The following is a 280,103-nucleotide window of genomic DNA, read 5'->3' on the forward strand; positions in this document are numbered from 1 at the left end:
TCGGACACGATCAATCCGCTCTCACAGGTTTCCAGATATCGCTACTTCCCTGTTACGTGACAAAGCCATTTATAGGTTCAGGGATCAATGCCCTCGGTTGATTGTAGTGAGGTCTTATCACCTACACCAGGTAAACGGGAATTGTGGAGTATGGACTATGTATGACAAAACCGTGTGTAACAACGTGAAATGATTCATGTTATCTATGGTTTTGTGTTAGGCCGATATTGCCAAGAACCAACATCCATGACGTGTTCTATTATATCGGCAAGATCACCGTTCAGCGTTAATGCACTACTGTTTCCAGAAATACGTGCCACCTGAATTACGTTTGAGCCGATGTACGCCAACTCAAGGCAGGTATACCCAAAGTAGGTATACCCATTACACAATACGTATGGGTAAAACTGGTCATTCAAAACGGTCTGTCCGGTCTATAACATATACGGTTGGAACGGTTGCGTACGATACTACGTAGTGCGTACCCAAATGAAACTTGTAACAGTTTCAATTTATCTGAAAGTTATAAACAGAATTGGGACCAGCGGTAGTCCGTATGAATCTGGTCCGGCTCAGACAAACATTATGGTGGCCGTGACCGAATGAAGTGACGTGACGCGACCGTGGTGTGACCGTCTGTGACGCAGGGCGCGCGGTGCGCCGCACGGTGGTGTGATCGGCGGCAGACCAATCGCAGAGCAGAACACACCCCTCCCGGGACCCGGCTCTCGCGACTCCTGTCCGGGTTATGTCACACGCCGTCCGTGTGTCAGTGAACCGATAAGGGGCGTAACCGATGCGTGGTGTATAGTCTGCGCTCTTAGTGTTACGATAGCGTAAACACTGGCGAAAATGACGCGATGGGGCGACTTGAATCAGGCTTCATTCACTTCAGCGCACCTATTCAAGGTATTAGTCACTAATCACGTTATCAACGATAAGTGGAATTTGTGCAAACGTGCGCATTTGCCGCAACAGCCGAGCGTCATTGTTTTAGGATGAAACCAGACGAGCTGACGCCATCGCGTGTGGCGCGCTGCACGGTGGACGAACACGAGCACGGAACATACCCAACTCAGAGCCGCCCACCCGGCGAATCGCACTGGGCATCTGCGCGGCCCAAGACGCCGCGTTCGTTGGCCTATCCGGTCAGACGTGTTCCGCAGAACGTCGGCCCGTTCCCTGACGGACGGAGAGCACAGTTCTCCACCCGCCGGCCGCTGATGTTACAACACACTGATGACGTCAAAACACGATCAAGAGGAGCCAAACGATGGTATGCAAAAGGAGGATGGGCCTAAACCGGTCCCAGCCACGGAGGGAAATACGCCGTTAATAACAAACGGCCGACACTGACACATGGTGACCAGAAATGACGGGTTGTGCTTCGGTTCCCAGTGTCGCCCGTGTGTCCGAGTTTCGCCGACTGTGGCGACTGGCCGGGTGCTGCGGCGGCACCAGTAGCCGGGCTGTTGGTGCGGAACGCCGCGGCCGTGGGACCGGCGCAGCGGCGGTGGGCTCTGATTCAGACCGCGCCCGTCGACCCAGTGTCCCGCCGAGCCAGTGTCCCGCCACCGCTCTGCTCGGGTCCGGTCGGTCCGGTATACGGCGGCGGCCCGAGCCGGGACGGAGCCGGACCGGTTCCGCCAGCCGTGACCTGCAGGTGACCCGGTCACACAGCGGAACGGTCTGATCACAGAGGAGCACTCACTCCGGGAACTGTCTGACTCACGGGAGACGCCGGATACAGCAATCAGGAGCGGGTCACGTGCCGACCCCACCACTCAGCATCGGCGCCCAGTCGTTCCGTTTCCGCCTGTCGTTAATACCACGCGTGTGCACGGCACAGCACTAGCTGGGACCGTGCGCAGGGGCCGGTTCAGCAGAGGCGGCACGTGAAAAGCCAGTTTTTCGCCGGCGCCGAGCGACTCCGATAACAGTATGGATTGTTTCTGCGATACGGATGCCACGGATGAGCGGACGGAATGTCCGGATGGAGCAGAAAAACACACTGCGATGACACAGTTTCCGAGGTTTGCAGGAATGGTGCCACTGCAATGCAGTCCCTGTCATACTGACGATACCTGAAATCAAACACTGTAGTCTCCAATATACCCCCGCATCATTGATGACTTGCAGTTGCACTAGCTGCACATACTCTCTATTCCGTGCATGTTTATCCTACTGGCGTACCCTGTCACCTGATGTCTCACTGCCCACCAATATCAGACGAATTCAATCTGCACCGACGCCTTCCGAGCGGGGAGGGAGGCGCCTGGCCTCGCCTCTGCTCGCCACATTATGCAGCAAGTTCACCGCCCTGTCCCTCGCCTCACAACTGCTTAGTGCACGCTATCCGTTTGCACAGCAGCAGTGGCCTACTGCGTGGCGGCAGGAGAGGACTAAGTGACCCTTTTCCTCCGCGCGTGGCCCGCAGACATTTGCACCGGCACCGGCCCGGGGATATTTGAGTGGGCCAGCCTGCAAGGTGGCGGATTCGTCAAGCTTGTGAGCGGTCGGTGACAGCCGAGGACAGGACAGTGTTGACAGATGTCACCACGTCTTCCCAACACGAGTCGAGCGACATCTACTGCCAGCCAGAACCACAGGACGGAGATACATGAGCCATGCAATTGCAGTGTTAGTGTTTGCAAGGACCCATTGCATTGCAACGACCGTTTCCCTTCCTGTCCGCTGCAGATACAGAGACAGACGTCAGCGGCGAGGGATTTCACCGCGCAGGAAGGTCAGGAAAGGTTCCCGATGGCAAAACGTCTCCGGAAAGCGATAAAGGAAACCGCCGACCAGACACAATTCGCTCGTTTTCTCCACCAACCGATCCAGTTCTCACCAGATCACGCCACCGCTACTGCCACGTCGGAGCATCCCCACCAGCGACAGCCGGCCGGTAGAGCCCTTCCATTCCGGGAGAGCCCGCCCTAAAACGGACCATCACTCATTGGAGCCGTCTGGTGTGGGCCGCCGGCCGCCGCCGCACGGAGCGGAGACCGCACCAGGCGAGCTCACAGTCGGTCTGTCTGGCAGCCAGGCCCACAGCCTTCTGTGGAGCCGCCGCGAAAGGTGGAGGCGTGCCGTCGCTGCAGTAAGATCGCCGCGATTGGGTATGTAAAAGACGCCGCTAATCGCTGCGACTCTTGCATAAGCGCGTCAGGTCAGCGGTCCCTCGTTGTCCGGGGACGGTCGATGTGCCTCCGTGACCTATCAGACGAACGGCACCAGCAAGCACTCCTTGTCGGTAGCCCACTCCTTTCCTTCCAGACTGGGGTCCATAGCAGACAGGATGGCGGTCTAGCCGCCAGCGACCGCCAGCCAACACCGCGTAACCAGAGAGTTATGGCGCTGTTTTTGCTCCATCAACGAGTGGAGGTCAAAGTGATTACGGGATTCGCTCAGGCGTATCGGAATAATATGAGACCGCGGCACCGAATCACACAACTCTCTGACGGTAGCAGGTAGTGCCAGGACCACCTGAACTCACCTCAAAGGTCTCCGTTCCGTGTACGGGGGTCAGCCGCGGGGCGCTGCTGGTTCGGCGGCGCTCCGTCGCTCCGCGCTCCACGTCAACACGCGCGCACAGCTGCCGGCTCACTGACCTAGAGCGGGTGGCGGCGGCCCGGCTCGGCGACGGTGGCGCCGCCGCGGCCCGCCGGCTGCAGCGGTGCGGCGGGCGGGGCCCGGCACACACACCGGCTATTTTTGGCCGCCGGGTGCTGTAGGTACTGTTGACGGGAACAACAGGAAAGGGTGAGGACATGGTATAGATTGGAGCTGAGATTAACATCGCTGAATAAGTGTTGGCAAACGGACTATTTTGACACCGGATTGCCTCTGAGGTCTTTGAACGTAGGCTATTGATAGAGCATTTCACGAACTCAGTACGATAAAATTCGTTCTTACATATGAAAGGTCACTTTCGTCGGGTGTAATGGTAGGCACTTTACAACATAACGGGCATTGTTACTTTCTAATGAACACGTCGATGAAACGATATCGCTTACGCTCGCAATGACTTTGTAAACGCACTTCCATGGAAGTGCGTTTGGGCCCATGCATGGGCCCATACATACAGCTCGAGATTCAGGGACATGGAATGAACTCACGCTAGGGGAATGTGCAACAAATATTCCCGGCTACGCCTTCCACCCCGGTCAATACCGTTACATCTGTTACCTTCTTGCAGATTCTCGAGTCGCGGCTCCTCATCTAGTCATCACTGACCGAGAGGGTACTCCTCAGGCGTCAAGGCACCGCTGACCACAGGGTGACGGGTCAGGTCGGGTGCGTCACCTCACCGTCCACCGGACAGAGAAAGCGCCCGGAGAGGCAGGAGGCGGACCGACCTGCCCGACACCCCGGCTCAGGAGATATCGCGCGCCATCTCCGACACAGGACACCGGCGTCGGGTCGGATTTCCCGGCTAGTTGCACCGCCGGCCGGGTGGGCCACCTCTCCGGCGCCGCTGGCGGGCACGAGGAATATCACTTGTCAAAGGAGCGCCGCGGGGATCGGATATCGCATCAGTCGGGAAGTCCATACGTTCGGGTCAATAGACAATAGTGTCCGAGTCACTCGCGCGGCTCCTAATTGGCCGGTCATTACACTAACAGTCAAGAGGTCCGTCCAAAGCTCTAGTAGCTATTTTACAGTCACGACTCTCCGGTCTAGGCCGGGCGACGGTCGAGATTCAATGGCGACTCAGTCAAGGTTACACCTGTGACCCACATAGGAAAGGTGAGAGTGGCCCAGGAGAAATACGCAGCCCCGGGCACAGTTTTCTCGTCAGAGGAAGTCGGCGTAATTGGTCTCGTCCATCGACAGCCATTCAAAGAACCGAGAGGAACGGGGAAGTAGGTCGACAGGGTTCACCGAAAGGGCAGCAGGGCAGCAAACAGTTAAACCATGGCTGAAACAGTTTCTTACCGCTCCCGTTGTCTTTTCAGTCTACTTCTGCTGTAATTGTGGCGGCACGCCGAGCTAAAACCGTCACCATTAGGAGCAAAGCTAACAAAAACGCCAGCGACATACTGCCCACGCGTCCACGGTTCGGCAAGCCGACCCAGAGACAGAACACACCAGCCCCGTGGCCCTAGTAACACGTCTTTCCCCTCCCCTAACACGTTCCCCTCCCCTAACTACCGACACCTACAATGCACCCAACTCACGTAACAGGAACAGCGAGCTTCTGTCTCCACTAACCATAGATCCTCCTTTCGGCTAGCAATTCAGCAGTTCACAAATGAATGACAGCCTCAATCAACACACTAGCATGAGTCGGACACCCCGGCCCGATTCACCCAGAATTGCATCTATTAACAACAATTGTGCAACAGAAACGATAAAAAGAAATCTTCGCAGCACTACAATTAATAGTTTCTGATACCAATCGTCTGTATTGTAATATATGAGCCCCATTGTTACGATCACATTCACATCTGACTACACAGTAGCTGTTTATCCCCACAGCGGCTGAATTAGAGAACACCACCGCGGGGCGGCAGTCGGCACAACCATCTCACGTCTCGGAAATCACTGAAATCCCTCATTTGATCACCAAATCGTCGGCAGATGACTAAAACAACACACCACCTGCAACACGACAAAGCAACGGTGCAAAAACATTAAACATTATCGGTGGCGACACTAACACCACGAGAACCACGAACAAGCGTCACATATTCTGAGCGCCGCCGGCGCCTCCATTCTCGCTACATTCCAAGCCAATTCCGCGCACCAAACGTCGCACATTTCACTCTGTCCACACCCTGCGCCCGATCAGCCGACTACTTCACACCCGGGCGCCAAACGCCGTCCCGACGAGCCATCGGTGGTCCACTATCCGCCGGCGCCTCGCAGTCGTCCAAAGCTCAGTTCACGCGCTACAGAGGAATGCAGGCCGCGCGAGGAGCGTCTGTGTGGTCCGCTTTCGATGGACTGTGTCAGCTATCTACGAGTGGCCTCGATGGACCCTCCCGGGTCGGGTGACCCTCGGTCGTGACCCTCCGTCAGGTCACCTGCCGACGGCTCGGTCCCGTCCGATGACCCGGCGCGGTGACCTGTGGCCGTGACCCGGTCTCCGGTCACCGGACCGGCGGCGCGCCCCGCCGCTCCCGCTTCTGCTGCAGCTGCTGGTGGCGCAGTGCCCTCTGGTGGTTCTCCAGGGCGTCAGGGTTGATGTCGTCCGCCTCCCAGGCGCTGGGCTCCTCCAGGTCAGTCAGCTCCGCCCCCTGGCGGACGGAGAGGGAAGCGTCAGTACCACGGACAGCCGACAGGGCAGACCAGCACTCACAGGCGTCGGCCCAACTAAACCAGAGCGTGTGACAGTAAATAGAGGCAACCATTTAAGCCGCCAAGTAAGGTAGGCACAGCACTCCAATGTCCGCACCCCGAGTTACCTGCGGCTCCAGTGCGGTGTCCGTGTAGGCCAGACGCGAGGAGAAGCCACCGGGAGCCGTCTGAGGCTCATCCTGGGGCGCCACCAGCACCTTCTGAGAGCGGCGGATCGTCGGGGCCATGTCCTGGAAAACAGTCACCGGCACACCGGTCACACGGAGGAATATGAGAGAGTAAAGAAAACGTTTGCTCAAATGCCAGGTAATTAAGCATCGAAAGCGAGTGAAAATGTCTCCTCAAAAATCGCTCCGAGTCCGGGCTAAATGCCAAATAATTATCACTAGGGTGGAGTTGCTGAAAATCCGGGTTCCGACGACTGAAACACCGAGAAAGGGGCGGCTAGGTCAAACTGGACTTACCGAGAAGAAGTCCGGCTCCGGTGCCGGCTCCGACTCGGAGACGCGCGCCCTCGAGTCGCGGTAGGCGCGGATCTTGTCCTGAACAGTGACTACGGATGTGGGCTGATCCTCCCAGCTCCAGGTGACAGCCGTGTCCTCCTGTTAGTTAGGTAGACACAGGAGGATGTCAAAACCGACGGAACTGTTAAAATAGTGAGATACACAATTCGTCTAATGGATAAAGCTACTTGTTCCATATTACAGCAGAATAGCTTAAGGAGAAGCCGGTTGAAGTTGAACAGTACGTTTTCCTTAGTTAGCAAACAGCTGTTTCGCCGGAAGTAAAGGATATTCCAAGTGAAAAACGAGTTACACAGATTTTCTTTATTTCGGAAGAACTACATAAGAAAGACATACCTACGTTGTCACTATAACTCGCAAGCAGGCATCGGAAAAATCCTTTTTGAAAGGATTGCATTCCCAATCCACATTCCTAGTGCCGAAGTGGATTGCATTCCTACCCGCAATCCCCTTTTTTCACTTGGATTGTGATCAAATCAGCAATCCTTTTTTGCAATCCTGTTGTATTATTATGTGCACTAGTGGATCTGAGGGAGGGAGGGGGGCATAGGGCCGAATCCTCCATCCCCATATCACCCATTTCTAGTACCTAGTCTTGCGAGTAATTCCTATCTAAGGCACAGGTATTTTATGGGGAATATTTTTTGCCTCAAACACTCCCACATTTAAACCTCTACCCAACCAGTTTTATATTTTTAAAACTCGCCCTCAAATAAGTAATTTTGCCCTTCCTATGTAGTTCATCAGCGTATATTATTTTGAGCGTTTAAATTATTTCAAGTTTCGATGTAAAGCCCTTGATAGCAAAGTACATTAAGCCGATGAAGCCGATCTCATAATTTTCAATCGCAACAAACCATTTCAAAGCACTAATCAAACACAATCCGGAGGGACTGCAAAAATTGGAAGTATGATGCAATCCAATCCGCAATCAAATCCTGTTTTTTTGGAATGGATTTCAAATCCAGGTGCAATCCACCAAAAAGGAATGCAATCAGGATTTTGCAATCCTGCAATCACAATCCTACCGATGCCTGCTCGCAAGTAAAAGACCGCTATGAATGGCAATTAAACACAAAACCACCGATCACGACTAAAACCAGGGGACCAATGGACGTAACGGTGTAAACCCGTTCAGAGACTGGATCCCGTTCATCGATCTATAAGTCCAAGAAACTCAGCGGCCGGAAACCACGAAATTCCGGAACAAGCAAGCCATCAGCCGGTTAAAACCTGTCCAATATATCATCAGTGTTGACATGTGCCATGTACTATCCAATTACAGCATGCCATTACTTCAATCTGTCTTTATTGTCGCTCGCATCTCCTTCCGGTCATCTACCGGGGCGTGTCGTCCGCCCCCTCGGGTCCCAGGTGTCGGCGGCAGAACTCGGCTATCTGCCGGCGGGTGTGACTGGCCGGCTCGGGGACCGTGTCGGCCAGCTCTCCGGGCTCCAGCAGACGGCGCTGCACGGCCGGCAGCGGCGGCGGACGGTACACCAGCACCGGCGGGCTCCAGGCGGGCGCGCCGCGCGCCGGCCGCTGGCCGCAGCGCCGCTGCAGCTCGCGTACGGCAGCTTGTCGCCGCGCGAACCGCTCCCGAATCACCCGGCGTCGGTCGAGCACGTGCAGCGCCGCGGCGCACAGTGGCTCCTCGTCATGCTCGTGCTGCAGCTCGTCCCCGAGCGGCGCCATATCAGTGGCCTCCTCCACCCACGGCTCGGCGGAGACGGCAGCGCCCCTGCCGCCGCCTCCCTCCTGCTCCCCGTCTGAGCCGGTGCTGCCGTCTGAGGCCGGGGACTCGGCGCCGGGCCGGTGGGCGTAGAGCGGCCGGCGCTCGTCCACCGGCTCCGACGGAAACAGCTCGTCGTGCAGCAGGTCGGCCACCGCAGAGTCCGCCTCTGAGCTGTGGTCGAACACGAGCCGACCCTCCAGCAGCGGCGGCGGGGCCTGCGGCTCGGCAGACATCTGGCGCCGCCGGACACAGCACCGGTGCGACCGCCACAAATTCGACACCAGCGCGACGCAGCAGAGCTTTCTGGACGGAAACTTCTTGCGCAATGCAGCTTTTTGACGACGCGCTCCAAAACTCGCGGCGGAATAAAACGAAAAAGCTTTTAGTTTAAAAAATACAATTCAATTTGCAAAATATCTGAATATCTATCCAGCAAAAGAAAGGTCAAATATCTGTAATTATTTCAATGGAACAATGTCACAGACAACCTCGACAAAACGGCTTAGATGAAGACTTACTCGTGACCTCCGTTTTTATGGTCTTCGATTTACACGATTTATTCTAGACGTTGACCGGCATTTATTGAAGAAAAAAAAATCCTGGCGATTTACCAGACCAGAGATGATTTCTTTAAACGACAATGCCACCGAAACGTGTGTTGAAGCTTATGACACCTCCAGACGGTCAGCGTACTATGTGTACCACTCCGTAGGCAATAATAAAGTTGGGGACCTTTAACAGAGAAAAAAGCTTGTGAAGCTAACTATCATCTCCGCTCATCGCAACAACAAAAATTGAGATCAAATGAAAAGATGAACTCATGATTCACCCCATCAATGGTGTGCTCCAGCATGTAACGAACTAGTGACTGAGTCTGCTTCCGGCTATGTGTCCGGTTTTCCTCCGATTATGTGACGGCGGCGGTCGAGGGGCAGTAATCGCCACGCCATGTGTGGATCGCCCACGATCGTAAATACATACAATACATACATACATACGAGGTCCGGGGACATACGGGGCTGAGCCACGACCGGACCTACCTCCGACTGGGTCCCGGGCACCGGCTGGACCATATACACTGGACCGGACCTACCACTGGCTGGGTACACAGGGGCACCGACCGGACCTACCTCCTGTTGAGCCACGGGCACCGACTGGACGTCCACGGAGATGGGCAGACCCACGTTGGAGAGCTTCCTGCGCCGCTTGAAGCAGCAGAAGGCGCGGCCGACCAGCGCCCACAGGCAGGCCAGCGCCGCCTTCACGCGGATCCACACCAGGCGCGGCAGGCCCATCTCTGGAACGGGACGCTCGTGTTACCCACGGCCGCACTGGCAGCGGTCGGGCTACACTCCTTAGTCACTCGCCCAACATTGCAGTACTAAAACATTGCTTTGATGAGGGTATTGTGGAGTACCAAGGAGCTCCGGTATTATACCAAACATAGGCGACAGTAGTGCGTTTTTCCGCCTTGCATGCATAATTGGAAGTGTAGAGCCACTTTTTACGGCCGACGGTGTAAAATTCTCGTCCGACAGGAAAATATCTTCACGACGCTTTGCTCTTTGGGGGCCTCGTCGCTTCTTCAAACTTCAAATGAGGAAATTATCACCATGCAATGAAAAACGAAGCATGAATACAATGCAGGTAGGTAGGTACCCATTGAAAGTAAGGATGTGTGCCAACTGAGTCCCAGGTAAACCATGAAAAGAAAAATGGAGACTCGCCATTTATCAGCAAAGCCAACGCTGTTAGCCTGCGCGGACCAGATGTTTACATACCCAATTGACTTTCCCCGTCACAAAGTATAGCATTTGACATGGCTGCTCTACTCACCCAGCTACCAATTTGGTTTGGCTCAAGTCCGTTTTGCCCCGGCAACTCAGATATAACGCCAGATTTGGGCCGGTGTAAACGGAACGCCATCGGAACAGGGTCGATATGGCTCTATTCCGGTTGGCCAGTCTTTGCCGTAACGCTCCGGGTTGGTATGGTTTCGGACCGCCAACTCCGGCACAGGTCCGGCTCCCTGCCACGGCGTGCTAAGGCCAGGTTCGGCTGCCTCGTAGCTGTTCTGGCTTACTGTGGCTAGAGTACGGTTGCGGTGCGGCGCGGCTGATGCGGGCGACTCCAAGATAAAGTGTCACCTCCAGTTAGAGCTCTAGACCTTGCCCGTACTTTGGCCGGAGTATGTGCCAGAGCTAGCCAGGGTAAAACCAGATATGGCCCAGACCAATTTTGCAAGTTAGTGCCAAGAAAAAAAAAACAAACTTTCAGTTCTTCAACTAAATTTGGAGGTCATTGGTAGACCTGACACCTAAAATTGGGTACCTACCAATTACCATACACTGTGTAGTGTGTAGTGTGTCCCATGACTTCCAGGAGGTGCAGGCAAGACTCCGGGACATTGGTTACAGGTAAATCCAATGCCCCCACTATGTACTTTGTACACTGTGTCTTACATACACTATGTACTAATGCCCCCATTCATTTTTATGTTTTCTTTTACCTTCTCTCTTATTTACAATGATGTGCTGGAGATTAAACAATTACCAATGAAGGTTTTTTTAATTTTTTAATTTGCTTGCATAATAGAAAATACCAACAGTCCCACTCAGCTGTTAGCAGGTGAGGCAGGTTAAGGTAAGAGGGACTTGACTGTGACGGCACTTCACCCTCATATATACAATAGGTATACAGTGCAGAATTTGGGTGGGGGGTCAGCTAGTTTATTCTTCTCTTGAGTGGACAAAGTTAGGTCAATGATTAAACACTGCATGCTGATTAATTTAATTAATGTTATATAAAGCTAAAGTTAAACAGCCTAGACTGAGACAAGAATTAGACGATCAAAATATCTGAACTCAGCTATTTATAACTGCGTCAGGCTCACCAACTAGGCGACAAATACTACTGTCATGAAATTGTCCAAATAGTGAACTTCATTTTTAGCGCACCCTAACTCTTCAACAACGAACTGCATTTTAATATTACCTACTCTACTGACTCTGCCGAGATCCATAGCTATGATAGTGATAGGTACAAACTTGAAAAAGGCAACCAGCTTTCAAAGATATAGTCATAGAATGTATACCATTAACCCTATTCCTGGCGGGCTCCGCCGGGACAAGAAACTGGCGGGGGGGCCGATTCGGCCCCCCCCTTCAGATCTCAAAAACTACACATCGCAGCGACAAACGGTAAACGGCATCGGATACGCACGGTCAAGATCTACAATTTTTACTAAGGTCATTTTCAGGTCAGGTCAAAGATGACATCACAGGGGTCGAAAAAGTCAAAATGGCGGCGCTAGATAGGGAGAGTTTTTCTCGAATAACTTTCGAATTAGTCAAGATAGGAACAAACTAAGGGCATCATCGTGATCCTCTCGTCAATCCGCATCGAATGATATATATGTTGACCTCGAAAGGTCAAGGTCAAAGGTTGACCTCAGGTCACGTGACCTCGAGGTCATCATGTATATCATTCGATGCGTCTTGACGAGCTGAACACAATGAGACCATCCACGCGTCTGTATCTTGTTCCTGTACGGAGGTATTGGCCAAAAACCTTTGGTGACCTTTGATGACATCACATGACCTCACAGCTGCCCAACAGCAAAACAGACCTCAAGGTAGTGAAGGTTGATCGTATATGAAGTCATGTATGGTATATGGGGCCATTCCGACCCGTTTTAGTGGTAAAAACAGGAAGTTGATTTTTCCCCCATTGACTTATAATGGGGAGGTCGCGAAACTGACCTGACCTTAGGTCACCGATATCAAAATTCCGAGATATACAAAGTGCACATACTGGTACCCTAACTAAAGCCTGAAGAGAAGAAATTGATCGGTCAAAAACTCTAGCTCTGGCGTGATTGCAAACTTTTCTGAGGTAGGGTCACCAAACCGCCTCTGGTGACCTGACCTGAGGTCAGATCAACTCAAAATTTTCAGACATGTTGCGTAGAAGCCTTTTAGGAAAAGTCAGAAAATTTGAGCTTCCTAGCTCAACGCGTTTGGGAGAAATAACCAAAAAACCTCAGGGGGGGGCTCCTGAGGCCCCCCCCCGCCAGGAATAGGGTTAATGAATGCTTACCTTATGCCCAGTCAAACTTGTTAGTTAATTACTGCAACTTTGCAACAGTGTCCCAGTGAGCTTCTCCAATGCAAAGAAAAATGGCCTTGAAAATGGAAAAAAGAAAAACAGAAGCAGTCTCCGTCGGAGTGCGCATTAGTTGTCCAAGAAGCGTCATTACTGGAAATATTTGTTTCTGTGTTTTCTTATCAAAGTGACGCTTGCGTAAGCGGAAAATAGCAAATCACCTTGCGCATATTTTCAAATTACCAATTGAAATGCACAAATGTAGCTGGGCATCTAATTTTCAAACAGGAATTGTTGTTTTTCCGGTTTTTCCCTTGGTGACCCACGTCAACACTTTTTCCCATCCTTTTTCCCACATCGTGCTTTGCCTTTTTCCATTAGGATTTTGGTGCCAATAGTACATCCAAGGCCATCTATAGAGTACATCAACGTACACTTGGATGCGACAGAAGAGAAGTTATCTCAATCTGAAAAATTTAAAGCAGCAGGTCAAGCAGGTGGGTTTAATTTATAGCTCGCTTCCTTACTCTATGACATTTTGAATTTCCTAATAGTGGCTAACTTAAGCTAACTTAGGGAAGTAGGTAGGTTGGTAGGTACGTATATGTATGTAGATAGGTCCTACGTTGACTTAAGAATTACATGAAGTTCCACAGTATTTCAAGATTATGTTTGTCCATAGTGCAAATATGAAGGCATTACCTACTTGCTTACTCTGATAACTATTGCACCTCAATAGTTGATAACTATTTCACCTGCCGTGGGTACGTGTGTCACCTTTCACTAATGTTTGCAGTTTGGGCCTCCCCTGCTATGCTCTTATTCCAAACATGTCAATGTGTAACACTGAAGAAAGCTGCCCCACACTGTAAAAAGTCCAAGTGTTCCAGTTAGCACCCGACATTGATATGATTGCATCTTACGTACCTAGGCACCTACCATATTTTGTATTCTGGTCTCAGGAGGTCTAGGGGCTGAAAGTTGCAGTGGGCTTCACTAGTTAAGGACATGTCAATGTGTGTGACATGTACCTACTGCTGTCTGCTGGTGTCTCTACTTTTCCCTTTTCATTATTTGAAGTATCTTATATTGACTGCTGTATTGATTTATTTCAGGATGTCCAACCCTCTCTCCAATGTGCCCCCACCAGCTGTGCTGCCATCATTTGTGGCAGCTCCTTTGCCGCCACCAGCTTCTGAAGCAGTGGCGCCACCAGCTGGCGCAGCTGCAGCTGTCACCTCTGCTGCCCCGCCCACTGCTAGCTCCGCACTGCCTGCTGCGGGCTCCTTGCGGCCACCACCGGCAGCCTCTGCCATGCCGCCACCGCCAGTGGGCGTGGCCCCACCCGCAGGCAGTGCCCACCCGCCGCCGCTGCGCACCATCCCGACGGGCATGATGGCTCTGAACGAGTCGGTGCCGCCGCTGCCATCGCTGCAGCCAGCCGGTACGGTGCCCGTGCCGCCGGTGGGAGGTCCGCCGCCGACCACTGGCCCGCCGCCACCACCGCCCACCGGCACCGGCCACCACGTGCCGCTCTCGTACGCCGGTCATATTTCCCGGCCGCGCTACGTGGCGCCGCCAGGTATGTTCACTGACCTGTAAGAAGACTCGAGCTTTTGCTTCAAGATTATGCCACAATCGGTCTATGACAGGTACCATTATGCTTTTAAATAGCTGAAGCATCTTGATGCTGCCTCTTAATACTACGTTCAGTGTTCATTCATCCATATCAAATTTCAGCTGGTCATTTTCCTAAGCGGAAGTATGTTCGTTTCAGAGCTGCCAACGACGGGCGGCGCGGGCCCCGCCCCGCTCTACCAGACGGGAGCAGTGACCGGGGCGCCTCCGATGCCCGACTCTCAGCTGGGCGGCGTCAGGTCAGTGGTGACCGATGTGTGGTACACGCAAGCCAGCCACTGGGCTGCATTGGAGTGACTCATGGCTAAGATCAAAGTGTGGGGATGTGATGATTGAACAGGTTGTGGTTCTGGATATTGAAATATTTTGAAATCCGTGATTTTGATATGTCTAAGGATTTGCTATCATGAGTTGAATTGGCATTGATAAAGTGATAAAAATTGACGTGACAAAGTTATGTCACGGATTAAATGCACTTCATGCGGATCATATGCATAATGACGCATTCATTTCTTCGTATAAATGACGGCTCAAACTGACTGTGAATAATCAAACTTAAGATGTGATTATGATTCAGGGTAGCCTAACTATCCACCCGAAGGCCTAGCTTGATAACTGCACCAGACCAACCATGCTATATCTCATACTTTGACCTCCGCCGTCAGTGTGATGCCGATGTCGTCCGCTGGCGGCGCCACCGTCGACTACGCCCAGACGCCGTACTCGTACGCGGGGGCTGCAGACCCCGCTGGCGGAGGCGGGGCGCACGGCGAGGGGTGGCTTGGCTGGATCAAAGACACGGTCCAGAAGAGCGACGTGCTGAGCAAGGTGGCCGAGCGCGCGCGCACCTCCATGGACTCTATGATCACCACGCTGGACCCGCAGATGCGCGACATCATATGTAAGTTCTGAACGAAGTGAAGGATGATATAGGAATGTTCATCCGCTTTTTAATGCGTTACGACTTATTTGATGTTCAACCGTTCTTGATTTACCGGTCGACACTAGCCTGGATTATAATAAATGTTCAGCGTCTGACCCTTTTAATCACCGCCGACTGCGCTGTTCGATGACCACGTAGTAATTGCAGTGGCGGATCTACGTTGGGGCAAAATGGGCAATTGCCCCCCCCCTAAACGGAAAACCTCTGGGCAAACATATCTTTTTGCCCCCCCTAAAAAACTACAACTTGAATACTAAAAATATGGTGTTTGAAAAGAAAATCTGAAATAAATGGAGGACTAGAAGGTTGTCATATTCATGATATTAAGTTGTGAGCTGATAAAAAGTCCTCCGCCCCATGAAAGTCGCTGTGTCACTCAGTGATGGCCAGAAAGAACGGTGTACTGCGTGCCTTTGAGAACAAGTGCGAGATAGGTTTCTGAGAGGAATAACGTAAAGAAGATTACCACGGTGCGAGCGACTTTAGCGAATGTCATTTGAGCGAACGTCATTTGAGCGAACCATTTTCAGCGAATGGCAATTCAGCGATCATCAAGTTCATCGATTGTCAAATATAGCGATTATCAATTTCAGCGAAAGCTATGTTTCAGCGACATCTATTTCGTCGACTACACTTTGAGCGACTGTCAGTTCAGCGAAACATTTCATCGTCCTGTAACGGTGGATTTTTTTCTTTGCGAGCGTATCCGTACGAATGTTTCCGGAATTTCTCATGGTTATCCGGAACTGGATGGCGGATGTCGCGCGTTCAAAGGTCAGACATTGAGCTCCAAATTTAATGCTACATTTGTCAAAAATTCCAACGGTTCAATTTCCCCCACCCCCTGCTCTTTGTCAATAATGGTGACCAAACGTTTGTTCAGAGATCAATATTGCTTTTGCTTTTTTCGCGAAATTGCCCCGCTTGAATTTGGATCAGTTCCCCATGTTGTAAAATTTGTTCTTGCCCCAAGCACCGTACGAATGTCCAGATATTTGGGCGAGGTCCCTGAAACATAGACTGGATTCCCCTGTGCCATCTCTCTAGTTTATTATTGGTCTTTGGCATTCCTTCCGTCGCCCTACCTCTCACGTTCCGCATTTTCAATTCAAATTTTGCCCGCCTCCTTTCCCTCCCATGCACCCCTTGTTGGTCGTCCGATGTACATATGTGTCCTCAAAATTCAAATGATGCGTAAAGTGGTGCAATAATTTCCGAAAAGTAGCAAATGATTGACTTTCGTCGCGTTCGGTCATTCGCTGTAACTGCATCGCCCAATTGGTCTCCCACTGACCATATATTCGCTCAATCTGGTTTCGCTGATTCTGGTCCTCGCTTAAGTTGATAATCGCTGTGACTGAATTCGCCGACTTGACAATCGCTGAAAAAGCCAATCGCTTAAATTGATAATCGCTGAAAATGTTTCGCTCAAATGTCGTTCGCTGAAATGACATTCGCTCAGGTGTCGCAGAACCAACTTTACCAGATTACCAATCGCGGCTTTTTCATGAGCCATACCGTTATCTAACGGGGACAAACACAGAAAGGCTCAGTCAGAGCTTTTGGTTTGCGAGGTGTTGGAGAAGCTCAGTATGTTGTGGGAACTTAACACTGTTCAGTGTGATTCCGTTGGCTGTTGCGCTGTGGTCCTATGCAGTCTGTAGAAGCATCGTTTATCTCCTCTCGAAAGTAACACTTATCATAGACCCGGGAACAGGGGGGGGCAGCGGGGGCGCTTGCCCCCCCAACTTGAGAGCCGAGGGGGCGACGCCCCCTCAACATTGAGGCAGCGTGAAAGGATCATTCCTCCCTTTTTCGGACTTATTTCCTTCTTGTTTCCTTTAGGTATACATTTAAACATCAACACACGGCCTTTTTCTTGCCATCTGAATGGTTTCGGCTGATACAGTATCGATTTGACAACATCTGCTATTGTCATCCCGCTTTGGTTTGGGCCTGGCCTTGGCCATAAGTTTAGCATGCCAAATTTTATACTGGACCATTTTGAGTCAACTTTGAGAAATACATAACGTACAACGGTGGTAAAATCGTTGCTATACCTAGGTATAACACAGTTTACTCGCTCCGGGTGTGAGGGAGGGATGTGGGACAATGAGTGCACTGACGTAGCGCCCTCGGAAGGCCGGTATGGGATTAAAGCTCAGCGACACATAAGGGCTTGTGTGGTGCCTTCGGTTATCGATAACACCCTCAGAATCACCGACGTAGGGCCCTCAGAGCCAGGTCCTGGTGTGGGGCCGCCATGCAGGTGCCGGTGTGGGCGCTCAGAGGTGCTAGTGTGATTCTCTCAGAGGCGCCGGTGAGTGTCCTTACAGGCGTTGCTGTGGGCCCTCGACGCTGGTGTGGAGCCGTTACAGACGGGTGTGGGGGTCTTTTGAGCTGCTGACGCGAACCCTCTACAAGCCGGCAGGGGGTTCTCAGTGATCGGCAAGGGGCCCTTAGGCCGGCAGAAGAAGTCTTGTGGGGTCCTTAGAGACCGGCATGGTATTGTCAGACGCCTGTGGGGCACGCTCAGAGACACTGGTGTGGGCCCTCATAGGCGCCGATGAGGGCCCCCACAGTTGCCGTTATGGGGCCCTCAGAAAAATAAGTATGTGACCATCACAGGCGGAAAATGCCCCTAGAACTGGCCCCTCATAGGCCGGTAAGAACTCTCAGAGGCCAGTAACGGGCCTTTGGAGACCACCGAGGGGCCCGAGTCTGCAAAGGGCCCTCAGAAGCCGGCGTGGGCCCTTATGGAGATCTTAGTGTGGTTATTTAGGGCCCATGGGGTGCTCTAACAAGCCCCATGGGGCCCTTCTGAGTCGAAATATGGCCATCGTTAACCCTCAGCAGTCAAATGGCGCCGCAGGGCCTCTCGGACCCGAGGGTCCCTTTGAACCCGATGGGGGGGGGGGGGGTTACGTGTCCCCCTTATACCCCTAGCTACGCCACTGCTTCATATTATGCATCATGTCAGGTATTTTAGGCTCGCCCCCCCCCCCCCCCCCAACTTCAAAATCGTTCCCGGGCCCCTGACACTTATTGTATAATTTTGCTAGCTCGCGAAGTTTAGTCCCAAAGTTAAGGAATGTTCATTGTAATTGTATCAATAAATGCAGGACCGAAAACAAATGCGCTGTTCTTCGTCTATTTCTTGTTGGGATTCTTAATCGACTGATCTCATTTTCTATTACCGGAAACAACTGTTAATACGTTTAACTACGTGGCAACCCTGACTGCGTATAGTATCGCAGGTACGCTGATGTGGCCTTTGGTCGTGGGCATTTACACATGAACCTGCTGCTGCGACCCTTATCGGTCTCCGGATACAGAAGCCCTTGAGAACCGGCGCGGGCGGACCTTTCGGACGAGGTCTTGCCGAGGTGATGCGGGAGGTAGAGGACGGACCGTCCATAGCGCCGGTGAGCTATTCTCTAACTATCTCCCGGAGTCAGGGTGGCTGCAAATTTTTTTTTGCGCTGCCCTGGCTTGGCCGGATTGACAAAAATGTAAAAAATAAAAAAAAATCCCGAAATCCGAGGAGAAAAATAGGGGTAGCTCGTTTTTTTTTTTTTTTTTTTGTTCCTAAGACTTGACGTTTGAAATTCTCGCCGACTTGCCTGGCGGCGCAATGTTTGCCCCCCCTAAACTCAAATCCTAGATCCGCCACTGAGTAATTGTGACTTGCACCAATTTCCTCTCGCTCTGAACGGACCTGGCTGACTTTGATCGTCCCTGTGCATTCAATTGTAATTGTCCTCTGTTTGTACTGTAATTATCCTCGGTTATTTCTCAGACGGTGGTGAGCAGAGATCCTCTCGGGGCAGTGCTGTCTGTATTTGGTAGGACCGGGCCGCCTGCCGCGCCTGCGGACTGTGCAGCTTGTGTGTTCATGTGGCTGTGCTGTTGAGGCCGGTGGGGATGGTAGCAGGGGCGCTGGGTCTTTCATCGCTATCCTTTGTTCGTTGCGCATCTTCGCCTGGGCTGGGCAGTGTGTGTCGGGCTATAACAGTGTGGTGGTGGTGGTGTCTGTGGTGGTGGGTCTGTGTCTTTGTTACGTCCGGGCGACCCTTTCCATTTACGTCTCTATGCTTTGGAGAAGAGTCAGCTGCTAGGGTAACCATGTTGATTTTTCTTCTAATTAGAAGAGGGCTTATGTCAATGGCCTGTGCCAAGATCAACGCAAAACGCAGCACGCACCGATACATTTAATGACGGACGACAGATTTGTTGCCCTCCAATCAACGTACAAGTAAACCAGCACTAGCAGTCATTCAAAGTTCTGTCTTGATGTTTTGTTCATTGCTCCTATTTTGCAATCAGTTTGCGAACGGTTGAGTATCGTTTGCTCAAAAACCCGATCATCCAGTTATGACAGGTAACGTCATATCTCTTCCCGAGCAGCTGATTCACCGCCATAAAGCTGACGCTGGCTCACTCTGGGGCACACGGGTATCCAGTCGGTCCACGTTTGCTCTGCTATGTCTCTATGACAATGTTTCAACCCAATACGTAGCCTGAAAACCGGATAACCCTTTCTTGTGCTTCGATCAACTGACACTATATAAATGTTTACAAACATTAGTTTTGCTTATGGTTTTGGCAGCATTAACTAACATGACATTTTACTGTATCGTATGGTCCTTTAGAGAATATCTATATAACTCCTAATCTCGTTTTCAGTGAGTACTCAGTGCTTTTCACCCTAAACATCCGTGGTATTCTAATGTGTGAAATGTCGGTGCTCTGAGCATGCCACATGGCCTTGCTGTATTAACCCTCGCCCATGTAGGGGGGGGGGGTTGGTGCAACCCCCCCCCCCTGAGGTTTTTCGGAAATAGTGCAAAAACGGCGGCGCGCAGCGCCGCCAAATTTTTGGGTACCTTATGGGGCAAACCTTGCGCATCTTTTGATAAAAAGAAATTTGACCGGGTCATGTCAGGTCACGGAGTTATGACGTCACAAAGGGAACAGCCTCCGGCCGGATTTTCACAAACTGAGTGCCAACGCCCGAGGTTTCCTGCCGATGGTACGAACATCGGTTGATGGATCGTGATGAAACTTCCCATGCATGTTGGGGCAAGTATTGGCTATCATATGGTATTAGAAACTTGACCGGGTCAGGTCAGGTCACGGAGCTATGACGTCACAAGAGGAACAGCGTCCGGTACTATTTTTGAAAAGCGCCCGAACCACTATTTTGCTAATTCTTGTCACCTCAATGGGAATATGCAGCAATATTAGCTTCTATAGGGAGCAAATGGACCTTCCAAATCCAAAAATACAATCAGATTTCAAAAATTTAAATTTTGATTTTTCGAATTTCTGCCGCCGACTGTGACCTTGCCGACTTCCGGCGCTCCCAACGCGCCATTTTTAGAGCTAGGGAAACGAAATACATACCAAACGATAGAGAATTGATCAAGGAACACGATAGTGAAGGTTTCAAGTCGATATCTCTCACCGTTTTGCCGCAATCGCCGCGGAAAGTTGAAAAAGTCTATTTTTCCGAAAATTTGACCTTTGACCGGTCAAAAGTAGGTCAAATGTTGACCTAGGACCAAAAAATATACCACCAATCGCGAGATCTCGGCGAGAGCAATCCGTTGGTCTTTTCCGCTAAGCTCTACGACGCTCCGTTTTCAAACGCCAAGGGGGGGGTCGCACCAACCCCCCCCCCCCCCTGCATGGGCGAAGGTGGCAGATCGCCGTTTACGGGCGAGGGTTAACTGCCTTCCACGGCGCAATGCGATTATTTGTATGGCTTAGTAGTTAGTGTCCGTGTGATCTCTAATCGTCATGTATGTGTCCTGCAGACTCGGGCGGTGACCTGGACATCGTGGTGGCCTCCGACAAAGAGGTCAAGGTGTCCGCCGTCAGAGAGGCCTTCCAGCTCGTCTTCGGGAAGGCCACCGTCCAGTGAGTCGGAGGCGAAACACACGGGGGACGGGTACTGGTGGGAGGGGTCGGTGGGAGATCTATTGATTTTACGCAGTTAGCACCTGACGGTATTAATTTACGATTACAGTATTTTGCTTTAATCTGTTGGATTATAATATGAGGACTAGATTGCAAATTATCTTGTGATTATGCGACGCATTACGGAACTGGTAGTTGTTACACCGACCACCGGTGAGTAACAGCTGCTCACTAACCTCTTTCCTTCCCACAGGGGTGTGCCTGCTCCGGGCCCCTGTCTGGTGCCTCAGCCGGTGGGCTGGCAGGGGGCACGCGCAGCCGCTGAGGCTCGCGTGCAGTCCCTGCGCAGTTCAGGCCTGGTGCCGGCCCAGCAGGCCATCGTGGCTGCCGAGGGCTTCATCGTCCAGCTGCAGCCGGAGAGGTGACGATTGAGGGAAAGGATCGGAGGGACTGAGGGAGGGAGACGAATCAGATGAAGACGATTGGGAGTATTGTGAGGGCACTTTGCCATTGGTGTCTGAAGCGACAGGTCATATTTTGTAAGGGATATGAGACCGAACAAACAAAATGAGACGGACTTTTTTAACAATGATGCTTGTGCCGATACTGTGCGGCGGATTTAGCGTGTCAAGTTCAGTGGACCTAACATGTATCCGTCTGCCTTTGTTGGAAGTGTCTGTCCGTCCGTCATTGACGCGCTGTCCTTGGCTCCGCTGACGTGCTGTGCGTTACGCTGACGTCCCGCCGCCCTGCTACTCACCCAGGTGGTTCGACATGACGCTGCTGCTGCTGGACGAGCCGGCCGGCAGCGCGCTGAGCGTCTTCACCCAGCCCACCGAGGTGCCGGAGGCGTGGGTGCAGCGCATGGAGGGCTCGACGCCGCCCGACCACCCGCAGCGCTGGGCGGGCCTGCAGCTCACCGTGGGACAGGTGGCCTCCGAGACACTGCAGGTCAGTAACCATGAAATACTGCGGGTCAGTAACCCTGAGATACTGCAGGTCAGTAACCCTGAGATACTGCAGGTCAGTAACCATGAGATACTGCAGGTCAGTAGCCCCTGAGATACTGCAGGTCAGTAGCCCCTGAGATACTGCAGGTCAGTAGCCCCTGAGATACTGCAGGTCAGTAGCCCCTGAGACACTGCAGGTCAGTAACCATGATATACTGCAGGTCAGTAATCCTGAGATACTGCAGGTCAATAACCCTGAGATACTACAGGTCAGTAACCATGAGATACTGCGGGTCAGTTACCCTGAGATACTGCAGGTCAGTCAGACCTCAGGGACTTCGGTTTAAGCATCAGCGCGGTAAGCAGCTTACATGTTGCGGGGGGATCCAGCAGGGAGCGGCTTCAGAGTGTCTGGCCACCACCGTGCACTGAGCGACACCTACGTTCAGCTCAATTATTATATCATTTCCGGTCGGCCACAAGTGTTAGCCTGAGTATCACGAGTGTCCTACGTATATTTATGTAAGAAAATGGATGTGGGGATGCGAAGCCCCTACCGAGCGACTGACTGTGCTCTCTGACCGACAGGTGGCGCCGTCTGCCTGGCACGAGGTGACCTGCGGCCTGACGCGGCGCGAGCTGCTGCTGCCGGCGGCTCGCAGTTTGGCGCACCAGTTCCGGACGCGGCGCGGCTCCTGAGGTGTCACTACGTCCCTCCCTGACCGGCGAACGGACCGGGACTGATCACTGATCACACATGAGACATGATGGGGAGAGAGTCCGGTGAAGGTGTGGGCTCACAAACCACACATGCGGCGGCCGGCGAAGTGGGCCCTGCGGTCTCTGCGGAGGTCACAGGCAAGAACGGTGTGATGGCTTCCCCGGCGACCGAGGTAGGTCCGAACAGGGCCTGTCCGGCCCGGGCGTGCCGTCAGCGATAAGTTCTATCGATGCTGTTTTGTTTTTTTTTTTTTTTTTTTTTTTTTGATGGTGTCAAAATTAAACGAAATTAAAACGTTTTTTATCTAATATTGCGGCATCGCTGCGTATGCTCAGTTGCACCTGTTCATAAAAGACACGTCCGGCTATCGATACGAAAATCCCGTGCCAGTGTATTTATGTAATAATTCCATATTTTATAAACGGATGCGCCGTTACGTTTTGTTCACTAACAGTTTATTGTGCCTGGGAGTATCGTATTTGATAAACGTGTGGCGTTTATGCTTATAGTGAAACATCGAAAAAGTGTTGTTCTGGGCTAGCATTATCTGCTTACAGTTGGTTTAGGTGCTCGGTAGCTCTAAGGTAAGCACAGAACTAAGTTCAAGTGTCCAAGCAAAAGTCTTGTGAGCCATGCCATGCACTTGGTGCTTGAAGGTAGGCACTAGGCAGTGTGTGGTTTTCCGCGTGGGGTGGTTGCACTGTTGGTAGATAAGACAGCGTGTGGATGCGCGTGCCTAGCCAGCGCCATGAAATTGACTCTGCTTTTCGAATCAGCCAGTCATCTCAATGATAGGTGGGAGACCGGATCTCCCGAGCGCTCTCTAATTGATACGAAGATAGGCGAGTGGTCGGTCGACTGGCAAAATATTGCGTTGTAAGAAATATGCGTATTCGTAAAGAAAGATTGCGTTGCTTCCCAGTTATATTTTTGAGATCCCTGGCATTTTTGATTGAGTAAATGATAATGTATGGAAGTTATATGGAAATGTGATCGAGCCCCCAGTTCTTAAATACGCTATCAAGGTATTTTGTTTCTGTCTATGGCAAATATGTCACGAATTCCCTAGTTTATATCGAGAAACCCACTAGGGCTTGCTGTCGTGTGTCCATGCCGATTGTGTCCAATGTCCATACAGGCTCCCGGAATGCTGTGTTTGAAGCATTTTCCAGCAGAGCACGCAGAGGTTGGGTCTGAGGCACCAAGGAAATGTGCCGTTCATATGCATCGGGGAGCTTTGGCGCGGCTGTACGCTGTTGTTGAGAACTATTGAAGGATGTATATTATGAATAAATAGACAAAAGATTGACATCGATTGTGATTTGGTTTATTACACAGCGTGCACCATACATGAATGACATCGGCAGTATTTTTGTCATGTATCCGCGTCAATGCCCGGTTCTGAATGAAAACTACACAGGAACCTCCGCTATCCTAAGTAACATCTATAACAAGTAACAATAGCACGCACGATATCAGTCAGTACCCACAGAAGTACGATTCAGGGTAACTATCCCGTGCCGATTTCCCTATTGTCTCTTGTGAGAGCGTAATTGTGTATGTTCACAGCGCGAACTGGTTATATCGGCACAAATCACGGTGCTTTGGTCGCCCCTCACAAATAGCTGGATGTCTTTGTAGACGAGCAACAATCACGTTATCTGCGATCTTGAGTCCATCTTATCGATGAAAGTTAGCCTCAAGCTTCGTTCCTGCATGACAATCGCCTTCTATAGGAGCGGTAAGAACGAGGTCATATCTACATTGACTGGTCCGTGCAGGGTTTCACGTTCATCTTCAATCGCAGGCAGCGCTCCCCTGATTCTCCGATATCTCCGGATAACCCTACCCCCAGGGTACGGCAGTTGGGGGCTGGTTCATGGCTATCGGAGACTAACCCCGGCAGCAGCCCTCGTGGCTAAGTACGAAGCTATCAGTCGTAGGAGATTCTGTGGCCACTGCACCAATGGAGTCCTTCACCTCCCTGGCAGAACCATACACCACTCTCATCGGTTGAATTTGTCATCACATTGCCGAGATCCAACTGCTTGGCCACTTACGGACCCTTCAGACATCTTACAGACCCTCCAGGTCCTTTGATTGGCTCATTTTACGTGTCAGCTCTTGCACCGGTATCCGCACTGGCTCTTTGTAGTCCGGCGGTGACGCGGCTGATCCCTGGAACTCTGCCGGGTCGTAGAAGGACAGCGCCTCGAAGTCGGCCCGGTAGAGCCGCTGCAGCTGCCGCAGCTGGTCAGCCGACAGCTGGCCGAGCAGCTGGGAGACTGTGGAGGGGCTGGGACCGGCCGCCGCCGCCCGGGCCGCCGGGCTGCGCGGGTTCGGCGCCGGCCGCCGCAGGTAGTCAGAGATACCCCACTGACGGCCCTGCGGAGAAAGGGAATCACAAAAGTCAACAAATGACGCCAGTATTGAAAGATGAACTCCCCCTCGGGGCCGGGAAGGGGACAGAGTGGTCGGGTCTCCAATGCATGGAGTGATAACGGCCGCTGTTGGATGTTCTTTGTGTACTCCGAGTTGCAGTATCATTGTTCTGCGAGCATAAGCGGCTTTTGCCAAGTCCTGTGTTACCGCCCGACTGCAATGTAGCAGTTTCCGGAGCTTGGTGTTGTCTTTGTAGAGCGTGTTGCAGTCTCTGATAATTGGTGTTAGCGGTGCATGGGGAGCTGCAGTCTCCTGTTCATACATGGTGCTACTATTTGTGTGAGGCATTGCAGTCTCCTGTGATGAGAGTTACATTTGTGTGCGATGTTGCAGTCTCCAGTTTTTTGACATTTTTGCTGGTGTTTTGTAATGGTGTTGCAATTTTTATTGTTTCAAGTGATTGTTAATGCATGCTTCCAGTTTCCAGTCGTGGGGTTACTGCTTTGCCCGTCATTGCAGTTTCCCGACGGCTGTTGACCCAGCGCATGGTTAGTAGTTTGTGCCCACGCTGCCTTCACGGCTGCATTATTGAATCTCATGACTGCCACTCATCTTCCGTAACCTGGCATCGTGAGATCGTGCCATTCAGAAGTACACGACCTCTGAGTATACCCCTGTCCCTCCCCAGCCTCCGGTCAACCCCCACGTCCCTTCCTCTCCCCGACAGTTCCTCACCAGTTCCTGCAGCTCCTCGTCCTCCGTCTCGGCCTGTATGACTAGCCGCCGGCCGGTGACCCCGCAGAGGTCACAGGTCACCGTCAGCGGTCCGAGGCCCTCCGGCAGACCGGCGTCGCCAGAGGTCAGCGCGTGCACCGCCTCGGGAAATGACGAGGTCGCCTTGGGGAACCTGAGTGGGGAGACGGTAGGTAAGAAAAACACGTCATTCAAACGGTTGGTGAATTCAGATACGAAGCCGTAGCTGAAATGGAAAACTGTATTCGTTCTTACTTCTTATCTTTAGTGATAGGTGGTAGGTAGGGAGCATACTGGTGATGCTTTGATTCACTTTTGGCGGTCCTGAAGCTTGCACCGCGTGTGACTATAATGCACACGCCAGTCCACCTTAGAATAGGTATGTGGCCGCTCGCAGGTCAGAATATGACAGATTAAGAGCACTCATGTGACTATCGTGCTCTGAATCTGGGAACGGAGAGCGCTCACTCACGGTTTCCTGAGGTAGGCTGCTGCTAGCCTCGAGTAAGGATGGCTCACGGTCACCACATGGGTCCAGTCGGCAGAGTCCAACGGGCTGCCGGAGCTGCCGTCCTTCAGTGCCTGCAGGCGGCGGGCGTCCTCCCGGCAGCGGGTTAGGTCGTCTGTAGGGGAGAGACGTAAGTCAGAGAAGAGCTCCCCTGTGGTGTGGCGGGGCGGCCCGTGTCTGCAGTGGGGGGGGGGGGGGTAGAGAAAGCATTCGCCGTCCTGTATTCAATGCAGTGGGTCAGGGCTCAGGTTTATAGGGGAAAAGTGGGTTGGGTCAGAGCTAGAGAAAGGGTCGGTGGGTCCAGTCTATAGGGAAGCGAGAGGGGCGGGGACCAGAGAACGAACGGTGTCTAGCGTCCACCTGCAGCGGGTAAGGTCTGTCGGGGAGCGGCTGAGCCACGTTGGACAATTGACCCCGGCGCCGAAACGAGTCCCTGAACGGGACATGACACGCGGGCTGATAACACAGTTGACATCTAAGTCGAAACGGTCCAGGAGGTTACATTTGAGATTAGTGATAAAACAGGTCAGCGTTTGTCGTATCACCCGCTCCATCGGCAGCACACGGCCACAACAGCACGGCCGGTCTTATAACGCGGCACGACTCGGTCATCAACTCGCTACAATAAAAACACACGTCCCGACTACACCACCTGACGCTGACCCCGCTCCATGTCCAATTTTCCCTCTCGCGTACCGTTGGGTCGCTCTCCGCAGCGGTGGCTGGGGTCGGCACGAGCCAGTCTCGTGAATGTCCTAAGCCAGAAGTGGTCACCGGTGTCCCCGTCGGCGCACGAGGCTAGTTTGTGGTGACTGGAGATCAGCAAGCCGCGGATGTTGGGGCCGGGCCGGCTGAGATGAGTGACATGAAGTGGGAACGGTCAAATAGGGTCATACGGGAACAAAAACAGGTTTATATGACAAAAAGGTGTTGACACAGACACGAAAGTCAGCAACAGTAATGATGTGAGAATTAGCCCATGGGAAACGAGAACCTAAAATCAACACAATAAAAAAGTAAACATTGTGGGCTGCACGTATTACGTAATCCACTGGTACCTAAGTATCGTCCAAGTCTTTCAAATTAACTGATCGGCGATGAGCGTAATTTCAGTGTCACTGAAATAAATCACCAGCACAGTTGCCGGACCCACCTGTGCGCCCTGGCGACACCGGCCTCCTGGCAGTAGCGCTCCACCAGCCGGCCGCGTAGGGCCCACCGGTCTGTAACGTTCCTCCGCCGGAGTTCAGCCGTGGTGACCTCCGAGAGCGGCACCTCGGCCACCGGCAGCAGCGGCGGGCCCTCCTCCTCCTCCGACAGCATGGCCAGCGGCCCGGACACCAACAGGAAACACATGGTGTAGTAGGCAGTCATGGTGAGGACGTACAGCCCCTTGTGGCGGCCGTCGCTGAAGAACATGCGGTAGATGATGATGGAGATCATGGTGAAGGAGATCTGGCGAGGTAGCGGTAGAGTGGAGAGGACAGGCGGTACGTTCGATCGGTACGCCCGATGTGGAGGATGTAAGGCTACTGGTGACCACAGTGCACAGTTAGGACTGTGGTGAACGGCTATGGGTGCCCGAGGGCCCAGTCGGCGGAGAGACGTCGGACGGCAGTCAGTGACGAAATCTTCAGTCTGCGGTCACTTCTACAACACCGTTCAGTGTTCAGGACGGCTCGTCCCAATGAGCCCGATGGATCTGGCTCCGGAGGGCTGAGCTAGTTTATCGGCATTCTTTTTCAGAGAGCTTTTATTACACCCGTAAGCTAAGAGGTCGATTCTGAGGTCAGTAAACGGTATATGAAAAGCATGCACTTTTGCAGGTCGACGCCCGACCACTCGGAGGCACGCTGCTCAGTCGGTCCGTGTATCACCAGGCACTGCCGAGTATTGACTAAATCACTGTTCACCGTCTGTCAACCAGCCGTGCACCGTCCACCTTTCACCGTGCACCGACCCCGACCGACCGACCGACCGACCGACCGCCGCTCTCCGCACCGGAGTCGCTCGGTCCACGCGCCAGGCCCGACTGACGCCGCGGACCGACCGACCGACTGACCGGCCGGCTGACCGGCTGACCGACGGTGGGCCGGTGTCGGCGCGGCGTGCACCGTCACCATCGACATCTAGTGGCCGCCGCCGACTCTTCTGCGGCTGGTGATGCTGTTCCAACCATGTTCCACCTCCCGCTCACGCTTCCGCCGTCGCGTGTTCCGCAGAGATGCACACGCCATGTGTTTTTGTTTGGGAACATGGAGGTCAAGCGGGTAGATTGGTCCGCTGCTGAGCGTAGCGACACAAGACCATCACACGTCCAACGTAAGCCATATCAGAGGACCCTTACCCTAAAGCTGGAACTTCTGGACTGAGCGTCATTCGTCCCTATCGTCATGTCTGCCGAGCGCATTGAGTCGTGCATGGTTTGAGCAATTCGTCGATCACTGAAATGCCGCTACATGATTTTATTCCCACGTTTTCTAGCCATTTCGCAGTCTGGCGGGGTCAATAAAGTTGACGTCACGAAGACACTGTGAACGTTACAACCATTCACCATGCCATTCGTGACAGTTATGATCACGAAACGCCTTCACCTCGTCGATTAGAAAGTGACGGGAAGCGGCCCACTATGGGAAGTTATCCCCCACCCACGCCGTCTATCCGGTGTATTCGCAGCGGCGGCTGCTTGGAGCTCTATCTCTCCCCCCCCCCCCCGGTCACCCTCTCCCCAGTGACCTGGATCCAGTCTCAAGGCCCGCCGCGCCGGTCGCCGATCCGGTCAGACCCGGCCGGTCGCGCAGCACGGGCGGTCACTCTGCCGTCCCCGTCCAGCCGGGCTGGTATCCCGGTCCGTGTCCCGTCCCGGTCCCAGCTCGAGGTAACGGGTCGGGTCAGTGTCGCTCCCACTGCCGGTCCCTGTCCCAGACCCGTCTAACCAGTTCGAACGGCCGCCCCGCCCACAGCAGAGCGACAGATGATTACATCAATCGGCGGCCGAAAAATAACTGCCCAGGGTCGGGGTTTCATATTATCAGTTTTCGTCACTTACCAGGATTATCGAAAAATAAATCAGCCTCAGCATTGATCTCCCTGGATGACCTTGGTAACCTTGGCGTGCGGAACCAGTAAACAAGTATAGATCAAATCCTCACTCATGTATTTAGAAAACGGTAGTCATACAGGAATGGCGATGGGTGCAGCCTGTCTGTAAGAATCTTGGGTGCAGCCAATGTTGAGTTCCTTTTTGTAAAGAGAAACAGCAGAAAAGCATGAAATGTTTGGCGCTGGTCGCATGCACAATTGGATAACACATTGGTGATAAATGGGTGAATGGTGCAGCTCACAAATCAATTAACATCTCGCATTACTAAAAGTTTGATAAAGTTTGCAAACACACTCACACACGGGTGAATGTCACTATATGCAGGTGCACGCCCCCAATCCCAGGAAGAGCATGCTGCGAAAGGCAATCCACGGCTTTAGACTAATCAATAACTGAACAGGGCCAAACGGGTGTCGAGACAAATTCCGACATCCATTAAAGGGACCCTCCCACCTTCAAAAAAGTTAATGAATTGGCACGAAAGTGATGTCGCTCGGTTCAGAAAGAGCGAAAACGAATATCTACCAAATTTCATCGAAAAATATTCACCGGTTTTCAAGATATTAGACTTTTACTTTTGTTTACTTTTTGGGATCTCCGCTGTTCCTAGCGACTTTATTTGAAAGTGCGGCATTTGTTGCGCGCAAAGCAGCATATACCACCGCGTGCTACCAAACGTTTTAGTAAAAGATTTAAAAATCGTTAGATCTCCGCTGACGTCACAAATTCTAAGGGGGCATACCAATGCACTAGCCCCTTAGAATCCGAAAACTGCAAGTTTGAAATTACATATCTCCGAATTAAAGCATTTGTCGATGTTGTGAGTGCCCAAACCGGTATTTGCAGGCCATGGCCACCAATTTGGCTATCTCAACTCAAAACTAATGTTAAGGTGGGAGTGTCCCTTTAAGGTGGTCATTCACATCGCCATTACAGCATAAAATTTACCATGTTTTGTCGCTTCTATGGCTGATATTGTGTTCACGTATGACGTAAGCGTCCCCTGTCAGCCCATCCATAACGGGCAATATAATAAATACTGTCCAGAAAGCCCAGCACCAAATGCCAACGGAGAAGTAACAACTGCGGTCACTTCACGTCAGTGCGACAAACACACAGCAATACAAAAGGGACACTTCATAACTCTGGAATTCTAAGGCAGTAGTTCATCAGTGCGTACATTTTATCAAACAGCATCATCGAATACCACAATTTCTAATGTCCGTTCCACTGAGATACATGCCATGACCACGACACACCCTCCAACGTTCACGTGTTGGAGCAGCTGTAATGATCATGTGGTATTTAAATAATAAACACTTCACACAAAACCCACCTCTTCCCGTCACACTGCAGCACACGGACGGTAACACAACGAATAGACACAACCCAAACAAACGACCATCGTAAAATCATCACACTTAAGCCGGACCTCATCAGCTGAGGATAAAATACACCGCTCGGATGCATCCAAAAGAAATATACCTACGTGCGCTTTTCGGGACATAGGGATTGGGGAATTATTCTCCAATATCGTCTAGTTAACCAGTAAATATGCAAAACTCCTAAAATACGCGTTTCAGTGAGGAATAAGAGTTTAGGCTGATTATTTTTATCATGGTGAAGTACCGTTTAGGCGTTTACCGTACTCATCCAGATATATGTATACGTGAAGTAACCACAATCGTAAGTAATCTAAAGCTAATAACGGAAAAAAATATCAAAACGCTAAGCGGGTATCCACAATAAATAAGAAGTAGCTGGTAAAGCATGACAAACATGGCTTTTGATGCCCATTTCAAAGCTGCTCTTTTGAACGAATCGCAGAACAATTGGACCTCGTCCTTACTACACCATATTTGTCACACACTGGCTTCCTCTGATAATCCTACGATGGCATTTGACGGTGCTTGCCACCATACGTCACCAAACGTCCTTCGGTTCTGTCTGAGCGCCTTCAGTCATCCCTCAGTACCCACAGGCCCGGGACATCACAGAATTCGGGACCGGGGGCTGTGTATGTCCTCTAACGGTGTACCCTAGTCCGCACTCCCACCGACCCGCTGCGATCGATGTCATCAGCGGGGCACGCCGGGTCAATCCAGCACTCCCTGGCGACCCGGCCGACCGGTCCTAGTGCCCCAAAAACCTGATCAGCAGCAGGCCCACCCACTGTACGGTGACCTGTGTACTGCAGTCAGGTTCCGGTGGTACGGTAGCGTAGACAGCTTTTTCCGTCAACACTTGTGCGTTGGATGCACGCGGAGCGGGGCGACCGCCGCGGCATAGCGACCTATTTTCACTCGGTGTCCGGTCAGTCCCGTTCCACCAGCACAGTACACTGCCAGTGTCGGGCAACCTGAATCGCTCAGTTCTATTTTCACATCAGTATTTTCACTAACTGAGCGTTGCACTTTCGCACTTAGCTTGCGCAAAAGAGTGGTCTATTCCTCTGCATTTAGCGACTAGTGACGGCTCGGTCAGCGTTGCTTGCCTAGTTCTATTTTCTTTTGTATGGCACGCACTGAGTGGAAGATGGCGGCGTCTAGCAGGCTAGCCACGGTGAACACGCCGCCCACGATGGCGCACAGGTTGGTGGCGAAGTGGCCCACCGACCTGCCGGCAGCACACACCGCGCTCAGCTCACTACGCTCAGACCATACAACGCTCAGATCACACACCGCTCAGATCTAACCGCTCAGCAAGGCACGTTTCGCTCAAACCACATGCACTCGGCACTGCCCAGACTGGGCGGCTCTCACAGGGCGTGAAAAACATGAGGTACGCAGATTCAATCCAGGTGATCTGTTTAGCTGAACACACACAGCAAAAAGTCTTGCTAGTCCAGCGGACCATTCAAACTGACTTACTTGACTCTTTCGGTGTATTTCACCATGAGCGGTGCGAACTCGTACGAGAAGAACACGCCGGGGGCGGAGCTGCCGTCCGAAAACTCGTTCAGAGCCTGCAATAAACCACACATGATACGTCAGTGAGATAGCACCTGAGCTACCTACTCACTACTCAGCCTCCTGTGTGGAAAGGACATCGCACGGAACTGAAATGAACTATCGCTTCGTTTCTCCCTTTCATGTTCGCTATAACTTTACCCGTAATCCTACGCATCACTCATATTCAAACCCCAGCTGACTTTGAAGCTCACAGTCCCCCAGCTATTTCTATCCTACATTTTGCCCTCACACTAATGCCGCCCCTCTCCTCCCTCCAGCCGCCCCTCCGCACGCGTCCCACCGCGGCAGTTCCAAGGCCCTGGTCCGTACTCACCTGGTGGTAGCGGGTGACGGAGAACTGGTTGGTGAACAGCGTGAACTCGTCTCGCCTCTGCCACATGGTCGGCACAATCTTCACAAAGTACTTGTACATGGTGCCGCCTGGCCGGGAGAGAGGAACGAAATCAGATAGGTAACTAGTGACCACCGCTATGTTTATTATTTACACATCTTAGCTAATGTGCAATAAAGTAAAATAGGAGCGAGATAACCTGTTTCCAGTAACCAGTCCCTGTTGCCCCCACCCCACCGCGGGGTCGCCATCCATAGCACGGCATAGACAGCTGTGGTGTCCACTAGCCACATACGCAGGCGTGGTCAATGACGTAGTCTTTGAATGGAAATATGGATGCCACAGCCTAGGCCCTAGTGCCTACTTCGGGCTCGCTCAGGGAACCGCGGTGGAAGTGTGGAACCACCTCCTGCAAAATCGTTGGGCTCGTCCGGGATTTGAACCCGGGACCTCTCGCACCCGAAGCGAGAATCATACCCCTAGACCAACGAGCCGGTGCAGGGAACGTCCAAATAGCGCTTCTAACCATACATGAGCAGCTGACATTAACCACAAAAATAAAAATGTGATGCAGAGGGGTAATATTTATCATGACTGTTCAAAAATAAAAACGAAGTATAAAATTTGGCTTGCTATATATCACCACCTTTTAAAGAAGACATCGAAATTCGAAAAGCAGAAACAGGCGGCGCCTACGCAACATGGCGGCGCCCATACCAATACGGCGCAGTTTTCGCCGCACGCGCACGAGCTGACACCGGTGATAAGTGATAAGCGCTGGGAAATCGCCTAAGTTGAAGTACAAAACACTTTTAGAACTGCTAGATTGTTGCAAACGTAAGAATTAAATTTACGGTCAAATAGTAGTGGGCAGTGGGCTCATAGCAATGTGGATGTGCCACCTCACTACATCAACATGGAAGGCGGACCTCTGATAGTCACTTTGTTGGCAGGAAAACACAAATTACTTTCTGGCTAAGAGGGTTTAGTAACCATCTAGCCTTATTGCAATTATCTGTCATGTCACTGTGTCAGATAAAAGCCATGCACTGAAATCAAAGTGTTACTTGTATTAGATCTCTGTTTAGCTGAATTAGATAGGTATGCATGCATCATTTTTTTTTCATATTTGTCAAGACAGCCAAAGGGATCATGTTCTTCATTCACATATTCATATGACATGTTTCAGGCCACAATGCCGATCCCTGCTGGATATGGGGCCCAGGGGCCAAGCTGTTTTGACAAGATGAAGATGGGATTTGGCATTGGATTTTGTGTCGGAATGGCAAGTGGTGCGCTATTTGGAGGATTCTCTGCCCTGAGGTTAGTGACAGACAAGCAGGATAAATAGTGGGAGCATTGTTTGATATTATGAAAAACAAATAATTAGGATTAACACCTTATAAATCTTAAAATTGTGAATGAAACAAATGTCAACCAATAAATGCATCTCTTATCAAACAATAGGAAGAATAACATTGTTTACAGCCCAGATGGAGTCTAGTAGAAAAAACCCACACAAATCAGAGAGACTTATCTGCTCAGCTGGCCAATGATAAGATTCCAAACCAAGGATCTTTGATTTCTCTTACATCTAATGGTGATTGCCTGCTTTATGTTATGTGGCAGTGGTTGCATCACAAGCCAGATAGGCTTGAAAATGGGGCAGTCTATCTCTGATTGTGTCAACCGCTTATAGTCCACACAACTCTGAACGATGCCTTCCATTCTAGAGTTTGCACACGAGGGGTAAACAGTCGGGACCCGCATAACATGATTCACTTTGCATGGGCCAAGGAATCAGTTCATTAAAAAAATTGAATATTTCATAAAAATGCACAATACTCATCATACTGCCATGACATGATTTGGGAAGGCGTGACCCCACCAAGCTAGATAAACGTTATACCAAAAACCAGATTGATTAACCCATTGTATCTGCTTCAGGTACGGGCTGCGAGGCCGGGAGCTTATCAACAACGTGGGCAAGGTGATGTTGCAGGGAGGCGGCACGTTCGGCACCTTCATGGCGATAGGCACGGGCATTCGGTGTTGACCATGTCGCCCCTTCTTCGCCATGCTGTCTCGCGAGTGTTTAGTGTGATACCGGGAATTCAAATGGCCACTTGAAATCCCGTACTGAATCATATGTATGGTATCCTCAGCCACCTCATATGGTTATTGCAATGGGTTGAGCAGGAAACGCTGTTTTGTAGTGTGCATTGTGTAATAAAATAACCACAGTATATCAACAGTCTTGTTTGTCTCTCGCCTGTCAACATAGCATAACGCAACTGTACGCCCGTCTCTATTTTCACGCTTCCACCTTCGCTTAATACCAATCAGCTTTTAATACCTGCTCTATGTAACAACTAACAAAATCAAGACTACACGCCACATCGACAGCTTCTGGCTGAAAGGACGGTAACCGTCTGCCCGTAGCGCGTGCGGCGCGCCGCTCACTGACATCTCACCTTTCTCGGCGACCGATTGCAGTCCGTCCAGCGGGTTGGTCCTGCCCGGCACGTTCTGGCCAAACGACAGGTGACGGATCGTGTGCGTCAGGTTGAACTCGCGCGCCGAGAACGGCTGCATGTCGTGCACTGAAACGGGCGATCGTAGAACGTAGTCGTTGGGTTAATGCATGCGGTACTGCCGCTGGTTGAAAGCACGATGATCGTTTAGCACAATTAACGATCGTAAACAAGCATGAAATAATGTTTTTGAAACCGACATCGGCGAGCATTTAGTTTTGGCTGATACAAAAGTAAAATAGGCCCGACATTCCCTGATAAATGGTACACCTTTTTGATAAAATCGTTCAGAAGTAGTAAAATTTAGGTCCATGACCAATTGAGGCAATTCATTAATCGAACTCGATCAACGATGCGCTAAAAGGGAAGGTCCCGTACCGTGAATGTGTCCGTGCTGGTAGCTGCGTCCGGGTGAAATGTGAAAGTTGCCCCCAACCTGCGGCACACATACACAGGGCAAGTATGTTATCTGAGTCCATCCAAATGCCACCGACACGTTTGGGAAACAGTGTGCTGTCTCAGCAGTCAGCAGTGTTTACAAGCGATGAAGCATTGATGAAATCTTGCACAATTTGTAGCAATTACAATAGGATAATCACGAACAACGTTATGTCCACAAGAGCAGATTCAGCCAAGCCACAATGCAGCTCAAGCTCAGCTGACCACTCCCACTCAGATATCCATGCTGGGTCGGGTCACTCACCCTGTTGACCTCTAGGTAGCCGTAGATCTGACAGCCCTCCTGCAGGGCCTTCAGGTCGGCGTCGTTCAGCTTCAGCCCCTTACACTGGTCGATGCTGTTCGGGCTGGGCATCGCCCAGCCCTTCTTCATGTAGGCGTCGCGCACCTCCATACACGTGTTACAGCACCTGACAGGGACGGTCGATACAGCCGTGAAATTATCGCTCTACCAAAGTGGCTGACTACACTCGAAATTGGTTCTACCGACTCTACAACTAGTACCAAGTTCATTCACGTCAAACATTGCGAGATTCAGAAGAGCTATGTCTTCCCACCGCTTGTGGTAATCACTGGCAGTATCTACGGAAAACGTAAGGTGAACAAATGAATACGGCTTATGAGTCAAAACACTTACTAAATTGCCGACATCATCTCATAAATTGTACATGCAAGACGACGATTCAGCATCTGACGAGGGTATTTTTCATGGATAAGCTAGATGAAATTCATGGATTGTCATGGATCGATGAAAGAGATACCGCGGAAGGGTAAGGGAAGGGAAGAAAAGGACAAGACAAAATCCCCCAACCCAGCTATCAGTCTCTTACTTGCGCTCGTCGGTCTCCGCGCCGTAGCAGCTGAGACACTCGTCCTTCTTGGCGACGGCCACGTCAGTGGTGGTGTTGGCCTTCTGAGTAGCCGCCGAGCCCAGCTCTGTGGACCACGAGGAAAATCACGCGGTTATACTAGCTCATGAATCCATTGCTAGTTATCGAAAATCAGCTGACTGGGGCGCCATCTACGGAAACGAAAGTGTAGACTATCGTCACAATGCATGGCTACATGGAGACTTACTGTGTTCTTTCTCTGGATCTTCGATAGGTTTTCCTTCGAGGTCCAGTTTACGCTTGAATATGTTATGCTCGACATTAACTTGTGATTCTCCTGAAGAATCCATTGCATCGATGGAAACATCTGGAACATCAAGAATAGGTAGATCAGCAACAAACTCATGATAACCTGGAAATGCACACAGAGCAAAAGCTTGACACCAAGAATTTCTGACACTTGTATACATTTATACAAGCCTGACAACCGACTTTGGTTTACAACACAACTGAAACTCACAGTTGCAGCCTATGTTGTGAAAGATGACGTCCACGTTGATTTTCAGTTTCTCGCCGCGCGTGGTGTCCACCAGAAGCTCCTCGTCCTGCTCCACGGCCATGAAGTCGCGGACCTCCGAGATGAACAGCAGCAGGATGATGATGCCGCTGATCAGAGTCACTGCGAATATGGACACGCTCTGTTAGCCTGGGTTTGTCCTGACTATGACACAGGCGAGAGAATATAGCGAGAGCGAGAATTCATAAGGGCTGCAGAGTCAACTAATCTACAGTGACCTTGAAACCCTTCACAGCGTTTTCTTTTCGACGTACGAGTTCACCAACACTTTCACAGGACTACGCCGACCTTTGAGTGCCTGATGCTGAGGTGTGAGAGGGCCCACATTGGCCTGAGAGCACTGGAGGCTTTGATTATCAGTTTGACGCACAGGCGGTCTGACCCCTACAATATCCACAGCCCACAGGATCTCGAACAAGACTGACCATGACAAGCTGCTTTGAGTTTCTAAGTAATATTGTTATAAACTTAAACCATGTAACATGGCTGTTAAAAACGAACCTAAAATATCAATAAGCAAGCTAAGAGCATGACTTTAAGCCAATAAATATAAACTACAACCTAGAGTCGGTATGCTTTGGCTGACTCTGATTCCAGCCAAAACAGTCAGCTCTGACCATTCAGGAACAAAATAGTGCACAAGTAGCTGACAGAAGTTTACAAAAACAACTTACCTGAGGCACCACCACATGTTTTGATTCTGAAATCCTCAAGTGGCTTTGGATAAGCATCAAAGTTTCTTAGTTTATCTAAAAATGATTTCACACTCATTTTGTGCTTGCAAGCCAATTCCTGTTGCAACTCTGAAATAGTGTCAGCAATTATGTTTGTCAGTTCTGACGTGTCGGCCGGCCGGCTGCTGTGGCGAAGGGGAGGCAGACACGCCGGAACACATTCTGCTCCGCTGCCCAGCATTGATACAACTATGCCTACGGCACCTAGGCAACATATACCCGAGGGAGGAGGAAGCCCGGAGCAGCGGCGTGGTGGCGGCCCTGGAGCCGCCGCGAGGTACCTCCAGAGCCGTGAGGCTACGTAGCGGCCCTGCTACGTGGGGTCTCAACAACAACAATAACAACAACAGCATGTGTGACAGGGTACAGGCGAGGCCGGGATTCGGGATGCCGTGCATCTCATTGGCCCAGTGTCGGCCCAGTTGCGCCTTGAACTGAGCAACCGATGTGGCTGACACTACTGTGGACGGCAGGGCGTCCCAGTCGTTGACGATTCTTGTGCTGAATGCATTTCTCAATGTCATGTTTCTCATGTATCCCATTATCGCAAAAGAATTCAGAATTCTGAACTTTCTTGCGATAACGTGATATCGCAATATCGAAAAATCGCACTGGAAAACCGCGTAGTGGAGCCTAGGCTTAACAGCTGTCGGCGTACCGTAATATTCTATAGGTAATTATTAGGTAGATGGCATTGAGTAATAAAACCTGCAGGCCCTGAACAGGAGCAGCTGAGGGCTTCAGTCAGCAGTCCATACATTCTAAAAAAAATTACAGCAGTTCCCTGTAAGGAAGGATGCTAGGACAATTGACCGAGGACTGCATTACAGTAGTAGCTGCGGTTCCCTGTACCCATCTCATGAGATTAAAAGATCTAATACTTCATTATCTTGTCCCTGTATGCTGTTTTCTTTTGTTTTGTTGGGCTAGTCCCTTTCGGTCTGACAAGACCATTTCGGAGTTGGAAGGATGATAGGAATTAGGGAGGGACATTGGCTTGGGCAGGCAACCTAGTGAGTCCCTGGGGCTGAGCCCACCCCAAAGGACAGGCCAACCAGCCGCCTACAGTACTCACTATGGAGACTGCTGGCCGCGCTCACCGAGGGGGGCCAGCCAGTGACCATGCAGTGGGTCCCCGCACACTGCGGGCTCCCCGGCAATGAGCGAGCGGACGCTCTCGCCCGCGAGGCCAGCGCCCTACCCCAACATGACACTCCGATCGACGTTGGCACGATATGCAAGGCCGTCGCACCAGACGCTGCGCGCGCCTGGCAGCGGAGCTGGCCGGACGGCTGGTATCGTTCGATATGGGCCGACCGCCGTCCCGGCTCCGTCCTCGAGGCCGACCGTGCCGTCGCGGTTGACATTCACCAGCTCTGAGCAGGACACTTGAGTGGCTCGACGCAGTACCTGCACCGCATCGGCCGCCGTCCCGAGGCCGACTGCCCGCAGTGTAATGACGTGGATGCCCTGCCGCCCGATGCCGCGTCTGCCGTGAAGAGGCGGACACTCCACGACACGTCCTGCTCCGATGCCCGGCGCTGGCAGGCCGCCGCCTGCGGCGCCTGGGTAATATACACCTGGAAGCGTCTATGGCGAGGGACGATGGCGCGGTGGCGGCCTTGGCTGCCGGCTACCGCGCTCAATTGAGCCTCATCGGCTACGCCCCCTTGAGGGCTGGAGAGAGAAACGACGACGATGAAGTACTCACTACACACAGCTACGGGTGTGCTCCCCAAGGGAGCGGCCCGCATGAGATAAAGTTGCCTGTCTAGCCCGGACTGAGGGTTGCGGAGTGAAGGAGAAGGAGTTGAATTGAACCAAGGCCATCTATAGAAGGTAGTCACTTCCCCACCAACCATGTCTCATGTCTCTGTACCTTCCCGACTGCGCTAATCATGACAGGTGTCTGGTACAGTATGCGGACGACACACAGTTGGCGGTGATGGGAAGCCCTCGTGATGCAGCAGCGATAGTTCAGAGTCTAGAACAGGATTTAGCGGCTCTTTCAGTCTGGTTCCAGAAAAACGGTTTAAAAGTGAACGCTAACAAAACGCAACTAATAACATTGGGTACCAAGCAAAATCTCCGTCAGTTACCGCCAATAGAAGTTGAATTTATGGGTGCTAAGGTTACGGGATCCCTCACTGTTCGAAACTTGGGGGTCACGTTTGATCAGAGTCTGTCTTTCTCAGATCACGTGACCGATGTCGTACGGCGTGGCACTGGTATCCTGAGCGGTTTAAGCCACAGTAGACACTCGCTGCCCAGGGACACACTGACAATACTGGTGCAGGCTCTGGCGGTGTCTATTGTCCGGTATTGTATCAGTGTCTATGGCTGCTGCGGTGTGACCCAGCTGTCCAGAGTTCAGAAGCTACTGAACTTCGGTGCTCGGGTGGTGTCTGGCCGACGTAGGTATGACCATGTCAGCGATGTCATGAAGACCCTGAAGTGGCTCTCTGCTGAGAACTTGTGGCGGTTTCATTCGGTGACTCTGCTCAAGAGAATGCTAGCTACGGGACAGCCTGAGTCGCTGCGTGAAGGCATTGTTACCCGCCGCAGTGTTCATGGTAGGGAGACCCGCCAAGCTGACTTTTTCGAGACCCCAGCGATCCGCACAGAGTCAGGCCGCCGACGGTTTCTTTATTCAGCCGTGACAACATACAACTCACTGCCACCAGCCGTGCGAGGCCTGGGGCCGCGGCAGTTCAAAGCCCAGTACCGAGCACTGCTACTCCGAGAGCAGTATGGCGATGAGGACCCGTGAGTGTGTTTTGTATGCGTGTGCTAAGAGCGAATGTTTTATCCATCACATCTTCCAAATGACATGACGCCCGGAATAGCCGTTCTCGAATGGATGGGTTTGTCGCGACGTGAAATAAATAAATAAATAATAAATAAAACCAATCAGGGTATCGGTAACCCTGGCGTCACCGGTAATGTTTTTGTTCAAGGTTAAGGTTTCCTGTATTACGCCGCCGTGCCAGGCCGAAGCATGCTTTGACGTCACTGGAAGAGAAGATAACGTACCACGCTATCAGTATCAACTGAGAAACAGACTCAGACCGACTCAGGCAGACTCAAACTGACTCGACCGACTCAAACCGATTCAGATCGACTCAGACCGACTCAAACTAACTCAGACCGACTCAACCGACTCAAATCGATTCCGATCGACTCAAATCGATTCCGATCGACTCAGACAGACTCAGAACGACTTAGAGAGACTAAGGCAGACTCAAACCGACTCAGGCAGACTCAGACCGATTCAGAAAGACTCAGACTGACTCAGACCGACTCAAATCGATTCCGATACTCAGACAGACTCAGAACGACTCAAACCGACTCAGGCAGACTCAAACTGACTCGACCGACTCAAACCGATTCAGATCGACTCAGACCGACACAGATAGACTCAGAACGACTCAGACTGACTCAGATCGACTTACCGACTCAAATCGATTCCAATCGACTCAGACAGACTCGGAACGACTCAAACAGACTCAGGCAGACTCAAACTGACTCGACCGACTCAAACCGATTCAGATCGACTCAGATTGATTCAGCTAGACGACTCAGAACAACTCAAACTGACTCACATCGAATCAACCGACTCAAATCGATTCCGATCGACTCATACAGACTCATGAAGACTCAAACCGACTCAACCGACTCAAACCGATTTAGACCGACTCAGACAGACCCATCAGTTTGACCTGAATCATCAGGCCCGAATCGGTTTGAGTCGGTCGAGTCAGTTTGAGTGTGCCTGAGTCGGTTTGAGTTGTCTGAGGCTGTCTGAGTCGTTCTGAGTTTGTCTGAGTCGACCAGAATCGATTTGAGTTGGTTGAGTCGGTCTGAGTCAGTTTGAGTCGTTCTGAGTCTATCTGAGTCGATCTGAATCAGTCTGAGTCTACCTGAGTCAGTTTGAGTCTGCCTGAGCTGGTTTGAGTCTGCCTGAGTCTGTCTGAGTCGATCAGAATCAATTTGAGTTGGTTGAGTCGGTCTGAGTCATTTTGATTCGTTCTGAGTCAATCTGAGTCAGTCTGAGTCTGCCCGAATCAGTTTGAGTCTGCCTGAGTCTGTTTGAGTCGATTGGAATCGATTTGAGTTGATCGATTTGAGTCGGTTGAGCCGGTCTGGGTTTGTTTGAATCAGTCTGCGTCGATCTGAATCGGTTTGAGTCGGTCGAGTCAGTTTGAGTCTGCCTGAGTTTATGTAGGGGATGCAGCTACAATGCCACTTAACAGTAACCTGACACACAAACTCATGCTATGTTTAAATCATTGTTCAATATATTTTTGGATATTGATATCGCATCATTTTAATCAATAAAAATATTACAATATTTTTTTTACGTTAAGCCTCATTCCAGAAATGTTTTATAAAAATGGCAGCCAGAGTCAAGAAATGAAGCAGTTGTGAGACACTATTGTCCCGAGGCCACTTAAGTATAAAATCAAAAGTAGAGTGACATGGGGCAGGCCCGATTTGAAGGACGCCGGTGAAAACAGGGCGCCGGAAGGCATATTAGTCACGTGACATTTGGAACTTCTCCCGCTCAATGTGCCTTCCATATGCCAAATGTCACGTGTAAATTTAACGAACCTTGATCAAATCGCCCCAGGCGCCCTGTTTTCACCGTCGTCCGATTTGAACCCTCAAATCAATATCAATTGATATACGGCCTTGATTTGAACGTCCTGAGGAATGGGAGGATGAAAACGACGGACGGGCGTGCCTTGTATGCTCAATGCCCAGCGCCTTTATGCAAAAAGTACACAGATTTAGGAGGCTGAAAAAATAACAGGATTATTTACACCATAAAGTAGATCAAACTAACAACAAACAATGCAAATAAAATGGTAGACTTGCGAAACTCGTTCGAGCGTATTTACCAGCCCGTGATTTACTGTCGTCTTTTCTTGACCACAGTCTTTTATTGGTCAATGAAGCAGTTGCTTTGGCCGTTACTATGGAAATTTGAAGCCAACATCAGCAGAACGAAGGCTGCTAAACAGATGTGCAAAGCTAATTCGACCTTTAAATGTCACAAATGCGCAGTAAATGTAGGAAACAAGAGAATATTTGTTATTAAAAATCGGTATTTTACACAGGGGAGCAATGCCGCTTGAACCCTATTGGCCGTAGTGTCTAACGGTGGCGGCCATATTGCGCAGACCAAGAAACGGCTGCCGCCTGTGTTGAGGAATAGGGAATTCGGGACCTCGATTTACGCTTGCGGCCGCCGCATCCGTTACGTTCAAGTTACGTAGATACGGAACCCGGCATCTTACGCAGAATTGAGTGGGGAACACGATCGTATCTTCAGAATTCCTCAAATTCACTCGCCGGACCTACATTTGCCCCGGCCGAGGGGGTTGATTGAACCCACCTCGCTAATGCGCCGCTAATTAAACTAGAATTAAGCGTTAAATTGGTCGTTTGCGACAAAGGATAATGCAGAGTGACTGGTAGGAACCCACTGTAAAGGTCCCGGGTCAACCAGTGACCTCTGAGGTCAGGTCAAGTGATCTAAGGCACGGGTTCGGTTTTTGGTAAATAACTTCGCCAAAATTGGCCGTAGAACCGCGATTTTGGCATCATCGTGTTCAGCTAGCTCAGGCGCATCGAGTGATATACTTTTTGTTCCGGTCAGGTCAACTTAGGGTGTTGACCTCAGGTCAAGGTCAGGTCAGCACCCCCAGGTCACGAAGTTGGTCGAAAGAGGTCATGTCGCATGTCATTCGATTCGGCAGGTCTTCCTGAGTCCATTGGTGGCTTTCCCGACTCGCTAGCTCAATTTGATCGGGAGTTATTGAAGAAAAACTGTGACCCTTGTGACGTCACAAATGACGTCACGCAAGGGCAACAATGCAAATATGAAGCATAGAACCTTGCAAGGAGTGCATGAAATCATGATTTTATATGCTTGAGATAGTTTCAGATCATTCTCGGCGCCAAAATAGCAATTTTCATATTTCCCCATTGACTTATAAGGGCTTAACGTATTAGTTCCTTGTATCTGAGAAGTTTTTAGGATTTCATCTTATTCTCCACTCAATTCTGCGTAAGATGCCGGGTTCCGTGTCCACATAGCTTGAACGTAACGGATGCAGCGACCGCAAACGTAAATCGAGGTCCCGAATTCCCTATTCCCCAACACAGGCGGCGGCCGCTTCCTGGGCCCAGTTTCACCAAGCTCTGTTTGGGGTAGTTTCGGCGAAACTACCCCAAACCAGTTTCACCAAATGGGGTAGGTTCTGATTGGCCACTTCCAAACTACCCCATGGGGCAGTTCTTATTTTACCCCAAATTTGCCATGCAAACAGATGCTCACGGTCCGTGAGCATCTGAACAAGCCAATCAATCAGCTGTTTGCCGGCAATTCTACCCCAAATATCCGACCAAAATTACGGCTGACATTCGTGGGGTAATCTGTGAATATGATACGAATTGTGAGCAAGAATTGACAGTAAAATAGTAATAAGAACATATTTTATTGAAGTCCAATCACCTGTCATGTTTGAGTATGCATTATTCATAGCATAGGTACTTCAAGTTTCATCCAAATATTTTACTGCATGTAGCCTTCACCACCTATGCTTGTGATCTGCATTGCAACACCCAAAAGAAGCATTATAGATGTCGCCCATAGCTGAATGCCAGTATTTTTACTTTTTTAACTATTAAAGGAAGACTGCCACCTTCAAAAAGTTTTCTCAGATCGGCCTATGATTTATTCCCTGGACAAAACAAAATTTTAGAATTCACCTGACAAAGTATCATCACGTGAATCGCGAAAAAAATTGTCGATTTTCATACAATTATCAATCGGTTAATGTCTAGCGACAATATTTACACATCACTAGACTTCAAGGTCATAAGATTATTACATTTTATTTGAAAAAGTAAGGTATTTTATGATTTACTAATATATGATTTCATGAGAAATTGGCCATGTTTAATTTATTTTGCATTTAAGTTCGTAAAACATAAAAAAAATCATGGCTCATTTGGAATGGGTCTGGCCCATGTTAAACCCCATTTCCCACACTTTTTTGGAAAAAATGAACTACTGAATATATAAGTTTAACTTTTATTTTGACACTCCAAAATTCTTCTCTGATCTCGAAACAATCAAAGTTTTGACATATATTTACCAAAAGATAAGAAAATTCATGTTTCAAAGTTATCGATAAACAGTAGAGATGTCGGTTTTCTTGGACTAAAAAAATGGCATCAAACTGAACTTTGGTCTCCGATTTCTCGCAAACGGGTTCGAATTTCGGAAAACCGACTTCAGTCTGGGACTAGGTGGCTCAGCTCTAGTGAAAACCGTTTTGTGGAAAAAAGGTGGCAGTCTACCTTTAAAGGTTTTCCTTCAACAGTGACCTTGAATACCGGAAGAGGAAGCCTTGAAATATAAACATTAAAAATGCACATTCTTCACGGTGGTTACATGCTGACGATGTGTCTTGTTGAAATGATCATAGTACTTCAACTTGTGTGATCTATTCAAATTATCATTCGAGGCATCTATATGCCTTACGGTCAATGTGCAAATATTCCGCAAATGTCAAGACGCTAACAACTGAAATCAAAATCAAAATGCCGTACCTAAATCAGTAAGAGAATGTCGTGCATACCTAGGTAATTCTCATTAGAAATAAAAAGCATATGGTGCAAGTAATTCGTAATAAGCAGTTGATAAAAATACCAGGCCAAGTGGATTCGATACTTTCCATATCTATTTTTTTTTTTGTCGTTGTTGTGCATATCTCAATAAAGTTGCGTTAAAGGGACCCTCCCACCTTCAAAAAAGTTAATGAATTGGCATGAAAGTGATGTCGCTCGGTTCAGAAAGAGCAAAAACGAATATCTACCAAATTCCATCGAAAAATATTCACCGGTTTTCAAGATATTAGACTTTTACTTTTGTTTACTTTTTGGGATCTCCGCTGTTCCTAGCGACTTTATTTGAAAGTGCGGCATTTGTTGCGCGCAAAGCAGCATATACCACCGCGTGCTACAAAACGTTTTAGTCAAACATTAAACGGACGTTCGAAAGCCTGATGACGTCATCAGATTCCCGTAATGGTTAAGAGATAGGGACCAAGCTGGTCCCACCCTGCAAGTAAAGGGAAGAAATTTCTTGAACACCATAAAGCTGCGGGGGTTGCGACCAGGATAAATGGTGGTTTCTGAGCCTGGCCGCAAACTTGGCTATCTCAACTCAAAACTAATGTTAAGGTGGGAGGGTCCCTTTAAATGTGCCGTGCACGGTGCATCTGTAGGTACTGTATGTATTTTGTAATGCTTAGAAATAAAAGCATCTAGTGCAAAAGATTCGTAGTTAAAAGTCGTCAAAAATACCAAGCAAGGTGTATTCGGTACTAGTAAAACATGCACTAATTTACTAAAACATTCTAATTATAAAACACTAAACATCTAATCTAATCTAAAACATCTAATTTAAACATCTAATATAAACATCAAATTTACTAAAACACTAATTAATTTTAAAACATTCGATACTATTCGATAATAAAACATGCCATTGTTCTGTAACCTATCGATCAAGATTCGCGGTTGTGCATTGCATTCCTTTCTCAATAAAGTTGTGAATCTTGGAAACTGAGGTGCCATTGTGCCATCGTTACCAAGGTGATTGGTAGACAAATACAAGAAGCCAAATCAAATGTGTTCTTCATTTCACGCCGTCGTGAAATGAAATTCTCGACCAATCAAAACATTCCGTTGTTTTGCTGATGCTGCTTGCTTAGCAAACATTCACAAGAGACGCCGAAACTACCCCATGGGGGTAGTTTGAGCTGGTGAAACTGGATTTTACCCCATGGGGCAGAATGGAAATCTACCCCATGCCGAAATTACCCCACTTGGTGAAACTGGGCCCTGGTCTGCGCAACATGGCGGCACCGTTGGACACCATCTGGCGGCCGATGCGCATTCCACATTATAGAGTTCAGTGGTATTTTATAAGCATTATAAAACAATCGCTTTCGTTTCGTTTCACAATTATTTTATCTTTATATACTCTTTTTTTATTCTCATACTTGTTCAAAAATCCAAAGGAAAGATAAATGAGTTACCTGTCTCTAGCTTGCAAAATAGCCAAAATAAATACATTTTTGTGTTTTGAAAAAGATGGATTTTGAATTTATTTAATAAAATGGATTTTAAAAAGATTTCTTTCATTTTTATTGTGAAATAGAGAGAAAATTAGTAAGCACGTTTGATAAATTTGTTCTCCGGAAATTCGACGGCCGCCATCTTTGTTCCTCGTTTGCGTTGTGCGCGTCGTCCATTGTGTGATTTTCGAACGTTTGTGTGGTGAGGGGAGCTGTAACTGGACGCTGATATTTCTTTAAGTGGCATCCGGGTGGAATCTCTATATTGCAGGAAGAGACATTGGGTCTTTCACCTGTGGTTCGAGAGGCTCGCATTTAGCAGGCTCCGCCGGGTCCTCAACCAGTGAACGTTTTTTTTTTGTCACTAGGTCCTGTTTGGTGTGGAACGCTTGAGATGGCGTGTGTCACGTTGAAAAGGAGCTTGGATTTTGATCCATTTGGAAGTCCTGGGAGATCTCCGAAGAGAAGGCGGTGTATCCCCTTGTCTGTGACTCCAACTGCTGCTTCGGAACAGAAAGTCAAGCCCACACCCTTCCAGGCGGTTACGCCCAAAGTTTCTGCAGGTGGGTCACAATTCAATTGTTTTCATGTTAGAAGAGATGTTTATATCTAGTTAGTTATTTTCTATGCCTTTTGTGTTTATATGCAATGTGTCTGAAACAACTGTCATACATTACCTATATCGTTGGCATTTATGTAAGCATGAAATGTCTGCAGGCTCTTCATCTGATGCATGCTTGAGGTGTTGTTGAGCAGTTTTTTCCACTGTAATAACATTTCTGCATTTTCTGTCATTTGGAAGTCTGTCAGCTGCAGTATCCTATGTACCTTTCAAGGTCAGATATGCAGATAGATTGCCCAGTTTTTTTCTAATCATGTGTAACATCATGTGTGCTGATCAAATGGCAAGAAAGTACAGTACCTATTGAAGGATTAATACATTTAATTAACATTGTAGATCATTGCCCACGTGTTGATTCTAAGTTTCAAAGTTAGTCAGGCCTGCAGTCTTATCAACCTGATGTTGCCTGCTAACTGCCTATGTTCATGTTCAATTTGTGATCATGCTTATGTTTTGATGTGCTTGTGAATTGAAAGAAGTGTTAGGTGATGCTTTTGTTAAATCATTCTGAAGTATGATGCTGTTGGGATACCCTAATTTACTGACATTATTGCTAAATTATTTTTGTTTCATTCCCAACTTTTATTTAGGTAGATCACTCTTGCCCCCAGCAATATTTTTTATGCTTTAAACACTGGTAATAAGTATGTTTAGGGTAATAATTGTGGGCATTATTCTAAATGTACAAAGAAGAATAGATCTATTTTTTAAAGATAAACTACATGTAGTAAGTAACTACATGTACATGTATGTAGTAACAACACACCAGTACCATTTCATAGAACATGAATATGAAAACAGCAAGTTATGACACTGGTGCATTCTTAATATATTTCACTCATGTACCAAGTTGTACAACTTTTCATGGACTTTTTTTTCCAAACCAGGGTTTGCCCTTGCAAAAACAACCCTTATCTCAGGCCTCATGACATGAATCAACTGTCAATCAATTGAATGGAGAGGCATTTAGATTCTTAAATGCGAGCTTTTAATGGTTTACCATTTGACTGTTTTGTGGCCCGACTGATTGTTTAGTGTTCATTCATCATGATTATTAGTAATTGAACTAATGAGTGTGATTATATTCCTTTTTACCAGATATCGGCGTCCCATTGACCCGTCACCGTTCCGCCGGCAGACATGATCGCGGCGAGCGTGCGAGACGAGATCCGCCGGCTGCACCGGCGCCGCCAGCTGCAGTATCACGGCGTTGACTCCGACAGCAGCAGCGACTCGGACACGCCCAGTCCGGCGTCGGCCGTCGCGCCCGCCGCCTCCGCCGCCGCCGGCTGCTCGGCCACCGCGGCGGCCACCACATCTAAGGCGGACAAGCCGCTATTCACCTTCAAACAGGTAGGAGAGGGGAGGGTTAGCAAACGGCAGGGGTCAGTTGGATGGCCTGAGTAGCGAGTAGTGTTGTGTAGGATGGAGGTGTACTGTAGCAGCTGTCTTGCCAATTTTGTTGTTTCTTTCCAGTTATCGACGCCCAACAAGGCAGTATAACTGGACAAATGTCATGTTTTGTTGGCATTGTGGCTTTAAAAAGTGTCTGTCCTTCCTGAGTTCGGTAACATCGTGTAGCGGCGCTGACGTCCCTCCTTCTCCCCGTCAGGTCGGCATGATCTGTGAGCGGATGCTGCGCGAGCGCGAGAACCACATACGGGAGGAGTACGACAACGTGTTGTCGACCAAGCTGCAGGAGCAGTACGACATGTTTGTGAAGTTCACACAGGACCAAATCGTCCGGAACTTCGAGAGCAGCGCGGCGCCCAGCTGTGAGTACCGTGTCCTGTTACCCCATCAGCGGCGTTCCCAGCTGTCCGGCGCGGTAGCTAGTCCATTCCATTTAGTGCATGGCTCACTCCCGGGATCAATATCAGGGAGGGACGGAGCTGGTGGCGGCTGTGGTCTGCCGCAGTCTGATCCAGCTATTCCGGGTATCGGCGCCATCCGATGAAATTACGGTGCGAAAGTCGAGCGTGCTCGACATTTCGGGACGCGGCCCAGCCCGCCCGGACTGACGTCAATATATAGCTCCGACGTCCCCCCATACCGCCGCTCTCGGGTGATCCGGTACCGAGCGCGGCGCTTATGTAATCCGCCGGCTGTCGCTGGGTCATCGCATGTGCCTGGGGCGGCACGTGGTCAACGGAGCTCAGCAGAAATCGGCAAATTGGTTTAAGAGGGTAATGTCGCATGCTTTAATGCGGGTCGGTGGGCGAAGCCCAACCGACCCGACTTAAATGACGGGAGTAATAATATTCGACGAGTCTTCCTTTGGATTCTGTTCACGTTCAATGTTCAATACCATGTTCCGTGTTCAATGTTCCGTGCTCCGTCAGGTTAGATCGGACAGTCGCGGTGCGCGAGCTTTGCGATCGGAGGGTGGTGCTTTTGACCGCACCGGGGGCCTGTGCGCGGGCCTCCGGAATTGGAAACCGGGGAGGGGAGAGCAGATCCCGTTATTACGCTGGAGGGCGCCCGATAACCTGAAGTGTGGGACGTTATCAGCCAAACGGCCGTCTCTGACCTTTTTCGTCGTCCAGAGGACAAAGTTCGCGGCTATTTTTGCGCTGAATGTGCCTTCGCGAGGCGTTTTCACTCGTGTCCCCTAAACTTTTTCGCAGTCCATGTAATTTGAATGGATTTGTTGGTAATTAATTTGGAACATATTATTTTTAACCAGGACTCTCGGTCCACTCAGAACTCTTACAGCAAAAATCAGAACGCTGATCTTTATTGCCTATGGTCATAGCATGTCAAGGCGTTAGTGAGTGTGAAATTGGCATCGTTGAAAAATTAATAATTGATTTTTCTTTTCAGATCTATCTTAATGTGGCTTCTTGGAAGATCAGAACCAGGATTAAATAGATCTGCATCGTCGGAACTGTCTCTACCGTGTTACTGTGAAATTCCGGTGACTTGACTAGTGCCTATATCAGTTGACTTTACACTGGCAAGTGCGTGGGTGCCAAGAGCGGGCGGCTGGGCACCGCCGCCGACGAACTCCGAGTGGCTCCCGTGGGTGCGGAGGTGAGAGAGTGCGGTGATCTGCGCGCGGCGCGCACCTGCGCGTGCGGAGTGCAAGAGTGAGACCGTGTGCCAGTGCGAGTTTGGTTAACTCGTCTGGAAATCGCCAGAGGGCAACGTGATGACGCATTTTGTTTGGTTAGTTTTGTACACGGCCGACCGCTCTGTGATTTCATGTGTAAATCGCGTAGCTGTTGTTAGTCAGATACCCTACATAGCTGTTTAATCTGCTGCGTATACCTGTACATAGTGTGTAGCTTCTCTGGAAGTGTCAGGCGCTGAGTTGGTGGTAAAATTTGTGTGCTGTAGGACTTTGAGATAAGGATGGCAAATTAACGTTTTATTGCAGAATAAATCGCTTGGCATTACCGAAATCTTCTTCCGCGTAATTCGTGAATAACGTAGAAAAGTAACAAAAAGCGCACAGTGCAAAAAAATGGTCCCTAGTAACTCCGTACACGATTATTTGAACTCTAAAAAATGTCGTTTAAGCGCCATTGAAACTCTGATAACACCGCTTGCACACGATTAAATCTGAAGAACATTGTTCTCGCACTGTTCAAACTGAAATATTAACTGGAACTGTCCTGAGCGGCTGTCCGAGAGTGCTGCTTGGCTGGGCAGCTGTTGGGACCGCGGTCAGCCACCGTCTACTTTGCCGACGGCCGGGCCGGCGACGGGGACCGACTCGACTGCCTCCGCGGCAGCTTCAGCCGCGTCTCGTGGTGCTCCGGCTTGGGCCAGCTGGCGTACGGCTTCCAGACGCTGGCGTCTTTTGTGCGCAGGTCGGCCCAGTACTCTAGCGTCCGCCTGCGACCGAGGGGGGGGGCGTTCAGACAAGCGCCTGCGGCCGTTCCGGAGAAGGGAGGGGGGTGGGATAGAACACAGCACCGACATGACATGGCGACAGGGTGGCGTGGGAGCGGCACAGCTGCCGACAGACTGTGTACGGAACCACCGGGCGGCGGTGGATGAGGCGAGAGATAGTCCGTCAGAGCCGCCACCGTGCCGAATACGTGACACATCCGGTCGTGGGACGACTGGTGGTGAATACGGGATGAGGTGCTGCCACCTATGTGGTGGGGAGGGCGGCGAGACAGCCAGGAATGTCAATGATCGGACGGGGGCGCTGGGTACTGGCGGTCCCAGGGAACCACGGATCGACGCTGATCGGCGAGCTGCATGTTTTATATCTGACAGATAATTTATCCTGTATCTACGAAAGCACAACCAAAACTTAAGCAAAATACGAGTATGTCACAAATCGATAAACCAAGGCATGAACTGCAGCGATTCCACGCTTACTTGACGTTGACGAGCATCTCGTTGGTGTTAGGCAGGCCTTTGGAGATCAGCTCGTACGCCGGCATACAGATGTACTTGATGAAGTTGATCTGGTCGTTGGGTAGGTTGAGCGCCTTCGTACGGTCCATCATGGGATCGGGCGTGGTGCCCCGCTTCTTCTCGTTGTCGCCCTGGATGGTGGAAAGGGTCAGTGTCGGGAAAAAGCTTACGGAGGACAGGAAACGAGTTCCGACGATACTGCCACTAGTTCTTACCTACTACATCGTGCTGGAATTACATCCCACAATCACTTGAAACGCACGCAGCTGGTATGCGGCGCCGGTTCTTACACCCGTAAACCTTTGCAGCCGATCAGGACGGTGGCGGTGGTGGGCACGGCTAGGCTTGGCGGCGGCGGGTCGCCGGTCGGTTCCATCAGTATGCCGTCCGGAAGCAGACGGTCGATGAATAACAAACGAATCTCTGGTGTGGGGCGCTATAGCCTATACTTATCCTGATATCGCTGAAAGGCCGAGCTGCCGTTTACGTGAGAGCATTAAAATGACTGCCAACGGGGAATGTGAATACATAAAACGCCGACGCGTTTCGAGAAATATTCAAAGTCACAATGCATCCACAAAAGGGTACGTGCTACATTGACTGGAAATTTACGTAAGTCCGATAAACATGAAATTACCCACTCAACCTACCATACCGACCGTTCAGTTCATATCTGTCAGCCGCTTCACATAAGTACAAAAGCCTGAGTGAGGCAGCACGAGCAGGGCCCAGAACGAGAAGGCATCACAGCAACGACTAAACGAAACCACACTGCCTTTCTGTCGCCGAGGTGATTACTGGTCACCCGTACCGCTCAGGCACTACCGTATTAACCCCACAGCCGGCATCAATTACCGTCGTCCCATACCCATGACTGTCTGTGTTTAGCACTGAGCCGGCCTACACAGGTGCCCTCTGTCAGAGCTCCGCCCCACACGTGTGTGCCTCCTCACCTGCTCGTGGAACTCGACGTACAGCTCGAGAGTGTGTTCGAGCACCACCTCTGGGGCCTTACAGACGGCCGACAGGTCACAGGCGGTCATCATCACACTGCAGAACCACCGCCTGGAGAGAGTACAGGGAGGGGGGGGGGGGGAGACACACAGGCGGTCATCATCACACTGCAGAACCACCGTCTGGAGAAAGTACGGGGAGGCAAGGACGGTATCAGCCGATGGTTCAAGCGGCGGTGAGCGAGGGAAAGAAATAGACAAAAAGTGTTTCGTCCCTGACCTGTGTTCCGTGTCTAACGTATGTTCTGTCTCTGTCCTGTGTTCCGTGTCTGACATGTGCTCCATTTCTGCCCTGTGTTCCGTGTCTGACATGTGCTCCATTTCTGACCTGTGTTCCGTGTCTGACGTGTGCTCCATTTCAGCTGACCTGTGTTCCGTCTGGTGCATGTTGAACTGGCCGGTCATGGCCGACTCCAGTTTCGGCCGAACTTGGAAGTACACGGCGAGGTCAGTGGCGATGATCGCTTCGTACATCAGGTCCAGCACCTGAGGGGATGAGTCAGAGGTCTGATCAGGTCAGAGGACAACTGTGTATGTACGAGTACTACGGAGTACATCCTCATACTCGTACATACATCTGGTCCGGCATCTGAGGGATGCCGGATGTCGGTCAAGTAGTTCGGCTGGTACACTATTGCATGGGAAATACTTGAGCTCAGACATCGTTCTCAAAGATGGACATTGCAGCTGAGGGAGCTGAGCTCAAGTGACTGGACGTCTTCTCTGACTGAGAGAGATACGACCATCCAGCGCTCGTGGAACAGAAGCGCCACCTAGTGGCGAACGACGGACCAGTCGCAAAACTGCTCTATCATCAGACGAACACAAATATATCGCTGAAAAATGAATACACAGAAAACGATACCGTAACGATCGATAAGCTGGACGGTGTAACGGCGACAGTGCCGGATTTTCTGCAAACCGCTCGGGGTCACGTCAGCTTTATATTGCAATTCAAAGGGACAGCAACGATAATTGCGCCGTTGCCCATGAAGTAAAGAGTCGTTCCATATCATCTACCGTTCCTTATGAAGAAATAGTATGAATCGCTCTAGCGAGGAACATCTTGATATATGTAGTTAGACTTTCAAATGACCTTTTCCTCGATAATTAATTGAGAATGCAATAAAAAAACAAATATTATATTGTTTGGCAAATTTTCGAACAACAGTTCATTCTCAAGCCACATGAAACAATTGACAACAATTGTCAATAATTGACAATTGTTGTCAATTGTTTCATTATTGTCAACAATTGTCAATTGTTTCATGTGGCTTGAGAATGAACAATGACTTAATTCATTGACTTAACAATGACTTAATGTCGATTCATTGACAATTGTTGTCAATGAATTGACAACAATTGTCAATTGTCAACAATTGTCAATTGTTTCATGTGGCTTGAGAATGAACTGTTGTTCGAAAATTTGCCAAACAATATAATATTTGCTTTTTATTGCATTTTTAATTAATTATCGAGGAAAAGGTCATTTGAAAGTCTAACTACATATACCGTTCCTTATGTTCACCGTTCCGTCCATCCGTCTATCGATATAACCGTCCACAATTATAACGCGCCGATCCGTCTGTACGCAGTACGCACCTCCTTCCTGTCGGCTGCCGTCAGCCCGGCCAGGATGTCGTGCCCGGGCCGCTGCAGCACCGCCGCCGCCGTGGCAAAGTGGTGGTTCTCCATCACCGACGCCTTGTAGAGGCCGCCCAGCGGCGTGGCCGCCTTGGCGTACGTGTTGCTGTAGCCGCGGTGGTCGATGTCGTGGCAGATGCAGGCCACCAGTAGTGACAGCAGCTGGATGGGGAGAAGGGATAGGTCAGGATCTGGGAGGATGGGGTGACTCGGAACAACGGGGATTGAGGGCACGGGAGGGTGTCAGGTTTCACACGGGCAATGAAACGGGGCTAGAGACCTGTCGCAAAGAAGAAAATGAGAGTAAACGTTGGCAAGTTCGGGATCGCATGATTGCAATGGCAATTAGTGTGTTTGCCAAGAGACGTGTGCGACACGATAGCGTGGCCGACGGATGAGACCAAAATCTAAAGATTTCTCAGCCAGTGTATTAAACAATCCTGCCTTATAAACGCCGTCCTCCCCTCCCCCCTCCCCCCTCTGCCGACCTCCAGCCGGCTGAAGACGTTGGTGTTCCTCTTCAGGATATTGTACATGGTGTGCGCCACCATGAAGGCGTGCGTGGCGTTGTGGTAGGCCACGCGGCGGTACGACTTGATGACCGTGGTCGTGAAGGTAACCACCCGCTCCGGGGCGCCGCCGCACGCGCCCTCGCCCAGCAGGTCGAAATACATGTGCAGGTAGAGCCGACTCAGGTCGTGACTGGGCTCGGGCGCCCAGCGGAACCTGGTCGGAGTGGGACGGGACAAGGGACAGGAGGCATGTCAGGAAACTGGATAAAAACAGTTCAGGTAACACATGATCAGGAACCGGGTAGTATTGATGCCTGTTGGGAAAGGGAAGCGAAGCAAGAAAAACAGTGAGCCCAGACATGACGGATATTGGGAAGGGGCGGCAGTGGCGAGCTGGAAATCTGAATGAAGAAGTTGCGCGAGTTTCAACTAGTCACGAGTATTAACCAGCCCCGCCGCCGCACCGCCGACGACTTGCCGTTAACATCCCGCTGATCCCGAGCGGCGTCAGTGCCGCGTCAGAGCAGCGCACCAACTCACGTGTCGAACGAGTCGGGGATGGAGGCCGGCAGCGGCTGCTCCATGTACTTCTTCAGCTCCGCCGGCGAGGCGGTCGTGTGGTACTCCAGGGCGTCCAGGGCCACGCTCAGCTGATTGTCCTGAGGTCAGGTCAGGCCACGTGACTTTCGGTCGGGCAGAAATCTTCGCAACCCCCATTTATTTAGGATTTTAGAAATAATTGCCGGTAAAATGACATGGATTAAAATTATTCATAGGAAGTCTAACAAGCAACCCATCAATTGAAGTCACTGATCCCATTTCCGTTATATCGGTTTCCTGTTTACGAGCCACTGTAAAAACCGGTCCCGCCGCTCTATAGTAGCCGACCGGTCTGGCCTGGTCTGGTTTGGTAGCGCTGTGACACCTGCGTGCATACCTTCTTTTGACCTCGCTCGTGCAGTGCGCCAAACGAGAGCGCCAGCGAGCAGTAGATGCCGAACATCTTCAGGGAGGCCTCGTCCGTCTCCGAGAAACAGTCGGCGTCTGGCGCACAGTAAAGACACACAGTGAGTCAATCTTACGACGACGCAAATTAATTGCGAAGTAAGCAGTGTGGCCCAAACGCCCGTCTAGGAACTCGCCATACGTATTAGGCCCGGGCAGCGCTTTTCGAGTAGCGTTGCGGATCCGAAGGTTGGAACTTAGAACTATAAAAATACGCCCGCCCGCCGCCAAACGCAAACGGCGCAAATAACTCGTCATACGCATTACTCAGCGTCGAATATAAACAACGCGTGTGTTTGTGTCCTGTCCACCCCGCGTGCCATTTTCTCATCCTCATGTCGAGCTTACCGAGTTTGTTGACCACCTGCAGGACGCCAAGCAGACGGTGCTGCGCCTTCACGGGCACGGCCAGCAGGCTGCGCGACCGGTAGCCCGTGCTGCGGTCCACCTCGGCGTTGAAGCGCGGGTCCGAGTAGGCGTCCTGCACGTTCACCACCTGGCCCAGCCGGGCGCAGTGGCCGGCGATGCCGCGCTCGGCCGGGAAGCGGATCTCGTGCCGCTTACTGAGCACCGGCGAGCCGTTGATGGTCTGTCGGAGGACGGAGAGTGGAGATGGTTTAGCGGTGGACGATAAAGGATGAGAGGGAGGGAGGGGGCGAGGGCGACGGAGAGAGAGAGAGAGAGAGAGAGAGAGAGAGAGAGAGAGAGAGAGAGAGAGAGAGAGAGAGAGAGAGAGAGAGAGAGAGTGAGTGAGTGAGTGAGTGAGTGAGTGAGTGAGTGAGTGAGTGAGTGAGTGAGTGAGTGAGTGAGTGAGTGAGTGAGTGAGTGAGTGAGTGAGTGAGTGAGTGAGAGAGAGAGAGAGAGAGAGAGAGGGGGGAGCTAAAAAAGAAGGGTGGACTGGGTCACGCATTATGGTTCCACACCGCATGCTGGCACCTTCGGAGCCGGAAGGAGACCATATTTTCTCTATCATCTGTCTGAAGAGCACTGACAGCGTAAGTCATGCCACCACCTCCCCCACCACAGACATCACGTTACACCCACCTGTCCGTCATCGAACAGTGAGGCGTACAGCTCGTGTTTCTCCTCGTCCATGGCGAAGAAGGTGACGCGCTCGGCGGCCACCAGCGCCTTGGCCTGCAGCATCACCTTGGAGATGAGCGCCTCCTGGCCGAATGGCTCGTCGGAGAGCGCGCTGGCCACCTCCAGCAGGAACGAGTTGAGCTCCTGCTGGTGCTGCAGCACCTCGCTCAGCTGACGACGGAGACGGAAAGGGGGACGGGGTGTAAAGCGACGAAAGATAGAGGTCAAAGTGGCAACTGGGGCGCGGGTACTGATTGTGACAGATAAAAATCGGCGTAGCTTTAAACACCTTAAGAGTTAACAAAGTTCACGGTTAGACACAAGGTAACTGGATACGCGACCGGCTGGTGCTGACTACGACCCCCGGTTCTTCCGTGCATCCTACGGCCGGCACCTGCCCACCTGTAGCCGGTTGATGGCGATGTTGAACCACACCAGGATGGCGTTCACGGCCTCCAGGTGGCCGGGCTCGAACGGCTCGTGGTGCACGCCGCGGCGCAGCTCCAGTACCGCCAGACCGGGCAGGGGCACCACCAGCGCCGATCGGTCCTGGGGATATGAACAGCACAACACTATATGGTACCACTACTACCACCATCGCCGACTGGTCCTGGGGAGGCTACAGCGCACAGGCCTACAGGGTACAGCACTGCATCACAGACCCTCTGTACCACCCTCTGACGTATCATAGGTAGCACTCAGAGCCGATCGGCCCCGGGCAGGGTACGGGGTAGAGAACCGCAAGGCAACATATGGTGCCACCAGCGTCGCCACCGACCCTTGTGACTGGGAGAGTAAAATACACCGTATGTATAGTACTTATACCGTATCACACGGTACCCCAAGGAAGCACTAGGGCCTATCGGTCCTGAGGGCGGGGAGGGTACATGGTGGTGGTCCCGCCCTCGAAAATTGATCCTTCTTATCAATTATCAGGACACGTCACGGCTTATTTCTCAAAACCCGTCCCCTTGTCCCGGGATGGAATGTCACTGCTTTGATGGACGATCATGATGTACAATCGCTGTTATTCGACGTGAGTAGATTCTCTCAGACCATACTCCGTTGCGGAGCCGGTGACCGTTAGCGCAGCTGAGTGGCCTATCCCTCGGGCCGAACACCGCCGCGGCAGCGCACTATGGTGGCCGCCCGTACCAATTACGCTCCCCTTCTATCCCCCCCCCCCCCCTCCTCTCCCAGATCCTGATATCCGATCCCGAGGCCCTGAAATGCAGATATCATTAGACTCAAAGAGCGTATCCCAGCAAAACCAAATAATTGATGGTCTCACTACACTAAAAGAATCGGATCGTACAAAAACAAATAAGCAGGCGACAGCAGACAAAGAAACAGACAGACAGACAGACAGACAGACAGACAGACAGACAGACAAAAAAAAAACAAGCAAAGTCCCGACTTTACCTTGAAGTCGTAGTTCACCATGCACCCTGACAGGCCCACCACTCGGCGCACAGCTACCAGCCAACACCTACCTTTTCGGAGACGCCCGGCCCGAATCCGTGCGGGAAGCGTTTGTCGCAGGTGATGGACTCGACGGTGAGCGATTCGCCGGTGGCGGCGGCCAGCGCCGACGGCGTCTCCCGGTCGACTGGAGGCGCCGGGAGGGGGGGGGGGGGGAGGTCACCAGAGGAGGGGAGAGGTGGGGATGGGAGGGAGGACTGACGGGGTGGCGACGAGCGACCGACCGACACCGGAGACCGGCCGGCTGTGTAGACCGGCTATTGAAATGAGAGTGGAGTGAGAGGACAACATACGAGGATAATTCGTAGGTGCAGCTAAATACTAAATACACATCATCATCCTCCCAAGGCATCTACTATTCAGTCGCGAGTTTGAACTAGCCCACCTATTTTGATGGATGCCTTTGTTTGGACGAAGTCGTCCCGGCCCGGTGTGTACTCGATGAGGTCGTTCAGCTTGGAGTCGATCAGGAACAGGGTGAACCCTGCGGGACAGGTCAGGTCACGGTTTCTTCTATTTACGCCGCAGTAGATAAATATACGGACGTTTATACTCACGGCAGTACGAAATCTTTATTTACGCGCGGTTAGACAGTAATAAAGCCGTATTTACGACCAAGAAAACTTAGCTACAAGTACGCCGGCCGGGGGCAATGTGTACGAACTGCTGCTCACCCATTTCACTGACACTGGCAATGATAACAACTGCCCATCCCGCAAAAAAAAAAACACCAAGATTATTCCAAATCGAGCAAGCCATATGTTCAGAATAAGCCCAGCCGAGTGGATTGAGCATACGTTTCGCTTCCGTCCGATACTGCTAATTTAATTGCTAAGAAAAATTATCAATGAGCGGCGAAAAGTAAACGTCTGCGTCGGCTCGTATTTAAAATAAAATAGAAATCCTCCAGCGCATCGGCGACGATAGATATAGCCTACCCTGCCCCTCCCCCCCCCCCTGTCTCAACATGAGCACACATGGATAGCGAATTGCCCGACTAGGCGCCCCCTCCCCACATACGAGAGGGGGGCACACAACTCCCCCCCCCCTTCCCGACGTACCATCGGCGCCGACAGCGACGGCGGCCACCCTGGCAAGCTCGTGCAGCAGCCGGGGCGTGTGGTCCGGGTGCGAGGCCTCGTCGAGCAGGTGGCGGCGCAGCGTCTCGGCGGCCGCCTCACCGTAGGTGCTGTGGTGGCCGGCCGGAGCGACCAGCGTGCGAACCGCCCCCGACGACTTGGCCGACAGCCAGCCCTGCGGCGCCGCCGGAGAGGAGGTGGGTCAGGACGGCGGGGCGGAATGGATTGTCTGGATGGGTGGGAATGGCAGGTGGGGTTTTGTGAGAGTAAGATGGCGTAATAAATTTTATGAGCGGGTGTATGATTTATCAGCCATCAGGATTAGCATAAGGGTAGCAATTTATGTATATTTCTATAGCGACAGAAATTCATCACCGTCCGTCACATGTCACTTCGGATAAATATTGAGCTCGAAACGTGTTACGAATTTCACCTAAACAATCTAGAGGGATGTAAAGGCCTTAGATAGGCGGATAAAGGCATAGTGATCGGAAATAAATTAGCACAAACCTTGATAGTTGGAACGTCGACATACTCCTTGACATAGTGAGAGATCGTCTCTGGGTTAGCGTTGAGAAACTGCACGACATCGTCTTCATTTATGGCGTTGAACCGTACTGAAAACGGGAAACAATCACGCACGATACGTCGCTGCAATGGCTGCAGAAACTAAAGACATTTAAGAATAATTTAGCCAGCAATATCGTGAATTGACGTCAATCCTTTCTGCCGGTGAATGGCGGGTCGATCGACAGCATTGCCACTTTGATAATCGAGAAGCCCACCTGTTCTTTTTTTCTTCTTATCTTACATATCATATTTGACTTCTAAGGAATGGAATACGTTTGTCATGCAATGCGCTTATAAGTTGTTCACTGAAGTAATCACGTCAGCGTATAATCCAGTACATGTTAAATAGGCCTACGAAACGAGTTATTTGGATGGATTTTCGCGACCCCTCCCACTAGCAACGAACACACCAGCAACCTGGAACGGGCCCTCCTTCGGCCAGCAGCTCGGCGACGCAGGAGGCGTCCAGGCACGTGGGCGCGCAGAGCGCACCTGCCGAGGCCAGCGGGCCCATGCTGGCGCTGGGCAGCAGGCCTGACTGCGACTCGGGCAGACCGCTCGACTTGCGGCGCACCGGGTCCGAGAGGCGGCGCACGGTGTCCGCCACCGAGCCACGCTGGGTCACCGGGCCGCCCTCCTGGGCCCCGCCGGCGGCCGGCGCCGCAGCTGCGGACGGGCCCCCGGTCGTCCGCGCCGCCGCACCAGTCCTGGTCGCTTCCGTCGCCCGCGACGAAGAGAAGACAGCTTGCAACTGGCTGCGGGAGGCCAGCTCGTTCTGCCAGGCGGTGTCGCGGCGCGAGCGCAGCAGCGACCGCTCAGACTCCTGAAGGAAGTTGCTGCCGCGTTTGGAGCGGGAGTACATGGCGCTCGGGAGACGGAGATGCGACCCGATGTCCCGTCCGCACAGCACTGACGTCAGACGATGACGGGGCGTTATGCCGTCCGAGGTAGGTTCGTCTGCCGCCCCTCAGAGGGTCTGCGACCTCATCGCCTGGGTGCATCAGGTGTCAGGTGATTCAGTCAAACTACTGCTGCAAGAGGTTCGAAATGGACACCTACTGATGACGTGCCGCATAGAAATGGATGCCGAGGAAGAGATGAATCAGAATGGAGCTTGGGAAGATTTCGATATGATCTCAATCTGGATAAACTGGTAAACAGGTACCTAAGTACCTAGTACCTTCATGACCGGTGATTCGTTCCAAAGTTTGTTTTGGTGTCGGCAATTACCTACCTATCCAATGTGAAAGGCTGTGAATGCCATGGATTTTATCCAAGTCGGCAAACATCTGGCAAACATCGCTTGTTCTGAAAGGCTTACTTTCAATTTATAAGCCCCGTGAGTATAATAGAAGTAACCAGAAGTAACTACGCGACTATTATAGAAGTAAATATAAGCAACCGCTGGAAAATGAAGCAAAATGCAATGCATGATAAACTTGCTTACCGTTCAATGTTGCTCGGACGAATTACAATTATTATTCAGTGCTCGTCTGGTGGATTTCAATTTGCTTTCTGACGCTGACAAGTCCACGCTTTATCATCAAATAGGGATGTGAAACATGTGTAATGCTCAAGGAAAGATCAGTAGAAACACATTAAGCACATTAAATAGACATGAAACAGAATGATTTTACAGGAAAATACAAAAGTTTTTGGTTTACTTGCTCAATTCCGTTCCGCCGTGACAAAAAAAAGACGCACACGGCACACGAATCTGCACGAATCGAAATAACAAATTCAAGGTTATCGAATTCTTTGTTTACGTTTGAATTACCCGCCAATCTGCGCTAGAGTATGACGTCATGTGTTGTTGGTTTGCATAGATCACTGAACTCTATAATGTGGAATGCGCATCGGCCGCCAAATGGTGTCCAACGGTGCCGCCATGTTGCGCAGACCAGAAAGCGGCCGCCGCCTGTGCTGGGGAATAGGGAATTCGGGACCTCGATTTACGTTTGCGGTCGCTGCATCCGTTACGCTCAAGCTATGTGGACACGGAACCCGGCATCTTACGCAGAATTGAGTGGAGAACAAGATGAAATCCTAAAAAATCATCAGCTATAAGGAACTAATACGTTAAACCCTTATAAGTCAATGGGGAAATATGAAAATTGTTATTCTGGCGCCGAGGATGATCTGAAACTATCTCAAGCATATAAAATCATGATTTCATGCACTCTTTGCAAGGTTCTATGCTTCATATTTGCATTGTTGCCCTTGCGTGACGTCATTTGTGACGTCACAAGGGTCACCATTTTTCTTCAATAACTCCCGATCAAATTGAGCTAGCGAGTCGGGAAAGCCACCAATGGACACAGCAAGACCTGCCGAATCGAATGATATGCGACATGACCTCTTTCGACCAACTTCGTGACCTAGGGGTGCTGACCTGACCTTGACCTGAGGTCAACACCCTAAGTTGACCTGACCCGAACAAAAAGTATATCACTCGATGCGCCTGAGCTAGCTGAACACGATGATGCCAAAATCGCGGCTCTACAGCCATTTTTGGCGAAGTTATTTACCAAAAACCGAACCCGTGCCTTAGATCACTTGAACTGACCTCAGAGGTCACCGGTTGACCTGAGACCCTTACAGCGGGTTCCTACCAGTCACTCTGCATTATACTTTGCCGCACACGACCACTTTACCGCTTAATTCTAGTTTAATTAGCGGTGCATTAGCGAGGTGGGTTCAATCAACCCCCTCGGCCGGGGCAAATGTAGGTCAGGCGAGTAAATTTGAGGAATTCTGAAGATACGATCGTGTTCCCCACTCAATTCTGCGTAAGATGCCGGGTTCTGTATCTACGTAACTTGAACGTAACGGATACGGCGGCCGCAAACGTAAATCGAGGTCCCGAATTCCCTATTCCTCAACACAGGCGGCAGCCGGTTTCTGGTCTGCGCAATATGGCCGCCACCGTTAGACACTACGGCCAATAGGGTTGAAGCGGCATTGCTCCGCCCTGTGGCATAGATATACAGACTATGTTGGTTTGTCTATCTTGAATAATCTCTCGGTTTATGTCTTCAATTTTGCTTATCGCAACGTCTTTTCATCCCAAGCTTTATGGGGATGATAACCGGCTCGCGGCGGCTCACGTAAAATATTGAACTACAATACAGCATAGTGTTTCACCAGTGCAAAGTGTACTGAAGTCTGAACTGTGGGTGAAGTTCAAAAATGCAGCCTAAAATTCCAGGCAATCTTCGATTAGCCATAATTCAGGACAGATGGCGATTGGCATGTCTTTGACTGGCATCGTGCTTCGAAGAGTTTATTTTATTGAACGTCCAATCCATGTGCTCGGTTGATTTCCTTGACAACTACCGCGAAAACACGTCACATTTATCATCGTTTATTTCATCATGTCATGTGAGTGTATACCGAGGGAAATGGTATCGTTGTCGCGTGAATGGATTGATGCAGTATATGCAGCTGGACGCAGTCTCAAGTGAGAGGTATCAGGTATACATTCAAATACGCGAATAATGGATCCCTGACACGGAACTTGCACATACCGTGAGAATTAGAAGGTATTGTTATGCAATGAACCATACCTCAGATCACTTGAACTGCCAACTGAACAAGATAAATATACTTTGAGAGAAGCGAACAAGAATGAAAAAAAAAAAAACAGGATAAACACGTCATCACCAATTCGAATCAATATGGACCCGAATTCACAAAGGTCCGCTGAAGCCGACCGACGAAACACCGACGATAACCGTGCCACGGTCCCGACCCGCTCCACAACCGCACTCATTGTTCCGGCGCGAGCACCACCCAACCGCCCCGGCGGACCGGGTGTGCGCAGCGCCTGTTGCACACCCAGTCACCAGAGCGCCGCGGGCTAAACGTCCTTCAGCGCCTCCGGCAGCGGGTTCTTGGGGTGCTTGCTCTCAAAATGCTGCTTGTAGGTCTTCGGGTCCGGCATTTGCGACTGAAACAGAAGCAAGTTTTGTCAGGGACTTATCGTACTCCGTCCAATGTTCGTAGATGCAGACCACAAGAAACGAGGTTGCGGTAAAGACCTCAATGGGGCAGGCATGCCGATGCGTTGGCCGGCAAGTGCAATATGCCAGGAAAGAAGACATATTTTTGATGACGCCCCGTCGCTGTAAATATTTCCCTTTCTTATGGTTCTATTTTTCCCGAAATATGCAGTGTGCACCCCTTTCTCCATAACATGATTTGTCAACTCCACTTTCCACTATAGGTACCATAATATAAGCTTCATATTATAAGAGCACCAGGACTCCAGCGTCCATAGCCTTTCGGTGACTGCGACTCTGGCTCTATCTCCCACTCCGGACATCGCCATGGTAGTAAAGTTCAAGACGGAGACGCTTTTTTAGCCTGTCTAAAATAATCCTTTGCGCGTTCCGAGGCCTCATATTGCAAACACAAGTATAAATAATCATTGAACTACAGGCAGGTTGTGAGGCAACCACAGTCTTCTGCTTTTTACGCTTAAAAAGCCTGTCAAAAACACGAGTAAGGGTCTAGCTTCGACAAGATCTGTCTTGGAAAGGCAAATGAATCTAAGATTTGACATCTAACGGGTATTGAGCATGACTTTGAGTCATGAAATGTCGACTCCGACTCATGAGTCAGAGCAGGTAAGATTTTGGCGACTCCGACTCCAACTCCGACTCCGCGCAGAACTGTCCATTCCGACTGACTCCGACTCCGATTTCGACTCCGACTCCGTAGCCCTGAAGAGCACAACCTGTGCGTAAGTATACAATATACCTACAAATATTTACTTCAGATGGCTTCAAAAGGCTTGTCCAATGCTAAAATGGCACCTGCTTCAAAGGATAATCCTCTCTAAGCAAACCGAAATTAAAAGCTTGAGCTAGCATTTAGTAATAAGTCACTCATAGTATATCTAAGTTGGTACAGCATTGTACTCCCGTCAGCTGAGCGAAATGGATCATGCCCAGGCCCCAGCTGTGAAGACTGATGAGCACCCTTAACTTAACCATCTTAGTTCTCCAAATGTCCAGAATTGCCCGATAAACCCGTCTGAAGGTGTTAGGGTCTGTGATACAAACTCTGCTGAGCTTAGGTTTGACTTATGACTGTCAATCCACTCATTGAACAACTTAGGTCAACTTATTTTGAAAAATATTGAACAAATATCCTCCAACAAAAACAAAAAACACTATTACATCTCTATGTGAAAAACACAACAAACTGAAATTGACACACGACTTTTTTCCTTATGCCAAAATCCAAACATTGTGTCTAATTTTTTTATTTTACTTAATTAGTGATTGAAGGACACATACAGGGGTGGATAATTGTGCCGAGTTGGCGTAGCACGAGCTTTCCCAATTCCACGCCGGCTTGGCTTTGGAGCCGCAACAGACGGCGGAGGTAAAGGTCACCGCTAATGCGGCGACGATATGCTGCGCCCGTGCTACCCCATCTCGGTACATTTGTCCACCCCTGGACACTTAATGAAACATATGCTCTGATAGAAAAGTTTGACAATGATCTATTCATGAACCAACAAGGTCTCATATAAGTCCTTCACCCCGCGTTCGATGTCTCTGGGACGACGAAGATTCTACGTCGTCCCGCCAATCACGTTCCATGGCCGCAGCCGAGCCCCCGCTGAACTTGAACGGGATTGGCTGGACGACGTAGAATCTTCGTCGTACGAGAGACATCAAACGTGGGGTCAATCTCCACTTGCAGCAACTAGTCTACATTGTAGGGAATTAGGGATTGGGGATATGTAGGGATTAGGGATATTAGTGGGTTTCCTAGCACAAGAGAAGTCTCACATTTTTACAATGCAATTTTGAGGCAGAGATGAGAGGAAAATCCTTGAAATCATCAGAATCCCAACAGCACAATAGCAGGTTTCAATTGCTGGCTAGCTAACATAAGTTACTAACCTTGCAAATGTCACAGTTGTAGGAGAGGCCAGCAGCCGCAGCCTTCTTCTGCTCCTTTAGGTTGTGGCCAGCCTGTTTCTTGGCAGCTGCCTGCTTAGCTTGAGCCTTCTGTTGTGACTGAATTTTCTGCTGGCCTCGCGCCATGGCTGAAAACAGACAATATTGACAATTGACACCTCAACAATTACTTGTTTATTCGAAACCAAACGAGATCGACAGAATGGGATGCATTTAAGGATATTTCACTGATATTTTTTGCTGCTAAACCTATGCAGCATACTGAAGCAATGATATACAGCAATTGTGGTCAAAAAGTCACTTTCAAATACACCTCAAGATGAAATGCATGCCTCATCTCTTATTTGTTTGAATTTGACAGTTTAATATTGAGACATATCCCATGTCCTAAAATTTTACTTTTCTTCAACAATAAGCATCATATTAAATGTTAACTTATAAAGCAAGTGTTTCAATTACTTGAAGCATTAATAACAGTAGACACGTGTCTGCCAAACAATACGAAAATAAAACTTGTATTCAATGCATTCTTCAGTTGTGAGCCACCTATCAAAAGATTCTATGTGGTATTTGAGGCAGAAACAGTGGCATATAATATGAGTAAAATAACAATGCCGTTTGATGAAATTAGCAGACAGATAAATAAATATTATGAACTTACCTACACTCCAACAACAACCACGAGAGGAGAATAGAACCAGCTGGATGCGCCGTTTTGTGTCGCGCGAGAGTTTTTCGCCACGTTTGCAAGATGTGCGCAGTTATTGGTTGGGAGGGCTGTTGAACTCCGCTGCTAAATTAATTTCATGTAAAGTTAAGCGCTGGGCAGCTTTGAATGTTTCCAACATCAGTATTGTTTTTGATTTAGGAATTCAAACATTTGTAGCACCCTTAGAAACGTAATTTTTGCAAAAGATTAAAAAGCTAATTGTCAATGCCATCGCGATTTTCTCTTGATTTCGCTCACCTACGCCAGCAACACCATCCCGTCCAACACAAGTGTTTGGACGGGACCAGACCGACCGGAAGAAGTAATGGGAATAGATAAGTGATAACGATGGTGAGGAGGGCACCAGCCGCTACCTGATTCAGCCCTTGTTGGCGATTTAGCTGAATGGAGGCAGATCAGTGATAGGTACTCTATCGCTAGATGGCCGGAGCCAACTGGTTGCACCCCTCGGACAAAAGGAGCCCCGCACCGGCACCCGCGTCTCGAGGGCGAGAGCCGTGAAGCAAGTTTGGTTTGAACCAAGTGTTTCAATGGCGATACCCTCAGCCGCCGCCCCCAATCAACCCAAGAAATGAGGGAATGAAAAAGATTACCTAATTGCAAGGGATGAACAGGCGGGATGTTCCACTCCACCACTCGCTGCTTGCAAGCTGCACGTTTCTTATAGGTATCTTGAGCTGCACATCGATTCTGAAACCGCTGCTTTCGAGCCCTCGCCATTCACCAACACTCTCGGCCGCACTTGATGTAGTGCGTCACGTCACCTCACCACTGACACAACCTCTTGCCACTGAAATTCCCGGCAGACTAACCGGCACACCGCACGCCGAGCGGAGGTGGTCACCTCGAATCGATAGTGCCCCAGGGCAAGGCGATATAAGTTCGGCCGGTCGTGGTCTTCAGTCGCCAGTGGTCAGCCCCACGGTGACTATAAATAGTCAGTCCCAGGGCACAGGCAACACCGTTCCCGGTGCTTCTAGCCTTCTACTATCCTCAGGATACTGAAGTCCTTCTCCCCAACGCCGCAACGGCCCCTCCGGGCTGGACAGGCAACTTTATCTCATGCGGGCTGCTCCCTTGGAGCGGCACCGGCCACCGCTGCTCCCGAGGGAGCGCACCCCGTAGCCGGGTGCAGAGAGTGCTTGGGGGGGGGGGGGGGCTGGTCGGCCTGTCCATTTGGACGGGCTCAGCCCCGGCGACTCTCTAGGGTGCCTGCCCAGACCAGACCAATGTCTCCCCCTAATTCCTATCATCCTTCCGGCTCTGAAATGGTCTAATTGGACCGAAAGGGCCTAACCCAACAAAACAAAACAAAAAAACTTGGTGTTAGTGTCGCGCAAGGTGTCGCGTAAACTCCAGCGGCATGTCAGTCTCCACATTCCGTGGTGTAGTGCGTCGTGTGTTCTGCTATCCTGTATGAACGTCCCGTTTAGCTAGTGTTGTGCCCCTGGATGTTGTGCCTAGTATATGGCCTTGGTGCTGTGACTGTGTACCACTGCAGTCTAAATGTTCCGTGGTATTAGTGCTGTGTGCTATGTTAAAGTCTACTTTAAGTTGTGATAGTGTTGTTTTGTGTTACGTTGCTGTCTCCGTGTCCATGCTCCGTGGTGCTAGTGTCGTGTGAAGTGTTGCAGTCTCCTTCCTATGGTGCTAGTGTCCTGTGCAGACAGTGTACTCTTGCAGTCTCCATGTCCCGTATTGCCAGTTTCATGTGTATTGCACTTGGTCTCCATCGTGCTTCTGTTGTGTAGGTACTGCTGTGGATTCCATGTCCCGTGGTGTATGTGTCGTGTGCACTGTTGCAATCTTCATGTCCCGTGATGCTACAGTCCTGTGTGTTGCTGCAGTCTCCGTATCCCGTGGTGTTAGCATCGTATCTTATGTTGAAGTCTCTTGCAAGTTATGCTAGTGTTGTGTGTTACGTTGCAGTCTCCATGTCCCGTAGTGTTAGTGTCGCGTGTACTGCTACAGTCTCCATATCTCGTGATATATAGCAACAGGATGTGGAGACTTTTAAGTGCCGACACTTATAAGCTTCCATCGTCGACAAGACGGCTTATACGTAAGTTTCGTGTGTTCTGTTACAATCACCATACCCGCGGTGTTAGTATCGAGTGTATTGTTGAAATCTCCTTCAAATAGTGTTTGCTGCTGTTTGCTCTTTGCTGCAAATGCCGCTTGTTCGTCAGTTGGCCAGCGAATGCAGCAAAGCGGACACAATCCAGTGTATGGGACTAACAGGAGGTGTTCAGTGAATTCTGGACAACGTAGTTCGTCCAGAATCCGTAGTTAAACGTGTTCCAAAGTATAACACGTTTAAATTTGTTATCCTTTGGAAGATCAATTCATGTGCATATTTTAATTCGATGCTATTTATGAGGAAACTGATGGTTGGAAAGTTGATGAATTTGGCTAAGCATAAAATATTGAGGCTTCTTACGGTGACAGCTGGTGGACGCAAACATGTTGGCATCGTTGGCATGAGGCAAAGTTTGCGAACTGAAGGTGTACCTAACTGAGGAAGGTATAAATAAAAATGGAATGTTTCCGCGCAAAGATACCCTCTGAGCTTCACACGCCCGATGAACGACGTTGACATCTAGATTGGCGTTGGGTTGACATCATTCTTCACAGACAAATAGTTATTTCGTTTATTTCGCTAGGACGGAATATATTTATTACATTTTATTGACATTGTACACGTTACACAACTGACCGTTTATTGAATACTGGCGAACAGAGAGATGCCACCGGGATAGTGCGCGTGTGCTGCCGCCGGTAACCGGTCTCAGAGGATCCCCTCTGGTCACCGTCACAGCTCGGCAGCACGCGGCGGCTGCGCGTGTGTGAGACAGAACACCGGTGAATATGAGTATTGCCGACCGCCCCGCGGCTGCTGCTGCGTCTGTGACGCGCCTCCCCAGACCGGGACCTACTCGAACGACTCCTTCTCGCCGATGATGGCCGTCGTGATGATGGTGTAGAAGCTCTCGTCCTCGTCGACCGGCAGGTTCTCCTCCACCAGCATGGGCAGGTAGTCCTCGCGGAACGACTTCTTCATGCACGCCTCCAGCTTGGACTCCTGAGTAAACAGACGCACGGTGAAGGTGTGAGTGGAGATTCACATGGAAATAGAATATCCAAATAGCGACACAACAAGGCATTACATCTTCACACATCGTCGCCACAACGCGTCTGTGGCGCCATACAGACAGCAAAGTACATTTTCCTCCCGGCCGCGATTCTTTTAGTGAGCAGCAGCAGCCCTGCTCGAATCTTACCTTGAAACACTTGAAGAAGGTCATCTGGCGGCCGAAGCCCATCAGCACTCCCGGCTTATCCAGCACGTGGTCAGGGATGCAGGAGGCGAACTGGTGACAGTCGGTCATGAACTGGCCCAGCTCGGTCTTCATGGTCTCGTCAATGTCCATGTTGGAGAGCCGCTCCCGCATGGAGTCGATGTCCACGTTGTTCTCCTTGTCAAGCTGAAGAAGAAAAAGCGGAGTTATTTTTACTAAAATGTGCCACGATTCCACTCTCAGGTCACCAAAGGACTGATGTCCATTATTCGTTTCGAAAATGAAACTTCAAATGCACTTTAATGCTTCATCATACCATAGACGTTTGCTATGAAATGCCGCTTTTACGTCATATATGTAATGGCTCACGCCAGGCCACCTGATGGTCATAACATGTGGGGAAAGACATGACCACATAACGGTACCCGGGTTTGAAGTTCCTTACCATCTTCAGCTCCCTGAGCACGCAGGTGGCGTTGCCGAAGAAGGCGGTGATTTTGGTGCGCATCTTCTCCAGCTTGTCGGGGCTGAAGTGGCGCGCTTGCCTACGGCGGCGAACCAGCTGCAACGCGAGAGAGAGAGAGAGAGAGAGAGAGAGAGAGAGAGAGAGAGAGAGAGAGAGAGAGAGAGAGAGAGAGAGAGAGAAAGAGAGAGAGAGAGAGAGAGAGAGAGAGAGAGAGAGAGAGAGAGAGAGAGAGAGAGAGAGAGAGAGAGAGAGAGAGAGAGAGAGAGAGAGAGAGAGAGAGAGAGAGAGAGAGAGAGAGAGAGGAGAGAGAGAGAGAGAGAGAGAGAGAGAGAGAGAGAGAGAGAGAGAGAGAGAGAGAGAGAGAGAGAGAGAGAGAGAGAGAGAGAGAGAAGCCATATAATGTTTAGAGTGCGATGGACGGGACAGGGCATAGCGGCCGATGTCCTTGTGACTTCAGCACCAAGCCGATGGTGAGTTGAAAATGTGTTTTGGTATATTTACATGTAACTGGTAACTGCTATGCAGTAATGCTATCGAGGTCAGTTGAGGTGAAGGTTTCTTCCAACCTTTATATAACCTTTATGTACCTTTACCTTAATATTAATTACCTTCATAACCTTAACCTTTATATTTTCCAACCTTTATACGGTTGAGTTTTTAGCTTTATAATATAAACTTTGCATCAAACGACATTCACTAGGACTCTTTTTCAGCGAATGTCACTCTAGCATCATTCATGTCATAACGGTTCTCTGAAGTAAGAACGGAGTCATTGTGTTACTGTTAGTGTTGTGACGTCATTAGCCTTACCGACAGCTCGTCGTCGCCGGTGACGATGGCGTCGGCGGCGGGCAGCGCCTCCGGGTGGTGTCCGCTGCACTTGACGTGCGCTGCGTACATCTCCTCACGCAGGGAGGACATCACCTCCTTTCCGAAACAGTCCGCGTAAATCTGCCGGCCGGGGGAACATTTCATGTAAAAAAAAGATGAAGCTGAAAATAACTATAAAGCGATATTGGTGTTTTCATCGAGCGCTCTCTTCAATGACGTATTTATCCAGGGCACCTTGGCGTTGCCGACTGAAGCACATTTGAACGGGAGTAGCGTTATGATCATAGCTAAATGCTGTCGACCTTTATCATTGCCCAATAGTTTTTATGCGCAAAAACTATGTAGAGCGCGATATTCCCTAAAGATCGGTGAGCGAGACTGGTAACTTATTTTGACTCACATAGCGCCGTTTCCGATGGCATTCTGTGCTACAATTCCCAGACACCGAGCTCACCTTTTTCATGGCGAACTTTTTGACCATTTTCTCTGGTAGCCAGCCGGCAGAGACGGCGCAAAGGCAGGCCGCCAGAACGGCGAGCTGGACGGACTTCATAACGGCTGAAACGGGAGCAAACAACACTGAAACAACGGAGAAACCGCGACGGCACAACGAGCTTTTAAAACTAACGACGGTTTGTAAGTATTAATTGCTACAAATAAAACGGTGGTTAAATAATGTAATTTGTGCTTAAGCTAATAATGATGAAATAAACTCATAATTTTTGACTATTCGAAATTCGAGAGCTGCAACAAAACAAGCTACCATTTCTTGTTGCAGTTACGATTAGAAATTTAATCAGTGAGCCAAGTATCAATCTGCAGAAAGGCTCTACCAGCTCACCATAGCTCACCAAGTCTCTGCCCAGCGCCGGTCGGGCAGGGCTCACCTGTTTCGGGGAGGTGTGTGGCCGGGACGGGGTCGGCGGTGTCTGCGGGCCGCTGCTCGCCTCCCGCCGCCTTTATACACGGCCCGCTGCGGTCATGGGCGGCCTGCTGCAGCGGTTGCAGCCGGCGGCAGCTGGCAACAGCGGTGGCGCCGCAGCGGCACACAGTGACTCGTGAAGAGCGGCCGTGCCTTCCGCTAACTGCCGCGCCGGCCGAACCAACTGCGTCTCCCGACGTCGGCATTGAACTTTGCATATTGTATCTCATGTTATCATTGTCCTTCAAACACGGGCTTCTATTACGACGCTAGCACCAAGGGACGGTCTACGGATACGGCAACAGCCAAAAATACACAAGACAAAAATCTACCGACAAAAACACCACGCAGTGGAGACTGCAATAATATACAGAACAGTAACAGCATAGGACGGAGGCGGGATGCTGTGATACACACATGACACAATTGATCCCACTACGCGGCAAAGACTACAACAGTGCTTATAAAACTATACAGCGATACACATAAAAGCAACACCAAAGCGGTTACTACAACAAAGACACAAACCAACAATGTAGACAGTGACTGCAACGATACATACGACTCTAACGCCAGAGTCAGAGACTACATCAATACACATCACAGGCGGAGACTGCAACAGTAAAACACAACACTAACATCACAGTCGGAGGCTTCAACAGCACACAGAACACTAGCAACAATAGCATGGCAGTAACACCACACCAACACTAGAATTGGAGACTGCAACAGTAGGTACACACGACAGTAACACTGAGCGGATACTGCAGTCTGCAACATGACACAGTCTAACACCATTAGACGGTGACTACAATGCACATGTAAAAATAACACCGGGTGCAGCAAATGGAGCATTACACAAGACCACAACAACGAGTGAGGAAACTGTAACAAGATTCATGTAGCATCAGCGTTGTGCGTATTCTTGCTTGCAATGTAGGTACATTTAGTTATGTAGGAAATTAGAGGCGGTGGGCGCCGGTAAAGTATCGGGAGTCTCTGTAAAATGGGCTCGAAGTTAGAGCTATTACGGCTCTCAGGCTCAGTACAATAAATTGCCGACGAGGACGGTATTCAGCCCGTTCACTTGGTTTACAAAAATAATAAAACGTCACTTTGTAAGTAATACGACACTGTCATGCGACACATGCGTTTTTTTCATTATGCTTGGGGCCACCATGACCAATCGTTTACATTTTACAGCGGTTGTGAATGACGTTGGGAATGGAATGCCTATAATTGACATCGAATTGTGTGTCGAGATTCTTAACCCGCGCCCTGCTGGGGGGGGGGGGGTGTTTGAACACCCCCCCTTGTGGTTTTTCGCGAATATCTCAAAAACGGCGGCGCGGAGCGCCGCCGTTTTTGGTACACCTTATCATACATCAATTCTACACATGTTGTGAAAATTTCAGACCAAGGTCATTCAAGGTCAGGTCACCAGGTCACTTGAAGTGACCTCACCTCATAAAAACTTTCAATGTCTGTCATAGCTACACCGAGTGACCGATCGCTTTGAAACTTTCAGCGATTGCTGAGAGCAATAGCATGTACAAAATGTATATCTCAGAATTTTGATATCGATGACCTAAGGTCATGTCAATTTTGCGACCTCCCCATTATAAGTCAATGGGAGAAAATTGAAATGCGCCTCTTTTGGATGAAAGACATTATAAACACTCCCAAACACCGAATTACAAGTGGTTTAGACACACTGAACTTGAAAATGGTGTCCGTGACCCTTGTTTATGCCCTGAGGTCATCTTAGGTCACGAATGGTATCTAACAGTTTTTCGCAAATAACTTTTGATAGAGGCGTGCTAGAGCGATGAAAACGCCTTAGATGTGTTCAGCTCGACGATACGGATCGACTGATATGCAACATGACCCTTTCCGGTCAGGTCATGACCTTGACCTGAGGTCAAATTTTCAAGTTGACCTTTCAAGGTCAAGTCATAGTTCATTCGATGCGTCTTGACGAGAGAAACACGATGCCGGTAAAAGTAAGCTCGTACAAGGCTTGGGTCATAAGTTATTGCAGAAAAACTGTTTTCGAAAAAATCGGCTATTTTTGCAGTTTTTGCCCCCTGCAGGCAAAACCGTTGACGTTAGGTCAAATCTGAGAGAATTACTCAGAAAGGGCGTTAATAGGGCTATCGAATGCGCTTTTCCGCGGCGCTGTAGCTCTATTGGTTCCCGAGTTATGCGTTGGCTTCTTGGAAATTTTCGACATTCGACCTGGAAATCGGCGAAATTTTGCCTTCAATGACCTCTGGTGACCTGACCTTTGACCTGACCAAAAAATTGACCGAAGTGATTTCGTCATTATTTTTGACGCTCTTTCGAACGCCGCCTTCCGCGTATCGCTACGTGGCCCAGGAGCCGAGTTACAAGGGGGGGTGTTCAAACACCCCCCCCCCCAGCAGGGCGTGGAAATCCAGGACCCCCAGCAGGGCGCGGGTTAAAGTGGCAATGCTGTTTGACATAATTTTAGCAGGTGATGGAAGACGAACTCAACCCTACCCCCTTCATGCACAGCGCAAGTTCCCACTGCCGCCCGGCTGATGGTGACCGGACCTGTCCGGTTCGCAGCCGCCGAGCTGGGCCGGAGCGAGCCCACCGCGGGTATGCCCGTGCTGCCCGTCCGGCCCGGGAGCGGCGCCGGTGATCTTCTCACGCCGCCGGGCACCGGACGCCGCTCGTGCCGCCCCGCGCCGGCGGGCGTTGCCATGCCCTTTATTGAGCTGACCTTGGCGCGTCCGGCACTGCCAGGAGTCGGTGTTGTGATTGGCCAGGCCGGCGGGGATGGCTGTCCGTCAGTGTCGGCGGCCGGCCGGCCCGTCCCATGTGCGTCCCGTGCCGGTGCAGGTGGAGGATGGCCGTCTCCGGTCAGTAACAGAGATGGAGGACGCGGTCCGCCCGCAGCGCACCGCGACCAGCGCCGGGTGGCTGTGCGGCTAAAATGGTGGTGACTTAATCGTGCTCTCGTCATTGCACATCTTCAACTTATTCACATCCGTCTCTCCGCAGTGCACACTGAAAATACTACCAATATAGCATCCAGGCTGCGCCAAGGCCTATGTCCGGATTCACTTGAGGATAAACCTCCGCCCCGAGCTCCGTATTTCATACTGACAAGCTTTTCATCGAGAATGGATCGACTAGAAGCTTATTAAGCTCATGTACAAATTAAAATGCACTCGCCTAAAACATCAACATATCACCATTTTGCTGCATTTATTATAGGTAACAAAAGATGCATCCATTGAAAGTTGCAGTACAAAAGGAATGGTCGTATAACAAATTGTATCTAGCATAGTTACGCATTTTCATCTGCCTCAGACACATCACAAAGGTGGCCAGCCTATTATTCATTGTCGACACCACCGACAGTCGTCGACATGCGAAATGGGCGTAAACCGTATAGACGCACTTGTGCCGATAAAATGTCGAAGTCTGATGGCGGTTTACTTATTTGTCGCTTTGCTTTGCCTACGTCTGAGCTACACAACAAAAATATATACACATCATAACTAGCTAAATCAATGCTAGGCAACTGACGCATGTGCAGTAGCTTTTGTATCGAACACACCATCTCATCGGCTCCATAAAGTGCGACTCACATTCTACGAGAAAAAATGTAGGCGGTCTTACCTTACGTACTACAAGGATCTTCATCATTGCTTCAAAAGGCAAGAATGAGTTGTTATTATATCGTCTTATGCACACGTTATCAACTCTGGTGCCACGTCACAGCACTGTTGGACTCAAGGCTGACTTGTAACTGATGAGATTTTTACACGATATACAACCATCAAAACAACCAGTAGACCTAACGTGATACTGAGCAATAATAACAGTTTAAACCGGACAAGTTCGGTTCAATGTGCCTGACCTTGAGCTTCCATCGCCCCTGGCCACACCTAAACTAGCAGCTCAGCAGGAAATAGAACATGAAGCGCAAATTCTCAAGTGAAAAGCCTCACAACAACTGAGCACCGGCGATGCGATGATTGGCGTCACACACGGATGAACGATCAAGCAGAGGTCATTTCTCTTGAAATATCAGAAGTGGATACCTACATTCCTATATCCTGAGTGGTAAAATGGAGGACAACTATATCCGTACAATGCGATGAAGTAAAAATACCAAACAGCCGAGCTTTAACTGCCTGCCTTCGGCCTTCAACCAGAGCGGAGTCTACAGCGAAGACTACAGAGTGCATGCGACGTCCGGAGCCCGATACCAGAATCCGGTCACACAGCCACCGCTCCAGTGATATCCACACTCGTCAATGGGCTCCTTCGCTACCTTATTTTCCACACTCATCATTGAGGTGTCACCGCTCCTGCCATGGTGCTCTCACTTATCAGTGACGTCTTCCCAGCCGGTGTCTGGCCCGCTGTCGGCGCCGGCGATCGGCAGCAGTCACTGGCGGCGGACCCAGCTCTCGCCACTGTTTCTGAAACGGAACGGGCGGGCAGTGAATACAAACAAAAAGTTAGCCCCGTCGCTGGAGGGGACATTAGCACGGAGCAGCGTACCTGTTTACAAGAGTGATAAGCATTAATGAAATCGGAACAACAGCATCAACTCAGTAATCTCAATGTGGGCATGTCATTGTCCGAACTCCGAACCATGCACTGCTCAAACTGTGCTCCGCAATATTCGGCATGTGGCCCAGGTCTGGTACGGCTCAGGGTTCCACTCTGACTCGGCACTTCATAAACTGCTTTGCGCTCCGCGCATTCCAAAGTAGCCCTCTCTGTCCACAGCATTACTCTGTGAAACGGATATCCTGTACATACACTGCACTGGTCCGTAGTCGATACCCCGTATCCACTCACTATCCAGTACCGCGCACCACACGCTCAGTTTCGTCACGTCTCTGTGCTATCTCTCGGTCCCCACATCGCGCACTCCGCAACGCTCACCTCTCTCTCCGTCCTCTCACATTGCGAACTACCCCTGCGCCTCATCCCTTTCCTGCATCTATCCCCTGTGCCGCGTACCACTCGCCCCGCTCCGTCCCGTCCCTGCCCTTCACGGCTCCGAGAACGATAAACAACCAACCCGTCCGAACATTCAACCCGTCCGTCCGAGCGCGAACCTCACGAACTGCCGAGAGCGGCCGTGCTCTCTCCCCGTGAGGCGGAGCCGGTACGGACACTGATAGGTAGCACACGATGAGTCAGCACTCCCCGGTGCCAGGCACGCCGCAGAGCTGCCGCCGGAGCGTGACGGCGCGGCTTCTGCAGCTCACGGTGACTCGAGTCTGCCGAGCTGCGCTCATGGCTGTGGGAACCGCGCCGCTCCGGGGCGGAGGCCGTCCCGAGCTGCGGCACGATCTGTTGACATGATGCACGTCCGCCGCTGCAGACGCGGAAATAAGCCGAACACTAATGAGGTGACTGCGCAGATGCCGCGACTGGAAATGGGATTCTGGAAGGCTACATGTTGTGCTTGTAAACATGTTGGGGTGGAGTAGACACCGGTGAATGTTTATGCATTTGGTATTGAATTAGCGGAGATTGACGGTGCAGCTAATATGCAAATTAACCTTCTGATTCCCGACTTTGATAAGTTTGGAATGTTGGCTAGTTCGTGTCTCTTCCAAGATCCAAAAAGGTCACACAACGATTACCTATTCCTCTGTCCAGCGGAGATCGGCGATTATCCAGAATTTGAATGACAATATCTGACTTCTAAATGGGACCAGGAAGTTGAACATTCGACAACTCACCACAGCTTTGCGCCTTTATTACACGTAATGCAATGAGCTTTTAGTTAAAACCGAACCATGCATTCTACCTGCATCTTCCCTTAATACTCTGCCAAAGCTCCGTTAGCGGCAGCCGGGTGTTTCGCTGACAGTGCATAACCGAGGGCAGCCTTTCCGTCGTTTCCATCCTCAGGACATTCAAATCCTTCTCCCTAACTCCCTGTTCCGGACTAAAAAGGGCAACTTTATCCCATGCGGAAAGCTCCCCTACGAGCACGCCCGTAGCCGGGTGCCGTGAGTGTCAGGGGGCTGGGTGGCCTGTCCACTAGATGGGCTCAGCCCCGACGACTCACTAAGGTGTCCGCTCAGACCAGTGTCCCCCGCCCCGTATCCCATCATCCTTCCGGCTCTAAAATGGTCTCGCTAGACCGAAATAGCCTAACCCAACAAAACAAAAAAATAACCGAGGAGACATCCCACACAAGATCGAACTTCGAGCGTTTGCATCCTATATGGATGCGAACGCTTGCGGAAACGTAAGAACGGTTCCGAGGTCGATGAATATCTGGGAGGACGCTGCCGCTTTAAATAATCTTCAGGTTACGCGTTACAAAATCACCCACGCACTTTTTCAGTCATATCAAATGAATAGATAATGACTGCTAGCATTCTGGATACACACGAGTTTCAGAGCTTAGGCCATGCTCGTACCGCCGCGTATCTGATCAGCCAGCAGTAGGGTGAAGTCGTATAAGAGTACGCACTTAGTGGATTTCTTGCTCTCATTTGTTTAATATTTGAAAGAAAGAAATCGCAAATAGGAAATATTAAAGTTCATTGAATTAGCCATCAACCCATGGGGCAACGATCCTTCAGCGTAAATGGAAGTGGTCTAAAACTGACTTTTTCTGAACCGCTGCAGTTGCGTACTCTTACCATATGGGGTGTGTAAGAGTACGCACGCCAGGCGGGTGGAGTACGCAAGCATATGAACACACACCTATGCAGCTTGTATTGTCCAAATGCTTAACTTCAAACTCAAAAGGCATTTAAGTTAATTCTAGTATCCAAAAAGAAAAACATAAAATACATCTTTCAAGTCTATAAATCAGGAAATAATCATGTCGTGTGTTTCTTTAAAAAAATGCACAATCAAAAGGAAGAATAACTCGTATTTGGAAGAATTTCGGGTACGCATCTGCATCACAGTGCTCCATTGATGATATACCTACAAAACAAACGTCATTGAGCGATAGATTAATAGTTTTATATTTCTGTATATTCGATTTAATGTATAATTCTGCGTACTCTTACCCTCCTGAACAGTGCGTCCTCTTACCGTACATGCAATTCGCGCACAAAACAATCCCGAAACGTTGTGCAAAACTTCGCAAACAGAATATTGCACTGCACAGTATTTCCCCAGATAACCTCACAAGTTTCCCACAACAATCACGGAAATGTACCTTATCTCAACTGCCAAGTATCAAAATTATTGTACCATACCATAATAATATCATAACGCTCGAAAATAATATTCATCGCCTTAAACTCAACAGCGTCGCCGCTCAACGCCCACGTTCCGTTGGTGACAAGCACGCACTGGCGGCTTCATGTCACTTCATGAACTCGACAAACCCGCGTTGCTAAGCAACCGAAACAGCTGATGCGTACTCTTATCGCCCGCGTACTCTTACCCGCCCTTACCCTACCTCAGTGCCTTCTCAATCCCGCCGCCCCGCCGACTTACCAGCTGTTCCGAGTCGGGCACGCAGGCCAGGAAGTTGATGAGTTCGTGCGTAGACACCGTGCCCGGGAAGAGAAGGCCTTTGGTGAACTTGTAGCTGCCCATCAGCATCACGATGTATCGCACCGGGAGGAGGTAGCAGAGCGCCGTGGTGCCCAGCAGGAGCAGCACAGCCAGCCACGACACGAAGGGCACCACAAAGTCCGCCGTGCTGCGGGGCAACCGTGGATATGGGTCAGTCGGAAGGACACTGTTCCGTGCTTCTATCCTCAGGATACTGAAATCCATCTCCTCCACGCCGCAACCCCCCTCCGGGCTGGACAGGCAACTTTATCTCATGCGGGCTGCTCCCTTGGAGCGGCACCGCTGCTCCCGAGGGAGCGCACCCCGCAGCCGGGTGCAGTGAGTGCCTTGGGGCTGGGTGGCCTGTCCTCTGGACGGGCTCAGCCCCGGCGACTCACTAGGGTGCCTGCCCAGACCAATGTCTCCCCCTATATCCTATCATCCTCCCGGCTCTGAAATGGTCTTGTCAGACCGAAAGGGCCTAACCCAACAAAACAAACAAAAACAAACAAACAAACAAGTCGGAGGGAGACACGACGATACTAGTTTTTTTTTACCGTGTAATCTGTTTGAAGGAGTTAAAGAAAGTCTTTGAAACTCGAAAAATTTCATAATGCATTCAACAATATGTAAAGGCCGGTTAAAACCGGTAGCCATGACAAACAAAAACGCCGGTAACATTCCAGTAACACCTGGAGGACGACAAAGTTGAATCTCTATGGCAATGCACACGATGAACTGTTTCATTCAATTTCATAAGCAGTGATGAAATATTCATTATTCATATCACGTACTTGAGTATTCGTTCGGTGAGGGAGGCCAGGTAGCCGAGCGAGGTTTGTACTAGTGACGTCACTTCCTGCACCGAGAGAACCTTCTCCTTCAGAGTCTTCTTCTCGTCCTGGGAAGAGCGAACCAGAAACATCATGTAATCTCACACGGCATAACAACAGTCATGACCAATTACGGACTAATCTAATGTAATATGATTATTTTACCAAGCATTGTCAGCACGAATGCATCCCTCCACTCCATCATCGTTCGACCTCATTATTTTGCCTACCTATAATTAAATATGAGACATAGATGTTACATAATTCCTATCATCACTCGCCAGGCTACTTGCGAATAATTTGCATTAAATGGATACAAGGGTGCAGGATCTAATCGTAGCTCACCGGCAGGTACCGCCAGTAGCGGAGGTCGACCTCCAGAGATTCACGGGAGCTGCTCAGATCCTGAAACAGGCGCAGCACAGTCACAACAGCGGATATATCACTACGCAAAAATAAAATCCGCAGCTGATTGGTAACAGGATTTTATTATTTTATTTCCATCAACACAGCCCGCGCACGTGAGGGCTCGATTTGAGATTTATCGCATGCAGATGGCGACACACCCGTCCTGGACCTCGCGAGATTCTTTCACGCGACAGAAGATGGCTTATGACCATACAAGGTGAAAAGCCGCAGTAAGCATCATGCGCTAAATATACACCCTATACCGGAGCTGCGCAGATCACACTACCCCTCCCGCATGTCCTCTACCGGAGGATAACGGCCTCCCAGCCCGGGGACCACACGGGGTAAACAGCCACAGTAAACACCACACTATAAACACCACACCACACCACACTTATGTAAACACCACACCACACTTATAGTTATATACCGGAGATCAGAGCACGCTACCTCGTCCTCCAGCGCGTCATCCTCCTCCTCCAACGGAGGGTCGCCGCCCTCCAGCTCGGCCTGACTCTGACCGCGGAACGACGACGCCATCCGCATCTGAAAACAGGTACTCCGTGAATAGGAGAGTACAAAACGCTCAAACATGTTGAAGAGAATATACACCAGCTACTGTCTTGGTCAATAAAGAGAATACCAGTGAGTTCAAGCTTTCTAGCCAGCTCTTGAAGATATCATAATAAAGACATTAACCAGACCCCTGACCATTTTAAAAGCAACTTTCTTTTTTGTCTATAACCGTTTCACCTAGCCGATGGACAAGCATTTCAAACTCGGAAGCTCCTCATGCAAGCTCGTTACAAAAAGAAGAACCCTCAACTCAAACCTCATCCCAGACCGATAACATCAGGTCTGGTGCCCCCACCCTCACCCCCATCGAGGGACACCTACCACGGGCCGCCCGGGTGTATTCTGAAACTGACCATCCAGCGTCCGAAGACGGCGAGCAGCAGGAGCGCCGGCACCATGTACAGCTGGAAGCAGTAGGTGACGCACAGGAAGCCGATCCACACGGAGACGGAACGGGGCGCCGACTCCCAGGCCAGTACCCTGCTGTCAGAGGAGGGGTAATGTTAGGGAGCGCGGCGCCGACTCCCAGGCCAGCACCCTGCTGTGAGGGAGGAGGGATAGAAAAGGTGTTAGATTCTCAGATCAATGCGGTGCTGTATTGAGAGGAAGAAGTGGTGCCAGGGTGTATAGTCGACTACAGAATGATGTTCCACTTTTCACAGGCAATTATTTGCCTGGAGTGGTAGGCTGTGCCGCATCACACGGGCTGAGTTCACAAATTATAGCTTTGTCCCAATGCTCACAATCGACACGCTTAATTGCGTGATAAACGGCACAACTTAGCGCTCCGGTCAGCTGATAGCTTCTGAGGAGTGGAACATCATTCTGTAGTCGACTATACTTATACGGCATTTCTTATTACCGGATCACACAAGCGAGAACATCACGACTGCACCATTACAAAAGTTTTTTTTTAACCAATGGTCTTGTTGCGAACAACCACTTTTAACTTTAACGCGAATCACCAGCATAAGCCAGGAATGCCAATTAAGCAAACAAGCGTGGTGTAGTTATTCACTGATTCTGCCCGTTACCTGATGAAGGCGTGCAGCTCCAGAGCACCCACACTCAGCGCGTTCAGCCGGTTCAGAATCCGCACGAACGCAGACATCCTGAAGCGGACAGGCGGCCGGACGAGCGGCTGCTCGCGCGGTGTGAACGTTCGGAGGGCGGCGCGTACCTGAGGACCGCGCCGGGTCAGTCGGAGGGCACGGCCGGGGTCAGTCAGAGGGCACGGCCGGGGTCAGTCAGAGGGCACTACCGGGTCAGTCGGGGCCCGGGACGCCGACCTGACCGGCCGATGGAGAGGGTCGGCCGGTAGTCACGATCGGTCGAGCTAAACGGGAACGACCGGTCATGGCACCGGTACAGGGCGGAGCGGAGTGGCCGGCGCCGGTCTGCAGAACGTGCAAGTCAGCACATCGTGCCCGTGCACGGCAGTATATCAGACCAGATCCCATGAGCGGACTGCGGCCCCGCCCCGGCGGCACGACGGGGCGATGACCGTCAGACCACGGCGCACCACAGCGATACAGATTGCAGACGAGCTGCTGAAAGCGCCGTCAATGCAAATCGAAAATCTTATCACAAGTCATAGTCACGACTCTGACAATAAAAATTCATATAAATATAAAAATAATGGACAAGCTATTAGCTACTCCAAACACATCATCTTCGCAGGCAGCGTTTACATAGCCTTGGTTCGCCAGACATGATCGTATAAACGTGATAAACGGCGAAATTATACGACGGTACGCATAAAATTTAATTATGAAACATGTTACGAGGCATTTCATTACCTGATTCCAAATGAGATCAAATTCCAGGAGAATTTGGGGATTTTTGCCCTTCGCTCTGTGTCGAAGTCTTTCGTCTTTGAGAAGATACCATCGTCGCTTCCCTGACTGTATCTGTAAAATTGTCAAAACGAACTCAATATGGTTCATGAACATTTCACGTTGAAATGCCTTTTCCCATGAGGACACATTCGGCATAAGTCCAATTAAACACGACATTCGCAGGTGTCGATGACATTCAATATACACTTGAAATAGTTCAAACAGATTGCAATGCGACTTGAAATAGTTAAAACAGATGATAATGCGAACTTTGAAGATTGTTTGCTGTTAGCACAGCGACAGGAAGTTGTCGACAAGTCCGGAATGTATTCGTACACAGACCGATGCCTATCGGAGCCAGTTGACTATGCAATCAAGCATACCTGCAGCAGTGGGATGGCCAGCTTTCCAAGGAAGTCCACGGCGTGATCCTTGTCCTGATCATAGACAGTCACCTCCAGCACGCTGTGAATGTCGTTCACCTCACTGCAAGACAAAACAGCACCGTTACCGTCAACTTGAGGGTGAAATAACTCCCGCGCCCCGTAGGGCTATCGGCTGACCCTACCACCCGTAGGGGGGGGGGGGGGCTAAGATCTCGGAAATTTACCAGCGGATTTTCAAAACTCAAACGGCGTTCGATAGCCCCACCGGGGAACTACCTTGTGACCGAATTTCATTGACCTAGGTCAAACCGATGACGTCACAGGTCAGGTCAAAGGTCGGATTTTCACCGTTCACAGGCATTTCAAGAAATGTGTTGTGAAATCGAGTACATTGGTAAGTTATTGAAAACCATCGATGGTACATTGTTCGTCAAACACATACTTTGCTATCTGAGGTCACTGATATCAGGTCAGGTCACAGAGGTCATGTCACTGGGGGGTCACAATATGAAAGTGCCGTGTGATAAATGTTTTATGGTCCATTTTACATGACTTGTGTGGGTCAGGCAGCCTTTGGGGCCAGCTTAGGTCACGTTCTGGTAAAGATCAGGTCAAGGTCAGGTCAAATTACGTCAAATTTCAAATATGATATTTTTGCATAAAATGGGTATCGATTCGATGCAGCTCGTCACGGGGAGTCTAATGATGGTCTTTGTTTTGCTCTACGTGGTCTAGAATTGCCAAACATTGAGTTTGAAAATTTGACGTCATCATTTTTTAACAGTTTTTTTTTTCGCTATAACTTGGCCAAAAAACGAGATATCGATCTGAAATTTGGTATGTAGATAAAAGACGGTAGGTACTATCACATATATTCCGTTTTTTTCGAAACTCAAAAACTTTTTGGATTTTTTGGCTAATATTAAAAAATGTTTTTTTTTTATTTTTGGGGGTCAAAACTCAAAAATTTCAAAAATCCGAGATAGCAATTTTGTAGCCCTCTCAATCCTGCACCTTTTATGTCTTGATCATTTTTCTGTATCTTCAAAGCTGTAGGCCTGACAACTCTTCTCGCGAAGGTCTTTTTTCGGTCGAAAATGCCGCAGAACATGGCGTAATTCTGACGTCTTTTGTGGCCAACCTATCAGAGCCTCTGCAAAATTTTTGGCCACAATGTGTAAAATTGATGCCCGGAGGGGTCCTAAAAGTTTGGTGGCGATATCTCCAGCCGTTTAGGAGATATCGACGGAAAAGGACAGTGGGCCGTTTCGGCCCCCTCCCCCCCCCTTACGGGGCGCGGGTTAAGTGATCGACTGGATGGTCATTGTACAGTTACGGTCATAAAAACGTACAAGACGTAAATAGTGAAGTGTAACAAAGTGCCGATAGGGCCCACTCAAGGGTTCCCTTTCGCCACACGTGTTGGCGTTAAAGTAACACAAACTGAGCATGCGGGGGCCGGGGACACTCACAGACTGAACACCTTGTTCCAGTAGGGCTCCAGCGTCTTGTAGACGGTCTGCGTCTGGCGGCGCCTGTTTACCAGCTGCAGCACGCAGAACGGGTCCGAGCGGCCGTTCAGATCGGCCGCGGCCAGACCGCGCGCGCGCAGCACCTTCACCGAGAGGTGGCCCACGGGCGTCAGGCGCTCCAGCGTCCTCGGAAAGCTCTGCGAGAGTGGGGACTCGTTAGTTACACGGGAGGATAAGGGGCGACACTGTCATACGGGATACAGGGCGAGACAAATGGCGCCTATGTGGCTCACTGTTTATTGTCGTTTTGACCACGGATGACAGTCTTATGTTTCATCCCTAACATGGGTCTTTTTCTCTCCTACACATGACCGTGGTTTTGACCGAAACAGCACTGACGTATGATACACTGATGCTCTCTGATTCTCTGTTTCATTCTTAGTGGCGCCCTCTGGCTGATCACACATCTGACTTATCTGGCCGGCAGTGTGTCAGTAAGACAGCATCATAGCTTGTTAGTTACAGAGATCACGTTGGACACAATAAGGGCTATACCTGTTGGTCGCACCAGACGTTGCACCAGCACTGGTATGTAACAAGCAGTTCGTGTGTTTGCCCTAACCAGCTGCCGTATCTGGTTGGTCCTTGTGTTTGCCCTAACCAGCTGCCGTATTTGCTGGTCGATGTGTCTGTGTCTGCCCTCACCAGCTGCCGTATCCGTGTGTCTATGTTTGCGCTCACCAGCTGCCGTATTTGCTGGTCCGTATGTTTATTGTATCTGGTAATCCGTGTGATTGGCCCTCACCAGCTGCGTATCTGCTGGTCCGTGTGTCTGCTGTCTGCCCTCACCAGCTCTATTTGCAGTGGTTCTTGTCTACTATGTCTGCCGGGCAGACTGCCCTGACCAGCTGCCGGATCTGCTGCTCGGTGTGCGGTGGGTCGTGCTGGTCCGTGTGGGCTATGTCTGTCCTCACCACCCGCCGTATCTGTTGGTCCGTGTGTCTGTACGTCTATTCTCACCAGCCTGCCGTACTCGTATCTGCTGTTCCGTGCCTGTCCTCACCAGCTGCCGAATCTGCTGCTCGGTGTGCGGCGGGTCGTGTTGGTCTGCTATCCGTATATGCCCTCACCAATTGCCGGATCTGCTGCTCGGTGTGCGGCGGGTCGTGCTGGTGACAGAGCAGGTCCGAGGCCGTCTCCACATGGGTGGTGCCGGATATGGTGATCACCAGTCGGACGGCGCCGGCGCCCTCCTCCAGCGGCACCCACACGCTGTGCGACCGCTCCGGGGACAGAAGGGACAGGTCCAGACTGCCGCTGTGGTATACAGGATTACAGAGTCAATACAGTACAGACGGGACAGGTCCAGGACGCCGCTGTGGGATAGGAACATCACACCACCTCAGTGACCGCTACTGACTGTTACAGATCCTGTCGATAGTGTGCTGGACGCTGGTGGCGTACGCCCTGATATGTACATCTCAACCTCGGGATGGACTGCGACTGTTAATTTTGAGAAATGTAATACGGTAACAGGGCGCCCAGGCTGCCGCGGTTGTGACAGCGTTGATGCATCAACACACCACCTTAGTGTGTTCACTGTTCAGTGTGCAGACAACTTAGCAGTACAGTAAAAACCCAAACTTTTGAAGAAGGAAAAACACAATCAAAACAGAGCACAGCACAGCTGAGGGGGCGCTCTCTCACCTTCCCATGAAGTCGTCGACGGTCATCTGGTCCCTGTCGAACACCTCCACCTCTAACCGCTGGCACCCGTCCGGATAGAGGTGGAAGCAGCACTCCTCGCCCCAGTACGGACTCAGCGAGTGGCCCACCGTGTGGCTCTTGAACTTCTCCTTACCAAGTCTGGAAACGAGATAGGTAATGAGACTACAAGTCGTGGTGGTGCGGGTATAGAGAAGCTGGAGGGTTGGATTGTGTTCTTGTAGATGTCGCTGGGTGGCCCAGGCCTCAGATCTGTCGGCTCTCAAGATTAGAACGCATTCGGTATGCACATTGGTGTGATACCAAAAAATTGTTCATCAAAATTTAATTAGCGCCAATTCAAAAAAGTTGCTGATGTATAGTCACTGGGCTCATCGCAACTAACCTCAGTTTGATCATAGGATCGTCGTAACCGGCCCGCAGTGCCACTGACCTGAGTTTGACGTAGGGGTCGCTGGTGTGGCCCACATCCATTGAGAGCAGGTCACGCCCCTCCACCAGCACAACGTGAACCACATGACTCCAGGCCTGCTGCCGCTGCCTGCCCTCATCCCGACACCGAGAGCTGCCTTCCAGCTGAGAAAGGCGATCCGGAGAGGACAGGTTAGACACAATAAAACGGTGTCCTGCAGCCGCTGCCTGCCATCATCCCGACACCGAGAGCTTCCTCCAGCTGACACAAATCGAACAACAGAACCACACCTTCTCTGGTCCACGGCCGATATCGCCCCGGCGGCAAGCCGAGTCTACAAAGATCGGATCGGATCTACTTTCTCTGTCAGGCTGAGGACATTCGCGTCACTTTCTCTCACGCCCTTCCCGACCTGGCTGACAACCAGTCATCATCAGGTACTTCTGAGCCTTCAATCACTCGGGGTCCAAGCAACTGCCCCCATATATTGGAAGCAGGGAATCACAGAGGTTCGACAGTCACCAGGATGTTGGCTAGGTCACGCCTGTCTCCCTCCCATGTGTATATGATTACTGTCCAAAATACAACAGCCAAGCGAGCAGCGAGCTTTAAAGGTAGTGTGCCAGCTTTCCTGGACCGTATGGAGTTAATGGCCCAGATAAGGAGAACCGGATTTATAGAACTTATCCATACCTTCAAAACTCATGGAAACGTCTTAAATTCTTCAAATTTTGAGTACCCCCGTGCGAAATTCGCCCCGACGGGTTGTCGGTCGTACCCCAACCACATTTCACACCACTATGAACAATAAATGCACACACTGAAATCGCTATTACCGATAGGCTCATCCAATCAAGTTTCGATAAACCCGTTCATCATCATCTCCTGCGGTTTCGAACACGCCTGTTAGGTGGTGCGGTAGACCGCGCCCAAAGCCAGGGCCCCGGTAACGTGAGGTAGCCGAGTCGGGGCAGCGTGCGCTGACCCAAGCCGGGGCCGCGCGTCCTCCCGGTGTCATGTGATAGCCCGGGGCTGCCCGCGGGGATGCGGTAGACCGCGCCCAAAGCTGCGGCCCCGGCTTGGGTCAGCGCACGCTGCCCCGACTCCGCTACCTCACGTTACCGGGGCCCTGGCTTTGGGCGCGGCTTCTGCTCATACTTTGTGGTGCGGTGGTGGTGCGTCGGGCCGCGCGCTCTGACTTCGGCCAAGAAAAATGCGTCAGCTGATCATTGTCATTTCTGCCACTTGCGTGTGGTGAAATGGGGTCATAACTTAACCCTCGCCCATGTAGGGGGGGGGGGGTTGGTGCAACCCCCCCCTGAGGTTTTTCGGAAATAGTGCAAAAACGGCGGCGCGCAGCGCCGCCAAATTTTAGGTACCTTATGGGGCAAACCTTGCGCATCTTTTGATAAAAAAAATTTGACCGGGTCATGTCAGGTCACGGAGTTATGACGTCACAAAGGGAACAGCCTCCGGCCGGATTTTCACAAACTGAGTGCCAACGCCCGAGGTTTCCTGCCGGTGGTACGGACATCGGTTGATGGATCGTGATGAAACTTCCCATGCATGTTGGGGCAAGTATTGGCTATCATATAGTATAAGAAACTTGACCGGGTCAGGTCAGGTCACGGAGCTATGACGTCACAAGAGGAACAACGTCCGGTACTATTTTTGAAAAGCGCCCGAACCACTATTTTGCTAATTCTTGTCACCTCAATGGGAATATGCAGCAATATTAGCTTCTATAGGGAGCAAATGGACATCCCAAATCCAAAAATACAATCAGATTTCAAAAATTTAAATTTTGATTTTTCGAATTTCTGCCGCCGACTGTGACCTTGCCGACTTCCGGCGCTCCCAACGCGTCATTTTTAGAGCTAGGGAAACGAAAAACATACCAAACGATAGAGAATTGATCAAGGAACACGATAGTGAAGGTTTCAAGTCGATATCTCCCACCGTTTTGCCGCAATCGCCGCGGAAAATTTGAAAAAGTCTATTTTTCCGAAAATTTGACCTTTGACCGGTCAAAAGTAGGTCAAATGTTGACCTAGGACCAAAAAATATACCACCAATCGCGAGATCTCGGCGAGAGCAATCCGTTGGTCTTTTCCGCTAAGCTCTACGACGCTCCGTTTTCAAACGCCAAGGGGGGGGTCGCACCAACCCCCCCCCCTGCATGGGCGAAGGTGGCAGATCGCCGTTTACGGGCGAGGGTTAAGAGACGGCTTTTTCATATCAATTATTTTACATAAAATCATATTTCAAACCATAAATAATGTTCGACAGCCAAATAAAAGAAACAATACCAATACAGGCTTACAGTTTAAGGCTCGACATTGTGTTGTCTACGATTAGACAGCTGATAACTCATTCCCGTACATACGTCGTAACTCTATAATGACCTTTGCTTATTGTCACATGTGCGCCGCATTCGCGATTGTTGCCGACGCCTGTTTGCAGATCAGCCCACTACAGTTGTTATACATATCGAAAAACCGATAAACTTTTAGGCGAAAAAGGCACTATTCCAGGCCCATTTTTGATTTTTTTTTGCGATATTAGGTAAAAACAGAAGCTTCTTATCCTAGGAAAAATAAAATGGGAAATCTTTCAAAGGTGGCACACTACCTTTAATTGAAATGTCGTATTTTAGGCAAAGCATTCAGGAGTGACTTGGGACACGTATTCCACACATCAAGGGCGTTGTGTGAAAGTTTCGAGTGGATCCGAGGCGTCCCGAATATGGGCTGACTTTGAGTTGAAGCCGGGTTGCATAGGGCTGCCTATGTACGGGCTGTCTTGGCGGCATTCCAGACACTGGCAGCCGACTGACCTGTTCCACCTCGTCGTCACTGAGAGGCACAAGACGAAGCGCCAGGCTGACTGTGCCCAGCGGTCCGGTGACGTCCCTCGCATCCAGTGACGTCACCACACCCTGTCCCGGTGACGTCACAGCGACCTGGTGGCGGCTGGTGAACGTGACGGTGGCCTCGTCCGGGTCGGCCAGGGCGACCGTCAGCTCCTGCTCCCTGGGGAGAAAACAAGCTCCAGGTCAGATCGGTAGGTGTACGAACAGGGCACGAGAGCACAGCACGGCGATATTCGGAAACCTTTGTCTCAAAACACCGTCTTTCAAGTTGACTTATTCATCTGATCTTGGCCCCACTGGGGTCAAATGTAAAATCTTAGGGATAAGAAACTCGTAAAAACACTGTTAATTCACAAAAGTTAGCGCAAGCAGCGGATTCACAGTTTTCAGCCCGGAAAACGTACAAGGGGCAACTGCCCTCTTTCGCAACCTTTGGTTCTTCAGCACATTGCATATTCCGGAACCTACAGTGAAATGGGTGGAACTGAATAAGCATTCGAGGTCATGTGACGCAATTCATGGCTCATTTGCGTATTTCCATTACGGATGATTCAATTATCATTGCTCTACATGCGGCGACGTATTTGATAGCGAACTTGATAGCTAGTTTACATAACGAGACATTGACAGTGCAAATGCAAACACGCAGTACCAGAGCAATGCCTTTCCCGATAGCGACACTCGAAGCCTTACGAAACGAATGCAACACAACGCACTAGTCAAATTCAAGGCCAGTGGGCAAACATATGCGACAGCGTGGGCCTATGAGTCAGTGCCTACAAAGCTGTAAGTTCGAGTGGGTTATGGCCGGGGGTGCAGCTGCAAATGGGGACGGTATGGCGCACTCACTGGTCCAGCGGCAGAGAGGAGAGGTCGATCTTCGCCTGGCCCAGAAAGTCGTCGTTCAGACCCCAGTCGTGGTCATAAACCTGGAAACGGTCAGAGATCAGTAAAAAGTGCTATTACTGCAAAATATCGTATTGAAAATTGCGTTACAAGATGTACAAAGCAAGTGCACAAGTTCGACGTTTAGAATTGCAGACATAGCTCACCTTGAGGTTGAGATTCTTGAACTGCCTCTGAAGGACCACCTGAAACGTCTCATTCCAGACGGGATTCAGAGTTTTGTACGAGATCGAGGATTTGTACACGGTTTTCGAGCCCAGCTTGAACTTCACATACGGGTCACTGGTGCCTGAAAGGTTGTAAAAAGTAGTTAGGAACAGTCAAGTTGGCAATATACAAGTATGTATAACGGAAGGCGAGCCATCCTAGACACAAAGAACGACGACACAGCAGGTTCGTAAGCTATCTATAAACAATGTAAGCCAGGAAAGCATTACAGATGCACAGCTAAGACACTCACGGGTTTACTGACGGGTAGGCCGCGATAAAAGCCTTACTGCCTTGCCTTTATGCACGACGCGTTCAAAGTGCCGCATATGGCAAAGTGAAATTGAAAACTGCACCTGCACCATTTGACAGAAAACACAAATCCCAAAACGCTGAAATTTCCATATTTGACGATCCCAGGACGACAGGGATTGAACCTCGTCATTAAAGTATAGCAAAAACTTCTACACATGCGAACTACCCCGTCGACACATGCCGTGAGCAAATGCCACCCAAACGAAGGTACATGCTTGTGTCAAAAACATTATCCGCAATGAAGCTCGCACGGAGATCCTGACCATCCAGGCGTAATGCTTTTAGTGTCAGGCCATCAGGGGCCCTAATGTGACGGGCGAGACCGATGTAACCGGTATTGTACGCAGTAGCAGTGGCGTATACGTGTCAGATCGAAAAAGGACAGCGTGTACCGTAATCGTAATATCCATCAAGGCCAACAAATGAGGTTGGCGTACCGCATGCAGTGGGCATTGACGAGCCATGGTGAAGGACGGTGGAAGGCGTAATGCAGCTCTCTATAACCAAACTGGCCGAGGCACCGCACTCAACATAAGTACCCCGAGCTGTCAACAGCCAGTGTCCGATTTTAATCCCACGGTCGGAGAACGCCCGCACGTACCGCAGCTGTCCATGGCGACCAGGTGGCGGCCATGCAGCAGACGCACGTGCAGCACCAGGGTCGGGATGGCAGCCGGCTCCGCAGCGGCAGCGGCCGAGTCCGCCTCCCCCTGCTGAAACACGGTGCAATCACAGCTCGTTAATGGTTTGGCCATTGGACTGGCATCCATGGAACAATACACGACATGAATCGGGTATTGGCTCGTGAACGAACGATCTATAATTCATCGGCATCACAGTAGAGCTCAGCTAGACACAGGTTATGTTTTTTAATCCGAGTTCCGGCAGTCCGTGCATCGGCGCAACCGAGAGACATGAGGTATTCAGCAGGACAATAATAGCCCGCTTCCTTTCAGCGCTGCCAGTAAATGACTCATGGTTGGCTGCCAACCAGTCGCATGGATCGGTATCTTTGTAATCCAAATGTCAAGGATCTTTTAGCTTCTCCCGGGTTTAGCTGCAAGGTTCGGCGGGTACATTTCCTCCCGCTTGCCCTGAGCGCTCAGCACTTTTTCTCCGCACTTGCGTATCTAATCCCCATCAGTTTTTCCAGTCCATACATATCCTCAAGAGCTCACTTTCGCGCCACAGCCGACCCCAGAAGCCCTGCTCTGTATCTTTTCTATTCCCAGAACCCTTTCTACATATTCCCGGCAGTCCTCACCTGACCTCCATCCTCGTCCTCCGGCTCCTCATGGCTATGCCTCAGACCGCGGCGGCTCGGTGACACACGGTGTGCCAGGGCCGGCACCCTGCGCTCCAGCTCGGCAGCCAGCCGCGGCGCCTGCCGCTCCAGACCCGCCGCCAGCCGAGGCACGTGCTTCTCCAGGCCGGCCGCCACGCGAGAGCGCAACCGACCGCCCAGCTCCGCCGCATGCGAGTGCATCTGACCTTGAGCGGGGAGGCCCGGCGGCGAGCCAGCCCACTGTTGCACGGTGCGCTGGTTCGGATAGGCGGTGTTTTGAGCACAGCACACACTACTCACACTGCGACCAGCCGCGACACACGTTAACCCAGTGCCTTCAGAGGACCTGGACGTGGCGTCACACTATATCGTCACCCGGACGCGCCCCCCGCGGCGTCACTGTCCGCCGTGCAGCGACGCCGTCGACTGCCGACGGTGGCTCCACCGGGCGGCAGGACGACCAGGGCGACGGTGGGGGGGGGGGGGGGGGGGGAAGGTTGTGTAGCCGGTGGGGGCGGGGCAGGGCTGGTCGGTCGGTATGCGGCTCCCGGGCCCCGATACGGAAGGATTGAGGGCGGCGCTGCATGTACCGTTGGGTTCGTGCAGCACCCCGAAACGACGACAGAGCCCGGCAAAAACGACTCAGCAGGGCACTTGCACTTGCTGGGAGGCGTGGTCTGAAGCTACAACAACCACAGTCCGTTCTACTACACTGGTCACACCACAGTAGTCCCGTAATACCGGGTCAGACCACGCCGATACCGGACCGGACACACCGCCCGACTGAGGGCTACGGGTGTGAAAAGCTCAGCTTTCGCTACGTGGTGGGAAAGCGAGTAGCACCTGGCGGTAGACCCGTCTAACCACCGAACCAGGAAACATTCGTCAACGCCATACGCTATAGGTCACTTTTCGCTGCCTCAGCCGACCAGCACACACGAGACAGGCAGCTTCGATCTGCGTACCCTAGAAAATAAACAGGCGGGCGAGGGCAGGGCGGGGGCCGGGGGCGTCGCGATGAGTGGCAGGTGCGGGTCGTAAACTCGGCCGACTGTTCTGCTCCGAAGGTCGGCGGTGGCTGCGGGGCACGACCGACGACGGTAGAGAAACAGGACTGCGGAGCGAAGGCAGACGAGAGATTGGGGTTTATTGGCTTCAGTGGTGGCAATGAGGCATCAGTTGTTCGACGAACACGAGGAAATGTCATAAAGTCAATCAACTCATGCTGGGCATCGTTTCTGAGCATTTCGTCACGTATGAAATAAATATTCTATCTATGCTTATTTTACCGACATCGCTTATATTGGAAGACATTGATATTCTTATCGAGCAACTCCAATTTATGTTCTTTAACGAGCGGTCTTAAAGATATGCATTGCCAACCTTTTCCGATTGATGGGCGGAGTTTCGCCATATCGACCTTCAGATTGAAGTGCAATTTCGTTTTATGTAACGAATTATGTTTAATGTTTGTATGTAGGTAAAGAGCGAGGGTATGTGCACATTGGCAGCGCACTCCAATGCCACCGTGGTAAGCTGCACTAACGGGAGGAGAACGTTTGCACAATGATAAAACCTTGGATAAAGCTGCCGTACCGCTGCCACGCACTCGTAACTCGGCGAGCGAAACCGTGCATTTCGGTGACGGTTAAATACAATATATGAAGCGAACCCGACTTAAACGTTGCAGACGTTGTATTGTTAACCGTACAAATTGTCCATGATACATTTCTATTGAAGGTGGTTTGCTCGATGAAGTGCCGATTCCCTACCATGGCAATCGTCCGAATATATTTGAGCACCGTGTCCTTGTTAACCAGTCACTACTTTTGTGCTTAAAAGCGACAGTGGGACAGTGTCGGACCTCCCATCACCGCAATGTGCACCCGAACAGAGCACTGGCCAGTCTTTGTTCGCTCAGTAACGAACCCCAACCACTCCAGCCGAGTGTTTCAGCCTCTTCCGCTCACTGAGCGATCATCACACGCCGGTCGCGAACGGCAGTCTTGCAGACCATGTCTTCCATGCAGCTATCTCTGCAGCATTTGTCGCGCAGAGCACAGTCGCCGTCGTCCTCGCAGAGCCGGGGCTGGCCGTTCCCCTTCACCCCCGATAGGCAGGGGAACAGGCGCGGGCAGCGGCCGGGGTGGACGATCGGCACCGGTGACCTGCCGCGTCAGAGCAGTCCCGCGGTCGGCAGGTGCACAGACAGCCACCCAACAAACCGAGGGCATGGGGAGAGAACAGCAACATGGAAGGGGACAGTCGAGGGAGACCCGTTCGTTTCGAATGTGCTTCACAGTAGGAGAGATATGACGAGAGGCACTACAGAGGACGGATAACTTTCATTGCAAAATACGTTTATTTAAATAGCGACACCTCACCCAAACCACTGACAGTTTCAAAAACATTAGTGATCCCAAAACAAAATACCTGTTGCCTTGTGCACCAGACAAAACGAAGAGAATCTGTGCCTCGCCCACTCACACCTGTTTCAATCTGCGTTTGTTCGTGTCTGAACGTGTGAGCAACGGCCAACGAAGCATACCACTGGTGACAGCGGAGCCCCGTGAACTGCCCGGCCGCGCACACTAAGGTACCCACCAGTACCTAAATACCCACCGTCACCTCCGACCCCATCAGCTCCAGCCCCTCGGCGACGAGCCTGTCCGCCGCGCGAGCTTACCCTTGCATAGCCGTCTTGCAGACGCGCATGTTCAGACAGCCGTCCATGCAGCATTTGTCCTGTTCCGCGCAGTCCGAGTCGGTCTCGCACGGCCGCGGGGCGCTCTTGGCGGCCTCGCCCGGTTGGCAGCCGTCCACGACCGGCGGGCAGAAGCCGGCGTGTTCAGAGCTCTGGCAGCAGTAGGTGTCCCACGTCGTCTCCAGACGGGAGCGCCGGCAGTACCTCATGCAGTTGGACGGCGGCGGTTCCTGGGCCGAGACGACGGCAGCAGCGGCGGCGAACAGCAGAACGGCGACGGAGAACTTCATGGTGACCTGGAGAGGGTCGCTACGATGGCAGGCTGATGGGGCAGAGAGCGAGTCGGATCGGAGCGAGGTGATGTGGCTCGGACGGCGGCTGAGTCTGGTGACTGCTGACTGCGGCAGAGGCTGGAGCTGCGACCGTCCTGTATACCAGACAGCACTATGACCTGGGCCGAGGCCCGAGCAGCCCCGACTTTTATACCTCATCTGACCCCTGCCCAGGCCCCATTGCGCTGCGCCCCCTGTGACCACCACCAGTCTGCAGTGCACTGTGCATCGTGCAGAGCCTCCCGGACATCAGTGCAGGGGTTGCAGATGGGGATGCCAGCAGGGGTGCACATGATGACAGAGGACTGCGTACCTGGGCCAAACCCAGGTACCAAAGGTACAGAGTGCACCTGTACCGCGGTCCCGGGAGACCAGCCGCTACCGGCACCTTTTGGCACGCATCCCCTGACCGGGACGCGGCCTCACCAAACTGACCGGAGCACGTGGACAAGGCGATGGACTCGATGTCAAGGACGATAAATGTCGAATACAACTGCTCCGATAGCCTCAGCCGATAAGATTCAAGTGAGCTCTCAGCTAAGCATTGACAGCAGCAGGGGACACATCACATACTCAACATCATCAACGATGCACGCCGAACGGTTGTAATGCATTCAAAATGATCGTCCTGAATGGAAAGCGGAGCTACACGTATATCCTACACGGTGCTAATCGACTGTCTGATGGGTTTCTTTATGTGCTGTGAAAACTCCCTAAGAATCGGTTGTGTTGCAAGCTTCAATGCGAAAATGTCATCTCGAATACACGAGGCATGCTCACAGCGATCTAGCACCATAAGTGCAGGGGAGTTCGGTTTTGTTTATGTAGACAGGTTGTCGAACGACTTTGGTTGCCTGAAGTTGAAGTTGAAGTGCTTCCAGCCCTTGGATGGGAAGCCATACGGGGGGGGGGGGGGCCTTACAGGCGGCCCAGCCGCCTCAGGAGCTCCACCATCTTCGTCGGGCAGGGTTGGCATTTTTGCCGGCAAAAACTAGTTTATGCCATTTGCCGGTTTAAACCGGTTTTAACCGGCAAAAAGTGGCAAAAACTGGCAAAAACCCAGAAATGTCACAATGCTATGCCTAGACATGATTTTGAACAGGAAACATTTTAAGGAGAATTCGGTGAAAGCTTAATGCTTTCAAACAGAAGTGACATTGACCATTGAAATGTTTCATACCTAACTCAGAAACATTTTCATGGGCTATCCATAAGGAGCTAGTAAGATGACTTTTGGGGGTGACAAATGAGCCAGTGCAAGGGTGACTGGGTGAGTTCTGCACAATCAGAAGTGCGAAGAGGTATCGGCCACTGATATGCGCACGGCACCGCATGACACCCTACTTACCGTGGCCGCCTTGCCCCACTCTCCCCTACATGGAAATACATTCCGTTGTGGATATCTACCAACATGCATAGACATTTTAAGCAGGGATAAGTAATGAGGCAGCTTCAGAATGTTTAGTGCATCTATATAACTACCAGAAATGCATTTGTACAGTCCACAGCAGAAGTAACGTGTGGTTTCAGTCATGGGTATGTTCTGCTTCTGAAACTTAGGAACGATTAGCCGGACTACAATGAAACTTTGAATGTAGCTTATATGTATCCTCAGCATTAAACAATTGCCAGTCAAAGCCAACCGTTGAGATTGGTAAAACCCTTCATTACTTTAGCGGTGGGCTGTACATTTCAAATCCATTCCTAACTACATATAAAAGTTGTAGGTTTGGCCATCTGAGTTTTAGCCAGTTTTTGCCAGTTCTTGCCACCAGGGTTTCTGCCAGCCGGTTTAAACCGGTTAAAACCACTGGCAAAAACCAGTTTTTGCCACCCCCTGCCAACCCTGTCGTCGGGTCTCCCAGCGCTTCCCTCACCTCCGGTTCGTCATCTCCGAATATCCTTAGTCTCACCACTGCCCGGGCGGGACAGTCGGTCAGGAGGTGAGTTAGCGTCTCATTCTCCTGCCCGCACTCAGGGCAAGTGGGATCGTTCTCCAGTACGATTCGGTGCCGGTACTCCCGCAGCATCAGTGAGTGGCCGGTACGGAGTCTCGCGGCTTCCACGCATTCCCAGCGGGAGAGTCCCAGGCGCTCAGCCGGGGGGATCCGGCGCACTCTGTTCTGCTGGGCGTCGAACGTTGATATGAGACAAGCATGGTGACCCAGTGTCCTTCACCTGATAGGCTGACTGACAGAACGTGCAGTTGGGCGAGAAGCCCTGCTCAGAATTGGCTCAGATTCGGCAAGGCCAATGACTCCAGACTGTGCTCCAGGGCCCAGACAATACAGCTTTCACGAAGCCGCCCTGGCAAATATGACCCACAGCCTACCGAGTACCGACCTACGCAGTATTTCTGCACGTGAACGGTCGAATGCACAGTGCTCCGGGACGGGAGAGGGCCGGATCTACCAGTGGTGTCACCTGCGATCAGACATGCTGCAGTAACCGGAATACGCCGCCCGGTCCCACCATTGTGATAGCCCGATGAGCAATGGGCACGTCCACATGAGCCATGCAGTGAGTCATGGGAAGGGGCAGAGCTGAGGCCACCCAAAAACGCCCCTCGAAATAACCGGGCATGCTCCAAGTGGACTGTTGTCTCATTCGGCCATTTTCAACATGTCATCATTCCACACGTTTTGGTCATTTTAACGCAAATTGATAAGCATTGTGTAATGGACAGTTTTCAAATGGACAGGCAAGTGAGTGACGCATATGAAACATTGGTCAAGTGTCAATTGAAGTTGAGGTCGTGACTTGGCCGAAAAAAAACTAGACAGTATCATTGACCATTGTCAACATAATCGAATGACTTGGAAACTTCTAAAAATTGGACCGATTCAAATCGAAGCTGGTTAGAAAGTATTTTGTGCAGCGGGATTATATTTTATTAAATATAATATAAATAGAGTAAATATAATATAATTAGAGTCATTGAATCAAAGGCCGCGGACTAAGAGACTCCCCCCAACTCTGCTCATATAGCACATATTGCATGAAACGGACACTAGCGGCAAAGTATTATATACAGCGAGGGGCAAGGCTACCCAAATCACAACAAAATCGGCCTCGGTCGAGTAACAATCAATTGACGCGCAGTGGTAGAGATAACAATTTGGTTTGATTGCTTTACAATGTATTTTTGTGACACATATTGCATAACAAAATAAGCATTCATTTTAGAATGTTAGTAACTAGCATAGTTGTTGATCATTCTACAACACGCACATAAACACTGAGAAAATGCTAAAATACCTACATAGAAAGTCGCGGCTAATTTATTTCTAACTCTCCACGTCCTTTCCCGAAGGCGACTGGTGGTAAGGCTGCGTAGACCACGCATTTCTACATCGTACCTGCTTCATTCATCATCTATTACATTTGTCCGCTCATATAGTTGCCCACAAGTATCACAATCACAATCACTATCACAACGACCGAAATAGAGGCTGAATTTCGGTCTTTGTGAGTCACCCGTTGGGGGTGGCATTACTTGGTAAAATACGTAATGGCACATACCTTATCGTAAAAGCAAAACTACATTTCGATACGGAATCTACGAGCAAAGCTATAACGGATAAAATCACTTAACTTCATTGCAATTCTAAACCAGTAAACCTTAACTAGAGGCACCCATCAACTCAAAAAGAAGCGAGCTTATGTCCGGAAACTGGACTGAGTTGAAGGCAAGGCATCTTATCAGTTAGACTGGAAAGTGAATCATTTCCAAAACGATTTACGGGCAAGGCCACAAATGATCACACCACACCGGAGACACAGTAGCCCAGTGCCCGAAAATGCCCATTCGAACACTGGTCGAACCTCGGGGGGGGGGGGGCTGCCAAATTTATGTGCTTATCATAGTATATCCTACCATCAAACCACTGGTTTTCATTAATTAACTCAGTGACAATTAGAGTCATTGAATCAAAGGCCGCGGACTAAGAGACTCCCCCCAACTCTGCTCATATAGCACATATTGCATGAAACGGACACTAGCGGCAACTACAAGCGGTCGTTTAAGTAGCAAAATCTCGGAACACTCACGTTCGGTCGCATCCCACGGCAGCCGGCGCCCTCTGTGGGGAGGCCAGCACCTCTGGCCGGTCGTCAGGTGGCGCGGTAAGGCATCCGACGCCCGAGCTGTGCCGCCGGAGCAACAGGCATCGGCCCACTGCCCGGGCTCCCAGTCAGCACCGGACCAGACTCGGCTCTAGTCGCCGTCCAGACAGCGGTTCCCGGCCCACTGTCCGCGCTCCAGGACAGCACCGGACCAGACTCGGCTCTAGTCGCCGTCCAGACAGCGGTTGGCGTGGTTCTGCAGCGGCTCCAAGTCCTGGAACGCCATGTCGCATTTGGGACACGAGTAGACGGTGGACTGGACGTCGGGATCCGGTCCGGCGGCCGGAGGCGGCGGCGGCCGCGAAGGCTCCACGCTGTCCGCGGTCGTCGTCAGAGTCGCCGACTGCTGACGCGCCAGGAGGTGGCGCAGACGCGTCTGTTGCGTCGCCAGCTCGTTGCGCAGGTGGTCGCGCTCCAGGGCTATCTGCTCGCGCTGCCGGCGCTCCTGATTAAAGTCCTGCTGGTAGACGTCCACCTGCGCCTTGAGGATGTCGATCGCCTGCAGATCGCGGCGCAGCTGCAGCACCTGCCGCTGGAGACGCTCGCACTCGGTGCCGCGCGCCCCCAGCAGCTCCTCCATGGAGAGGATGCGCGCCTGCAGTCCGTCGGTGTGCACCTGCTGGCTGGTACCGGCCGGGTCCGGGCCGGCCACGTCGGCCTCCCAGCGAGAGGCCACGCTGTTGAACAGGTCCCTCAGCCGGCGCCAGGCCGACACCGCCTCGCCGCCGTCGGCGGTGTCCTCGACAGCGGCGGCCGACAACTGCTGCAGCTCGGCCCGCAGCGCCGCCAGCTCGGCCGCCACCCGGTCCGGCGACTCCTCGGAGACGGCCAGGCCGGGGAGCCGCTCGGAGAGTGAGTCCAGCGCGCGGCCGGCGTCGGCCAGCCGGGCGGCGTGCGCGTCCAGCGCCGCCTGGCCGCTGCTCAGCCGCTCCGAGGCCTGGCGCAGCGTCTCCAGCACGGGCGTGTACTGCTGGTCGCCGGCCAGCCAGGCGGCCAGCTCCTGCCGCTGGCGGCGCTCGCTCTCCAGACTGTGCCGCAGCTGGGCCGCCTCGTCCTTGAGCCGCTGCAGCTCCGGCGACGGCGGCGCTGATTGAGGGCCCGCCGCCGGCGCCACCTGGCGGTAGGAGCTCAGCTCGGCCTCCTGGCGCGCCAGTTTCGACTGCAGGCGCGCCACCTCGCGCTGACTGTTTCGCAGCTCGGCCGCCTGCTGGGAGAGCTGCGAACGCAGTGCCACCTCGGCGCCGGCCGGGCCGGGCGACTCGCCGCGCCGGCACAGGTCCTGCGGCGGCTCAGCCTGCTGCGGCTCGCGGCCGGGCGCGTCCGGCGGCTGCTGCGCCAGCTGCTGGCGCAGGTCGGCGTTCTCCTCGCGCAGCTGGGTGATGACGTCCCGCGCGCGCTGGCAGTGCACGGCCACCTGGCGGCGCTCCTCGCGCAGCCGCTGGCACTCGTCACGCCAGGCGAGCAGCGCCTCGCACTGGCGGCGCAGCGAGGCCGAGCTGTCGCGGATCGAGTCGCGCAGCCGGGTGTTCTCCAGGAGCACGCCGCGGATTTTGGTCTGCAGCTGGTCCACGTCCAGATCGAGCACGGCCGAGTTACCCGACAGGAACGAGGAGAGCATCAGCGCGCTGGGGTCGGAGCGCGAGCGCGGCCGATCCGGCGACCCCGGGCCGGAGCCTCTGCCGGCCGAGTCGCGAGCCGCCGGCTGTGGGCCCACCAGACCTTCAAACTGCAGTTCTTCCCAGCTGTCGATGTCCGGACCATTGCTAGAGGTGTGGGAGAGCGGCTGGTAGTTCATGTCCATGTCATCAGCTGTGCTGGTGTCGTCTGTCAGTGCTGGCTCATTCTGCAGAAGTAGATGAAGTTTAGTTAGCATTTGTGGGCTGCAAGTTCAGTGTTCACTATTCCCTCCTCCCAGCTGGGACAATGGGCAACTTTGTAGGAAACACTGAAAGCATTTCACTTTTTGTGTGAGGAGATGGTTAAGAATGATGAGGAAAATGCTACTTTTGTATAAGCAATAGGGACATTTCAGAGGTGCTACTATTATATCATATGAACTGAGCCTTATCTTCATCATGCTTACTTTGGTTGTGAATGATAAACAATGCTTATGCAAGCAAGGGTACCACAGGTCAGCACCACACCATAATAAATATACAAATAATGGCATGTCAGCTTGTTTAAAACATGCAAAACAGGCAAACATCAGCAATCATTATCCAAAAGTGTGACTTTGATCGGTGCATATTGACTAGGTATTGTGCCTGTCAAACCTCAACAGTCAACTGTCTTGCTTATTGTCGTATTGAAACACACTATTTAATCATAATTGCAAAATTATATTTGCTCATTAAATTTCTGAATTATTTAGAAACTCTGAATTTGTTTGGGTACTTATATAGTATCTTTTTAACAATATTATGGGCTTAACGACTGAGTCAGGACACTGAGTCAGTAAGGAGCTCGATAGGACCGGATCCTTGAGGCCAAGTGGCCTTTCAAAATTCCAAACTTTATAAGTAAGTATAAGTATAAGTAAGTATTATAACCAAATGAAAACAAAATAGGGACAATGGAATAAACATAAATTAAACATTCAAATGCGCTTAAAAACACAAAAATAGATTCCAATACTTTAAGTTTTATTCCAATACTTTAACTTTAAGTTCCAATACTTTAAGTTATACTTTAATACGAATTCGGTGTCGGGAGTTCGTGGGGATCGGACGTGTCGCATCGAGCTCCTGCCCTGTTCCTTCGTCAGCTGTTGCTGTGACTCAGCTGTTGACGAGAACTCCAACGGTCGCTTTTCAAATTTTCCGAAGCAAATTTTCTTCATCGGTCTACACAGTAAATGGTCTCTGGTGAATTTAAATGAGAATTTGAAATGCCTCTCGAACATTCACCGGTGTTACCGCGTCGACCTTCTGCATCTCTTCGAGACGACAAATCGGAGCAGAATCGCGCGCCAGATTCGTCACGAAACCTGATCCCCGACGCGGGGAACGACGCCACGGACTTCGCAAGTGGTGGAGACGGGCGAGACGGGGATGGTACCAAGGCTATATAAACCAGGTAGAACGCTCCGGGAAAAAAGTTGGAAACAATAAATTAGTTGCGGCATTCCCTGATGACGCGAATGTGGGTCAGCGGCCGGCGGCCGGCCGCCGCTAACACTGTATGAGGAGGGATGCGCGGAACTTTTGCTTGTTGGTGATTGCGCTAGGCAGTTAAATGGTAATGTTAGGATATGTTTCGAAAGTAAATTGAACGACGCTTCGAACGCCGTCAATGAATTTGCGATACGACGACTATTTGTTTAGTTAGAGCCGGCGAACTTTTACCTTCCGACCGCGCGCGGAGGCGATATGGTGCCACACTGGCGGTTTTTACGATAGCTCAAAATTCTTTTGAGATAAAGAGATGAAATTTGACATGTCCTATCTTTTGATCAAGCTGGATCTTATGGTACAAGTCGCATATTTAAGGTAGGTCAGGTTGTTGACCTATGTTGTCGCTCGTGAGCCTCTGCACAGTCCAAAAACAACGCAATTTCTGAACACTCAGTGCCAAGAAATCCTTCACAGAAAGATGACACTTGACAGAAAGAAGAGTTGTCGGTTTCTTACCGTTCGTATGTGTCGTGTTTTCACAAGAGTTTAGTAAGGTCAGGTCCGTCACGTGACCTCCCCTCATAGCTCAATAGGTTTACTATCATAGAAGCGTTTATCAATCGCCGGAAATCTTAGCCAATCCCACTGGACACTGGATCCATACCCACATGGGGCCCTCCTGACTGGCCACTCCCTCTGAAATCCACAATAACATTGGGCTGCGGCCACGGTTATGTATTAATGCTTTTCACTAACAGAAATACAACTTCAACCAGCACAGTGCACGCCGCCACAACAGTCCGACCCACGTCCCTGATATCGACTAGCTCCCGGCCGGATGCACATACGCGGAGCCAATCAGTCCGAATGTGACCTGCAGCTTACAATTGCTGTGTCGCATGGCGCATGGCACAGGACGATTCCTAGCAGCTGTCGGCTGGAGTGGAGAAACAGCACGTTGCGACACACCGCGCCGGCGACAGAGCTCAGCAGGGCTGGTTGGAGGCTGGAGCCGGAGGTAAGGGCGGCGGACACAGGCACAGACATTGCAGGACACAGGGCTGCGGAGTCGGAGTCGCAGTCGGAGTCGGTCGGAGTCGACAGTTGTGACCGGAGTCGGAGTCGATTTTAGAAACCCGAGCCGGAGTCGGAGTCGGAGTCACCGAAAATCTGTCGACTCCGCAGCCCTGCTAGGTCTGCGGAGTCGGAGCCGGGAGTTGGAGTCGGTCGGAGTCGACAATTCTGCCCGGAGTCGGAGTCGGAGTCGGAGCTGGTTTTTGAAAGCCGGAGTCGGAGTCGGAGTCGGAGTCGCCGAAAATCCATCGACTCCGCAGCCCTGGAGGACAAATAACAGGATGTCAGTTAGGGATATAATTCAAGACGAATGATTCAAGACGGACTGAAATAATACACATTTTGCTCACTTGGATACCAACTTCAAACTTGACGTTTATGTATAGCACCATGGAAACAATGGGCACACAGGAAAGAAACAAAAGATGAGGGTTTTCTCAAGGAAGTAAAACAGCCCGAAGTGCAGACAAACACATACTTTTGGTAATAGCTATCAGCCGTCCTACTCCTCTTCTCCCTTCATCAACTACTGGACACATTTGAAGCATCATATATAGCACCAATGTCCATAACCAAAGCTTGCAAGTAGTTTTAACTTCTATGAAGCCAAGGGAAATGTGCCTACATCATGCATGTTAACACAAAATTACACATGCATGACAGGAAGCTTATGTAAAGAGAATAGTTGACAAAAGCATCTCATGGTTAAAATTATTCAAAACTGCACACAGGGCAAACATAAAAAGCAGCAAGTGTACTGTTCTGTTATGCTAAGAAATAATCCAAAACAAAATACAATCTTTTCATGTTTGAACTGGTTGTTCTTCTATGCCCCTTCATCCATAACTTGATTACAGATGGGCTGTTACTGTAGGCTGATGAAGTGACACTTGATTGCCTTTGTGCGAGTTTCAGTTGCAGCCTCCTTGGTACTGCACTGGAAAGCAGATTGAATTGAATGCCTCTGAATTCTGAAAGATAGGAATACAGGCAGGGTTAGCTGTAGTAGTGTCAATGATAATAGACATGACATTTTTGTCCTTTGACATACATTTGTTGAAGTACAAAAAGGTACAAAATAAATTGGTTTGTTTCAAGACACGCACACTGCACAAAGCCGCACAGACATTACACAGGCATATGAAATTGGTACACATAAAATTTGATGATTAAAAAGGTCAAAACTTGCAATAATAATTGAAGTAAAAGTTACAATCACAATAATTTGATGACTCGACATAAGTCACAAGACGCAACGCTCCTATTCTTTTATGCTTTCATTATCCTCCACATATCAACCAGCTTGATACCAGGCTGTGCAATAGTGTGCACATAACCACATGTTGCCATTTTATTAGAGCAAGTGGGGTTAAAACAACAATGCTTATGTCAAACCCACATCTGCAACCCGTACTGCAGTTTCAATCACCTTACAAGCACACCTTCTGGCAGTTTGATAGGCAGAATGGTCATTACTACTTTCCCCTCATATTCAACACATATTCCCTTTATACAAATACAGTTTAGACCTGGTTATGGCAAGCACTTTCGAGAAAAGATATGATTAAAGTCCAAGACAAAGGTCGAGAGAAACAACACCAACATAAAACACCGACTATGTAGCACTAATACTGTCAAATTCATAAAAATATATACATGAGTCGATCAGAAATTCACTGTAGATTTCGAAAATGGTGTCAAATGCCACTCAAATACCCCCATTCGCATGTACGAAGCAATAAAACACTGACCTTCAATTCCGCGTGCCATTCTCCACAGGCCACTGTGTATTAAATAACGCGTTCACTGATAGCAAAAAATGAGACCCACATATGACGCGTTTGCTACCAGCCAATCAGCGCTCGAGCTACCGAGCGCTGATTGGTGGAGAGGGCCGTCGTCAGCAGCTAATTACACGTTGTTTTCCTTGAACATGTGCGTGAGCGCTGATGCTGCTCACGGGCTGTTGCCATTTTTCGTAATGCTGAAGGCACGGGAGCGAACGGGAGTGTCTAAAAAGCAGACGAGATTAGCAGACGAGCCCATGCTCAGTAACTACTGGACCGATTTTGATAATTCTTTCACCATTCAATAGCAGGGAACTTATATAGGTGCCGTTTTTCGTTTTTTGGCGATTGGTTCACTCTGACTGGACCAATCGGACCAAAATGGTCCAGAACCATACACCCCCTTAAAAGCAGACGAGCCCATGCTCCGAAACTATTGGACCGATTTCGATGAAACCTTCACCATTAGACGCGCCGTGGTCTGAAACGGTGCCGTTTTTGATAATTTTTTGATTGGTTCACCCTAAGTGGTCCAAATCGGTCCAAAACCCCTAAAATCTGTTGCAGACGAGCCCATGCTCCGAAACTACTGGACCGATTTCGATGAAATCTTCACGATTAGACGCGCCGTGGTCTAGAACGGTGCCGTTTTTGATAATTTTTTGATTGGTTCACCCTAAGTGGTCCAAATCGGTCCAAAACCCCTAAAATCTGTTGCAGACGAGCCCATGCTCCGAAACTACTGGACCGATTTCGATGAAAGCTTTACCATTAGACGCGCCGTGGTCTGAAACGGTGCCGTATTTGATAATTTTTTGATTGGTTCACCCTAAGTGGTCCAAATCGGTCCAAAACCCCTAAAATCTGTTGCAGACGAGCCCATGCTCCGAAACTACTGGACCGATTTCGATGAAACCTTCACCATTAGACGCGCCGTGGTCTGGAACGGTGCCGTTTTTGATAATTTTTTGATTGGTCCACCCTAAGTGGTTCAAATCGGTCCAAAACCCCCAAAATCTGTTGCAGACGAGCCCATGCTCCGAAACTACTGGACCGATTTCGATGAAACCTTCACCATTAGACGCGCCGTGGTCTAGAACGGTGCCGTTTTTGATAATTTTTTGATTGGTTCACCCTAAGTGGTCCAAATCGGTCCAAAACCCCTAAAATCTGTTGCAGACGAGCCCATGCTCCGAAACTACTGGACCGATTTCGATGAAAGCTTTACCATTAGACGCGCCGTGGTCTGAAACGGTGCCGTTTTTGATAATTTTTTGATTGGTTCACCCTAAGTGTTCCAAATCGGTCCAAAACCCCTAAAATCTGTTGCAGACGAGCCCATGCTCCGAAACTACTGGACCGATTTCGATGAAACCTTCACCATTAGACGCGCCGTGGTCTGGAACGGTGCCGTTTTTGATAATTTTTTGATTGGTCCACCCTAAGTGGTTCAAATCGGTCCAAAACCCCTGAAATCTGTTGCAGACGAGCCCATGCTCCGAAACTACTGGACCGATTCCGATGAAACTTTCACCATTAGACGCGCCGTGGTCTGAAACGGTGCCGTTTTTGATAATTTTTTGATTGGTCGACCCTAAGTGGTCCAAATCGGTCCAAAACCCCTAAAATCTGTTGCAGACGAGCCCATGCTCCGAAACTACTGGACCGATTTCGATGAAATCTTGACCATTAGACGCGCCGTGGTCTGAAACGGTGCCGTTTTTGATAATTCTTTGATTGGTCCACCCTAAGTGGTCCAAATCGGTCCAAAACCCCTAAAATCTGTTGCAGACGAGCCCATGCTCCGAAACTACTGGACCGATTTCGATGAAACCTTCACCATTAGACGCGCCGTGGTCTGAAACGGTGCCGTTTTTGATAATTTTTTGATTGGTTCACCCTAAGTGGTCCAAATCGGTCCAAAACCCCTAAAATCTGTTGCAGACGAGCCCATGCTCCGAAACTACTGGACCGATTTCGATGAAACCTTTACCATTAGACGCGCCGTGGTCTGAAACGGTGCCGTTTTTGATAATTTTTTGATTGGTTCACCCTAAGTGGTCCAAATCGGTTCAAAACCCCTAAAATCTGTTGCAGACGAGCCCATGCTCCGAAACTACTGGACCGATTTCGATGAAACCTTCACCATTAGACGCGCCGTGGTCTAAAACGGTGCTGTTTTTGATAATTGTTTGATTGGTTCACCCTAAGTGGTCCAAATCGGTCCAAAACCCCTAAAATCTGTTGCAGACGAGCCCATGCTCCGAAACTACTGGACCGATTTGGATGAAACATTCACCATTCGACGCGCTGTGGTCTGTAACGGTGCCGCTTTTGGATATTTTTTTATTGGGCCACCCTAAGTGGTCCAAATCGGTTCAAGTACAGCCCAAAAATACGTTTTCACGTAGTCAACCGATGAGCTGGTTTCCGCAGCGCGGAGGTGCCCCAGGCCCAATTAGCATGCATTTTTGCTCTAGTTTGGAAAGCAAAATGCATGACAATGGGTTTGGGGCACCTCTGTGCTGCAGAAATCTATCCGGACTCTGACAAAGTACAAACGGGTTTTAGGCATTTTGGACCGATTTGGACCACTTAGGGTGGACCAATAAAAAAATTATCATGTACGGCACCGTTTCAGACCACGGCGCGTATAATGGTGAAGGTTTCATCGAAATTGGTCCAGTAGTTTCGGAGCATGGGCTCGTCTGCAACAGATTTTAGCGGTTTTGGACCGATTTGGACCACTTAGGGTGGAGCAATCAAAAAATTATCAAAAACGGCACCGTTTCAGACCACGGTGCATCTAATGGTGAAGGTTTCATCGAAATCGGTCCAGTAGTTTCGGAGCATGGGCTCGTCTGCAACAGATTTTAGCGGTTTTGGGCCGATTTGGACCACTTGGGGTGAACCAACCAAAAAATTATCAAAAACGGCACCGTTTCAGACCACGGCGCGTCTAATGGTGAAGGTTTCATCGAAATCGATCCAGTAGTTTCGGAGCATGGGCTCGTCTGCAACAGATTTTAGAGGTTTTGGACCGATTTGGACCACTTAGGGTGGACCAATCAAAAAATTATCAAAAACGGCACCGTTCCAGACCACGGCGCGTCTAATGGTGAAGGTTTCATCGAAATCGGTCCAGTAGTTCCGGAGCATGGGCTCGTCTGCAACAGATTTTAGGGGTTTTGGACCGATTTGGACCACTTAGGGTGGACCAATCAACAAATTATCAAAAACGGCACCGTTTCAGACTACGGCGCGTCTAATGGTGAAGGTTTCATCGAAATCAGTCCAGTAGTTTCGGAGCATGGGCTCGTCTGCAACATATTTTAGCGGTTTTGGACCGATTTGGACCACTTAGGGTGTACCAATCAAAAAATTATCAAAAACGGCACCGTTTCAGACCACGGCGCGTCTAATGGTGAAGGTTTTATCGAAATCGGTCCAGTAGTTTCGGAGCATGGGCTCGTCTGCAACAGATTTTAGTGGTTTTGGACCGATTTGGACCACTTAGGGTGGACCAATCAAACAATTATCAAAAACGGCACCGTTTCAGACCACGGCGCGTCTAATGGTGAAGGTTTCATCGAAATCGGTCCGGTAGTTTCGGAGCATGGGCTCGTCTGCAACAGATTTTAGCGGTTTTGGACCGATTTGGACCATTTAGGGTGGACCAATCAAAAAATTATCAAAAACGGCACCGTTTCAGACTACGGCGCGTCTAATGGTGAAGGTTTCATCGAAATCGGTCCAGTAGTTTCGGAGCATGGGCTCGTCTGCAACAGATTTTAGGGGTTTTGGACCGATTTGGACCACTTAGGGTGGACCAATCAGAAAATTATCAAAAACGGCACCGTTTCAGACCACGGCGCGTCTAATGGTGAAGGTTTCATCGAAATCGGTTCAGTAGTTTCGGAGCATGGGCTCGTCTGCTTTTAAGGGGGTGTATGGTTCTGGACCATTTTGGTCCGATTGGTCCAGTCAGAGTGAACCAATCGCCAAAAAACGAAAAACGGCACCTATATAAGTTCCCTGCTATTGAATGATGAAAGAATTATCAAAATCGGTCCAGTAGTTACTGAGCATGGGCTCGTCTGCTAATCTCGTCTGCTTTTTAGACACTCCCGAGCGAACCCCCCTGGATGGTACAGAAAAACGTGCAGGGATGGATCAGGCCACCAGCAAACCAGTCGGTAAGCTTGATGAAAGCATTTACAAGTTATTTGGCCAGGAATCAGTTAGTTCCCTCTCTCGCTCATCCAGCGATACTGGCAGCGAGGGGGCAGTGTGCAAAGGGGGCCCTAACAAAGTTTGTGGTAACCCAGTCAAGGACGGTGAAACAGGAGTCCAATGCGACAGGTGCCATGATTGGTTTCACGGTGCCTGCCAGGGAATACAGAAGGCAGCACTTAGGGCCCTTGAGAGATTTGACACTCTTGCATGGCTGTGCTCAAAGTGTAAGTCGGACCTGAAAAGTAGGAAGGATCGTCCCCCAATGTTGGCTGCCCTTGAAAGTAAGATCGGACAGCTTGAAAAGATGATTATCAGGCACATGGAAGCGGTCGACAGCTCAGTCCAGGTTCAGGAGCAAACCATGAAGGAACATGCTCACCAGGTGGAAAAGTCCCTGCAGGAGTATGCAAAAAAGGCCAAAGAACAAGTCAAAGTTGTCGAACAGTCAGTCATGCAACACCAAGCTTCGTACGCTGACACTGTTAAGGGCACATGTAGCGAGATTGCGAATGTGGTGAAATCTCAGCTAGCCATGCTCCCCAAAGCAAATGAGGCTAGTGACAGGAAAAATGTGCAGGAGCTGTCAAAGGTGCTGGATGACCACTTGGACAAGGAGCGACGCAAAGCAAATGTTGTAATACACAATCTCCCTGAACAGGACGGCAGCACAGTGGGCGAAAGGTCGGCTAAGGACATGGCCCTCTTCACCACCATTCTGAAAGATGTCATGAAGATCCATGCTCCAGTATCAAAGTCATTCAGAGTTGGTAAGAAGTATGAGGGCAAGCCAAGGCTACTGATAGTTACTCTTGAAAATGCTGCTTGCAAACATGACATCCTGAAAGGGGCCCCCCAACTCCGACATTCCGAACAGTATGGGAACATATATATCACCCCAGACCTCACCCAGAAAGAAAGGGAGACTGGCAAAAAGTTGAGAGCAGAAATGGCAGCTCGCAGAAAGGCTGGTGAAGCCAACTTGACAATCAGAGGGGGGAAAATTGTACAGGTACCACCCACTGTCGTGGTGGAGGGAGGCAGTAGGGCTCCTGCTGTCCTCTCTAGTGGCAGTGGGGCACAAGCACAGGCAACATCTAATGGAGAGGCTCAAAGTAGAGAATCTACACGCGCCCCAGCTGTCCCCGGTGGTGACGGCGGGGCACAGGCTGTGCAACGACCACTCACCACCCCAACGCAGGCCAGTTCTGCCCCTGCTGCGCAGAAGTGACTAGGTCAGCCTCCAGCTAGCCACAAGCCCAGGAGTCTGTGTGTGTTATACACAAATGCTGACCAGTTCGTGAGTAAGCGGGATGACATGTGCATGCTCATCTGTAATGACGAGCCTGATCTGATTATGGTAACAGAGACAATTCCCAAGGCCCAAAAAGTTCCCATAGCCCCCGCTCTCCTCAACATACCTGGGTACACACTCTACACCAATGTCTCGCTATCATCTCCTAATCTTGGATGCAGCGGCATAAGAGGAGTATGCATCTACGCAGCTGATTATCTCAGGGTGTCAGAAGTCTCTCTCAGCTCATCGTCAGTGGAACATGTGTGGCTTAGACTGTCACTGATTGGGAGTGACTGTCTGCTGCTGGGATGTGTTTACCGCAGTCCGTCAAGATCTGATGAAGAGCATGCCACTCACCTGGGTCAGCTCATTCGACAGGCAAGTTCGATGTCCTACTCGCATCTGGTGATTGTAGGAGATTTCAACTTTCCCCAGATCAATTGGGAAACTGAAGCATCCAACGCACCTGACACCCATCTTTCTCAAACTTTTCTCGACACGATACATGACTGCTTCCTTTTCCAGCACGTCCGCTCTCCTACTAGATTTCGATTGGGTGAAACTCCAAATGTACTGGACCTGGTGTTTACCAACGAAGAAGGCATGATTCGTAATCTCGAGCACCTTCCTGGACTCGCCAGAAGCGATCATGTTGTCCTGAAATTTACTGTTGTTTGCTATGCGGATGTGTGTACCTCACACCGCCCACCGATTCTACACATCAACTACGAGCGCCTTGCAGGTGTCCTGAGGTCACGAAACTGGGATGATATCAGAAACTTGGACCTGGAAGAAGCATACGAATCGTTCAAGTCGCAAATAACCGGAGACGTTGAAGACTGTTCGGTCAAGAGAAGCGCCCACTCCAGGAAGAACCTCTACATGAATCGGGCGGCGATGCAGCTGAGAAAGAGGAAGCAGGTGCTGTGGGGCGTCTACCGTCAAACTCTCGACAACGTGGATCATGCCCGGTTTGTGAGGTGCAGAAATCAGCTTAGGGGCCTGACGAGAAAACTTCGAAGGGACCACGAGTCAAAGCTGGCATCGAACCTCAGACAGAACCCCAAAGCATTTTGGAGGTACGCCAACTCTAGGCTGCGTACTAAGTGCCGTGTTGAAGACCTGATGGATGACAACGGTGAGCTTGTGTCCAGCAACCGAGCAAAAGCTGAAGTACTAAGCAGGTTCTTCTCCAGCGTCTACACCTCAGAGGGAGCTGAGCCTCCCCCAGCTCTGCCATGCAACTTCCAGGGACCCCCACTGGTTGACGTGGATGTATCGCCACAGAAAGTTGAGGCTAAGCTGGCGGTCTTGAAGCCAACTAGCTCGCCAGGGCCGGATGCTATTCATCCCCGAGTGCTCCGCGAGTCTGCAGGCCCCCTGTCCGTACCCTTGAGTTTGCTATTTGCAAAATCACTGGAAGCAGGAAGTCTCCCCTCTGATTGGAAGATTGGCGAAGTAAGTAGTCCCCATATACAAGAAAGGCGACCGCAGAAACCCGGCGAGCTACCGACCAGTGAGCCTTACGTCCATTCCGTCAAAGGTGCTCGAGTCCATCATTCGCGACCATCTTCTTCAACACTTCACGGACAGTGGCCTGCTGCATGCGGCTCAGCACGGATTTCTCCCGAGGAGATCATGTTCCAGTCAGCTACTGGAGGTGATGGAAGATTGGAGTGCTGCATTGGAAGATGGTGACCCAGTTGATGTCGTATACCTCGACTTCGCCAAAGCCTTCGACTCGGTGCCGCATCAGCGACTCCTCAGTAAGCTGCGCGCCTATGGAGTCGGGGGGAAGCTGCTGAGTTGGATTGAGGCTTTCCTTGTTGGTCGTACTCAGAGGGTTGTGCTGCAGGGATCGAGGTCTGGCTGGGTCCCCGTCACCAGCGGTATCCCCCAGGGATCTGTCCTTGGTCCCGCCCTCTTCACGATTTTCGTCAATGACATGCCCCAGCAAGTGTCGAGCTGTGTCAAGCTGTTTGCAGACGACACAAAACTCTACCGTCGTGTGACAGGTGACCCTGCCGGCCTTCAAGCTGACATCAACGCTCTGGTCAACTGGTCGAAGAAGTGGCTGTTGCCCTTCAATGTGTCGAAGTGCAAAGTGATGCATGTCGGAGGTCTGAATCCTGAGCACACATACTTACTGGATAACGCCGCGATTGAGAGCGTGAGCGAAGAGAGGGATCTGGGCATCATTATCGACGAGAACCTGAAGTTCCACCAACAAACTGCTGCTGCCATTGCAAAAGCGACCCAGATGTTGGCTGTTGTGAGGCGCTCATTTGCTACCCTCGACGTGATCACGCTGCCTCTCCTGTACAAGTCTGTGGTGAGACCGTTCCTCGAGTATGGCAACATTGTATGGGGGCCATTTGGCAGAGTCAACCAGAAACGGTTGGAGCGGGTACAACGTCGAGCGACTCGCATGGTTGACACCATCAGACATCTCCCATACACCGAGCGTCTGCGCCGACTTGACATACCGTCGCTGTACTATCGTCGTCGCCGAGGGGACATGGTGACAGTGTTTCAGCTGTTCCATGGTGGCATGTCAGTGGCTCCTGAAGCGCTTCCGACCAGACACAGCTCCGACCGCACAAGGGGACATCAGTGGAAGCTGCAGAAACCGAACGCAAGAACGCTCACGAGGAGGAACACCTTCAGCACAAGAGTCGTGAATGACTGGAACTCTCTGCCAGCTTCTGTAGTGTCTGCCACCAGCGTCAATCAGTTCAAGGCCAGGCTGGACGAACACTGGAAAAGCCTGAAGTATGACATTCCATACCCATAAGAGCCCAGACTGTCCTAGTCCTAGAGCTCGATGAGAACGGGATCTCCAGGCCAAGTGGCCTTTTCCCTCCCGATCACTGTGAAGGTAAGGTAAGGTAAGGTAAGTTTATTTTTCTAAATAAAAATCTTCAAAGCCCCAATGCCTGCACCTGCGATAAATTGAAATAGTGACCTTGTGGTGTAGTCACTGTAAGCGTCAATACTTACGATGCTTGCAAAAGTTCGGAAGCATTCCATTCAACTATTACTAAAGAACCAGGATTTTACTCGGCAGGCTGTTGTTGTTGTTGTTGTTGTTCTGGGTTAGGGCGGGGCAGGCTGTTCCCAATCTCAAAATTGTGGAAAATGCCAAGATTCCTATATGCCTTCAAATATAAACATGCATAAAAAATATCACAATATTTATGTTGCATAGTTCGATGCTTGAGTTCAATGCTGCATCCAACAATATACTTTTTATGGCGTCATCATGTTCGAAGTATATTCTGTTCTCTGTGTTCAGGTTGATTCTATTTTATTATAATTTTAGTGGTATTAAATATGATTTTAAAATAAAGAGGCTTCCTGATAGAATTTACAATAGATATTTCATTTTGAAACCCTTACTAGCGGGCTAATTGTTTTCTGGTGACGTAATTTTTACTGTAAAAAATGACGTATTAAGCAGGAACAACATCTTTTTATAGACAACCTTGAAATGACGCATCTGTGACAAAATATTTTCTTTATGCGATGTGATTCGACGTCAGTTTGTCGTCATAAGACCTCTCGTAAGTTATGGTGGCATAATAATTTCCATTGAGGAATCACTCAGATCACTCTAGATGGAGCACCTAATAGGCGCGATGACGTCGTAATATAAGGGTTGTCCGTGAAGTAGGTACTGTTGGTCTTGAAGTTCACGGAGGCGGCATCTCACTCTGACTCCACTCCGAGGCTGCTGCGAATTGCTGAACGTTGCTGTCGAGGGTGAATAGGTGAGTGGGCGTCGCTGGGATTTTTTAGATTTCTATGCTATCAATCAATTTGTAAGTCGGCAAGATATTGAGTAACTCATTGTATACTGAGTACTGACATGCCTTTTAATAGTGGCAGTCAGGACAGAGGCCTCTTGCACCAAAATCCTCTTGCACCAATGCTTGGATTATTTTGCATCGTATACCCAGTCCAAGTCTCAAATGTAACAGTTTGCGTGCAAAATTTAGCAAGCACATGTAGGATTATGTATTGGGCTATTGCAAACAAATTGACCACCGTTAAATTAGCTTATTCTGAAACCGGTTTTTCGATTTTACCTAGCTAGGTAGTTTGGTGCAAGAGGCCTCAGAGGTCATCATAGCTTTGGATTCATACATTGTTATGATAACAAACGAAGATAGGCACGAGCTTTGCTTTCATGCTGCTGTTTAGTCTAGCATGCAACTGACAAGACAGCTATGCTAGACCCAGAGCCAATATCACTGTGCCGCAATGTGCCTACCTGCAATACCTTGTATTAGGCTAAAATCTTGACACCATAGTGACGTAAATTGGAAGCAGGTGATGCTGTCAGCTTGTGGATCTTTGTAGTTTGGTGTTAGCCGTTAGGTGGGTGGGTGGGTGGTTACCTAATCAAGCTCTTGGGCATTTAGCAGGTGCTGGCTCTTAATTCACCCATTGTACCATGCAGACTAAATGTCTTTAAAAAAGAACAGTGCTTAACTTCTCTCATCCATTTTTATTTGATTTGATGCAGCCCAAATTGTTATCATGGCTCAGACTTGATGACTTGTGCTGTCTGTTACCTACCTCAACCTTGAACTTAAATAATTTAGACAGCCATGCCTCCCATCTGTAAATTCATAGACCATGTTTCTAAAATATAGAAAACATAACACTGATGCATGTATTTAAGAAAGCTTGTTGAGCTTTTGGATACAGGCCTTTGTCAAGTCATAAAATGTGTAGTGGTACAGTAGGTATAAGCTTACATGTTTGTGTTCTTTTAGGTAAAGTGACTTGACTGAGTGAGTTGACTGTTCAAAGAGTGTTAAGAATATTATGTCCAAAACAAAAGTGTAAAGGTACATTGTTTCAGTTGATATTTTATGGTTTGTTAAAGGTCCTTTGATTAAAGAAATGTTGGTTTTGATTAAGAAAAGATGGGTTGTTCTTCATCTAAACTATTGCTGAGATCTGAATAAATTATGGCCTCCTGATGGACATCAGCATTCTTATGGATGCACTAGGGTAACATGATGGAATTGAAGGCTTCAATAACCTTTTTACTTCAGTATCTGCATTCACCTTGCAGAGCTAGAAGCAGTAAACTGTACTGACAGCCACAATTGCTCAGCTTGCCACAAAGCCACTGCAGCTCCTTTAAATGTTAAATGTTGCAATGTAGAGTAAAGCCTTACATGCCCTGAACAGTGCCCTGAATCTCTTGTCTGAAGCATCAGATCTTGGAGACAGGAACTATGTTCATGAGTTTCCTTTAGGGCACAGCCGCTTCCAAGTCCACCAGAGGCCTGGCTGTCCCTGTTCACAGTTGAGCGGATGGGGCAGTGTTCTGTGTGACCCAGTCCTGATCACCTGGGCAGTGTCTGTGCTGGCAGATGACCCGGCCGCTGCCGGCCGGCTGCCGCGCAGTGCATGGACGGCTGTGTAGGCGGGGCGGCGCCCCGGCCGCTCAGCGCCACACCCATGGCCCGACAGGTGGGCGTCTACCTGCCGGCTCTGGACGAGCTCGGAGGACAGCTGCAGCAGCTCGAGCCGACACTCAACAGGTGAGTTGGCGGAGATCAGGTGTCCCCGGCGATCCGGAGAGGTCAGAGGACTTCGGGGTGAGTTTGGGAGGTCAGCAGAGGACCCCGGGAAGTCGAGGAGGTCAGAGGATAACCTCGGTGAATCTGGAAGGTCATACAAGGACCTCTGGGATATCTGGGATCACGGCGAGCCGGAGTGGGTCGAGGAGGACCGTGAGGCCGTCGACAGACGTCAGTAGAATACGATCGACAAAGTTGGCCAATGGCACCAGACCGGTTTGTTCTCTCACTCGACTTGGCACTTAGCGAGTGAGTGCGAGGAGGCATCCACAGGATGGGCACCGGCTTCTTAACCCTATTCCTGGCGGGGGGGGGCCTCAGGAGCCCCCCCCCTGAGGTTTTTTGGTTATTTCTCCCAAACGCGTTGAGCTAGGAAGCTCAAATTTTCTGACTTTTCCTAAAAGGCTTCTACGCAACATGTCTGAAAATTTTGAGTTGATCTGACCTCAGGTCAGGTCACCAGAGGCGGTTTGGTGACCCTACCTCAGAAAAGTTTGCAATCACGCCAGAGCTAGAGTTTTTGACCGATCAATTTCTTCTCTTCAGGCTTTAGTAAGGGTACCAGTATGTGCAATTTGTATATCTCGGAATTTTGATATCGGTGACCTAAGGTCAGGTCAGTTTCGTGACCTCCCCATTATAAGTCAATGGGGGAAAAATCAACTCCCTGTTTTTACCACTAAAACGGGTCGGAATGGCCCCATATACCATACATGACTTAATATACGATCAACCTTCACTACCTTGAGGTCTGTTTTGCTGTTGGGCAGCTGTGAGGTCATGTGACGTCATCAAAGGTCACCAAAGGTTTTTGGCCAATAACTCCGTACAGGAACAAGATACAGACGCGTGGATGGTCTCATTGTGTTCAGCTCGTCAAGACGCATCGAATGATATACATGATGACCTCGAGGTCACGTGACCTGAGGTCAACCTTTGACCTTGACCTTTCGAGGTCAACATATATATCATTCGATGCGGATTGACGAGAGGATCACGATGATGCCCTTAGTTTGTTCCTATCTTGACTAATTCGAAAGTTATTCGAGAAAAACTCTCTCCATATCTAGCGCCGCCATTTTGACTTTTTCGACCCCTGTGACGTCATCTTTGACCTGACCTGAAAATGACCTTCGTAAAAATTGTAGATCTTGGCCGTGCGTATCCGATGCCGTTTACCGCTTGTCGCTATCTTGCTTCGTTCTCGAGATCTCAGGGGGGGGGGGGCCGAATCGCCCCCCCCCCCCGCCAGTTTCTTGTCCCGGCGGAGCCCGCCAAGAATAGGGTTAAGTCCACAACGCGTTTTATTATTTTGATCTTTGGACGCATGATACGAAGATAGTACCGATCTCGCATTCATGGTCGATGAAATAAGTTGTGTAACGTGTTATTGCGCTACTCAGTGAAGCAGCCTCGCGAAATCCGCGTGAATCTGCGGAAATGGTCTCGTAAAGGGTCTTTGAAATGTCTCCTCGATTCCTGAAGGGCTAGATGGCGGCGAGAACTCGGCTTGGGCCATTGACGCATTTTTTTTTGCCCTTGACGGGGATGACTTGCGTGTTACGGTCATTGGCAGTGCTTTTGGTTCAGGTCAGATGAATCGTGGTTCACGAATGGAGTTGGATACTTCCGGCAATGTGGACACGTTAAACGCTTAGTTCCATATAATGATTTGTACACCGATTTTCCTAATGAGGTGACGCAGAGCGCTAAGCAAGCGCTAAACAAGTCCTGTTGTCTTTGGGTCTGACTCTGAAATTGGCCATGTTAGTTAGATTTGCAAGTTTTTAACGCCAAAATTTGTTAGTGTTGTTAACTTTGTAGATCGTATGTACGCATTCAATTACCCGGCCCAAGGCCACCCGGCCCGGCCCCATATCGGGAATTGGGCAAATTGTGTCGCTGCATCGTACTTTCGCATTATCATTAACGCCAAATACAACACATCTGCACAGTTAACCTCGAGAAACATAACCGTATATAAGCTCGGTCATAAACCTCGGCTACTTTTAAGATGCCGCCTTATCAAGTATAATTTTTTTTATATACTAGCCCCCGACTGGCGGTGCGTTTCTGATAGAGGGCCAAATGCCTTGGGATAGAGCGTTACACCCATTTCGAACTGTAGTGCTTTGGCACCCGGCCGATCCTCCGGGCGCCAGCTGCCATGTGCCGCGGACGACACCGCTGTCACAGTTTGTAGACCACGCCATCGGGCCCACGCGCCGGCCGCCGCCCTCATTGCCAGGTCACCGACAAGGTCGGGTCGGAGCGCTCCCCGGGGGCTCCCTGGCCGGGGGCAGTGGCGCAGCGGCCGGCCGCCGGAGCCGCTCGTCTTGGTGTGCTCCGCGGAGCGGGCTCACCCGTCCAGCGAGGCTGCTGAGTGGGGCGGGCTGCACCTGAAAAACACGCCGGCGCGTCCCGGCAAAAACACGTGTGCCGTGCCGGCCGGCCGTGCAGGAGCAGATAGCGAGCTGACGTGGGCCGCCGCCGCCCGCTCCCGTTCCGGGCCGGCGCCAGAGGCCGCGCCGCCCCGATTTAATAGGTTTCTATATTTTGAGCGCTGCATGTGCTGTGTAAATATTTTGCAGTTTGCACGGCGCTGTCTGTGCGGGGCGCTGACAGGGTTGACCGTTTCGGGTTCTATTATCAGGAGATGGATTTTACCTTGGAATAGAAGTCGATTGGATGGTTACCTACCCACGAGCTGTCAAAAGTGTTGCGTAATATACCTAACAGCTTTCTTTATTAGGGACGGCGGTAAATGCCACTACTGTCGGTATGTGGCAGCAATGCTGAAGAATGAATATTTATCTAACTAGGTTCTAAATATGACTTGCGTTCTCGTGGGGACAGGAATGAATTTGGATAACACATGTCATGTATTGCCGCCCCAGGATCTTCCAAGGTCGAGCTAAAAACTAGTTTCGGATGAGGTTCAAAACATATTCACGCTGTGGATGAGAGGTGCATTTTTCACCCGTGTTCAATTTAAGATACGTAGTCGAAATAATTGGAGATTATCCTCGAAGGAAGCGAGTCCTTGCGCGCCGCCGTTTGGGAGCGCTGAACTGTGTGTGGGTCGCCGTGGGCGCAGAACTGTAGCGACCGTTCCCCGAACTGCGGGGTTCCCGCGGCTAGCGGGATCGGACGGCGCGATCGGGCGTGCTCTGCCTCCGGCCATATTATGGGCTAATGGCCGGCGTCTGGAGCCAGATCTGGTGCCACGAGATATTCCAGCCAGACTCGGTCCCAGGACAGAGCGCCGGCTAAATACACAACATCAGGACAGCGTCATGTTTCGCCGGCCACCGTTCATGACATGACGCCGGTCCTATATTGGAGGCATCACACACAGGGGCGGTGTTTCACGGCCGCTGCTAGCACGCTGCTACCACACTGCCTGCTACCAGCGCATTACGTCACAGGTTGTGGTCAAGTCACTCAATGTTGGAGCGTCCGAGTTTGTTGTTGTCTCCATGGGAATCCAATTTGCCACGTGTACTGGCAGCGTGCTAGCAGCGGCCGTGAAATGGCCAGGATTGCCTTTGCCTGCTGAATCTCACAGGGGCGGCCGGTTTTCGCCGTCATTGACTTGCAAGTGCCGGGCCCGTGCGTCCGGCCCAGGAGCGGCAAACTGCCGACTCAGATGCCGACACCTGATTGGAGCGGTAGGTACCGGTCGCTGACGCAATGTTGCCGGCGATGTCTCTCGCCCCGATGGTCTGTCAGCCGTCTCGGCGGCAGCACGGCGTCGCTGTAACCTTGGACATGACGGCGTTGCTGGCCGGACCGGGCTGTGGCAGAAGGGCCGGTCGGGCGCTTCAGAGACGCACCCCGCCGAGGTGGAGATACATCACCCTTCTCGCACGCCCCGCGGCGCTCGGCGATCGTTCGTCAGCGCTCTACGCTCAGCGGCGGCCGATGCTGGTCAGCGGTCAGGAGCCATGTTTGTCAGCGCTCAGCGGCCGGTGTTTGTCAGCACTCAGCGGCCGGTGTTTGTCAGCGCTCAGCGGCGACTAATGTTTGTCAGCGTTCGGTGGCCGGTGTTCGCCAGCGCTCGGCACGCGGCGGTCGATTTTTGTCAGCGCTAGGCGCGTGCGACCCAGGCTGCGACGAAACATGCCAGGCGATCTTGGTTATGGCTTATATAACGGCATGATCAATCGCTAAGCCGCGCCCTGAACACTGGATGTGTGACAATGACTTGGTAAACGATGCTCGGCAGTGATTTGGTGAATGGTTTGTTGTTGGTCCGTTGACTGTTTTACGTGACTATTTTGAATGTCCGGGTCTGTGTTTACAATTGACGCTAAATTGTATTGAGTGGCAGGATCTGCTTGTGTTCCTCTTATGACTCATTAATATCGTTTTGCCGTGTTTGTTTCAGCTATGTTTCGCGTGAGTTTCCTCTGCTGCACAGCCAGGAGTCGGTGGTGTACAGTCTTCCCAGCGTCTACATACCATCGGAGAAACACCAGGTGAGGCGGACATACTCGCCCCTGGGCCCCGTCAGCCGGGCTGGCCGCCGATGAATGCGATCCCTGTAGCGCGCTAAAAGCCCACGGAGGTAGATGGAGAGATCAAGGTCCACATTCTGAATTACTTTTGTCATTATTATTTTTTTGCCACGCTAACAGAAATACCTACCATTCTTTCCCATTTAGGCAGCGGAGGATCTATTTTCTTGGTGATGATAGCGCTAATGTGTGTTGAACGTCAAATGGCAACAGCACGCTCGCTTGCTCTATGCTTGAATGGAATAGCCGGAGACGATAAGATAAAACGCGCAAGAAAAGTGCTGCGAGCATGTTTAGATCAAACTAGACTCGCTACCCGTTGTTCAGTGACAATGCATGCCATCGAATCTTGCTCATATTTAGACAGCGAAGCGTACCGATTCCATTGCTATTAGCGCACCTTCAAGTTATTACATGCAACATTATCCGTTATAGGACTCTAGCTCAAACTGCTCTGTCGTTGTTCTACCCGAGCGATTCCTGGGCCCAATCTTACCAATGCCGTAAATAGGATTTGGCAGCACTGGCCGGAGTTTACGGCACTGATATCAAAGATATCCCTTTTATTTACATCCAGCTAATCTTGTCCAATGATTTTAATAGCGTGAATGATGATGAATGTTGTCTGAACGAATGAATAAGTGAATGTGGAATAGTTCTGAATGTTACCAAATGCCGTGAATGCGCATTCACGGCATTTGGTAAGATTGGGCCCTGGTGCAGTGCTGGTGCAGTGGTCCTAAATAGTGCGTCATTGGCGCGTATACTCAACCACCCATGCTGTGCTACCATGCGGTTTTGAACGTTATAGCGGTCTGGCATATGGCACCGACGCGATAATTTGCCGACCTAAAGCCTTTGCATGAATGCATGTTGCTCTGAAAATCCATGCGTTGATGCTCACTGCTCATGTCGAAGGCACTCCGTAACTCCAAGCACCATAGCAACCCGATAATTACCCATCCGAGAACTCGTCGAGCTGCGGTTGTCGCTGTCATAAGCGACCACTTTGAGCAGGCAGGCGGAAAACAGCGTGAGTATTCGGCTTGCACACATCAGTGCTTGAGTTGAAGCGTTTCGGTGCAACGGGAACATATCTGGTCGAACACCTGGCTGAACGGACGTTGGAAATAATGGGCAAAGTTTCTGTGTTTCTCCCCGGGCATTGTTCCATGTCTTATTCTGCAACTGTGCAATGTTCAATCGCTGGGATTTTCCGCGGCGGAAGGTAATTAATCCATCTGTCGCCTATCCCACCACTGACATCGCCTCTCTTACCTCTCTGCCGTCGGACGTCAGCTAAATGATCTGTGCTGACCTGACGTAATCCGACCCTACCCGACCTAACCTGACCTGACCTAACCCAATTCGATTCACCCTGGTCTAACCTGGACTGTCATGTGCTGTGATCTGACCCAATCCGATCCAATTTGACCTTACTTGACCCTCCCTGATCAGATCCACGTTGACCCGCCTGACCTAATCCGACCTGACCTGACCCTGTGTCGTCTTCTAGGCGTCGGAGGCGGAGCGGATCGTGTTCGAACTGCTGCGGGGCCTGCACGCGCCCGGTCTGGGCGTGCTGTTCTTCCATGGTCGCCATTACGCGGGTCGTACGGCCAAGCACACCTCGGGCAGCAACCTCATCACCCGAGAGCACGACTACGTAGTGCTGGTGCGCTACCACGGTGAGTGCGGGACACGGGTACTACTGCGTACTTGAGTGGTACCGTGGTGAGTACGCACCACCCGGTAATGGGTACTGGGGTGGTACCGGGATGAGTACGCGGTACGGGGACCGGGCGATACGGCATTGGGTGGGGGTATAGAAGTATTCAGCGGCTACGAGTGACTCATTCTCAAATCTCAATGCCTTAAATGTTGGGACGGGTTGGGTACTCTAAATACCTTACAAGTTTATGTCTTTGTATGATCTTTCACCATGTTAAAGATAAAGAATAAAAATACAAACAAAGGGTGAACAGCGTAGTCAGTGCTAACGTATTGAAAGCTGTCGATTTGTTTCGCTGATGACTGCTCTGTAGTCTGTGCGCCATAAAATACAAATGTGTCGGCTTTGTCCGCCGCTCTGTATGCTAATGCATGTAAATCTGGGACGATGCAGATGCTCAGGTACCTTTGGTATTTAATGTACCGTGGTTAATACGTACAGCGGCTAGGTTGTGGGTTCTGAGTCCGACGACCTGGCTTCGCTGCAGTCCAACTCCAGCAAACAAACTGTTACCAAATATAAATTATTTCACGGTGATATAGGCTCGCAGGCTTGGCCGTCAGGGTCTTTGTGTTATTGCTACTATTTATTTATTGCTTCTTTATTTCTTGAACATTACGTTCTTTATATATTCTGCTCTGAGCTTTTTAAAGTATTGTTATTTATTTCTCTCTCATGGCGCGTGGTGCTGCAAGTTTAATTGAAATATGTATTTATTTATTCCTCACGGCGTACGGTGCGGAAGGCTCTGCAGGCATTCTTCGACCCCATTGTCTCTCTGTAATTGCCACTGCCTATTTATACATTTCTTTTTTATTTAATGATTAATCACCGCTTTTTATTGCTTTTTCATTCGAGATAGTTTCGTTATTTATTTCCTCTGTCGCTGGTCTAGTTTTTTATTAGTGAGTTTCATTATTTGTCGGCCATGCGGCGCGCCTGCCGTGTACGCTGCGCTGTAACGCGACCGGGCCGACCGGGCTGGGAACCGTGTGGCTGGCACCCTCCCGTCGGGCAGCGCCCCCAGAATAGAGCCGACCCAACCGCGCACCCTTCACTGGGACACTGTGTACGCCAGAGTAAATGTCTACCGGGCCTCGGCTATTATTTCTAAATATAATAAATAAAAGCTGGTAAATGATGGCATCAGTTAGTCTACGCCGGCCAGCACTAAAAACCAGTTTGTGCCGGTTTTATCGCCATAAGTTGACATGAGCTGGAGGCAAAGCTAACTTGGTAGTTGGATATCAGTGTGGAATCTTAGAAGCGCCCAGAACGGTGGCGTGTGTAAATTGGTGTAATGCCATATCTTTCAGTGCACTGCATATGCTATAGCTTAAAATTTAAAGCAATTATCACATAACTACCTGTAAACGACATCGCGTTAGTACCAAGTACATGACTGGTCAGGCCATGCAACAACAATGTCCTTTGATGAGATCGGAAAACCCTTCCCTCACGAAGTTCGACACAGGTCCAACTCAGCTCTGACATGATATCACGGCTGGATTTCGCCACTAAGCGCTGATAAGGAAATAAATAAAGAAATGAATATGTTGATAGATAAATGTATAGATAAATGAATAACTTGATAATTATTGGATATAGAAATAAATAAATAAAGGTTGGCTGTTTTGGGCCTACTAGTTAGCAACGTGCCATCATTTCCCTCGGTTCGCTCCCCACCATCAGCCGTCGGGTTACCTAGGCTTATCTGACCCCCCCCCCCCCGCCCGCCCCAGCAGACCGGCACTTATCTGACCCCCCCGCCCCTGCAGACCGGCACTTTATCCTGCTGGCCGAGGTGAAGTCCACGTCGGACTCGCAGTCGGAGATGCTGAAGACGTCCAACGCGCGTGAGGTCAAGGACCAGAAGCGGTCGGCGCTGAACCAGCTGCGCCGGCACCGTGAGGTGCTCGCCCAGCAGCTCAATATCGGTGAGACGCCACGCGCCGCGGCGGCACGCGGCCGCCGGCACCACCGCTCACCCGGGGATCAACGTGTAGTGGGATTATGTCGCGGTTAGTTGGACCGTAGGCGTATTTTCAAAATCGCGGCTCCGATCGATGTAGTCACGGATTGTTGCTCCGTATCTGATTTCTGAGACGCGGAACGTGACGGCGATTCGCCAAAGAGCAAAATCCGCTTGTGACGAGGTCATATTACATATGGGACAATGTGACATATGACGGAAAGGCGGGGTAAAGCCCAACGCTGCAAATAGGACGGGCGGTGATGACTGTGAAGGTGTATGTAGCTTCAGCAATCCTATGTTTGTGTATGGTTTGGGGGACATTAAAACGTGCGCGTGCGTCCAATACCCATCACATTTTTCCGTTTTGTGACGTCAACCACTGTTCTAGTTCACTGTTCAGATTTGCTCAACTGACGTTACCCCTACCGCGGTAACTCAGACTGTGCCCTGACTGTGACCCTGCCGTCTCGCTGCAGGCGAGGAGTGCATCCCCGGCTTCATCTTGTGGCCGTTCCTGTGCGGTCGCTCGGTGGACGTGCGCACCAACCAGACCAACGCGCGCTGGCAGGCCGAGGACTTCCACCTGTTCTGCGACACACTGGCCTCTAGCGAGCTGTTCAACTGCTGGTTCGTGCAGCGACTCGCCTGCACTCCCGACCTGCCGCTGGCCGACTGGAACAAACTACTCCACAGGTGAGACGGTGGAAACAGAGGGAAATGCTGCACAGGTGACACGAACGATATGGTTGTAATCTACCCCCCCCCCCCCACATGTTAAGCGGACAAAGTGGAGCAAGCTGCTCTACAGGTGATACAGAATCTGGAGATAAAACTATCCCACAGGCGAGATAGGTCTACAGCAGCAAACTGCTTCATAGTCTAGTAGAAATAACTGTAACAATCTGGCTCCACAGGTGGAAGTGACCGGCGGACTGTGTGCCTCGACTGTATGTCTCGACTGTATGTCTCGACTGTATGTCTCGCTATGTTTGGCACCGCCGTATGTCTCGATGTCGGACGTGTTCAAGTGTTCTTTATATTGCCGTATTTATTTGTGTTAACTGAGCGCGGGGTGACTAGATCGGGCCGCTGACCTATGCCGCCCGCCGGCAGGTTCCTGCTGCTGTCCTGCGGCGCCTCTGTCCGGGAGCTGGGCGGCGAGCTCGACTTTGCCATGAGCCAGGACATGGACCGCACCGTGGCTCTGCTCTCTGTGGTAAGGGGCGCGCCGCCGTCACCGTGGCTCTGCTCTCTGTGGTAAGGGGCGCGCCGCCGTCACCCAGGCCGGGCCTTTGGCTGAATTTCATGGGCTCCGGTTTTCCCAGAACGTTTCCAAACTCGGCGGGTGACAAGTTGTGTACTTTTATGAGTTATGGCGCTCGTGGTTATTTAACGTTGGAAATTAAACCTGAGCGAAGCGTGTTACGCCCACCGGTTTATTTAGGGCAAACCGGTTTTCCCTCAGCGCAAGTGGTTTGGCCGTTGCCCTCATCGCGTGGCCGGAGACGTTTAAGTCACTATAAAAAAGTCGTTTACCAAGTACCTGTTCTATTTTTAATGCACGGTCTCCTCTGCAAAATATCCGACCTTCGCTCAGCCTCAGCGTGAACGTATGCTGTGTTATATAAGCTACCGGTCTAGGGAAGTATCCATCAACTTGGACAATCACCACGTCCCAGACCGGCCGCCCGGCGGTTCCGCGTTGAACATTTTTTTTTCCAAAGCATAATAACGTATCGCTTTTATTGTACAGCCCTCTGCAAACTGCGTGGTAGGTATTTTTTTTTTCGACAAAACCGAGAATATTGTGGCGGTCGCACTTCGGCCTCCCCTCACTGTGCGCGCGCGACCGCCCCTGCGCGTGACCGGACGATCATCCGACCGCCAGCTGACCGTGCCCCGGGGCACTGGAGGTCACAACCCCGTCCCGCTCCGCGCGGGCCAGCGCCGCACGGACGCGGCAGTTATCGACGAGTGCTCGGTGAGTGAACGCAACACGTGGTGGCAGCGGAAAACTGCAACGGAGCCATGGCTATGGCGAAGAATTACCGTTTACCGGAATTTGACGGCAGTGGTAATGTAAAAACGTGGATCAGCAAGATAGAAGTGATTGCCCGTGCTTGCAACTGGGACAGTTCAAAACCGGAACAGAAGACCTCCAGCGATTTCAGTGACGAAACTACGGCGGTGATGGCGCTCCCGGCGATCACCGGTCGGGCATTCGACTTCGCGATGCGCCTCTCCGACGGCGACAGGAACAGCTGGAAGAAACTGTGCGAGAAGTTGAATGCCGAGTTCGACTCTCCCGGACTCGCTGTTCAGTACGCGCTGGAGTTTCATCAGCGTATTCGCAGGCCCGGCGAATCACTGGCGACGTTCCTGTACGATCTGGAAACGTTGTGTGCTCGCGCCTACGCCGAGTGGGAGGACGCCACATACCGCCAGCGGCTGGTGAAGGATCGGTTTCTGATGGGCATCGGAGAAAAGTCGAGGAAACACATACTTTCGTTCTACCAACCAACGTGGTCGACAGAGACGGTTCTCCTGGAGGCGAGAAAGCTGGAGCAGATCGAGACGTCAACGGGAGGCGGCGCATCTGTGGGGGCCGTCCATGGTGCCCCGAGAGGAGAACAGTCGGACGCGTGGAGTACCGGCTCTCAACCTCAGCCCAGCGAGACTTCCGTGCTGTCGGCGCTGTCCGACAAGATCCAGATGCTGGAGGAGCAGATGCAGGCATGTCGCGTATTCCGTCCCAGCCGCGACTACAACCGCTCGTCCCGTTCGTCCAACAGGCGCCGAACACCGAGCCGTCGGAGGGAGGAGGGCTGCTTCAACTGCGGTGAACTCTCCCACTGGCGCTCTGACTGTCCGTACCAACGCCCAGCAGACCGGCGGTCGGGAAACGGGAACGGACCGAGGAGGATGTGAGCCGCCGCTCCTCGGTCCCCGCTGTAGTAGCCTCTTCTAGGGTGGCTCGGACGACTCCGCTGATCCGGGGCACCATCGACGGCGTCCGCGTCACGTGGCTTGCTGACACTGGCAGTGACGTCACGTTCGTCACCAGCAGCTGCCCGGCGGTAGGGTGCAAAGCGTTCCGACCCCTCGTGCACCCTGCATCGGCACCGGTGACTATTGATGGCACGCCGTTGAAGGTGAGGGGGACTGTTGATGCAACCGTCGAGTGTGGTCACCTGCCGCCGCGGCGTCACACGGTACTGATTGTTGACAGTGTGAACACCGAATGCGTCCTCGGCAATGACTTCTTGTCCCTGTATGGCGAGGTGGCGCTCGACTTCGTGCACATGACTATGCGACTGACGGAGAACTCTACGGCCGACGGGCGTGTGACCGGCGGACGCAGCCTCGGCGAGAGGGCGGTGGTACCCGGCGGCCCAGCTGCAGTTGCGGTTATGGAGAGCCGCGACGCTGGCGGCCCAGCCGCGGCCGGTGCACCGGCTACCGACGGACACCCAGTCGAGCTCACCGCGGACGTCACCATCCCCGCGGCGTCTGAGGTTCTGCTGGCGGGCAGAGTGCGGGCCGACACTGCATGTGCACCCGGGCAGCACATCACCTTGGTCGAGGACAGCAAGTTCACACGACGCTACGGGAACAGCCTCTGCGTCTCGAGCTCTGTGGACGTCATCAGGACAGACAGCGCTGTTCAGTTGCGGCTGTGTAACCCGGGTCGAAGTGCAGTGAAGTTGTACAAGTCGTGCACTGTCGCCCGATGTGTCGGCTACGCGGATCCGCCGACAGTGCGTGCCTCGCCGCTGAGCGATCTCAGCCGGGAGGAAAGGGAGGCAAGAGAGCGACAGCTGGAAGACATGGTCAGCAGCAAGGTCGCCGAGTCGGATGTGACGGACGAGCAGCGCCGTGCCCTGGCGGCGGTCCTGCTGCGACGCAACGGCGCGTTCTCCGTACGGGGAGAGGTCGGTATGTGCGACCTGGTGAAGCACCGCATACGTCTGAAGGAACAGCATCAGCTGCCCATTCGGATACCCCCGCGCAGAACCGACTGGGAGACCCGACGGAAGACCGAAGAGTTCTGTGAGGACCTAATGCGGAAAGGACTCATCCGCAGAAGCCACAGCCCGTGGAGCGCGCCCGTCGTCATGTGCAAGAAGAAGGACGGTAGCAGTCGGCTCACCATCGACTACCGAGGCCTCAACAAAGTGACCGAGTTCGACGCACACCCGCTGGTCCGGATCGACGACGCCCTGGACTGTCTGCAGAACAACAGCTTCTTCACCACACTGGACCTGGCCAGCGGATACTGGCAGTTCAAGATGGACGAGCGTGACATCGAGAAGACAGCGTTCTCGACCCACAGCGGCCATTACGAGTGGCTGAGGATGCCCATGGGGCAGAAGAACTCAGGCGCAACGCTGCAGATGGCGCTCCAGATGCTTCTGGCGGACTCGAACTGGCTATACACCCTGTCGTACGTGGACGATGTCATCCTATGGTCGAAGGACTTCGACACGCACCTGAAACGACTGGACGACATCCTGGGGAGATTCGCGGACGCCAATCTGCTCTTGAAACTGGGGAAGTGTAGTTTCGCCAAGAAGGAGGTACGCTACCTGGGGTACCTCGTGACCCAGGACGGCATCCGCCCTGATCCAGACAAGCTCAAGGCCGTAAGCGACTACCCGACGCCAGCATCGCACGAGGAGCTTCAGAGGTTCATCGGTCTGACATCCTACTATCGGCGCTTCTGTCCCAAGTACGCCGACATGGCCAAGCCGCTGCTGAGACTGTTGGAGAGGAAGGCAGACCGTACTTTCAAGAACGGCTTCAGATGGACTACAGAGTGTGACAGTGCTTTCCAACAACTGAGAGGCGTTCTGGTGACTGCGCCAGTCCTGGCGTATCCCAAGATGGACAGCGACTTCGAGCTGACGACTGATGCCTCCGATGTTGGGATCTCCGCGATCCTGTCTCAGAATGGCCGGCCCGTCGCGTTTGCCAGCCGAGTGTTGGCAAAGGCCGAACGTAACTACTCGACCACGGAGAAGGAGTGTCTTGGACTGGTCTGGGCCGTGGAACACTTCAGGGTCTACATCTACGGGAGGCGTTGCGTGCTCAGAACGGATCACAACCCACTGCTGGCTCTCTCCACCTCCAACAAGCTGAAGGGACGTCTCGCCAGGTGGGCTCTGAAGCTGTCTGAGTTCGAGCTCGACATCCAACACGTCGCCGGGAAGTCCATTCCCCATGCTGACGCGCTGTCCCGTGCGCCGGTCAGCGCCGTGCGTCTGACAGACACGGCTCTGGTGACACCGGAGGAGCAGGAGCGGGACGAGGCTCTGCGCTGTGTCAAGGACGGCATCGCGATCGGCAGGCTCGGCCAGACCGCTCCGGAAGGAGCACGACGGCTTTGGAGGAGAAGAGACGCGTTGAAGATCGAAGCCGGACTACTGATCAACAGATACAGGTGCCGCGGCCGAGAGCGCGAGCAAGTTGTCGTGCCGGCACACCTGGTGCCGGCTGTGCTGAGGCTGGCGCATGATGACCCCATGTCTGGCCATCAGGGAGGGAGGCGCACTCTGGATAGGGTAAGAGACCGGTTCTTCTGGGTCACGATGACTGCGGATGTCTCCGACTGGTGCCGTTCCTGTCAGGTGTGTCTCCAGGTGAAGCAGCCAGACCAGCGCGACAAGGCCCCACATCAGCCGTTGCCTGTTCCGCTGCGGCCGTGGGACTTCGTGTCAGTTGACATCTGCGGACCATTCTCGCCCAGTCGGAGGGGTAACAAGTACATACTCGTTGTCACAGATCAGGCAACGAAGTGGACGGAAGCGTTCCCGATGGAGCGTCAGGACGCCGAGAGCGTGTGCAAGGTCCTCATGGATGAGATCATCTGTCGCTTCGGCGCCATGCGTCAGATCCACTCAGACCAAGGGAAGCAGTTTGAGTCTGAGCTCTTCCGCATGCTGTGTGCAAGGTTCGGCATCCAGAAAAGTCGGACAACTCCCCATCATCCACAAGGAAACCCGCAAGCGGAACGGTTCATGAGAACACTCGGCAACATGCTCCGGTCCTACGTGTCGACAAATCACGCTGACTGGGATGCACGGCTCCCGGAGGTCATGGCGGCTTACCGGACAAGCGTACATGAAACAACGGGACAGACTCCACATATGCTGCTGCTCGGCTATGAGGCCACGACTCCAACAGATCTCGCGGCAGGTCGCGCCCGAGATGACAGCCAGATAGCATCACGCCTCCAAGAACTGGACGAGCTGCGCCATGAGGTGAAGGAGAAGGTGGAGTCCAGTAGGCGCGCCTACAGACAGAAACAGACCGTCAGGTTCAGTCAGCACGCTCCGGGGGACCTCGTCATGGTGTCAAACCTGAACAGGAAGGTAGGCGTCAGTCCGAAGCTGTCCAACAAGTGGATAGGACCGTTCGAGGTTCTCCAGTTGAAGAGCGAAGTGACTTACCGAGTGAGGGAAGTAGACGGCAGGAGGCGGTCTATGATCGTGCACCACGACCGCCTGCGTGCCTGTCCAGTGAGGCCTGACCGACTGCTCTCTGAGGACTGCAGCTCGGACGCCGGCACCCTGGCCCCCGTCCTGCCGGCGCCGGCGCCTGCACGTCGGGCTGACGAGACCCGCCTGGACTCGTTCGTGGACCTGGCCGTGGAAGACCTGCGTCATGGCGCGGCACCGGACGGTTCTCACGGACCGAGGGCTGCTGAGGATGAGCCCACCGAGGAGCCTGCTGAATCTGAGACCTGCTCCCCGCCGCAGCTGAACCGCTACCCGCTGCGAAACCGCAACGAGCCTGATCGGCTCACCTACACGAAGATGTAGCTGGAAGTGGGGAGGGAGGTGTGTGGCGGTCACACTTCGGCCTCCCCTCACTGTGCGCGCGCGACCGCCCCTGCGCGTGACCGGACGATCATCCGACCGCCAGCTGACCGTGCCCCGGGGCACTGGAGGTCACAACCCCGTCCCGCTCCGCGCGGGCCAGCGCCGCACGGACGCGGCAGTTATCGACGAGTGCTCGGTGAGTGAACGCAACAATATCGTGGATACTATGCTATCGGTCACTCGGAAATCGTAACAGCAAGACGCGCGAGACTCCGCACCTTAGATGGGCATTACCATCGTATTCATTTTCCATCCAGTTTGGCAACAAAACCCAAAAGTTTATATTTGCCCTCAAAACAAACTGTTGCATTTTGTTGCCACACAAAGCATATACTTTGCTTAGTGATAGACCCAATCGAAGGAGTGGAGCATGGTGCCTCTATTTGCAATGAATTCCGACCGACAGATCACATAGTCTTTGAGTTATTACCGGTTTTGTCGAAAAAAGAATACCTACCACGCAGTCCGCTGAGGGCTGTACCGGTGAATATCTACCCAAAGTACAAAAATGGGGCACCAAAATGATTGATTATTGAGACAGAACGATAATTTATTCTAATACATTGTTCTTTTGGTTTGCAGACGTGCACAACTTCAAAATTTTGAGCACAATATGTTAAAAGTAACGATGCAAAAGCGTTTGATTTGAGGCCATCAATGTGGTTCGCCGTAGTCTCGCTCATTTGTACGATCATAAGCGAATAGCGATCATACACGTAACAATATCCATCCATTATCCAACTATAACTATCCAACTATAAGCAACTGCTTATAATTGGATCCGCTATAGTTGGAACCGCCATCCAACTATAACCATCCATTATCCAACTATAAGCAACCGCTCACCACCCAGCTCGACAATGGACACGTCTTACACGAAGGAATTTAAAGCACGCGCTGTTGGCTGATGGTCACCCGGTGTTTAACCTTGGACTGCCGCTGTCTGGTGAGCGGGTGGTGGGTGGACCGTTACGTTTGGCGGTATTCAGGCCCGCGGCAGTAACCAGCTAGTTACGACACTAACGAGCGAGAATTAACGGGGAATGCCGGTGTAAGGTGAGTCGGGGTGTCCCGCTCATTTAGAACTGCGATGGCGAATCGGAGAACGCCGCAAACGTGCCGCAGAAATATTAGCGATGGCTAGTATTTGGATGCATTGAGATAACGTCGCCTTTAGGCCATTCGGACTGTTTGTACATTTTCCCCCTGGGAAGTACCGAATTCTATCTCGGGTGTATTCATCTCCATTGTCATCCGACCGGCCCTTACTCACCTGAGCTGAGCTGCCACCCTCCCCTGCTCTCCACAGACGCAGCACCGGCTGCTCCACTCGGGCCCCCAGCCGCTGGAGCCGGGCACCGTACACCCGCTGGTCATACAGGGCGCCGCCGGCACCGGTAAAACACTCATCATGATGAAGAAGATCGAGATGCTGCACAGCATGGTGAGTCAGCTGGAGAGAGTGAGGGGCAGAGGCGGCAGAGTGGTTGGGTGTTTGGAATGTTGGTTCGCCAGACTCGAACTATCTCTGAAGGACTTATTTATGTAGACTGTCCCTTGTTTGTGTGGCTGTAACTGTCAAAATAGTATAGCCTTTGGCATGCCGTGGAAGAGCGTAGGCACGGTTACAGCTATTGGGTGCTGGGCATATTGTGGACATGTAAGGTGGACGGAGCTCACAAATGCCACGGCTGAAGCGTTGATAGTTCGTGTTTATACACTAGGACGAGTTTTATTTCCTGCCGTACTTTGTAACCCCACGTTCTCAGCTAATCTCTTATCTGAATATGGCACTCACCCCACGTATTTGTATGGTATCTGATCTGACTTCCTTGTTTCAATCCATGTTACCGTTATATGGCAGGAATTAAGTGTGGCTCTCATACATCCTTTCACGCTCCTTGCGAAGGACCCTCTGACCCTCCCCTCTCTTCTGTGTCCGTCAGGGCCAGCTGGGCCCGGACAGCCAGGCGCTGTTCTTATGCTACTGGCCCGGTATTCGAATGGAGGTGGTGCAGCGACTTCAGCGTCTGGGCATCGAGCACGTCGTCACCCAGAGGATCAGCATCAGCAACGACTGGTTCGTGCGCTGGTGCCGTCAGCAGAGCGCCGGATTTCGGCACGTGTTTGTGGACGAGCTGGAGAGCGTGCTCATCTCACCGCTCTGCGCGCAGATAGTGGACGAGATCGCCGCACTATATGTGCGGGGAAACGCGGCGGTGCGGCGCGCCAGCACTGGCAGCGAGCCGGGCCGAGTGAACGGGATGGGACACCCGCTGAACGGCGGCGGCGAGGGTAGTGGGGACAGCGGCGACGACGGCCGGGTGCGGGGCGGGCGGGACGCGGCGCCGGAGCCCCGGCCGGCCGACACGCCGGAGCCGATGGAGCTGGACGCCGGCTGCTGCGGCACGTGCCACACAATCCGACAGCGCACGGACGCGGCGACTGCGGCGGCGGGCGCTGTCCTGGCGCCCGGTCCTGGTGGACCTGGCGCTGGGCCACTTCTGGGTGTCGGTGGACGAGAACCAGCGCACGGTGCCGGCCGTGTTCCGTTCGGTGTGCATCCCTCCCGAGCCGCACCTGCGCCTCACCAGTGTCTACCGCAGCACGCGCAACGTGTTCAACCTGTTCAGGAGCCTGTGCGACTGCGCCGCCGACCTGAGCGTGGCGCACGCGGTGGACGGTCCGCCCGTGTTCTGGGTGGACCTGGCCCAGTTCACCGACAACACGGCCGCCGTCGCCGCGCTCGTGGTCGACCTCACCGGCGCCAAGGGTTTTCAGCCGTGCGACATCTGCGTGATGCCGTTCTTCGACGACAACAGCGTGGACGTGGAGGCGCTGAACTGCCGACTGCGCGCCGGCTACCAGCCCGGCAGTCTGGTGCCGCAGGCGGTGCGCGGTGTGGAGGCGCTGCTCGAGGCGCGCGACCGCTCCCTCTTCTGCGTCACCTGGCTGCTGCGCATGAAGGGCCTCGAGTGTCCGGTGGTGGTGCTCGTGCTACCCGCCGAGGACGTGGACGTGACGGACGTGCTGGACCAGCGCAAGCTGTACACGATGATGTCGCGCTGCACGTGCCTGCTGCTGCTGCTGAGCCACCGCGAGGTGGTGTCCCAGCTGGACCCCAGCGGCCGCGTGCGCCAGTACTGTTTCAGCGAGGTGACACTGTGCGGGGCGGCCGACGCGCCCAGCTGATAGTCGGCTGCGCGCCGTGACGGTGCTACGTTCGTGACGCGCCCGCGTGACCGCCGTGACGCGCCCGTGTGACCGCCGTGATGTTTCGTCGGGAACGCAGTGGCCAGGGCCGGCCGGTAACCGATCTATGCCTTTCCTGTCGCGGTGTATGAACAGGGACGATGTCTTGCCTTGAGAACCCTGCAGGCTTACGAAGTAGCCATTTTATGCGAAAACTGGACGGATAGTGTTGACCCGTTTTCAGATTTTGTGATATTAGCGCCGTTGTTTTTATTATGCATGCCGGTGTCTGATGCAGCCTTGTGTTACGCCGTAGCGAGCCATGTTTGTGTTTTACGCGCGCGCGTGCGTTGGACGCGCCTTATTGGGCGTCTGTATGTGATGAACCACGGCTGGGAGCAGGGGCATGACTGCGGGGAAGGGGGTGGGGGTGGGGGGTGGGGTGCTCGGGGAGTTCCTACAACGTTTTACCTGTGGACGACTGTTTTCGGCGCGGCCTGGGAGCGGCCGCGTCTCCCGTGTACACCCGCCCTGCACGCGGGAGTGCTGGTAATTTGTCAGCTGTGCCTCGACGCGGCCCTCCGGCCCGCCCGGTCTGTTTTTAGACATGTCGACTCTATTGTGCGGCCAAATCTCCGGAACGAGGCGGGTGCGACGGTGGGCGGCCGTCGCCGACCGCGTGTCCGCTGCAATACAGGCTGTTTGGAAGTGGAGCGGACAGCAAGTCGATGCAGCTCAACCACCGGGAGCGCTATACCTGGTGGTAGGTATAAAGAGCACACTGTCAGTTCCCGGTGGTTGAAATCAACTCTGGCGGCCACCGCCTGCAGGGGAGTCTGCAGCGGCACCTGGCGAGCAGGTACGCGGTGGTGAACCGCCAGAAGCACACCTCCATGGGCAATGGTAGGGGTGTCCAGGTCTCTTCTAAAAACAGAGTAGCCCTTGATGGCAAAGGTAACGTTTGGCGCTAGCTTGGTCTCCTGGAGACCTAAAACAAGGGGTGTGCGCCAACGGATAAGAGACTGTAGGTCCTGGTAGTTGGCCCGGAGGCCTCTACAGTTCCACTGTAGAATAAAAGGCGTGGTTAAAAAGGCGCAAAAAGGGCGCGTATAACATGAGGCAAAGGCGCACACAGATACCTGACTGACCACAAAAAAGGTGAAAAGCACCGAGAGAAATGCACCTGGTAAAAAAGCGCAATAGCGCGAAAAAGATAAAAGGATAAAAGAGGAAATGACTAGACTGAAAGACTAGACTAGGTCCTCTAACTCCGAGGAGGCGCTCCCCCCGTAACGGATGCGGGGATGCCCCGAGCCCTCTCGGTGTAGCCTCCCTTCAGCAGAGGCAGATCGGGCGTGGCTCGAGCCCTGCTGGGGCTTTTTCGCCCGGGGGGCGTCACCCTCCGAGGGTGACCAGCTCGGGGGCGTCTGCCGCTTGGCGAGGCGCCCTGGAGCCGCGGAGGTCTGTTGCCGCCCCGACGGGGATGTCGAGGCGGCGGCCTGTGTCCTCGACACAGGCGTCTCTGGCAGCGGCGGTGGTGGCCGCCGCTGCGGAGGTGGAGGAGGCGGCGGGGGACCCATGATGGGCCGAGTCCCCGCCTCAGGTGTCTCCGGGGTGTCAGCGGCAACAGCCGCTTTGGCACTCCCGGAGGCGGAGTCGGCAGACGAGGCTTCCTTAGCCTCGAGGGCCTTCTGGACGAGGCGAGCCCTCCTCGCCTCTCGTGCCCTCCTCTCCTCCTCCCCCGCCGCAGCGCCTCCTGCACCGCCGTGGGCGGTCGGGGGCGGGGCGGGGTGGGTGGCGCCTTACCCTGCGCCGGGGGGCGCCGACCACCCTGTCGGCGCTGGACGACGGCCCAGCCGTCTCCATCACCGTTCGCGGCTGGAGCGGGACTGGGTGGACCCCACACTGACTCTTGAGCAGCCTGCTCTGTGTTGCTCGGCGGCGCATGAGGCGCCGTGGTGTCCGCTGAGTCACCAGTGGCTACGACGGTGAGGCCGAATCGTTTGAGAAGCTGCACGAGCTGTGCCACACTCATCTGGGAGGCATCGGTAGAGTTTGTGACTCTCACCTTCTGGGCATACGAGGTCTTCGGGTGACTCTGGTTGTACACCTCCCGGGCCTCTTTGAAAGACAAATTTCTGGTAGCCTTGATGGTCATGATCTCTTTCTCCTTGACGTATGCAGGGCAAGACCTATCATACGCGGAGTGCGGCGTCTGCCCCTCTCCGCAGTTGACGCATCGGGGGGTCTCCGAGTCACAGGTTTCGTCAGTGTGGTCCTGCGAAGCACACTTGGAGCACGTGGGTCTTCCTCGGCAGTTATCCTTTGTGTGGCCGAAACGTTGGCAGCGGAAGCAGCGCATGGGCGCTGGGACGAAAGGCCGCACGCGAACCTTCACGTAGCCCACGCGAATCTCACTCGGCAAGTCAGTGGAGTCAAACGTCAGAATTATGTTGTTGGTCGAGACCGTGCCTCTCTTCGTCATGATGCGGCGAGCCGCTGTCACGCCGAAATCAGCGAGCCCGTCCGCAATGTCCTCGTCGCTCACTCCCCTCAGATCGAAACAGTTAATGACCCCTCGTGAGGAGTTCTTAGATCGGTGAGGTTCCACTGTAAGCGGGATGGAGACGAGCCTCCGGCCGGATGCCCGTCCCTCGGAGAACACGAAGCGAGTAGCGTCCAACGCTTTCGCCGCCTCCTCGCTTTTCCTGAACTCGACCTCCAGCGCGCCATCACGCATCCGGTCACAACGAACGATCGAACCAAACCGGTCACAGCCATCCTTCCGGTGGAAGGGCGACAGAGAGCTCAGCTCCCTGTCTGCGCTCCGGAAGATAAGGATCTTAGGAGATCGTGGACCTTTGTCGAGCACCGTTCGCCTGTCGGCCGAGGCCAACGGGCGAGGATCGGCCGAGGCCGAAGGATTGGTAAGAGTGGGGGAAGGGGGGTTGGTCGAGTTATCCATGCGAGTATGCTTGGTCTCCGCCAGCTCGGCCGCCGACGCTCCGCAACGGCGCCGCTACAAGGCCTGGGACGGCCGAGCTGACTGTACGGGACTGTGGGGTGTGAGGTGAACGGGGAGGGCGCGGTTGTAAGCCGGTTACTCATATCCGGCTTATGTTGTTCCAGAGGTTTCCTAAACTCTCCTCCTTAGATTGGGACACGGATCACAAAGCACGTGTTGGCAAGAATTGACGCCCCGCTCAACACATGTTGGTAATGGCCGTTATCGGCCGATTACCTGTAGCATCTTCCATCATTACTTTTGACGCAACACGCGTACCAAACCGGACCTTTGTTTGACTCCTCGGGCACCCTCATGGAACGGAGTCTGTCTGTTGCTGGAAAGCATTATCAATGCCGGATCTGGTGTGAATGAGCGCAACCGATTGTGAATTCAGAGTGCGATTGGGTTCAGGATTCGTCGAATGACATGCGAGCGGTAAACGATAGTAAACGCTAAACGGTAAACGATAGGCAGCAATAGCCGTCCGAAGAACTGTCAGTTACAAGGATTTACCTACTTCCCTTTGTCCGGCATATCGCAGACTCAACCACCATATTCTTGGTTACAAAAACGGGATGACTACTTACCCGACCGAAAGCTGAAATAATTTACAGATTGGAAAGTTCCTTAGGAAACCATGCGAGTGTTGGCCAACGCTGAGAGCTGCGACTAGCAGGTGTCTGGGACGGTAAGCCAGGTTCTGTAGGTCAACTCGGGCGGGCTTACTATTACTACACATCACCTGAGCGGATGCACATAACAAAACAGCTTTCCGATCACCACTGTATTCAACGTGTCACTGGGCTATAATACTCAACTGTGGGCTCGCAAGGACCGACGCACTGGCGGGTGTGATAAACTGTCGCTCATGGCGTGACAAAATCACACAGGCTTTGCTGGTATGTCAGTGTCGCAACACGGATGACATGGACAACACACAGCTGTGACCTCCGGCGAAGCGGCTGTGGAAATTGCTGGGGTATCACAGATCCCGCCATCCGCCATTCGGTCCAATGCATAGTTGATGACTTTTTACAAAATCATACGATAAGAAGAGACAATCATATAAAGCTTCTGGTCAACGAACAGTGAGGCATTGTGCACTCTGGCCTTACTGTGATACCCTATCACGTTGGGGAAACAGCACTGACCTCTCGACCTGTCAGTCTTCTCCGCACGGGTCACATGAAACCACGCGCAGTATAAACACCAGTGAACTCGCCACACCGAGCCAGAAGCACACACAATACAAAACCACCTGCGACCGTCGCAGCACTCGTAACAAGGAAAGCCCTGCCGTCTGGACTGCCGGAGCCCCGGTGGCCCCCACGTGTCACTACCGGCGACTCCGTGCCATCGCACGCACAGAAACATCGTAACAGGTACTGACCCACCCGGGACGGTTAACGAAACGCACGTTTGAAGATGTGTCAATTCCATCTTCTGTCGTGGACCCAATAACAGCCAGTGCTAGTTCCTTCATCTGTATCAGTCCCTTCGCTTCGAACTGAGACAGCGTAACGCTCCTGAACATAACAATTTCTTGGTTATTCGCAGCTCATATGACACATTTGTCTGCCTCAAGAACGCGTTCTAGCACTTCGAATCCACCGATTGTTTTTCCGATCTCGCTTGTCCTGCGGCTCCCCTCTGTGCTCCAAATCCTCTCGTCAACCAGTCCATCTCCTGGCCCGTAAACACAGCACCCCTGCCCCCTCTCCCGGCCGACCCTACTCCAGGTCTCCGAGCTCGCCGTTGACCTGTGCCGACACCGACGGCTCGACCACGTTCAGCCAGAGGTCGTACTGCTGGTCCAGGCCCAGGTAGCTGTCTGACAGTAGGTACAGCGTGTAGATATGCCGGCCCGGCTCGGCCGGCGTCCGGAACGCCAGCGGCGCGGCGCACCGTCCGCGGCCGGCGCCCACTCGCTTCAGCGCCAGCAGCTCGCCCGAGTCTGCCTCGCCGAGCACCAGCACCCAGCCCTCGTCCTTGGGCTTGGGGAAGCAGGGCGCGTGAGCCAGCGCCCGGCCCTCCTGGAACAACGCACACGGACCGGTGAGAGGGGAGGAGGTGAAAAACGGGACACCGAGTGGTATTGATCGACTCACCTCACCGACAAGACCGCATATGATCAGGGAACTACAATCACTATTATTATCTGAAGCCCACTAACAGGGAATCATATTCTGCTATGGCTTGCCAGCAAGCCTTATAAAAAAAAAAACAGATACCGTGTATCAACAAGACTAGAATAGTATAGTTGCGTCACAGTTATATTAAACCAATTAATTTATGCCACAGGCAGCGACCAAAGAACGCTAACAGAGCGCGCTCAATATCAAAATCAGGAGAGGTGTGACGCACTATTAGCTCACGTTCCTTACAACGTGCTGCCGGCCCCATCCCAGCCGCCGCTGTCTGCGGGCGTCACTGACCTTTGGTGGCGGGTTGAGTCTGCGCAGCTCCACCTGGAGCGTGTACTCCTGGTCAGCGTGCAGGTCCAGCCAGGTGGGCTGTGCCGGCTGCTGGCGGCACGCGATCGGCCGCCGCTCGGCCGAGGCAGACGCCTCCCACCAGCCCTCGACGGCCACCGACAGACGCATCCGGGGCAGCCGGCGGAGAGCGTCGTTCAGCTGTGAACAGACCGATTGACCGTCAGACGGTCCGCAGACTACACTCCAGACAGGCACACTTTCACATGCACTCGATTAATCTTACATGTTTTGGTAGCGATCGTTTCATTAGTACATTTTCTGTAAATTGCCCGACGGAATTCGTAATATAATTGTTCCATGCGGATCAATTATAATAAACGACTATGACTATGGCGCAGACCAACTCTCTCTCCAGTACCCCAGACAGTCATCAGACAGCCATCCATGGCTTGTCACTGTCGTCAGACCAGGCACCCACCTCCTGTAGCTGCCAGCCGTCCATGTGCTGCGCCAGTCTCTCCTGGACGGCGCTGAACGCCTTCCGGTCGCCGCCGCCGCCGGCCGCCTCCACCAAGCGCGGCAGGCAGTCGAGCCGACCCAGCAGGCGCAGCTGGCCGCTCTCCAGGTGCGGCAGCGTTAGCAGGGGTGAGTCCGTCACCCAACGCGCCTGGATCAGCTGTAAAACACATACACAGACCAGCAATGTTAGAAGGGGCGAGTCGGTCACCCAACGCGCCTAGATCAGCTGCAGAGAACAGACGCCGGTGCGGTCAGCTGACATGCATGTAGTCCGGGGGGGGGGGGGGGGGGGGGGGAATCAAACCACTGCAGCAGTCCGAGGCACATTTCCGTATCACTGCATCATGAAAAGTATGTACAACAATAACATTTTTGCGATATTCTGCTAAGTTTGACGACTGTCTGTCTTTCGCATTATTCACATTGGTGTGAGCATCTGGTGGCAGTCACATCATCACGCTATACGCCAATCGGTCAGTCATTCGGCCCGCCCATTCGATACGCTGTCGACTCGCCCATTCCTTCCCTCCTGGCCCGCCTGCCCACCCATCTCGCACCTGTTGCTGCAGCTGAACGGCCCTGACGGTGGTGGCCAGCCAGCCCGACTCGGCCACCAGATCCAGCAGCGCCTGGCACACGCGGATCGCCTGGTCCAGCACCGACTTCTGGTCGGTCACATAGTCGGCGATGGGCAGTCGGAGGCGCGAGAAGTGCGCCTGGAACAGCAGGTGCGTCTTGACGTGCGGAGAGTCGTAGCTGTACTTGTCCACCGGCACCGGGCACTGGGCCGCCAGCTCACTGCAGACAGACGGGGAAGGGGATGTTACCACCGGACACTGGGTCACCAGCAGACACTGGGCTGTCAGGCCTCTGGGGGACAGGCACGGAGGGGGATGTGTCAAACGAATAAAGTGCCGAGATGCTGTCCAGACTCAAGAACCCCGTCTGTTCAAGAAACTCGGTGACTTTCTTGCTGTTTAAGACACCGCAACACTAAGGCAAACCAATCCGCTGAGTCTGCCACGGCCTGTGAGTCTCACCTTTATTTCCTGCCACCCGCCGCCTCCAGACGCAGCGCAACCCGACAACACACATTACCAGTACCAACACCCCACCCCTCTCCGACAACTCCACCGACTCACCCATTGGTGATGTCCTCGTTGTGTCGGACCGGAATCTCGTCATACTCGTAGGCGTCCGAGACCAGTTTGAGCAGGTCGTGGTCGGAGGTGTCGGCGCCCAGCCGCTCACTGAACAGCTCCATGGTGCGGTGGTTCAGGTAGTAGAACGAGCCGATACGGCCCAGCACGGTGGCGTACAGACCCCGGTTGTCCTGACGGGAGGGTAGAAGGCGAGCTAAGTCAGTTGGAAGTCTCATGTGGCGCTGAGTGAATGCTTGTAGCATCTTAGCAAAAATGACGAAGAGTAGATAAATTATCAATCTTGTAACGATATAAAATTGCAAGAGTCAGGGATTAAATAATGGAGATAGGTAGTTAAGTGATCAGAAAAATGAATAGGATACACCGTCACTATAACTAAATTAATTTCCCTGATAAGACGTGAACACTTTGCAGTCTGTGGAAAGTGAAGTACACTTACGGCGTCCACCTCGACACAGCCGCTCTGCTCCAGGGTGTTGACGGCTCCGTCCACCACCTCAGACAGGTACCTGAGAAGCAAAACAAGAAACAGGTCAGATTTAGAGGAAAGAGTGTCTTACAGGCATGAATGTCGGGTATCCTCAACAAGACTTCGGGCATAGCTTTCAATACCATACAATTCCACGCTAATCAGGTTATTTCATTTGACATGATGTGCGCCTCTGTTGGCATGATGGCATGATATTGCTCGAGCAGGGCACATCGGAGTCATATTATCGCCACCATCAACACCACGTTCATCTGACCCTGATGACTCCGTTACCTGTTGACCGAATCTCCGTCGGTGGACTCGAGGTCGTAGTAGGTGGGGTTCTGCAGCACGCGCCGGAAGAAGAACGTCCACGTGAGGTAGTCGATGGCGTCCTGCTTGCTCTGCAGCGTGCCGGCCACGATCTCGGCGTTCAGGTGGTCGGGCAGCACGTTCATCAGACTGAGAGCGATGAGAGAGCAGGTTATGCGTTATCAGAGCGTTAGACGCGGTCAGCTGCTGATGGCAGCTGGGTTACGGGTAAGAATGAGAGGTGGTCGGGCAGCACGTTCATCAGGATAAGAACGGCGAAGTGTGAGCTACACGGTCAGGTGGTCAGACATCGTCAGCTGGGGGTGACGGTCAGTACGGCAAAATTAGAGGCGAATCGACGTACTCCCAGTGATCTTTAAGGAAGGAGCGACAAGAGGTAAAAAAAAAGGAAGACAGACAGAAGGGTAGGTAGTTGACAAGATAAAACCCTAATAACGGCGGAATGGAGCCTGCGTGTTGTCTCACCTGCTCTCCACGGGGAACGGCTCGTACAGGAAGCTCTTGTAGAAGTGCTTCTTCTGGTCGTGCACGAGCACGACGGCCACGCCGTTGTCGTCGTACTGCGGCCGACCGGCGCGGCCCATCATCTGCAGCACGTCTGCCCGAGCACAGAGCACCGTACGGTGAGTGGAGCACGGGGATGACAGCAGCGCCCACATTTGGGTCAGCGCGGCAGGAGCTGGTAACGTCATATGTCTCGTTGAAATGCATACGAAATTGTCGCCATCATAATTCGTATGCTAAAAAAACTTCGCATGGAAATACAGTTTAAATCATTATCCAGCATACGCTGCACATGATCGAACATACGTGCCACTGCACTGCCAGTCTACTATAAGAATCCCCGATTACTCAGCAGCGACATACAGTCTGCGAGGCAGTATCTCGTACACCCCAGACAGATATCGTGGGTATTTAGTCAATAATTAGTGTGACCACTCCACCCGACCCAATCCCACTCCACCCGAACCGGCCAGTCCGAAGCATCACTCACCCGTGATCGGGAAGTCGACGTAGCGTTTCTGTTTGCCGTCAAAGTACTCAGTGCCCTTCACCACGACCAGATGGGCCGGGAAGTTGACGCCCCAGGCCAGCGTAGCAGTGGCGATGAGCACCTGGGGAAAAAGAGAAATTGTCAGAAATGCAGCAGCAAACTAGCTGTGGCTGACGTGACATCAAGTGGTCTGCATGCACTTATATTGACCTACTAATGACGAGCAAAAATAGCTTTACCTCAAGTTATTACGATAATGGCCAAGTCTAGACCAATATCCATAAAGACCATTCAACAGCCAGCATATAACGTGGTCGTGACTATAAATTACAAATACAACACGATCCAGCCTACACGCCGGAGAACACGGTCCAACTACCACCAGCGGCCACCGACCTGGATCTTCTGTTCGACGAACAGCTTCTCGACCAGCTTCCTGTCGTACTCGACCAGACCGGCGTGGTGGATGCCGATGCCGAACGCCAACGTCAGACGCAGGTTCGGGTCACGCACCTCTGCAAGGTGAGGCAGGGCAACAACGGCACAGGTCAGAGCGGGGTCATCGACAGGTCAGAGCGAAGGCCATCGGCGCAGGTCAGGACAGGTCATCGGTAGATCAAAAACACAGGTCAGGGAAGCATGCAGCGCTAGCTGACCAAGTGGCGCAGAGAAGATCAAACTTCAACAATCCCTTTTACCTCTAAAGTGAGTCATGGCAGTGAAAACAGATGAGAACAACGATGCACAACTACCCTGCAGGCATAAGCATACCATCCAGTTTTGGCTACATTTCTGACCCATCCACGTACAGCTACTGTTTGGGGCTGTCCCTCCCCCCTCCCCCTCCCCCACACTGTATGGGGTTGTCCCTCCCCTCTCCTCCCACTCTTTGGGGTTGTCCTCCCCTCCCTCTTCCCTCCCACGGTTTGGGGTTGTCCTCTCTCCCTTCCCTCCCCTCCCTTACCATCCAGTTTGGGCTGTAATTCTGCCTCGTCCATGTGCAGCCACTGCTTGGGGTTGTCCTCGGCAGCCAGGTAGGCGATCAGGTCCAGGGCAGTCAGCCGCGTCTGACGCCGGGACGAGACGAACACCAGACTCGGCTTCTCCGGCGAGTGCGTCTGGATCGCTGCCGAGGGGTGAGCCGTTCCGTCAGAGAGTCGCTCCGCTCAACAGCCGTCCCGCTCAACAATAGTGTTTGATCCACCCGGCGAGTCTACATATCGCATAGATGGCCCGCTGTCGGCTGTAACGCCCGTATCAGACTGCTTACCTTTGAAGGTGGGCCGGTTCATGGTGGCCATCCGCGGGCAGTAGTGTTTGCCCGGGAATCCATGGATGTGGATCTCGAGCGGTACCGGCCGTACCGTCGGCCGGAAGTTGTACAGGCCGACGCCCTTGATGTCTGAGGGGTCACAGGTCAAAGGTCAGCTCACGGCAGCATCATCGGCCGAAAGCTACACAGTACGACGCCCTTCGGATGTCTGCGGGGTCAGACTGAGAACAAAGCTAAATACGGCCTTCCCTCGGGGCGCCGATCACGAGCAAGTGTGCCTTCCATTTTTCACAATACACATTCGAATGAAAACGAATAAACAATTTAAAGTGTTAAAGCTTCCTAAACAGATAGGATGATACCAATAAACAGGACTACCGTTCAGCCAAAATCCACACTGGGACGCCCTACCCAAAGCGTAGAAGTACAGAACCTACAGTTTCCCTAGTCCCTACCATCCATTTATTACGTACTGAGCCAGGAGGCGAGGTCTGCGGCGTTGGCCATGGCCGTGCTCAGTCCGATGATCCTCAGCTGGCGCTGGGTGTGGGACGAGATGAAGTTGGTCCGAGAGACAATCACCTCCAGCACCGGGCCGCGGTCCTCGCCTGAAAAGCAGAAAAAGGATAGACATTAAGATGGATCGTCACGCAACTATCAGAGAGGGCGTATGAGTTTACGTCACAAGCACTTTCACAACATGCTACTAATTCATCAGACCATTACATTTCTTGGAACACTGAAGTACCAGTCTGGATAGCAATAACAAATCACTTATCGTACCTCTCAAGCCTCCTATAAGTTCTTACCTTTCCACCTTCAGAAATCCCTGTCCGTTCCCTCATCACATCTGTCAACCTCCACCCAGCCTTACCGAGCATATGAATCTCGTCGATGATGATGAGCGCCACGTCCTGAACGTAGTTGCGCGTCTGCCAGCTGCGGCTGACACCGTCCCACTTCTCGGGCGTCGTGACGATCACGTCCGCCGACTGGATGGCCCGCACGTCGGGCGTTACGTCGCCGGTCAGCTCCACGAGACGAAGGCCGAGCTTCCTCTGCAGCCGCTCGCGCCAGTCGTTCATCCGCTCCCGAACGAGTGCCTTCATCGGCGCGATGTACACCACCTGCGGACGGGCGGGGCAGGACAGCCGTCAGACACGGGGACGGGCAGACTGCAACTGCAAGGGCCGAAAAGAGTTGACGAGCTTAAGGTCGCGTAAAAAAGAATTCGACGGACATTGACCACGAGTTGATGTTTTAAAGCAAAGTTCATAAGCAAAACATTTAAACATTATCATAAGGAATATCAAATAATATTCACATCATCTATCTCAAAACAGAGCAACAGCAGTCTTACTTACAATCGTCGCGCTGTTGTCCGCAATCTCACCCACCTTTCGTTTGGGCATCTGAGTGAACACCCTGAACATGGCGATCTCTGCGACAATGGTCTTGCCGGATCCGGTGGGCGCCCCCAGCAGCAGGTTGCAGTCCGAGTGGTACAGCGCGTGGAACAGCTGCGTCTGGATCGGGTTGAAGTGGGTGAAGCCGTAGAGACTCTCGTAGTGGATGTTCTGCAGAGCCGAGACCGGCAGCGGCCGCAGGTTCAGCAGGTCTGAAAGGTACGGTTTGGTAGGCCGGAAAGTCAGGTGGGAGCGCCGCTGTGAGGGACAGATATCAGGTCTGATCAATCCACCCACCTAGCGCCAAGGTGGGCTAGGCACTGTTGTAAATAATAATTCTGCGAATATATCATATCGCACATATGAGATAACGCAAAATAACTACACTCGTGCCACAATGATTTAGACAATGAAGTACCTATTTCAAAATGAGAATCAGACACGGTAGGCAGCCAAACAGCGTCCTCCACCCACCACCATTAACCTGCTCCTTACCTGTGTGCGGCGGGTGACGGTCGGGCAGGATCAGGTGCTTGAACGACAGCGGGTGCACCGCCTCAGAGCCCAGCCAGCGCTCGCTCAGCACGCGGATGTAGTACTGCGCCGGCAGCGGCTCGAAGATCGGGATCGTGAACACGAGTGACTGTGGCTCCTCGCGGAGCACCTGGGGACGACGGGGAGCGTCAGAGGGGCGAGAGGCTGTGGGGCGGCGGTTGTGGTCTATGGTATAATATGTCATGTGGAAACCCTGGAGACGTCAATATGTCAGTGGGGCGGTTGTGACTAACCGTTGTGTCATGTGTGACTAACGGCGTGGTTAGTTTGGATGCAGCTGCAACAGTACCACACACGAGTGAAAAATTACCATCGGCTATAACTTGTGTTAGGATAGCGCTTCATAAGAGAACTCTACGTTTGTCCCTTGGCCGGCCATGATTGTCTATGTACTTTGCTAACTAGTCATTTGACAGTAACGATGCGGCAGTCGACTGACCTGTTTCTTCTGCAGGATGAAGTACTCGTGGTGGTACATGTAATTGCTGTCGGGGTCCTCCACCCACACGATGAACGTCTCGGACGTCTTGCCGTGCACTCGGTCACTCCATCTGTCGAACAAAGCTTTTACGTCATCACCTCACATCAACGTCATCAGCTCCGGCCCAATCTAATAGTTTCACCTGAATTCCAGTGTAATGGTCTGTCAGACTCGTGGTAGTGTCACGTAATCTGAAGTGATCTGAAGTCCGGTGTGAATATGGTCAGTTGGACCGGCCGTGTGCTGATGTGAAGTCACCTCTACTCACCTAAAGTCCGGTGTGATGGTCGGCGGGTGATGTGAAGTCACCTCCACTCATTTAAGATCCGGTGTGACGGTCAGTCGGACCCGGTGTGATGAGGTGAAATTCCTTCTATCCACTCACCTGAAGTCCGGTGTGATGGTCAGCCTCACTCGCAGCACCCGCCGGGTGATGGGCTGCACGCTGGCGTCCAGGGTCACGGCAGGGATCTCCGAGGCCGCGCGGCGGATGGCAGGCGCCTTCTTCTGGTCCCGGATCAGAAAACCTGAACACAGTCAGGTCAGTGATCAATGGTTAGTGAACAGCTGGTCAGTGCTCAGTGGTCGGTGGTCACTGGTCAGCGGTCGGTCAGCAGTCAGTCATTGATCAGTGGTCAGCAGTAAGATGTGGCAATTGTCACTAGACTATGCTGAGAAGTCAGTGTTCACTACACCGTGCTCAGAAGCCAGTGGTCACCAGTCAGGCAGTCTGTGGTCTTTACCAAAGTGTCTTTCAATGACTTTTTCTACTCAAGTATCTCCCTCTAAATCATAACACACCACATCCTGCCCAGCCACCCGCCTGTCGCTTCCCTCCGTCCCCGACCATCCCCATCACTTACCCAGCTCCTTGACGTCCATCTCGCGCACGTCGTCTGGCCGCAGGTTGCGCTGGTCCAGCTTCTCCAGTATGAGGGCGTTCAGCTCGCCGCCGCACTGGCGCAGCGGCGTCTCCGAGGCCCACTGCTGGCGCTCCAGCTGCAGGCTGAGCTGCAGCACGTGCGCAGACACCAGCGGCCAGTGCTTGTGCAGACAGATCTCGAACACGGCGCGCACAATGCGCTTGGCGTTCTGCGGTGGAGAGAGAACAGGGCGATACGTGGGTCAGCCGCGGTTGGTAGCAAGTAACGAGTGGAGTTACGAACGAAATAACCGAGTCAGAATAACTGCAAAATGTTAAATACGTGTTAGCCATCTCACATTCTCTCTTTACTTCACCCTGTATTAGACCGCCAACCATAGTCATCAGCTACTAGCTACAGGGTGGCGCCGGTAAATAACCACAAATTTCAAACCTGTGTTACGAGGAAACTGTTTTGTGCAGAGCAATAATTTTTTGCATTCATGTTCCATGCTTTATGTAAATTGTTGTCCATAGCAAAAGGGAACGTTGCAGCTGAAAATTATAACGGAAGAAATGAAAAGGCACGCAGTCATTGTGGCGCTTCACGCCGGCAGCGAGGCACCCGAGGTCGCCAACTTCCTCAAGGTCGACAGAAGCCATGATTATAAAGTCGAGCGGAGCTTGGATGAGTCTGTGGGCGACGTCCCGCTGTGGCAAAGCGGAAGAAACATCCCCGACGATCTGATGCCGTCAGAGACGACGATTTCATTGCAAAGTCGAGAACGTCGTCAACGATGACCCGACGTCGACGTCACCGTCGATGACGGTGACGTCGCAAAGCCCTGGATCGACCGAGTGGCTGAGGAAGGCCCTATGTGTTCCAACAAGACTCTGTAACCGCCCACAAGGCCAGGATGACGCAGGAGAGGATGACCGGCAACGTGCACAGCCACATCACGCCCGAGTTCTGGCCGCCAAACTCCCCGGACCTGAACCCGCTCGACTAAAACGTCTGGGGCGTAGTCGAGAGGGACACTAACAAACACCCACACAACAATATTGACTCTCTGAAGTCAGCCATCAAGCAGATGATGGTCAAGATGGACAAGACCATGCTGACCAAGGCCTGCGCCCGGTTCAAGCCGCGCATCGAGGCCGTCATCGACGCGGAGGGGGATTCATCGAGTGAAGTGTGCTCGACAGGTCGCCATCAGTCACCCCAGTTCCAAGCTTTCATCCAAAGTACTGACTTTTGCCAAAAAATGTATATTTTGTGTGGAGCATATATTGTCTTCATTTATAGGCGCCACCCTGTATAATCAGCAAAGTATAATGTCCAGTTGAACGGTATCTTCTCACCCTTAAGATATCTATTCATCTGTACAATTTCTTACCTGGACGATGTAGTTCATGTCGGAGACGAGCGAGAACGAGTCGATGCGTCCGCGCGAGATGAACGTCTGGATGAGGATGTTGACCTTGCCGTGGACGTTCTCCGAGCCGCCGAGTACCGGCTCCTCGCAGTCCTCGTGGATGTGACGGTCCAGCTCGTCCAGCTCGTCGTCACGCACCTGCCGCCGTCACGGGCGTCACATAGTGTCAGAATCGATGCATGCGCTACGGCAAAAAAGCGTCAAGACACGCAATGTTGAATGAGGAGCAAAACATGCACAGCGTTGGTATAAAACACGAGGAACCAAATATCAGTGAAGGTCTACCTCACCTTCCATGCCACTTTAGACCCCGCAAGTGCTGAGTTGAAAGAAGAACTGGAAACTAACAGCCCGTCCCTACCCAAAACAGAAGTTATCCCGCCTCATGACAGTCTCTCTACTCTCACATGTACCTCTCCAGCCTCCCCAAATTCTTGCCGCCTCCTCGTCGCTCCGTCCGCCCATTCACCTTGATCTGCTCGAACTCGGACGACTGCGATATCATGGCGAGGATGTCCCGCTGGTACATGGACGACTGGATCCGCTCGTTGATCACCATCACCGTGTCGTACTTGATGTAGTAGTGGCTGGCGATCCGGCCCAGGTCTGAAGATACGGACAGAGCGCCGCATCGGAGTCAGAGCACCGCACAGAATTAAACGGCAGACATACAATGACTGGGAACCAGAGACGGGGTAACGAGCCGTTAGAAGGTCTATTTAAAGTGTTGTTGATTTTAAGCCTCTGTTGTTGATTTTAAACCTCAACAGCTGTGTGCGGCATATCACAAGATCTAGCTGGTGGGAAGAGGTTCTGTCGGACCCATCCTCCAGCCAGTGAAATGAGAGTCAGGGGGAGGGGTAGTTAGTGAGAGTAGGAGATATATAACGTCCAATTGGAGGATAACCATCTCTTCTCACCTGTGACGTCCAGATAGGTGGTTCGTGGGTCGTAGCGCACCATCAGCGCCTTGTCCAGCTTAGCGGCTTCGCTCTCGATCAGCTGACGTCGCCGGATCAGCAGCTGGGTGTCGTCCTGCCGCGAAACGACATCGTCACAAGTCAGGTCAGGAAAGGTCAGAGGTTTAGACGTCAGATGCTGCATATGGCTGGGACTCGGGTCAGACCAGAATTATGACTGAATAAAGCTAAGCTTTGAATGGTATAGTGACATGAAACATTACGCATGCACAGTCGACCCAGTGAATTTGCAAATGGGCGCGTCTACCTAAGCTACCTACATTGTGGGTAGCCTAACGACGCCTCGTCTTGGCCAGAAAACTTCCGACGCAATATCCAGCTTACCTGCAGTTCGTCGGGCTTGATGCCGTACACCTGAGGGTTTTTACGCATGCGCACGTACAGGTACGTGTAGCTGAGCCACTGGACGGCCTCCTCGACATTTGTGACCGTGCCCAGCGCCACCTGGGAACAGACGCGGGACGTTAGTTCAGTGAACCGTCTCCGGTGAACAGATGATCGTGGTGTGCGTGGCTGGAAACGTTTTAGTGACGAGGGAAACCAGTCATGGTGAAGTGAATACAGCCACAGACAAGACCTCGGGACAGGCTGCAGAGTACAGCGAAAACCTCCAAGTCGAAACAATGCTGCAGGGCAGATTGTTCAACACTGTTCCTCAAGGCCAGTACCGACCCAATAAATCCTTATCACATATTTTGTATCCCAACATGCAATCGTGGTCTTCCATTGCCTGAACTCACACATCACAACCCTCATATCCTCTACTTCACACGCCCCCACCTAGACAATCTACCCACCTCGGCGTTGAGGTTGTCGGCCAGCAGGTTGGTGAAGCTGCTCTCGATCGGGTACTGGTTGGTCAGCAGTGACAGATAGTGCGACAGCTTGTCCTGAGTGGTGATGATGGTTCCGTGGCCGGAACGGTCGAACTGGGGCCGGCCGGCGCGGCCGAAAATCTGCATCACGTCCAGCACTCCCAGGTCGACGAACGAACCGTGCTTGGCGTCGTAGATGTCGGTTCCCTGCCGAGGGCTCAGCCGTCAGAGAGGAAACAGACAGGGGAGCGATTCTAATCTTAAGAGACGATCAGCGACTAACAAGGGTGAAGAGAAGACTACTCTTCATCTTTTTTCACTAAGTGAAAAAATCCATTAGTTTTTTTCTTTGTTTCTATAATCAGTTCGTACTCATTAATGTCACAGGACAATGACCTGGCCACACAATATCACTGACATCACTATCATCCTCCACCCCAGTCGTACTAACCCTGATGATGACGGCGTGGGCGGGCAGGTTGACTCCCCAGGCCAGCGTGGCCGTACAGCAGAGCACGCGGATCATCCCCTGAGAGAACAGCCGCTCCACCAGGTTCCTGAGAAGTGAGTGGACGACGCAGCAGTCCGACGTCAGGTGATGTATGAGACTTTCGTGAAGCTCAGAAACAGAGCCGACGATGTTGAAACATCACAAAAGAGCTGTGTGCTAAAATCCCTCGCAAATATTTTGAAGGGCATCAAGCCAAGAAATGCAGAAATGGCAACAATAGTACGAAGAATAATGCCGTTTACGTTGAGCACGTCATACTCGGAGGCGGTCAGCCCCTTTCACTGTTCTGTCTCCACAGTGCCCACCACAAACGTTCCCCTGCCCCGGTCACACATCCTACAGCGCCGCGCCTCTCACCTGTCCTGACGCAGCATGCCGGCGTGGTGCATGGCGAACCCGTCATCGAACAGCTCCCTCAGCTGGCGGTTCTTGCTCTTCTGAACGTTCTTCTGTTCGGCCCCGAGCTGCGGCGACTGTTCGGCTCTGAACGGCCCCAGCTGGCCGCGCTGCTTGGCGATCTCGCGCAGACGGGTGGCCACCCGTACCGTGGCGTTACGGGCGTGAACGAACACCATCACCTGAGGTGGAGAGGGGAGGGAGGGGTCAGAGGGGTGCAGCCGTTTGGTGGGTATGGGACCTCACTGGTTGACGGCTGATGTAAAGTTGGGTGTTACGATGGACTCGACGGGACATTACCGAAGAACCGTGCTAATACCAAAGGCCATCATCCAATGAACCGCTAGTTCCTGGAACAGACCTCTTCCGAACGCCTCGAGTTCGTATTGACGAGACCATTGGACCAGAGACCCGGAGAGCGCCGCCAGTCGCTCGGCCTCGGACATCTCTGTCCTTCCCAACCGTCTGGACCAGGCCGTGACTGGACTGACGGCACTGACCGAGGACAAACGGTACCGCCGAGGTAGAGCACTCACCTGGTGGCCCTTGCTGACCATGTCGAAGGCCTTCTCGTAGCAGACCGTGTCCATGTCGTTCATCTGCTGCATGGCGTTCAGCGCCTTCACACCGATGAAGCACTGGCCCAGCGGCACCGGACGGAACCTGTCGCAGGCAAGGTCAGGTCAGGGAGAACACACGGTGGGCGGGGTAGGACAGAAATTATACGCGACAACAGCGCAAGAAAAAGAATGCGAGAGCGCAGACCCATTCTGAATACAGCACTTTGGGATATTCTGACTTTAACTCTAAATCTTCCCATTTTTATCATGCTAGTAGAAACAACTTTAGAACTCCTGCAACACCAGGCAAGAGTGATAGGCGCAACTATTCAAACATGTAGAATTCTCTCAGCTTGGGCTCACCGTCCGTCGAAGAAGAACAGTCCCCTCCTGGGGTTCACCCGAAGAAACTCTGCCACGTCTATGTAGTTGGGCAGGGTGGCCGACAGACCCACGATACGGATCATGCTCTGCGACGACTCCACCTGACGACAAGCGAGCATATTTAGTAATGTCGTGAAGGGGGAGTGGCCATCTTTTCATGACCGTAAAGCCGTGATAAGAGAGTTACATAACAATTGATTCACGGAACATTCATTCAGGACATACGGCTATACCTTCCAATTGTGAACAGTCGAGTAGGTACCTGTACATAAACTCGCACCAAGACGTGTCTCCGGTAACTTACCTGTCGTAATGTCCTGGCCACGAGAGCTTCGACCACAGGACCACGGTCTCCGTGCAGCAGGTGTACCTCGTCAATGATCAGCAGCTTCACCAGCTGCGTCAGCGACACGTCTCCTGCGCAGAAAACAGCTCGTCATCACCCTGCGATACGTCCGCTTACCACACATCACTAAGTGGCTGCTAGCGTTCCGTAACACCGCACCGCTCCGAGCACCGCACTCGCAGTCAATCGCTTCGTACGACGTACATAATATATATTTGCTAGCAATTACACGACATTTTTCACCAGATATTCAAGCAATTGTGGTTAAAATATCGGCAAGGCAATGGATTCCAGCTGACCTGTGCTTTTCCTGGTGAGCACATCCCACTTCTCGGGCGTGGTGACCAGCATCTGGGTCTGCATGATCTCCTGCTTGGTGAGCTGCATGTCGCCGGTACACTCTCTGACAGTGATGCCGAGAGGCGCCAGCCGGCGGCCGAACCCGGCTGTCATCTCCGCCGCCAGCGCCTTCATCGGAGCCACGTACACTATCTGACAGAGCAGATATGGACGGCCGTATAGATACTTTAGAACAGGCAAGGTGGCACGCACTCTAGACATTCCAAATGCATTCCAAAAGCAAACACAGGCAAGATGTCCTTATACTTGAATAAAATTCGGCAAGCATAACTACGTCGATAAAAATTGTGGCGGTATACTCGAAAGTCCCCTCTTCCGACCCCGCGCGCTTCCCGACACCCAATATGCACCTCTAACCTTACACTAGTTCCTCCATCCTTTCCGACTCTCCAGCCACCCACCTTGAAGGCGTCCCTCTGTATGACGCCCTTGTCGATGTGCTGTCGTATCTGGTGCACCACCGTCAGCATGGCGATGTTGGTTTTTCCGGCTCCGGTCGGAGCGCAGATGAGCAGGTTCTCGTTGGTCTCGTACGCCGTCTTGAAGACGACCGACTGGATTCTATTCAGCTGCTTAATGCCTCCGAACGCCTTCTGACCGATCTGGGGAGGCAGACGGACGAGTTCGGTAAGGCTGGTGAGTTAACAGCTCGTGTGGGAGAAATTACTAACCAGCCGTATGCACAAATGAATATCGGCATATCCGCTGATCTGTCGCCAGGCGTTATAAACGACAGACGCACAACCAGCCCTCTCTCAATTCCAGCTCGGATCCAAACTTCTCAACGTTCACATCGCCAGACGGACACATGGATGGTGCGGCAGGTCTAAAGCATGGGAGGGGACGGACGGACGGACTTGAGACAAGCGAACGAGCGGAGAACACGCCGAGACGACGGCAGTCCTCACCTGGTCCAGCGTGCTGATCTGCACCCGCTCATCGCCGACGCCGGTGGGCGCCTGTTCGGCCACGGGAATCTCGACCGCCTGGTAGAGCTTGTGATCGCTCCACTCGCATCCTACGGGCAGACTGATTTTGTTCCCAGCCACGAACGCGGACGTCTGCCGCGCCTGGCTGTAGGCGTCGAACACGTACGGGAGTCGCTCGGCGAGACACGGCGCCGCCCGCGGCCGGTCGGGGAACAGCGGCGCGCTCATGGCCTGCAGCAGCTCCATCTCACTGCCGGCACAGAGGTCAGGTCAGGTCAGGTCAGGTCACGAGAGGTCAGAGGTTATACATTTAATGTGACGGTACACTACACGTACTCTTTCATTGCCCCCCGGACCCCTACCCTACTATTCTCTATCGTTATTCCCGTGCTAGTAAACTCAAGCTGCACACAGGTGTCTCTCCATTTTCATTCAGCTAAGTGAGTGATGCTCACTGAACTCTAATATATACTGCATGACTGGTGATGGTGCATGACTGGCGTCTCCCCTATCTCACCGTTGAGCCCGCGCCAGCTCCGGCTGTATGACAGGCGCCTCGGAGTCCTGTCCGGTGGCCGTTTGTCGACCCCGCTCCCTCTGCATCCGTTTCTCCTCACGTCGGAGTGCCTTCCTGGCCTCCACCTCGCGCTGTGACTGGACGGTGATGGACTGACCGGGCAGATTGGCCGGCCTCTCTGAATGACGGAGAGAGGGTGTCAGGGGACCAGCGGGTGGTTAACGAGTCGAGCAGCGAAAAAAGATAGCAGATAAGTGGTTCTTCTGCTACTTATTAATAAGCTGCAGGAAAGATGGTTGAGCACATGCCCTATCGCCTTGTTTGCGGTCCTGTTGACTTTTTAGCGCTGACACTAGCGAGAGTGCCAGCATATGAAATGCAAAAGCTCTTGCATCTGTAACGGTCATGAAGCAACAAACTATCTAAGTAAGATTTAGATTCGCCCACCCATGGCTCTTTTCAGCTACCCGAGTACAAACAGGGCCGTCATATCAACTTACGGCCATTGACGAGTGCCGACAGTTTCTGGAACGTTCTTGGCGAGACGCTGCGCTGCGAGGCGCCCGCCGATCGGGCCTCGAGCACCTCAGAGCGGCGGGAGAGCAGCGTCGACACCAGCTCGATCCGCTCGAAACCCAACAGGTCCAGCAACTGGGAATAGATAAGAGGCCGGGTTATCATCGATGGTGGAAATGCAAAGCAAGACAGCGTTTTGGTAGGATCTGAATCACGCAAGCCTTAAACTTCATTCAAGGTAATGAAAAAGCACAACTAGCTACACGGAACACAGCATTGGATTGTTACCGATCTTTAAACTACCCAAAGAGTTCGAAGCTTACCTCGCTCTGGAGTGCGTCGTTGTCAGAGTTCGATTCGAGCAGGTTATAGACACCGAGACTGAGGTCGTCGAGGGCATCACTAGGACCGGCCGCGCGGGACAGCTCTGCGGCCAGCCAGTCGGGCCCGTACGGCAGCGACTTCTTCTCCGGGGCGGTGTCGCTGCGGTACAGCATGTTGAAGGAGCTGTCGGCGCCGGCGGTGCCGTTGGGCCGGCCGCCGAGGTCGGAGAGTGTCGGCTCCTGCCACTCACACGGCTCCAGTCCGCCGAGCCGCAGTGAGGCTCCGAACTCCGCCTCCTGGCCGTCGTCGGCCGGCTGCGGCGGGCTGAGCGCGGCCGTCAGCGCGGCCGGCTCCATCTCGGTGACGGCATCCTGGACGGCCTGCAGCAGCTGCTGGCCGACGGCGGCCGTCACGGCCGGCAGCGCGGCCTCCAGTTGGTGGCGTAGTGGCGTCGTCAGCCGCTCGGCGCCGGCCAGCAGCCGCACCGCCGTCACGGCAGCCTCCTCGACGGCCGGCGGCGGCGCGTCCCCGCCCAGCGCCGCCAGCGCCGCCAGCTGCAGCTGCTTCAGCTGGCGGCGGCAGTTGGGCCCGGCCGCCTGCTGCAGCCGGTGCCACTGCTCGCCGGCACATCTGCAGATGGGGGAGTTACAGGTGGGCGTCATTGGTGCCGAGCGACCCGACCCGACCGAACCGAACGGCCGAACCGCCAGCAAGTCCGGCTCAAGGACAACTTCCTCAATACGTGTCAGCTACAAAAATGTCCATTTCGATTGTAAACTGATGCTTTGATTCCACTTAACTGTTGTTAATACGGCCGATGTAAGAGATCAAGTGGTCGTAGACTACATTAAAACGTATAAAAAATTGTGAAACTAAGGAATGCCCAAGGACGTTTTCGAACCGACTTGTATTCAGTTTTGTTGTTCGCTAGCCTGCACTCAGTACACCGTGCGGCACTACCTATGAATTACGACGATCTAAAAGCAAATTCAAATATGAAAATGGCTTATTTGGCGCAGCTTCGAAATACACTCGAGCTACTGCCAAGATGCTTCGGTCACCACATCAGTATCGTTCGTACAAAGTTCGTTCGTGCTATTTATTCGTTACATGACAATATGAAAGGGCGGCCAGGGCTCTAAGCAGACCGCGCAACATTGCCGTTTATGCACTTGTATACAATCTTATTATCTCTAGTTACAAGTAGTAAAAGCTGGCTATAGCGACAGCAGGGAGCAGCATTCTCGAAACATGCAATGGCTCTCGCACACCCAAACCAGTCCATGAGCACAATATTATCCAGCCCAGTGAGCTGCTTCCTTATTGAACACATGATTGATGGTTTGCGCATTCAGCAGACCTGCAGCGCCGTCCCACGTGTCGGGCGGCCGGCAGCCGCTGGTAACTCAGTTCGGCGCCGGGCCGTTCGGCCACAGACCGTTCGGGTTGGTTCAGGAGAGAGCCCGTGTCCGAGAGCCCGGTTGGACCATTCAGCAGTTTCGCATTGCCCGCATCTGAGGGACGGCTCAGAAACTGGGCTCAGTAGCTGGCCTGGGCGGCCGTCTCCTGCTGAAGTGCCTGCTCGGCGCGCCGACATTCGGTCGTGATGAACAGCAGGTCCATGAGTACCTCGCGCACCCGTCCCAGCTGGGTGGTCGGCTCGTGACAGGCCACCGCCTCCTCGGGCCCCAGGCTGCGCGCCTGGTGGTATCGGTTGCACAGCTGGTACAGGTTGTGGATGGCCATCTTTACCTGGCCCAGCAGCAGAGTCTTTTTGGCGGCGGTGTTTTTGATTCTGGTCCAGGTGTTCTCCCAGCTGACGACCGCCTGCTGGGCGCGGTCGTAGCGCGTCTGCAGCTCCGACAGCCGGTTGTTGAGGCCCAGGATCTCCGTGTTGCGGTCCTCCGAGTAGGCGATGAGGTCCATGCGCGCCGCCTCCACCAGGTCCTGGTTGGCCTGCTCGTTGGTCATCAGGTGCTGCTTGGTGGCGAACAGGATGTCATACCGGTTCATGATGTCGTGCACCTCCTCGAAGTCCTCAGTTGATTCCACAGCGCGCTCCATGAAATCCTGAAACGGCTTGTTGCCGTCCACCCGCTCCTGGATCAGCGCCTTCGAGTCATTCAGTTTCTGCAGGTCCTCGGTCAGCCTCGCAATCTCACGATCCTTGACATGCTGTAGATCTCGCTCCTCCTCGACCTTCTTCAAAGCTCGGTAGCGCTTCGAGTCGTTCTCCGCCAGAAACTTGTCGAATTTGAGCAGTGACGTCTTCAGCGCCTTGTCTCGCTGCTCCAGCACATCGCGCTCCTCCGAGATCTCCTGCATGCGCTGTTTGTAGTTGGCCTTGCAGCGTCGCAGCTCGGTCTCCACCTCTGCCAGCTCCTGTTTGCGCGCCAGCAGCCGCGTGGCAGCCGCCAGGTGACAGTCCTCGCGCCGCGGACGGATCGCGATCTTATTCTCGAACCGGATCCGGAAGTAGTCCTCCAGATCGCGCATCATGTTCTCAGTCTTCTTCATGGTTGGAGTTTATAGAGACGGTTTGGGCAAATCTTAAACGTTATCTGCAGTTAATTTTTTTGAAAACTTTTGGTATTTGTCCCGTGGTCGAGTCACCGAAAATTTTAATTGTAGTTGCTTCAACAGTGTCTTCAAATATTCCGTCTCAGTATTTTATCGTGACACAGTTCAGCACCACAGAACACGTAACGGTCCACAGCCGGCGCCGGAAAAGTAGGCCTTGAAAAAGAGGTCAGCACTAGAGCCACGTTATGAATCTCATATGAGAACTTCTTGCAGGGGATACCACTGACTGGCCGCTAGCAGACGTCCCAAACTCAACGCCCCAGCGTGTCCTAGCACATAACTGCATGGGGACCACGGACGGACCGGACGCACTGTGGGCCAGTCGGCCAGGACACCGAGACGCAGTAGCGTAGAATATCGATCACACAACGGCGCCGCCGGTCGTCCCGCACGGTCCGCAGCGTCCATAAGTCATAGCAAAACACATTTCGTTGGTTGAGCGAGGTAGTTTCGACTTGCTTTATTTAGAATCACTCAATGCGCAGGCTCTCAGCCAATAAACGTGCTGCGCTGCGGCACAGTATACCCCACAGGCGCTCTCTGATGACTGACAGCGCCATCTCGGGTCAGAGACATAACCCAGCACCGGCTGCTTGCACATGAATCGAATCCGAACGGTAACATTAGTCGTCGTTTATTCATTTTTTTTTATATAAACGCCAAAACTCTCACTTTCAACCAATCGTTTAATTAAGCTTGTAGGAATATCTTCATTGCCGACACAATACGTCATGTGGTGCGTAGGTAATGAGGAACGACATGAACCTTTTTCGTTCACATTTAGCCTTTATAAATTAGAGCCCACGGGCTTTACGTGTGTGACTTAATTGATATACAGAGATGCGACGAGACACTACCGTGTGCCCAGCGTGAGACCGCATGGAAGCAGGAAAATCTTAACTTCACGTTCCCCTGTCTGTTCCAAAGTTCCAAACAAGTTCCAAACGGCAAAGACCACTCGCACTGTCTCGTCCGCTCCTTGCACCGTCTCCCGGTTGTGCCGTGAATGGCAAAATGTATCGCACCGTCTCCCTGTTGCGCTCTTCTCTCGTTCGTCCTTTTCCATTCACCCGCCCTGTCCATCCCACCCATCACATACGCTGCACCGTCCCACCCACAGATCGTTGCTATTGTCCCATTCGTCCCACGCACCATTTTAACAGTACCCAATTCATCGCTGATGACACTCACTGTTCCCGTTCTCCCGTCTGTCCCACCCACCATTTCCAATCTGCCCCACCCGGGACCCACCGTTTCTGCTGTTCGGCTTTCTGGCGGAGCCGGCGGGCCAGGACGCTCTCGGCGGCTGCGGCGCCCTCCGGCGGCGGAGCGGCGCGGCGCGGACAGACATCGGTGAACTGGCGCAGCGCCGCCGACAGCCGCGGCGGCTGGCCCTGCGTCGGAGCCATCTGACCGCAGCGGGACAGAAGCTGTCACACAGTGTCATGGGGGGAAGGGAGGGGGGGGGGTGTGCAGGGCAACAGTGTGAACCAATGAGCTCATGATCAAGTGGTCATGTAATAATTGATCGCATTTTTGGGCACCACTGATTGATTGCCTATGAAGATAACAGATGCATGCTCATAAAGATTATTGTGACTTACCTGGTACAAAGGGTTGAATGGTTACAATGAGGCCTAGGAAAACATGACAAATAAAGGGCTCTCTCAGTCTCAATTCATTCTGTCATCCTGCAATTATTTAAAACTATGCCAAAAGGGAGGTTAGGAGCAGGATAAATAACTTTTCATCTCATTTAAAGGACAAGGACTTCTAAAATACTTCAAGGATCATCTAAGATATGTACATCACCATATTTTCTGGGCTTTATCAATTTAATTAAACCTGTTCAGTTTAATGCCTATCAAGTTCAGCTACTTATTCACACAAATATGTGTGCATTTGTCACCTCAGGAACCGTTAGTAAAAGAAATTAGGTAAAAGACAAATAAATATACAGCATAGTACATTGTTATGGCCTGTGATGTTATTGGATGTCACCTGAATTATTATAAAAAGGGAATGAAATGGCTCTAAAATGAATATTACAGAGTACATATATCAAAACATGTTCATGTTGTATTATGGTATCAATTAGCCACAATACCTTATTAATCAGGATCTTGAGGAAAAAGCTGCTGTGCAAAGGCAAAAGCTACTATGCTGGGTCAGAGGTAATGTTGGGCCAGAGGTTGGGTGACCCAACAAGTCTTTGCCAATTCATGGCAGAATGATAAGTATGTGCTAAAAGTATGACATTGTAGAGCAGAAGAAGACTTTTACCTTTTGCCTTACTTTAATTTACTGGGTACAGAATTAAGGAAGGTTTTGCCAGTCAGATCTGAACTCTCCCATTGATAAAACTTGTTAACAAAAGGGGATAGGACAACAGACCAGAAAGAGGCAGAAAGTACTCACCTGTTCAACTCACCTGTTGGGTTTCCTTGACTCACCAGTGCATGAGGAGAGGCAGGAAACCGTGTAGGAAAGAGACGCGCCAATTCCCCTGGTTACGCTGGGCGCTGAGAGATGGACCGCAGGGGATTGGGGTAGTGCGTCTGCTTGGAGTTGGGGAAGGAAAAATTCTAGATGTGATTAGCTGTGCGGTATCAGTTCAGTACCGGCTGTCACGGTACTGTTTAGTTCGCTCCTTCGCGGAATCTGGAGTGCGCGGCGATGATCAGTAGAACCTTGCAGGAGAGATCAGACGATGTAGTCGAACAAACGATCACCAAGAACCTTCAGGAGTGATGACTTGAACTCGGCGAGGGAAGTAGAGGTGACCGTCGAGTCGGGCAAGGCGTTCCACTCGTTCACGACGCGTTCCGAGAAGAAACGTGATCTCGTGTCCAGTTGGCAGCGCCGGACTGTGATTTTGAGTTGATGACCTCGGGTGCGGCGTTCGGAGGACAATTCCCAGAGATCTGACGGCTTGATGGGACCGGGGCTGTGGAAGATTTTCCAGCATTTGATGAGGTCGGATCGGATCAGTCTGCCCTTCACAGAGAAGAGGTTTAACTGTCTCAGGCGGTCACCGTACTCCATGTTTTGCAGGCCTTTGATGTGACGAGTCCATAGTCGTTGGACCGCCTCGAGTCTTCTGAGGTCATCGATGTATCCTGTGTTCCATACAACAGAGGCGTATTCCAGAACTGGACGAATGTGGGTGCGGAGGATGTGCAGCATGAAGTCTGCATCCCTACACAAGGTTGCTTTCAAAAAGCTGTGTGCCACTCCTCCAGCCTTCCTGGCGGCAGCTCTAGCCTGTTCGTGGAACCTTAGGCTGTCATCGATGATCACGCCAAGGTCGGAGTGCGATTCGGTCCAGGGAAGGGCAGAGTTATTCAGATAGTAACTCGGTCTTGGTGATTTGTGGAATTTCCGTTGGAACCTCATGAGGACGCACTTCTTCGAGTTCAGCGAAAGGCCCCACGATGATGCTGTGGCTTGGAGACGATCGATGTCCGACTGAAGACTTTTGGCGTCGAGCTCGGACTTGTTCCCACACATGTATATCTTCAGGTCGTCTGCGAAGATTTTGTAGCGGCTGTGTAAACCGATGGCTATGTGGTTGACGTAGATCAAAAAAGGATCGGACCTAGAATCGATCCTTGGGGTACTCCGCTCCGTACTTCCTTCGATGAGCTCAGAGTGCTTTTGACCACTACTTGCATCCTTCGATGAGATAGGAAGTCCTGGAGCCAGGCAAGGAGTTGTCCGCCGAGACCAATACATCGGAGTTTCTCGAGGAGGACTGAGTGGCACACCGTGTCGAAGGCCTTGGAGAAGTCGAAAAGAATAAGATCGACGAGGCATCCGTTGTCCCAGTTGCGCGAGACGAAGTCGTACGTCAGTAGAAGCTGGTCTTCAGTAGAGCGGCCCGACCTGAAACCGAATTGATGGTCGACAAGAAGGTTGTTCTCGGCAAGGAACTCGTTCAGTTCACGCACAATAATGCGTTCCAGGCATTTTGATGGAACAGATAGAAGACTAACTGGCCGGTAGTTTAGAGGGTCTGATCGCGAGCCTTTCTTGAAGATCGGTACTACGTGGGAGTTCTTCCAACGGCGAGGCAGTGTTCCCTCTTCTAGCGACAGTTTGTAGATATGAAACAGTGGTTGCGATAAAACCAAGGCACATTCCTTCAACAGACGAGGATGGATACCGTCGGGGCCCATCGAAGAGTTAGCATCGAGGTGAACAAGGATGCCCTCAACATCTTCGCGGGTAAATGTAACGTTATTCAGCGATGCCTGGCAGCTCTGGTGAGGAAAGGGAGTGAGCTGTGGGGCTTCGCCATAGACGCTGGCAAAAGCCTCCGCGAAGGCATCGGCCATGGCTTTGGGATGGTCAGTGACGGAGCCCGATGACAGAGTTAAAGGTCCCACAGAAGAGCGGAACTGTTTCTTCTTACGTAGGTACGAGTGAATGAGCTTCGGGCTGTCCCTCATCTTCTTTAGGAGTGATCGCTCGTAGTCGATTTGCGAGTTTGTTGCGAAACTTCGTAACCGTTTGTTACACTGTAGAAACGATGCTAGCAGTGTCTTTGCCTCAGGGGAGTTCCTGCCGAAGGACGTTCTCGCCTGCTTGTAGGCTGACCATGTGGAGGACCTTAGGTGTTTCAGAGAAGTCGGTGGGTTTCTCTTCCAAGGAAACTTGTTGTTGGGCTTGTTATGTGTAGATCTCGGGATGAATTGGGATATTAGCACTTCCAATATGTCCTGGAGACGCTCGAAGGCGTCATGCGCAGATAAATACTGAAGCTCAAGGTCCCAGTCAATTGTTGCCATGTGACGGTTGATCATGTGATATTTCCCGTGGTGCCACAGTAGACGGTGCGAGTTCTCTGGAGGCACCTGGATGTCTTTGTCAAAAACATAGCTGCAGTGGATGCTGCAGTGATCGCATCCCGGAGGAGGGGCATTGACCGTAACGTCCCCAATCCTGTCGTCCTCAGATGTGAGTATGAGGTCGAGGATGTTGCCTGATCGTGGGAAAGTCGGTTCTGTGATCCATTGGTTCAGCCCCAAGTGATCAAACAGGTCCAAGAATCTTGTATCCGGCGGTGTTGCTGCTCTGAGGATGTTGTCTGGAGAAGTCCAATCGAGAGAAGGCAAGTTGAAGTCACCCAGAATTATTGTCTCCTTGCCAATGCAGGTCTCTAAAAGGAACGAGACAAGAGCCTCATTTTCCGCGGCGGAATGCGAAGGTGGCTTGTATACGACGAAGATGTAGATGCCGAGAACTGGCAGATGAAATGATAATACATTACTGAAGGATACATCCACCTTGTCGAACTGCAGATGATCGGCTATGTATGCGGCAACCCCGTGAATTCCTGCTCTACCACTATCGTTCCTTACAAGCGTGTATCCCGGAATCTGTACTGCTGCGTCGTGAATATGTTCTTGGAGATGTGTTTCTGAGACCAGAAAGATGTCTGTAAAACCTTTCAGATGTAACGTGTCCTGCAGCACTGGAATTTTGTTGCAGATGCCGTTGACGTTGCAATGAGCAATATGGAGAGCGAATGTGCGTGGAGTTTTGTCTTGACGTGTTAGTTTCCCGACCCGCCTTGGGTAGGGAAGGGGTTTAAAGTTTCAGCTTCGTTGTGGTGGTCGCCAACGTCATCACCATTGGAAGCAACAGGCAAGACTGCTTCGCGGTTGGGGGACAAGACGGGTGCACTGTTGGTGGTTACTGGTTGACCATCATTATCCTTCGGGTCGTCGGGCTTTGGTGTTCCGGGAGGGGCAGCGGGTGGGGGCCGTTGAGTCAGGGAGCCGGGTTCAAGAGGCACAGCAGGCTCGGAGGGGGGCTCTCGACGTTCCCACACCCTGGTTCGAGTGCGGGCCTCAGTTCCAACTGGGGGCCGTGTCGTTGATCTCACTTCAGTTTGCAAGGAGGAATTCGTCGGGGGATCCGCCGTGGTCTTCCTGCCATGCTTGAGGAACCTCTCTTGGAGCTCCATACGTTGCATGTATGTCAGGTCCCGTTTGACATACACCTTTGAGAATTGCTCAGAGTTCTTAAGGTTTTTTGCCTGTTCGAGGACCAGCTTCCTGTGCTGGGAGTTGTGGACATTGCCTCGAAACAGATCAACACCTGGTTTGATCCTACATGCTTCCGAGAGGGCCACTCTTTCCCCAATCAGGAGATGGGTGACTTCAGCAAATTTGTCTATAGCCTCAGCAGAAGATGATGCTCCTAGTCCTCGGATCACCAGGGAAGCTCGTCTCTTCTTTCTCTCATCAAGTTCCAGAAGCTCCTCCCTGACCACAGTCCTATAGTTGTTTTGGTTTCCAGCCTGGTCTGTCCCTCTGGCCTGGGTAGGACCTGAGGGATTGGGCCGAATCAGCGCTTCAGCATAGGAGGGGTGTTTGCTGTTGCTGGAGATGGTTGGTTGGGAGTCCCCGGCCTCGCTGGATTGGCTATGGGTCACTGAGGAGGTAGTCTGCTGATCTGTGATAGCTTTTTCAAGCTTGTCGATCTTCTTGATGAGCGCAGAGAGAGCATTGCTTATCTCAGGCAGGCTCTGGGGGGTCAACGACTCCATGTTAACTTGGGCTGCAACAGCAGAGGTTGAATGTTTGCTCTGCCCTGAGTGATCATGGAGCGAGATTGGGGACAGTTGGATGGCAACATCCCTTGTGGAGGCTCTTGGCTGGAATTTGTCCAGGTTTGGTAGCTTTTTGCATGTGCTGCAAATGAATGCAATCACTTCATGTTTCTTTAGAGCGTTGTATGCACTTCTGGGTATATCTTGGCAGAGGGCATGATACCAGTTAAAGCATATGTCACACTGTACCCCTTGTTGATTGGTCTTCACTTCAAGATTACACACGTGATTCCCAGGCCCTCCATTGCAGGTCGAACTAGTGATGCCTGGAGGTCTGGGGATGGTCGGAGACAATCTTGTCCCAATGTCAAGAGGCAAAGATTTGAGTGAACTGGCAACAATCCCTGCAGGCTTAGCTGCTTGAGATGAAACAGCGTCTTGGTAGTCAACATTTGGTTGATCTGTATCTGAGGCAGAGAAAGATCTCAGTGAGTCCATCTTGGACTGCGAGCAGGATTTGTGCTTGAGAGTTGGGGATCTTGGGATTGGCATTTCTGTGTCCCTTAGCAAGACATGTGATCACATACCATGCAAGGCCAGGAGCTGGTTCAATCTTCTGTGTCACACTAACATGCAAAGCACGCACAATGCAAGACGAGGACAACACTGCAAGGGCAGGTTGGGTGGGTTATATGCGGTATGGGTTAGAAGCAGACAAGGACGGACAAAGACAAAAGCATGCAACTGGCAGTAAGTACTCCCTCATCCAGGTGAGAGCAGCATGCAGATTGCAGAGCAGGGAAGCAGACCTCGGTGAGGTGAATCCACTTGCACAACGCCTTCGCTTTGCCTCAAAATTCGCCCGTATTTAACATTAAAATCTTTAATGTCAAATAAATATCGAGACGAGAATAAATATACATCCCAGTAAGAGCAAAGTGGCACATACATACTGTGTAACATGATAATCAGTAAAACAGAAATGACCACCACATTAAACTTATTCATCTGAGGCCAGTTTCACCAACAGAAAACCTGCAGGCTGCCTATACCAATACCTTAAATTCTTCCTCCCCCAATCCTGTCTTGTCTCCCTCAAGTTAAACCAACCACTTTGAAAATAGTGATGTGAAAACACAAAACAAGACAGACTCATTTATGCTGCTTTTCTCGGTAATAGTAGAGCAAACGTCACATGAAGGTTTTGGTTTACCAACCAAGGAGAGGCGAGATACCAATACCCGGAGCTGCTTCTTTCTAACAAAACCTAAACAAACCTAACCTAACCTGACCTTACCTTACCTACAACCTACAAACCTACAACCTGAAAACCTACATCCTACAACCTACAAACCTCCTCAGCAGGAAAACCGTCGTGTGACTTCTGCTCTGCTAATGCCCTTTGCTCATCAACAACTTCTATTTACAGTGTGGATGGCAAAATTTGGGGATACCATCAGACAAAAAATAGCTGAGGTTGGTGACATTCTGACTCCTGTTAGAGAACCTTTATCTGGCTTTTAAACTCTATATCTTAAGTGAAAAAAAACATTTATCACAGCAAGTTGTTTCATAATGTAGGTAGTAACAGTCCAATGCAAAAGACATTGACATGTCATTCTATTAAAATCTAAATTCATTAATTAAGATTAATCAATTATTCACGGTCCGTGGACTGGAGCCATGCAATTCAATTGTTATTGTAGGTGATTAGATACTAACCTTGAACCAAAGAGGACAACGCCCTCAAGCCGCTTGAAAGGCAATATAACAGATAAGCCCTTGCTTTACTTTTGGCTTTAAAATGAAAGAAATTGCGGATAAGCACAACTTAGAACTCGGACGAGCGGCAAATGGCTTTGCGGCATGCGGCGAATTTGTTGACATTTATACGCTGTCACAGGTGCGTCAGATTTGAAAAAACAATAGAGATGGCCAAATAACACAAATAGAGGTGGCCAAATAGGGTTTCCATCGATCCAGTAATGAGTACTTCCAGTAGTGCCGATACGAAGTGCTCAGCTATATCAATATGTCAAGGTTGTAAATTAAATTGCAACAGGTCATTGACTGCAAAACAAAAAGCAGAGCTATCTCAATCCTTGAAATACGGATTCAAATGACAATATGTGTTGTAGGTAGGTACGCGTCGGGCACTGTACGAAACAAAGTTTCTGAAACGTTATGCAATAGGCGGGCACGGCAAATTTCGGCTAAATCCCCGACAATGCGGCCAGCTTTGATTTCAGACAAAGCATATTCTTTAAATTACGGTTTGAACCTCACAAACAACACCTAGCCTTATACCTACTCAGGGACAGGCAATAAAATTATTTTGAAAAAAAAAACATCGTCAACATCATTTTATATTCAATGCGGCATACGAGACATATTGTTAAACACAAGTGTCGGAGGAGTTGTACATGAGTCGGTGAAAAGCAGGCAATGGACTCAAGTTGACGAGGCCGCGAAAAAAAACTGAGACCATGGAAAATGCCAGGACCTCCAACCCGGCAGATCTACTCATCTACACATATGCCACAGTTACACATCATTCACTAGGTACTAATTCTTATCATCCCCCTGTGGAAATTCGATCTCGCACAAAAGCACACAACCGCGCAGGCGACACACCCATTCCAATAGATGACGTCACGGCAGTCCCAGACGGGCAGCCGTGACAAGACGTGATGAAGTCTGCGATGACACCCCCAGACAGAGTTGAACGCAGAGAAATATGACCACCAATCGCAAATTTGCCCACACTCTCAGCCCTCAGGCGTTCTTAAAGTTTTTGGGTCCTTGATTAGGCGTTGTTTTGCTCGGTGATCGCCGGATACACATACGATGAGTGCCATTTTCCGGACGCCGGTGTCTGGACGGCTCGGCAGGTGGGCGGTGGGCCCGCGCGGCCGTCCGGCGCTCACTACAGGTCCGTGGTGGACGACGGCAGCGCGTGCTCCGAGCCGTCATCGCAGGACGGCAGCCGAGGACGGGGCCGCGCGGCCGCGCCCCACGGCGCCGGTCCGCCGCCGCCGCCGCTGGGCGCCCGGAGCAGGCTGAGCGCCACAGAGTGCCGGGGCAGCGGCGGCGGCGCGCGGACGGCCGGCGCCGCGCGCGCCGCCTACTGCACGGCCGGCGAGACCGGCGCCGGGGAGGCCTGCGCCGGCGGCTGCGGCGAGGCGCCCGTGCTCGGCGACGGCACCGGGGACGAGCCGACGGCGGCCACGGCCGGCGGCGCGCCGCCCTGCGCCAGCACCGCCTGCGCCTGCTGGCGCGCGCGGAACTCTGCGGCGCGCAGCTGCTCCATGTGGAACTGCTGGCGCTCCTGCAGCAGCTGCTGCCGCTGGTACTCGAGCGTCTCGCGCTCCTTGTCCATCGTCGTCTCCAGCTCCTCGAAGTGGCGCAGCTTGATCTCCAGCTTCTTCATCTGGGTCTCGACCAGCTGTGCCACCAGCGACTTGATCTTGCGCTCCTCGACGGCCGCCAGGTGCTTGGCCTTGATGGCGGCGGCGCTGAGCGCGGCGGAGGCGGCCGTCTGCAGACTGGCGTCCTTCACCAGCCGGTCGCGCTCCGTCTCCACGCGCGCCACCTCCTCGGGAGTTGGCGGCTCGGCGGGCTCCTCCTTCACCTCTCCGCCGGCCGCGGCCGCCGCCGGAGCCGGCTGGTCGCCGCCCGCGCCCGCCTCCTTCTCAGCAGCCGCTCCGTTCCCCTCCTCCTTGGTCTCGGCGGCGGCCTTCTCCCCAGCCGCGGCGGCGGGGTCCTCCGCCTTGTCACCGCTCTCACCGCCGGCAGCAGACTCGTCCTCCTTCTCTTTCCGCTTCTTCTTCTCGTCCTCTTTCTCGCCTTCTTCCTCCTTCTCAGGTACCGTACCGGCAATGCCGCTCTGCGGGCCACAAGCCAATGGCAAATAATCATCGTGAAAGACTAAACTCGCCACATAGTTAGTGAATCAACAATGAGTATGCGAGTCAAATCAATGACTGTGAATGATTCAGTGTTAAATGTCAGCGTAAATTAATTTTGTGATAAAAAAGCACGTTCATTATTTCAGCGTGTTCATTACAACTGCCACGAATAAATTACATATGGAAAACCTCCACTGTCAGCCTGTTAAATTACTCGACAAGGCCCGTAAACCGTCGTTGCCACATACCTTTTCCAGCGCCGACTGGGGCTCCTTGCCCTCTGCCACGGCGCGCGCCACGTTCTTGACGTGCTGGTCGAGCAGCGCCGAGGGCACCTCCTCCTTGATGCGCGCGAACTCCTCCATGGCGGCCTTGGCGGCTGACGCGGCCACGCGCGGGTCCACCGTGCTCGCCAGGAAGGCCACCGTCGACATTATCGGGTTGCCGGCCTTGCTGAACGGGATCGGCTGGTAAGCCAGAGGCCCGATGGCGCCCTCTCCTGATGGACGGGCGGGGAGGGACGGTCAAAGCTGGGGATGGGTCATCCATCGGCTGATCCAACAGCACCTAAGTCATGGGGTCACCTAAGTCACCTAAGCAAAACGATAATGCACAGACAAGTAGCACATGAGAGTATTAACTAGAAGCGTTACGACAGTCGAGAGTGCTAAGCGATAATATTCTTGACAGGAGAATATATGTATCAGCCATCTCTGTTTGCTCAATCCGAGCTGATATTGGCTTCCTGGCTGGTCTGACACTGAAACATTCGGCCTCGGCACCGTCCGACGACGCGGGACAATGCCGGCCGGCCCACTCACCCCAGGCGGGATCCTCGAGGTACGGGTCCTCGATGGGTAGCCGCAGGAAGTACAGGATACACTCGTCCTGGGTGCGCGTGCCCACGTGCTCGCACACCTGCCGACAGACGTCAGTCGTATCAGTCATCAGAGTTCAGTCGCACCGGAGATATAAATCATATGCCATTTAGGCAGTAACACCAGAGACGTTGCTTGTTTTAAAAACGATAATGCTGCCCACACCCGGTATAACGAATAAGCATAGAAAGTGAAAAGTAGGTACAGATAAGCAAGCGGCTTTCCATGCCGTCAGAATACAATAAACTGCTGAGGATAAAGTGTCAAATAAAACGTAACCACGCTCTTTTCCCGCCCAAGGTAAGGTCATCCCGTCCCAAAACTCTCTTCCCATGGCTCACCCTTCCCCAGCCCAAACGTAGCCCTACCTTGTTCCAGTCGTCTTTGTAGAGTTCCAGCGCCTCGAGCAGCAGCAGCGTCTCCTGCTCCGTCCAGTCGCGAGACAGGTTCGCCGCCTGCTTATTCCGCATCAGACCCGACTTCTTGGCGTACCTGGCGGATGGCGCGGACGGGGGGTTAGTGGCATGATAAAGGAAACGGGATCGTAGTGAAAGGCTTCAGAGAGAAACAGAGGTGATCTCAATGCAAAACATAATTTGGGTGAAAAGTTTAAAACAGAGAAGGAAACTGTACGAGTACACATACGAATAGACATGGTTCAAAACCTTTCGGTGTGGTAAGCCATCGATAATGTAGTCTTGAGTGCTAATCGACCGGCATATAAGCATCGCCCGTTTTAGCACTATGCTCAGCTGCTAGGACACCGTCACTTGGTGTCCCGCCTGACCCAGCATTCCGCCAACCTACCAACCAACCTAATCACACCTTCATCAATGCTACTCACTGGTCTAGCTTGAGTCCGAAGTTGTCCGTGATATCCTTCTTATCCGCTCCGGCGGCCCCGGCGCCGGCCGTGTCACCGCCCTCCGCCTTCTTGTCGAAGTCGCAGAGCTGTTTGGCGGCGGACGGCTGGCCGGTGCGGGGCGGGTTGATGGGCTGCAGCCCTGTCGGTGTGTCGGACAGCACGTGGAAGTGCGAGGTGGGCGGCGGGCCCATCGACGTCGGACGGCTGTCGCTGTCCACCTGAGGGGATAGACAGGTCAGACGGAGGCTTGAGGCACCGCAAAGATGGACTTGGTACGAGTGGAGCCGGGGGATGGTGAAACCAGGTGAAAACGGTACGACGAATGAGTCGCAGTGAGCATGAGAAATGAAGCCACTCATGGGCGGGAGGAACAACATGGCGGCTCACTAAACCAACCATGGACATGTGAGACAGGCCGCAGCTGTAGCTACAGAAAGTGATTCCCGACAATCACTAACCGGTCGCCATCTCACTATGACGCTACCTACCAACCCATTCAGTCTTGAATGAGAGAATTCGAACGCCTACCTGGTAGTTGATCAGTCCCCACTGCTCGAGGAAAGCGTGCACCCTCATGATGGCACACACGTCTCCTGCCAGGTTCCGCCGCGCCGCCGTACTCGTCATGTACTCGGTGGGGTTCAGCCTGCGGCGAAAAAGGTCAAATTCGGGTCACAACCGGCAAAGAGACATACGGACCATGGCCTCGCACCACCTACAAGCGGTTTGAGGTGATCAATAATTTAACAATTAATAAGCCATTTCATTCATTCAGCCAGCTACGAACAATGTGCAATGTGCATGATAATAAAAATAGTATGATTTCGACATGCATCCCTGGATGCTCAGTTTCCACCCGACCCCAACCAGTGAGTCATTTTTTGTTGTTTATTGGGGCTTAAGGGCGCGCCGACTACAAGGTCATTTTGCGCAAATCAGTCATTTTTTCGACCATGAGTGACTCTTACCTGTATGTGTCGATCATGAAGTTGCGGTAGGCGATGTAGGTCTCGGGCGTCTTGCTCTTGTTCTTGTCGTTGAAGAACTCTGGTAGTGCGCGCTTTTCGATGCCATGAATGGCGTTGTAGTCGAACCAAGCCGAGTAGCTCGGCACGATGATGTTGTGCGTCTGCTCAGTGGCGTTATCCTCCATCTCATCCTGATAGGACACACATATATCAACATCAACAAATACGCTAATTTAACTTTCAACGCTCCAGACACCAATCCAATGCTCTGCCGTCCAAAGGAAGAAAACCGTAAGCGCCATTTACCAAATTTTACAGGAGAGCACTTTTTCGGTTTTCATTTAATACACTCTTACAGAGTGGATGTTTATTGTAAAATTAGGTATAGAAATGATGCTTTCTTTAGCAGCAACCTACTGATATGCTTTATTTCCCTCAAAATTGAATACTTTTTGCTATATTTCAATAAATGCTTTTTTCCTTAGTCAACAAGTCAACAGTTAGGTGCATCTGTCAAGTCAAATAAACGTATGTCAAGCCTGAATCTCACGGATGGCGGATACGCTTATTTACCTTGGTCACCATGGGCCGAGAAAAAGTGGCAAAAAGACGTATGATGTGACTTACGTCTTTTTGTTTTTGATACTAACCTCCGTCTTCCTACTCAATGACCGGCCAAAAAGCGTAAGTGCACGATACGCCTTTCTGCCCTTTGTCATTTCAGCCGAATTCGAGATAAAGTGACAATAAAATAGCCGTATGTCGTACCAGAAAATGAATGAAATGAATGAAAAGGAAAGAATGAATGAATGAAAAGCGTATTAAGTACCTACACATGAATCCGGGGCAACTGCGTAAAATAATGCGGCAAATGAGTGTAAAAACGGAGTCAGAGTCGGGGTCAGTCGAAGTCAACAATTCTGACAGGAGTTGGAGTCGGGATCGGAGCAACTTTGGAAGCCGGAGTCGGAGTCGCGACTTCGACTCTGCATAATTCATTGCCTGGACAGCGACACGCAGGGATGCGGAGTCGGGATCGGAGTTTGAGTAGGAGTTGGTCGGAGTCTACAGTTCTTTACGAAGTCGGAGTTGGAGTCGATTTTGGGAGCCGGAGTCGAGTTACCGAAAATCTCGACCGCTCAGCCTTGGTCAAAACAGAAGCGTCGCTTTCCTTCTAGCTCAGGATGTACCGCACTGTTGTCTTGGCTCTGTTCTGCAGAGCAAGCAAGAAGTCTGTGGCGGGAGATCAGCCCCAGCAGATTCTTGCATGGCTCGTCGATTTTCTTGTGCAGCATACTGGTAAAGATCCGGAGGAGATTGCCTTCTCTTTAGTGCTCGAAGGTACGGCTCTCGCGAAATTAAGCGGTAGGTTTGCACTTTTACATTTCCGGTTATATCTCAGAAACTAATCGAACTACGATGAAGCTATTTCACGATCATGGCCGGCTTGTGAACCAACAAGTCGATCGCATCTTCAACACTTATAGGCGACGAATATATAGCCTGAAGTACACTAAATTTTCTAGGTGCAAACTGCAAAACCTACCGTTAAAACCCGCGAGACCTGTACCTGTAATACGGTGCCGCCGGCGGATACGACATGCTGACGGGACGCTATCGTGTCACAGTCACACTTAATTGTGTGAGTTCCACCTCCTCGCCTGTCCTTAGGAGTGGCTGACTGCGTACTTGACTGCTCCACCCCGTTGTGTATCGAAGCATCGTTGCAGGGTAGGCGGTGGTCCGTACCATAACCGGCTGCCCCCTGTCCACCCCGGTTCACGTTGTGATGACGGAAACCGGGCTGATGCCGGTGGCCGCCCGCCGGGCTGTTTTAGAGGCCAAGCTCCTCGCCAAGGCATACGTGCTCATCGAAATGACCCGCTCAGGTCAGCCGCGGAGGCGGAGGGGCGACACCGGCTGAAATTCGTGACGGACTGGTGCGAGGCCGTGTGCGATGCGTGACGGGCCGCTGGGATCGTCCCACCGTTCAGTCACCCTGCAGCCAACCCGCTCACCGCCGTGGGAGGTGACTGCCTGTCCCCACGTTACATTCGGCCTGGACATCGAGATTCTGCGACTGGGAGCCTCGGCCGATGATCTGCGCCGGGCGGCGCGGCGACTTTTGATCTTTCTTCTCCAACGAGCCACCTGGGTGTGGACGGACGGTTCGGCGGACGCTGGAGTCCACTGCGGAGGAGCTGGAGTGTTCGTGGACTGGCCGGACGACTGACGAGCCGCGCTCCCGTCGACGTCCACCAGCTCCGCGCCGGGCACTGAACCAGGTCCCAACAGTGTTTACCCAAAATCGTCAAAAGTCCCACTACCGCCTGCGCCAGGTGCGAAGATGAAAGATGCACCGCGGCCAGATGCAGCATCTGTCTTGAAGAGGCGGACACCCTGGCGCACGTGCTACTGAGGTGCATCAGTCATCACCCTCATGACCTGCGGTTTTGCGTGCTGGGAACAAACCACCCGACGACCGAGGAGCTGCGTAGCGCCGACGTGGTGGCGGCTTTGGGGGGCCGCCTTCGTCTCCCTTCAGAGCCGATTGGCTACCCCTCTTTGGGCCGCAGAGAGACAAACAACAACAGCTGAGCTCCCCGGCCGGCCATGTCTTCTCCAGCTTCAGGACGGAGCTGGCCGCGCTCCGCTCAGCCCTGGACCACATGCGAGCGAGACCATACGCAGCATGCGAATCTTCCAACAGTTTTTTTTTTTTTTTGTACGGACTCCCAGGCAGCACTCGCGGCCCTCCGGGAGGGGGTTGGGGGATGACCCAAAAGTCCCCGCTGGGTACCGTCGTATGGATGGGTTTGGCAGCACTGGTCGTCCCGCCCCATCACATCCACCTGCAGTGGGTGCCGTCCCGCTGCAGCATCGACGGGAATCAGCGCGCCGACCAGGTCGCCAAGGAGGCGGCGACGCTCCCCAAGCAGCGGTCCAGGTGGATGTCGGCACCGCCCACCGCGCGGTTATCAGAATAGCATGCGACCACGCCGTCGCCGCCTGGCCGGACGGCTGGTACCCGGGACCGATTGCCACCGCCGCGCCGATGGCGGAGGAGGACCGCTCTTTAGCCGAAGACGTTCATCAGCTCTGTGCGAGCTACTGGTCGGGGCCCCGCCAGAGTCTGCACTGGATCGTATGGAACTCTACCGTGGAGTGCTGCCAGTGCCCCGACACCGATTGCGCGGCGGGCCGGTGCACCGTGTGCCGACAGGAGGCATACACTCCTGTTGTTGTTGATTGTTGTTGATTTTCCCTCCGGCTGCGGGTGGCCCCGCGGCGTAGCCTCATCGGCTCTGGAGGGCCCTGAAGGCGGCCACCAGGGCCGCCACCACGTCACTGCGCCAGACCTCGTCGGGTGTTGGTAAGATGTTCCTTACGGCCGGGGTTCTGAGGCGAACACCCATCAGGCCCGGGCACGTGAGCAGGATGTGCCGGGGGGTGTCCGCCTCTTCGCCGCACAGCGGGCACCGGGCGGCCTCGCATAGCAGGTCCCGGCATTGGGCACAGGCGGCTGAGGGGCTCCGGCCGATGGAGTGCAGGAACTGGGTCGATCCACTCCAGCGGCCAGTCCGGATCTGGTGGACATCGATGGCTGATCGCCGATCCAGGTTGGAGATTGGGGGCAGGTATCTCGTACCCATCAGCTCACGGTACCAGCCGGTCGCCGCTCTGCGTGTCGGGTCCGGGTATGACGGTCTGTCCCTGGCGCCCGGTCCCTGGCTAGACGGCAGGGTTGTGCTCGACTAAAAAAAAAAAATTGCCGAATCGACTCATCATTCAACTTCAGAAAGCCCTGACTCAACTCTGACTCAAACAAGGAGCTGATTTTTTTCCCTTGACTCGACTCATGACTCAAGCGGCTCGATGAAAATATGAGTCGACTCAAACTTGACTCAAATTTTGTTGAGTCAAGTTACTTGACTCAAAATTGACTCAGATAAAAAATTTGTTGAGCGGGGGGGGGGGTGAAAAAAATCATGCAGCAGAGCCAGGGCTAAGCTGTTAAGCGGGGGGGGGGGGGGGAATGAAAAGCTTATATATTACAGTTTCTGGAAAGTTGAGTCAGCTGACTCATGTTCCAAAATGTTTGACTCATCTCAATGTCAAAAGTTATTTTACTGACTCAACTCTGACTCAACTCAACGCCTTAATATTTTTGTCCGACTCAACTCTGACTCAACTCAACAGTTCAACATTTTATCCGACTCGACTCAAATCTGACTCATTTGAGTCAGAGTTGAGTCAAATTTCTGACTCGACTCATGAGTCAAGCACAACCCTGCTAGACGGACCGCAGCCTTGTAGATGGTGTTGACGTCGATGGAGGCGATTTCTTGTTCCAGCGCCGCCGCCTCTCCCGCCAGCACGTCCACCGCCTCGTTGCTTGGGATCCCACAATGGGAGGGGACCCACTGCAGCGTCACGTGGCGGTCCGGTGCAGCGATTTCCAGCAGGCGGCTCCATATCTCCGCCCCCTTGGCCGTCCTCTGGGCCGAAGGCCCCTCTCTCAGTGCAGCCAGGGCAGACTGTGAGTCAGTACAAATAAACGTATGTCCATCGAGCTTGCCATTTTGCTTGGGGACGGGTTATACTGACAATGGATAAAAACCGTAAGTCCATCGTACGTCTTTTTGCCATTAGAAATTCGGCAGGGTGACCAGGAAAATAAACGTATACGCCCACATACGGCTGGCCGAAATTGTCGGACAATCCTTTCCAGAATGGAAGATAAACGTAAGTGCATTTTTTCGGTTTCTACCAAGGCAAATAAACGTATATCCATCTGTAAGTTTATTTTCCGTTGTACCATGTTGACAATGTATGGTGGCAAATAAACGTAACTGAGCACTTGCGTCTTTTATCCATGGTTACTCCGAGTTTTAGCCGATTTTTTCGTTGATCATACGTTTTTTTGTCAAAGATACGTTTATTTGCCAGTATTATAAAATGCTTTATGTGACATAAGGTTATTTTGAAATATTTTATTCTTGTATAACTTGGTATAAAATCATTTAATATCTGTGTAATGTATATGGTTAGATGCAGAATAACATGACGATTCCAATGATACCAATAACTCATTTTCGGTAAAAGTGGCGCTTACGGCTTTCTTCCTTTGTACGGCAGTGCTAATACAATTTACAAAACCAAAACACTATGCAGAGCAGTCCATATGTCTGCCCAACACAGGAACACGAACCGGCTGTCGCCCATTCAGTCAGGTCATAGCGGCGCGTGGAGGGTCACTTTGCTCACCTTTTTCTCCTCTGCGGACTTGCTGGGGTCCTCCTGGTTGGCCTCCTCGTCCAGATCGACCACCGTGCCGCCCTTCACCGGCTGGTTGTCGGCGTCCTTACGGCTCGCTGTACCCACACACACAGAAAGACACGAATGACTCAGTGATAGTTCGACGATAGCACAATCACGCCTAATAATTTACAACGTAAATTTCGAGGCAAGCTGGCGCTGATGTAAATTAGGCGGCGCCCACCGCTTAAAGCACCCCAATCCGTAATTCCCCTTATATTACTATGAACACAGCATTCCCAATGCAAGAGCAACGGTTGTTTAATCGTTTGCAAAGCACAAGAAAGCATAAAAAATGCCGGAAATATTCCACAGTTTTGAGAAAAAAGTTTTGTTACCGGCCATTTATGCCATCCGCCTCTTCCACCCCGTCCGCCGTCCCAGTAAATCTGGCGACTCACATCCTTTGGGGAGCACCACCTCTGTGAGGTTGGTGTCGGCTGGCGGGTCCTCCATGTCCTTGGTCAGGTCCTCCTCCTCCTCAGTCTTGGACTTTTTGTTCTTCGGCTTCGGACCCGGCGTCCTGTCGGGAACGTCGCCATCAATCACTAGTGTCATGCTTTAGCCCAATTCGTATTTTTTCCATTTTATTTTCGTAACTTGGCTTTTAGTTTAGTTAAGGACCAATTCGTGATTAGCATAAAAATAAGATTCTCGCATGTCAACGACGATACACTTGCTTCAGCCCGCCCTGAACGGGAACACCACAATCATACGCACTCACCGTTTGCCCTTTGATTTCGAGGCGGCGGGCGAGGGTGACCGTTTGCGCTTCTTGGAGCCCTTTTTGGACTTTTCCGACTCTCCAGCGGCCATGGCGTCGAGGTCATCCACGGAGAGACAAAGCTGGTAGGCAGGGAAACCGTCAGACCACGGGAACAGTGGCGTAGTACTTTACCAGCATAAACTACCCAAAAGTGCAACTTACGCAAGCACAACAGAATACCCTCCATGACACTTCACCCAACCGACAATTAACCAAATACCGACCCAAAATCTAGTGCTGACATCGCTCGCCTACCTCGTGTTTGCTCTTTTTGCCGGCCTCGTCGACCTCGTAGTCCTCCTCGTTCATCCACTCGTTGTACTCGTCCAGGTCCTGCACCCAGTTGAGCGTCACACGCCACTGCTTCTCGGCGTCAAACTCGGGCGTCTCCGGCACACTGTCGTCCAGGTCCAGACCTGGCGTCACGGGCATGGCAGAGTCACGTCATGAACAATATGGCAGAGACACTAAATTGGCCTCGCTTAACGAGCGGCAAACTATAGCCCCGAAAACCATCATAGCTAGATCTCGTCCGATATTCGCCGCCGTCAAAAAAAAAAAGATCGGGAAGCTATGGTCGAATGCGTGACATTCCCGACAATTAAGTACCGGATTACGACGCATAAGGGTTCTAATGTCATCAGATGGCTGTCTCCAACCTGCACCCCGCGCAGCGGCCGACGATCGATTCTGCAGTGTGCTGACTTGCTCACCTGTAACCCACGTGTCGTACGAGTCGGGGAAGTAGTACCAGTGCAGCATGGTGTACTTGTCCCGCCGGAACAGCGGACGGGCGTACTCCTCTTCCAGGGGGTCCTGAGTCGGGAACACCACGTGTGTGGCCTTGTCGCGCGACTCTGGAAATGAAAAGATCGTAAGTCAGTCTTCCACGAAAAAAAAACCATCAAACGTCTCGCGTCAGGGTGGTATACTGCAGTCACTCAACCACAAATATTATTCAGGTATTGATGCATTTTTTCAAGCGTTCTGAGTCCTGGCCTTGCAGCAGCTATCACAGACAAGCAGCCCCAGTCCCCGCACATTTTCCATATGACGCGCTTCGACCACCGGCCCTCACTGCGCTCACCTGCGATGGTGCCACCGTGCGAGCGCACCGTCTCCTTGAGCTTGTCGCGTTCGGCCTTGTCCACCTCAGCGGTGATGAACACGGACGGCACGACCATCTGGCCGGCGGCCACCAGCGCCTTCTCGATGGCCGAGAACAGTTCGATGTGCCGGTCCATCTTGGAGGGCGACTGGGACGAGCGGGGTCCGTCAGACCGACGTGTCGGGAGGTGGATGGTATACATCGAACCAAGTCACAGTCATACAGTGCAGTCTTTGCTCAGTTAGTAATTACTCATGTGGGGCATTCCACGATAGATCGTACCACTTTTTTTCCAATTTGACACCCTCATCTCTCGGATTTTAACGATAATTGGTCTAAGGGGTAATCAGGGGCTCTGAATCCTCCTGTAACAATTTCAGGCTTATCAGACGAGTGGTTTTTGAGTTATAGTGTATAACATGTTTTGGATCTTGCGTTGCAGCCCCAAGTTTGGCGGGCTGTAACTCTAAGACGGATAATCCAAATGCCAAATGCTATACGGCATTGAACTTGCATTGAAACAAAGAATAATATGCATTTTTAAATTTTGAAATATATACTATTTTTTATATATAACACCTCGAGTTTCCTTTCATTTGCATTTTTATGCCTTTGGGACCAAATTTTTTTTTTAATTTTTATTTGCTTAAAAACATATTTGGATCATTTTTAAGCAGTATGCAAAAAATTAGGAAGGTGTTCTTTCTATAAATGTACTTACCTATTTTGCGTCACCGTAATGGTCTCGAATTGTGATTTTGGAAGAGAGCCTACAATGGTGTGGTAAAGCTGCCTAGTGACATCACTGGTTACTGAAAGTTCAATTGAAGTCATTTTTGCCTCACTTTTGCGTTGTTGACCTTGCGTGACGTCATTCGTACGTCACTAGGGTCATAAGAGTTTTTCGTCAATAACTCTCGATCAAATTGAGCTAGAGAGACGGGAAGGCTACCAATGGACTCGGGAACACCTTGCGAATCGAATGATGTGCAAAATGATCTCATTCACCCAGCTCCGTGGCCTGACCCGACTGTTAACCATCTCTGTAGCGGCGCTGTTAGTCCAGCGCCGCGCTGGTTGGCTTTGCCGCGGACTCGGGGCGGTCACGTGATGCCCGGGGCTGGCTGCCGGCTGGGCCGCCCGGTCGGGGCGCGGAGCCAAATACACGGCAGTGTGCTTACCCGAGGTCAGCGACTTAAGCTGACTTCACCAGAACAAACAGTATACCATTCGACGCGCCGGAGCTAGGCAAACACAAAGATGCTAAAATCGCGGCTCTGCGACCATTTGTTGCGAAGTTATCTATCAAAAACCGGACCCGTAATTTTGGGTCACTTGAAATGACCTCAGGGGTCACCAATGAACCCGAGACCTAAAATTTGGTATCATTCGATGCATCTTGTAACGGCGCACATGCTCGTTTTTTCCGCAAGGTTCTAGCTCCATTAGAGGCGAAACGGCGAGCTGGGGTCGTACCGACCCCCCGGAAACCCATTTTGTATACATTTAAATGAGGAACTTATAGAAAGAACACCTTTCTAATTTTTTGCATGTCGATTTTAAAGGACCTGAGGTTTATTTTGAAGAAATAAAAATGGCAAAAATTTTGGTCCCAAGGACCATTATAGACAATTTAAAAAATACTACGACTTTTTTCAATATGTAAAGCTTTTCTTTCCAATTTTAAAAATACTGTATTTATCTTTGATTCATCGTTAATTCAAAGCTGTTTACCGTTTGTTGCTTGCTTAGCTCGTTTTTGAGTTATAGCTCATCAAACTCACCCTTACAATCTGAAGTTAAGAAAATATTATGCAATGTAACTCAAAAAGTTTTCATCTGAGAAGTCTGATATTTTGGCAGGTGTTTTTGGAGCCTATGATTACCCCTTGTACCAATTTTCATTCAAATCTGAGAGATGAGGGTGACGGGCCTGGTACGATCTATCGTGGAATGCCCCATGTATATCAGAAATCAGCCACTAACACTGACCGAGCACTAAGATCTTACTTCCAGTACCTTAATCTAAGAAAAATGGTTTGAGAATTAATCCATTTTCAACTCTCAGACAGTGTGATCGCATGCTATCATTAACAGGCCAAACACTTGTTCACACCTTGCAACTGCTACTGTCACTCATCTTGTATCAAACTTTATATGATGCATCTACCATATCATCATGGTGGCTAAAGTTGGTATAACTCCATATTTATACCTCCATATTTTACCTGTAAATCAAATCTGCGAAGGGCATGGTCTGTCTTGAACTTGTAGGCAGCAGCCAGAATTTGGCAGAGGCCACTTCCAGGCTCAAAGTCCACAAAGCAGCGCATCTGAAAAAAAACAGGTCTCAATAATAACATCTTTGATAACTAACATGGATCATATGCTGCAAGGTCTAAAAGTGGCTTTGACATAAAGTGAAATAAGTAATATATGCATGAAAAAATGGCACACCTCAATTACAATAGGTACCTAAATGCTGGAGTTCTGTTACGTTTTCACAATCAACTACAAAGCTGCATTTAGAGCATTTTAAATAAATATGATATGCCCTAGATTATACTTAAAAATCAGAGAGCATAGCACACACAGAAGCACAATGTTACTATGACATTTAGATGGCGAGAGAGCTTACAGGAAGTCGTGTTCTGGCAGGCTTATCAGCATCCTTTCCAAAATTGTCCTCTTGAAATTGCAGCAGTTGAACAATCAGTTGAGACAGGCTTTTTGCTGTAGGAGGATCTGTAGCAACATGCTGAAAAAGGAAATGCATTAGAAATAAGTGTGATTTAGAGGTTGAAAGTACCATTGATATTGTTACTCTATGACCAAGGTCCCTGTTGCTCTGTGCTGCAGATCATATGATATACCTATCTATCACAGGCAATTCATGTATAGCATGCCAATTAAAACTTACAGACCTAATAAAGCATTAACCCTATTCCTGGCGGGCTCCGCCGGGACAAGAAACTGGCGGGGGGGGGGGCTGATTCGGCCCCCCCCCCTGAGATCTCGAGAACGAAGCAAGATAGCGACAAACGGTAAACGGCATCGGATACGCACGGTCAAGATCTACAATTTTTACTAAGGTCATTTTCAGGTCAGGTCAAAGATGACGTCACAGGGGTCGAAAAAGTCAAAATGGCGGCGCTAGATATGGAGAGTTTTTCTCGAATAACTTTCGAATTAGTCAAGATAGGAACAAACTAAGGGCATCATCGTGATCCTCTCGTCAATCCGCATCGAATGATATATATGTTGACCTCGCAAGGTCAAGGTCAAAGGTTGACCTCAGGTCACGTGACCTCGAGGTCATCATGTATATCATTCGATGCGTCTTGACGAGCTGAACACAATGAGACCATCCACGCGTCTGTATCTTGTTCCTGTACGGAGTTATTGGCCAAAAACCTTTGGTGACCTTTGATGACGTCACATGACCTCACAGCTGCCCAACAGCAAAACAGACCTCAAGGTAGTGAAGGTTGATCGTATATGAAGTCATGTATGGTATATGGGGCCATTCCGACCCGTTTTAGTGGTAAAAACAGGGAGTTGATTTTTCCCCCATTGACTTATAATGGGGAGGTCGCGAAACTGACCTGACCTTAGGTCACCGATATCAAAATTCCGAGATATACAAATTGCACATACTGGTACCCTAACTAAAGCCTGAAGAGAAAAAATTGATCGGTCAAAAACTCTAGCTCTGGCGTGATTGCAAACTTTTCTGAGGTAGGGTCACCAAACCGCCTCTGTTGACCTGACCTGAGGTCAGATCAACTCAAAATTTTCAGACATGTTGCGTAGAAGCCTTTTAGGAAAAGTCAGAAAATTTGAGCTTCCTAGCTCAACGCGTTTGGGAGAAATAACCAAAAAACCTCAGGGGGGGGGCTCCTGAGGCCCCCCCCCCCCGCCAGGAATAGAGTTAAACCTACCATACCCCAATAGTTATTACCTAAACATCTTGCCACTGGTGCAAGATGACTGATATCTAGTGAAAAATCAATAATAATACAGATCAAAACTAATTGTGGCACATAGAAGAATGAAAAGGGACACATAAAACCAGAACAAAACTTTGAGAATGCCTGCAGGCTGCACAAAAACAAGCTAGCCCTTGCATATGGCTTGAAAATGCAGATCATGATCATTAGGTAACTATCTGCAATCCTACCATTCAGCACTGCATTATCAAATTCATATTACATGGGCATTAGGTAATCTTCAAGGAAAATTATTATTTATTTGACAACATGAGGCAGATTGTTTAAAAATGGTCAGCTTTGAGATTCAGGTGATGTCAAACAGAATTACAATTACAATCAAAATGGATACAAAGTCAACCCTACATATAATTAAAATGGTCAATAACTACCTATACTCCACCTAGCAAATTGTGGCAGGGTTAGATGAAATTTCGCTGGGACAAGAGCACAAATCCCGGCAGCCTTTGAAAATTCAGGGGAGGGTTCAGCTATTGCGAGTGCAGACTCTAACAGTTGGAGACAACTGGTGTGGGGCATACACGATGGACTGAAAATAATTAAGAGGCACAGCATTGTTATAACATGCAAGAAAAAGTGGCCTACGCCACAATCCTAGCCAAAACACAGCAACCATTAATTAATAATAACTGCCATATTCTAGTTCTCTTTATAAATCATGAAAGGTATAGTTAACAGATTACTTCCACTATTCTGCATTTATCACATTTTTTCAGAGGGCTGTTCACGGGCCCTGTGTGCAGTCGGACCGCACACAGCCTCCAAGCTCCGCCCACTGCGTCCCTACGTCAGCATTCCGTCACCGCACACAGCGACCGCTGTGGCCGGTCGGGACTGGCCACAGCGGACCGTCCACCGCACGCAGCCGTGACGTCAGAGCCGCCTACCCATCCCCTACCCCCACGCCTGCTGGACGCACCGCACACACCGCACGCAGCAGTGTGCGGTGCCCGTGAACACCCCTCCGACCGACCCATATGAACTTTCAGTTGGGCGAACTAGACCTTTGGAATCAAAGTATGGAGGCATCAAAAAATTGATTCCTTTTGGGCATAAATGCAGACTATTTCTAACTTACCAATCACATAAAAATAAGAGAGTGTTTCAAGAAGGAGCATGCCTGATCATGAACAGAAATGCTTGAACTATCTCCTAAGCAAAATAATATTGCTCCTATCATAACAATTTGAATTCTATAGGTAGTGAAAGGCAATCAAGGAATTGATTCACTTTAAACAGATAATCATAATATTGATTCCCCATCAGCTGGCTAATCATTATTTTGATTCACAGGTAATGTTAACAGATAGGCAACAATGACTTGCAAGAATACAACATTTATCTTGCTATTATTCTCATTTAGTGGTATCCTCAGCACCACAACTGATACCTATAGCATTGTTGTATTTTATCTTCACTACATTTGATAACAATTCACAATTTTTAAATGTCAAGAATACAAAAACTGAAGCAACACGTAAAAAACATATAAACAATATAAAAGCACTACAACAATGGTAATTAGGGGTTTAAAAATTTCATTTTGCCATTTTACACAAATACTGATTGGTAAGTATGTGATTCATGACACAAAAATAACATACAGTGTGATTTCCTCAAAACAGTTTTACGTGATGGACAGTGGCTCTGTCTTTTTCCCATTCACAAGTCCAAAGGGACAATTTCTTAGCTTTGAGGTAACACTTTTTGCAAACCTACCACAATTTTCTACCTTTTAAAAGAAAAATCTCACCGTCATGGGCCTTTTTTCAACCGTAACGATTCATTTGAAGTCAAAAGTGTACCCAAATGAATCAAAAAATTGATTCCATGCCCATATTTGGTCATGGCTCCTCCCACCAGAATCAAATTATTGATGCCTCCATATTTTGATTCCAAAAGTCTAGTTTGCCCAACTGCTTTATCAGCCTGGGATTATTGGTGCCTTAAATCATATTTACTAACAAGAGACTAGTGAACCTAATCCGTGCTCTAAAATTGATCAAGAGATCATGTAAATTAAAATATAAATAACAAAATAAATAGTAAAAAGGGTAAAATTGTGGCGAGATAGCTCGGACCCAAAATGCGGCAAACTTGGCGCACATTTAAGGCGTTAAAACACCAAAATATAAGGAGTATACACATACCTTTTTTGCGTTCTTCATCAGCCATGACTTAACTCCTTCAAAAAGAGACAAAATATCGGCAGATTCGTAGAACTTGACATTCGGACGGCCGTCATTCTTCGGTGCGTACGCCATCTTGCCGGCGTCAGTTCGGGCGCTCACTTCATTATCGCTTCAAAACCATTTGCTTTATTGATATTGCTCAAAAGGTTTTGTGACGTCATATTTTTAGGCCAATGAAATTCGTTCAATTTTTCTATTTTTGAATTTAATACAGATGATAGATTCAAAAATTGCGTTATTTTCAATACTAATATTGTTTTATTATAAAAGAGATGGAATTTATGATAAAAAGTGTTAAGTTTTGGTTCAAATAAATAAAGGCTCTTTCAACTATGACGTCATTTCACTACATTGAATTGTGTATTTTACTTGAAAGTAATGCGACTTGTGTGTTTGTGTTTGTCGGTTGCATATTTACGTCTGGACAACGAGTTGCGGGGAAAAGTGCTGATTTTGTCGCAGTTTTAGGAGCCGTTGATAAGGCTGGATTTTTGGGTTACTTTTTCGTTCCAATTCATGTATTTCATAGTGTTTGGCTTTTGAATATTTTAGTTCTTTCAGATAAATATTTCTTGCTGTACAAATTTTGTAAAAACGTTTCATTTTTTTTTTTATAAGCCGACCGTCAGAGTCCTAAAAATACATCAGCACTACAATAATGGTAAACAAACAAATGGAGCACCACTTGGCTCTGTTGCAAGGCCCTATTCAAGTTTATCTGGTGGTTTCCGTACTCTTGTACGTCGTTTTGTTGGATGTTTTGAATCCCTTAAGATTGACTTATATCATATTTAAGAAGCATGTTAACTGAAAACAATCCCATGTACCCAGGAGGCTGACAGAGGTCCTACCTGAGGCTGAGTCCTGAGCAATATCAATATCAAGTTGCTTCAACTTGAAGTTATGAAATTTCGGTTGATAAACGCAAGTTGATCGGGCTCACATATCAGCAAGAAAAAGTAAAATTAAAAGAGCTTATTGGCCGCAACAAGCTATGATATTGCAAGAGATCTTGGATCAATACTGAAGAGCACGCTGAGCAGTATTATGCCAGAAAATGTTGACTTATGAGCGCATATTGATATTTTGGTATGAAAATTGAATGATAAATTACAACAGCAAGATAAATTAGTGGTAACTATCAAGTGAAAAATCTAGAATGAATGGATCCTCAGGCAGCTTTACTATGCTTAGATGCTATGCAGATGGTAATGTGCATCAGGTACTCAGAGTCTGGCAAATGAAGCATGCGATCATTCCATTGCTACTGGAGGAGAAAGCTTGGATCACTAAATCCACTTTATGTTGATTTTGATGTTAATTGTTACTGTATTTCTTGAAAAAAGGATTGCAGTAAAATTGTCAATGTGACAATCCGGCATGCAACAATGTGATCATATAATGTGTTCATAGTCATTCGTGATAGTGATTGTTGGTCCAATGTACAATGGCAAAGCTCAGCATTTCTTTCTGTGGATGACCAGCAGTGACTCAGAACTTAGAAGTATTAGTTTTCTTCACACCGGGATAAATAGTACTGAGGGTAATCTTCCACCAAGGAACTTTACTTTGACATGGTATGAGATGTAGGCACAAGTAGGTAGGTGCTTTATTCCTATAGTGAGTAGTTGTGTAGGTTTAGTCAGGTTAGCTTAGATTAGGTTATGTTAGTTTTTTTAATTTGCTAAGTGTCCATAAAAATGTGACCTGAGCAGTGAGCATACCTGACTAACCTGACAGCTGACCTAACCTCAATCATCACACATATTTGCAACCTACCCAAGACCTGCATAGTAGTAGCACCCAGTTATAGGTAGGTACTCACCCTAACTCAAACTTACCTCATTACCTGCTAACCTTCAACTTGTGAACAGTTAGCTCACCTTGCCAAGCTGCATCCAGGGAAACAGTCAACTGAGGAACTGGCTCATTGGGTGGCTGGTGTGAGTCTGTGCATTTAAAGTTTCTTCTCTGAAGCTGCTCTGCACTGCTGTATGTCATGCTAGATGCTCAGAAAAATGTCGGAAATGATAACTAAGCTACTTTAGTGCTTTGTTAATGCTTGAGACATGAACAAGTACAAATCCTGCGGGATGCAGCTATGAGTTAGGTGCTAGGTGAGTATGTTATGTGAATGCGCTGTTCCCTGTTTGACTGTAGTAACTATTAAGTATACAAACAAGCACAGGATCACAGTTGTATTCAATCTCCACATAAACATACAACAAAAACAGCCATATAGCCTCACTCCGAACATACCACAAATAACTTAAGCCTTTGCAGGCACAAAAATGTTTTGATTTACAGGACAGGTATACAATATATCCTCTGTCCTTGGGGATCTTGCTGCCAAGTTGAGGTACGATGACTGAACTTCAGGATTGATCAACCTTTTCTTCTTAGCCACTGCTTATACGAGACAGACTAAATCTAAATGCTTGTTTATAAACTGCGTTGAAAATTTAATGATCCACCTTCAATTCTGACATGAAGGCACGAATAAAATAGTTCCCTTTCCTCTTGGAATACACAAAGCAAAATATTTAATAACTTTTAGGGGATGGACAAGAGCAAGAGCAACTTGAGGTCAACACAATATTTTGCGATAGGTAAACATCGACGTTACTTTCAAGGCCCTATACAAGAGCCCTATATACCGTTACTTTGCAGTTTTGCTTATTCGCTTCATATTTTGTAACAAACGCGCAAAAACTGCAATAAAACAGCACTATATGCTTCTTGACAAAATGCTTTTGTAGTGCCCTATATACCGTTACTTTGCAGTTTTGCTTATTCGCTTCATATTTTGTAACAAACGCGCAAAAACTGCAATAAAACAGCACTATATGCTTCTTGACAAAATGCTTTTGTAGTAAAAACTTAACCCTGATGGTATTCTTTCTTGGTGGAAATGTAATCAAAAAATAATTTGTAGTGCCTATTACATTCCGGCTGAAAACAGTGCACGGTTAAAAAAAGAATCGTTCCAATGACGGTCCATTCTTGCGGTCCTGAAATCGCCACTATTTCCGTCCTCTCCAACGCAACTCGCTGTCCAGACGTAAATATGCTTGTCGGTTGCGTCGGATTGAAGGCCCTGGATTGAGGATTGAATCTGAATCGGCATTGGATTTGAAGGGTCAATTTCGCGTAATATACGTCCTGCGTAGATACGGAAATACCTACGTATATTGCAGCGACGTGACGGGGGATATTCTGGTCTAGGGGTAAGTTCCCTGCCTGTAAATACAGCCGTCCGGGTTCGAATCCCGGGCTATGCACGTCGCATTGCATTTTATTGATTGGCCATTGCCGCTGCCAGGCTACTTGGAACAGCGTGAGAGTTCCGGTGCGGTTAGCACTTGTTCCACTGGATACTGATACGGTGATTAACCCAAGACCAAAGCAGGATATATACGTGGATGTAGTGTCCATCAAGCATAGTATATCATTTTTACACTTATTTTTATCTGGCTGTTCTCATTCGGCATGCGTGGGAGTTGTCGCCAGATTGAGATGAGAAGAGACCGTCCCAGCCAGGATTCTCTCACTCTTGTCAGTGTTTCCTAATTCCCATCTTGATCTCAGTCTGTCGGGTGCTCTGTGCAGATAAGTAGGTAGCCTTCTCACTCAAATATATGCCTCTTCTTATTTTTTCCAAGGCGACGGATAGCTTCACTGATATAAGGATACCAAGATTTTGTTGAAAGCTCTTTGAATATGAATTAAGTGGCCTAGTTAGTACGAGCAGTGACACTTTGAAGTATTCTTCCTTATCATTTTACAGCTTATCTTGATCTACCTGGCAATGGCCAGGTACATCAGTGTGCTTGTGTGACTTAGTGAGGGTGGGATGAGGCTGGGCTAGGTCAGGTGCAGTCATTGACCATGACAAAATTGAAGTTTCAGCTGTACCTATTGTAGTTCCTTGTGGCTGGCTGCTGAGATCATCTGCATCATTGTCAAAACAAACTGAAATGTAATAGCCATTGTCTTTCATGTCATTTTTCAGCTAGATCAATTAAGGTGCCCTCTTCAAGGCCCCATAATCTTCTTTGTCTAAGTATGGTGTTTGATGCATCATTTTCCTTTTTGTTTCAGGCAATAATCATGGTGACAAAAGTGCAAAGTGGATTAGATTCTGACATAGACATGCAATCAACTGCTCAAAATGTGCCACAGTCAACTTCAGGTGCCAGCCTGGATGCCACCAGACCTGGTGGAAATGTAGTGCCAGAGAACACTGAAGGTGAGTACCTACCTACTAATGTTAAATAAATGTGCTACTACAATTAAATAGTCATTTGACACAGTAGCCATTGGAATTCCCTGGCTTGTTTACCTACATTGACAAGCCCCTCACCCTCCTACTGATCGCTGCTCGAGCCCGATCATCCCATCCCCCCTCTTTCCACTGACGGACGCCCAAACCTGCCTGAAGTCCCGACAATCCCCTCCCCCCCCTCTCCCCACCGATCGTTCCACACCAGTTTCATCGGTACGATCTCAACTCGGAAGGCGCTATTGACGGTTTTTGCGTCGCTGAAGCAAGGCGTCTGAGCGAGGTAAAATGGCGTGGTGAAAAATGGTCTCTCTCTGGAGAGATATAGAGATCCAGTTTTTTATATTTCGGTCATATTTTCGGGATGCCGTCGCTCGCTACGCGTGGCTGGGATGAATTTTCGAGGAGGTAGACGCGTATTTGATAAATCTGCGTTTAGCTGCAGACGATGGTGTTTTTTTTTGTAGTTACTGTAGTTAGTAGTTACTGTAAACTGTTATCACGTCACGTGCGGTGTGTTTGAGTTTATCCGTCTACGTCTGTCGCGAAGCTCTTGTTTTTCTGTGTGCATGTATGCGAATTTCGTCAGTTGTCCACTTGTGTTCACGCGATAGCGGCATTTCCCTTGCGTCCTCAATGAACCCGCCCGTTCCGCCGTCGTGTGAAGCCCTCCTGAAATGGGGCCCCCGGTCCGTGACACACTCAGCACAGCATGCATACTCCATGAGCCATGATGCAGCCGGGGTTGCGCGCGCCCGGCGGACGCATCCATTCGGCGGTGGACGGTCCCGGCCGGCCCGGGGCGCCGTGGCCGGCGGCGCCGTCGGCCGTTCGTTCCGCAGCGCCGGGGGCGGCCGTTTGTTAACGGCAATCCTCGGGGACTCGTGGTGCCGACCGTGCTGCATCTCCTTCTCGCTTCAGGAGATAGGCGGGTCTGAAACACCCCCTTCCCAATATCGTACACCGGACAGTGTCGAGAAAAATGTGGTGCCAGACCGACGAACCCCGTCCGGACTGCTGAACCGAAATTAATGGTGTTGGTTTTCGGCACAAGAAAAACATCATCAATTTCGTGTTATTTCTGAAATGATACGAGCATCAGCGGTACTGGTTGTAGCCCTGATCTTTTCAGCATTCAACACCAGAATGCTGTGATAGATGTTCATATAATATTGATTCCCTCGGATATGACCTTGGCTTTTCTGGGATCTAAGGAATATTTATTTTTAACATCGAACTACCTTTGGGCATGTAATAGCTCCAATTTATGTTTTCCATTACTGCATAACTATTTATATGCCTCCATTCCTTTCGTTACTTTCATCTCGACCGAATGAAACCGTGAACCACGTTATTTATACAGTGAATCTCATGATGTCGTTAGGTTTACATTTGAAAATTCGCTGAATGGTCGCCTCGCTGCCCATTGTCCATCATTATGTACCGGTGAGCTCAGTCCGCTGCCCGCCGATCCGACCGGGCCACGTGCTGGGATGGGGAGCACCTGGCTCCGGCCACGCGGCCGGCGGCTCGGTAGGTATGCGCGCGCTCAGCGGCGCCGCTCGATCGGCGCGTCACCTCCGCCGCTCCATCATGGCTCGTCCCGTGTCGATGTCACACGCGGCGCCCGGCCGATTACACGCCCACTTCCCTCACCGACGGCTGACGGCCGGGGCGATACTGAGCGACGGACGAGACGAGACGAGGAATCGTGGACGATACGGTGAACGATGGACACTACCGGGGAACGGTAGCTTATTAATATTGGGTTAGGTATATACCTAGCTAAGATAGGGTAGACAGGGCCCGATGCAGAAAGACATCGAAGCAGCAGGCGCTGTTTATGATTCTGTCATTGGCCGTGTTTCGTGAACGGCCGCAGAACCGTGTTTCGTGAATCTTGGATACTTTCAATTGTTTCAAAATTACTTAATCACTTCGAAATGAATTCAAAATTACTATTTTCAAGCTTCCTTGTCCCTAATACATTTTTTTTCCAGAACAGTACGTTGTTTATTTGGGATGGTTTCTTTGCGTTAATAAAGTAGGGTATCCTGATCTGCCTAGTGCCTATATTGTTTTGAGGAATCTCAGTCTTCATCTCGCATCTGCACCAAATTACGCTGCAGATCCGCCATCCGGTTTCGGCAGCCTCAGTCTTCCTCCGACTCAGTCTTCCGTGGGGCACCCACCGATTGTTTGTCTGTCTGCTGCGGCACGCGAGCCGCGGATCGGCTGTGACGGCCAGCCGTCGGCGGGCGGCGCACTGACGTATTGTCTGCGAGCTGCTCCTCCCATCGGTCCCGGTCACCAGTCTCCATAGTGCGCCGACAGCCGGCCGGCCTGTCTACAGTCAGGTTCGACCGACAGATATTCTGTTTGCAGACAGCTTCTACAGCATACCGACAGGTATTTTTTCTAAAGCCAGTTCCTGCCGACAGCTATTCTGTCTACTAACAGCTCCTGACGACAGTTTTTGTTTCTACAGCCAGCTTTTGCCGACAGTGGATTTTGTCTACAGCCAGCTCCTGTTGACAGCTTTTCTGTCTACACTCAGCTGCTCCTAGCGACCGCTGGTCAGTGGTCTGTCTACAGACAGCTGCTGCTGACAGATCGCCTGCAGCCGGTGTCTCTTCAGAACGTTCTTTTCTGGTGTTTGTCATTACTAAGGTGTTTTTGACTTCCATTTTACGGTTGCGCGTGCTGATACTGACAGCTAATCACAGTGGTTAAGCGTTTACAGCTACCATGCTCGACAAACATTGAACGGGAATTGTATAATTTATTTTGCTCGATATTTAGCCATTAATTTCGGCGAACTTTCCTCAATTGTGCGCGTTTGCCAAGGCATTCAGTGTCCGGGTCGCTTGGAGCTTCATTTGAATGCGATCCATCACGGACGCGTGAGTTATATCCGGCACTAATTCTCAGCAGACCCGGCGCCCGGCAGCGCCGCACGCTGTCCCGGGGCCGCGCCAGGTCGGTCGCACCGCCGCTGTTGTCGGGGGCCGGACGGAGCTAACTGTTCCGTTATGGGGAGGGGCAGAGAGTGCTATCTACCCGTCGCTCTGCAGCGCGAGTGGGTCTCTGTGGGTCGGTCTGCAGCTGCGGCCCAGTCCCTGGAGGGGGGAGGGGGGGGGGGCTGACGCTGACGAACTCTGCCATCCAGTACACGACTCGGCTCAGCGCAGTGTTCGCTACAGCAGTCCCATTGTTGGCGGTGACATTCGTCTCCGGCCGAGCACGAGGCGTCATTGTGTGCCACTGCAGTTGGATCTCCGACTTTGTGAATTGGGTCTGCCACTACCATAATACACAGTGGCGGGCCGACCCCGGCCTGGGCGCTGGTATACGACGGGTACTCACCAGCGCGCCTTGCGTCTCCAAGGTGCAGGACGGCCGTAGCGCCGTGACAGTGGCGCCCGTATTGAGCCGACAGACGGTGACGCGTCGGTAGCGAGTGACGGATGACGGGGTGGTGACGGGGTGGTGACGGATGGGGATGGATGGTCAGCGGACTGGCTGTGGTTACTGGGAATGGATCCATATCTATGGTGAATATGAGGAAAAAGCGGAATAGGTAATTACGGAGAGACAGCTTCCCCTTGAGCATGTCTGTTGGTATCCTGTGCTGAACTTGGATCTGCAGATAGCCAGCAGCATCAGTTTTATTTATGATGGACGTATTTGGAATAGAATGTATTGCAAAGCCTTCAAAAATCATTTTCGCTTCAAAGAGCTCAGGATGCTTTTCAGATCGTTTGCAATTCATTCATTTTTCACACCACACTCTGAAAGCCTGTTCGTTGCAGTGACCTCTCACCCACAGCGATGCCCCTGTCGCCCCTGCGGCGTCGATTAGCCGGGACAGACCCCCTGTCGATGGGCCCTCCGGGTCAACACCTGGCAGACCGCTGAACGAGCACTGTCAACAGCCTGAGCCGACCCCTGACCGGCCGTCCTATGAACAAATAAACAGCCCGTCGACCGACCGTCAGCCGCGCCGAACTCACGACGAGACCAAACCGATTAACGGGGCCGGTCCCGTCAGTCGGGCTGAACGGTCGTGTCGCCGAGCGGCGGAGAGGTGCTGGACCGCCGGCCGAGCTGGACGGGCTCCAGCGGGACGTCCGACGGACCGGGGCTCAGGGTCGACGATCGCTCATAGCCCTATCGACGCCGTCACGTTCACATTGAGAACGTTTGATAACGGGTGACACTGGGCTACCATATTTTGAGAACACTGCGCAGAATTACATGCCCGACTACTATCGATCATTTCGCATGTGACACCCTCCGATAGCTTCATTTCTATTGCCTGCAAGAACCCACCTTGTGTTTGATCAAATTTCCGTGAACACCAGACTTTGATAGCGTTCAGTGTCACCCCTGTTCATATCTGCAAATTGAATTCCGCCGGGCGAAGATAGTCATTTCCCGACATAAGAGAATCTACCCCATCCATTGCATAGAGAGTGGTCCGTTTAGTTTCAGCCATAGTAGGTCATCTCGCTGAATAGCCTCCGCCGTGTCTCGTGTCGCTGTGAGCTTATCGCAGGCACTGCGGGGGCCGGGAGGTCCTCCCGTGATTGTCGGGCCGACTGACTGCTCGGCTTTATGGAGGGCAGCCATAGTCACCGGGCGACAGCCAAAGTCACCACGCGGCACTCATTGACCGCTGCACTGTCGCCGTCGGTCGCAACTGTCGTTAACGACTGAGGTCTGTTGGTGACCGTGTAACCACCTCGGGTGACCGGTGGTGGTGGCCAGGTGTCGCTCGGTGGCCCCGTTGGCTCCTGTGCTAGTCCGCCCAGGTCGATGGTGCGCTGTTCAGCCGTCCAGACCCCCGGCTGGGTGCCCATGGTCGGGCGACGATGGCTCGATACACGGCTGGTGCGCGGTGAAGGGAATGGGACCTCGGCACGGGCCGCGGCCCGCCGCTCGGTCGGTCTTTGACCGTTCGCGTTGTTGAGGTGCAATGAGGTGAGTTGGTCGTCACCTGTCAGAATCAATAAGCCATCTCGGCACGGGACATTCGTCAAGGAGAGTTGTTTGACGCGACGGCTTGGTCGGAACTGTAACCGAGGTGTGCGGTAGCTGTCAAAATCGACGTGTAACTGATGCGTCGATTGGTATGGTATATTACTGTAATGTCCGGTGGTAATTCATTTTTCGTATTTTCCGGTGTTCGTTCCGTGGTATTAACCTGTGTTTTCTCATATCCCGAACTACGCTCCAGAAACATAGCGGTGCCTCTCAATGAATGTTCTTCGACTTTCTATTGATCGTTGTTAAGTGCCCGCCATAGTGCTCTCCGCCTTATTATTTTCGTCGGTTCGCTGTTAAAACTTTGCTTCAATATCAAGGTGGAGAGAATGTTGCCAAACTGGCCAAGAAGCGATGAATTAATGAAAATTAATGAGATTGAAGTTTATCAAGAAGAGCGTTGACGAAATGGAAAACATGTCAACGATGTCTTTTTACACAAAATTTGTCAGAATAATCGCATCCAATTTATTCCAAAGTGAAATGATGGAACCGAAGGATGAAGACGAGACTGAAGACATGAACTTCTCGCTGATTGGCCGGATGTTAATTTGTAAAACGTATGACTACCTGAGCCACTGGTTAACGGTATTCACTCCACCCTAGCCCGTCCTTCTCAGCTGCTGTCCGTGTCCGAACCGCAGACATCCGGGAGCCACCTATCGGGGGTCACCTGGTTGGTGCCCCTCACCTCCCCTCCCCCTCCCTCTCCTCGCGCGCCGGCCGTCCAGCCGTGACCACCCGCCCGGTGCGCCGTCGGTCGTCGGAGCGCCGAGCGCGCGTCGGCCGCGCCGCCGTCGGCAGCGACGCGTCCCGTCGTCAGTGCTGGGCGCGCGGCCGGGGAGCGTGGGCGGGGCGCGGACGGTGTCGGTGCTGGGACGGCGCGTGCAGTCTCGGAGGCAGCGGCGTTGGCCCGGCGACGGAACATGAAGCGCCGTCCGAACGGGCCGAGGTTTCGGCGGTTCGGCCGACGGGGCCAACCGCGCAGAGGTGGGTGCTGTGGGATTCGTCTGAGCTCTCGTGCGGGGATAGTGGTGCCGGGATCGACAGCGCTGCAGAGGTAGACTGGGGTCAGGCTGCCTCATCCGACTGGTGCAGCGAGGTGTACGGGTGTCGTTAGCTGGTGTAATGTCGGGGGGACTAGTTCGGGTTCGCCAGTCGAGAGACGGTGGGAGGCTAGGTCTGCCGAACTCGTGGATGACCTAGTGGTGTAGGCTTCAGCATCGAAGGCCAAGGTCGACGGACGGGGGTCGATGGCCGCACCATCTGCTGCTATGCGTTTCTGATGTTTGGCATCCTGCAGTGACTTTAGCGTGTTACTGGTAGCCAATTTATGGTAGTTTCACCGTTTTTTTCCTTCTCATGAATAACTTAATTAAGAAACGGGCCAATGAATGTGTTTGGAGCGTAAAATCGGTCTTTGAAGACCAGCCAATGCCACAAGGCATGCATACTTTACCTGTGGACTGAGGATAGCGTAGTTCAGATGTGCTGTTTCCTAAAATCTGCAATTTTGACATTCTTCAACACTTTTTACATTCTTTGTTTTCAGCATTTTCGTCAATTCACATTTTTATACTGTGGAACTTTGCAGGTCCTCGACCATCCAAGCATCAATGCAATGTAAAAGTAACCGCTCCTGTGACGGCAGCGCGCCACCGGGGCACATTTCAACCGTTCCGCTGGCGACAGTGTGCTATTTGGGACACATTGTCGGCTGACATGTGTCGGACAGAATGACCGGCTGGAAGTGCCCTCCATCACCGCACCTTTCCGCTGCAGCGTCGTTCCGTGTCACTCGGCTGATTACGGGCCGCCGCCGGGCGGTGGGGGCTATCCGCGCGCCGGACGTGCCGGGACAGTGGCGCCGTCGCCCTCTCGGTTACCATTATCTCTGGGCCGCATCCGTCACCGGGGCGCGGGTGTACTGACACGGGCGCGATACCGCCCCGCTATGATAATACACCGCCGCCGGGATGCTCTCAGTATTATGCGATGCTGATGGATTGCCGCTGATATCTGCGGAATGTACTTGCTTTGGCGGTCTACTGGCGCATTCGGGAGCAATATGTCGTCGGCTGGACGTCGATGGTGGTCTGCGGGTGACGGATCTTGATAAGATGCCGCCACAGTCGTATTACCAGAGGAATTAATTCTGCTATCATTTATGTCCCAGCTGTCAGGGATTTCGGGACTCCGGCTCCGGGACCCTGGACATTTCTAGGTCGACCTTGTACGTTTGAGTGGCATTTGCACCGATGCAAAAGATTTTCGTGCATAGCATTGGCAGGGAATGCTTCCACTACGCTCCGCCTCGAGAGATACAGTGTTCTTTAAATAAAGCGCTCTTATTCTGTCTCCCGGGGCTCTCCTATCTAATTCACCGCGCTACTATCACTCCCTCCTCTTTCTGACACTCGTCTCCTTATCATCCACCATCGCCGCCAATTCTGTCCGTCAGTGACACCGATTCGATCTATCAGCGCTACCGATTCCATCCGTCAGCTCCGCCGCCGCGTCCGTCGCTCGGTCCGTCGTTCCTGCGATGTCATCGGTCCTTTCAGCCGCTCATCTGTCATTTTTTCTATTATCTCCGTCAGCGGTGCGTCCCGATGCTTTCAGTGGCGGCAGTCCAGCCTAGCCTGGTCACATATTGGTTGTACTGTTTTTTTCAATGATATAATTGCTTTTAATTATTTCCTTCGAGCGGAATCCACGCCTGGTGCGCATAATTAGCCCTATTATACTCTTGGCTAATGGGCATGGGCAGGTGGCACAGCGGTACTGGCGGTGACGGTTACTGTTGGCATGCCCCTAAAACTCAACAAGCAAATTGCTTAGCCAACTTGTCACCTTTCCAGCTGTGTCACCAACTGGTTCAGCCGCCCAGAGGGCCCGTCTACTGACCCGTACCCTCCTCCGTCCCAGAAACAGTGTTGTTTCCGCCTCCTTCGTGTCCATCCGGGGAGGCTCGACGGCCGCAGCCACGACCGCCGTTGTCTGACTACGCACCAATGTCCGGCTGATGGTTTATTCAGCAGCAGGGCGCTCCCCGTCGCCCCCGGACGGGCTGCGCTCCCTCCCCTCCAATGTGACCGGCGCGCCCGGTGTGCGGCCACCCCACCCCACCGGTACACGCCGGCGACGCCGATACCGTCATCGCCTCTGACACGCGACTCGGGACACACGCAGCGGAGTCGCTTTTGCCTAGCATCAGCTACAACAGCCGTGGCGTGGAAAGATATTGACTGCTGGTGCTTAATATTCAGCTCGCTTGTGTCGCCTTTGACGTATGCCGTCTTTTGTCGGTGCGTATTGACCATTAGCTAATGCAGCGCCGAGTGCGTGGGGTCGACAGTGACCGGTGCGCCCCTCGGTCGACTCGGCGTCAATGTGTTGGCCCAGACCCGCGCTCCGTGCCTCTGGTAATGACTAGCGCTCCCCGCTACCGTCCACCGATGGCCCCGTGTGCGTGTGTGCGGAGGAGGGAGGGAGGGCTCGTTGCCGGGCCGTCGGTGGACGGTACTGTCCCTGCTGTGTGTCGCCAGCCGCGGCCGCTGGTTCTGATTCTCGGCCGCTGCTCAGGCCGGTGAGTCGCGAGGCCAGGTGCCAGTACCGTTGTCCCGCGGTGGCTGTCGTGTGTTGTCACTTGTCATCCTTGCGGACGGACGCCCGCGGTGCGGGGGCGGCGATGGCAACGTCTCCTGGCACGGGCTCCAGGGCACTGGCGACAGCGGCGGCGGCTGGTGACGACTGTTGTGACTGATTGCGACGGGCGCCGCGCCGCGCTGCGGTGGCGAGCCCGTTCGTCTGCCGGGCTCCTGCCGTGGTCCGGTGATAGCTGCTCTTCGGTTTGTCGATCTGTTCATCTGCACGTCCGACCCAGTGACGCCCATACTTCCTTCTCTTGCCTTAGCCACTGTCTGTCCGTGTCCGCTGCCTTTCGCCGCTGTCGTTCGTCACCGTATCGCGATGGGCGGACGGAGTCAGTCTGTGGCGACAGCCGTGCGTGGCGTGTCACCCCCAGCGGACCAGCGATGATCGCCCCGCTCTGTCCGCCCCGTCACGCGAGCACGCCAGGCCAGACCGTACCCCCGGCTGGAGCAGGTGATGCACCACGCACGGGATATGCGACTCGGTCACTGGTGCTAATATGACAGTGGCGATGTGGGGAGCGCATGTAAGATCAGTTTTTGACTCGTTGTTTTTCTAGCATGTCTGCCGTTTACAACTTCACGATTAGGGCTAATGTGAATTTCAAACTTCTTTGTCGTGCTGGACTCCGGCCGGCGGGGATCGGATACAAAACTATCATACTCGTGGCTGGTATTCAGACGGCACTGTCCTCCAGATATCCTCTGACCCCTGGCGATGTGACATTGCTAGAGGTCAGAGTGGTTTACAATCCCTGTCAACTTTGACGGTCTCCTCGCCTGGCACGGGTTGATTAACACCGGGAGCTTGTTTCGCCATGTTTGATTGGATAGGGCCTGGTAGTTCCCATTGTCAGGACTCTCGAACCGGTTTAGTGGTGGAATTGTGCTTTGAGCCTGTGACTGAGCCTGGGTGAATGACATATGTGCTTATGCACTGCACTCGCGCTTTTAAGTCGTCAATGCTTCTGTACCTTTAAATAATTTCGTCATTTTTTGTAAATGTAAAATAACAAAATCTGATTTGCTTACTTCTTGAAGTGTGAACAATTTCTGTGAAAAACAGCTAAGCTTTCTGTCTCCTGTATGATAAATATTGTTTTGTTGAGGGCTATTAAAACACATCCGGTGCTGTTTATCACTATTGTGGATATAAATAAACCCACGAAATACACTCGTAACTCTTTTGGGACGGTTTATCCTGAATGATGGGCGTAGGCCGACATCTGTAAGCGGCTTTAGCCGCAATTCGTTTGCTGTTTCTGGCTGTTTGTTAGCGATCGCGTCCCCGGTGGCGTCGAGTTTTATTTGACTGAAACGCAGCCGACTCGCTGTTCTCTGATCGAACTATCACGACCAGAGTATCGAAGGGAGCGCGAGGAGACGAGGTTGAGGGCGTCCGAACCGGATGGTACTTTAGGGTGCCTTTCTGTTTGCGAGATTAGAGAATAGATGACGGCATCAACTTTCGCCATCAGAGGATCGTCGCCTCGTGTTTCTAAGCCGCCTTTTTGATGGGTACTGGCGTAGGAAAAACCGAGATGAAGATGTTTTATTTGAGGGTAAGCTGATGGAGACTGCCTTGGTATTCATACCATTTCAAAGTACCCCACGAATTTCCCAACGGGACAATTGTGTCGATTCCATTTCGTTTGCATTCCATTACGCAATGAATCCTGGGTATGCGTTATCTTTAGGTTCCTGGATCTGTGGCCTGGCGTTGACACCTTCTCTTATCCTTCCCTCTCGAATCACCGTTGAGTTACTCTCTCCCCCCCCCCCTCACGGCTGCCTTCGCTCGCCACCTCTGAGTCCCTGGGGATTTACGGCGCAGTGCGCATCCCACCACGAAATGGCAGCGGAGGAGAGGCGCTGGCGGCCGCGGCTGGCCTGAGGGCACTCGAGGGAAGCCGCCGGGCCGTCCCACTGATCCCGGCGCCCCAGCACAGGGCTAGCCTGGCACGTGCTCCGTCTACGAACAGACCAACGGAGCGCCGCTCGGCCGTTACTGGCTGCTACGAGGCTCTTATGCGAGCCGAGAACCGTGGATGGCTTGCGTGCCGGTGTGTAGGGGATTAGATCGACTTTAAGTCTGCTTTCGCTTTGTCTGAAATGCACCGAACGGGGTAGGTATTTGTGCGGCTGGGTAACGGTATGTCTGGGTGGCTGTGGGTGATTTCCCTTTCCATTTGCTGATTGCATTCTCAAGTTACCGTAATCAAAGATTCACGGTGGCTGAACTAGATTAGCTATCCAGTGTTTGGTTTTTAATTGCTCGGCTTGGTGTGTTTCCCAGAGCCACAATGGTTCCACGACCCTTGACTCCAATTAACTGCATTATCAGAAAGTCGCGTTACGAGACCGCTGCTCTCAACACAACATAAATAATTATGTCCAGTGTGGACGGCGACTTGCATCAGTATGCCGCTTTATGCTGGTATCATACACTCGTCAGCGCTGCAGCCGCGTCGCCGACAGAGCCCCATTGAAGTTGACTCACGTCCGAGTGGCTCGGACGTCTGAGAGACGCTCGCTGAAATCATGCATTATCCACCGGCTGTGACTGAGGCCGTCCTCGGGCCGCGTCGAAACCATTGGTCTTATCTTTGCCGTCTCGCCCAATTAGTTTGATCTGGGTTTGATATTGCTCTGCTGAAAGGTTTCTCATTAATCGATGTTGGGGAGGCAAACCTATGGAGAAATGTATCAACAACTGTGGAGAAGCCTTAACCCTCGCCCTGGCAGGGCATTTTTCATAACACGGCCTGGCAGGGGGGGGGTCGATGCGACCCCCCCCCCCTCGCGATTGGCTCCTATGGCACCTAGAAACACCAAATTTGGTAGGTAGGTGGGCCCCCAGTAGTTCTCGCCCCTGTGCAAATTTGGTTGCTCTAGGTCAATATTTAGGGGGGTTTTGGGGGGTATAAATGTAAAAATTTCGCTAAAAAACGGTCAAAAGTTTTTCGCTTATAACTTTTGATCTAATTAAGATAGAGCAAAAAGAAAAGCACCAGTGAACTCAGCACGTCAAGGCGCGTCGAATGATATACTTTTTAACTTGCTTAATTGTACTTAAAGTTTTTCTTAAATTTTAAGTAAACTTAAATTAATAAATTAAGTTCAAGTTAACCAAATTGCATCATATCGCATATCATTCGATTCGGCTGATCACCAGGAACACAATGATACCATTTTTTAAGCTCTAGCGTCATTATGTGCCAAGTTATTGGCAATAACGTCATTTGACCTCAGTTGACCTCATTTGACCTGACCCATGGATAAGTACACCAAACAAAGAAGCACCAAGTGACCTGCTGTTAAGTACCGTGGTTTCAAAGCACAAAAGTGATGGAACGAAGCGGATATCTCCAGTATTTTCCGAATTTAGTATTTTCCCATAGGCTTAACATTACGACGTAATGACCTCTAACTGACCTCAGGTCAGTGACCTCAAAAAAGCCGGACTATATGTTATACAACTCGGTGAACTTAGCACATCCTGAAAGTTTGAAGGAAATCAGTCAAAAACTGTGAGTTGGACAGGTGCAAAAAGAAAATTGAAATTTGACCATGACCTTGTACCGGTTTTTCTGACCTGGTGACCTGACCCAAGGTCACCCGGACCTGAAATTTTCAGGTCATATGTAAAAAGGTTGCCCCATAGGTTGTGCCAAATTTGGCGGCGCTGCGCGCCGCCGTTTTTACGCTATCTTCGAAAAACCTTAGGGGGGGTCGCATCGACCCCCCCCCTGCCAGGGCGAGGGTTAAATGCCTATGTATGGCCTACGGTTTTGTTGATGGCTCTTCTGTCTGGTTTTTCATGCATTGTTTAAATATATCGGAGAACAGCGAATATGTTCAAGGAACACGGTGGATGCCAGTAATTCCATCCCTATTGCTCCTCCGCCTGTACGAATACGGTACGTTTTTGCAGCCCGTGACGTGACCGGATGACGGATGTTATCAATTTCCGAGTGTGCATTCCCAACAAGCCGTCGGACGCCGTGGCTGTCTTATCAGCAAATCGAATGCGCTTTGTCGAATCGAATCGGAATCGGATCTATAGTGGCAGGTGGGCCGTGCCATCCATCCAATCACTCTGTAGGCGGCTTCCACCTCCGCCCGTCTTTCCGCTCACAGCGACCCTGGTAACAGCTCCGGGCCCGAGCGGCCGGCACCAACACCGACGCACCGCTCCAGAGCTCATTACTTAGCGGCCGACCGGGCCTGCGAGCGACGTGATTGTGTTTTTGCGTGCCGCGCTAATGAATAGCGAACGTTTTGGCCCGTTATCAGTAAGCCGGGTGCTAAGTGGTGTGGAGATTTGTGGAAGTGAGCGGCGGTGGATTATATGTTCTGCCCCGCGAGCGGTGGAGCGAGCGTGGTGGGTGGGGTCCGTTTGTGGACGCCGCGCGCGGTCCGTCGCTGCCTGTACTGGTAGACTGTGCCGCACGACAGGCGTGCGCTGCGGTACAGCCTGCCCTGTCAGTACACGCGAGTGCTGCTGAATGCCCCCAGTCCTGTTTGCTTTTAGTCCCGGTTGTCGGCCGTCCACTGCCCACTGTCCAATCGCTAATGCCTGACGAGACACTGAGCAATGGACCTATACCGGGTCCGGAAAGCCAGCTCCTGCGTTTTTGCGATGCTCACTTCATTTCATTTTCTGTTGCTCATCGTTTTCTTTTGCTGGTTGTATTGAAATTTGAATATAGTAAAACACCGTCAATTTTTTGTAAAAACGAAGATTTTGTTTACCTGTGCCGTATTTGTTTGCCTGCGCCTTCGCCTTGTTGCTTTGTTTTTGAATACGTGGTTCATGCTGAGATAGCTAAGACTGAATGCCAAAGTTGCGACAGCTGCCTACCTTCCTGACATGGAGATAGAGATCAGATGAGCTTTGTAATTTGCATGCCTGTTAAAGAAAACTCAACTTTTCTCTAGCCATATTTTCAAAGCCAAATTTATTTAACCTCATCCTTTTTTCGCACAGTCTTCCTTCTTGTATATGAGCTCTTTCCTACCCTACAATGACCGTCGGCCTGGATGCTTTTCATTTCGCCTCCTCCTTGGTTGCACTTGCGTCGAGTGGAGACACTTTTAACGTCGGAGAGAAATGGAGTTTGTCTGCTGCCGCTGACGGGGAATTGACGGGCCGACGGCCTCCACACAATCTGGGCGCACTCGACAGCCAACCGTCTGATTTGCCAGCCGCTGTTGCCAGTTCTCTATTTCTACAGCGCTTGTTTGTTGAAAGTGGTCGAATATCAGAGAACGTGGAAAACGGCTGTGGCCTGAGGAGCTGGATGTTTCGAAGCAACATGATTGGATTGGAATCCTTTCCATTTTTCTTTGTTCGGCTCAACTTAGTGGAACTGGTCTCTTGCGATTGCGCTATTGAGGCGCACAATGCAAATATTTCTTTGTATATCGTGTCAGCTTTTTCACAGCATGTCCTGAATCTAGACGAATATGTAGTTGGCTAATCATTGTTGACTACGCGCACACCATGATGCGTCCCTCTCAGGGTGCTGGCTGACCGAGGCATCCCAGTGAACTGAGTAGGGCCTCGCTGGCCGGCAGTGGTGCCGGCCGGCCCTCATTTGCAGTTAGTTGAACGAACGGGTGACGCCTGTACGTGACGGTGATGGCGGGTGATGTACGGGGGCTACCACCGAGACCAGAGTGGGACCGCGGCCCTATTGGAACCCTGGGAGTCTGACTCGGTGGGCCGTGCTCTTAGTGGCAGCATGACTCAATATGTACTTTTACGGCTAATTCTCGCGAGTTACTTTATAATTTTTCTGGTCACGTTTGCTATAGCATAATTATAAAACCACAAGGTATATTTCGTTTCTGTGCGTCGGCTGGTCGATGGTGAGACAGTCTGGCCCCATTCTGTTTTTTCAGTTTTCTTATCAGCTGTAAGTTTGGTTGCTATCGCCAGTTTGAACGACTTGTGTTGTTTCGTTGCCAGTTGCCGCACAGGTCCGCTAATTGACCGTATTTACCTCTCCAAGGCTCCCGATGACGTCATATGCTGGTGCCGCCGAACAGACTGGAACAGAGCAGCGCTGATCCTGTACGGACTGGAACAGAGTTACAGAGCAGCACTGATCCTGTACCTGATGTCGCGGTCGCTGTTCATTGTCAGCGCCCGCCGGGACTGGCCGCCGCCGGCCTTCAATTTGTGCGCCGAATAGGATGTCGTACCATTCGTCAGCGGCTATTACAGTCGGCCGCGGCTGATTGGGTCGGGGAACTGTGACGCAAATGTTGAATTGACACGGACGCCTTCGGCTCGGTGGCGCTTTTCTTGGTAGTGAAGTGACGCCCGGCTGTATTTTATCGTCTGGGATGATCGTATGACGGTGTGCCGTTCAGGTGTTCTGGGAAATATGTTATTGGTGTCGCATCTTCATCGGTAAGTTGTAGCTAGGTGACCTTATTTGAATAATTTAATATACCTGTCTGGCGCGTGGGACTGAGTTGGTGCTGTGGTAGGATGTGGAGTCCTAGCACCGCTTATCTTTTGAATTGTCTATGATCTTTTCCAAAGGGCAGTGGTACTCCGTACTAGCATTAAAAAAATCATCTTGTCATCCCGAAACATCCATTTAATTGAGGCTAGACCTGCTCGCGTGTGAGAATCGTTAGCGTCTCACGATCAAAAGCACCTTATGACGTCTGCTCTCGGGGCGTGCCAGTGACTGCCGGTATCGTGACACGAACAGGATCATGGCCCATAAAGCGGCATCATGGCGTCTGCGTCACTCGCAGGGCTAGCGATTGTTCCGAGGGTTACGACAGTGGGGGATAGTTTCGTCGGTTAACGATTCATTCCGGGCAGGAGTGTCTCAACTGGGAGACTTCTGCCGGGGTTAACGTGCTCTCAATCACTTGACTGTGTAGTGAATGTGGCGGGGGTCAGAGCAGATCGATGTGGCCATGAGGAGAGCCTCTTCCCGTGGCAATACGCGTTTCCATAGTTTCGCAGTATGAAATGGAAGACTGATAAGTTCAGAGTGAGACTCCCATCGAAAATGTGGATATCTGTTGCCGCTCTCTGTAGGTTTTCTTTGGGCTCCTTGACACAGTTGTATGCAATTATTATGCGGCTTCCGTATTGGACCACTGCTGAGTGTTGGACCAGCCCGCTCAAACCATCATCATTCTAATCCAGGATCTACTCGTGTTCATTCGCCAATGCACCGTGACACGTCACCCAGCTTGCATAGGGAATTATCCGTGCTGCGTGCGTCGCTAATCCCGCATACCGCATGCGTGACCGTTTGACTCCACACGATCATGCAGTTACGCCATCCCTCACCCCAGTTCGCCGGGGTACGGTCTGCCTACCGGGAACTGGTGCTAGAGGCTGGTGCTGGGCAATGCCGAGTATAGGGTCGTTGCAGCTGGTACAATAAGCAGACATTGTGCTTATTGCTAAGTATAGGGTGCAGGCGAATGACAATGATTGATTTATATTGCATGTGTTTAATGCGTTAGAGATTGTTCGATACACTAATGGGCTATCCGGTCGGTATGTGTGTGATATATGGCCCATCCGGCGGGAGGCTGGTAGGGGATCTGCATCCTTTCTGTGACGAATGGCCGGCTCTCGTTACGGCCGACCCATCGCTCTCTGTCGCCGGCCGCGGTGGCGTGACGTCACTGGCCCGCATTGATGACCTCACTGGTCACCGCGAGCCGTGTCCAATCTGGCCGGCGCGCTTCAATCGGCGGACAGTAAAGTTGGTCTGGTGACTGAAATGGGTCAATCTGTCGGCTGGTCAGTGGTCACCGTCCACGCAACAAGCTGTGCCATTCTGTGGCCGATGCCCTGTCTCAATCTAATAAATAGCGATGAAATTAGACCAAATCTAAGCTGAGTTATTGGCGATGATTATGTTCTCGATGGCAATGTAAATTATGATACCAGTGGTTTATTTTAAAAGATTGAGCTCATTTTCTTACGATTATTGGCTATATATGAATTTGGTCGATTCATCTTTGTAATAAAATCCGTTTCTCGCGATTTCCATGGCGGCCCGCAACTCCCAAGCTTTAAACCTTTCAGAGAACACATATTGGGTGAGGTTTGTCAATGTGTGGCTTATCAGGGCCTCTGTTGGGACTCTACAATTTTTTTTTTTTGCATGGTGGCCATTGATTATTCTACAATTTGATGCAGCACTTCTTTGAATATCAATGTGAGGACAGATGTTTATAATTGAAATAAAATGGGCTGGTGTGGGTAGTTATTTGCTTGTGCTTGCTCAGCACCGCCGCTTGAATTCGGGCCGCTGTAAATTATCGGTCATTCGTAGGCTGGTCAAAGTGCGCCGGTACGACCCAATTTCTACTTGCTGGTGCTCCCTTCGGGGCACATCTCTATTCTCTCCCCAAGACTCCGTGCGCTGGGGATCCGAGCCGCACTCGACGCGCGTCACCCGCCAACAATCGATTCCCTATAACGAGCCTTATAAATCCGGCGAGCTGCAGAGACGGCAATCACATTTGCATTTTATGTTAGGAATGAATCTACTTAACGGGCGAAAAGTCTACTCAGCGTTTCAAGTAGGTTGATGTATATGACACCTAAATCTTTTGTGGGATGCGTTTCCAGCGTCAAAATATGCATAAGTCACACCAATCTTCCAGACATAAACACTTGGTTATATACAAAACCTCTTATTGATGAAATATACCGACAGTGATAGCACGGTTATAGTGTCGTGGCTGTCACCATTGTTTGTTTCACTGCAGCGCTTTTTGGAATGCTAAAACGTTTGAAACATTATTGCCGCTCCCCTTCGCTGCATATCATGTGTACGAATACCCTGGTCGTGGCTCGAATCCTCTGCTGCCTGAGTGCAACACTTGCCACTTTTGTTGAAGCTGCTGTGTATTCGGCGTTGTTTAGTGCCTGTGCCGTCGGTCTGTGGTGCTTTCTATGCTGTTCCTGTGTGCCGTCCGTGGTCCTCTGAACTCGGCTGGCCGGCGTCCTCCCCGCTGCACAGCATGCCTGGCCTCCGGGCGGGGCAGGGGCGGGGGCGGGCGGGACGCGTGTAGCCCGTCCAGCTGCAGCCGGCATTAGTGACGCCCTAACTGCCGGCCGCTATGGCGACATAATGGCCTGGAAACGCCCGGCGCGCAGCAAAATCGCTAGCCGTTACTACTGATGACACTTTGTACTGGTTTTGACGCGCTCCGGATTTGTTGGAACGCTTCCTGTTCTGATCCGTTTTAGTAATCGTCTTTCTTTTTGTCTGTTTCAGGAATGCAGGGAAACAAGGAGAATGAATGCAACCCAAACATGGCTGGGGTAAGTACTTCTGCTCGCCATCAAATGCATCGCGTTTTAATTTAACATCAATCTCATCCTTCCGCCGACCTCCACCGAACCGCAGCCTCGTCCGCCACTCGGGTTTCCGCCCGCTCCGATCCAATTCACTCACGCTGACACGCTGCCGTTCGATGGGCGCCGCTCGCGCTCTCCGGCCGGCCGGCGCGCCCCCAATAAACAGATCGAACGCCGACCAAGCTCGGCGGCGATCGGGTCGGGTCATCGCTGGACTGCCGCCGCTGGTGTCGGGCGATCGGGCGACGGGCTGGGTGTGTGGCTTCAGACGTCGAGTGGTCTGGTGGGGACGTGCCGGCCGTTCTGGCTCGTCTGGGTGATTGGACGTTTGGGAAATGTCAGAGTAATTGATTGGGAAAGGTGAGAGGTGGAGCTATTGGGAGTCAATGTTTGCCACAACTCTAGACAATAGTAAGAATGAAAAATCATTTTTCACCCTGTGTGTCGTAAGTTAAAAACACCTTTTTTATTTTCACCCATTTTTATTTTATACCTATTTTTTCTGGGCATTTTTATTTCGCAAGCCATGTTCCTTTTCGTTGAAAGGTAACTCGGCTGCCTGTCCCCTGTAATGGTATGAAGGAATTTCTAGGTAAGACCCAGTTTTCTGGCCGACTTCCCAGCGAGACCAGCAGTCTGCCTGTACTGTCCCCAGGGGCCCGGCGATCCCCTCCGATCCCCAGCCACCACCGCCGTGCCGTGTTGGCCGCCCGATCCCGGGCAGCCACAGACCGCGGCTAAAGCAATTACCGTGCGGCGTGCTGCAGTCCCGCGGGACGCCGAAATTCCATCAAAACGGGAGGCACTCGGCAGTCACACAGCGCTGACAAAATTACCGACCGTTCAGAACTAATGGCGCAAAACGCCAGCCCATATGAACCCACTTGAAATGGATGGAACCAATATGAAGACATCAGTCATTCCGAGGCCGTTTGTATTACTGGCTGTGCTGTTATGCCCGGCGCCACTGTTGGGAAATAAGCAGCGAACAAGCCGGCTGGTGTGGCTGAGCGGGTCCGCTGCTGTGGCGGACTCGCTACCCTCCTGGTCAGAGAGGAGACGACCGCGGTGCACAGCTGTGGCAGACGGCGGATCGGTCCCGGCGGGCCTGCCGAGGCGGCCGTATCATTCTCTAACCATTGCACTCAGCACATCGGAAGTTGGTGGTTGGTTGGCTCACTAGACGTATCTTTTTACCCTATAGTCTCATAGCTTGTCTCTGACATGTCATATATTTTACTGCCTCCGCATCATCACCATATTTCCCCGCCGATTCATCATATGAACACCAGCCATGTTTTCATTTAAACCGTCTCGTTCCTTCGAGCCCTCTCCTCGTCTTGCTAACAAACACTTCACGGCTCTCCTGAGTAGCCGACACCGCGGTTTTGGCAGGCTGCCGTTGGTCGCTCATCATTACACGGTGCTCGATAGAGACGGGCTAGGCCTGGGGACGGGATAGCGGCCGAGACGCGTCGCGACGATGACACTTTATTACCACAGGGGAGGAACGCGGACGGGTGACACGTGGTATGATAAAGTCCTTTGTGTTAGAGACGAGTAAGGCAAATTTGAGCCTTATAAGCTACTAACGGGGAGGGTCCACGTCAAAACAGCTAGTGACTATTGAGCTAGTGACTTTTGAGCTAGTACAAAAGAGCTAGTGCTTCAAAACAGCTAGTGACAACACAGCTAGCGCCAAAATAGCTAGTAATGCAAAATAGCTAGTGCATTAAACCAGTAAAACGCCTTTTGGGCGAAGAACGAGCGAGCGAGATAGTGAGCCCTGCACGTGCGGAAGGGCGAGAGGGTGCTTCCAACGGGCTTCCGCAAAGCACCCTTCTAACTGGTCGCTAGCGGTGTGCCAAATTTGAACGCAATCGGCCCAGCCGTTCCTGAGATCTGGAAGCGGCATTCTGCACGTGCGCACGTGCAAACGGGGTCCAAAATGACTTTTGCACGGCACCCTACTAACTGGTCCCCAACCGTGTACCAAATTTGAGCGCAATCGGCCCAGCCGTTCTCGAGATCTGGAAACGCCCCCTGCACGTGCGCACGTGCAGTAGCACCCTAACCGCAACACATGGGAATGCATTGCCTGGTGGGTGCCTACCTGTATGCCAAGTTTCAGCGAAATCGCCCCAGTAATTACCAAGTTACTGAAATGGGAACAAATTTGGCACCTCTTATTGTTGTATTTTGCACGTGCACTGGGAGTGACCCACATGCATCGAGAGTATCCTATTTTGGGTAGAAGGGATGCTGCTACCCTATAAAAATTACCGCAAGTCAATCGCCCAAGCGGCTGCTGAGATATGAGCCTCTCAAAATCACTACTTTTGCAAAACAGCTTGAACACCCTTGACTTTTCACGTGGCACGTGCCACGACGGTCACTGAGATGTATCAAAAGTAGTCAATTACGGGGTAGAAGGGATGGGGCTACCCAACAAAAAAGACCGCAGGCCAATCGGTCCAGCGGTTGCTGAGATATAAGCCTCTCAAAAGCGTTACAGGCCGGGCCGGGCCGGGCCGGGCCGGGCCGGGCCGGGCCGGGCCGGGCCGCTCATACTGAGATTTTCCCGTTATATTGAAAAGACTCACTTCGCTCGCTGCGCTCGCTCGCTCGTAATCAGCAGTGACTAAACAGCTAGCGTCAATATACTAGGTGCGTTCAATAAGTAAGTTCCGGAGAGCAATTACATAAAATTCACGCGGTCTACGCACGTGATTTTTTCAGGGATTAGAAATCAGACCTTTATGTCGAAGTGACCGCATTTTCAGCTTCTTATTCCATTTCTGTGACGATATGAAGCAGATCAAATAACACCATTTTTTAGACTGCTTTAGAAATGGCATCGGCCACCCGAGAGGATCAACGTTCAGTGATACGATTCCTTGCTATCCAGGGCTAGCCGGCGGCTAACATCCACGCCAACTTCGTGAATGTGTACGGGAGCCATGCTCTTAGGGATTCCGCAGTTCGGAAGCGGAAGAAAAAGTTTGGGGAGGGGAGGGAGAGCGTGCGCGACCTGGCACGTGCAGGCAGGCTGAGGACGATGGACACAGCCACTGACATCGCCAAAGTGGAGGAGATGGTGATGGCCAACAGAAAGATTACTGTCCAGGCGATAACAGAAAGCCTAAACATAAGCCTACGCCAGGATCATTAGAGACCATCTCCTGCGAGTGATCGCCAGTTGCCGCCCCGGGAAGGCCCGTGGTCGGTTCATCCTCCACCAGGATTGCGCGCCTTCTCACCGTGCCCTCGTGGCGAGGGATGCCCTGCAGGCAGAGGGCATCGAGGTGCTCTAACACCATCCCTACTCTCCAGACGTTGCACGCAGTGACTATTGGCTGTTCGCAGACATGAAGAAAAATCTCCGGGGCCGGAGGTTCGGCTCGCGGTCTGCACTCGGGTCTGCTTTTTACCAGTATGGCGAAAAGACCCTCACTCAAAGCTTCCGTGCGGCCATCCGGGACCTGGCCAAACGATGGGACCGATGCGTTCGCCTGCAGAGCGAGTTCGTCGAGCCGTGAGCCATGTTTGGTTCAGATGTGCCAAAAAATAAAAGAGTTATATCAAAACGGAACTTACTTATTGAACATACTGGTAGCTAGTAGAGCAAAATAGCTAGTGCTTCATTATAGCTAGTCATAAGCGTAGGAACCATGGGTGCAGTGGGTGCAGTTGCACCCACAATAATTATCCAGTGGGTGCAGACAATGTATTCTGCACCCACAATAATCTGGAACAAAAACCCCTTTTCTCATCAACACTACTTCCCATGCAGCACAACAAATTCAGGATAGTTTGCCCACTTTCCACCTTTAGAAGCGTTTGCTACTGTGATGGTCTTCAAAACTTACATTTGCGCTCAAGTAAAAAAGGAAGCAACGGAACACATGTGATTGAACACATACCGATGACCCACTTTCAAAAGTTTTAGCCCGATACCTATCTTCGAAAATGGCTAAGTTAGCCGCATTTAGGTACTTTTTGCGGTAGTCAATATTGACATTATCAACGCTTCTAAATACACTTATCATCGGTAGGTACCTTTTCGACATGGTACACCCTCAAAGCTCACAAGGAGCCTCCGCTCGGGTGCCGCTCCCTACCCCCTCCCCCCCCCCCCCGGCTTCACCGGCCATGGCTGGATTTCTGCACCCATGCACCCACAATGTTTCCACAATGGAAGGTAGTTTCGTGATAAATTATGACCAGGAACATATTTTTTGGCGATTCTGTTGTAGAAATATAGTTGATTTCGTCCCATTGAATTATTTCAGCGGTATCGTCGATACCGCTTATCGACATTTCATGGTTCTGATGGATGCAGAAAGACGGCCGTTGTTCTCTTTGCACCATTCTGTTCGCTCTTACATTTAAGTTTGGCCATTGGAATTATAGTTTGCGCTGTGATATAAATTGTTAATATAGTCTGTCCTCTCGTCAGTACCACATCGTTTTGACGCCATAATCGAAGCAGCCTATCGAAACGCTCGCAGCTTGCCTGATTCTCCATAGATGGCGCTAGTGTGGTACGCCTGGTATGTATGCTGTACCGCACAGCAGCAGGCGGCCTTTCTGTGTTCGCTGAGGGTGAGGAGATACAACACGCTTTATTGATCGTGTTTTGGAATGAGGGAAAGTGCTCTTTCTTGTTCGTGGTTGGGGAGATGTAATGTATTATTGTTGTCCGTATTCGATAACGAAAGAGATTGGAGTGCTCCTGGTGCGGGACTTTAGTCGGTTAGTTGGTAGACCTGCTGGTACGGGACCGCAAGTGGTGTGTGTCTGTCGCTTGCTGTGCAGTGTGGCTGTGGGCGGTAATTGTGACCCTGCCTGGCTCAAGGGAAGTGCGTAGTACTTCCCCGGCTGGTGAGTGTGACCCGGTCGCGGCTGGGAGAGGTGCGTAGTACTTCCCCGGCCGCCCGGGTGAGTGGTGGCGCCGATCGTCGCGCCCATTACGCTGATTGTGTGGTGGCGCGCGCCGTCGACAGCCGGGGCGCAGGGTGTCGGGTGTCGGTGGCCGGGTGTCGGGTGTCGACGGAGGGTGGCCGGGTGTCGGGTGTCGACGGAGGGGGAGGGAGGGGTGATGGGAGAGGGCCAGGATGGCGGGAGGGAGTGGTGGCCGGTGGGTTGGGAGGTGACGGGGCTGTGCTGCTGGTTTTGAGGTGGATGAGTTTGGGGATGGATATTTGTTGGTGGTGTAGGGGAGAGTGGGGTAATTTGGCCGGTGGTGTAAATTGGCCGCCCCCACCTGTACGAAAGCTGATAAAAGTGAATGAAATAACTTAAGTCTCTATTCATTTGTCATCGGCAAAACTAACTCGAGAACAAATGTCAAAACTTTTCCCCTCTTTGTTTTATTCAAAATTAATAAAAGGTGAATTACGTTAGAAAATGGTAACTTTTACTTCCGTTTAAAAATTTGTATAACATGTAGTATTTGGGCTGTAAACGAATTAAAACATTATAGCGCCATTTTTTAGGGTGTTCAGCGGTTCCAAGAGCAATTTCATCTAGTTCTGTACAGCCATGACGACTTTATAGACAAAAAATTTCAGAATGGCAATGTGGGGTTATTTGGCCGGGACAAGCGGGGCAACTTGGCCGGTGCGCTCAGAGTCACTATGCTGGGACGGCCGAGTTGTCATGGTCAATTATACCATAAAGGACATAATTCATAACCAACTTTGACTACCTTGATGCCATATTTCCTATTGGACAGCTGTAAGGGCATGTGACGTCATCAAAGGTTAACTAACGTTTTTTTGCTAATAAATACTTACAGAAAAAGATACAGCCGCGCAAATGGTCTCATTGTGTTCAGCTCGTTAAGGCGCATCGAATGATATACATGATGACCTTGAACTCACGTAACCTTGAGGTCAAGCGACCTGAGGTAACGTGACCTGAAGCCAACCTTGACCTTGACCTTGACCTCTCGAGGTCAACACACACATGTTTCGATGCGGAATGACGAGAGAATTACGATGGTGTTTTTAGTTTTTGCCTAACTTGATTACTTCAAAAGTTATTCGTAAAAAAACTGTCATCGCATCTAGAGCCGCTATTTTGACTATTTTTGACCCCTGTGACGGCTGAGTCAACCTCCAAAATGCTTCAAATGCGTCGTAGGACACGCGTCATTGCTGAATGTGAAGCTGACTCGCCTATAACAAAAATCACGGCCTCAAACTAACACCGGCCAAATTGCCCCACACCCCCGGCCAAATAACCCTGCTAGTGGGGCAATTTGGCCGCTTTGCAGACCTTTGTAATGCGCCACAATTTCAATATAAGTAGTTACACAATCATTTCAAGTTTACTCTCCAAGAAAGTAAAATGTACGCCACACCTGTCAGCGTTGAGAAAATGCAGAAATGTGTTGTCGATTTTTAGTTACAGCGTTTTCTAAAAAAAAAAAAACGGCCAAATTACCCCACTCTCCCCTACCGTCATGCTTTATTGAAGCGTTTGGATGATCACTGATCTGTGATAAGCATGGACCTCGTCTTCTCCAGTATATTTTTGGTGAAAAGTTATCGGTTTCAGAAGCGTTAACGTATGGTGCAGCATGACTGTCCCATAGAATTTGCGCTATTGACCTTGTCTGATCGTACCTTTCCTAATCTGACTTCACCTGACCTGATGTGACCTGTTCTCTTCAGCAGGGAGACGGAATGCTGAAGCGGCCGTCGGACGCTCTCGATGACAGTGGTGAGTGTTAGTTGCTTTCAATTGCTGTCATGCTTTCAATTACGTCATCCAGACTTAATGCGTACATATGATTCGTTTTGTCAATGGAAACGCAATTATAAAAGGAAGTCTTAGCATCATGTTAAAGGTCATCACATCCCATGCCGTGTGTTCATTCAGTGCAGTGTGATAACCTACCTGTCGTGTTTTGTCATTTGTCCCACGTCTGCCGCCCCAATTATCGTCCGTCTGACTGTGTTTGGGCACAGGGTGTCTGATGGACGACTTAGCGACCATTTGTCTGTCACCGTCCACCCCGTTCGGCAGAAATATCGCGCCGCTGGCTATTAGGTGTCGGGATTAATGGCTTACGCCGGTGGTATCGTACCAGCAGAGTGCGGTATGACACCGTCGTGCCCCCCGGACATGCCGATTATATGGCCCCGTTGGAAATGGATGGTGCACTGCGTCTTATTATTTGATTGTAGCCAGTTTTTAGTACGGCGGTTTCTGTGAGACTGGTGGTCGGAAATGTCACCTAGGGAGCCATTTGTCGATGACAAGTGGCGATACAATGTCATCAAGCACCAATCGTTCAATCGTTGTTAGAAATATGTGGAATGACCAGCGACGCCAGGTTGTTTTATGAACTGGAAGTCTACAATGGCAACGTCCATACACAAGTCTGGCATTGTAGCACCATCTAACCACTTTGAGTGGTTTTCTGACGCGATTCATCATTCGTATTGAATTGCTTTCCATGCTCACGGATATGATCGGTGCATTCAAGTCAGCGCTCATCAGTCTCGTGTTCCAATGATTTGTTTCACGCTCTGGAGAGGATCCTTCCGAATTGATTGTTTTACTTCATGAAACGTTGTCGCGCACGACCGCCGTTTTGTCCAACGGAGCGTTCTTTTCTGACGGCTCCGAAGATCTATCGGTCGGCCCCAGGACTAACGTATATACGATCGTTGCGCCTTTAAACGCTCATCAATTACAGTTGGGCTTAGACATCTAGTGCCCGATTTAGGACTCACCTGCCGTGAAATGTGAGGGTGGCACTCGCAATAGCACCGCCGTTAGCTCCGGGTCTTGCCCGGATCTTGGCTCTATGTATAGTGACAGTAGAGCGGTGATTTTTTGGACGCGGCCGGGTGCGCTCGTCGCGGCTGGGGGCACAGGGAGGTGATGTGTCTCGCACAGGGATACTGATGGTGACAACCTAAATTAGGTAAATGTACGGAATAAAAGGAACTCTTGTCATTGATGAACGACTAGCGGAAGCCATGGCACTTTTGTTGAGGATCTCCCACATCAGTGATGTAGTTGTATTTTTTCTTATGCTTCGACGCTTAACCACCCGCGCGGGGCTGGGGTCTCCAGCCGAACGCGCGGGGCTGGGGGGGGGGGGTAAATTTTACCCCCCCTGTTATCTCCCGAACTAATGGTCCGATTTGGAAAATTCAAACGCCAATCGAAAGCTCTCATCACGAACTACTAAAAACATGTACTTAATTTAAAGTTTGAGGTCAAGGTCAAGGTCAGGTCAAGGGTACAAATTGCAAGTTTCTACAGTATCGGCCTTGCACCGTAGTTGCCGAAGAATGGAGTCATGGACTGAGACTGATCGCCCAAAACGTGTTCTTAGGCTACCAAGACAATATTCGTTGCATACAATATCATTCAGAGGTCAAGGTCAAGGATCATGTCAGGTCAGGTCACCAAAAAACAAAATATAGAAAAGGGCATGTGCGACACATGTTTTATGGGTCATTTTACTCATATAATTCAATAGGCACACTCAATAAGTGATATGGACCACCTCTGGATGAATTTCAGGTCGAGGTCAGGTCAAGGTCAGGTCAAGTGAGGTCAAATTTTAAAGTTGGTTGTTAAGGCTTAAAAAGGTGTCTATCTGGTGCAGTTTTTCACGGCGAATCGAATGGTGCTATTTTTGTTTCCGTACGAGGTCTAGAACTTCCAAAAAAAGTCATTTTTCAAAAAAATTGTGGTTCGTGACGTCATAAAATTTTGAATAACTCCCACATTTTTGAACCGATTCTTCTAAAATTTGGTATGTAGGTGCACATAGACCACTTCTCTGACATATATTCCGGTTTTTTCGATAGACTCAAAATTTTGGATTTTATAATGATTTTCCAAAAAAAGTCAGTTTTTTGAAAAAAATTTAGGCCAAAATCCAAAATTTTCAAAAAACCGAGATGGCCATTTGATAGACAAAGTAAAATTACGTATAACCTTTTTTGTTACGTCTTGATTCCTTTAAAAATGAATATGTTAGCGGCGTTTGAACTTTTGCCGTTTTTGAGGCGAAAATGGCGAACATGACGTCACTAAAACCTCAATTTCTCAAAAATTTTCCGACGGATTTCGCCCAAATTTTCAGGGAACATGTCAAATTGATGTAGGAAAAGGTACTGAAAGTTTGGCGGCGCTGCGCGCCGCCGTTTTTTGAGATATCGCAAAAATTCGCGAGGGGGGGGTAAAATTTACCCCCCCCAGCCCGCGCGGGTTAAAGCACACATTCATTTTTCATATGAATGCAACTTATCTGGTGTTTCCTAACTAGCTATTTTTAATTGTTTTCCCTGACTATTATTATTCATGGTCAGGTAGCAGTACTCGAACAAACTTTTTTAGCGCCATCGAGGCCGGGTCGCGTTAGTGCGTCACCATTCTCTGTGGGTGGGCGGCCACTCGGCCCGTCCACCCCGCGGCGCCGGCTGACGATGGACCGCCCGAACTCAGGCCACCGCTGTAAATCACCGCTGCCGAGCGCCATCAGTGACGAATTCATGGCGTCGACGCAGCGCCGGCCGTCACCCGCCGACAGTATCAAACTGGGTCAACGCGAGCTCATTTGCCGGACGTGTGAGATGGGCCAGCTCCATTTCCGCCATCTGGTATCAGTCGAATTCGAGCGATTCGCAGTTTAGTCACCCATTACCGAACTCAGCCGGTCAGTTTCACGAGAACTTTTTGCGTTGTTGGGATGATATCTGTTCAGTGCCACATCACTCTTATCGGGCTTACGCATCGGATCCTGTTTTTTTATATATATATCGTACAATTTAAAACGAAACTGCCGCCAGCGCCACCGTTTTAGTTTTCATGCTCGCCCTGTGCTGACTTACACGGCACAGCACTACACGGAGCCGCAGTCGGAAACGATCAGAAACTGCCGACCCGTCCCGATTGGTTACCAGACGAGCCACAAGGATCGTGTGTGAAGACTGGAAAGCTCACCTGGGGGATTTCCTTTGTACAGTGCTGAGGAGTGTGCTGACGATAAAAAAAGGATCTCGACCGGCATGGTATTGGCGTCACGCCTTACCTGTCAATGGCAGGTGTCTTCTATCACTCCCTGATATGCGCTATTCTGGCCGGCGCGAGTCAGGCCTGGAAAGGTCGCCTATTATGCGCGTATGGGGAATGACAGCATTGAATGCATGCTGTGCATGCTAATGACGTCCCAACACCGGCCGGTGGGTGGGCTGTAGTCTGCGATAGCACTATAACGCCGGTGATAGCACTATCACTACCTGATGGCTATGGGCGCAAAATGACCTTTGCAGTCGGCGCGCCCTAAAGCCCGAATAAACAAATAAACAAACTACCTGATGGCTACCGACACAACCCTGAGACATTGTCACCGAGTATATCGCCGACTGGGCGAGCCGGTACTGTGGCGCCATCCATCCTGGTGCCGCCGCCCTCACACCGCAGGGGTCTCACGAGACCCTGCGCTCCCCACGGCCCGGAGGCACCGTACCGGCGCGTCGGCGGGCAGGCGTGAGCCTATCTGGGTCATATTGATGTCACCGCCGCCACCGGGCGCCACAAGGTGACGCTGATACATGACAGAACGCGGGGGAGGGGAAGGGGCTGTGAGGGATTGGATTGGATCGGACGCCTGATTGGAAGGTCGATCGGTAGGGATAGACCGGCCGGTGGCGAGAGTGGAACGGGCGGGGCTGGGGGTCGTTCGGCTGGGAGTGAAGGCGACTTACTGCGAGAGGCTGTCCGTCTGACGCGATGTGGTAAATCCTCACATCGTTTGTCATCCTTCTGGCATTCAGGCGCCACTGTAGACTGTGTTTAAAGCCATCACGGCGCCGGTCATAGTCCTGAGAAAGACGGAGATGGGCCCCAGAACCAGTTATGCATATGATATCGCCGTCATTCCGTTTATGTTTGCGATAAGTCCCGCCGTTCTTTGTATGCATGTGAAGCTTACGGTGGATTATAGTTAATATAATGCAAAACATGCATAATCATATGCATATTTTGGAAAGCCCTCCCCCATGAAGAAATCCAGTCAAACGTGCTGTGGTGTTTTTCATGTGCGTATCGGCAGCATTACCAATCATTAACCAATAACCAATCATCACAAATCATCATGGGGTACAACAGTTACGTTTATCCGTCAGCCTGGATTCGATTCAGCCAGGCGTAATGTGGTAAAGGCATCGCGATTTCATGGCCTGTAACAACTGAACTTGGAGGTCCGTCTATGACTGTGGACGATGGGGGCGGGTCACTCTCGTCACTTCAGTTCTGAGCTTCACTGGAGAGCGTTGTCGTCTCCCTAGCTCCTCCTCCGTTCCCTGCATTGGGCCGGCTTCGTGGACGGACGGCGATGGATTGTGGTCGTTACTGTGCAACAGCCGGTCACAAATCATCGTATGATGCTGCCATCCGTCTGCCTCAAGGCGCTATACGGCGCCACAAATAGCCAACCTGAGCGGACCTCGGCTCCCGACCGCTCTCAAGATGGCAGCCCCTCGCGCCTGCGGTCAGTCTATTGAGGTGTCATGTGGTGGTCGGCAGTTTTACGATATCACACAACGGCATCATGCTAAGCGCAGCTAAGCGATAGTTCTTTTAATTTTTTTTTAACCTTATTAATGTTGATTGGTATAACAGCAATTGAGTAAGCATACATACTGCATAGCCACCCACGAGCCCTCCTTCCCTTTGCAACGATTCGGCCGTCCCAAGCCCAGATATGCACTAGCGGCGAGCTCGCACCAATATAAAGTAACTTAAAATAGTTAAATTGCTATTTTGAGAAATTGTTCTCAGGATCTGTGCCGTAAATCATAAGCGTCGCGGGCGCGATTTGGTATTCATTCCCTGCGTGGTGCATAATCATACGGCGGCACGCATCTAACGCATTTATCTTGTGGGTGTGGGTGTTTTTTTTTTTTTGTCTGACATTGACAGACAATTTTACAAGTTTCAGCCATTTTGACAAAGTTTATTTTTAGCTCAACATAGAGATTCTTGGCATATATATTGCTTAGGAATGCGAACACAGATAATATACATTGCACCTCAACTCATGCAAACACTGCGTGACGCTTCTGACAGCGCAGAGCACTTACACGCGTCGTTTGTTTTTCTCAGCACAATAATCTTATCCCGATGGGAAATGGTCTGACCTGAACGGTGCCTCCTGGCGAGTGCCTTTCTGTGTCAGCAGCACGCCCCCCCCCCCCCATTCCCTGGAAGGTTGTATAGGTGGGTAAAGAGAGGGGCGCACACTGCGGAGCCCAGAGCTGCGTTCGAGTGATCAGAGCTCTGCTCTACTCGAATCGTACATTACTTTTCGCTGCCGTCGCGCCATTCTTTATTGGAGGACAGATTTGGAGACCCATCTCACGGGACGGCTGTTTTAATGAGAGTCGCTGATGGTCACAAAATAATGGAATTAAATAGACTAAAATAGCTACGGGGACTGTGATATTCGGCTGGGCGCAGCGTTTTCCATTTTAGGAAAGCCTGTTGTGCTGCTGCGTAGCTTAACTCCTTTCTCCTCACCATGTTGAGTGATATGAAAATAACTGCTTGAAAGTGAAGATAAATCATAAGTTCTTTCCCGACAATGTGAATTTTCACATTGATAATTCACAGTGTGGCGTGTCTCATTGCCATCAAATCCCTCGCTCGGAACCCTGAGTCTCCTTCGACCCAGCGCCCCATGGTAAGCCACGATGTGTCCATCCGCCACCTGCGCCACATCATAGACCCTTCACGAAAATGTCGACATGGTCCATTTGGGGTTATATAGACCATCCAGCGACTTAAGATTCGGCCCAGGCTCGCGCTGCGAGCAATCCTGGGCTGACTGTTCAGTGTTTTGTGTCAACTGTAGTGCTGGGTTCGGATAAGATGGTAACCGGACGGGCCTTCAACGAGCCGGGAGCGGATGAAGCAATATTGTCACTCTGTTCAAATAGATTGTGCCCGGAATCTCCAATTGAGCTGAAACAGTAGCCTTGCGAGTGATAAGCGACACTGAACGCTGCACAGACACGGTAATGGATTGCAACGCGCTGGCTATTTGAAAAGTATCGTATTTGGCGTCACTTTGTTGATGTTTATTGAGTCGTTCTTCAATAACTTACCCATAAAACCATCATATATGCCAGTGAAACTGTCAAACAGAGATTCATCTGAGGTTTACCGGATTAACGATCGAGTCCGACATGCGGACACCGCTGTGGCTAGTTATAACCGTCTGACCTGCCATGTGTCGGCCGTTAGGAGAGCAGGCGAGCGCGACCTGGCTCACTGCCAGACAGCTGGAATCCCCTCCGTCGTCGACTGTGTCACTGGTGCGGCAAGAACGTCTCCGCGCCGCCACTGCCGCGCCACAGTTGTCACCGCAGCAGCGGACGCGCCAGATTTGTCTTTGGAGAGGCTGGCGTGTTAGTTTCGTCACCCTGTTGCACAGACGTGAGGTGCGAACTGTGGATGATCATTTGTCGGCGACGAGTGGCGGGGTCAGCCGTTTTCTAGCATAAACCGTCCTACCTTAGCGGAGGCTCCAGCTCACCTGAACAAACTGAACAAATGGCGGTCATCGACCACCAACGTCGTTGTGGGCTCTCGTCCGTCTTCTGTCTCGGAGGAACACACGAGTGGCGCTTCTGCGCCGAATGCCGTTTTGTGCCACCTTTGCCGCCCCATCGGCGTCACAGCTCCTCGCTGCGCTGGAGAGATTTATCACGGCTTCAGGCGGCGGTGCGATCCATTCCGAGCTGTCAGCGCGTGTCGGCCGGCCCTCCTCCGCGCCTGGCGGCCCCTCAGATCGGCGTCGGATCACCGGCCCCCGGGCCACCCCGGGGTGCGCCCCGAGGCTCCCAGTGGGGTGTCTGTGGGCGGCCGAGAAAGGTTAATGTCGTTGTCGCATATAATAACCTGAAATGAATTTATGCTGTGGGCGCAGGCAGGTATTGCTTTCTGTTAAACAGAAACCGCTCGATTAGGTCCCATATTTTCAAGTTTAATCAGAAGGGTGAAATAAAGAGCCTGAGTTTCTACTGTGCTGACTTCTAAACGGTGTCGAGTAAAATTTATATTATTTGATTTTTTTTACTGCGATTTTGGATACACGCGAAAAAGCTCATATGCCGTAGCACCGTGGACTCGACTATATCAGTGGCACTCAGTTCCACAGCAAGCATGTATCTGATAGGTATGTCGTCTGAATATCAATTTTGGTGTGGCTGCCGGAAACCGACGGCGCGGAAGCATGTCGTCGTTTTTTTTTTATCCGATATCCCTTTGAGTCATTAGACGGAGTCTTTTACCTCTTCGGTGCATAGAGAGCCCCTTACATTTAAAATTCATATTTCATTGGCCCGAAATTGCCTCAGCTCATTTCCACCAGGCTGCCTGTACGGTAATTTTCCCCGCTCTTAGATGATTAATGTGCAAATTCCCGCTGAAAGTTGTGTCAGATTTATAACTAAACAATCTGCAGCCAAGTGCCGTAATTACACAGATCGCGTTTCAAAATTTAGTTCAGAGCTCGGCATTAAATAGCAATTCTGCTAGCAGTTGGTTACATTTCAATTTTCGACTGGCAGTGAAGGTTGCCTGTGCCTCCGATGACCTCTGAAGTCCGGCCTCGGCCGGGCGCCCTAAAATCACACGCAAGGAACAATGGGATATGAATGTGGAGTGGCCTGTAATTCTTTTTCGGTATTTTAATTGTGCGACTCAGAAATGTCAGGCGCCAATCGCCATGGCTGCTTATTGCGCCTCTTTCCAGTTAGTTGCCCACAAGGTTGCCCCCTTGATATTTTTCGTGACAGATTGGGCCGATTTCAGTGCGCTCGCACCTGATCAGACACATCTGTCAATAGCTGAAGCTCGTGACGGGCTCATCGCTGCGCCGCTGACACCCCGACACGTCGTTAGTCGCGCCACTGTCACCGGAGCGTGACGGAGTGACGGAGATGTGACGGCCGACACGTCAGTCACAGGACGGAGCCCGCGACGGAGTGGGCCATCATCACAGCCGGACTAGTGGGATATATTTGAACTTGGGTGGCAACGATCGCTGGCCAGTGGCCACTCTTCGGCTGAATGTTGCAACCTAAAGGGCTAAGCTGACTGTGTATGCTTTCACTTTAGCTCAACTTTGAGACGAAATACCGCACTTTTTTGCAAATGTTTTCTTTTTTGTTAAAAAAAGCCAAGGGATGAAAAATAAATGGCCTAAAACCGGTGAGAGAACTAGATTTGGGGGTACCCTAGGTCGATTTCTATTATGATATGATATATGATATGATATTTCTATTTATGATATGAAAGTAGTTCCCGCGCCCCTGACTTAAGATGCTCATTGCTCATTGTTACGATGGTCAGCGATTTATTGGCTACGCATTTCTTTACTGGTTCGCTTGTCAGTTAGGCGTATACCTAATGAGCTATTTGGAAGGAGAAGTTTTCGAGCGGAATAGCTCGCTCTATAACTGAAACTTTCATTTTTGCAAATTCTGAAATTATACGGAAAGTCTGAAGTAAAATTAAGGCGAACAAAAAATATCAAGCTTCCAAATGCCTTCCCTTTATCCGTGTTTTACTTTGCATCGTAGCTCAGCCCTCTGTTATTCCGAAGCGTGCACCTATCACGGCGGGGCTCTGGATCCAGCGACTGCCGGGTCCAGCCAGCTGCCGCGGAGACACCCCCCCCCCCCCCCCATTCCCGCTGAGGTTGTCTGTGCGCTGGGCTGAGCTGCCAGTCTCTACTGTGCCTGAGGCAATTCACAGCGAGGTCGTGTCCCGCCGACCTCGCTCCGGTGAGCCTGTCTGCCGTCCAAGTCTAGCCATGAGCAGACAGGCATGGGGCTTTTACTTACAAAAATATTTTTTGTGCGATATATTTTATCAGTTTCACATTGATATTTTGCACCTGCTTGATGATAAGTGTAGATATTGAATATCATGTTTCGTGCAGTTCAGTGCTTCTTTACTTTCCAAAAATGTTAATTAAATTAATTCTACCTAAAGAAGTACCTACCTACTAGCCTATTAGCGGCATCTGAATTTCATAGAATTGTCATCAAAGACATTGTGCAGACGGCATACGCCGGACTATGTAACTGCTTTTTAGGACTTGCAATATTTTGGTGAATAATATTGTCATAAGGCTGCAACTTCTTGCAACATTTTGCGTTGATTATTGTAGCAAGATTTTCGCTGCAGGTAAATGGTTGAATCAAAGACAGCTCAAGAAATGCGAAACGCTTGCCATTTGCACAGGGTGCTGCCCATTACTTTTTGTGTTTCATCCTGCTCTTGTTTGTGTAGATATATCTTCTACCTTTAAAAAAGCAATTCGTTAGTCAGATCTTGAAAGGTTACGTAATGCTGAGTGCCCTATCAACTCTAGGATTAATATGAATCAAATAAAATACTAAACAATTATTTATATCCCCATTTACAAATTATTCAGGCTGCTTCGTGCCTGTTTAATAAAAAGAAATCGATAATAATCTATTGGACATTACTGAGTTACTAGTCGGCACGCAAAATATCGTTTATCAGGGGATCGGTATTGTTTGTTTCCTCCGCTACAAGGTTGATGATATTGGAGAATGTGGAAAACTTGGGCTGTTGAAGATCACGTTGGGTCTTGTGACGCTGTATGTATATAGTGAGCTTTACAGAAAGGTCAAGGTCCCGTGCTCCTGTGTTCCGTTGGCGATCGATGGCAAACCGGCCATAAGTCCGCCTGTCCTCGCCTGTTTTGCTGGCGAGTTTCGACCCTAGCGTTGATTCTGGAGGTCAATCCCAACGGCGCACTGTGATTGGTCCGCGCGCCACCGGCCGGGTCACGTGGCCTTCCGCCCTGAGGCCAAGGCCGGCTCGGCCGGCGGCCCGGCCGGCCACTCAGTAGCTTTGAAAATGCGGCACTGGGTGGGTCCGGCCGAGCCTCGCGCGCACTGGCAGCAGCACGACCGGTCCCGGCAGGCGTCAGAAGAGGACGACGAATGCCACGAGGAGCCCGCCGCCACTGGATTTCGCAGCCGTGTGTACGTCAACAGTGCTCTGCGGTCGAGCGCCAGCTCGGACGAGGTATGGTCGGCGCCGTGGCGGCCGTCGGCGGCGGCCGACTGGGGGCAGTCGGAGCTGCCGCGGCTCAAAATGCGGGAGATCCCTCCTAGGTTCCGCCGCATGCGGTCGTCGCCGCCGTCGCCGGAGTGGCGTCCGCCGGCGCTGGGACCGAGGCCGTCCCTCCCGGCGAGCCCGCCGGCAGAGTCCGCCTGGCAGTCGGCCTGCGGCTCGCACTACCGCTACCCGCCGCCGGGCTTCAACCCGCCCTACTCGTCCGCGCATCCGGCAGCCTCCGTGCCTGGCTTCGGGGTATCGGCGCCGCCTCCGGCGCCGTCCCACTCTCATGCCGGGATGGTGTTTGGTGGGGCGCCACTGCCGCAGACAGCCTCATACAATGAATTTCGCAACTACCCGACGGGTCTGAAGTCGCGCGACTGTGACCCAAATGAGCGTCGCTTTCAGCAGCAGCCGCAGCGTCCGCCGCTGCTGCTGCCGCACGCCTACAGCCTGCCGACGCTGGCGGCGGCGGTGACGGTCGCGCCCAGCTACCCGCCGCTCTCCGCCGCGCAGCCATCGCCGCCACTGCCCCCGCATCGGCCGCCGCCGCCGCCACCGCCACCGCCCGCCAGCCTCGAGGAAGTCTACCTACGGATGGCGGCAGCGCGGCGGCAGCAGTTCGTCGTGTCGCAGCAGCAGCAACAGTGTCAGCCGCAGCAGCAGCAGCAGCAGCATCAGCAGGCTATGGCGCAACTTTCTCTTCATCAGCATCAGAAACAGCAGCAGCATCAGCAGATCATGAACTACATTTCTCACCAGCAGTTGCAGCCCTCCGCGCACTACCAGGAGCGCGGCCGGCAGCTGCACGCCGAGGGACGGCTGCAGGTGTCGCAGTACCAGCCCGAGCGCCACCCGCTGGCGCACTACCAGCAGCAGCTGGCGCAGCAGCAGGCCGAGCGCCAGAAGCTGCTGGCGCAGCAGTACGAACGGGAGCAGGGTCTCCTGCAGTACCAGCTGGAGCGGCAGCAGCAGCTGGCGGCGCAGTTCCACCACGACTACCAGCAGCGGGTGAGTGCGTCGGCCGCGGAACCGGCGCCCGACCGAGCGGCCCTCTACCCACGCTACGGCGCCGGGGAGCCGGAGCGACCGGAGCCGCTGGTCTGCGGCTGGTGCCCGGTGGCCGGAATCTGCCCGCCGGGCGCGTTCGTGGCCGTGGCCTCGGCTCCGCCGCCGCCGCAGCCGCCGCCGCCGCTGGTAGTGCAGCCCCTCTCGCCGCCGCTCTGCTGTCCACCGTCTCCGGGCGGCGCGCCCTGGCCGGACCCCGACAGCGGTGTGCGCATCACCGAACTGCCGGTGGACGGCGCCGCCACCCCGCCGGAGCCGGCCGAGCCCGACCCGCCGCCGCCGCCGCCGCTGCATCAGCAGCCTACCGGCAACCCCTGGCTGCCGCCCGTCCGGCCGGTCCGCTTCAGCGTCGGCTCAGACGACGAGTCGACGCGCTCGTCGACGCCCGAGGACGACTCGCCGGCGGCTGAGGAGGAGGATGGCGACGCGCCGCCGGCACCAGAGACGGTCGCCGTCGTGGAGCAGGCGGCAGAGTTCCTGCTCGGACTGCGCGTCGATGACGATGAGACCGGGGAGGAGCCCGACGCGTCGACGGCGTCGATGATCTCCACCGACACGGCCGACATGGCGACGGACGCCTCGTCAGCGGATGCCAATAACAGTGAGTACGCGTCTCGGGACCCACGCCACTGCGTCGTCAGCCCCACTGTTTAGCTATTCGTTTTCTGAGTATTTCCGGACCATTTCCTATCGACATCTCTTGGTGCCGCGATTAGGAAGTCTCATGGCGTTTTGATTACGAGCGCCACTCGGTGTGTCCGGGCTGGGGATGGGGCGGGCGGTTCATGGTTCATTACCCGCCGTTTGACGGCCGACGGCCGGGCGGTGTAGCGGGCAGGCGGCCGTAGCGTCGCCGCTAACGTCGCGGCCGACCATCGGACCCATCGGGAGCGGGTTTACGGCCGGGGTGGGCGGCCGGCCCTAACGCCTCCCTCGTGTGGTCGGCCGGCCGGCTCGGTTACCCGGGGGACAGCCGCGCTGGGCCGCCGGCCGCCGCCGCCGCTGTCAGTGGGGCCGCGGCGGCGGCGCCGGCCGGCGGCGACCATGGGTGTGACTCGGACGGTGCCGCGGGCCGCGCCCGAGGCGACCGATAGTGACCCGGAGACGACCGGGCACGAGCTCGCCGATGAGCCGGGGTGTGCGTTCCACCAGGAGCCGCCGCCGCCGCCGGCACCCGCTCCGACGGCCGGTGAGTGTCTCGCGGTCGGCTCTCCGCGCTCAGTGACAGACTGGGCACCGAGCACCGTCTACAGCGCCCTCCTCTGCTGGCTTTGTCCCGCTAGAAATGGGCAAATTGTGGTCTGGCCGCTCGACCGCCGCCATTCGCCGTCTTTGTGGCCGAAATTGGTGTCGGTACCGCGGCCGATAGCCCGCCTCCTCTGCCGAAAGCGCCGCCGTCCGTCGCTGAAGTGCCGTCCCCAGACGCAGTCGCTCTAATCTGTGGGGAGCACTCATGCGCGGGCGGAGGGCACTGCCGGAGAAATGGCCCCTGTCCGGGCCATATCTCCTGGCGACGGATGTCGCTGAGGATCCCCTCTGGGCCGGACAGTCGGAGCTGCTCTGAAATCTCGACCCTAGCTGGTTGTATCGTTCGTTTGGTACCAAGTTATCAAATGTTTGTTTGCCTTGTAAACTATCTGGAGAAACCGGTGCCGGTATCCTCATTGACGTCATACTTGCTAGGCTGGATGACTTATCTCTGCTGGGAACAGATGCGTCTCGAGTTTGCAGCCTTCAGCTCCATCAAAATAGCTTTAATCCATGATTCATTGATAACGTAACCATGCCTTGATTCATGGCTGCATTCCTTATGAGTGGACATGACAGGACATACTTTTTTCTCCATTTTGCATGTAATGAACAGTGGCTGACACGCTTGATTTTGCACGTTTCACTTTCAAATGTCTTTACCCGGGACTCCCCGGATTGCTGAATGATAACCCAGCAGTACAGAACTGTTGAATTAATAATAACCCAGCCTCACAGACTTCAGTGTCTGGCTGCAATCCTTACTTTTTTCTTACTACCTTGTGTGGTAGGCGTGTCGTGGATGTCCCCACTGACCTGTGCTCCTGGCGCCTGCATTCTGACCCGTCCCTGGATCCTGGAGTATCGAATTCGGCCACTCCAGTCGGGTGTGGAGTGCGAGTGGGCTGCGTGATCGTATCGATCTCGGTCCACCCTGCGGTGCAGTGCGGGTCTGCCCGCCACTAACTTGAGTGACCGTTTAGAGCCTATCGACCGCCCGCCTACCTCGCTTAGGTGCCGTCGAGTGAGTGGCTTGCACGGTAGGCGTCCTATAAAGTTTTAACGTTTGACTCTGCGCTGTGGTCCCATCGGCGGTGGGCTAGTCGGGACGTGTTTCGACGTACTGGCTGGTATATTAATGGTTGCCCTCACTGAGGGATAGCTACATATTGTCTTCTAAGTACTGTGAGTGATGATGTGGAAATTTACGAATAATTTTATGATGCCAGGCCGCCTCATTCCTTAAGACACTTTATTTAGCGCGCTAAATAAAGTTTATTTAGGCTAGGGGCTGGGTCCAGGTGGGTTGGCAACTGAGCCAACGCGATACCTATTCCCTATCTTACATGCAGGGTTGTATACGACTCAATCAATAGCAATCAATTCAATCACGACAAATTTGGGAAACCAAATTTGTCGTGATTTATTTATTGATTGTTATTATTTTATTCTTTTATTGAAGAGTTCGGAGAATGGAAGCATACACTTAACGACTCCTATGCGTTGCGAAACCGCTTCGATTTTCTGCATTGCAGAGTAAGCGTAGCACATTTATTAAACATTCGCTCGCCAACCCGTTGTGAAAGTGCGTGGTGTGGTGGTGCATTGGGTGATGGCTCACCGCCCGATTGTGACGGCTCACCTCCCGATGATACAGCGCCGCTGCCGGTACCTTGGCCACAGAGATGCCGTCCTACTCCAGTTTTGGTGACTGCCCTCTGGTCCAGCTCTGCGCTCCTACTTACCTGTCTGATGTCTGTTCTCTCCGTCCCCGGCTGGGTCGGTGCGGTGAATACCTAAACTTTGATCAGACGGGCTCGGCGGCGGGCACATTTGGCTGGTCTGGTGGCCCACCGCCAATCGGCCTGCCTTTATCTGGCCGTCAGCCGGTATTGGAGGAGCTGCGAGCGCTCGATTGCAGCCGACCAAAGCCTGAATTGGTGATGAGACGTTCCCCGATGGATGGAAGTGCCCGATTTCCTCCATTCGGCCTCCAATATCCGCTCTGTTAAGCCTAAGGAGGAGCGCTTCTAAAGTCCTGTCAGATACTTACGTCGGACAATATCCTGTGACAAGGTCACATGCTATAATAGTAGTACGAAAATGAGCTCAGCTGACTTCTGCAGCAGTTGCAGCAGTCCTGTGGTGTAAAATTGGTATCTTATGTTCGAATATGAATAGCGCTGGTGGTATTTATTCAAACGATTAATTGCGTACCAGTATTTAAACAAAATGTCTATTGTAAACTCCATTATTTACAGTGCAAGAGTTCGTGAGTACTCGAAGCACCAATATCCCAGAGAACCGAAAGCTGTTTGTGGATTTTAATTCGCTGGGGTGCTCCACATTCCTTCTCAGTCCACCTTCCCTTGCGCTCCCCTGCCATCCTTCTTCCCCCTGGCGTTTAAGTCACAGCCGCAGCTCCACCCGCTGTTTGTGATACCGCCATCCTGCCCTGTTTGAATTCTGCTCAAGTGCCGGCCGTGTACCCACTGCCAACGCCAGGTACCGAGGAGCCTAGTGCCACCATACAGCGAGCATTGCCCGTCGCTGACTGTTAAACACGCTGCATAGCTGCACGCAACGCGTGGGCCGTGCTGGAATAACGAATTGGAGGGCTGACGTGTTAATCGCAAACAAAGCTTAGTCGCGTATTCACCAAGCAACTTTGCCAAACAATATCCCCTACTGCGTTCGAAAGTGTTTGCTTACTGGAAATGTTGGCAGAGGTTGGTGCTGCTGTGATGTGTACTGTGTGTTACGGTCTGTCGTCCTACCTTATGTTTTTTCACCCGACTTGATTCGTCTGGCACTTCTAACCTCTGATATCCCTGTCTTTCAGACATTCAGCGGCGTAAAAAACTGCGCACTGGACCGGCCCAGCCCAAGAACGCCGTCTCAGCGCTCAACGAGCTGAAGCCGGGCCTCGAGTACAAAGTCATCCAACAGGAGGGTCCCACGCACGCGCCCACATTCACTGTGCAGATTGAGGTAGGTTGAAGACGCCAGGCTAGGGGCTGGGTCCAGGTGGGTTGGCAACTGAGCCAACGCGATACCTATTCCCTATCTTACAAGTTACATGACATGCCGCAACAGTTTGAATATCTGGAAACTAATGCAAAGCACTGGCATTGCTATCAATCCTCGACTACTGACCTGTAGTCCTCCGTTTAGTATTGCTGGACTTATTAATTTATGTTGACAGTTGTTGATTGACCGTTACTAGCAGTCTTATAATAGCAGACCGGTAATCATCATTCATTCTGAGGTCATGAGTGGTGGTAAACGGTCATCCCGCGGGATCTCGCAAGGCCCCCCTCTCCCCCCCCCCCGTGTGTCTGCGGTCGTGGCATTCGCAGATGTCCACTCTCCGTTTTTGCCGTCCTGTCGCTGGCGGGCAGTTCTGTCTCCGCTGACGAAGCACATATCCGCGCTCGTCCACTACCCGGTCCTACCCTGCAGCGGCCTGCGGTCTCTGGTCGTCCGTCGGACGTGGTGCGCTGAGCCGCCCGACTGTCCTGATTGGAGACCCGCAGGATTTGTGGTCCTGCCGCCGCCGGCCCGGAGATGGTCCCCAGGGCGCGGTGATGCTTTATATGCATCCAAACCGGACCCAGGCGACGCCCGACGGAGGTCGCTTGGGACGTTAGTAAGCCGATGGGGTCATTGTGTACAGAGTCGTCTTATGTAATCTGCCCCGTTGAGCCCAGGTCTTAGCGGTAAGAATGCTGAACTTCAAAAAGATCTGGGTTTAGAAAAGCCCTGCTCTACTAAGAAAAGAAGTCGTGACGGGGGCTGCACTGAAAGCATCTCCAGATTTCGAGCTGGGAACGGTTTAACAGCGCCGTAGGGGCGCTGGACAGGCCATTTCATCTATCGTTACCCGTGATCGTTAATCAAACCCGTGTCTTGAGCATGTCTTGAGTTGGCTGTCTTTTACTTGGTCGTGGGGCCTGCGTCGCTGTATATCTATGTGCGTCATTCTCGCGATTCCGGCACCCTTCCAGTCGAGCCGCCGGCAGCCTCTCGCAGGGACGAGCAGAGAGACAGGCGTTATCCCAGCGCTGGTAGCTGGCAGGTCTGATGAAAGGATCTGCAACCGCTCTAGATCGGCGGGCGTAATCTGGTTAGGGCTCCGGGGACGGCGTGCAGAGGCTCGCCGCCGTGCGCCGGTGCCGCTCGCCCGTCTGCCGGTGCCGCTCGCCCGTCCGTCGGTCTGTCGGTCCGCCCGGTCGGCTGACGCTCTCCCAGAGGCCTGCTCGGTGACGCGCCGTCAGAGCTGGATGGCGAAATTTACTCAGATTCGCGCGACGTCTGATGTATTTTATTGCGTCGCCCGCTCCAAATGAGGGGACATTTGTCATCATGGATAAATCACTCACGCAGCGGAACGGCGCACGTTTCAGCCGGCGGTGGCGACGTGGCTTCGCGGCCGACATGAATCACTGTCCGGGTTCGCCGTCAGGTCAGTGCGCGCCGCCGTTTGGAGAGCGGCTCTCGTCTGTCGCGCTGGCGCGGCGCCGCCGGGAAAGACCGTGCCGTCTGACCGACCGCGGCCGGTGGCGGCTTTTGTGAGCGCCGGCCGTGTCAGCCGGTCGGCGGCTCTCATTGTCGGCCGGCTGTGACGGATGGTCGCTCTGCCGACGCCAGTTCGGGGTGACGCCCGACGGCGGGCCACGATCCCGGCTTTTTGTGCTGCGCTGCTCATAACGAACTGCGCGCCTGGGGGCGACAGCGGTCGCGTCAAGTTCCGGTGGCGTCGTTTTGTGACCGCTCGCAGTCTGAGAAATCGGCGACTGTCAACATCAGGGTTCTTTTCAATTGAGGCATAGCCACCACTATATTTTCCCCATCTTTGCCGCTATTGACACGGAAACCACATCGACAAAAACCTCTGACTTCTTGGCGATTTATGACCCATCGCCTGACATTGGACAGCCGCCGATTGCTCATTATCGGTCAACGATTGCTCATTATCGGTCTTCCTCTCCGTATTGAGCTGGGGACTACAGAGGGCACAGTCATCTGGTCTGTCTCAGCCGGTCCGCTCGATTCTCTTTTCGCCTCCCAGACGAGTGGCTCGTTACCTCCGCCGGGCCGTGTCGGGTCATCGACCGAACACAGCCGACGTCAGTCACCACCGGACGGCAGCTACCGGAGCTGGAAAAACGGCGACCTTTCTTTGGACAGCAGCTACAGTGAGCGAGAAAGCGTCAATTCTGTCTACAAGACGACTACAGGGATGATTTTACCCCAACCTTTCTTAATTCTTACAACGGCAGCCGTCGAGATAAACAATGTCATATCTCCATGAAAGACAGGTATGATTACCGGAAAATCATATTTCTTTCTGGATTTTTCCCCATGACAGGAAAAAGTTGCGCCTCCCAGCTCAGCCAATTGGTTATCGGGGAAACGTCAGTCTCCCTCGGGAGGTCAGTAATATTGTCAGTGGCCTGACGAGTGGCTCGTTACGGGCGCCGTCTGTGTGGATAGGTGTGTCGGATAATCGATGCCCGGCCTTCCCTGGCCCGTCGGTGCTTTGTTCTGAGGAAATAGAAGGTGGTGGCGGAGAACAGCCTGGACTACGTCCAGCTACTGGCGCTGTGCTGGGGCCGTGCTTCATTCTGGGACTTCTCCACTGTTGAGGTAGATTGATCGGCTGCATTGCGTCTCCCATTCGCTCTTTTTTATCTATACAACTAGCTCCTTTCCGCTCGCGAGGTAATCCCAGTTCGCTGTATGCCTGCCATCTCCCGTGGCGATCCGTCTCCCTCCATCTCGCTCGTTGTGTGGCGCTGCTCCGGCTGACCGGAGCGGCGCGCCTCTCAGCTCATTATCCTCACTGCAGCCGCCCCCGCCCCCGCCCCCGCCCCGGTGTCCGCCGGCCGGACGGACCGGGGCGGGCCGGTCCCGTCTATGGGCGGCAGAGTGGGCCTTTCTGACCACTCTGCTCCGGTCAATGGTGGAACCCAATCATCGCGGACGGACGCGGGACGGTGCAGGGCCCCCTCTGCGAGAGCACTTCCCTAGGCACGTGGCCTTGTGATGGCTGAAAACGGATCTGCTGTGCTGCATAAAAGACGTGATCGACCCAGCAATGATTGTTCGAACCATCATATTTTTAATCATTGCTATTTTCCCACCGTGATGTTGAATTCCTTAAAATCTTTCCTGCTGAAAGTGAACCGTGATGCAAAAAAAAAACTTCCTTGGAGATGGCGGCTGTTTTTAATGAATAGATGTTCTTCAGCTGAAAACAATGAATAGTAACGAGGCTGTGAAAATTAATTATCTGCCTTTCCGCTTTTATTTTCCAGTTCAGCGAGATCAAGTTTGGAAATCCCTCGTAGATCTCTTTCCTTTCTTTATTTTCCAGTGCTGCTGTTTGCCAGACATGTGCATGGATCTGAGTGATGGATCTATGATCCCAGTGGATCTCGAAGCAAAGTACAGGTTGGGATCTATGATCCCACCGGATCCGGCGTGAAAAATACATCTTGGATCTATGATCTCATATGATCTGACGATAAATTACGACATTGGATCTATGATCTGAGTGGATCCCACCATGCACCACATTTGAAACCATTTTATAAAGGGTTTCTATGCCAATAAGTGACACAAAACTATGGATTATGACGTGCGATCACATAAAATCACTAAAACAGAACGTTTGTGAGTTGAAACAAGTGCTTTTTTGGGATATATGTGTTGACAAAAAATAAGTGAGGATCTATGATCTCACTGGATCTCAAGCAAAAAAATGAGACTCGGATCTGTGACCCCTACGGATCTTTCGATAAATTACAGAGCTGGATCTATGATCCCGTCGGATCCGAGATCAGGATCCGTGGGATCAGATCCCAGATCCATTTTCTCGGATCCATGCACATGTCTGCTGTTTGCTCCTACCCCGGCGCACTGACGGCTGCCCGCTTATTTTACATGACTGCGCTCCCCTCCTCCGCTCGGTAAATAACAAAGAGTTTCATGTCTGACCCCCGTCTCTCTATCTCTGCTCCAGGTGAATGGTGAGGAGTTTGTCGGCACGGGTCGCTCCAAGAAGCAGGCCAAGCAGACGGTGGCCGAGGCGGCGCTCCGCTCTTTCATCCAGTTCAAGAACGTGCCGGACTTCCAGCTGGCCATCAACCCTCCGGCGCCGGCCGCCGACTTCACGGCTGACGTGGGCGTCACCGGCTGCGGCGACTTCGTGCTCAACAAGGCGGTCGGCAACGGCGACAGCAACGGCAGCGCCGAGGTGCGTTCCAGACCCGACTGGCGGGCGGGATGTTCGGTATCGGTAGCAACGGGACAGTGTGGAGTAGATAGTAACTAGAATTGACATACCAAATACCAAGTTGTTATTGACTCGGTATCGATATACCGAAAAGTTGGTATCTGATTGACATCTCTAACCTACTTTCTTCAAAGTTATAAATGTAAGTCCGGACCACTGCATTGCTATAGCGATCACACCAGTATCCATTCGTCCCCATTCTCCTGGCTGGTGAAGGCGGAGTGGGTGTCTGCGCTACAGGCGGCCTATAAACAGACCACTAACGCGCGGCGTCTGTCGCTGCCGGCGGCCGACAGAACAGTGGGCCTGTTTACGGGAGCCGTACCTCCCCGGGAGGCTGCAGTGCTGATCTGACGACTGTGTCCCTCCCCGTCCCTCCCTCGTCCCCATCTGTCGATATTGGAAGGAGCTGATGTCAGACGGCTTTTGGGAGGTTTATAAGTGCAGGATTACTGCCAAAATAATAGAGACGATTTCTCCCGAACCTCTGAGAAATTGGGTCGGTCGTAAGAAGCTACCATGCGGCGTGGCGTTTTTTCTCCATCAGATGAGCCGGGGATTATGTGCGCGGGCAGTGTTTGCAGAGAAAACAGGCTGACCGGGGAGGCTCTCCTCCGCCTCCCGGTAGTGTGGTCATAATCCCACGAGTGGGCGCAGATTGCGGCGGGGAGACCGCTGCTGCTCCTCGCCTGTCAGGCCGGTCAGTAAGGTAGCCTTGCGAGCCTTCAGGCGCTGACGCGACGTCAGCTAGCTAATTGGACCGAACTATGAGTACTTATCGGGCGATGCGAATGCCATGAAATTGTCCGCCTTTCAGAGGCCGGTCATTAATTTTATCGCCTAGTAGCGCGCTTCGTGACATATGGGCTACCGAATAATACGAGTCGATCGGTCATACTGGAGCGTTTTATCGGCGGCCCGCCAATGTTCACGCTCCGGATCAATACCCAAAGTTGGGCGCCGCGTAACTTTGGGGCGGTCAAACTCCCTAACTGCTCCGCCTGATAACAAGAGGCCAATTCGATGGAGTGCCGCTGAAAATGAAGGGTAGTTGGGACCGTGGCAGACACAATGACGCCTCGGGCTCTTCATTTCCGATATCTGACTGTCACATCAGTGTGGCGCAATGCGTGGGCGCTCGCTTTGATGTGGGAATGAGTTGGTTGCTGTTTGAACTGTGCTTTTGATATTAGCAAAACAGGCCCAACGGCCAACATGTTATCGAAACATGTTTGGTACCGGCCAGCATGTTTTCGAAGCATGTTTTCGACACTTCCAATTGCTTTTCTTTCTCCTGTCATTTACTCCCTGCAGTCCCTCCACACATACGCAAGCAAACTCGAATCGCATCACCCTTCGCCTTATTGATCTTGACTATGATGTATGCGAGTGTGATTGTGATGCTTGTCTCTCTTTATCTTGACTTTGAAACCACCGTTTTATTTTTTGTGTGGGTATGTGTGCTGGTATTGTCTGTATCTATGTTTCTTGTATTATCTTGACTATGATGTATGCGAGTGTGATTGTGATGCTTGTCTCTCTTTATCTTGACTTTGAAACCACCGTTTTAATTTTTGACGAGAGGATGTAATAGCCGCTTTTAGTGGATTTCCTTAATACACGTCTGAGTCTGAGTCTGATCTCTCACCGCCTTTCCACCAGGGTACGAACGGCTCGACCCCGCGGCCGCGGCTGACGCTCACACCGGCCGACAAGAACCCTGTGCAGCTGCTGAACGAGCTGCGGCCCGGCCTCAAGTACGACCTCGAGGAGGAATCCGGCGAGCCGCACGCCAAGAAATTCAGCATGAGCGTCCTCGTCGACGGAGAGAAATTCGACGGCGTCGGTGAGTTGAGAAGGGGACTGGGTAGAGAGTGGGAATACGATGTATGGGACAGGAATTTGAATTGTGATCATACAGTTTGCGGATCGTTCGACTGTGTGCTTTAATGGGTTTGAACTTTACTCTGCGACGGCAAACTTTTCGCCGTCGGTTTGTTTGGTAAATGTCCGATTCATTTCTCTTCTCCGGGCTCAATGGGTCGCACCCAGGTGACCGATTCAGTTCAAAGTTCGTTGATCTTTTCCGATGGAGGCTGAAGTTTGGGCGTTGGCGTCGGAAACTCCACCGTCTGAATTATTCGGTGTGTTTGCCGGTCAGTCGCGATCTGCCCCGGTACAGTACGGGTGGAGGCGTGGAGGAGCTGGTTAAAGCGGGAGCAGGGACGATTTGGTCCGGGCCGGGTCTGTCCGGGAACGGTAGTCAAATAGCCGCAATGTCTGATGGCTAGATGTGAGCGGCGGCAGTCAGGGCCAATGAAGCCTGTGCCCCGCGTTGCCTCCAACCCTCCGGCGACGGTTATCGACTGGGTCCGGTGGCGGACGGTCGCCGGCTCACTCCGCCCTGTGAATACAGAGCGGTCCCGCGCCGTCCGAACGGCCCGCCTGCATTAAACCAGCGACGGCGGACGGAATTCCGATCACACGGCGACCCGTATCCCGGCTGCCTGACGTCATGGGCGTCATCAGCAGCTGACTGGCTGTTCTCAGGGACGATCAGCCCTGCGCGGCCGCTGTCTGCCCGGTCCTGTGTTAGCTGTCTGCCGGTTCTTTTCTCCGGCCTGTCCCTGTGGAACAATAGTTGTAGCCGGCCGGCGCGGCCGTGTCATGAAGAAGCGACGGGCGGCAGCCGGCGCCGTTTTTACGACCGCCCGAACTGCTCCATTAGAGCTCTGCCGCCGCTGTGGCGCTGTGCCGTCTGGACGGGCCGAGACGAACCGGACTCAGTCACCGGAGAACTCTGGGAGAGCGGCGGGAACGGCGGGGATCCAGCGCCGGCTCCGAGAGCTTCAGTGCTGGGCCGCAGGCTGTACATATATTCTGCGAGGGGTTTACACGCCTGTCACGATGCTACGAGTCCACAAACCAAATATTGAAACGGCCTTGATCACTAAAGCCATGTATTTATGTAACATAATTCAATCATTATACCTTTCTGCCTCCAAGAAATCAGACTTTTTCCGATCGGCGTCATCGCCAGGTTTCGCCCGTCTCCGTGGCCGGCTCTGGGGCCGTGCCCGCGGCGACGAGGGCTCTCGGGGGCGGCCGCTGCGCCTCTCAAGTAAACCCTTGTATCGACCGAGCGCGCCGCTCTGCTGCCGTCGGTCGTTCTCGGTCCGCGCGCCCTTCCGGCCCGCTGGACGGGAGAGGGCAGGAGAAAAGACGAGAGGAGAGCAGTGAGGAGGAAAAGAGGCGAGAAGAGAGAATAGAGCAGAGAAGGAGGCGAAAGAAGACCAGGGAGGGGCAATGAAAAAGAAGAGGCATGAGAGGGAGCGCAGAGGAATGAGTCGAAATTGATATCGCGCAGCATGGGCGACTAGGAAAGGTGTGACGGATGTAGGGAATAAGAGACCTTTCGTCCAACCAACCGCCTGGGTGGTCGGATACAAGCTTTATACTTACGGGTAGTGATTGGGGATGCGTCGGTATTTCTCTTTCGGCAATGTGTCACCGGCGAAACGGCATCTTTGGCTCCAACCTATCAGTCAATCCAGTCGCTAACGGTCCATAATCGATGCTGTTATGTTTTACATGCTGGGGTGATAAAACAATTTTTGCTCGCTGCTCATTTGTTGGAGACAAACCTTACCTTTCTCATTTTATTTTTGAATTACGGCGCGTATGGCGGTGGCGGACGGGACCTGTATTTTTACAGTGAAACTGTCCATAATTCCTCTGCCAATGGGTGGCTGAAGACCGTTTACGCGACGGTTTGCTGGGTTTAAGTGGGCCATAATTCGTGTGTGAAATTGTCCCTGGAATGGTATCCTGATGTTGACACTAAGCTGGAACCTGGTGGAATTCGGAAACCTCGACCTGACCGCTGAGAAATATGAAGGAAAATGAAAGCGGTAAAATTCAGGCCGCAAATATGCGATTATGAGACATGTATGGCTGTTCTTATAGCTGTGGATATGATGCACGTCTGCCGCTTACACATGCTTATTAGGATGAGATGACGATAATCTAATTTGGTTCAGGTCTGATGGAGCGCTTCGGCCTCGTCTGCGTCTTGTCTCTGCCTCGTCTGCTCTGCCTCGTCTGCTCTGCCTCGTCTTGTCTCTGGCTTGTCTCCACAGTATCGCCCCATTGCCCTGTGTTCTGTCACGTCTCGCCTGCCTGTGCTGTATTGCCCCAATGGCCGTTGCATCTCCTCCATCATTGTCCGAGCTGGATCTGGATTGGCTCACCCTACCCCGCTCCGGTCTGACCGAAGGGGGGGGGGGTAGTCTGGCCTTGGCCTTCTGACCGATGGGCCATGGCTGACCAGCGGTCACTGGTCCCCTGGTAGCTGCGTCCCTCAGTCTGTCGTTACCGCACTGGCGAGGCGAACTGTACGACGATAGTCATAGATGCTTGGCCAGCTATGAAGTATGACTACATGGTAAAGTCATAACTGAACTATACGATGGCTCCGGTCTGAGCGTGGTAGGTATGTGCCGTATCCACTGCTAGCTCAGTCTGTCAGCAGTGCTGTTATCGGTCCCTGAGAATTGTGGCCACTACCTTCACTCTTCACCACCACACTGCCACCGCTGTCCGGTGTCGCTAGGTGCCCCGCCCCCCGCCATGTTACCGGCAGTCCGACGGCCGGTGGTCGTGGCTCCCGGGGCGGCGGTCTGCCGTTATTGGTACGGCTCCCGGTGGACCCCGTCCGCCGCTCTCTGCTCTGCGGTGCAGTGTTCCGGCGCCGCGCCGACCCGCTCCCGAGAGACCGCTGTTGTGGTGCCACCCGACCCGACACTGGTGGCCGCTGGCGGCGGAATTTCAACCAGCTGTGACAGCTGGTGGCCGCCCTAATGGGTACTTATCGTCTCGCTGGTTTCAAATTAGACGACATTACGAGGTGTGAATGTGTGGTCGGCTGGCCGGCGGTCTGATGGGGGCGTATGTCTCGGCCGAGTGGCACTGGTGGCTGGTTTGGGCAGCCGTAACTCTGCCGACCTGCCGTGTGTATTGCCGGCGCACTGTTTGTGGGCCGTCCTCTAAACCGGAGGGTGTTTGGTGTGGCCACGTTCCCGACACGACGCTCGTGGTGAGACCGTGGGTTTCGGACCAGCTGGGGAGCAGAGAGGCAGTATTTTGGACAACTGTAAGTCCTGTCATATCCCCAGCGCTACTATGTTTTGCGAGCAATGTTTCGTGTCGGGCTAATATCTAACTAGTATTTTGATTGGGCCTGGAAATCAATCTTCACGGCAAAAGCTCATCGCTGCCGAGTCTGAAGTCTGACTATTTTGAACTCAGTCACACAATCAGTTTTGACAGAGCCAGATTTTGGCTCAACTCTAGTTGTGATTGAATTTGCACCATTAATTCACATTGACAGCTCTGCATCCTCAGCAGCTCTGACAAATGCAGACCCTCGTGTCGGGGTGTCAGAATCGTGATGCTGCGGTCGGCGATATTTATTTTTCCAAGCATATCGGTGATGGCTCTAGTTTACTGACGTCCGTCTTAACTCTTCCCTCACCCATATCGGCCCCAAAGGGTCTCCAGTGCGCCAAGTGGGCTAACATTGCCCCGGGATTATCTCTTACCATCCCAGTGGACTTCCCTGACCACCGCGACAGCCGGTCCTGCACCCCAGGGACCGCGTCGATCACCGCCTCCTGTGGTCACCACATCTGTTTAGATCGACCAGGAACTTCATCAATCTCACCTTGGTATTGGTTATGCTCGCTGTCTCATTCCTACCTTGTCTGTCTAAGCATTCTTCGCCCCCTCATATCGTGGTCACTTGGTGTCCCGCGCCCCCTTTCCCCGTAGACAGTGCTCCCATCCCCCTTTCTGTGTATGGTGTGTCCCCTCCCCGATGCCTGTCATTAGCCTCCCCTACCCCTCCGTGCGTGGGTCTCCGTCTATCCTCCTGTGCGTGATCGCCCCCCGTCGCTGTCTCTGTCCGGCTGTACCGACACAGGGGGCCGCCGCCGGCCGATAGGAAGCCGATCCGTTCGCGTTAGCGGCCGGTTCCCAGCTAATGGAGCCGACCGTGCATGCGTAACCAGGTTATCGGAGCGGCGCTGCGACCTGATGGATGTCCAGGTCGGCCGCCGGGGGTGGGAGGAGCGTGGCCTTGGCCGATTGTGTGTCCTTATATGTAGTTGTGTCAGACAGAAGAATTCGGTTGTGCGTCGCTTGAATTCAGTCAGACCATGCACTTGTTCGCAATTATCACTTAAATGATAATCGTTTACTTCGCTTATCGACGGCATGCGATCCGTGACACATATTTTCATATTTCGATCTCATATTTTTTCTCGTCATTTTCCACCCATTGAATGTGTCAGCCAAGCGATGATCTGTCTCCACTGATTGACTCGTGGCTGCACCTTCCTCCACCAGGACCCAGTAAGCGGCTGGGGAAGGCGGCGGCGGCCAAGGCTGCGCTCAGCAAGCTGTACAACTACTCGTTCGTCAACTACACGTCGTGCGGCGGCTCGGACTCGCCGTACGGCTCCACGGCCGACCTGTGCGAGCACATGAGCTTCCCACAGACGGTCGCCGATCACATATCCAAGTGAGTGGTGGACTAGGACTAATCGCCTTCTGGCCGATTTGTTAAGGCGAGCCGATAGAATGGTGTGTGTAAAAATCCCGCGGAGTCGTAACATGAGTTCTTATTTCATTCAAGGTGGTAATTGATATTCTATTTTGTTTGTTTGATGTAGTTCGTCGATCATGTTCGTCTTTCGAGCCCAGTGTGAGCCACTGTTTTCCCCGGCAGCGGTCCCATTGTGTATCGGGATGATATGTTGACTGCGGTGCGGTGCGGCCGAACAATTGAATCATCGCGCGAATGTCACCCGGCGCAGAGTATTGATTTACTCAGTGATGCGAGCCTGGCTGGTGCTGGTTAGAATGTATGCGTTGTTTGGGAACACGTCACATGCTGAAAACAGTCATTCGGTTGGACAGGGCACGAAATTGCTGCTTGTGTATTCAGAGGCTACAGAGCTCTGAATTCCCTAACGCTTTATGGCGCATGGCTGACGTCTTCGTCCAGCTTAATTAAGTGCTGGGTTAGTTTGATAGTTTATTTATCCGTAATTGATTTCATTATTTACATCTCTAAACTTATGAAACTCTCGAGTTGAGAAAGTTCAGATTGGCTTAGCTTGTTCTTTCCTCACCTACAGACGCGGGCTAGCCGGATTCCTGCTCACTCTTATGGTCCTGTGTCTCTTCTCGCAGGGTTGTGAACCAGCAGTTCCAGACGCTGATGGAGAACCAACAGTCTCACAGTCGGCGTAAGGTGCTGGCCGGCCTGGTGATGACCACCGGGCCGCAGATGTCCGAGGTCAAGGTCATCTCGGTCACCACCGGCACAAAGTGCATCAACGGCGAGCACATGAGCGTGGGCGGTAACAGCCTGAACGACTGCCACGCCGAGGTGATCGCGCGCCGCTGCCTGCTCGACTTCCTCTACGGCCAGCTGGAACTGCTGCTGCAGCCAGGTCAGTGGTGACAGGGCTTGATGGATGTGATGGACAGTTAGCTGGAGCTGCTGCTGCAGCCAGGTCAGTCAGCTCTCCGGGGCGTGGATGTAGGAGATGGAAATTAGCGGAAACAGCCAATTCGGTGCTCTCAGGAGCCCGACTGGAGGTGTTTAGCTGAAGCCAATACTGTAGCACGTCTCTGTCCTCTGGGTCTCGTCGTGCTGTTGCCTGTGGCTGTTAGCTATGGCTTCCAATACAGATAGGTTGCTGTTCTTTGCATCTCTCTAGACGTGGTGCAGAGCCGAAGCCCTCGTCTGAACCTCGATAGGTCACTATCATCCCCGTCCCGCCCCTCGTCCCGGTCCCTCTGCGCGTCTGCGACACGGGTCATTGACGATCTCTGATCGGTCGGCCGGCGGCCACCGGAACCGATCACTTCCGCTGGGTCGGGCTCCTCGTATCCGTGGGGAGGGGTGAGGTGCGCTGACGTTCTCCACCTTCCGCTGGGGGGGGGGGGGGAGGCGGCATAAAAAGCAACGGTGGATTGATAACCGTGGGTTGGATAGCATCACAAACAGCTGCGGGCAATCTAGCTGACTTTGTCGGTGCTTGTTTCATCTTCAAAGCTTATCAAGAGAGGCTGGTTTTGTTTTTATTCGTTAATTTGCTAGATACGTGAGTCGAGTGTGGATTCTCTCGACCTAACCTGAAGTAGCTGTTGAAATTGTTGTGGGGGCCGGCTACTCTCCCTCGAATTCTCTCGCCCACCGGGCTGCCTGAGGAAGCTGTTCCGTGCCGTGTCGTGCCGTGTCGTTCTGTGGCCCTCCCGTTCCGTGCCGTGGCGCACTGTGCCACCCGCCTCTCTCACAGTCTGATGCACCGCCCGGCCGTGGGGAGGCGGTGGCGGCGGCGGGCGCAGAGTGCGGTCCCCGGCTGTTGACTTTGGCATGTGCCGCGGTCGTCCGTCGGCACTGCGGGATCCGACCCGACCCGACCCTGCCGACCCGGGGAGGGGGGACACCCTACTCCATGTGTCACCCGGGTGGGGCGCCGGGCGGGCTGAGCGAACGGGCGCCGGCACGGACAGGACGCGGTCCCTTGACAGGACGAAGGTTTTGTGGAGAGGCCGGATCGGCTCAACACTGATGTGTTGAGATGGATCACTCGGTGGGATGGAGCAATCAGCGGGCGTTGCGACCAATTGGCAGGTGCTTTGTTACGGCGACTAACAGGTGCAGTGTAGGCCGTAGGGTAGCTTTACGGTGCCGCATCGAGGGCAGATGGTTGGAAGGAGGTTGAGAGTAAAGGGAAAATGGAGAGTTTAAGCATTCACCGCCCATCCTGCCTTGCTGGCGATTTGCAGTTTCGGTTCGCAGAATATAAGCGTTAGGTCTTCTACGCCGGAAAGCGTCGTAAAATCGGTTCGGTTAAACCACCAACAGCTGTCGATATGCGGATTTTGACCTGTCGTCAGTGTCTCCGGTGAGCTCGGTCGTCGTTTTGTGGACCGTCGGCGGGCGGCGGTGTGTGATTCGCCATCATCGGCCGGTCACCGGAGCAGGGACGGGACCGTCTCATTTCCGCCGTGACCGCGCCGACCGGTCACGTTTCACGGGCCGCCGCCGGCGCCGAGAGAGAGACTGAGTTAGGACGCTGATGGCGGCTGCAGATAGGCTGTCTTCCTGTCTGTTTCCCCGGTTCGGCTATCCCGTTTTGCCGTCGCAGCCTGCCGCGGGCGCGGCGGTATCGCACGGCGCGGTGCTGGTCGAAGGTTCCGGCTTCTGCCGCTAGATGGCACTGGTGGTGGACGCCTGGGAGCATGCTGTGCCGCACGACTCGGAACCGGACAGTGAAAGTAACCGCACGCACGTCGACAGAAGTGGAATAGCTAATAGCGGACCATGCCCTTGACACCGACAACTGATCCGTTATTCCATTTGCGTAACAGTCAAGGACAACGGGATACCTTTACGAGGCGCGGTGCTGGTCTAAATTTAGTCCGCCTTGCCTTTGGTTGAATAAGCGACGATAGGCCAGGAATTCATCCAGGCAATTATCAGCAGCTGTCCAATGCAGCTCTGAACTCTGCAATCTGCTGAAATTAGGCACCTGAAATGTCTATTCCAATGTCATGTTCTAATGTATCTGCGCTAAAATAGACCAATTAGGTCTGAATAGATGGCCGCTCCGCACCTCAACTGGAAGCTCACAATCGACGGGCGGGAGCGGCACCACCATGTGATCACGCGACTGCTCGTTTTATCGTCACTGCATGGCGGTCGGTGGGTCGCCGTTTTATTGGTGTTACTTGCAGTTGGGGTCGGTGGCAGTTTTATGGGGGCGCCAATAGCACTGTGACCCCATGGGAGCGGTGTAAAAAGGTCGTCTGTCGCCCAGTATCGCAGCTGTCGAGCCCCTATGCCACTAAAGGTCATTTGGGCGCTGGGCTGTGAGGCCATATACGGCTGTGTTGATAGAGCAACAAGATTCGCTACTTGCACGCTATAACACAATATCCAGATTTGGAGTACGGGCAACTACATTACAATGGCTTATGAGTTATGTTTTTTTCTCTTTTTGGATCAATGTAACCCTCCCATCTTAGTCAAATAGGTATTTAACATCCACAGACCACGTCCAGCCCAGCATCAGCTCTGTCTCTATTGTGGCGAAGTAGATGCGCCTGGTGGCTTCAATGTTTTTTTTTTTTCCTTTTCATGAAAATTTTGATTGCCGCCTGAAATGCGTGTAGCTCTCCGCCCATTCCAGGCCGGCCACTATCTCAGACCGTCGAAGCAGGATGTAACCAGTCCTGTTGACATCGGCAGTCGGTCTTACTCCTCATGTGTCCCGTCCCTCTATCTTACAGAGACCGAGGGACAGAGCATCTTCGAGCCGCGACCGGAGGGCCGCGGTTACCGGCTCAAGGAGAACGTCCAGTTCCACCTGTATATCAACACAGCGCCCTGCGGAGACGCCAGGTACTGCAGCTTTGGTCGCTGGCCGCCAGGCGGACGGCGTGGGTCGCGGTGGGCTGGGAAAAGGTGGTAGCAGCGGGGCCCGTTCGGTCCCCTCGCCACTGGCGACCCGTGTCCTGTCTGTATTGTCTCTTTACACGTAGAGATACTTTGTAGGCTCTGCTGTCGACGCACTGCGTTGTTTTAACTCATAAGATAAATAATCATTTTAATGCGATGCATGAAGGACAATTTGCTAGTGACATTTCCCCAATGCGGGCTCCAATGTCAGGCTCAGTGCCAAGTGTCGCGCTGATAGCCGCCTCCGCATGAGAAATCGAGCGGCCGTGACTGACAGATCAGCCCGTTCGCTGTTCCGACCGCCGGCCGCTGGCACTGACTGCCACGCCCAAGTCGGCAGTTTTCCTCCCGGAGAGCCGCCCCACAGATTAGTCACAATTCGTGAGAACGTATTTTGGATTGTGCCCGAAAATGTGGCCCCGTCAGTTTTCTCCCCGTGGCTTGATCTTATCGATGCAATGAGTCCGCTTCTGGAAAATTTGTTTGCAAGTCAGTGCGGTTTTAGCTAAATGTAGGGCTTGCATCTACTATATGATATCGCAAAGAGACATCACTAGTTACTTCAGCGAAGACGAAATCGACTAGGCGTCAGCATAGTCGCGCTCTTTCAACGAGCGTGCTGTTCGCCTGTTGTCTTCCTTGTTCGCCATACCCATCTGCTTAGCATTTGCATAGCTATTTCCTTTCTGACCGTGGCATACAGTACAGATCATGCTCTGACGTCCCTCGTCTCCTTCCCTGTGTTCTACAGGATATTCTCGCCCCACGAGGCGCAGACTCGGAGCGACTCCCAGGACAAGCACCCGAACCGAAAGGCCCGTGGTCAGCTGCGGACCAAGATTGAATCCGGGGAGGGCACCATTCCGGTCAAATCCAGCGACGGCATCCAGACGTGGGACGGTGTTCTGCAGGTGAGGACTTGTTGATGTACAGTCTGTCTTAAAAGTACCGCGCAAAGTGACGGTGGATCCATCAAGCTTGACCGAGGAAGGGCCTGTTATAATTTGAAAGTCACCGAACCAATCGACCCGAGGAATGGGCGAGGATATCCACTGCTTCGGTGACTCAAATTTAGCAGTCCTTCCTCGGTCAGGCTTGTATCCATCAAGCTTGACCGAGGAAGGGCCTGTTATAATTTGAAAGTCACCGAACCCCACCCTTTCGAGCCAAAGAAGACGACGAACACTGCAAGACAACGGACGTCGGACCAACAACGAAGACGGACGACAGAACCGGGCCCAAATACAGGACGCTGTGGTGGCCCGTAAGCCACAAATACCAGTACCAGTACCAATCGACCCGGGGAATGGGCGAGGATATCCACTGCTTCGGTGACTCATATTTAGCAGTCCTTCCTCGGTCAGGCTTGATGGATACTCCGTTACTTTGCGCAGTACTTTTAAGACAGACTGTACAATTATGTTTGTCATCTCAAGTGCTGGAGTTGTTTTGCAATTATCTCTGATTTTTCCTTTTTATTCATACACCCTTTGTCTTGGACGTAGACCACCTGTATACCGGTATGCAGAGGTCTATGTCTTCTGTTCTTCTTTTCTGTTGTTTTTAATGTCCTCATGTGTTATTCAGACGTCACCGGAGCTCTGCGGCGTGAATCAAGCGCGGCTACTTGGTGCTCTTGCCGCAATGCTGAATATCAATCCTCTATTCAGTTTTTTTACCTTCTCATATGGTTTGTAAATTGCGAAGTGGACAAATTTTGGCGTCACCAGCTGCATCATAACCCCGAATGTTTCTCCGATGCTGTTTTTTTTTCCGACGATTGCTAGCTATTGAAAGCAGCTAATTGGTGTAACTGGTTTACCATAAATCCAAACTTCCACCGATGCATGGAAGCCTCACAAATTTGGAAATATGCATTTCTGTAGTATTTTTTCTTCATTTTATTCCAATCAATATGGGAGATCAGTGCTGTTGCAAGATGTAATGACTGTGCATTTTGTAGGGCCTTTTTCTCCTCTGCTCTGCACAGTAGTGTGCCCGGTTCACGCTGCGCGCGGAGTTCTTTGTTTCTCCTCGGACCGGGCCGGCCGGCCTCTGATCAGATAGCGGCTGCCCTGCAGGGTCCCTGCACATGGTCCGACCGGCTAACTGTCCGCCGCGCCACCAATCTGTCACCGAGGTGCCCCCCCCCCCCCCCCTCCGCTCCGGGGGTGGGAGCGGGGTCGGCGGGGTCCCGGTACCTGGTACACCCCGCCCTCCGGGCCCGTGCGCCGCCGGTCACGACCCCAGCCGCCCGGCACGACTTTGGCGCAGAGTTGGACCACGGGCCGCGCCCGGTCAGGTCAGGTCGATTAAAGGTCACCGCTAGGTCATAGTGGGATTACAGTCGATTGAATAATAGGGCAATGTTCTGTCCCCGAGCGGGCAGATCTGGAGCAAATGCGAGCGCTTGCGATGTGCTCGGCAGGTTTCGCTCTAGATCAATATTCAGGCGTCATGCTTACAGCATGAACGTCATTTTCACACCGTACTATCTGGTGTAACACTCTGGTATGATAGCACAAGTTACTCCATCGGTCGCTGCAACATGTCCTCGAAGGTCGCTGGTGCACCCGCCCTGACAATGGGTGTTGTCGGGTCGCGCCGCGCACTGCTGCAATCGTGCACGCCGCTGCCGCCCGCCTTGGAGGTCGGCCGATTTGGGGAGTGGTCGGGTCGAATTGGGGAGTGCGCCCGGTCCGGCCTGCGGGCTAACCCTGATCTCGGGGGCCGCGCCCCGCCGCGCATAATGGAGCACCGTCCGCCTGTAATTAATCTGACTAACAGCAGTGGCGAATTTCTCTGGGCCTTTTTGCATCGGTCTGTCATGTCATTCATCGCGCTGTGGCTAACCGCCAGGGGTCGCATAAATAGTATGCAAAGCTGGTAAGGCGCTGCTGCAACTTTGCAATGTTGGAGTGGTGTGGGAACGTAGAAGACGTGTGTGCAAGTGTTGGTGAACGTTGATTCAGTCGTTTGGAAAACCCGAGCATCCACTTGGCAAATTGTATACGATTTTGAACTATAATTTTAATCGCTCGATAAGATTGTGTCTTATCAAGTGTTCCACTACCGAACTAATTTGTGTCTGAAAGGCGTACCACTACCACGCCCTCCCGGTGCTAAGGCCTTGAACTATTTAGCCTAGACGTTTCACGCTAGTGCTGATCACTATCCATTAACTATTTTGTATGGAGCTCGCAAAGCGTTCCACCAGACCGAGATAAGAAATGGCGAACCGTTTGATGAGGCGTTCTGTAGTTAATGCTGTGCCCGCCGCCGCCTCTTCACTTCACTATTCAGTCTACTCTGTCCGCCCTTCCTCCGTCCGACAATAGTCTCATCTCGGTCCCCTCTGAATATCGCGGGCAGGCGGCGCAGATTCTGCGGCCGTTTTAATCCGGCGGTGGCCCAGTTTATCGGCGATGGGCGGCCGGGTGGACTGGGCGCCGCTGTGACCTTGTTCTGCCGACGGATCGGGCGCCCCCCGTCGACTGACCTCGGTCCCCGGCCGACCGATAGACGGTCCCGCGCTCAGGTCCCCGATAGTGGCGACTAGTAGCGCTGGAATGGAATATTATCTTTCAGTCATGTTGATTTTAAAGTGCTACACCGCTCTCTTTTTAGGCCCTCCATAATTGATGTGACCCACGACTTATAGTCGGCTGCCAACTTCTTTGAATTTGCCGTTCAGTTTCCCAACTTTTCACGTATGTCTCTGTATACTTTTTCATCCTTTTTGGTGTGGGCCTGTTTATTTTCAGCCACTCTTTTTCATGACATTATTTTAGCGTTCGCCCGATGTTTTAGTCAAAAGTATTTTGGGCACCAATGGCCAGCACTGTCACCAAACCACGGGATATTGTTCTAGTCTGCATATCGTCGGGCATGTAAGCGGTCATCGAATCCCGTTATTGTCATTTTAAACGGCCTCGCGACAACCGTTAATGAACTATCGGACTTGGCTGATTTGCGCTCCAAAACCTCAATAGACAGCATGAGGACTGAGGAGGGAAGTGTACCTCATGCAACTTCCTCCCTATGCATCATTTCCTCTCGTCGTTAACCTTCACGCTGCCTAGTGCCGACTAACTCTTATCCCGTATGATGCATATGCAAGAGTGTGAATGTCTCTCTGACCCTGCTGCGGCTGCAGGAAGCACCCCACCACCGCCGCTGACCGCCGCCGCTGACCGACGACCGTCCGGCTCCCTCCCATCTGCCTGGCAAGGACGGTGGCTAATCGTCCCCTACCGTCCCATCTGACCGTCCCGTGCCGTACCGTCTAACCGTCCCATTCCGCCCCGTCTGACCGTCCCGTGCCGTACCGTCTGACCGTCCCGCCCGCTTCGTCTCTGACCGGCAGGGACAGCGGCTGCTGACCATGTCCTGCAGCGATAAGATAGCCCGGTGGAATGTGGTCGGCGTGCAGGGCGCACTGCTGGCCCATTTCATCGAGCCCATCTACCTGGCCAGTGTCGTGCTGGGCAGCCTGTTCCACCCGTCCCACCTGGTGCGCGCCATCGGCGGCCGCATCGGGCCCACCGCGCAGGGCCTGCCGCCGCCGTTCCGGCTGCACACGCCGCTGCTGGCCGCCACCAGCTCGCCAGAGGTGCGACAGCCCGGCAAGGCGCCCAACTACAGCATCAACTGGACTTGCGGTCAGTGGCTGACGGACCTCAGACGGGGTGGGAGGTGATGGGAATCGGGGTTTGTGGTCGGTGCTCCAGTCACTTGAAAAGCTCTTCTTTACACACTGCGGCTCATTTTTGAAAGACGTTCTATTCGAGACTGGCCGTGTGGTCTTGCGCAGCTACCGTTGAAGGCCTTTATCAACACTGCTTGGCCACAGACGTCAGTCTGTAACGGCGTATATACGGCCTCTGCATGACCATGTGACGGAATTTGTTGATTGATGGCGATTCGACTGTCGTTCCCAGCTTCACTAATATCCGGGGCGTGCAGTGACTGAGTTATGCAACGTCAGCGCTGTATAGATAACGGCAATTTCGCCCGTCACTAGCAAGAGGAGGCAGTTCATTTGCAGGGGACCGGATGTCTTTTCGGGACCGGTTACTATACCTACTACCAGAATGACTGGTAGGTATAAGTTAGACTCCAACTGTTAGAGTGGTACTGTGCCGCACTCTGCAATAATCATCTTTTGTTCTTATTCCTTTGGATATAAATCGCATTACATATTACATAAGCTCAGCTACCAGACGTTTCGTTTCCTTCCGCCCGGGCCGTTTTCACCCAGTCCCTCTGATGGCGATCAGCGGAGACCTTCCCCGCGTGGCCGGAAGATATTGTCTGTGGGAGAACGTTCGATCTGCGGCGGGGCGGGGCCAGTTTCACTGGTGACCGCCCGGCCCGACCCTGCTCCATTTTATCCACACACAATCGCCTCCGCTCGGGCGTTGTGTAATAGCCCAGCCCGTTTCTGCGGTGACCGTTAAAGCAGCAGTCCGGCTGGTCGCTGCAATTGTTTCTGCGTATTCCCGTGTGTGAAGCGCTCAACACTGGTCTACTGAACCAGTAGTGATTGTCTGATTTACACGATGGGTCGTAGGATCGGTATCTCGCACTACATTTGACGTCATTAGTGACCTCTCACGAGATTTCGGGTGCTCTCTTTGCCTCCTTTACCTCATGTTGCAAATCGTGTGTTTTATATTTAGAACAATGTGTGGTGCTATACGCGTGGCGAAGGCTCACTGATCATGCTGATTGCTGATGCCTACTATCTTAGAAGGTATGATCAAAGATTTGTGATCCTTTATAGTTAATTAGTCCATATGTGCGGAGCGGCAGTTTGAATAGATGTTTTTAGTATTTTGTACTTTCCATCATTATTTCAGGTTTCCTTATCTTCTGAGAACTGGTAAAAGGAACGATAGGTCAAGGTTTTTTGCAGCTGTCTTGTGTGTACTGTTAAAACAAAAGCGTTGTGTCAATCGTGGTCATTCAACGTCTGTTTGATCGATCATTTATCAAAGTCACCGTCTGCAGCGGGTGTATAATCCGGATAAAACTGACCTCCACCCGGCAGCCTAAACCGATCCGTTGCTGGTCCTCGAGACCCCACCCTCTGGTAACGCTGGGTGTGTCAGCGAACCCCCGTGCTCCGGCCGGCTGTCTCACGGGACGCTATTGCTGCCGTTCATTTCACCAGGTAGTAGGGCTGGGTGGCAGTGTCTAGTGGTGAGCCCCGTGCTCAGGCGGGCGGTCTCACAGGTTCTTGTTGCTGCCCCTCATCCCACCTCCTGACTTCTAACACGACTGGGTGTGTCGGTTGGTGGACCCCCTTGCTCCGGCGGTCTGTCTCACGGGGTGCGGCCGTCAGCACCCGGGCACCACCGCTGATCCTGATCCTGTTACTGCTCCTGCTGACAGCAGTGACTGGCCGATCAGCAGGTGGCGGTTCGCGGGCCAGGTGTGACCGCTCGAGGTCGATCTGAACCCTTTGATCCGGGTACGGACAGATGTGGTGCTGACCCGCCCAGAACATTGCAATCTCGGTACCTTCGCGCCGTTCATGTTACAGCAGATTGCTATTTCTGTACCTTCTAACTACTTGTTTCCCGTTGCTACCCACCTTGTCAGCTCCGGCGAAAATTGTGATTTTATTCACCCTTCTGACATCAGTGCTCATACCGTTTGTATATGAGTGGCGGTCCCTCTTGATTGGTATTTTGTCTGGTACAGACTTTTCGTACCTTGGCATACAGAGGTCAGTGTCAGCAATTTAGCACCGGTTCATTCTCCCCGTTATGACTAAATTAGTCCAATCATGCGTCGTTCCGCCTCCGACCGTTTTGCAAGGTGGGAGGTTTGCTTCAGCACTGTCTCCCCGGCAGAATTAGGTGCGTGAAGTGGGATGATCGTTGTCGACACATTGAATCGCTAACTACATGCTTACGCTGCCTGCGGAAAGCTGTGCAATCTCCCTTTATTGCCTGGTTTATCTACTTTGATCATCTTAACGACGGCTGCATGATCCTGAGGATACCTACTCTGAGGCAGTTTTCAGAGGTATGTGTCTGACCTCGACCGTTTCCGTCGGCCCTGACCCACCACCGTAACCTCCTGACTCGATAGTCCTCCACTGTCGGCGGGGGGCCGGACCCGATCGTCCTGGGCGTGGTCCTTTTTCGGGGGAACCAGCCGGGTCGAACACTGATCCCAGACTCGGGGAATGGGTCATGGGTATCTGTCCGCTGGTCGACGAGCGGTACTTGCGATAAGCGGTACCTCCTGGCAGTGGGCCAAGTGCGTTCCCGGTTGCCACGGGGATGGGCGTGACGGTGTAGCCAGCAAAGAGACTGCTCCAGCGACCCTGACTGGGGGACGAGAGAGTTGTCTGGTGCCTGTCGTCAGGCAGCTGATTGGCTGTTACGTTCGGACAGCTGGGGAGAACCTGTTTGGTCCGATTTGTATGGTTGTCCTGTGATGGCGGTGGTCTTGTAAAGGTGGCGTGAGGCCCGGGCCTCACGCCACCGCGTCTCAACGGCTCAGTTTTATAGGCTGGGGTTTATCGCTCCCTCGTCCCGTCGGTGCAGCTCCATGGACCGGGGTCCTCGGCCCCCGCCCGCCCGGCTCCGGCTCCCAGCGCGCCGGAATGTGCGGCGTGCCCGGCGCGTCACGATACCGCCGGCGGCACTTCCGTGACGGCGCGCGGTGTCCGGCGACCACGCCCGGCCGCCGGCTCCGCCGAACCAAGGCCACGGCCCCGTGTCGCGCTGGGAACGGCGCCGCGCGCGCGCACAGGCCCGCCGGCGACTGGTGACCCCGGCCGGCGGGGGTGTGCCGGCCTGACGTCACCGCCGCCCCCGCCCCGGAGGACGCGTGACGTCACCACCCGGCTAATCAGCGGCCCATCGGGAGCAGGCGTAAACGGAGCAGTCCCGGGGAACCACGGGGTCCCGCTCGGTCCCACCAGCGAGCCGGCTAACGAGGTGCCGACTAGAGGTCAAGGCGTGCCGAGAAAAACGACCCCGGAGTGAATAACCATCAGAATGTCTGAATTATGGTTAGTGATAGCCTTCGGAATGGTCTGATTTAACGCCTCAGTAGCAGTCGTACATAATGCATCGAGACCCGCCCGCGCCCTGGGTGTGGCCTCTTGTGCAGGGTTTGCCTGAAGCGCTTCCGCTGTACGAGTTTCTACCGGTGAAGGCGAGCTGTCCCAATTTCAGAATTGTTGCGTTGACAGACCGTTATACATAGAAGGCGTAAGTAATGGAGTCTTTGAATGACTTCCAATACGTGACTGATTACCACTGCCCCTGCTAGATTGTAATTGACAGATTGCTCGGCGCCTCAGCATTGACAGTAATTGTCATGCTGATTGTTGTGAGAGCGCTGACATTGACTTTTTCTCCTTCCTGGTAATTTGGCAATACCACCACACAAGTGGCCGGGTGTTTCTGACCAGTTAGCCTCTTTGAGACTTGTGGTGTTGTTATGTTCACTTAACCATGGCGAAATGGGACCAAGTCGGGAGGTACTCAACCACACTAACATTTCAGACGTACCCTGCTATGGCCGTTTATCTGCCCCTTCCGAGACGGATGAGGCTACGAAAGTCACTTGTGCTTGCTGTCTCGGTCCTCCCACAAAACCATCTCCTCTTCTCCTAGATCTTCTCTCCCTTTCTCTCACACTTTTCTTTCCCTTTCAAAAGTCAGGTTGAACGCTCCCTTGCCATGGACCAGTATCTGGTCCCTTCCTCCTGCTTATACAGTCAACCTCGCCCGTTCATTCTTCTCTCAGACCAGTGTGTGCCTCTCTCCCTCTCCCACTTCCCTCAGACCGAATTGTGACCCCTCTCCCCCTCTTCTCTCCCCACAGACCAGCCGGCGGCCGAGGTTATTAACGCCATGACCGGTAAGAACGAGGCCGGCCAGGCGTCGCGGCTGTGCAAGCGCTACCTGTTCGTTCGGTTCCGGCGGCTGGTGGGCCGCCTGAGGCCCATCACGGAGACCCTCGGCCCCGCGGAGGCCGATCGCGACTACGGCGACGTCAAGAGGCTGAACCAACCTTACACGGTACGTTACGGGATGGGGGAGGGGGAGGAGAGGCGGGATGGAACCTGTTCGACTGAGGTGACTTCATGTTGACTGAGAGCGGTTGGTACTGGAAGGTGATTCTGTTCGATATCATATAGATTCTAACTCCACTCTTAATGAAATATGGGCGAGTTAGCTCGTGATATTCACTGACATTTCATGGAAAACGACGCGTCACTGCTCATTTTGTGTGTCATTGGTAGGCTGTTATCGCTGAATGGCTCTTTTCTCTCTTCATTTTTTGTTTCTGATTATTTCGTGTTGTCTCATATCAATGAGGAACACATTGTCACATGTCATGTAGCAAGTTTCATTCGTTTTTGCTCCGTAAGTTGGCTTACGTCACCTATTTCGCAAGTACGTCATGAACGTGCCACTGTAATTTGCAGGTCATTCTGTCCAATTTACAACTTCCAAACGGCAATGGAAAGTGGCGCGAAAAAACGAGCACACGTTTTCACTTTGTGGTGCTTAGGGACCATGACATTTTTTCACTGGATTCCGGGTAGCCGGTCATTTGCTCGCATGCCGGTTTACGAGAGCGAGTGTGTGTGTATGCTTCATGGAGAGCCTGGGCTTCTGGCCGATATTGTAGACGGTCGATGTGTGATGTGAAATATTATGACTGTCCTTGTAAACGGTCTGCCCTGCTGGCTGTCCCCGCCCTGTGTGACGGCCGACCGGTGCCCCCTGTGCCCTCAGGCGGCGCTCGGCTGTCTGGTGGAGGCCTTCCAGCGGGCGGAGCTCGGTGACTGGGTCAAGAAGCCCATCGAGCAGGACATGTTCCGGGTGGACCCCTCCGAGCCGCTGCCGCCGCCGCCGCCGCAGCCGACCGCCCCGGCTCCGGCGTGACGGCCGCCGGCCGCCCCCGCCCCCGCCGGGCGGTAGGCGCACTGCCGCCCCCGCCCCGCCGGGCTCTGAGATCTCGGCTGCGGCGCCGCTGGTTCGCACGACTGCCGCGTAGCGGCGCCACTGCCGCCTCATTCCAGGCGCGTGGGGCCGTCTCCGACCGACGGCTTTCTAGAGGCTGGGGGTGGCCGACGGGTGTCACCCCCGGCCAACCGTGCTGGCACAACGTAGGACACACGAGAGTATAATCAGTTGCTACTGAAGCGTTTTTCGGTCCGGTTTCTTCTTGTTTCACTCTGCCCGGTGTCTGTCCGTGCGGACCGGCTGTGGGAGCGCTCCGCAGCGCGCGGAGCCGGCGCAGTTTCCGCCGCCGCGTGTCGTCGGTCCGGGGTTGGCTATTTTGTTTTAGTGCGGCGCAGGAAACGTGCCGATCGGGCCTGTTTTAGCTTGTACATTCTCTCGTGTATTGTGTGCCTCGCCGCGGCGTCGGCGGTCGGGCCGGGATCTGTACCGTCGTCTGCGTTTCGTTGTCTAGTCGTCCGGCCTGGCCGCCGGCCGCCACCGACCCTCTGAGCAGCACGACCGCAGAATGTCGGGCTGAAACAGCGCGCGCGGCCCACGCGGCACTGGGCGTGCCAAACAGCAGGATGGCCGAGTGCGCGCGCGCGCGTGATTTTATGGCCTGATCGGCCGCCAGTGAAGGGGGCGAACTGCCCTATGTGTGACAGCGGAGAGGGGAGACCTGCCCTGTTGTGTGACAAATTTATCGTCTGTTATGTGCTGGGAGGTTAGATATATGAAACTTCTTACCGATAATCGATTAATAATAAAACGCGTTGATTGCTTACTTTGTTTGGAGTGTTCGGTGTAATCGGGTATATGCAAGACTGGCCTGATATACCTACAAGACTGGACTGGCCAGACTGGCCTGAGTGCTTTAACAAAACTTTGACCCAAATTACAGACTTTGTTTCCCCATTATTTTCTACGAGTTAAATGACTCCTAAAGCGTGTTCTTATTTATGTTGAGTTATGCCCTTTCGGTCTAACGAGAACATCGCAGAGCCGGGAGGATGATAAGAAGTGGGGGGGGGGGGGGGAGACGTTGGTCTGGTCAGGCACGCTGGTGCTCCGCCGGGGCTGAGCCCATAACGTGGACACTGGACAAGCCACCCACGACCCAGCCCCGCTAACGGTCACCGCACCCGGCCATGGGCCTGCTCCTGGGGACGGGTGGAGCTTTCCATGTGGGCCATAAGGGTGACTGTCCAGCCCGGAACAGGGGGTTGAGGCGTGGAGGAGAAGGATTTGACTATCCTGAGGATGAAACGGAGGCTAGAACGTATTGTCGCACCGACGCTATTTAATGCATGCATTATGGTAGTCTTTGGTGACCTGACATGACCCTGTCACTTGTATGACAGTTAATGCACTATGCCTCGTCTTGGTGACCTTCAGACATGTTTTAAGTGGTCGCAGTCAACCTGTCCGTCAACTCTTCGCCAGCAGGACTCCGAAATCAACAATGTGGGCTTGTGACTTAACTTTGACCTTGACCTTTACTCAACCTGACACCTACAGGCCAAAAAAGTTAGGAATGGTCTTGATAACGAGTTAGACTGCCACTTGTTTCGCCCTTACACCTACGAGTACGACCATATTATGTTCGAAAGATGGAAACGGGGGCGGCATCGCTATCCTCGTTTCCTCCAGCGGAACGCTTTCGGCTGAATGCCCCAGTGGGGCGAGATCAGTGACCTCTATCCTTTACTCACAATTAGGGTCGTTTCGTATGTACGTACATGACGTCATATGAATCTAAGTAATGTTTTGCGTCCGATAAATGCCTAAACCATATGACATTTGCGAAATTTTCCGTGTGCCGACTTCACTAAATATGCTGTTTCCATATACCTACATCAACGGCTGTTTTAATTTACTGTTGAGCAATTATTCCTCATAATCATGAAGCGGTAAATAATCAGGGTTACCAAAGCTTGGGATTTGTCCCAAGATCTTGGGATATTGAACCCGACCTTGGGACCTTGGGATTCAACAGCAAACCTTGGGATTTGTCCCGAGCTTACGACTCCCGCTAATTTTAGCACATTTTTTTTAAATAATTGGAACAAGGAAAAGTATGAATAAAGACCAAACAAAAGAATCAGGAACACATCTAACACAACTTAATTGTTTTTTTTTTTTGTAAACCGTCCTTTTTGGCCGAACACAACCGAGCGTTCTTTCGTTTGGTTTCACTGCAAGCAACCAACGAAGCACGAATAAGTTATCCTTATTTGACGCGTCTTCACTTGGTTTCTCCCGTCTCAGCTCTCAAGTGAGGCAGTTAGCGAAATACCCAGTGGCTTCCGCGTCGATTAACACCCGACCTGGCCGCCTGTTTGCGAATTGCGACGCCCGACGGATCGGAGGCGGATCCAGCTCAGAGTTTTTTTTTTGGGGGGGGGGGGCAAACCATAAAATTTATCGATTCTTTCCATTCATCGTCCATAGGCGTAATGTTAAAATTATGCCGTTTGGGGGGGGGGGGCAAATGCCCATTTTGCCCCCCCCCCCCTTGGATCCGCCACTGCGACGGATCATGCTTCAACTCGTATCGTATCGTATTGCGGCCGGCGGGCGGCGGCGACGCCCTCGACCCGTCTCGAGTTCGGCTCGTCTTTCTGGAGAGTGGAGGGTGCAGGCTCAGAAGGTCAGAAGTCAGAACTCAGTGTCGTCTGTGAGGGAACGTGCAAGGGAGCGAGTGCGGCTGTGTCTCTGTACCTATGCCTGCGTGTGTAACTGTGCCGAATGCAAGATATGTTAACGATATTGATTTATTTAGTCAACCAAAGATTTGAAAATACGTCAAATACACTTTGTTTGCTCTATATTTGGTTTCTATAGACCTTGGGATGCACATTGGGCTTTGATCCTGTCGACCTTGGGATATGGAGCTCGATTTTGGGAAATTCGCGCGGCGATCTTGGGATTTAGAAAAATTCTCGTTGGTAACTATGTAAATAATATTTTTTTTAGTTTACCTATGTGTTTTCAAAAGAGGTAAGTAGTATTAATATCTGTTTTCGGCCTTATGAAAGGGATCTAAATTTAAAATTCGAAACTAAAATGCTGCGTTGGATTTATCGTCAAACCAGCGGCCTTGGGAGTCGCGCGCCACAGTATAACAGAGAACTGTCGCACGCGTTCGGTCGTGATTGGAGCGGGTGGAGTGCAGCGCTGAGCAGCATGTTGTGAAAAGGAGCGCTATGCGTGGCCTGCAACCAAATGCTGTCAACTTTCAAAATTCAACACGTTCTCAACAAATGGTGAGTGCCTAATGTAAACCTGACTGAAAATTGCACGCATGCGGGGTAATACATACAGTAAAACGCCGTGCGTGGCGAACAGAACCAGCGACGTTTTAGCCTGTAGGTGGTGTTTGCCTGCAACCACGCTCGCCTGCCCCGCCCGTAGTCCCTGGTGTAAACTCACAGTCCGTCGGCGTATAATTGGGCGCGGGGCCGGGGGCGCCGCCCGGCGGTACTCAGCTCAGGCCGCCGTCAGCCCCAGCCACAGATCACAGCCGACCTTGGGGTCAGGCCGCTGGCAGGCGGGGCCGTCCCCTGGGGCAGCGGCGTCGGCTGGCGCGTGCCGACCCCTGCTCACGGCGGGTCGCGACCGGTCGCAGCCGCGGCCGGCCGCTGAGTTATGGGTGAGTGTGACCTGGCGGGCGTTGGCGCCCCATTGACCCCGGGTCACGGCAGGTCACGGTCAGGTCGCAGGCGTGCCGGCCGGCGGGGAGCGTGCCGTTGGTTCGGTGAGGTGCTGTCAGGGCTGGGATGACTGTGGGACCCTGCGGGTCGAGCGTTCATCTGACCGCACCGATCGGTGAGCTAGTGATGCTTTTTGGTTAGAACCATGGCTCTTTAGAAGAACTTTGGAGAAGAGGAGTTTTGGGAGGGGTTAACACGCTGGGCTCAAAGGACTACAGTTGGTAGCCGCATTGTCAATGAATTGTTGCAATGGTAGCTTTCGAACCTCTTGAACGGCATTGTATGGTTTTAGGTACTTGTGCCAGTGTCCCGCATGAGGGCTTTTGCCCCCCAGCATGATGCTTATGCAACTTCATCTGGCTATTCCGTTGTTGCCAAACAGTTAACAATCTTAAACTTTTGTGGACGGTACCTACTTTGAGCGGTTCTCCTCGCTTGCAACTTGGTCGCTTTCCATGAATCGTCCTCTGTTTAGGCTTGAGCTTCAGCAGGCTACCAAGGCAGGCCACCCAAGCGGCTTACTTTCTGACTTGGATTACGATCGCTCCAGCTGTGCGACCATGACACCAGGCCAAGATGAGCCGACGTTTACGGCCCGTGCCCATCCGAGTCGTGGCGGGAGGCGACGTCTTCATTATCGTAGGGTGTTGCTGATGGATCACGAGCGCGCGCTGAGCCCGCAGGCCGCACATCCTGCTCCTCCGTTTAAGCCCGAGCTATCGGTTCACCAATCACCAAACCGATTCTTGGCTTCTTGGCTTTTTGGGACTGAGGATGTAAAGCACTCGCGCATGGGCGACTAGACTCATGGTCATGCTTTTTATTCGTCTTCGTGAATTGTGCCATGGCGACTAATAATGAAAGCGACTTTGGCATATTACCTGCAGGAGACGAGAACCCGTTTCAATGCATAAGCGGATAGAGTTAATGCAACGTGGAACTGGAAATGCAATTCATCCGTCCGGTCCTCAAGACCCTTGGATGTTTGTTTGAGGTGTTTCCACTTTCGTACACCCTGTCCACCCGGTTTGTGAGATGGGATTACGGCAGATGAGCCGTGGCCTGGCGCCCGAACATGGTCCACTGCGTGTCGGTTAATGCCGTGGGGCGCACGAAGCGGCGCCCTCCCCCCTCCCCCTACGGGACCCGGGACACGGCTTGTGCAAGGTCTGGCCGTGTATAATGACCCGCCGGAGTGGCGCGGTGGGCCCCGGCCCCCAGTTCCCAGCAAACGCTCCGACGGACCCCGCGGCGAACGAAAGTCCCCGACACCTATTGGCGTGATAACGTGCCCGGTTAGACCGGCCCAGAATGGAGCCGTGGAGCGACTCGCCGACTCCGGGGTAAGAGGCGGCCCAGAGGCGCGCGCAGCCGGCTCTTCCGAAACCCGCCGCCGTCCCGCTCTTTCTCCCCATTCGCCAGATTCGCCCAGTCCGCTACCACTTTCACTGACAAAGCTGCTCCGAAAAAGGTCAAAGGAATCTGATGGTCCACTGGGGCCTTTTGATAAATTGTGGGATTCGTCACCACAGTATTGGGGGAGGTGTCAACGTTTCACTTTCCGTGACTATATCATAATGCTGGGGTAATTAAAAATGAATGAATGGCCATTGACCGACTACTTTGTTGGCGCCGTTCGGTCAAAAGGAGTTTCCTATAGCAAGTGCGGATTTTACTGGATGCATGATAATTTTTCTGCTACATTTTAGTGCTGTCAAATATCACTTACCGTGCTTACCTAAATTTCATTTAGTTAAACACATCCGGACCTTATCAAAATAGAAAGGTTTTCACGCAACCTATACCTTCCCAATTTCTACGGTAATTGATAAAGGTTGATGCGTTCGGGCACATTGTCCTTGTGTGCAACACTGATTAAGTGATTTTCAACCTCAACTCAAAACTCACCTGAAGGTGGGATAGTCCCACCCCGACATATGTAAGCATATCCTTTGCTGTCATTTGATCATTTTTGATGGATGACGCACGATACCTACATCCCGTTATAACCTAGTGGGTTCTCGAAAATCGGAGCACAGTCACAAACACTCAGCAATATGCAAAAGCCATGGGAATATCTGTCCTCCGATTGTGAACTTCAAAGTGAGTTCCGGTTAAAGCCGACCTTTGATCGCTATCTGCCGTGGAGTTTTCTGAGAACATGATCCGGTGGTCATGCCCATCCGGTCGTGTGTTCTGCAGGCAGTGTCAGTCGTGTGTGCTGCTCTTATGCATGTGCTGGGTGCGGCGGGCTAGTCAACCGAGGGCCTCGCCCTCGGTTGACGTTTCTTATAGGTATCTTGGCCTCGCCTGTCCGATAGTTTTTTTTTATTTTTTTTTTTTTCACAATCAATTTATTGCATATTCAAAACACAGTATCCAGACATAAGACCAATCATCACATCATTACATCAACCTCACCACACCCCCACGCACCCCACAACTATCACACCACACGGGCACACCCCGCAGCCTCAACACCCCACTAAGGGCACCGTGCCGGTTCTGCTCGCCTGGCTAAGCCGGGGCGGCACATGCCTGTTATCGCCCCGGCCCCGGGGAGGCCGTAAGCCTCCCCGGTGCTCCAAACGGGCCGCTGGCCCCCGCCCGCGCCGCCTCGCGCCCTATGCTGCCATCTCGCGAGGCGACGCCCCTGCCCGCCGACCCGCCACGCGACCCGCCCACCAGTCGAGCCGGTTTGGCGGGGCGCGCGGCGGGCCGGCGGCCCAGCCTCCCGTCATATGATGGGAGGCTAGGCACGGGTTGGCCCGGATGGGTTAGGGGCGGGGGCTTTCGCCGCACATGGCGACACATGTCTTGTTTCCGAGGGTGTGCGTATATGTGTCTGTAATGTTATATATGTATTCTTGCATGACCGTTTATGTGTGGGCGTGCTGTGTGTGTGCATGTGTGTAAATGTTTATGATTGCGTAAGAGCGTATGTGGTCCGAGCCGCCCCGCCCCCCATCCCATGCAAACCGTCCCACTTTAAGTGCCATTTCTCATGCGAACCATTCATAATGCCGACGTATTTTTCAATCATGTAATGACTTTTTAGGGTGTTTTCGAAGCGCCTCGCCTCTGGCTCAGTATTGTCCATTCTGGCGAACCAGATGCACTGCATTGCTAGCATTGCAATGAGGCCTATAATTTTTCTTTCATCCGGGTCTAGAAACACATTGCTAATTTGTTGCGTTGAGACCGAAAAAGAATAGTTTTGTCTCAGAAGGGCTTGCACGGCTAAATGAAACGACTGCACCTTCTCGCAACTCCTGAACAAATGATCCAACGTTTCCTCAGCAGAGTCACAGAATGTGCACTTACTCGACACTACCAAACCAGCTCTCAACAAGAAAGTATTAGTTGGCAAAATACGATTGACAATCCTATAGTAAAAGGACTGTAGCCAAGAGGACTGACTAACCTGCTTGATTGCGATCAATGTCCCTCTCCGATACAGCTGGTTTTCACGCAGCCATTTCTCTTTTATTTTATCCCGGATGTCATCATTTTTTCTATTTAACTTTTCCAATAATCGTTGGCTTACCACTTGACTAAGCTTTTCTGAATGTAAAACTAAGTACGTCCTTGGCGGTATCGCTGGCAGGGGATTTTCATCTTTAGCATTTTCGATCATGTCAAGTACCGTCCTCATTTTTACCCTGATTGAGTTATACTCTATGAAATTTACGCGGACCTCAAACTTTCTCTCAATCTCCGATTTTGACAGCAGGCTATTGCCTTTAAGCAAATCACTCACAAAAAATAGTCCTCTTGACTTCCAGTTCCTATTAGTTGAGCACTTAAACCTTAATATATCATTACACCAGATCATTTCACTTGCTACACTCTCCGGTTTGTGTTCATAGTTTTCTACAAATCTCGCCCATGCTTGTAAAACATCAACCCAAAATTTATTTTCGATTTTGTTTGCCAGACTTTTAAGCATTGATGCACCATACCAAGATAAGTTATCACTATGCTGCTTCAAACTAATTCTGCTTCCTATTGCCCACCTTCTGTCAACAGCACTATTGTCCTGCAGACGCTTTATCCAGGAACACTTCAGTGAGGCTACAAATATGTCAATGTCTATCATCTTTATTCCATCATTCTGATATGATTGACAAATTTTTGTCCTTCGTATCTTATCATTTTTTCCGTTCCACAAAAACTTGAACAACATGCTCTTTATTTTGTTCATGGTATCCACACGTGGGGTTGGAAGTGAACAAAATAAATGAACTAATTTTGATATGGCAAGAGTCTTGATTACTGTCACTCTACCTAAGAGAGAAAGATTCCGAATTCGCCAATAGTCTAATAATGCCTGCATGCTCTTAATTTTCTCCGGGAAGTTTAACTCTTCTACCTCATCTGGATCCGCACTAAAAATAATGCCCAAAACTTTTAGTTCCTTCACCCATGTGATGGGGAGACTCTCGCATACAGGTTTTTTTGGTGGCCCCAGCCACATGCATTTACATTTGTTGATATTAGGTTTCAAACCAGAGAACTTACTGTACTCTCCAAGTTGTTGCATCACTAGGGGAGAGTGGGGTGGGTTGTATCAGTTTTTACTCCGAGACCCATAAACTCGTAACTATCCGTGATAAACTCATTATTTCCATACTGTCCCCTTCCTTGATTCTTCTGCTTTTTTGTGCAAAGTAACTTTTCCGCTACCTCTACCAGTTTTTCTTCTACGGTCTGCCGAATAGAACAATGTTTTTGATACAACTTGCCCCATGGCTTGGGTGAGTTGTATCACATGGTGGGGTAATTTGTATCACTATTTCACGTTTCAGGGAGTGTGCTTGCTAGTTGCTACTGGTTTTGAACATAACAGCAACATTAAATGGGGTTAATACAATGTATAGGTATGCTCAAAGGCTTCACTTTATTAGACCAAACTTAGGTCAATGCAATCCGAACGAAACATCAACAGACTAGACGCAAAAGTGGCCCGTTAAGAGCAAAGAAGCCAACACATTGTGCCGAAATGGAACGAGCATTGACTAGCTACCTACAAACGCGAGCCAGGGCTTAGCTTTCGCGATCAAAAGCAACATACCCATACATACATACATGTTACAACATACCCCACCCGGCTCTGATACAACATGTACCTAGCCGCCATCTTGGAAAAACATCCTCGTGCTAAAAAAACAGCGGACAGCTGGAGAAATCCGTTTTCACTCACGCAGCCTTAGAACCTACCCTCACCACCGCTACGGAGATCTTTCAAATTCGTGCAAATCTAAATGCCCAAAACACACATTTTCTTGCAACTTATTTTTTTAGAATGACATTAAAAAAAACATAAAATCGGCTCTCACCTCGAGACGCGTCCACTCAGCCACAAGACAGAACAGGGAAAGATGGCGCCCGGAAAACCTCGTCGGCTGGTCGTGTCGCGAGCGCCATCCATTGGATAAGTTTGGCACAATTCGCCCTGATACAACTTGGACATGATACAACTCTCCCCGCTCTCCCCTATACGTATATCGGGGTTCCTACCTTCCAAAAATATAATGGTGTCATCTGCGTACTGTGAAATTTTAGCTTCACATCCGCTTGGTAGCTTAATGCCTCTAAATGGCGTCTTTCTGAGGAAATTCGCTAGGATTTCTACCGCTAAAATAAATATCAAACCAGATGCAGGGTCACCTTGACGAAAGCCGCGACTATGCGTGATTTTTTCTCCTAGATATCCATTGAGGATAATCCTTGAATAGTTGTTTTTATTAGTGTACAACATCTCAAATAGGTCCATAAAATTATTTCCAAATCCCATTAATTCTAACACACATCTGGTATATTGCCAATTCAGAGAATTAAATGCGTCTTCGAAATCAATCGCCAGAACAGCTCCATCGAGTCCTTGGACACTAAAGTGATGAATAATGTCGTACAGTAACCTGGTATTTTCCCCAATAAACCTGCCTTTCAAATAAGCAGTCTGGTCGGGACTTACAAGTAACGTCGCAACAGACTTAAGACGTTCAGCGACCACACTTGAAATAATTTTATATTGAACGTTGAGCAAACTTATTGGGCGCCAGCCCTTAACCTTATCTCTCTGTCCGTTTGCTTTGGGGATAAGCGTGACTATTGCTTCACGCTGAGTCACAGACAGTGTCTTTGTATACAGGGCGTGCTGAAACGATCGCCACAAAAAACATTTTAGATCTGGGTAAAAGAACTTGAAAAAACCTGCAGTAAAGCCTGTTGAACCTGGAGAACGATCGTTCGACATTTTATATAATGCTCTCGAGAATTCCTCCTTCGTTATTGGTTTCTCCAGTGCGTCACTTTCTTTTGATGAAAGTTTACGTTCAATGTTACGAGCGACGAACTCCTTGATTTTCTTTTCCGACTGCACCCTATCCTCGTTCATTACGCCTCTAAAGTGTCGCGTAAGAAAGTCGAGAACATTGTTCTCACCAGATATTATCAGGTCATTTTCTCTCAAAACCGGTATAGATTTCAAAACCCAATTTCGTTTTTCTAAATTAAAGAAATATTTTGATGATTTTTCTCCCTTTTCGTGCCAATTACTACGAGATCTAATGATCATGCCATCAATTTTCGTATTCCTAATTCTCTCTAGTTCTTCTTTTGTCGCCTTCAGCTTCAGCTTCTCACTTTCGCCTGTCCGATAGTTGACTCAGAGCGCGCAGAAGCGGCGGACGGATGGCTGGACGGGGAGCTTTGACCGCCGAAACGGCGGATAATTAGACCGGGCAGTCTACCCGCTCTGCTGTCAGAAACGGATATGTATTTGGCTGATCCTCTCTAGCAGATAAGACGGTCACCACTTCGAAACAATCGCACGCGATATGCCAAGATGACTTAGGGGTCTGTTTAGGTGAATACATATGGTCCGAGGATTTTCCCTTGACACACATTTGCTTCAATTGTGTGGACAATTATATTTCCTTTCTCAGTCTGCTCTTTTCTGTTCGAGTTATTTTTATTGCGAAAAGTAAGTGCATAACCCAACAGCCAACTGATCCATACGTCCAAATTTTAGTTGAAAAAATATTGCGTGTTCTGATAGGTAGTTGTGCACTATATCATCCCGTGACCCATGCTGTTGTGATGAAAGAGCGATGCCAATGCATACGAAAAGCATAACTTAGATTCTTGAGTGATAACTTTCCTTTGACTGAAAGAGAGACGATCGTTGATTCCAGTCACGTTCTGTTCAAATGATATATATATATATATATATATATATATATATATATATATATATATATATATATATATATATATATATGTAGGGGAAGTTGGGGGAACGTCGAATACTTTTTTTCTGACGCCCGTAGCACGCAAGGTAGACAACATAAGTTATTCTTGTTGGCGTCATTCGAGAGGCCAGTCTTTTGCCTTTCAAACATACCAGGCGCATTTGATGAATTCGCATACCGTTAAGCGCACAAGCTAAAAATATCAAAGAAGTGACTTTTTCGGCGTTGCCCCGGACTGCGTGGAAAGCCGAAAATGGGAGAAATGATCTACGGGGAATGCCGACATTGATGTTTTGGCACTTTATCTCAAACTTTATCCAGAATTTATCAAAGCTGACACGCGTTTAAGAGCTTGAGGACGCTTGGTGCACACTGGAAGTTATAATTGTGTGATATAGTAAGAAAATGTCAGGTAAATAATTCCTTATAGGTTACAGGCCGTTGTGTCAGTTGAAACTGTAATTTGTGTGACTAAAAATTCGCGTTGCTATTCTACAGCAGTAAAGTCCACGTAGCGTGCTTTAACGTGCGTAATTGCACATTTTCGGCATTACCCCAGCCAGCCATACTTTCATTTGCAGGCCCATAACTTTTCAACGTGCCGTATAAATTTCAAATAGGCAGCACACTTATGCAAAGACATGCTGAAGATTACTTGACCGAATTGGCCAGACAAACGGTAGCACTAGATGCCGGCAGCGCTCGTGCGTTGCCTTGGGCCAGAATTGGAGGAATGGAACTGAGCAAGGCCGAACTGAGTATGGACCAGGGTATATTGAATTAGGGTATGGACTGCAAAACCAACTGAAACATCCATGAAATGCTTGAAGTTGAAAGCACGTGATATTCATGTGGAGATCTACCTACAGTAAGATATGAATTAACTGCACGTGCATAGTTCATGTCCCAGGCACCACAGTGCAGGCATTTTCATAACATCCTGTAGCGTGTGTCTAGTTCTTTCAGTGTACCGACTTTTGTGTCGCTAGCTCGACGTTTCCCGGGATCAGAGGATCCATCGTCAAAGCCGTTATCCGCCCCCCGCACGCGCAGCTTGCACCCCTCGGATATTATCTCGCCGGAATGTCGTGATCAAATGTATTCTTCTTATGACCTGCAAGTTTTGAACCAGTTAGAGCTGCCGTTTACCCTGCAGGCGTGGCAACGTACGAAGGGGTGCAATCGGCTTGCACGTGCATAGCTCATGCACCAGAGTTTAGCTCAACCAAATGTGCATTATTTTGGAGGCCTTGCCTGGGACTACCATTGAACCGATTTTGAGGTTGATAGCTTAAAATTTCTTTGAGCCAGAGGACCTCACGTCAAAACGGTTTTCCGACCCCAGCACGTGCAGCCTGCACCCCTCGCAGACGGTGACCCCCCTGGAAACTGGTTCAAGGTGTTACCGATGTGTCCCGCCAGTATGGCTTTGCCCGTGACCTCGGGTTGACCTGTAGCCTTGACAAAAAATTTCGTGTCACCGAAACTTTGAAGCGGAATAGCATGTGCCACGAAGCACCGAGCGAACCGAGGCCAGCACCAAAAGTTTACCTCGCAGGAGACGAATCAAACGGTCCCACTTTCGTCCCGATCGGTCCACCCATTTTGACTCCAGGTCCAAAAAAGCTTGGACAAACTCACATACATACATACTGACAAACAGGCTCGGCCGAACTTTTTTTCAGCGACCCACCAATGGGAATTTCCGGATGCAAAAGCATGCTATCGCATGCTTTTGATCCTCCAATTCTGGATAATTACGGTGCGAGCGAAGCGAGCGAAGTCTTACGTAGAACTAGATGCCGGCAGCGCTCGTGCGTTGCCTTGGGCCAGAATTGGAGGATCCATAGCCCAATGAAATGTGCATTATTTTTGAGGCCATGCCTGGGACTACCATTGAACTGATTTTGAGGTTGATAGCTTAAAATTTCTTTGAGCCAGAGGACCTCACGTCAAAACGGTTTTCCCGACCCCAGCACGTGCAGCCTGCACCCCTCGCAGACGGTGACCCCCCTGGAAACTGGTTCAAGGTGTTACCGATGTGTCCCGCCAGTATGGCTTTGCCCGTGACCTCGGGTTGACCTGTAGCCTTGACAAAAAATTTCGTGTCACCGAAACTTTGAAGCGGAATAGCATGTGCCACGAAGCACCGAGCGAACCGAGGCCAGCACCAAAAGTTTACCTCGCCGGAGACGAATCAAACGGTCCCACTTTCGTCCCGATCGGTCCACCCATTTTGACTCCAGGTCCAAAAAAGCTTGGACAAACTCACTCACATACTCACATACTCACTCACTGACAAACAGGTTCAGCCTAACTTTTTTTCAGCGACCCACCAATGGGAATTTCCCATTGACCTATAATAAGTATAGACAGACTACACTGGCTTAATCAGCGCCTGAAGGCCGTTCCCGCTGAGCGACACTAGCGCCACCGTACGTGTAAGGGCACGAACTAATGACACAATGCTTTGTCTATGGGAAAAACGCAAAAGTTTATCAACTTCTTTCGCGTAAATAACATGACGGAACGGAACGAGACTGCATCTACAATGTAGAAGCGTGCAAGCTTAAACTCTTGAACATAGCACAAAGTCATAGGGTGAGGGACACGGCACGCGCCACGTGCCAACTAAGTGGTGACAAATTTGTTCGATCAACAATAACTTTATAACGACTGGGTTTTTTGAGCTGAAACTTGACATGTCCTTGGACATGCAAATGATGATGCATTTCCACGTGTCACGGTTTGGGTGCTGCTGCACGTGCGCACGTGCAGGGTACGCTTCCAGATCTCGAGAACGGCTACGCCGATTGCGCTCAAATTTGGTACGCCGTTAGGGACCGTTTGACAGGGTGCCGTGCACAAGTCAGTTTGGGTCCAGCTTGCACGTGCGCACGTGCAGGGGTCGCTTCCACATCTCGAGAGTGGCTGGGCAGATTGTGCTCAAATTTGGTACACCGTTAGGGACCGTTTGGCAGGGTGCCGTGCACAAGTCAGTTTGGGTCCAGCTTGCACGTGCGCACGCGCGAGGGGTCGCTTCCACATCTCGAGAACGGCTGGGGAGATTGCGCTCAAATTTGGTACACCGGTACCTAGCGACCGTTTAGGAGGGTGCCGTGCTCAAGTCCATTTATGTCCAGTTTGTACGTGCAAACGAGTGGGGCCACTTTCACATCTCGAATGAGCGGCTTTGCCATTGCGCTCAGAATCATCATTTCTAGATCCGGAGCTTCACTATCACGTAGTTTTGCAGGTCTCATGCGCGTTTCTCTTCATGATTGCGAATTCGATTAATACAGGTTGTTAGTTGATTTAACATTTTGTATTGTGTAGGTATTTAAGATGAATCTCAGCAGTAACATTCATGACATCATCAAAGCATCGTCAAAGCATATGAAGACATAGTTACCAACGAGAATTTTTCTAAATCCCAAGATCGCCGCGCGAATTTCCCAAAATCGAGCTCCATATCCCAAGGTCGACAGGATCAAAGCCCAATGTGCATCCCAAGGTCTATAGAAACCAAATATAGAGCAAACAAAGTGTATTTGACGTATTTTCAAATCTTTGGTTGACTAAATAAATCAATATCGTTAACATATCTTGCATTCGGCACAGTTACACACGCAGGCATAGGTACAGAGACACAGCCGCACTCGCTCCCTTGCACGTTCCCTCACAGACGACACTGAGTTCTGACTTCTGACCTTCTGAGCCTGCACCCTCCACTCTCCAGAAAGACGAGCCGAACTCGAGACGGGTCGAGGGCGTCGCCGCCGCCCGCCGGCCGCAATACGATACGATACGAGTTGAAGCATGATCCGTCGCAGTGGCGGATCCAAGGGGGGGGGGGGCAAAATGGGCATTTGCCCCCCCCCCCAAACGGCATAATTTTAACATTACGCCTATGGACGATGAATGGAAAGAATCGATAAATTTTATGGTTTGCCCCCCCCCAAAAAAAAACTCTGAGCTGGATCCGCCTCCGATCCGTCGGGCGTCGCAATTCGCAAACAGGCGGCCAGGTCGGGTGTTAATCGACGCGGAAGCCACTGGGTATTTCGCTAACTGCCTCACTTGAGAGCTGAGACGGGAGAAACCAAGTGAAGACGCGTCAAATAAGGATAACTTATTCGTGCTTCGTTGGTTGCTTGCAGTGAAACCAAACGAAAGAACGCTCGGTTGTGTTCGGCCAAAAAGGACGGTTTACAAAAAAAAAAAAACAATTAAGTTGTGTTAGATGTGTTCCTGATTCTTTTGTTTGGTCTTTATTCATACTTTTCCTTGTTCCAATTATTTAAAAAAAATGTGCTAAAATTAGCGGGAGTCGTAAGCTCGGGACAAATCCCAAGGTTTGCTGTTGAATCCCAAGGTCCCAAGGTCGGGTTCAATATCCCAAGATCTTGGGACAAATCCCAAGCTTTGGTAACCCTGATAAAGATAATGCTAATGGTAGTAGAGACTGTAGGATGAGTGGCGATATACTCATACCAATCTGAGTGCACATAATGATGCATCATTTTATTCACCCATGAGCCTCTTTAACCCGCGCCCGGGTGGGCCTTTCAGCCAACTTCGCCATAGTGATGGGAGGAGGGGTTCTGTATTTGTCCACGCCATATTATCTCGCAAAGGAAGAAAGATAGAAAGATGCGGAAAGGGCAGTAGGTAGCTCGCTATAAGAACTTTGAGAATCATCTAGACAATTTTTCAATCAGGTCATCGCTAAAGGTCACCGTTGATCACCAAAAGTTCATGAATTCTGGTTTTCGATTTTAACAACGTTCCACAAAGCAGCGCACACACAAGCAAATGAGGGGCCTTCTGCTCTTGAGCACTTATGTTGAGCCACGCAAGAAATAATTAAGCCAGTCATTAGCAGGTCACACTTGGTAGGCATTTCGACTGTTGCAGTCTTGCTGAGCTTCCATTCAGTTTTCTTGACGGCTCCAGCCTCCATCGTGTTTAATTGCAGTAGCAACTTACAACTTAACTTCGTCAATCTTTTTTACTTTAAATGTTGGCCATAAGTCGGGCTATGTCTGGTTGGTTCAGTTGGCAGATGAATTTCAGCGCACACCAGAAGCCTTCCAGCAACAAGAACATAGGCCTGTGCCGGTAGACCTTGGGTAGACCTCTTCCAAACCGTTTCTTATGACATTTGTTAAGATTGCAAGTGTCTCTCAGTTTTTTCTTCTCTTGACTCTAGCCATTATGATAAAATTATCAGTGTCTGACTGCTCTAGCAGATAAACAGGATAAATTTAAAGAAAATGAAATAAAATGCTTTAATTACATAAATACCAAATATCTCAGATGACACTGCTTGAAATGCTTGCTGTAATAACATTAGTCAATTTTATCGCCTTGAAATGATTCACTTATCACGTGCAATATGTGCTTGATATTTGTTTGCGCTCTTTATTGGTGACAAACTATCTTTTTTGGTTTAATATGCACAGGACTGTCAACACACCTTATGCAATTTGCAATGCGGCAACAATAAATGATGCCGAGGACCACCGAGGACTTTGTTTATTCCGTTACCATGGAGACGATTTCGTGAGGCTTGACTTCAAACCTTAAACGTTTAAAGAAATGTTTTGTAGTAAATGCAAGCGTTCTGATACACATTTAAAAATAAATTAACGTTAAATATTTAACAAACTTTTATTTCTACGTCCGTGCTTAAAGGGACCCTCCCACCTTCAAAAAAGTTTATGCATTGGCATGAAAGTGATGTCGCTCGGTTCAGAAAGAGCGAAAGCGAATATCTACCAAATTTCACCGAAAAATATTCACCGGTTTTCAAGATATTAGACTTTTACTTTTGTTTACTTTTTTGGGATCTCCGCTGTTTCTAGCGACTTTATTTTAGAAGTGCGGCGTTTGCGGCAGATGTTGCGCGCAAATAGCATATACCACCTCGTGCTACAAAACGTTTTAGTCAAACATTTAAAAATTGTTAGATATTTGCGCTGACGTCACACATTCAGAGGGGTATTCCTCAGCATTAGCCCCTCTGAATCAAAATGCTGCAATTTTGAAATTCAATATTTCCGATTTAAGGCATTTCTCGATGTTGTGAGTGCTGAAACCGGTAATTGTGAGCCAGGGACCCCATTTTGGCTATCTCAACTCAAATCTAATGTTAACCCGCGCCCCGCTGGGGGGGGGGGCAGAATCTGCCCCCCCTCCCGTTTTTCGCCAATAACGTCTAAACGCGTTACGCCAGTGACGTCAAACTTTCAGTACCTTATCATACATCAATTTGACACGTTCCCTGAAAATTTGAGCGAAATCCGTCGGAAATGTTTTGAGAAATTGACGTTTTAGTGACGTCATGTTCGCCATTTTCGCCTCAAAAACGGCAAAATTTCAAACGCCGCTAACATCTTCATTATTAAAGGAATCAAGACGTAACAAAAAAGGTTATACGTGGTTCTACTTTGTCTATCAAATGGCTATCTCGTTTTTTTTGAAAATTTTGGATTTTGGCCAAAATTTTTCCAAAAAACTGACTTTTTTGGGAAAATATTTATAAAATCCAAAATTTTGAGTTTATCGAAAAAACCGGAATATATGTCAAAGAAGTGGTCTATGTGCACCTACCTACCAATTTTTAGAAGAATCGGTTCAAAAATGTGGGAGTTATTCAAAATTTTATGACGTCACGACACACAAATTTTTTGAAAAATGATTTTTTTGGAAGTTCTAGACCTCGTACGGAAACAAAAATAGCACCATTCGATTTGCCGTGAAAAACTGCATCGGATAGACACCTTTTTAGGCCTGAACAACCAACTTCAAAATTTGACCTCACTTGACCTGACCTTGACCTGACCTCGACCTGAAATTCATCCAGAGGTGGTCCATATCACTTATTGAGTGTGCCTATTGAATTCCATGAGTAAAATGACCCATAAAACATGTGTCGCACATGCCCTTTTCTATATTTTGTTTTTGGTGACCTGAGCTGACCTTACCTGACCTTGACCTTGACCTTTGAATGACATTGTGTGCAACGAATATTGTCTTGGTAGTCTAAGAACACGTTTTGGGCAATCAGTCTCAGTCCATTCTTCGGCAACTACGGTGCAAGGCCGATACTGTAGAAACTTGCATTTTGTACCCTTGACCTGACCTTGACCTGACCTCTGACCTACTTAAGCAAAAAAATTTGGGCTCTTAAGATCCGCCTTGTTGAGAGCTTTCGATTGCCGTTTTCCCCGTCTTTCTACGACCATCGGTTCGGAAGTTAGACAGGGGGGGCAGAATCTGCCCCCCCCCCCCCCCCCCCCAGCAGGGCGCGTATGGCTGAATAGCCCAGCGGGGCGCGGGTTAAGGTGGGAGGGTCCCTTTAAAGGTTAGGATTGCCCTTATCCTGCGCTGTCATTTCAGAAAACAATTTGCTTCTTTGGTCGACGAGGAACGCCGCAAAGACGCGAGTAGTTCGTCTATACTTATTATAGGTCAATGGAATTTCCGGATGCAAAAGCATGCTATCGCATGCTTTTGATCCTCCAATTCTGGATAACGGAAATTTCTGAGTATGAGCGGCCGGCCGGCCGGCCGTGCGGACGCTTTTGCGAGGCTTATATCTCAGCAACCACTTGACCGATTTACATGCGGTAATTTTTGTAGGGTAGCTTCATTCCTTCTACCAAGTATTGGACTATTCCCGATGCATGTGGGTGACCCCTTATGCACGTGCCACGTGCAAAACGAAGAGGTGTCAGTTTTGTAATTGTTGCAATATCTCGGTAACTACTTGGCCGATTGCGCTGAAAGTTGGTATGTAGGTAGGCACCCACTAGGCACTGCATATCCATGTGCCAGAGTTGGGGTGCTGCTGCACGTGCGCACGTGCAGGGGTCGTTTCCAGATCTCGAGAACGGCTGGACCGATGGCGCTCAAATTTGGTACACAGTTAGGGACCATGGTTAGTAGGGTGCCGTGTACAAGTCAGTTGGGACCCATTTTGCACGTGCGCACGTGCAGGGTGCCGCTCCCAGATCTCGAGAACGGCTGGGCCGATTGTGCTCAAATTTGGCACATCGCTAGAAACCGGTCAGTAGGGTGCCGTGCACAAGTCAGTTGGAGGTACCCCCTCGAAATTTCGCACGTGCAAGACTCACCCCCTCGCTCGCTCCGTTAGTCGCCCCAAAAGGCGCTATACTGGTGAGTAAGAAATGCAGCTTCAAAGGCGCATGTAGTACAAGGAACGCATACCTTGAAAACGCTCTTGGCGCCCTCACAGCCGAAGTATTCCGAATGACGACTTGTAACAAACATGCGATAATTGTAGTCACTTAAGCTTCAGAGCATCACTGACAGGTGGCATCCATGTCTTACGGTTTTCGAAATATCTCGAATTTCGGCGTTGCCCCAACTCCGGCATTGCCCCAACTTCCCCTATATATATATGTGCGGTGGTTTGATCCCTCCCGTATTACACAGCAACTGGCCAATTACAAGCGGTAACCCGTTCTCAAATTCTGCAGTACCTAATATCTATATCTTCTGGTGGTGGAGGTAATAAGGGGGATGAGAGGAGGCCAGAGGGCGTCGCTGACGGCCAGCCCCTCAGTAATCTGAGGAGTGCACCAGGGATGCGCACTCGTCCCCGTCTCGGTGTGCTCTGCTTCCGAAAGCGCTTTGATTTTTACAACGACAGTCCAGCGAGTGCTGAGCAGAGAGCGGCCAGGATGAAGGCTGGTCTGGGTTGCTAGCCGCCGCTTATCTCTGCGCAAAGCACGCGAACAAACGGTGCTGGGCCAAAGGTGAGGCAAAAAGCCAAGCTCAGAACTGGTTGGATGCACCACCTGCCCGTCAGAAAGCCTATCCAGCGGACGGCATTAGGTATGACGTTCCGTCAACTGGAGCCGACCTCTCTGCCACTCTCAGTCTCAATGTCTTAGACTAAATAGTAAATGCTCATTGCTCACCTTGCGTGACCCGAACTGGATTATTCCCCGGGACGTCCGCTTTGCGTGACGCATTAGTGTCTTTTAGGAGGGCTCGTCCGGTGGCGGGTCCGCGGCAGAGCGCCGTCGGCGGTAGTGAAAGGATGCGGCGGGCGGTAAAAAGGCCGGCAGACTGGTGACCGGACGGTGCCAGAGGCGGACCACATTCCCGACCTGTGTGTAATGACCCGGCCGGTCGACCCTCTGACCATCGCCACTAACCCGCTGATCGCCGCTGGTCTACTGTCGCTGGTCCGTGAAGCCCGCCTGCCGGTCCCGTGACAATGCGCCCGTCACGGCGGGGCCCACCGAGGTCGTGGGTAGCCCGGCGCCGGATCGTTGTCGCCGACCCATGTCCAATCTCCATCAATTTGAGGCTAAACGATTTGTCATGGGAATTTTCTGGAGGACTGGAGGTAGAAAACGACGCCGTGTGTCGGTCCCTAACTCACCGCTGATGACAATAGACCGTTTAGCGCGATATGTTTGGCAGATACCCGGGAGATTCGGACGCTGTACCGTGTGTCCGATGTCCGATTCGCGGGTTTCTGCCAACTGTCGCGAGCGGGTGGCGACAGAGAAAGCCGAGACTCAGGCTGCATCCAGCTGTGCTCTGCGCGCCGTCACCGGACCCGCAACTGTTCCGGTCCAGTTGAGCGACTTGAAACAATGACAGGCTGTCCTGTCTGTGGCGTCACCGGGACGGGTGAAACTAACAGATCGCAGTGGCGAGAGGACGGCGATCCGGAGAGGGACGCTTCTCTGGTGTGCGGGCCTCCAATGCGCTGATATTTAGATAGTGTCTGAAAGGCTGCCATTTCGGTTTATTAAAAAATCTGGGGAATATGTACGTTTTTATGGATTTAGCTGCTTCAGTATGGAGTTCACTGAGATTTGAACGGATGCAATTAAGAAAGTTCACGCATGGATACCATTATTTAACTTCCTTTATTTATAGCGCCAACTTTCATTGCCATTGTTCACTTCCTCTTGGGAAATACCAATTTATCTGTTTGTTGCATGCTAGTGTTGGATATATCCCATTGTAGAAGCTGTGCTCAGGGTCGTACCATATCACGAAACCACAGGGTCACATGGCTGCTATTATCAGTCTGCACAGCAAATCAGCACGCCTCGGTCGGCGACATTCAAGAGGGTCACGCCGTTTTCATGACCGGCGGGCTCGCAGCTGTTTTCCTTCGGCCGTCGGTCCGTTTTTGTTCACTGTCGTTTCTGTGACCTCTGAGGGCAGCCGTGCCATGTGCATTGTGCAACCAATCTAGGGGGAACGGTCCGCTCAGCAGCGAGCGGAGCAGTATGCCCACATATCCAACGAAAAGCGTTTGTCTGTTTCAAACAGCCTTCGGTTATAACGGAGCCGTGGCAGTCTCGCCCGCTCACGGACTCCCGTGTTCTGCAGCGGCGGGGCCGCACAGTTCCAGCACTGCGCCTTCCACACCGCGCCGACGCGATGTGACGTATACGGTGAACAAACGAGATAATCACTTCCGGGGAGGGTCGGTCAACTGCGCCATTCGGGATTGCATTGCCGGAGGAGCCGTTTAGTGCCAGTTGTTTCGGCCTGTGATAAATGACGACATAAATTGTTGTGTCGGAAGCGAATCTGTAGCTGGACTGTTGGACCTTTCACCTTCGTTTGGTTCGAGTGATAAATGATACTCAAGCTAAGTTTAGTTGCCCTGTAAATAATTGCTGCAAGCGTCAACTAACAACTCCCATGAATTACCTACAATACCTACATGTTGTGCATTTCATATCTATTCTCGCTCGCTAAAAGCAAACTGCTATATGAATCATGCATGCATGTCCCAATACAATACCGGACAAACTAACAGCTCACCAGACAGCGCTGCCGACTGTATGCCAGGTAGTTAGTTTCCATTCAGCTCACACTGTGAGTGACATTTGTGACAGTCACTTATTTAGGAACAGTAACAGTGCGACTTATTTCAGCATTCATCACAAGTGTCGCGGTAATTTGCCAGCAACATTCTGCTGTTCCTGAGATGACTAGCGGTCTAGCTCCGGTTCCCACCACAAACCATGCCCGAAAATAGGCTGCCAATCTACTTGCGATATGGTCCCTGAACAACGACTGCTTACAGGCAGCTATAATGCAAGGCCACTGGCGCCAATCGCCCGGCGTTTGTGCATGTCACCTAATGATAGGGCCGCCGCCCGCGGGCGCGGCCGGAGACTGACGGGCGGGAGGGACAGTGGGACTCTGAGCCCCCGGAGGCGACTGACGGTGGGGATAGGAGCCCTTGGAGGGACCAAGTGGCGGTGGAACTCGCGCTCCCTTGGAACAGACTGGCGGAGGGACCATGGGACCTTTAGGTCGACTGGAGATGGGACCTGGCCCTTTGAGCCGACTGTCGTATATTCGATCACACTATTCGGCCCACCCATGCTTGTCGGAATCATTTGAGGTCACAGCTTGCATGCCATTTCCCATGACCAGAAGCCATAATACGTGTCACAGCGACTATAACCCGATCGTCAACGTCTAACTCACACAGTGCAAGTGTCCGCTCAGCGATCGGAGTCTCGCCTAGTTATGCCTCTATTATTCGATACTTTTTACAGTGATCTTTATTTTTGAGCGATGCACTGGCGAGGGATACAAAATACCACATACCTACCTCAGCTGGGTGACTGTCGGGCTGCTTATTTGATCTTTTGAAGATAACTGAGCAAAGCCAGCCTAGAAATGCTTGGCTGCGATGATATTGAGCTTATGCCTCATAGATAACTTTGTTCACACCCGCGTGCCTCGGATTTGGCCGCGTCATGCTTACTACTTGAGTGTTTGCAGGTTCCTTGCAACGGTGTGAAAATGACTGACGTAACTGGCGATGTGGTTAGGCAACAGATAAACAATTTTATCTGACACTCATCGGCAAAACAGCGACTAGCAAAGAGATAATACCTACAGTTTTGAGTCGTGCACCACCCATTGTTTGCCGTCGTACAACGCGCGCGGGACACCGAATACGTCTCAACTGAGGGCCGTTACGTCAGTTTCACGCCGGATACCGTTAGGTGGGTGGCCGCCGGGTCAATTTTCCGCTTCGTCTGTCTCCTCTACTGATGTGACCATGGCCAATGGCCATGCCATCTTTTTTATCTAAGTCTGTGTCAGTGTTGATATATAACTACATTCTTTCTAGATTCGACTGATCACGTATCAGGTCTGCGTATCTGCGCCTGGTGGGAGACGGCCACGGCGTCTCGTGTGCGTGTGCTGCGCCATTCACCACGTGACGGATGCGCTAATACACCGCTGCCCAGGGGCCATCACCTGGCCGAGCGACCCGGCGGCTCTCGGACGCCTCAAGGAGGACTTTCGACAGGTCGCCGGACTGCCTGACATGAGGTGCTTCGACGGCACCCATATACGCCTCACCGACCCCAGAGAGCAGCGGGAGGCGTATATTAATAGCTTCCCGTCCCTGAATGTGATGGCCGTCGCCGCACCCGACCGCTCAATCGTTGCATTGAGCGTACATTGTGGCGGTCGGGTGCACGACGCTCGAGTACTGGCTGCATCGAGGCTGCCCGAGTATTTTCGCAATGGGAATCCCGTACTGGGCGGCATAATGCTGGGTGGCAGTGGCTATGGCCTGTCACCCTGGCTCATGACGCCCATTGCGGACTCTACCACCGCCGAGGAGCGCGCTTATAACACCGCTCATGCGCGCACTCGTGTGGTGGTGGA

General features: G+C 51.5%; 14 protein-coding genes, 1 long non-coding RNA gene, 1 other non-coding gene and 1 pseudogene across 35 annotated transcripts; 5 read left to right on the forward strand and 12 right to left on the reverse strand.

Annotated features, from left to right (window-relative positions):
• Positions 1–5,391: 5,391 nt before the first annotated feature.
• On the reverse strand, positions 5,392–12,808 carry LOC122381411 (receptor-binding cancer antigen expressed on SiSo cells-like). The gene is made up of 5 exons (XM_043365529.1): positions 12,664–12,808; positions 9,696–9,862; positions 6,771–6,908; positions 6,414–6,536; positions 5,392–6,245 (listed from the first exon to the last, which is right to left on the reverse strand). The coding sequence occupies exons 2-5, from the start codon at positions 9,858–9,860 to the stop codon at positions 6,099–6,101; spliced, it is 573 nt and encodes a 190-aa protein (XP_043221464.1). The 5' UTR covers positions 9,861–9,862; positions 12,664–12,808; the 3' UTR covers positions 5,392–6,098.
• Positions 12,809–12,968: 160 nt separating this feature from the next.
• On the forward strand, positions 12,969–24,152 carry LOC122381409 (protein PRRC1-like). Of its 3 annotated transcripts, XM_043365526.1 has the most exons (10): positions 13,006–13,166; positions 13,785–13,909; positions 13,943–14,251; positions 14,447–14,546; positions 14,973–15,208; positions 19,050–19,055; positions 21,070–21,172; positions 21,426–21,593; positions 21,937–22,123; positions 22,711–24,152. In XM_043365526.1, the coding sequence occupies exons 2-10, from the start codon at positions 13,786–13,788 to the stop codon at positions 22,819–22,821; spliced, it is 1,344 nt and encodes a 447-aa protein (XP_043221461.1). In that variant the 5' UTR covers positions 13,006–13,166; position 13,785; the 3' UTR covers positions 22,822–24,152. The 3 variants fall into 3 exon arrangements, with proteins under 3 accessions (XP_043221462.1, XP_043221461.1, XP_043221460.1); XM_043365525.1 differs by having other exon boundaries at positions 13,785–14,251; XM_043365527.1 differs by lacking the exon at positions 19,050–19,055 and having other exon boundaries at positions 12,969–13,166; positions 13,785–14,251.
• A 1-nt stretch (position 24,153) lies between these two features.
• LOC122381410 lies at positions 24,154–29,196 on the reverse strand. Its single transcript, XM_043365528.1, has 5 exons — positions 27,640–29,196; positions 27,183–27,337; positions 26,451–26,601; positions 25,961–26,132; positions 24,154–25,228 (listed from the first exon to the last, which is right to left on the reverse strand). The coding sequence occupies exons 1-5, from the start codon at positions 27,927–27,929 to the stop codon at positions 24,920–24,922; spliced, it is 1,077 nt and encodes a 358-aa protein (XP_043221463.1). The 5' UTR covers positions 27,930–29,196; the 3' UTR covers positions 24,154–24,919.
• Positions 29,197–29,626: 430 nt separating this feature from the next.
• Positions 29,627–43,065, reverse strand: LOC122381413 (endoplasmic reticulum-Golgi intermediate compartment protein 3-like). Of its 4 annotated transcripts, none has more exons than XM_043365536.1 (11): positions 42,928–43,065; positions 37,967–38,095; positions 37,236–37,394; positions 36,963–37,082; positions 36,716–36,821; positions 36,130–36,295; positions 35,805–35,862; positions 35,367–35,495; positions 32,875–32,981; positions 32,460–32,554; positions 29,627–32,205 (listed from the first exon to the last, which is right to left on the reverse strand). In XM_043365536.1, the coding sequence occupies exons 2-11, from the start codon at positions 38,061–38,063 to the stop codon at positions 32,070–32,072; spliced, it is 1,173 nt and encodes a 390-aa protein (XP_043221471.1). In that variant the 5' UTR covers positions 38,064–38,095; positions 42,928–43,065; the 3' UTR covers positions 29,627–32,069. The 4 variants fall into 4 exon arrangements, with proteins under 4 accessions (XP_043221471.1, XP_043221468.1, XP_043221469.1 ...); XM_043365533.1 differs by lacking the exon at positions 42,928–43,065 and adding an exon at positions 42,880–42,892; XM_043365534.1 differs by lacking the exon at positions 42,928–43,065 and adding an exon at positions 42,771–42,782.
• On the reverse strand, positions 33,315–33,386 carry Trnap-cgg. The gene has a single exon. It is a non-coding gene; the product is annotated as a tRNA-Pro (tRNA).
• LOC122381415 lies at positions 33,608–35,144 on the forward strand. Its single transcript, XR_006256524.1, has 3 exons — positions 33,608–33,729; positions 34,082–34,215; positions 34,840–35,144. It is a non-coding gene; the product is annotated as an uncharacterized LOC122381415 (long non-coding RNA).
• Positions 43,066–44,431: 1,366 nt separating the features above from the next.
• Positions 44,432–51,201, forward strand: LOC122381414 (akirin-2-like). 8 transcript variants are annotated; one of them, XM_043365540.1, is made up of 5 exons: positions 44,432–44,462; positions 47,550–47,744; positions 48,942–49,156; positions 49,416–49,578; positions 50,627–51,201. In XM_043365540.1, exons 2-5 carry the CDS (start codon positions 47,576–47,578, stop codon positions 50,635–50,637), a joined length of 558 nt encoding a protein of 185 aa, XP_043221475.1. In that variant the 5' UTR covers positions 44,432–44,462; positions 47,550–47,575; the 3' UTR covers positions 50,638–51,201. The 8 variants fall into 8 exon arrangements, with proteins under 8 accessions (XP_043221475.1, XP_043221476.1, XP_043221480.1 ...); XM_043365541.1 differs by having other exon boundaries at positions 44,460–44,487; XM_043365545.1 differs by lacking the exon at positions 44,432–44,462 and adding an exon at positions 45,472–45,682.
• Positions 51,159–62,411, reverse strand: LOC122381412 (cAMP and cAMP-inhibited cGMP 3',5'-cyclic phosphodiesterase 10A-like). 2 transcript variants are annotated; one of them, XM_043365531.1, is made up of 17 exons: positions 62,013–62,411; positions 61,058–61,556; positions 60,506–60,612; positions 59,978–60,170; positions 59,302–59,400; positions 58,928–59,043; positions 57,837–57,983; positions 57,396–57,605; positions 56,700–56,940; positions 56,284–56,390; positions 55,887–56,005; positions 55,323–55,560; positions 54,793–54,996; positions 53,558–53,676; positions 53,131–53,242; positions 52,139–52,308; positions 51,159–51,643 (listed from the first exon to the last, which is right to left on the reverse strand). In XM_043365531.1, the coding sequence occupies exons 2-17, from the start codon at positions 61,425–61,427 to the stop codon at positions 51,484–51,486; spliced, it is 2,712 nt and encodes a 903-aa protein (XP_043221466.1). In that variant the 5' UTR covers positions 61,428–61,556; positions 62,013–62,411; the 3' UTR covers positions 51,159–51,483. The 2 variants fall into 2 exon arrangements, with proteins under 2 accessions (XP_043221466.1, XP_043221465.1); XM_043365530.1 differs by having other exon boundaries at positions 60,983–61,556; positions 62,013–62,316.
• A 1,505-nt stretch (positions 62,412–63,916) lies between these two features.
• LOC122381416 (zinc finger protein 706-like) lies at positions 63,917–68,035 on the reverse strand. 3 transcript variants are annotated; one of them, XM_043365547.1, is made up of 3 exons: positions 67,825–68,035; positions 66,484–66,629; positions 63,917–64,514 (listed from the first exon to the last, which is right to left on the reverse strand). In XM_043365547.1, the coding sequence occupies exons 1-3, from the start codon at positions 67,949–67,951 to the stop codon at positions 64,425–64,427; spliced, it is 363 nt and encodes a 120-aa protein (XP_043221482.1). In that variant the 5' UTR covers positions 67,952–68,035; the 3' UTR covers positions 63,917–64,424. The 3 variants fall into 3 exon arrangements, with proteins under 3 accessions (XP_043221482.1, XP_043221483.1, XP_043221481.1); XM_043365548.1 differs by having other exon boundaries at positions 67,949–67,960; XM_043365546.1 differs by lacking the exon at positions 67,825–68,035 and adding an exon at positions 67,163–67,304.
• A 1,833-nt stretch (positions 68,036–69,868) lies between these two features.
• On the reverse strand, positions 69,869–73,148 carry LOC122381417. Its single transcript, XM_043365549.1, has 6 exons — positions 72,715–73,148; positions 72,282–72,385; positions 71,807–71,947; positions 70,976–71,092; positions 70,513–70,716; positions 69,869–70,313 (listed from the first exon to the last, which is right to left on the reverse strand). The coding sequence occupies exons 1-6, from the start codon at positions 72,977–72,979 to the stop codon at positions 70,164–70,166; spliced, it is 981 nt and encodes a 326-aa protein (XP_043221484.1). The 5' UTR covers positions 72,980–73,148; the 3' UTR covers positions 69,869–70,163.
• Positions 73,149–75,971: 2,823 nt separating this feature from the next.
• LOC122381418 (multiple C2 and transmembrane domain-containing protein-like) lies at positions 75,972–94,489 on the reverse strand. Of its 2 annotated transcripts, none has more exons than XM_043365550.1 (18): positions 93,497–94,489; positions 92,834–92,945; positions 91,857–91,999; positions 91,654–91,733; positions 90,769–90,964; positions 87,954–88,096; positions 87,503–87,661; positions 86,926–87,112; positions 85,796–85,992; positions 84,321–84,423; positions 83,899–84,009; positions 83,134–83,279; positions 82,453–82,582; positions 81,974–82,069; positions 81,461–81,520; positions 81,077–81,183; positions 80,223–80,430; positions 75,972–77,212 (listed from the first exon to the last, which is right to left on the reverse strand). In XM_043365550.1, exons 1-18 carry the CDS (start codon positions 93,716–93,718, stop codon positions 77,120–77,122), a joined length of 2,493 nt encoding a protein of 830 aa, XP_043221485.1. In that variant the 5' UTR covers positions 93,719–94,489; the 3' UTR covers positions 75,972–77,119. The 2 variants fall into 2 exon arrangements, with proteins under 2 accessions (XP_043221485.1, XP_043221486.1); XM_043365551.1 differs by having other exon boundaries at positions 92,834–92,942; positions 93,497–93,908.
• Positions 94,490–94,615: 126 nt separating this feature from the next.
• LOC122381420 (WAP four-disulfide core domain protein 5-like) lies at positions 94,616–96,690 on the reverse strand. Its single transcript, XM_043365552.1, has 2 exons — positions 96,204–96,690; positions 94,616–95,685 (listed from the first exon to the last, which is right to left on the reverse strand). The coding sequence occupies exons 1-2, from the start codon at positions 96,509–96,511 to the stop codon at positions 95,484–95,486; spliced, it is 510 nt and encodes a 169-aa protein (XP_043221487.1). The 5' UTR covers positions 96,512–96,690; the 3' UTR covers positions 94,616–95,483.
• Positions 96,691–99,675: 2,985 nt separating this feature from the next.
• Positions 99,676–115,347, reverse strand: LOC122381421 (NF-kappa-B essential modulator-like). Of its 3 annotated transcripts, none has more exons than XM_043365553.1 (2): positions 115,183–115,347; positions 99,676–102,521 (listed from the first exon to the last, which is right to left on the reverse strand). In XM_043365553.1, exons 1-2 carry the CDS (start codon positions 115,210–115,212, stop codon positions 100,842–100,844), a joined length of 1,710 nt encoding a protein of 569 aa, XP_043221488.1. In that variant the 5' UTR covers positions 115,213–115,347; the 3' UTR covers positions 99,676–100,841. The 3 variants fall into 3 exon arrangements, with proteins under 3 accessions (XP_043221488.1, XP_043221489.1, XP_043221491.1); XM_043365554.1 differs by lacking the exon at positions 115,183–115,347 and adding an exon at positions 103,366–103,683; XM_043365556.1 differs by lacking the exon at positions 115,183–115,347 and adding an exon at positions 102,762–103,373.
• Positions 115,348–115,734: 387 nt separating this feature from the next.
• LOC122381408 lies at positions 115,735–136,082 on the forward strand (annotated as a pseudogene).
• Positions 136,083–139,858: 3,776 nt separating this feature from the next.
• LOC122381422 (activating signal cointegrator 1 complex subunit 3-like) lies at positions 139,859–168,656 on the reverse strand. Of its 2 annotated transcripts, none has more exons than XM_043365557.1 (37): positions 168,518–168,656; positions 161,488–161,645; positions 157,653–158,283; positions 157,314–157,464; positions 156,814–156,991; positions 156,276–156,546; positions 155,769–155,969; positions 155,307–155,499; positions 154,966–155,078; positions 154,641–154,762; positions 154,254–154,380; positions 153,679–153,899; positions 153,262–153,367; positions 152,793–153,017; positions 152,320–152,439; positions 151,936–152,050; positions 151,485–151,621; positions 150,977–151,153; positions 149,581–149,809; positions 149,103–149,244; positions 148,676–148,787; positions 148,177–148,345; positions 147,673–147,893; positions 147,150–147,402; positions 146,749–146,883; positions 146,273–146,404; positions 145,967–146,128; positions 145,399–145,517; positions 145,003–145,123; positions 144,474–144,606; positions 143,970–144,137; positions 143,646–143,715; positions 143,186–143,376; positions 142,601–142,841; positions 142,003–142,200; positions 141,525–141,722; positions 139,859–141,122 (listed from the first exon to the last, which is right to left on the reverse strand). In XM_043365557.1, exons 2-37 carry the CDS (start codon positions 161,643–161,645, stop codon positions 140,820–140,822), a joined length of 6,543 nt encoding a protein of 2,180 aa, XP_043221492.1. In that variant the 5' UTR covers positions 168,518–168,656; the 3' UTR covers positions 139,859–140,819. The 2 variants fall into 2 exon arrangements, with proteins under 2 accessions (XP_043221492.1, XP_043221493.1); XM_043365558.1 differs by lacking the exon at positions 168,518–168,656 and adding an exon at positions 161,841–162,073.
• Positions 168,657–169,148: 492 nt separating this feature from the next.
• Positions 169,149–186,923, reverse strand: LOC122381423 (SWI/SNF complex subunit SMARCC2-like). Its single transcript, XM_043365559.1, has 16 exons — positions 186,768–186,923; positions 183,246–183,365; positions 182,836–182,940; positions 180,587–180,755; positions 180,213–180,356; positions 179,755–179,915; positions 179,458–179,579; positions 179,135–179,256; positions 178,683–178,789; positions 173,415–173,605; positions 172,975–173,092; positions 172,426–172,664; positions 171,950–172,073; positions 171,525–171,621; positions 170,952–171,202; positions 169,149–170,681 (listed from the first exon to the last, which is right to left on the reverse strand). Exons 1-16 carry the CDS (start codon positions 186,879–186,881, stop codon positions 169,920–169,922), a joined length of 2,946 nt encoding a protein of 981 aa, XP_043221494.1. The 5' UTR covers positions 186,882–186,923; the 3' UTR covers positions 169,149–169,919.
• Positions 186,924–226,080: 39,157 nt separating this feature from the next.
• LOC122381424 (double-stranded RNA-specific editase 1-like) lies at positions 226,081–257,208 on the forward strand. The gene is made up of 11 exons (XM_043365560.1): positions 226,081–227,959; positions 231,449–231,597; positions 235,634–235,867; positions 237,569–237,752; positions 242,312–242,486; positions 243,161–243,423; positions 246,275–246,386; positions 247,195–247,354; positions 250,810–251,104; positions 255,297–255,493; positions 256,217–257,208. The coding sequence occupies exons 1-11, from the start codon at positions 226,087–226,089 to the stop codon at positions 256,364–256,366; spliced, it is 3,792 nt and encodes a 1,263-aa protein (XP_043221495.1). The 5' UTR covers positions 226,081–226,086; the 3' UTR covers positions 256,367–257,208.
• Positions 257,209–280,103: the final 22,895 nt, after the last annotated feature.

Source organism: Amphibalanus amphitrite, unplaced genomic scaffold (genome assembly GCF_019059575.1).
Source record: "Amphibalanus amphitrite isolate SeventyFive unplaced genomic scaffold, NRLGWU_Aamphi_draft 000120F_arrow, whole genome shotgun sequence".
NCBI classification, from domain to species: Eukaryota; Metazoa; Arthropoda; class Thecostraca; order Balanomorpha; family Balanidae; genus Amphibalanus; species Amphibalanus amphitrite.

What these genes read in the sequence shown, in the direction of transcription:
- LOC122381411 (XM_043365529.1), bottom strand. Translation starts at nt 9,860, where the DNA reads ATGGGCCTGCCGCGCCTGGTGTGGATCCGCGTGAAGGCGGCGCTGGCC. An exon ending in TGCCCGTGGCTCAACAGGAG is followed by an intron (nt 6,909 to 9,695) that starts GTAGGTCCGGTC and finishes CCTAACTAACAG; the next exon opens with GAGGACACGGCTGTCACCTG. An exon ending in CGGAGCCGGACTTCTTCTCG is followed by an intron (nt 6,537 to 6,770) that starts GTAAGTCCAGTT and finishes ACTGTTTTCCAG; the next exon opens with GACATGGCCCCGACGATCCG.
- LOC122381409 (XM_043365525.1), top strand. Translation starts at nt 13,786, where the DNA reads ATGTCCAACCCTCTCTCCAATGTGCCCCCACCAGCTGTGCTGCCATCA. An exon ending in TCTCAGCTGGGCGGCGTCAG is followed by an intron (nt 14,547 to 14,972) that starts GTCAGTGGTGAC and finishes CTCCGCCGTCAG; the next exon opens with TGTGATGCCGATGTCGTCCG. An exon ending in TTCGGGAAGGCCACCGTCCA is followed by an intron (nt 21,173 to 21,425) that starts GTGAGTCGGAGG and finishes TCCTTCCCACAG; the next exon opens with GGGTGTGCCTGCTCCGGGCC.
- LOC122381410 (XM_043365528.1), bottom strand. Translation starts at nt 27,929, where the DNA reads ATGATCTCCATCATCATCTACCGCATGTTCTTCAGCGACGGCCGCCAC. An exon ending in CTGCGGAGAGCGACCCAACG is followed by an intron (nt 26,602 to 27,182) that starts GTACGCGAGAGG and finishes TCTCCCCTACAG; the next exon opens with ACGACCTAACCCGCTGCCGG. An exon ending in ACGAGGAGCTGCAGGAACTG is followed by an intron (nt 25,229 to 25,960) that starts GTGAGGAACTGT and finishes CTTTCTCCGCAG; the next exon opens with GGCCGTCAGTGGGGTATCTC.
- LOC122381413 (XM_043365536.1), bottom strand. Translation starts at nt 38,063, where the DNA reads ATGAGTGTGAAATCATTTTTAGATAAACTAAGAAACTTTGATGCTTAT. An exon ending in GCGGAGACCGACGAGCGCAA is followed by an intron (nt 36,296 to 36,715) that starts GTAAGAGACTGA and finishes CGTCCCTGTCAG; the next exon opens with GTGCTGTAACACGTGTATGG. An exon ending in AAATACACCGAAAGAGTCAA is followed by an intron (nt 32,206 to 32,459) that starts GTAAGTCAGTTT and finishes TGCTGCCGGCAG; the next exon opens with GTCGGTGGGCCACTTCGCCA.
- LOC122381414 (XM_043365540.1), top strand. Translation starts at nt 47,576, where the DNA reads ATGGCGTGTGTCACGTTGAAAAGGAGCTTGGATTTTGATCCATTTGGA. An exon ending in TACGCCCAAAGTTTCTGCAG is followed by an intron (nt 47,745 to 48,941) that starts GTGGGTCACAAT and finishes TTCCGCCGGCAG; the next exon opens with ACATGATCGCGGCGAGCGTG. An exon ending in CGCTATTCACCTTCAAACAG is followed by an intron (nt 49,157 to 49,415) that starts GTAGGAGAGGGG and finishes TCTCCCCGTCAG; the next exon opens with GTCGGCATGATCTGTGAGCG.
- LOC122381412 (XM_043365530.1), bottom strand. Translation starts at nt 61,427, where the DNA reads ATGTACTCCCGCTCCAAACGCGGCAGCAACTTCCTTCAGGAGTCTGAG. An exon ending in TCGCCATCAACCGGCTACAG is followed by an intron (nt 57,606 to 57,836) that starts GTGGGCAGGTGC and finishes CTCCGTCGTCAG; the next exon opens with CTGAGCGAGGTGCTGCAGCA. An exon ending in ATGCACCAGACGGAACACAG is followed by an intron (nt 53,243 to 53,557) that starts GTCAGCTGAAAT and finishes TACTCTCTCCAG; the next exon opens with GCGGTGGTTCTGCAGTGTGA.
- LOC122381416 (XM_043365547.1), bottom strand. Translation starts at nt 67,951, where the DNA reads ATGGCGAGGGCTCGAAAGCAGCGGTTTCAGAATCGATGTGCAGCTCAA. An exon ending in TGTTCATCCCTTGCAATTAG is followed by an intron (nt 66,630 to 67,824) that starts GTAATCTTTTTC and finishes GTCTGTTTTCAG; the next exon opens with CCATGGCGCGAGGCCAGCAG. An exon ending in ACAACTGTGACATTTGCAAG is followed by an intron (nt 64,515 to 66,483) that starts GTTAGTAACTTA and finishes CTTCTGTTTCAG; the next exon opens with TCGCAAATGCCGGACCCGAA.
- LOC122381417 (XM_043365549.1), bottom strand. Translation starts at nt 72,979, where the DNA reads ATGAGATACAATATGCAAAGTTCAATGCCGACGTCGGGAGACGCAGTT. An exon ending in CACACACCTCCCCGAAACAG is followed by an intron (nt 72,386 to 72,714) that starts GTGAGCCCTGCC and finishes CTCCCGTTTCAG; the next exon opens with CCGTTATGAAGTCCGTCCAG. An exon ending in CCTTCTTCAAGTGTTTCAAG is followed by an intron (nt 70,314 to 70,512) that starts GTAAGATTCGAG and finishes CTGTTTACTCAG; the next exon opens with GAGTCCAAGCTGGAGGCGTG.
- LOC122381418 (XM_043365550.1), bottom strand. Translation starts at nt 93,718, where the DNA reads ATGCACTCGCATGCGGCGGAGCTGGGCGGTCGGTTGCGCTCTCGCGTG. An exon ending in CCGTCTTCGGACGCTGGATG is followed by an intron (nt 82,070 to 82,452) that starts GTCAGTTTCAGA and finishes ACCTGTTTTCAG; the next exon opens with ATGCGGATGGCGTCGTCGTT. An exon ending in GCTACTGGCGGTACCTGCCG is followed by an intron (nt 81,184 to 81,460) that starts GTGAGCTACGAT and finishes CGCTCTTCCCAG; the next exon opens with GACGAGAAGAAGACTCTGAA.
- LOC122381420 (XM_043365552.1), bottom strand. Translation starts at nt 96,511, where the DNA reads ATGAAGTTCTCCGTCGCCGTTCTGCTGTTCGCCGCCGCTGCTGCCGTC. An exon ending in TGCAAGACGGCTATGCAAGG is followed by an intron (nt 95,686 to 96,203) that starts GTAAGCTCGCGC and finishes CTGACGCGGCAG; the next exon opens with GTCACCGGTGCCGATCGTCC.
- LOC122381421 (XM_043365556.1), bottom strand. Translation starts at nt 102,884, where the DNA reads ATGTTTGCCTGTTTTGCATGTTTTAAACAAGCTGACATGCCATTATTT. An exon ending in GTTTATCATTCACAACCAAA is followed by an intron (nt 102,522 to 102,761) that starts GTAAGCATGATG and finishes CTACTTCTGCAG; the next exon opens with AATGAGCCAGCACTGACAGA.
- LOC122381422 (XM_043365557.1), bottom strand. Translation starts at nt 161,645, where the DNA reads ATGGCTCCGACGCAGGGCCAGCCGCCGCGGCTGTCGGCGGCGCTGCGC. An exon ending in ACATGAACTACATCGTCCAG is followed by an intron (nt 149,810 to 150,976) that starts GTAAGAAATTGT and finishes TCTCCACCGCAG; the next exon opens with AACGCCAAGCGCATTGTGCG. An exon ending in AACGAGGACATCACCAATGG is followed by an intron (nt 142,842 to 143,185) that starts GTGAGTCGGTGG and finishes GTCTGTCTGCAG; the next exon opens with TGAGCTGGCGGCCCAGTGCC.
- LOC122381423 (XM_043365559.1), bottom strand. Translation starts at nt 186,881, where the DNA reads ATGGCGTACGCACCGAAGAATGACGGCCGTCCGAATGTCAAGTTCTAC. An exon ending in CTGCCAGAACACGACTTCCT is followed by an intron (nt 182,941 to 183,245) that starts GTAAGCTCTCTC and finishes GTTTTTTTTCAG; the next exon opens with ATGCGCTGCTTTGTGGACTT. An exon ending in GGTGGTGCTCCCCAAAGGAT is followed by an intron (nt 178,790 to 179,134) that starts GTGAGTCGCCAG and finishes GTGTGGGTACAG; the next exon opens with CGAGCCGTAAGGACGCCGAC.
- LOC122381424 (XM_043365560.1), top strand. Translation starts at nt 226,087, where the DNA reads ATGCGGCACTGGGTGGGTCCGGCCGAGCCTCGCGCGCACTGGCAGCAG. An exon ending in GTCGCCGATCACATATCCAA is followed by an intron (nt 242,487 to 243,160) that starts GTGAGTGGTGGA and finishes CTCTTCTCGCAG; the next exon opens with GGTTGTGAACCAGCAGTTCC. An exon ending in CAGCATCAACTGGACTTGCG is followed by an intron (nt 251,105 to 255,296) that starts GTCAGTGGCTGA and finishes CTCTCCCCACAG; the next exon opens with ACCAGCCGGCGGCCGAGGTT.